The sequence below is a fragment of the Bos grunniens genome, chromosome 16 (assembly GCF_055505025.1).
Source record: "Bos grunniens cultivar Pamir isolate PY7600 chromosome 16, Bosgru_T2T1.0, whole genome shotgun sequence".
In the NCBI taxonomy this organism is placed as follows: domain Eukaryota; kingdom Metazoa; phylum Chordata; class Mammalia; order Artiodactyla; family Bovidae; genus Bos; species Bos grunniens.
This window is the reverse complement of record NC_141180.1, coordinates 10708165-10996522: the sequence shown is the minus strand read 5'-3', so window position 1 is coordinate 10996522 and position 288358 is coordinate 10708165. Positions and strand designations below refer to the sequence as shown.

At 43.8% G+C, this 288358-nt stretch overlaps 3 long non-coding RNA genes across 8 annotated transcripts; all 3 read right to left on the bottom strand.

The window, feature by feature from the left end:
- Positions 1-68983: 68983 nt before the first annotated feature.
- On the bottom strand, positions 68984-106131 carry LOC147356169 (uncharacterized). Of its 4 annotated transcripts, none has more exons than XR_015142665.1 (4): positions 105903-106131; positions 105469-105647; positions 98915-99056; positions 68984-69975 (listed from the first exon to the last, which is right to left on the bottom strand). It is a non-coding gene; the product is annotated as an uncharacterized LOC147356169 (long non-coding RNA). The 4 variants fall into 4 exon arrangements; XR_015142663.1 differs by lacking the exon at positions 68984-69975 and adding an exon at positions 73176-73953 and having other exon boundaries at positions 105903-106127; XR_015142664.1 differs by lacking the exon at positions 68984-69975 and adding an exon at positions 79529-80071 and having other exon boundaries at positions 105903-106129.
- A 49757-nt stretch (positions 106132-155888) lies between these two features.
- LOC147356167 (uncharacterized) lies at positions 155889-281935 on the bottom strand. Of its 2 annotated transcripts, none has more exons than XR_015142659.1 (4): positions 281731-281935; positions 226470-226593; positions 211334-211394; positions 155889-155962 (listed from the first exon to the last, which is right to left on the bottom strand). It is a non-coding gene; the product is annotated as an uncharacterized LOC147356167 (long non-coding RNA). The 2 variants fall into 2 exon arrangements; XR_015142660.1 differs by lacking the exon at positions 155889-155962 and adding an exon at positions 158663-159629.
- Positions 170699-190589, bottom strand: LOC147356168 (uncharacterized). 2 transcript variants are annotated; one of them, XR_015142661.1, is made up of 2 exons: positions 190298-190589; positions 170699-173599 (listed from the first exon to the last, which is right to left on the bottom strand). It is a non-coding gene; the product is annotated as an uncharacterized LOC147356168 (long non-coding RNA). The 2 variants fall into 2 exon arrangements; XR_015142662.1 differs by lacking the exon at positions 170699-173599 and adding an exon at positions 180551-182370.
- Positions 281936-288358: the final 6423 nt, after the last annotated feature.

Below are 288358 nucleotides of genomic sequence, written 5' to 3'. Positions count from 1 at the left end.
TGTGGACAAATCTAATTCTCTAGACGGCAAGGGACTTTTAAACCAGCTCTTGCTCCTTCTCTTCTCTGCCTCAGACCGGTTCGGCTCGCGGCCGCTCTTCTGTTCTCTCGGATCCAGGGATCCTTCCTGTTCTCGCCCCTGTCCTCGCCCCACTGCTGTGTCCCTCTGCTCCACCGCTGGTGCAGAGCTTGTGAGCCGTCTGGCCATCCGCTTCCGCCCTGTTCTGCTCTCCACTAGACTGTTTCCCCTCGGCCCTTTCTATAGCAGATCTCTGGCCACTGCACTCTCCTCCTCAAGAACCTCTGCTGGCTCCCTACTGCCATCAGAATATGGTGATTTGACCTTTCAAGTCCATTTTCAATCTTGTCTCAACATAACCTCCCAAACTTTCCCTATTTCCTGGTACAAACCACGTAGTAGGGGCATAGGGGAGAGGAACGTTAGGGGCCTGTAGTAGCTATATCACCTTGGATCAATTACTGCTACTTTTTATAACTCGTGTGTGTGTGTGTGTGTGTGCGCACGCGTGCACACGCGTGCAGTCCCGTCTGACTCTGCAATGCCTCGGACTGTAGCCCACCAGGCTCCTCTTTCCATGGGATTCTCCAGGCAAGAATACTGCAGTGTGTTGCCCTGCCCTCTTCCAGGGGATCTTCCTGATCCAGGGATCCAACACCCCTCTGTTACATCTCCTGCATTGGCAGGCAGATTCTTGATCACTAGCGCCACCTGGGAAGCCCTCAACTCTGTACACTTATCTATAAAATGGCAATAAAACCTCTATCTCTGGTGACTTCTAAGGATGAACAAGAATCGAAGTAAATGACTAGGTCATTTTTAAAGTACTTCATCAGTTGTATCTCACCCAAACAGCACTATTTGTCACTCAGCAAATGCCATCTAGACCTTCCTGCCTGCGTGTAGTTCCTCAAACTTCTCTCCCCAACTAGGAGAACAGTCAAAGTACTTTAATAAATAACTCCTTGATAACAGATTAATACCAAAAATGTACAAGGACCTTAAACAATTCAATGTTAAAAAAAAATTTAACCTTAAGAAAGATTAAGAAATGGGCAGAGGATTTGAATAAACATTTTTCAAAAGAAGACTGACACATGGCCTACAGGAACAGGGAAAAGACGCTGAACACCACTAGTCATCAGGAAAGTGCAAATCAAAACCACAATGAGGTATCATCTCACACCTTTCAGAATGGCCATCACCAAAAAGACAGGAGATAAGTGTTGGTGAGGATTGGAGAAAGGGGAACCGAGCTATACTGTTGGTGGGAATGTAAATTGGTGCAGCTACTATGGAAAACTGGAGGTTCCTCAAACAACAAAAAATAGAAGTACCATATGATCCAGAAACTCCACTGCTGGATATTTAGCTAAAGGGAACAAGAGTATTATAAAAAAAAAAAAAAAAAAACTGCACTCCCATGTGTACTGTTGCTGCTAAGTCGCTTCAGTCGTGTCCGATCTGTGCGACCCCATAGACGGCAGCCTACCAGGCTCCCCCGTCCCTGGGATTCTCCAGGCAAGAACACTGGAGTGGGTTGCCATTTCCTTCTCCAATGCAGGAAAGTGAAAAGTGAAAGGGAAGTCGCTCAGTCGCGTCTGACTCGTAGAGACCCCATGGACTGCAGCCTACCAGGCTTCTCCATCCATGGGATTTTCCAGGCAAGAGTACTGGAGTGGGTTGCCATTGCCTTCTCTGGCAATGTGTACTGCAGCATTATTTAAATAGCCAAGATATGGAAACAACCTAAGTGTCCTTTGATGGATAAATGGATAAAGGAAAGGTGCTGTATATATATATACACAATAGAATATTATGCAGCCACAAAGCAGAATCTTGCCATGTGTGGCAACACAGGTGGGCCACTAGGGCCCACAGGTAGGCCACAGGTGGGCCTGTTTGTTTATTATGCTAAATAAACCAGACAGAGAGAGACAAATACCATATGATTTGACTTATATGTGGAAACTAAAAAAAAAAAAAGGCCAAGCTCATGGACACAGAATAGACGGGTTGTTGCAGGGGGAGGGAGGTAGAGAGAGTAGGCAAAATGGGTGAAAGTGCTCAAAAGGTACAAACTTTCAGTGTAAAATGAATAATTCATAGGGATGCACCCCACAGCACAGTGACTATCAGTTCAGTTCAGTTCAGTCGCTCAGTCGTGTCTGACTCTTTGCGACCCCATGAACCGCAGCACGCCAGGCCTCCCTGTCCATCACCAACTCCTGGAGTTTACCCAAACTCATGTCCATTGAGTCGGTGAGGCCATCCAACCATCTCATCCACTGTTGTCCCCTTCTCCTCCCGCCCTCAATCTTTCCCAACATCAGGGTCTTTTCAAATGAAGTCGCTCTTCTCATCAGGTGGCCAAAGTTTGGGGTTTCAGCTTCAACATCAGTCCTCCCAATGAACACCCAGGACTGACCTCCTTTAGGACGGACTGGTTGGATCTCCTTGCAGTCCAAGGGACTCTCAAGAGTCTTCTCCAACACCATAGTTCAAAAGCCTCAATTCTTCGGCACTCAGCTTTCTTCACAGTCCAACTCTCACATCCATACATGACTACTGGAAAAACAATAGCCTTAATTAGACGGACCTTTGTTGACAAAGTAATGTCTCTGCTTTTTAATATGCTATCTAGGTTGGTCATAACTTTCCTTCCAAGGAGTAAGCATCTTTTAATTTTATGGCTGCAATCACCATCAGCAGTGATTTTGGAGCCCCCAAAAATAAAGTTAGCCACTGTTTCCACTGTTTCCCCATCTATTTGCCATGAAGTGATTGGACCGGATGCCATGATCTTAATTTTCTGAATGTTGAGTGAGTATAATTAATAACATTTTATCGTACATTTGAAAGTTGTTAAGAGAAGATCTTAGATGGTCTCCAAAATTAAAAAGGACCTTGTTTCCTTCCTTAGATAAATAGTTACTTTTCCTGGCTCTTCAGCCCCATAAGAGGCTCTGTCTTTTGACCCAAAATAATTTAGAAAGGGGTAGCAGATACATTCTGACTGACAACTAAGGAAGAATGCAACCATAAGATGTCATTTTAATGGCAGCTGGGTAGGTGTGGGGAGTGGGAGTGGTTGAAGGGGGAGGAAGGCAGCAGACAGGAGTAGAAGTAGACACCTTGGGGCCACTTCTCTTTCAGAGGGTGACAGCTGACCTGTCATTGGTGCTTTGGAGTTTGAGCAGAGAGTGAAGGCTTCAGGTGTAGAAAGTATCTCCCGGCACATGTTGTTACCAAGCCCTGCCGTGGGACATGAGACGAGGCAGCAATGGAAGCCAGTCCTCCTCCAACACTGAGGGGCTGGCAACTCATTTCCATGGCTCTAACAATCCCCATTCTTTCTTGGGAAATGCATCCTACAGCTTCCTGTCCTTGTGTCTAACTGCAAGTTGAGCCCATTTCTTCCTATTTTCCCCCAGGTGGGTATGCAAGGACAGGAATGAAGGTCAGTTTTCCTACTGAGCTCGGTGCTAAATTCTGACAAAAGTGTCCACTGAGAGTTCACAGGCTGCATCGGGCTTCCTGGGGGGCACGCCCCTCCTCTGCCTGAATGCACAGAGCTTCCCCGTGTAGGATCTCAAGTCCCAACTGCAGGTCTGATGCTGAGACTGTTTCACCAACATCACCCCTGGTGGACACCGTGGGCCTGTGCTTCCCCTCCTTACATCTGGACACAATGATAAATGCTAACACTGACATCAAACTCACTATGTGCCAGGCACAGATCAGGTGATATACAGGATAAAAAATATGCACATTAAAATTCATTTCATCACAGGAATCCTGCGAGATAGATACCAGTATCATCCCCATCTTACAAAAGACCCTGTGACTCAGGTTAAGTCACCTGCTCAAAGTCACCCAGCAACAGGATGGCAGAGCTGAGACTGAGGCTGGCCATCAGGCTATGGAGCTATGCTCCCAAGACCTCTCTGCCTTTGGGAACCTTCCCTGACCCACCTCCCTGCCTCCCTCTCTTCCAGTCCAGCCTGCACAGCGTGGTTCTTGCCACATGGGGATGTCATGGTGCTCCTCTCTAGGCTGGGGCCCACAGTGGCTTGGTCCTGTCAGTCCCACACCCCAGACCTGGGGATCAGGACCCTCCTCACCCTTCTCTCATCCAGCACCCTCACATTGGTCTGGCTCTGCCACCAGGTTGACCCACGTGCCACTTCCAGGACCTCAGACTTTCTCTCATGTTACCACATCCCTAAAACCTGGCTTAGAATGGCTCACACCAGTTGTGGAGGTATGACCAAACCTGTATTGACTCTCCTTATCAAGACCTTCTACTATCCATATCATAATATGACCATGACTTAGTTTATCCCTAAATGTTTCAGATAAGAATTCTAGGTCTCCTGTGGTTTTCTTCTCTATGATTTTTTAAACTGACTGAAAGAAAGGGATGTTATCTTTCCTCATCAAGGTTAGTAGAGACCTTCCATGGTATTGTAACAAGGGAAATTAAATTCTGCCACTCAATGACTGGAATTCCACCATTAGAGATTCATTTCTTTGACATAAACTTTGTCTTCCTTCTTCCCTTAAAAGCAAAATGCTCTTAACAGGAATTAACAATTGAGCATTTCTAGCCATTTATTCTTAGACAGGATGAGCTGAAAAGATTCTAGTCCTACATCAGCATTTGAAGGTAGGTAGAACAACATGGAGAACAGAAGACTATGAAAGCACCAAATTTAGAAACTGGAAGAAAACAGAGATACTATCAAGAGAGGAAAAGATACAGAAAGAGGGTGCTGGTGATGTCTTAGAGCAACTAATCTGCCCAATGACTTTGTTACCCTTAGCACACCAACTTGCCCCTGCCCTGCCATTGACTCGTCAAGCTCAGCATTTTGGCAAGGATTTTCTGAGGCACAGGCTTATGTTCTTTCTCGTTCTGACTTTCACTCCCCAGCCTCCTAACAGCTAATGCATTGGCTTTATAGCCAGGGTCAGGACTTGCAGCTGGGACTATCAGCCATTGGTTTGCAGTCCATCGGCTTGTCTGCCCACCTGCCCTTCACCGATATTCCTTGGATGTCCACCCATCTCTGACATTTCCAGAACCGAACTCTCTGAGGTGAAGGCTTTTGTCGCCAGCCAGAGTTTGGGGCACGGAGCCTGGCCTCTGTGGCCCTTCAGATATACTCCACTGTTTAGATGCTTTCATTTCCAGGAACAAAGGCTTCCACCCCCACCTCTCCTCTCTGTCCCCTCAAAGGGCACCCCTGTGAGGCAGCAGAAGTGCATCGTGATATCATTTCTGATAGCCATAGGTTTCAGCAATCAGTAACTGGGTTTTATTCCAGGAAAAAGCAATATTCTTTGACAAATAAGCCATTTGCCGAGCAGTTTAAATGACATTGCAAAGAGTGACGCTACAAACCAATGAGCCTGTTTTCTCTCTGCTCCTATTCACCGAGAAGCAGCTAATGCTCCAGATAAGGAGTGTAGATCACATGTGGCTTATAAACTTATAACGTGAATACAGCCCTACACAAAGAGCCCCAGGAGGAGACCACCCTGGTCAGCCACTGCATTCATGAGAGACCCAACCAAGCCGACTCTGCTCCCTTCCTATCTTGGAATGGGAACATATTCCCATTACCCCCATGTCCTTGAGGATTTTCTTAAATGGCTTCCATTCCTTAAACACACCTCTTCTAGTTACTGACGTGGCCAACCTCGGGTCTCTACCAGCCCTGGAACTATTGTAACCTGCTCTAATGCGGGGCGTTTCCAGGAGGCAGATGTTTTAACTAGCAGGGGAAAAGAAAGGTCTGTTTCTTATTGACGGAACCCTAGCATGTGTAATAGAACTTCAAAGATGCGAGGCCAGATTGGGCAGGCAACATCAAAAGCTTTTGCCTGGTGCTGAGTAAACTTTGTATTCTGACACACAAGTTCTTATCTATTCTGCTCCAGACTTGAGAGAGGGAGGCTGCATCTAACCAAATCACATTGTTTTTCCTCACAGCTGCCAACTTGGAAAAATATCAGGGCACAAAGGGACCATTAAAAAAAAAAAGAAAGAGAGGGAGAAACACACACAGAGAGAGACATGTTTTGTCAGTTCCTAAGCAACACAATATTGCCAAGATGGGGGCTTTTGGGAAAATAAGAAGACATTTGCTACACTACCCATGGATGCCATTCACTTATCCTAATTTTTATCTTTTTATAAAGAAATTAACAGTATGTATCAATATTTGGCTACTCCCCACCATCCACTTCACAGGGTCTTTGATAAACATTCACTTTCTAATGAGACCAAATCTATGATCTAATTATACCTAAACTCAAAAACAATGAAGCTATTTCCTTATTTAAATTTTTAAAAATAATAAATTGATTTATTTTTAAAAAATGTTTAAAGGAATTATATTCATTTCTTTGGATTACCTGTTTTTTCCATTATTAAAAAAAAAAAAAAACAACAACTTTAAAATGTGTTTCATTTCAACATAACTGGAACATGAATAATATTTCCTCAGTCTGGGAACCAGAGCAAATCAGGAGGGCCATCTTTCTATCAAAGCCTGTATGTGCGTCCCTCATGTGGGTTTGTTTCAAAGCACCAAGTGATTTCCTCTGAGAACGTCAATGTGTGTCCACACTGGGGAAGAGAGGAAGAGCCCCACAGAAGGGAAATTAGTTTTAAACCTGGGGTTTTCCTCCTACGCTAAGAACACATTTATTTAATCAGAGGGCCCTTCTGAGGGCCCTGTGTGTGGGTTCTGTCAGGGACAGGAGAGCAGCTCCAGCCTGCCTGCCACAGAGCTCGGCCCCGGCACCTCTCTGAAGCCGGCGGCTCTGCCTTCTCATCCCTCTACTTTGAAAATCACCGCCTGCTTGGACCCCATAGCCCAGCCCCAATCCTGATTTCCTCCTGCCTCTCAGCTCTGTGCCTCTCTGGTCCCTTTTCATATTTAGAGAAGTTTAAACAGGGCTTCCCTGGGGGCTCAGACGGTAAAGAATCCGCCTGCCAATGCAGGAGAACCGGATATTTAATACCTGGGAAGGTTGGGAAGATCCCCTGGAGGAGGAAATGGCAACCCGCTCCAGTATTCCTGACTGAAACCTTCCACGGACAGAGGAGCCTGGCAGGCTACAGTCCCTGGGGTTGCAAAGAGCTGGACACAGCTGAGCGACTAAGCATGAAACCCAGAGGCCTGATAACCGAAGAGTGGACTTAGCGATCTGGAGGGTCAGCCCCACCTGGATGCTTATAGAAAATGACGACTCTTGGTCCTGGGCTTCCCTGGTGGCTCAGAGGGTAAAGAATCCCGCCTGCAATGCAGGAGACCTGGGTTCAGTCCCTGAGTTGGGAAGATCCCCTGGAGGAGGGCACAGCCACTCCAGTATTTATTCTTACCTGGAGAATCATATGGACAGAGGAGCCTGGTGGGCTACAGTCCATGGGGTCGCAAAGAGTCAGACATGACTGAGCGACTAAGCACACACACGGATTCTGCACCAGGCCTATTGAATCAGCATCTGCGGTTAATAAGCTCCTTAGAAAACCGGGGTGCACACAAGCTTTGAGAAGCACTGCCCCAGGCCATTGCAATGTACACCTGCCCAGGCTCTAGCCCTGAGGTTCTGGGGACGATCTGCAGTGACATCCTGGATTCGGTGTCTCAAAAGTGCCCCCAGGTGAAGCTGTTGTGCCTTAAGTCTAAGAACAGGTAGTGAGATGTTCAAAGGCTTCAGAGAGACCCAATGTGGAATTTTGGCTTCTTTGTTTATTAGCCAGCGACACTGAGCTGCTTAAAAATGAGCTAAATGGACACAAGGATTCTTAACATCCAGAGAACGACGTATAATAAGGCCCTTCAAAGAGTCCAGCGAATGGTCATCTCTGAGGTCTCTCCTTTTCCTTCTGTCCTCCCCAGTCCTTGGCATGCCTTCAACCCAGAAAACTCTTCCCCACCCTCCTCTGCTTCCAAGGTTCAGCTATCTACAAAGCATTTTGAAAAGGCTACTTTCTTCTGATGCTACTCCTCAAGGCCCTTTCTGCCTCTTAGTGCCCTCAGAGTTGTCATAACCCTTTCCCTTGTCTATCCCCTGGGTCCCCTTCGGTGACTGGCCCTGGTCCTTATAATGAGAAGACACCCAGTAAAAATCAGCTAAATCTAATCAAACTCATGCTCATGCGTTCCTTGAATTGCCATTCCAAAAAAATTCTTTATTTTATACAAGGCCAGAAGAAAGGTATTTTTATTGAATTCAGTTCAGTTCAGTTCAGTCACTCAGTCGTGTCTGACTCTTTGCGACCCCATGAATCGCAGCACACCAGGCCTCCCTGTCCTTCACCAACTCTCGGAGTTCACCCAAACTCTAGTGCATCGAGTCAGTGATGCCATCCAGCGATCTCATCCTCTGTCATCCCCTTCTCCTCCTGCCCCCAATCCCTCCCAGCATCAGGGTCTTTTCCAATGAGTCAACTCTTCGCATGAGGTGGCCAAAGTATTGGAGTTTCACCTTCAGCATCAGTCCTTCCAACGAACACCCAGGACTGATCTCCTTTAGGATGGACTGGTTGGATCTCCTTGCAGTCCAAGGGACTCTCAAGAGTCTGCTCCAACACCACAGTTCAAAAGCATCAATTCTTCGGTGCTTAGCTTTCTTCACAGTCCAACTCTCACATCCATACATGACCACTGGAAAAACCACAGCCTTGACTAGACAGATCTTTGTTGGCAAAGTAATGTCTCTACTTTTTAATATGCTGTCTAGGTTGGTCATAACTTTCCTTCCAAGGAGTAAGTGTCTTTTAATTTCATGGCTGCAGTCACCATCTGCAGTGATTTTGGAGCCCCCCAAAATAAAGTTAGCCACTGTTTCCACTGTTTCCCCATCTATTTCCCATGAAGTGATGGGACCAGATGCCATAATCTCAGTTTTCTGAATGTTGAGCTTTAAGCCAACTTTTTCACTCTACTCTTTCACTTTCATCAAGAGGCTTTTGAGTTCCTCTTCACTTTCTGCCATAAGGGTGGTGTCATCTGCATATCTGGGGTTATTGATATTTCTCCCCTCAATCTTGATTCCAGCTTGTGTTTCTTCCAGTCCAGCAGTTCTCATGATGTACTCTGCATATAAGTTAAATAAGCAGGATGACAATATACAGCCTTGACGTACTCCTTTTCCTATTTGGAACCAGTCTGTTGTTCCATGTCCAGTTCTAACTGTTGCTTCCTGACCTGCATATAGGTTTCTCAAGAGGTAGGTCAGGTGGTCTGGTATTCCCATCTCTTTCAGAATTTTCCACAGTTTATTGTGATCCACACAGTCAAAGGCTTTGGCATAGTCAATAAAGCAGAAATAGATGCTTTTCTGGAACTCTCTTGCTTTTTCCATGATCCAGCAGATGTTGGCAATCTGATCTCGGGTTCCTCTGCCTTTTCTTAAACCATCTTGAACATCTGGAAGTTCGCAGTTCACATATTGCTGAAGCCTGGCTTGGAGAATTTTGAACATTACTTTACTAGCCTTGAAATGAGTGCAATTGTGCAGTAGTTTGAGCATTCTTTGGCATTGCCTTTCTTTGGGATTGGAATGAAAACTGACCTTTTCCAGTCCTGTGGCCACTGCTGAGTTTTCCAAATTTGCTGGCATATTGAGTGCAGCCCTTTCACAGCATCATCTTTCAGGATTTGGAATAGCTCAACTGGAATTCTATCACCTCCACTAGCTTAGTTCATAGTGATGCTTTCTAAGGCCCACTTGACTTCACATTCCAGGATGTCTGGCTCTAGGTCAGTGATCACACCATCATGATTATCTGGGTTGTGAAGATCTTTTTTGTACAGTTCTGTGTATTCTTGCCACCTCTTCTTAATAGCTTCTGCTTCTGTTAGGTCCATACCATTTCTGTCCTTTATCAAGCCCATCTTTGCATGAAATATTCTCTTGGTGTCTCTAATTTTCTTGAAGAGATCTCTAGTCTTTCCCATTCTGTTGTTTTCCTCGATTTCTTTGCATTGATCACTGAGGAAGGCTTTCTTATCTCTCCTTGCTATTCTTTGGAACTCTGCCTTCAGATGCTTATATCTTTCCTTTTCTCCTTTGCTTTTTGCTTCTCTTCTTTTCACAGCTATTTGTAAGGCCTCCTCAGACAGCCATTTTGCTTTTCTGCATTTCTTTTCCATGGGGATGGTCTTGATCCCTGTCTCCTGTACAATGTCACGACCTCCATCCATAGTTCATCAGGCACTCTGTCTATCAGATCTAGGCCCTTAAATCTATTTCTCACTTCCACTGTATAATCATAAGGGATTTGATTTAGGTCATACCTGAATGGTCTAGTGGTTTTCCCTACTATTGAATATTGGTTTTAAAAAGTCACATCTTTATAGGCAAAAGTAAGCAGAATATTGAGACAATTCATCTGTTCAGGGAAGCAATTATTAGACCAATAACCTTTAATTGAAACATAAGCATGTAATGACTAATTTATTTAGCATATTCTGCTGTGAAGCCTGATCATATTAATTATCAGAGTAAGACATCATTTTGACTTTAGTTTCTGACATAAGTGTTATTTTACTGTATCTTTCACTCACTGGTGCTTTAATAAAAGATGTTCAGTTGGGTCCACCCATTCTTGTTGAGTGGACTTTATGGTGACAAAGAAGTGGGTGGGATCAGGGTTGAAGGGTGTTGTGCTCCTTAAAGTGTTGTAGGAGCAGGGCTAGACCACTCAGATTCATTTGTTAATCTCTCACCCTCCACCAAATTTGCCCTGGGTCAATACATTCTTGACTCACTTCATTAAAAAGTGGACAAGTGCCCTGGATGACTCACAGGCCAAATGATACTGACCCCAAAACCCAGACGTTCCACTTGAATTGCAGAGGCAAATGAAAAGTTTCTCTCTGGCAAAGAAGTGATTCTTAGCGAGAAAACTGATAGCAAAGGGTCTTCTGTCCTGGACAGAGGATGCCACCATCTCCATGACTCACACACACAACTGGACTCTTCTTTGGGGACCATGAGAAAAGAGAGGTCTCATTTCCAGCTGATACAGATCAATAGCAATTGCAGGATTAAACCCTCACAACTCTGTCTTCTGAGCAGTGTGGGGTGATCCCCACAGTGAGGATGGTCCCAATCCTTTCATATGGACCTATATTGTAAGCATCAAGACCCTTCTTTTCATTTGAGCCCCACTCTGTGCCAAGCATTTCACATACAGTATTGCATTTAATCCTTACAATCACCCTGCAGTAAATAGTCCAATTATTCCTTTTGACAGATGGAAAAAACCCTGGAACTCAAGGAGGTTAAGTTGTTGTTATTATTGTTGTTGTTGTTCAGTGGCTAAGTTGTATCTGACTCTTTGAGACCCCACAAACTGCAGTACGCCAGGATTCCCTGTACTCCACCATCTTCTGGAGTTTGCTCAAACTTATGTCCATTGAGTCGGTGATGCCATCCAACCATCTCATCCTCTGCCACCCCCTTCTCCTCCAGGCTTCAATCTTTCCCAGCATCAGGGTCTTTTCCAAGGAGTCAGTTTTTCACGTCAGGTGGCCAAAGTACTGGGAGTTTCAGCTTCAGCATCCGTCCTTCCAGTGAATATTCAAGACTGATTTCCTTTAGGATTGATTGGTTTGATCTCCTTGCTTTCCAAGGGACTTTCAAGAGTCTGCTCCAGCAACACAGTTCAAAAGCATCAGTTCTTTGGTGCTCAGCCTTCTTTATGGTCCAACTCTCATATCCATACATGACTACTGGAAAAACCATAGCGTTGACTAGATGGACTTTTGTCAGGTAAAGTAATGTCTCTGCATTTTAATACGCTATCTAGATTTGTCATAGCTTTTCTGCCAAGGAGTTAGTGTCTTTTAATTTCATGGCTGCAGCCACTGTACACAGTGGTTTTGAAGCCCAAGAAAATAAAATCTGCTGCTGTTTCCATTTTTTCCCCATCTATTTGCCATGAAGTGATGGAACCAGATGCCATGATCTTAGTTTTCTGAATGTTGAGTTTTAAGCCAGGTTTTTCGCTCTCCTCTTTCACCCTCATCAAGGGGCTCTTTAGTTTCTCTTTGCTTTCTACCATTAAGGCGGTATCATCTGCATATCTGAAGTTATGTAACTTGTCCCAAATCATTCAGTTAATAAGCAACAGAGCTGAGCTGAGTACCAAGACCCCTGGCTCTGAATACATCCTGCATCATAACTGGTCTTCTCGAGGCAGAGTCTCAGGGTCTGATCCATGCTGCTTCCTCTTCCTCACTCTATGTTTTCCTGAACAAAACTGTGCAGGTTATCCCTCCCACTTCTGGTTCCATGTCCAGTTTCTTTGTAAGCCAGCCCAATTCCCTGGTGCTTAGTTTTATTCATCCAAGAGGACAATCACTTCAGTTCACTTCCTATGGAAAGGATTTGGTAAAGTCTTTGGTCTCCTTGAGTTTGCATGTGTTATATTTCTTTGTAGCCCTGCCTACCACTTAGCTAATGTCTCAAACTCACCTTGGGTTCTTCATACTCATTGTTGAATGATTAAACAAGAGAAGGACTGCTGAATGCTATTCAGGTAGTAATTCCACGCTTCTGCCCTGACCACAAATGATCTATTTAATTGATTTTAGTGACTCCGCAGTAGCTGTTACATTACCTCAGGGCAAAATTACTCATTTCTTGCTTCTAAGACCTAGTAATTTATATGCAGAACATGTAATAATCTATTATATCAAATACTCTTATTTAAATAAAAATAGCTTGCTGCAGAGCATAACAGCCCTGGATACACAAAATAAGTACAGGTGACTTATGAGTTTGCACAAAAGAGCCTTCTGTTCTGGACACAGCTGTTTCAGAAAAACACAGCTAAGGGTATAAAAGGAAGCTGGGTAGGTAAATATTACGAGAGGCCTTTTAAAAGCAGCCGCGATCATTGGGTCCTTAGGATGTGTTTAATAGGCAAGGATGCCCTACTAATGTTTAATATTGATACAGTGTTTGACAATGCAACAGACAGGCAGTGGAAAGGCTGTTCTAAAGATGAGCAAGCGAGGACATGAGAGATCAAGCTCATGACTTCAGATCTGGCACTAAGGCACCTAACGAACGACATGGAGCAAAGATACAAACATCGGAGGACTGGGACTGCCTGCACAATGGTCTACAAACAGCAGAGCTGAAGGGAAGAATTTTTATCTCCACGCCCAGCCTCCAGACCATGCACGCCATCAAAGCCAACAGTGGGTAGAAGTATATTGTGAAGGGAAAAGGGAAAAGGAGCTGGGTACAGGCAGAGAACACCCCAAGCTCTGCTGCCCACTTCCCTGGATCCCTCAAGCCTGGTGATGCCACTGGAGCAGCAGCCACTGTCTGTTACTTCCCAGTCACAGTAGATGTTTGCAAGGTCTGTGACACTATGCAGTGCCTGCCTCTCTTTCTCTCTTCTTCACCTCTGCTACTGCTAAGTCCCTTCAGTCATGTTCGACTCTGTGCAACCCCATAGATGGCAGCCCACCAGGCTCCACTGTCCCTGGTATTCTCCAGGCAAGAACACTGGAGTGGGTTGCCATTTCCTTCTCCAATGCATGAAAGTGAAAAGTGAAAGTGACGTCGCTCAGTCGTATCCAACTCTTCGTGACCCCATGGACTGCAGCCTACCAGGCTGCTCCATCCCTGGGATTCTCCAGACAAGAGTACTGGAGTGGGGTGCCATTGCCTTCTCCTCTTCTTCATCTCATAACTCCCCGAATCAGTGCTGGCATAAACAGCTCCTCCTCAACCCCTTGCTGTGTTCCAGTTAGCAGAAGCCCTGGCTTTGAGGTCAGGTCCACCCAGGTTTGAATCCAGGCACCGCTTTTTAAAAACACGTGATACTGGGCAAGTAACCTCATCTTGCCGAGCTTCCGTTTCCTTCGCTTCAAAATAGGCATCATATTGTCTGCTTCACAGTGTTCCAGGCAGGACTAAATGCTAAAATATAGAGAGAGTAAGAATCTAACCCAACACCTGGCACAGGAACCCAGGCTCTATAAATCTTAGTTCCCTTCCTTGTTGCTCTTACTTTCTGTCCCTCAGAAGCTGCTCCATCTTCTGCTGGGGTGTAAGTAGGAACAGCTGGGAAATACCTGGTGAGGTTTTGCTTCATTCCACATGTCCTTGAAATGAATCTTCTGTCCTCTGTGCTCCTCTTCTCACCATTAAACCCCCTTCCTTTCATCTCTAGGGAAATCTGGAAACCAGAAGATGCTCTAGCCTCCCATGGCAAAGGACTAGGACTGATCTGGTTAACAATATCCCAGAGTGATCTGCAGTGACTAATATCCTGATTTCCTCCAAAATCACAGTGCTGCACTCAAAGTCCCGTATCCCTAGAAACACTTCATCCCAGGTAAGCCAGAGCCACTGGTCACCCTCGCTGTCTGCAGGGCAGTTTCAGAGACAAATAGAAAGCTCATTACTTCTCAGATTTGCAGGGAGGAGCACATGACTTAAATAAAACTCATTTAAAGTCCAGAGAAGGCAATGGCAACCCACTCCAGTACTCTTGCCTAGAGAATCCCAGGGACCTGGTGGGCTGCCGTCTATGGGGTTGCACAGAGTTGGACACGACTGAAGCGAGTTAGTAGCAACAGCAGCAGCATTCAAAATGTACCTGAGATACAGAAGTCCCATGTTCCCGTGGCTGAGTGTTCTGGTCAGGCAGCAGAGGGTCAGTTGACAGTGGCCTCATAAAGGACCTCAAACATGGTTTTTTCAGATGGCCCACAGGCTGGACAGGACAGGCAGTGGGAGAAATTCAAGACACTTGTCTCTTATGGTACAAAGAATACTCTTCAGGCCTTGCTACTGGAATAAGACGATAGCAAATGCACATCTAGAAGAGAGGCTGTTAACACACTACTCTATTAACACTGCTGACCCAGGCAAAAAATGTTCCCAGGCCAGCAAGTGGGTTTCTCTATCCTTGCAACATAAAAGAACAAAAGTATACGCACAAGAATCATTTAGACACTGGAGGAATCCCAGCTCTTTCACACTTAGAAGCTTGTGAGACCTGGAAACATTGCTGAATCCCTCTATGCCTAGATTTCCTAGACTAATAATACATATATAATAGGGTTGCTGTAAAAAATTAATAAAATAATACATGTGAAATGCCTAACACAGCTTTCCTTTCTGGTATTCTGGAAGATCAGTTTACTTGAAGACCCTCCCAATATGAAACACCTAGAATATACTGAATAGATTATAATAAATATCTTTTTAAAAGCAATATCTGGATTTATAAGTGAGGAAATCTTTCAGAGACACAAAATAAAGAGAACTGAAAACCAGTGTAGAAACCTTGAGTAGAAGCTATAGCTGCCTATGGGAAGGCTTCCAGACTTGGTAATATAAGGACTTGGATATGAATGCCCACATGGAGTCAGCAGATAAGACCCTGAGTCCACATGATGCAAGGAAGTAAAATGTAAACATCACTTCATGGCAAATAGATGGGGAAACAGTGGAAACAGTGACAGATTTTATTTGGGGGGCCTTCAAAATCACTGCAGATGGTGACTGCAGCCATGAATTTAAAAGATGCTTGTTCCTTGGAAGAAAAGTTATGACCAACCTAGACAGCATATTGAAAAGCAGAGATATTACTTTGCCAACAAAGGTCTATCAAGTCAAAGCTATGGTTTTTCCAGCAGTCATGTATAGATGTGAGAGTTGGACTATAAAGAAAGTTGAGCACCGAGGAATTGAGGCTTTTGAACTGTGGTGTTGGAGGAGACTTCTGAGAGTCCCTTGGACTGCAAGGAGATCCAAGCAGTCCATCCTAAAAGATATCAGTCCTGAATATTCATTAGAAGGACTGATGCTGAAGCTGAAACTCCAATACTTTGGTCACCTCATGCGAAGAGTTGACTCATTGGAAAAGACCCTGATGCTGGGAGGGATTGGGGGCAGGAGGGGAAGGGGACGACAGAGGATGAGATGGCTGGATGGCATCACCAACTCGATGGACATGAGTTTGAGTAAATTCCGGGAGTTGGTGATAGACAGGGAGGCCTGGCATGCTGCAGTCCATGGAGTCGCAAAGAGTCAGACACAACTGAGTGACTGAACTGAGTTATAAGAAAGAGCAAACAAAATCTACATTCAGGCTCAGTAAGATGATCAAGTAGCTTCAGTTCAGTTCAGTTCAGTCGCTCAGTCATGTCCGACTCTGCGACCCCATGAATTGCAGCATGCCAGGCCTCCCTGTCCATCACCAACTCCTGGAGTTCACTCAAATTCACGTCCATCGAGTCGGTGATGTCATCCAGCCATCTCATCCTCTGTCATCCCCTTCCCCTCCTGCCCCCAATCCCTCCCAGCATCAGGGTCTTTTCCAATGAGTCAACTCTTCGCATGAGGTGGCCAAAGTATTGGAGTTTCAGCTTTAGCATCAGTCCTTTCAATGAACACCCAGGACTCATCTCCTTTAGGATGGACTGGTTAGACCTCTTTGCAGTCCAAGGGACTCTCAAGAGGCTTCTCCAACACCATAATTCAAAAGCATCAATTCTTTGGCACTCGGCTTTCTTCACAGTCCAACTCTCACATCCATTCATGACCACTGGAAAAACCGTAAATTGACTAGACAGACCTTTGTTGGCAAAGTAATATCTCTGCTTTTTAATATGTTATCTAGGTTGGTCATAACTTTCCTTCCAAGGAGTAAGCATCTTTTAATTTTATGTAGCTTAGCTATCTCCAACTTGGCCTGAATGAAGAAAAGAAATAGCCTCCTCTGATAATTCATGAGCACAGGACTGCCTTCATATGGGTTTAGGGTTCAACTTTGCTCTAGATGCATGACATAGAAAGTGACTAGGGCCTATGACTCTGGTATTTCCAGAAGAAACAAATGAAAAAATTTCTCTGGAAGGACATAATCTTTCTCAAGCTGGAATAGTCCCTCAGATAAATGTCCACTACCATAGTCACTATCCAAATTTATGAAGGACAGAAGGAAGCAATCCACAATGGACTAGAGTCATCAAATTCAGCAAATAGCAGAATTTTAACCCCTGATAACACGCACCTGAAATAAACTATTAGGATTAAGCTAAAAACTAAAGATGTTTAAAATTATTAAATACATAAAAGATTTTTTTCATTTTTATTGGAGTATAGTTGCATTACAATGTTTGTTTCTGCCATACGGCAAAGTGAAGCAGGTATATATATATATATATATATATATATATATATATATAAAGAGGGGATATATCTATATCCCCTCTTTTTTTAGTAAGGGCTTCCTAGGTGGCACAGTGGTAAAGAATCTGCCTGCCCATGCAGGAGATTCAGCGCACTCAGTTTTGATCCCTGGATCAGGAAGATCCTCTGGAGTAGGAAATGGCAACCCACTCTAGCATTCTTGCCTGGAAAACGCCAAAGACAGAGGAGCCTGGCAGGCTACAGTGCATGGGGTCGTAAAGAGTCAGACACGACTGAGCATGCACGTAATACCATATCAATCTCCCCTCTTTTTTAGTTTTCCTTCCCACTTAGGTCACCACAGAGCTTTGAGTAGAGTTCCTTGCACTATACAGTAGGTTTTCATTAGTTATCTATTTTATACATAGTAGAGTATGTATGGGGCATCCCCAGTGGCTCAGCAGTAAAGAATTCACCTGCAGTGCAGGAAACACAGGAGATGCAGGTTCAATCCTTGGGTCAAGAAGATCTTCAGAAGGAGGAAATGGCAACTGACTCTGGTACTTTTGCTGGGAAAATCCCATGGACAGTGGAGCCTGGCAGGCTACCGTCCGTCCACAGACTCACAAAGAGTCAGATGCAGTTGAGCACACGTGCAAATGCAGACAGTATATATGTCAATTCCAATCTCCCAATTCATCCTATCCCCTTTCTGTCCTTGGTATCCATAAGTTTGTTCTCCACACTTGTGTCTCTATTTCTACTTTGCAAGTAAGTTCATCTGTACTATCATAAAAGAATTTCTAAAAGGACACAATAAAATGATTATGTTGGGAAGATAATTAAATAGAATTTGTAGAAATGAAAAACAGTCACAGTTTAACCAGAAGATTAGATATAGCCAAAGAGAGAATCAGTAAACTGAACAATGAACATGAAAATGAAATATTTAAAGGTGCAAAATGAGGACACCCAAATTGCAGCGAAGAGAGATAAAGATACAAAGCAAAGGCTAATATTTGAGGTTGACAGGATGAGAAATTTCAGCACAGATATAACAGGAATTCCAGAAGAAGAAAGACAATACTCAAAGAAATAAGGGTTGATAAGTTTTAAGAACTGAAAAAAAAGTAAGCTCGTGAGTCTTGAGTACAATAAAAATTAATCTATACCTAAACATCCCTGGTGGCTCAGCAGTAAAGAATCTGCCTGCAGTGCAGGAGACCTGGGTTCAATTCTTGGGTCAGCAAGACCCCCTAGAGAAGGAAATGGCAACCCACTCCAGTATTCTTGCCTGGAGAATCCCATGGACAGAGGAGCCTGGCAGGCTACAGTCTATGGGGTCACAAAGAGTCGAATACAACTGAGCACGCACACATGCAAACACATCACGGTGAAAGGCAGAACATCAAAAACAATTATTTTAAATAAAACCATAGAGAAAACACAGATTACTTTAAAAATAATTATTATTAGATGGACAGCAGCGTTTCCAACCTTTTATTATAAAATTTTCAAACACAGAACAAAGTTGATAGAACCTTGCCATGAATACCTATATTCCCACTACTTTTAGATTCTACCATTAATACTTTATTCAATTTTACCATATTTGCTTTGTCACATATTTTTTATCTACCTCTGTATTTATCCATCAGTCCCTTAATAGCTTTTCGTTGTTGTTGTTTTGTTTTATTTGGGAATTTTTTTGTATGTGTGCCTTTCAAAGTAAATTACAGGGATGACTACACTTCCTCTTAGATGCTTCAGCAAATTTATTATTAAATAGAGTTCAAAGTTTGTCTACAGGTACTTTATTTTGATGTCAAGTTTGCATACAATGAAATGCACAAATCATAAGTGTAAATTTTTCTATGACCCAAGCTTCTATCAAGTATAAAACAGTGCCATCACTTTCAGAAAATTCCCTTATGTACCTTTCTGGTCAATCCCATTTCCATCCCCTCAAAGTCAACCGTTATACTTTTTTTTTCCTGCCACAGATTAGTTTTATCTATTCTGGAATTGCATATAAGGAAAAGTCTACACTTTTATGTAAAGCTTCTTTCACTTAACACATTGATTTACATTGCCATCCATGATGTTGCATGATCAGTACTTAATTCCTTTTTATTGCTAAGTAGTTTCCTACTATATGAATCCATCAATTTGTTCATCTTTCCACTATCAATGGCCACCACTCCTATTTCCATTTTAGAGGTTATGAAAAAAGCTGCTATGAACAAGCCTTTTTGTGAACATGTTTTTGTTTGTTTTTCTTGGGTAAATACCTAAGAAGGGAATTGCGGGGATCATAGAGTATGTGTACATTTATATTATACTACCAGACTTCTCTCCAAATTGGTGGTACAATTTTACATTCTCAATGATGTATGAGAGTTCCAGTTGTTACACATCTTCACCAACATTTACTGTTGTCAAACTTTTTAATTTCAGCCATTCTAGTGGGTGTACAGTGATAGCTCATTGTAGTTTTAGTTTATGTTTCTCTGATGGCTAATAATGTAGAACATTTTCTTATGGGCTTATTGCCTGGTTGTAAATCTTTTATATAAAGTATCTATTCAAATATTTTGCTGACAATAGTCTTTTGTATGTCAACAAATTAAAACAGAAAACAATAGAATAATATTTCATCAGTGAAATAAATATTCATCAGAAACCAATCCAGCAATTTAAGCAGGAAAAGTTTAATATAATGAATTATTAACTAGTAAAATGCAGTTACCAACTAAAACAGGCAAAACAAACCCTAAGATCTAGATAGATAGAAACTATAGGGGAAAAAATTACTGTTACCCTTAGGGATCAGAGAAAAGTGAACAAAAAAGTAATTAAAAATCTCAGAGGACAGTCATTAAAAAAAAACAATAAAATCTCAGAAGACCCTGCAAAGCCGAAATTTAGACCTCTGAGGAGAGGGCATGGATGTCACAGGAACATGATGCCCACTGAAGTGGTAATGAAGAAACTGGCCACTGATAAGCCATGAGCCACCCTCCAATGTGGTAACAAAGAAACTGGCAGGAGGGTGCCACCATTAAATAAGGATCTCTACACCCTGATCACTCATTCTACTGAGACAAAAAAGAAAAAAACAGAACACCAGGAGGAAAAACATTTCTTTTTCCTCTTTCAGCATTGTAATGTCCCTCTGGTGCCCTCTCTTGGCAGAACCTAACATGGAACCTTCTGGCAATGAAGAAACAATCAACAGCATTCAGATCTGGTATCAGGAAGTAAGAAAAATATAGGTAGATTTGGAGCTGAGAGGCAGTAAGTTAATAACCAGCACAAATATTGTCCATGTGCTAAGAAAAAGAAATATGTGTGAATTTAGAATTCTATACCCAGTTAACCTATCATTCAAAAGTAAAGACAATAACTAAAAATCATTTTTGTTATACTTCATATAATACATACAAGAGAAAATATGTAACATATAGGTAAATTAAGACTTTTCAGGCAATCAAAAACTGAGAAAATATTATTAACAAACTCTCAATGCAAGAACCACTAATGTTCTTCCTTCAAGAAAAATTATTGAATCCAGAGAAAAAATAAAATGTAAGAAAAAATGTCAGACTTATGAGTAAATATAAATAAGAAAGGATAGTATTAATCAATAACAATTTTAAAAACACTAATTTGTGGTATAAAAGCAAAGGACAATTAAAATGTTGGACAATAACACAGGAGATGGAAGGAAATGATCAGTTAAAGTGATTTAAACTCCTTGCATTTTTGGAAGGAATGGTAGAGATCAAGGCCTTAGCATGTTATAGTCCAGAAAACAATGTGACTGGTACGCCCTGGAAGTGTACAACAGAATACTGGATGATAGTTTCTAAATATTTGTGCTATAATGTTAAGGTTGCCTCTAAAGAACAAAAATAAAATGAACAATCTTAAAATCAATAGAATAGATTAGAGAATAAAGAGAGCTTGATCAATGCAGAGTAGGAATGGAAAGAAAAAAGAAAAAATTAAATCACACGCAACAAATGGAAAACACAAAAACTTTGGGAGAAGTAAACCTAAAATGTATCAGTAATTCCAACAAATATAAATGAAATAAATTTCCCAAGTAAAAGATAGAGGTTTTTGTTGTATTCTTAATCAGTTTTATATATAGTATATAAAAGACATGTAAGAGCATAGAAATATTATAAGTCAAAAGATGGAAAAAAGATATTAGATAAACATTATCCAATATAATGCTGGTGTCACCATATTAACATCAGATGAAATAAATTTCAAAAATTTTTAGAGATAAAGAGTCACTTTATTAAGAGAACAACTCATCATGAAACTAAGAAAATTTACAAACTTCTATTGATATAAACTTTGAAAATCTAAAATGAAAATTGAACTTTCAAGAAGAAATCACAGTAAGAGATAACAGTATATTTCTTTCAAATTGGTAATCAAGCAGATAGAAAATCAATAATGACATAGATGATTCAACAACACAATCAACAAACTTCACCTAGAGTTATACAAAAAACTTTTCAGGCAACTTTATAGAATATATTTTCTCAAACACACATAAAATACTAGCAAAATTTGGCCATATGCTAGGCTGCAAAGCAAATTTTAATAAATACCAAACTACTGCTATCATACAAATCAAAGGCCTTGATCGTTACATAATTAAATTAGAAGTTAATTACCAAAAAAAATCTAAAGATGTTAAAAGCATACTTCTAAATAAAGTGGGTAATATATTCCTTTTCAGAAGTGAAATTAGTGGCTCCAAAACAGAGAAAAAGAACCTAGCCTCTAAGGATATTGAAAGCGTGATCTTGACTCCCCTAGGCTTGGGAACTTAAAAGCACTTTCACCTGAAAAGTTTGATTTATCATAGTCTTCCTGAAGCAGATATATCCAGGTGAAAAGCTTTCCCTTTCACTCTTCAACAGACAAACTAGTTTTCTTAAAAGATGAATTGGGCTGTCACTCCTACAAAATGCTTGAGTTAAAAAGTGATGCTGGCATTCCAGTGGCTAAGACTCTGCACGTCCACTTCAGCGGGCATGGGTTCAATCCCGGTCGGGGAACTAAGATCCCACGTGCCACAATGAGTGGCCCCCCCAAAATAAAAGAAAACACAAACTTAAATATTCCCTTACTTTAAAAAGTATTTAATATTTTCTTTAAAAAAAGAAAGGTGCTGTTCACTGGGATTGGAGTGTGTAACTGATGGATGAGTGGGACCCTAAGAACGTAAACATGCTTTGGTGTTTATCCAAGAAGAGACAGTGCTGGTCTATAAGCCTGGTTACTACTGAAGTCTTAGGCCCTAGGGTAGGAGTTGCAGTCTAGCCGGACAAGAGTCTAGAAAAGAGAAGTAAAGGGGGCACTTCAGACAGAAACATGGACTCAGGACAACGATGCGTGTTGTCCGGCTCTCTGGATCCTAATCCGAACACTCCAGCATCCCATCGCTCTGAGCACCTGGCACACCACGGGAGCATCCCTGTACAAATGGCAGAGTGCGTCACCTCACCTTAAATGCAGTACATGGGCAATCTAACATATCAATCTTCCTCCGGTGAGTTTGCTAAATGTAACTCAGTCCTCTAGAGTATGCATTCTTAGCAGAGGAAATATCGCTGCCAAGGGGGCAGAACTTGATTGGGGGAGTAAAATTACTTAAATATTATAATGATTGACAGTCTCCCAAAGGGCCACAGCACATAAATAAACATACAGTATATAAAATTTCAATTAGCGGAAAATTTTGAGCCTAAAAAGGCTCCATTAACAGGACATCAATTTTTAAAAATTGGGAAATATCTCTCTAGAGGATAAAACCTGTGAGTAGGTAGATACATGAGTCTGACAACCAGATTCTGCCCTAAAGTAATTCTACGCCTAGACTCTGGCTAGGCTAATTAATCAACCTGTCCATCATTAACAGCTTTTAAACTTCAGGAAAAGGCATCAGTCACATTGATAAAGGACCACAGAACTCAACTCTCAATTTTCCAATGAGCCTCTCAACAAATATTTATTTGATAGTTTCTGTATCTGTATAATATGTTTGCCACTAGCTACCTGTGGCAATGAGCTCTTGAAATGTGGGTGATTGAAATGGAGATGTACTGTCAGTGTGAAAAGCTGGGAGACATTCCTTCAAAATCTCTCTTGCTGCTGAGTGTTTTGCTTGGTCCTTTGGGGCTTTTATAACAAAAATACCATAGACTGTGGCTTGAACAACAGAAATGTATTCCTCACAGTTCTGGCATCTGAAGTCCATGATCAAGATGGCGTGTGGCAAGGGTCCACTTCCTGGTTCATAGACTGACACCTTCCCGCTGGGTCCTCACATGGCCCAAAGGATGAGGAACTCCCTGGGGAAAACTTTTATAAGGACACTAACCCCATTCATGAGGGCACACCCTTATGACCTAATCGCCCCCCAGAAGCTTCACATCCAAGTAGTATCACAAGATGGACTCAGTTTCAATATATGAATTTGGGGGGGACATAATCATTCAGTCTATAGCAGTATGCCAAGAATGTGAGGCCCCCTACTTTTCACATGGGGGCATTTGTCAGTCATGTTTGTGGTAAGCAACCTTGAAGGATGAGATAATATCTTTCTCTGGGACACAGAGCAGGCTTGCCTGCTGCTCTCGATTAAAGGGTGAGTTTTCCAAGCTCTAAGTTCCTCAAGTGTGATGTAAACCCACCTGGACCCTCCATGCCGCCTTTATGGAGCTTATTAGTTTTCTATTGCCAAGTAATAAATTATCACAAACTTGGCAGATTAAGATAAGACTCATTTATTTACTCACAGTTCTGTAGGTCATGAGACCATACAATGTTGTCTGCTCAGGACCTCAAAGGCTGAGTTCTCATCTGGAGACTCAGGAAAAATCCGCCTCCAGGCTTATTCACGTTGCTGGCAGAATTTACTTCCTTGTGATTGTATAACCAAGGTCCCCATTTTCCTTGATGGCTATCAGCAGGGGCCACTCTAAGTTCATAGAGGCCACCAGCATTTCTTGTCATGTGGCCCCCTCCATGTCAAAGTCAACAATTTCTTACTGAAAATCCATCCGTGTTATTAATCTCTCTTCTCTGTCTCTGACCTCCAGCCCCATATTTAAAGAGGTCACACTCACCTGATTAATCTCCATTCTTAAAATGTATTTATCAACTGATTTAAGGTCTTAAGCACATCTGCAAAACCCCTGCATAGCAGTGTTTCGTTGAATAACTAGAAGGTGTGTGTATGTAAGGAGATGGGAATCTCTGAGGCCATCTTGGAATTCTGCTGATGACACAGGGCCAGGGCAACTGAAGCAAACATGCTGATACTCACACTGCTTGCTGTGGATGGGTAAAAAAGCCCTCTATCTCTGACCCAAGAATCTCATCTCCTCTGCCAGCATCCATGAGATAGGGTAAGTAGTTTATCAGAAGGGTAAATTCAAATCCCAGACCTGCCACAAAATATACACTGGATTTCGAACACTTGCTATGGAAAACATCTCATTAATAATGTTTAAATTGATTACATGCTGAAATGATAATATTTTGGATATACGTGGTTAAGTAAGACATATTACGAAAAATAATTTTACCAACTTTTTACTTTTAATGTGGCTACTAGAAAAATTAAAATTATATCTGGAAGAGGCTTGCTTTATATCCCTACCAGGCAATGCTGGCCCATATGCCCAGCTACTATTGAAATCTAAGGCTCTTTGGCGGGGGTTACAGTGTAGCAACACAACTGTGTCCTGAAAATATTCTGTTTGGCCAGGACAGTGTTCAAAATCTTTATTATTTAGATGCCTTTACAAGTGGTTTGCATCTTCTACTATGCCTCAGGCTCTCTCATCCGCATTGTTTTTCACCTGGTCTGTTATACATTTACTTTATCCACAGGCTTCAGTAAGTATCCTCACTTGCGTGACTCTTGTAGTCACACTCACACTTTTGTAGGGTTTATTAAAAGACACTGACACAGGATGGCTGCCAAAGAATAGCATTCAAACAAAATTTAGCCTGCATGACCCACATGGGCTGTAAAAGCTTCGGAAGGAGGCAGTTCTTGTGGGCAGGGTGGTGGCCTTGAGTCAGGAGACCTGGTTCTAGACCCAGCTCTGTGACTGATTTCACTGGGAGACCTTGAACAAGTCAGTTCCCCTCGTGGGCTTGCATTCCCTTAGTGGCAGTGAAGGATGAAACTAGAAGACTTCAAAGCTCCTTTCTGAAGGCCTACAAGATGGCTTGCTGGCAAAAGCAATCAGAGAGAGCTACATGGAAGGGAAGGGCTTGAAAATACTTGCGTCTCTGTCCTTTGCACATCATTTCCTTGCTGTCATTGGCCCCCAAAGATGGGAGGGTCAAGAAGATTCAAAGTCCTACAAAGCTCCAAGGCATGATCTGTCAAAGAGGAAAGTCAAAACCCTCCACTGCACCGTTGTTCTGTGTTCACCACAGACGTAGATCCTTCGAGCTTTGGCCCTGGACCCCACATGGTAGGGAATCAAGCGCTGGCAGCATCCTGCTCCTACATCTGCTCACCCCTCCCTCCCACTCCTCGCAGTGGCATTTCACAGAATCCAGAAGCAGATGCTGCGCATTGGGGTTGGTGGCTGGCACGTTCCCATTCTCTCTACCCATGACATCTTTTTCATAACCTGAATTTCTTTAATTAAAAAACATCTGCCAACTCCTGTTATCTGCAAAGATGTGCATGGCAACTCTCTTTGCAAGCCCCCTTTTGTAGCTGATGCAAACAGGTGGAAGCAAAGCCTCCATGGAGCCTCTCGAGTGTAGAGAGAGAAAGCCAGGGAAGGAAGAGCCTCAGACTGTGTGTGTAGGCAGGGGCTGGATCTCTCTTGCAATTTATCCTTCTTCCAAGTTCTCCCTCTCATCAGAGAGGGTTAAAGGAATTCGGGAATGCAAGCAGCACCCCTCTCCTATGCATACCGCAAAATGAGGACAGGTGCCTTGTGATATGGAGAAGGAAATGGCAACCTACTCCAGTGTTCTTGCCCGGAGAATCCCAGGGACGGGGGAGCCTGGTGGGCTGCTGTCTATGGGGTCGCACAGAGTCGGACACGACTGAAGTGACTTAACAGCAGCAGCAGCTTTGTGATAAACCAAACACACAGAAAGAAGAATTCACTGAGATGGGCCTCACTTGTGAGGACTTGTGTTCCATTTTGCCCAGAATGAATCTGATGGGTCATTAGGAAGAGGAGACCAGATGCCTCTGTCCTCCACTGCCTTTGTGTTCTGCCCCAGGAACTTTGGAAGGAAAATCCTTCACAATGATCTCAAGGAGGAGAGGGAACACTTGCACACCCAAAACAGGTATATGGGACTTACCTGGTGGCCCAGTGATTAAGAATCCGCCTGCCAGTGCAAGGGGCGTGGGTTCGATCCCTAGTCCCTGAAGATCCTACGTGCTGCAGAGCAACCAAGCCCGTGCACCACTGCTGGGCCCTCATTCTAGAGCCCGCAAGCCACAGCTACTGAGTCCACAAACTCTAGGGCCCGTGCACAGCAACAGGAGAAGCCACCACAATGAGAAGCCTCTGCACTCCAACTACAGAGTAGCCCCTGCTCCCTGCAATAAAGGAAAGCCCACATGCAGCACTGAAGACCTAGCACAGCCAAAAACAAATACATAAATAACTTTTTTAAAAAAGACAGGAATAAGAATGGAAGCCACAGAGGATGTATCTAATATAAGTACCACATGAGCGGATTGTTTAAAAAATGTATTATTTTCTATACTCATACCTTACACATACACCCTCAAGCTGGAAGGCCAGTTTCACATCGAGACTTCTCAGACTCCTTAGGGTTCTGCCTGGGATGAGGAGATGCAAGGAAAGCCCATCCCAGGATTTTGACCTGCTGCCTCTTCCCTTGTCATCCTGTCCCGCAGAACATAAGCCTCTCATATATGCAGGTGCTCCAGTCCACACCCCCAAGTCCCAAATATGCCTTCTTTGAGCCACAGTCCCCTAGTCCCCTATGGGCCACACCCACCCTCAACCTGCAAGCCCAGTGTGTGCATGTGAGTCTTGTATTCTGTGCTCTGGAGCACTGACCCAGGAGAAAGGCCAAGGAATTCCAGGCAGGAAGTAGAGGTGGAGAGGCACGAGTTGAGGATGGACACATGTCCTAGTCCCATGACCCCTCAGCACCCACAGAGCACAGGCAGAAGAGAGACAGAGGAGGACCCCCAAAAGAGCATCCCTCTGGCTGGGTCTAAGCAAAGTGCTGACGTCAACCACTCACTTCCACTCCTGGGCCTCCTCTTAGGATAGATCCAAGTGTCTCTTCCTCCCCATCGACCCAAGCATGGTGCTCTCTTCATGTTCAGCCCATCACAAAACACCTTCTCTAAGAAGAGTGTCCCCATTCTTAGAGAGGAGATAAGTCCCATCCCACTTGGATTAAGCTTGACCGCCACTGAATCTGAAAAGGAGATATTGAAGGCAATGTGAGGGACCTCCTCTATCTCAGGGTTATCCTCCTGACCTGACACTTTCTAGAGGAAATGGCTTTCATGTTTGGGATGTTCCCACAGCACATTCTTCTGCATGGCTCCCTGTGGACAATGAGACAAGCAATGCCTTTAAAAATTACACTGGTTATTTTTCCTAATCATAGAAGTATAAAAAATTTGAGATGTTTTCAGGTGGTAATAATGTCTGGCTTTATTTCTTGGCAATCCTTAGGACAAACCTCTAAATTTTCAGCCCAGAAGTCCCTTTCCTTCAGGGCGGTCCATTAGTTATCAGATAGGGCTAACGCCTTAGCAATTTCTTTATAGTCTTAATATCTGTCTTTCTGTAAGTTCCACCCACTGACACAGTTTTACCTGCTCTCTGCAGCAGCCACGCTCTTTGGAGCAGCAAACCTGCTCCCTCAACATAAATCCAACAGCCCTCTTGAAAGTTGGTGCCAAGCACCTAACACCACCATCATTACATAGTGGACTCCTCAATAATTTATTCTTATTATTATTGGTTAATTTCTTTCCACTTCTTATTAAGAGGCTAGAAATTAAAAGGAAATAAATACAGATATTTCTCCATCTCTTTTTCATTCCCAATCTGCCTCCTCTGCCCTAAGACAAAGATGAAAACCGTAAATACTCCTTTCTTAAAATTCCAACTCAAACCGGCTAAAGACAACATATTTACCCCCAGAGTGAAAATATCCACATGAACCCTGCATTATATTTTCAACCTTTTAGCTATAACGTGTCAACTATTCTTGTCCTCTCCCAGTTGTCTTGAATAATGTCACAAACAACGAGGCCATATAATGCCAGGTGCTGCCCAGAGTTCTGAAGGAGACAAAGTTGGGAGAAGACTGAAGACGTGGAGTTTTGTATCCTATTTTGGCCACAGTGATGAAAAAAAAAAAAAAAAAAAACCCATAGCCAGCTTTCCTAAGCATTCCCAGATCATGGGATGAGGGTAAGGGAACCAGGGACAGGGTTAGAAGAGGGAAAAACAGTTCAAGAGATACAAGTTTTGGTACCAGAGAAGGAAATTGTTGATTTCATTTGGAGAGAGTTAAGTGGAATGAGTTTATGCCAAATCCAAAATAGCACCTCCTTGAATTTCTAAATGCACTTAAGAGTAACCCCACTCCCCAGTACCCTGCACAGCATCATGACTTGCTAAAAGGGGAAAAGGGGGAAACATTACTGTTCACAATTAGCAATCAACCAAATGTTGGTAAACATAAATAAGAAATAGCAATCATGAAATAATCAAGCAATCTCAGATTTTCACAGAGTTCTAAAGTATATAAATGGGATGGATGGTGACGGTTCTCAATAGATGGATATACTGAGTCACATTTCCTAAGAGCTGGACCACTGGGTGCTCTTGTCAACATCGCCCAGGGCAAGGACGTTCGTTGCTGCAGGGGAGAAGGACAGGCACGAGTGGAATGTGCCCCTGGTTTGTTTTGACTAGTCAGTGGCACTTTCAAATTGCGGCCTTTTCACTTTTTTTCTTTATGGAAGCCCTTCAGAGGACCTTATGGGTAGACTGTCCCTAAAACAAGTTAAAGACCTGCTTTTAGGATGAGATTTCTTCTATGCACAGATGTGTGTGTGAGTGACTATCAAGGATAACATACCACCTCCTCTCTCTGAAGCTGAATGTGCAGTGCAGCTGGTTATTTCCACACTTTTTACAAACCCTGTCCCCATATCCCACTTGGGAAGATTATCCTACAAAAGTGAGTGAGGGGATATTTTAAAGTCAGGACTAGAAATTCTAAAAGAGAAACAATATATTATGTTTGCATGAAATGCCTAATGGGATTATTTGGGTATGAAAAGACAGACTCTAAAGTATGTTATAGAAGGAAATACAAAACAAAAAAGGATTGAATAAATATCTGTGTCAGGAAATAAGAGGAAATAAATTTGTACCTACAATCAGACTGGGGAAGACAAGAGGTTCAGAGCCTGGAGTAGATGCAGGGGATATAAATAAGAAGTCAAGGGGAGAGATCTTAGCAGTGTTGGGGAAAAATGCAACATGCAGGGAAAGGAAAGGGTGGCCACTGAAATCTTCCAGATGCTGGTTATGGCTGAGAAACTTTGAAGAATGGCTATAACCAATATCACACTTTAAACTGTTACACAGACCCATGCTATAACTTCCCTCTTCTGCCCCAAACCTTCAGGAGCTCCATGATGCTGGGAAGTAGGATGGAGGGAGGGGCAATGAGGATGAAAGGAATTATAAGAAAACAGAGGCCACATCTCATGTTCATATCTATTCAAGACTAGGGGTCAAAAATTCTCTGGCTACAGGAATCACAGCTAGAAGTGACTATGAAAAATATAAGTCCCTCTACTTTCAAGAATCTTCAAAGGCATTGCTGGGAATTTTGAGTTTCATATGGCAATTGAGACTTCGTTTAAAAAATCTGTTAAAACAAATCACAGATTAGGAGAAAATATATACAAACAACATTCTGCTAAAGAACTGCTATAAAGAATGCACAAAGAACTTTTAAAATTCAAAAATAAGAAAACAAACAACTTGGCTAAAAACTGAATGGGCAAGAGACTAAACAGACACCTCACCAAAGAAGACATATAGATGGCAAGTAAACATAAGGCAATATGTTCAACATTATGTATCATTCAGTTCAGTTCAGTCGCTCAGTCGTATCCGACTCTTTGCGACCCCATCAATCGCAGCACGCCAGTCCTCCCTGTCCATCACCATCTCCCGGAGTTCACTCAAACACACATCCATCGAGTCGGTGATGCCATCCAGCCACCTCATCCTCTGTCGTCCCCTTCTCCTCCTGCCTCCAATCCCTCCCAGAATCAGAGTCTTTTCCAATGAGTCAACTCTTCGCATGAGGTGGCCAAAGTACTGAAGTTTCAGCTTCAGCATCATTCTTTCCAAAGAACACCCAGGGCTGATCTCCTTCAGAATGGACTGATTGGATCTCCTTGCAGTCCAAGGGACTCTCAGGAGTCTTCTCCAACACCACAGTTCAAAAGCATCAATTCTTCAGCGCTCAGCCTTAGGGAATTTCAAATTAAAACAACAGAGAAATCAGAACGGCCACAATCTAAAACACCATATACACCAAAGGCAATAGGAATGCTCAGTCATTGCTAGTGGGAATGCAAATGGTACAGCCACTTCAGAAGACAGTTTGGTAGTTTCTTACAAAATTAAACACACTCTTACCATATGACCCCACAATCATCCTCCTTGTTATTTACTCAAAGTAGCTGAAAGTTTAGGTCCATACAAAAACCTACACAGATATTTAATACAACTTTATTCATAATTGCAAAACTTGGAAGCAACCAAGATGTACTTCAGTAGGTGAATGGATAAATAGCTGTGGTACATCTAGACAATGGAATATTTATTATTCAGCACTAAAAAGAAATAAGCTAATCAAGCTCTGAAAGACTTGAAGGAAACTTAAATATTACTAAATGAATGAAGCCAATCTGAAAAGGCTACATACTATATGATTCCAACTAGATGACGTTCTGAAAAAGGTAAAACTATGGAGACAGTAAAAATATCTGCGGTTGCCAAGGGTAAGGGAGGAGGAGTGAATGGGCAGAACACAGAGGATTTTCAAGGCAGTGAGACTGTTCTGGATGATACCATAATGATGGATACACATCATTATGCATTTGTCAAATCCCACAGAATGTACAGCACAAAGCATGAACCCTAACTATAGACTTTGGGTGACAGTGATGAGTCCCCAGAGGCTCATCAGTTATAACCAGTGTACCACTCTGGTGGGAGATGCTTATTGTAGGGGAGGCTGTGGGGAGGCAGGGTGTATATGGGAAATCTCTATGCTTTCTGCTAAACTTTGCTGTGAACCTAAAAGTGCTCTTAAAAAAATAGTCTATTTAAAATATATGTATATAATATATATAATATACACATATAACATATATATATATATATATTTTTTTTTTTTTTTTAATGAGTGACATCAAAATTCTGTTGGAACCCTCAGATAGCTATATCTGGGTTAAGCAACCAACACTTGGGGCAAATATAGAAACAACTGTCAACGGTCCAAAAGCTTTCTTTCACGTGCAGCAGAGGAAATGGCTCATTTACTTCCGGGTGCACTTTCCTGCCCTCTTACGGTTGGGCTGACCGCGGACGAGTTCTGACCAATGAAATGTGACTGGAAACGGCCTGCGTCACTTCCTTGCCGAAGTATGGAACGGTCAGTGTCTGGCTCTCCAGGCTGCCCTAACCCTGCCGCGGCCTCGGCGGAAGTGCACACCGGGATGGAGGAGCTGAGAGGTCCAAGCAGTCTGCAAAGCCAGGCTGGAGCTCTGGAGGGCAGCTGTTGTGGAAAATCAGTAGTATCTACAGGGGACTTGGCACGAAAAAGGACTAAAAACTTCTGCTGTGGTAAGTTCCTGAATTTTAGTTTGCTCCCAGAGCCCAAACTGGTCTATCCTGGCTGCTCCGCCAAGTTACAGTTTCCAGTTCAAGTTCAGTGAGGCCTGACTCATGCAGGTATGCAGAGCAGGAAAATCAGGAACAAGGGAAGGTTCCAACTTGGGTGGAGAAAACCGCAACCATTTTAGGTGAATTTAGTTTTGAGAGTTTTGCCCGATCTGAGTGATGCTTAGGGCTACAGTGCCCATATTTTGCCTCTCCCAGTTTCCTGGAGAATGTATTTTTAGGGGAGAGCAGAGAGGCTGCCATCCATCATTTTGGAAAGTCATGAGATTCACAGAGATAGATGCCTAAACAAAGGACAAGCGCATTAACAAATCTCGCTGTCCAAAAGTCAGGGCTAATGTTAACCACGATGAGCGTTACTGCGATTCCATCAAGATGTCCTGTTATTTATTTAACTTTTCCATTTTCGTTTTTTATTTGGGTAAGATAATTGCTTGTGATAAGCCTCGGGTGTGGAGGTCTGGTGCATACAAAGTGACGAGGCGAGCTTCAGTTTGTCTTCTCAGGAGGCACTGGGGAAAGGAAACAATGAATTAACATATTGAAATGATATCAAAATCCTGTCCTTTAGAGTTTTCTTCCAAGAAGAAGAGCTCTCCAAAGTGAACAGCCTACTCCCAACAAGAAAAAAAGAGCCTGTCAGGGGGGGAATGTGTTTACCTGCTTAAGGAAATAACATCTCTTATGAGTAGATTTCATAAGAAACAAGATACAAATATATATAGCATCTCTTTCCCTGGGTCTGACAACACAGTGTTACTCATTCATTTACCTCATAGTGTCTACATCAGTGCCTCCCACTGCTTTCTGACTAAGACCCCAAGCTGGACAATACTAGGCATCATAAGTCCTATAATGGAATTTCAATACATGATACATGTTTATATACAGATGATGACTTAGCACTCATAAATCTTTCAATTAAAAAAAAAAAAACCCACAGTCTCGGGCTCGTGTGCCATCGCACTTTCCTCTCCTCGATAACCTCTCTGTTCTGGCCTGAACACACCAGAAACTTACGTAGAAGCAAACCTGAGTGCGGTCCCTGCTTCAGAGAAGCTGGTAATGGTTGAAGACATATGCAAGGGCTCTATTGGATAAGAATGCACATAGCCACTGATGGGACTTCCCTGGCGGTCCAGTGGCTAAGAATCCACCTCGTGATGCAAAGGACATGGGTTTGACCCCCGGTTGGGGAACTAAGACCCCACATGCCAAGGGACAACTAAGCCCACGCACCACAACTAGAGAAAGCTCGGGCCTCATCAAACACCTAGCACAGTCAAAAAAAAAAAAAAGCCACTGGTGCACCAAGCCCCAGAAAAAAAAAAAAAAAAAGCTAACCTTTTTTTCAGATGAGAAAACTGAAGTTTGGAGAGTGACTGGCCCATGAAGCTTGATTCCCCAGAACTCAAGATCCCTTGCTCTGCACAGTAAACTTCCACTCAGCCTTCAGGACACGTTTAAATGTAAACTTTCTGGTGAAGTCTTTGCCAGGTGCTCCTGTTTATGCCATCCGTCTGCAAAGCACTGGCCTACATCACAACCCTCACACCTGTGCAGGGGACACATCCCAGTCTTAGTTTCTGCACAGCTGTCTCTCCCAAGGGACACAGCACTCCTTGAACGAGTGCCCTGAGTCCCCTGTATAACTCTGGATTCTCTACGCGTTGCCCAGAATGGATTTTGTATAGTGTTAGTCACTCAGCAGTGTCCAAGTCTCTGTGATCCCATGGACCGCAGCCCACCAAACTCCTCTGTCCATGGAATTCTCCAGGCAAGAATACTGGAGTGGGTTGCCATCCCCTTCTCCAGAGGATCGTCTCAACCCAGGAATCGAACCTGGGTCTCCCCCATTGCAGGCAGATTCTTTACCATCTGAGTCACTAGGAAAGCCCTGAATGGATTTTGGTTGTTATTAAATTGTAAGCTTCCTCAAAAGACAGTGTCGAGGCATGATGGATTTAGAGAAAAAAAAAAAACTCAATTAGCATTGTGCACATTTTCTTACTGGGTAAACTGAGATTCAGGTCTCTTCATCATGTTCTTGCAGTCATGAGTCCAAAGAAGCTTACGGATCCAATGGACCAATCCAGTGGCTCCAGTGCCTTATGGTGGTAGCATGGCTCTCTCTCCTGCTGTCTTCACTGGAGGTGGCTGGGATGCTAGACAGAAACAATACTCAGTCCACGCTTTACCATGTCTGCTACTCCTTGCTCCAAACAGCACAACTGCAGCCCATCCCGGTTTTCATCTGCTTCTCATCTCACTCTGTGGAGAAGCCACAGGCATAACTGACAGCCCAATCTGGAGCAGAGCCCCACAGAAAGGCGACCCCCAAAACCCCTGTTTACTCTCCAACTGGAATGGCTTGTGAAAAAGAAACTGCTGTGCTTTGGGTCAGGCAAATGAGCTGCGGCAATAGCACCAACCACGGAGATGTAAGATAATTCCTCTTACTGACGGGGAGCCTCTATCATTTCAGAATATGCTTATTTTTCAGCAAGGAAACCAGGCCAATTCACTCAACTGCTTACAATGTCATCGTGCATTTGTGAAATGGAAGCTTTCTCTGGGCTCAATGTGACAAAATGCTGATGGCTGACTTTCAGTGGCCGCGTCACCAGGAAACTGAATGGATGCCAGGGCGGAGGAGAGGGCTCCAGGGCCTGCCCTCTGGCAGATTACATGCTGGGAGAGGAGGCTTGTTGGGTAGTCTGCCTTCACTGAGCATCTTCAATTGCCCAACACTGCAGCAGGGAGAACATGCGGGAGGGGAAAGAGCTGAGGGCTTGTGTCCTTTGGTGTGTTGCCCCGAATTTCAGAGTCCCTGATGTATACAATGCTGACGATCATATCTCCCCTGCCTGCATCAGAGTTGTGCTATGGATGAAACAGTGGATAAGAGAACTCTGTGAAAACACAGTGTTCACAGCATCCCATTTATTGCCCTCATAGTGTTCATCATATTCTGTATCTTGTTCCTGTTCCTGCCTTGTTTAATTCTCCTCCAGTAGAAGGCACACACTCTCTGTAGACAGGAATCTAGAACGGTTGGGGATGCACAGCATAAACTCATACTTAGGAGCTATGCTCACCCTCCTGCCATAGCTCCTTAAGACCTACATACTCTTTACCTCTACACCTGCTCCAGTTGTTGCACAGTTGCTTCACTCTGGAAACACCTTCCCCTCATCTTTCTAGCAACCTACACCCCATTCTTCCTTGAAAGGCCTCTTCAAGTCCCAATGACACAGGAGGGAAAGAGGTAGACGTAACCTTTAAAAGATGACCTAGCCCCTGGGCACAACATAAACTGATTAGAAACAAACACGCCAAGATAAGTGGAGGAGTAGACTTCCACTAGACCGTGAGCCTCAGTGCACACTCATTGTAACACAACAGCAAGCTAAATGACACAACCACAGGCACCATGACAGTTGCAAGGCCGACCATAAAGGTCAACAAGTGGGCAGTGGTCCAATTCCAGAAAATCCCCACCTCTTCCCCCAAACAGCAGGAATACTCCTCCCACTCGTTAACCTATGAAATTACCCACCCCTATAAAAACGGAAAAGGCCCATACCCTGGTGCTGCTCTGGCCGAGAGGAGCTACCCCTTGCCCAAGGTCAGGGGCGGCGACCGAGAGCGCCAGGCTGCGACGGCGCAGGAGCGGCCGAGAGGAGCTACCCCACGTCCGAGGTCAGGGGCAGCGGCCAAGAGGACCTACTCCTGTCCAAGGTCAGGGCAGCGGCCGAGATGAGCTACCCCATGTCCAAGGTCAGTGGCAGTGGCCGAGGGGGGCTACCCCACGTCTGAGGTCAGGAGCGGCGGCCGAGGGGAGCTACCCCACGTCCGAGGTCGGGGCGGTGGCCGAGACAAGCTACCCCACTTCCGAGGTCAGGGGCAGCAGCGAAGAGGAGCAATCCCAGGTCAAAGGAGCGGTGGCTGTGCAGGTGCAGGAGGGCTAAGAGGAATTACTCCACGTTCAAGGTCCGGAGGGGCGGCCGTGAGGAGATACCCCTCGTCCAAGATAAGAAGCAGTGGCTGTGCTTTGCTGGAGCAGCCAGGAAGAGATACCCCACGTCCAAGGTAAGAGAAACCCAAGTAAGAGGGTAGGTGCTGCAAGAGGGCATCAGAGGGCCAACACACTGAAACCATAATCACAGAAAACTAGCCAATCTGATCACGTGGACCACATTGTCTAACTCAATGAAACTAAGCCATGCCGTGTGGGGCCACCCAAGATGGATGGGTCATGGTGGAGAGGTCTGACAGAATGTGGTCCACTGGAGAAGGGAATGGCAAACCACTTCAGTATTCTTGCCTTGAGAAGCCCATGAACAGTATGAAAAGGCAAAATGATAGGATATTGAAAGAGGAACTCCCCAGGTCAGTAGGTGCCCAATATGCTACTGGAGATCAGTGGAGAAATAACTCCAGAAAGAATGAAGGGATGGAGCCAGAGCAAAAACAAGACCCAGTTGTGGATGTGACTGGTGATAGAAGCAAGGTCTGATGCTGTAAAGAGCAATATTGCATAGGAACCTGGAATGTCAGGTCCATGAATCAAGGCAAATTGGAAGTGGTCAAACAAGAGATGGCAAGAGTGAACGGTGACATTCTAGGAATCAGCTAACTAAAATGGACTGGAATGGGTGAATTTAACTCAGATGACCATTATATCTACTACTGCGGGCAGGAATCCCTTAGAAGAAATGGAGTAGCCATCATGGTCAACAAGAGTCTGAAATGCAGTACTTGGATGCAAGCTCAAAAACGACAGAATGATCTCTGTTCGTTTCCAAGGCAAACCATTCAATATCACGGTAATCCAAGCCTATGCCCCAACCAGTAATGCTGAAGAAGCTGAAGTTGAACAGTTCTATGAAGACCTACAAGACCTTATAGAACTAACACCAAAAAAAAAAAAGATGTCCTTTACATTATAGGGGACTGGAATGCAAAAGTAGGAAATCAAGAAATACCTGGAGTAACAGGCAAATTTGGCCCTGGAGTACGGAATGAAGCAGGGCAAAGGCTAATAGAGTTTTGCCAAGAGAACGAACTGGTCATAATGAGAGAGTCATTTCCTAAGCAGGTTGATAAGGAGTCTGCTGCTGCTGCTGCTGCTGCTGCTGCTGCTAAGTCGCTTCAGTCGTGTCCGACTCTGTGCGACCCCATAGACAGCAGCCTACCAGGCTCCCCGTCCCTGGGATTCTCCAGGCAAGAACACTGGAGTGGGTTGCCATTTCCTTCTCCAGTGCAGGAAAGTGAAAAGTGAAAGTGAAGTCGCTCAGTCGTGTCTGACTCTTCGCGACCCCATGGACTGCAGCCCACCAGGCTCCTCCATCCGTGGGATTTTCCAGCAAGAGTACTGGAGTGGGGTGCCATTGCCTTCTCTGGATAAGGAGTCTAAGAGTCCCCAAAGGAGAGAGGGGTCTGGAATTCTCAAGGAGGAAGAAAGGACAAACTTTTTTTCTTTCTCCACATTCCTTAGGATTATATAACAATAATGTATCCTGCCTAAGGACAGTCTCTGGATTAAACCTTCTGTTATCTTAAAATGTAAATTATGGGAGTAGACCTGGTCTTTACTAGGATGTATCCTGCCTGAGGACAGTGTTATCTTAAAATGTAAATTATGGGAGTAGGTCTGATGAGGTCTTTACAACCTCCAGATATTCTTTGGATTATATAACTTCATTGTTAACACTAGCAAGTGGGTACTCTTTCTGCCCCCTTCTGATGCCTATGTCAGAAGCTTTCTCTATCTCCTTTATACTTTAATAAAACTTTATTACACAAAAGCTCTGAGTGATCAAGCCTCGTCTCTGGCCCCGGATTGAAGTCTTCTCCTCTGGGGGCCAAGAATCCCGGTCTCTTCGCGTGATTCAACAACAACCTTTCAATAACAAACACTCTCTTCCAACAACACAAGAGAAGACTCTACACATGGACATCACCATATGGTCAACACCAAAATCAGATTGATTATATTCTTTGCAGCCAAAGATGGAGAAGCTCTATACAGTAGCAAAAACAAGACCAGGAGCTGACTGTGGCTCAGACCATGAACTCCTTATTGCCAAATTCAGACTGAAATTGAAGAAAGTAGGGAAAACCACTAGACCATTCAGGTATGACCTAAATCAAATCCCTTTTGATTATACAGTGGAAGTGAGAAATAGATTTAAGGGACTAGATCTGATAGAGTGCCTGATGAACTATGGACGGAGGTTCATAACATTGTACAGGAGACAGGGATCAAGACCATCCTCAAGGAAAAGAAATGCAAAAAAGCAAAATGGTTGTCTGAGGAGGCCTTACAAATAGCTGTGAAAAGAAGAGAAGCAAAAAGCAAAGAAGAAAAGGAAAGATATAAGCATCTGAATGCAGAGTTCCAAAGAATAGCAAGGAGAGATAAGAAAGCCTTTATCAGCAGTCAGTGAAAAGAAACAGAGGAAAACATCAGAATGGGAAAGACCAGCGGCCTCCTCAAGCAAATTAGAGATACCAAGGGAACATTTCATGCAAAGATGGGCTCGATAAAGGACAGAAATGGTATGGACCTAACAGAAGCAGAAGCTATTAAGAAGAGATGGCAAGAATACACAGAAGAACTGTACAAAAAAGATCTTCATGACCCAGATAATCACGATGGTGTGATCACTCACCTAGAGCCAGACATCCTGGAATGTGAAGTCAAGTGGGCCTTAGAAAGCATCACTATGAACAAAGCTAGTGGAGGTGGTGGAATTCCAGTTGAGCTATTTCAAATCCTAAAAGATGATTCTGTGAATGTTCTGCACTCAATATGCCAGCAAATTTGGAAAACTCAGAAGTGACCACAGGAGTGGAAAAGGTCAGTTTTCATTCCAATCCCAAGGAAAGGCAATGCCAAAGAATGCTCAAACTACCACACAATTGCACTCATCTCACACGCTAATAAAGTAATGCTCAAAATTCTCCAAGCCAGGCTTCAGCAATACATGAACCATGAACTTCCAGATATTCAAGCTGGTTTTAGAAAAGGCACAGGAACCCGAGATCAAATTGCCAACACCCACTGGATCATTGAAAAAGCAAGAGAGTTCCAGAAAAACATCTATTTCTGCTTTACTGACTATGCCAAAGCCTTTGACTATGTGGATCACAATAAACTGTGGAAAATTCTGAAAGAAATGGGAATACCAGACCACCTGACCTGTCTCTTGAGAAACCTATATGCAGGTCAGGAAGCAACAGTTAGAACTGGACATGGACATGGACTGGTTCCAAATAGGAAAAGGAGTACATCAAGGCTGTATATTGTCACCCTGCTTATTTAACTTCTATGCAGAGTACATCATGAGAAAGGCTGTGCTGGAAGAAGCACAAGCTGGAATCAAGATTGCTGGGAGAAATATCAATAACCTCAGATATGCAGATGACACCACCCTTATGGCAGAAAGTGAAGAGGAACTAAAAAGTCTCTTGATGAAAGTGAAAGAGGAGAGTGAAAAGTTGGCTTAAAGCTCAACATTCAGAAAACTAAGATCATGGCATCTGGTCCCATCTCTTCATGGGGAACAGATGGGAAAACATGGAAACAGTGTCAGACTTTATTTGGGGGGCTCAAAACCACTGCAGACGGTGATTGCAGCCATGAAATTAAAAGACGCTTGCTCCTTGGAAGGAAAGTTATGACCAACCTAGATAGCATATTCAAAAGCAGAGATATTACTTTTCCAACAAAGGTCCATCTAGTCAAGGCTATGGTTTTTCCAGTGGTCATGTATAGATGTGAAAGTTGGACTGTGAAGAAAGCTGAGCGCCGAATAATTGATGCTTTGAACTGTGGTATTGGAGAAGACCCCTGAGAGTCCCTTGGACTGCAAGGAGATCTAACCAGTCCATTCTAAAAGACATGAGTCCTGGGTGTTCATTAGGACTGATGCTAAAGCTGGAACTCCAATACTTTGGCCACCTCATGTGAAAAGTTGACTCATTGGAAAAGGCTCTGATGCTGGGATGGATTGGGGGCAGGAGGAGAAGGGGACGACAGAGGATGAGATGGATGGATGGCATCACCAACTCAATGGACATGAGTCTGAGTGAACTCCGGGAGTTGGTGATGGACAGGGAGGCCTGGCATGCTGGGATTCATGGGGTTGCAAAGAGTCGGACACGACTGAGCGACTGAACTGAACTGAACTGAACTGACACTCTGTCTTTGGAGTGTGTTTCTCTCTAAATAAACCCTCTTCTTACCTATCACTTTGTCTCTCGCTGAATTCTTTCTGTGATGAGACATCAAGAAACTGAGCTTCATTAAGTCCTGAGACTAGATGTGCATGCGCGTGTGCATGTGTGCATGCATGTGTATGTGTGTGTGCTAATTCGCTTCAGTCGTGTCTGACTCTTTGTGACCCTATGGACTGTAGCCCACCAGGCTGCTCTGTCCATGGGATTTTCCAGGCAGGAATACCAGAGAGGGTTGCCATCCCCTTCTCCAGGGTATCCTGACCTAGGGATTGAACCCAGGTCTCTAATGTCTCCTGAATTGGCAGGCAGACTCCTCCACGAGTGCCACGCGGGCTCAAGTCCCATCCGAGTTACACGTTCTCATCACTGCTTCTGCGCAATTACCTCACTGCTTCTTAAAAATCTTCCTTTGCCAGGCAGTTCTTGACTACGAAGCACACTGTCCAAAGCCCATGGTCTCACACCCATTCATACTGTCACTTGGCATGGGTGGGGTCCTACAAAATGTGTTTTCTGTCCTCCTAAACCCAGTGTCATGCTCAGACCAGCTCAGAGTCTGTGTGTATTCCCTAAGAAGGGCCATACTTCTCACATAAGGAACAGGAGAGTATGCCCTCACCTAGGAATTAGTCCCCCTGATGTGGCCATCCTCCCTGTATCCTTGAATTCCCTTGACCCAGGTGGATCTGCCCCAAATTCAGAGACTCAGCCACCTCAAAGCCTATCCTCTGCAGACACTAAGTATCCTATAATCCAAGTCAATTCTGACACTAACTACCTGAAGTTAGCCACAGGACCACAGATGAAGAGCTTAGTTCTACAGAACTTCCCCCCACTTTAGACACTCATCACAAGTAGTGGGTCCCCAGGTTACCCACACTGTTATCCAACTTGGCTACAAAGCTGGATTTCCCACCTCCGTTCTCCAGGTTTGTCCAATTTGCTAGAACAGCTCACAGAAGTCAGGAAGCCTCTTTGCTAATGTTTACCAGTTCACTATGAAGGATATGACTCAGGAACAGCCAAATAAAATAGCTGCAGAGGGCGCAGTATGGTGGAGGGTAGAAAATGAAGCTTCCATGGCTCTTTCCAGGAGTGTCACCTCCCAACACCTCAATGTGTTCACCAACCCAGAAGCTCATCACATCTCCTGTTCGAATTTTTACAGAGTTTAATCTCCAGTCCCACTCCACCCGTTTCCTGGAGGTAAATGGGTGGGGATGAAACTTCCAACCCTCTAATCACTTGGTCATTCCAGTGACTAGCGTTATTAGCATAAACTCACGTCTGATCAAAAGAAGCTCAATACAAATAATAAAAAGCACTTCTCCTCCTATCCCTTAGGAAATTTCAAGGGTTTTAAAGCTCAATACCAGAAGCCAGAAATAAAGACCAAATATACTTAACAAAATGCCTTCCAAGTCTGTCCATGTTGCTGCAAATGGCAAAATTTCATTCTTTTGTACAGCTGAGTGGTATTCCATTGTGTGTGTGTGTGTGTGTGTGTGTGTGTGTGTGTGTACTGTATCCATTCATCTGCTGATGGACACAGGTTGTTTTCATGTCTTGGTAATTGCAAATTACCAAATAATGCTGCTATGGACACTGGGGGGCACATATCTTTTCAAATTAGTGCTTTTGTTTTCTTCAGATACATACCCAGAAGTGGAATTACTGGGTATACCTGTAACTTAACTGCTTTATAATTAACTGCTAATATATTTCAATTAAAAAATAAAACACAAAAATTACTTTTTATTATACCATAACAGCCAAGTGTAATAAAGGCATCTTGACTCAGATGAACTAGGAACCCTCTGAGAATTTACTGTGCTGCCTCCTTTCTAATAAAGACAGCTGTATTTTTCTGCTTTTCATTTTGCGCTGGCTGTCAGCAAATCTGAAACCCTGTTGCTTCATCACAACAGTTGTATTAATCTATATTAATTGGCGATAATTGTTCCCTTTTCTCTGTCTCAATCAAGATTTTCTATTTTTATTCTATTCTATTAACCTTCCTCTTGTTGTTGTTGCTCAGTTGCTCAGTTCAGTTCAGTTCAGTTCAGTCGCTCAGTCGTGTCCGACTCTTTGTGACCCCATGAATCGCAGCACGTCAGGCCTCCCTGTCCATCACCAACTCCTGGAGTTCACTCAAACTCATGTCCAAAGAGTCTGTGATGCCATCCAGCCATCTCATCCTCTGTCGTCCCCTTCTCCTCCTGCCCCCAATGCCTCCCAGCATCAGAGCCTTTTCCAATGAGTCAACTCTTCGCATGAGGTGGCCAAAGTACTGGAGTTTCAGCTTTAGCATCATCCCTTCCAAAGAAATCCCAGGGCTGATCTCCTTCAGAATGGACTGGTTGGATTTCCTTGCAATCCAAGGGACTCTCAAGAGTCTTCTCCAACACCACAGTTCAAAAGCATCAATTCTTTGGCGCTTAGCTTTCTTCACAGTCCAATTCTCATATCCATACATGACCACAGGAAAAACCATAGCCTTGACTAGATGGACCTTTGTTGGCAAAGTAATGTCTCTGCTTTTCAATATGCTATCTAGGTTGGTCATAACTTTCCTTCCAAGGAGTAAGCGTCTTTTAATTTCATGGCTGCAATCACCATCTGCAGTGATTTTGGAGCCCCCCAAAATAAAGTCTGACACTGTTTCCACTGTTTCCCCATGTATTTCCCATGAAGTGATGGGACCAGATGCCATGATCTTCATTTTCTGAATGTTGAGCTTTAAGCTAACTTTTTCACTCTCCTCTTTCACCTTCATCAAGAGGCTTTTTAGTTCCTCTTCACTTTCTGCCATAAGGGTGGTGTCATCTGCATATCTGAGGTTATTGATATTTCTCCCAGCAATCTTGATTCCAGCTTGTCCTTCTTCCAGCCCAGCCTTTCTCATGATGTACTCTGCATAGAAGTTAAATAAGCGGGGTGACAATATACAGCCTTGACGTACTCCTTTTCCTATTTGGAACCAGTCTGTTGTTCCATGTCCAGTTCTAACTGTTGCTTCCTGACCTGCATACAAATTTCTCAAGAGGTAGGTCAGGTGGTCTGGTATTCCCATCTCTTTCAGAATTTTCCACAGTTTATTGTGATCCACACAGTCAAAGGAGTTGCTCAGTCATGTCCAACTCTTTTTGACCCCATGAACTACACAGCACACCAGGCTTTCCTGCCCTTCACTATCTCCCAGAGTTTGCTCTAACTCATGCCCATTGAGTTGGAGATGCCATCCAACCATCTCATCCTCTGTCACCCACTCCTCCTCCTGCCCTCAGTCTTTTCCAGAATCAGGGTCTTTTCCAATGAGTCAGGTGCTAGCCAAAGTATTGGACCTTTCCTTTAGCATCAGTCCTCCCAGTGAATATTCAAGGTTGATGTCCTTTAGGATTGGCTGGTTTGATCTCCTTGCTGTCCATGGGACTCTCAAGAGTCTTCTCCAGCACCACAATTTGAAAGCATCAACTCTTTAGTGCTCAGCCTTCTTTATGGTCCAAGTCTGACACCCATACATGACTACTGGAAAAATCATAGTTTTGACTATACAAACCTTTGTTGGCAAAGTGATATCTCTGCTTTTTAATATACTGTCTATATGTACATAGATTCTTTCTGAAAAGACATGAAGTATAAATAAATTAACTGATAACCTAGCCATAGGACCAATGTCTAAAGAAGAATTAATAAAATGAACCTCCAGATGGAGCCTGCTGACCTAAGCTAATCAAGTGCACAAAATCCCCATGAAGTCAAGCTTTCAGGGTGAGTAGGGTACCACTTAGAACTCAACTCAGTGTCGAAATGGGAATGTCCTCAGTGTGAACTTAATCACAGATTAACCATGCCAGGGGGTGGCAGTCAAGCTGCGAATGCAGAGGAGGAGACCAGCAGCAGCAGGCTCAGGAATGCAGACCAGGCTGAAATCACAGTCAGAGTCGCAGATGAAGACTTCATGAATGGATCAAGGCTTTAGACAGGTGTTCTGAGGTGTGAGCTTCTTAAAGACAGCAACTGGGCAGGACTTACTTCTGACTCCTCAACTTCTAGCACAGTGCCTGACACACCCTAAATACTCAATAAAATGTTTCTCTCTTGCTGTGCTGTACTAAGTCGCTTCAGTTGAGTCTGATTCTTTGCGAACCTGTGGACTATAGTCTGCCAGGCTCCTCTCATCCATGGGATTCTCTAGGCAGGAATATTGGAGTGGGTTGCTATGCCCTCCTCCAGGAGATGTTCCTGACCCAGGGATCGAACCCGCGTTTCTTATGTCTCCTGCATTGGCAGGCAGGGTTCTTTACCACTGAGCCAATTGAAGGCAAAGGGAGAAGGGGGTGGCAGAAGATTAAATGGTTAGATAGCATCACTGACTCAATAAACATGAATTTGAGCAAACTCCAAGAAATGGTGGAGGACAGAGGAGCCTGGCAGGCTAAGTCCATGGGGTCGCAAAGAGTCAGACACGACTTAAGTGACTGAACAATAACAATCTTAATTAATAATCTTAATGAGATCTAAATAACTTGCCGCAGCTTCAGCATCAGCACTTGCTTCACCTTGCACTTTGAATGGAGGCAGCTTCTTTCCTGAAACCTCATGAGCCCACCAAGCTTCAAACCTTCTTTCCGCCGCTCCTCCACCTCTCTTAGTCTTCACAGAATTGAAGAGAGTTAGGGCCTTGCTCTGGACTAGGTTTTGGCTGAAGGGAACATTGTGGCTGGTCTGATCTTCTATCCAGACTACTAAGGCTTTCTTCACGTCAACTATCAGGCTGTTTTCCTTTTTTATCACTCATGTGTTCACTGAAGTTTCACTTGCAGTCTGCTTTAAGAAGTTTTCCTTCGTATTTACAACTCGGCTATCTGTTTGGCACAAGAGGCTTAGCTTTCAGCCAGTCTTGGCTTTCAAAATGTCTTCCTCACTAAGCTTAATCTTATTTCTAGATTTTGATTTAAAGTAAGAGACATTTCACTTGAACTCTTAGAGGCCATTGTAGGGTTATTAATTGGCCTAATTTCAATATTATTCTCTCAGGGAATAGGGAAGCCTGAGAAGAGGAACAGAGATAGGGGATCAGCCAGCCAGTGGAGCAGTCAGAACACAATTTGATGGGTGAAGTCTCCACCTTATATGGGCATGGCTCATGGCACCCCAAAACAAGTACAGTAGTAACATCAAAGATTACTGATCACAGATCACCATCACAAATACAATAATGAAAAAGACTGAACCACTGCGAGAACTACCGAAACGTGACACAGAGACACAAAGTGAGCAAATGCTTGTGGAAAAAAGGCACCGACAGACTATCTGGGTACAACACTGCCACAAGTCCGTGTTTTGTAAAAACAACAAAACAAAAAACCAAAACACAGTTATCTTCAAAGGGCAATAAACCAATGCACAATAAAATGAGGTCTGCCTATGTAGTTTCTCTGCCGATTACGTACGTGCTAAGTCGCTTCAGTCATGTGTGACTCTTTGTGACCCCATAGACTGTAGCCTGCCAAGTCCCTCTGTCCAGGCAAGAAAACTGGAGTGGGTTGCCATGCCCTCCTCCAGGGGACCTTCCCAACCCAGGGATCGAACCCACATCTGTTATGTCTACCTGCCCACTACAGACATCACTAACTGATTACAACACTCCCTCCTACAGAGTCCAGTTATAGCCCCCCAGATCTTTCCCAGGGAAATACTTCAAGCAGCCTCTGCCAGTCTTTCAGAGTTAGCACATGGAATGAAACCAATTTCTTATTGTGGAAAGAGATTACCTCGCAGATCTTATGATTCTTCTTCTTTTTTTTTTTTTTTATTGAAGGATAATTGCTTTACAGAATTTTGTTGCTTTCTGTCAAACCTCAACATGAATCAGCCATAGGCATACATATATCCCCTCCCTTTTGAATCTCCCTCCCATCTCTTCCCATCCCACCCCTCAAGGTTGATACAGAGCCCCTGTTTGAGTTTCCTGAGCCATATAGCAAATTCCCACTGGCTATCTACCTTACATATGGTAATGTAAGTTTCTGTGTTACTCTCTCCATACATCTCACCCTCTCCTCCCCTCTCCCCATGGCCATAAGTCTATTCTCTATGTCTCTTTCTCCATTGCTGCCCTGTAAATAAATTTTGCAGTACCATTTTTTCTAGATTCCATATAAATGCATTAGAATATGATACCTATCTTTCTCTTTCTGATTTAATTTCCTCTGTATAATAGGCTCTAGGTTCATCCACCTCAGTAGAACTGACTCAAATCCATTCCTTTTTATGGCTGAGTAATATTGCATTGTGTATATGTACCATGACTTCTTTATCCAATCATCTGTCAATGGACATCTAGGTTGTTTCCATGTTCCAGCTATTGTAAATAGTGCTGCAGTGAACAATGGGATACATGTGTCTTTTTCAATTTTGGTTTTCTCAGGGTATATGCCTAGAAGTGGGATTGCTGGGTCATATGCTGGTTTTGTTCTTAGTTCTTTAAGGAATCTCCATACTGTCTTCCATAGTGGCTGTATCAATTTACATTCCCACCAACGGTGCAACAGAGTTCCATTTTCTCCACACCCTCTCCAGAATTTATTGATTGTAGATTTTTTGATGCTGGACATTCTGACCTGTGTGAGGTGATATCTCATTGTAGTTTTGATTTGCATGTCTCTAATAATGAGTGATGATGAACATCTTTTCATGTGTTTGTTAGCCATCTGTGTGTCTTCCTTGGAGAAATGTCTGTTTAGGTCTTTTTTCCACTTGTGGATTGGGTTGCTTGTTTTTCTGGTATTAAATTGTATGAGCTGCTTGTATATTTTGGAAATTAATTATTTGTCCATTGTTTCATTTGCTAGTATTTTCTCCCATTCTGAGGGTTGTCTTTTCACCTTGCTTATAGTTTTGTTTGCTGTTCAAATGCTTTTAAGTTCAATCATGTCCCACTTGTTTACTTTTGTTTTTATTTCTGTTACTCTAGGGGGTGGGTCATAGAAGATCTTGCTTAGATTTATATCATCAAGTGTTCTGCCTATGTTTTCCTCTAAGAGTTTTACAGTTTCCAATCTTACATTTAGGTCTTTAATCCATTTTGAGTTTATTTTTGTGTATGTGTATTGTCACCTTGCTTATTTAACTTATATGCAGAGTACATCATGAGAAATGCTGGGCTGGAGGAAGCACAAGCTGGAATCAATATTGCCAGGAGAAATATCAGCAACCTCATATATGCAGATGACACCACCCTTATGGCAGAAAGTGAAGAAGAACTAAAAAGCCTCTTGATGAAAGTGAAAGTGGAGAGTGAAAAAGTTGGCTTAAAGCTCAACATTCAGAAAACTAAGATCATGGCATCCGGTCCCATCACTTCATGGCAAATAGATGGGGAAACAGTGTCAGACCTTATATTTGGGGGCTCCAAAATCACTGCAGATGGTGATTGCAGCCATGAAACTAAAAGAGGCTTACTTCTTGGAAGGAAAGTTATGACCAACCTAGACAGCATATTCAAAAGCAGAGACATTACTTTGTCAACAAAGGTCCATCTAGTCAAGGCTATGGTTTTTCCAGTAGCCATGTATGGATGTGAAAGTTGGACTATAAAGAAAGCTGAGCACCAAAGAATTGATGCTTTTGAACTTTAGTGTTGGAGGAGACTCTTGAGAGTCCCTTGAACTGCAAGGAGATCCAACCAGTCCATCCTAAAGGAGATCAGTCCTGGGAGTTCCTTGGAGGGACTGATGTTGAAGCTGAAACTCCAATATTTTGGCCACCTGATGCAAAGAGCTAACTCATTTTAAAAGACCCTGATGTTCAGAAAGATTGAGGGTAGGAGGAGAAGGGGTCAACAGAGGGTGAGCTGGTTAGATGGCATCACGGACTCAATGGACGTGAGTTTGGGTAAACTCCGGGAGTTGATGTTGGACAGGGAGGCCTGGCATGCTGTGGTTCATGGTGTTGCAAAGAGTTGCACATGACTGAGCGACTGAATTGAACTGAACTGATGGTGTTAGGAAGTGTTCTAATTACATTCTTTTACATGTAGCTGTCCAGTTTTCCCAGAACCATTTATTGAAGAGGCTGTCTTTGCCCCATTGTATATTCTTTCCTCCTTTGTCAAAAATAGGATATCCATAGGTGCATGGGCTTATTTCTGGGCTTTCTATCTTGTTCCATTCCCGTATATTTCTGTTTTTGTGCCAGCACCACACTATCTTGATGACTGTAGCTTTGTAGTATAATCTGAAGTCAGGAAAGTTGATTCCTCCAGCTCCATCCTTCTTTCTTAAGACTGCTTGGCTATTCGGGGTCTACTGTGTCTCCATATGAGTTGTGAATTTTTTTGTTCTAGTTCTATGAAAAATGCCATTGGTAATGTAATAGGGATCTCATTGAATCTGTAGATTGCATTTGGTAGTATAGTCATTTTCACAATATTGATTATTCCTACCCAGGAACATGGAATATTTCTCCATCTGTTTATGTCATCTATGATTTCTTTCATTAGTGTCTTATAATTTTCTGTGTACAGTTCCTTTGTCTCCTTAGGTAGGTTTATTCTTAGATATTTAATTATTTTTTTGCAATGGTGAATGGGATTGATTCCTTCATTGCTCTTTCTGGTTTTTCATTGTTAGCATATAGAAATGCAAGTGATTTCTGTGTATTGATTTTGTATCCTGCAAATTTGCTAAATTCACTGCTTAGCTCTAGTAATTTTCTGATACTATCTTTAGGGTTTTCTATGTACAGTATCATGTCATCTGCAAACAGTGAGAGCTTTACTTCTTCTTTTCCAATCTGGATTCCTTTTATTTCTTTTTCTTCTCTGATTGCTGTAGCTAGGACTTCCAGAACTATGTTGAATAATAGTGGCAAAAGAGGACACCCTTGTCTTGTTCCTGATCTTAGGCGGAATGCTTTCAGTTTTTCACCATTGAGAATAATGTCTGCTGTAGGCTTATCATATATGGCCTTTACTATGTTGAGGTAGGTTCCTTCTATGCCCATTTTTTGAAGAGTTTTCATCATAAAAGGGTGCTGAATTTGGTCAAAGGCTTTTTATGCGTCTATTGAGGTTATCATATGGTTTTTATCTTTCAATTTGTTAATATGGTGTATCACATTGATTGATTTGCATATATTGAAGAATCCTTGCATCCCTGGAAGAAACCCAACTTGATCATGGTGTATGAGCTTTTTGATGTGTTGCTGAATTCTGTTTGCTAAAATTTTGTTGCTGGAGAAGGCAATGGCACCCCACTCCAGTACTCTTGCCTGGAAAATCCCATGGACAGAGGAGCCTGGTAGGCTGCAGTCCATGGGGTTGTGAAGAGTTGGACGCGACTGAGCGACTTCCCTTTCACTTTTCACTTTTATGCATTGGAGAAGGAGATGGCAACCCACTCCAGTGTTCTTGCCTGGAGAATCCCAGGAATGGGCAAGCCTGGTGGGCTTCTGTCTATGGAGTCACACAGAGTCGGACACGACTGAGGATTTCTGCATCTATGTTCATCAGTGATATTGGTCTGCAGTTTTCTTTTTTTGTGTTGTCTTTGTCTGGTTTTGGTATCAGGGTGATGGTGGCCTCGTAGAATGAGTATGGAAGTGTTCCTTCCTCTGGAATTTTTTGAAAGAATGTTAGAAAGATAGGCATTAGCTCTTCTCTAAATTTTTGATAGAATTCTCCTGTGAAGCCATCTGGTCCTGGGCTTTTGTTTTTTGGGAGATTTTTGATCACAGCTTCAATTTCAGTGCTTGTAATTGGGTTGTTCATAATTTATATTTCTTCCTGGTTCAGTCTTGGAAAACTGAACTTTTCTAAGAATCTGTCCATTTCTTCCAGGTTATCTATTTTATTGCCATATAGTTGTTCATAATAGTCTCTTATAATCCTTTGTATTCCTGCATTGTCTGTTGTAACCTCTCCTTTTTCATTTCTAATTTTGTTGATTTGATTCTTCTTTTTTTCTTGATGAGTCTGTCTAAAGGTTTGTCAATTTTATTTATCTTCTCAAAGAAACAGCTTTTAGTTTTATTAATCCTTCTTATTGTTTCTTTCATTTCTTTTTCATTTATTTCTGCTCGGATCTTTATGATTTCTTTCCTTCTACTAATTTTGAGGGTGTTCTTTTGTTGTTGTTGTTGTTCTTTTTCCAGTTGTTTTAGGGGTAAAGTTAGGTTTCTATTTGATGTTTTTCTTGTTTCTTGTGGTAGGATTGTATTGCTATAAATTTCCCTTTAAGAACTGCTTTTGCTGCATCCCATAGGTTTTGAGTTGTCATGTTTTCATTGTCATTTGTTTCTAGAAATTTTTTGATTTCCCTTTTGATTTCTTCAGTCATCTGTTGGCTATTTAGAAGCATGTTGTTTAATCTCCACGTGTTTGTCTTTCTTACAATTCTTTTCTTGTAACTGACATCTAGTCTCATAGCATCGTGGTCAGAGAAGATGCTTGATATGATTTCAATTTTCTTAAATTTACTGAGGTTTGATTTATGACCCAAGATGTGGTCTATCCTGGAGAATGTTCCATGGGCACTTGAGAAGCTGTTTTCTTCTGCATTTGGATGGAATGTCCTGAAGCTATCAATGAGATCCATCTCACCTAATGTATCATTTAAGATTTGTGTTTCCTTATTAATTTTATGTTTTGATGATCTGTCCATTGGTTTGAGTAGGGTGTTAAAGTCTCCTACTATTATGTGTTACTGTCAATTCCTCCTTTTATGTCTGTTAGTGTTTGTCTTATGTGTTGAGGTGCTCCTCTGTTGGGTGCATAGATATTTACAGTTGTTATGTCTTCCTCTTGGACTGATCCCTTGATCACTATGTAGTGCCCTTCCTTATCTCTTGGAATCTTTTTTATTTTAAGGTCTATTTTGTCTGATATGAGGATTGCTACTCCAGCTTTCTTTTGCTTCCCATTCTCATGGAATATATTTTTCCATCCTCTCACTTTCAGTCTATATATGTCTTTAGGTCTGATGTGGGTTTCTTGTGGACAGCATATATATGGGTCTTGTTTTTGTATTCATTCAGCCAGTCTGTGTCTTTTGGTTGTAGCATTTAATCCATTTACATTTAATGTAATTATTGATACATATGGTCCTATTGCCATTTTCTTAATTGTTTGGGGTTGATTTTGTAGATCTTTTTTCTTCTCTTGTATTTCTTGATCATATAAGTCCCTTCAACATTTGTTGTAAAGTTGGTTCGGTGGTACCGAATTCTCTGAACTTTTGCTTGTCTGAAAAGCTTTTTATTTCTCCATCAATTTTGAATGAGATCCTTGCTGGGTACAATAATCTTGGTTGTAGATTTTTCCCTTTCAGTACTTTAAATATATCCTGCCATTCCCTCTGGCCTGCAGAGTTTCTGCTGAAAGATCAGCTGTTAAGTGTATGGGGTTTCCCTTGTATGTTACTTGTTGCTTCTCCCTTGCTGCTTTTAATATTCTTTCTTTGTGTTTAGCCTTTGTTAGTTTGATTAGTATGTGTCTTGGTATGTTTCTCCTTGGGTTTATCCTGTATGGGACTCTGTGTGCCTCTTGGACTTGATTGACTATTTCCTTTTCCATGTTGGGGAAATTTTCAACTATAATCTCTTCAAAAATTTTCTCATACCCTTTCTTTTTCTCTTCTTCTTCTGGGACACCAATAATTCAAATGTTGGTGCATTTGATATTGTCCCAGAGGTCTCGGAGACTATCCTCAGTTCTTTTTATTCTTTGTACTTTATTCTGCTCTTCATAAGTTATTTCTACCATTTTATCTTTCAGCTCATTGATTCATTCTTCTTCAGATATTCTGCTATTGATTCCTTCTAGAGTATTTTAAATTTCAGTAATTGCGTTGTCTCTGCATGTTTATTCTTTAATTCTTCCAAGTCTTTGTTAATTGATTCTTGCATTTTCTCCATTTTGTTTTCAAGGCTTTTAATCATCTTTACTACCATTATTATGAATCCTTTTTCAGGTAGTTTGCCTATTTTCTCTTCATTTATTTGTACTTCTGTGTTTCTAGTTTGTTCCTTCATTTGTGTCATATTTCTCTGCCTTTTCATTATTTTTTTAACCTATTGTGTTTGAGGTCTCCTTTTCCTAGGCTTCAAGGAAAGTTGAATTTTTTCCTTGAAGAAGGTTGAATTCTCTCTTCCTTTTGGTTTCTGCCCTCCTGAGGTTGGCCCAGTGGTTTGTGTGAGCTTCATATAGGGTGAGATTTGTGCTGAGTTTTGCTTGTCTGTTTGTTTGCTTGTTTTTCCTCTGATGGACAAGGCTGAGTGAGGTGGTGATCCTGGCTGCTGATGACTGGGTTTGTATTTTTGTTTTGTTTGTTGTTTAGATGTGGTGTCCTGCACAGCGTGCTACTGGTGGTTAGGTGATGCTGGGTCTTGTATTCAAGTGGCTTCCTTTGTGTGAGTTCTCACTATTTGATTTTCCCTAGGCCTTACAAATAGCTGTGAAAAGAAGAGAAGCGAAAAGCAAAGAAGAAAAGGAAAGATATAAGCATCTGAATGCAGAGTTCCAAAGAATAGCAAGAAGAGATAAGAAAGCCTTCCTCAGTGATCAATGCAAAGAAATCGAGGAAAACAACAGAATGGGAAAGGCTAGAGATTTCTTCAAGAAAATTAGAGGTGCCAAGGGAACATTTCATGCAAAGATGGGCTCGATACAGGACAGAAATGGTATAGACCTAACAGAAGCAGAAGATATTAAGAAGAGATGGCAAGAATACAGAAGAACTGTACAAAAAAGATCTTCACGACCCAGATAATCATGATGATGTGATCACTCACCTAGAGCCAGACACCCTGGAATGTGAAGTCAAGTGGGCCTTAGAAAGCATCACTACGAACAAAGCTAGTGGAGGTGATAGAATTTCAGTTGAGCTATTTCAAATCCTGAAAGATGATGCTGTGAAAGTGCTGCACTCAATATGCCAGCAAATTTGGAAAACTCAGCAGTGACCACAGGACTGGAAAAGGTCAGTTTTCATTCCAATCCCAAAGAAAGGCAATGCCAAAGAATGCTCAAACTACGCACAATTGCACTCATCTCACATGCTAGTCAGAGAAGGCAATGGCACCCCACTCCAGTACTCTTGCCTAGAAAATACCATGGACGGAGGAGCCTGGTAGGCTGCAGTCCATGGGGTCGTGAAGAGTAGGACAAGACTGAGCGACTTCACTTCCAATTTTCACTTTCATGCATTGGAGAAGGAGATGGCAACCCACTCCAGTGTTCTTGCCTGGAGAATCCCAGAGACGGCGGAGCCTGGTGGGTGGCCGTCTATGGGGTCACACAGAGTCGGACATGACTGAAGTGACTTAGCAGCACATGCTAGTAAAGTAATGCTCAAAATTCTCCAAGCCAGGCTTCAGCAATACGTGAACCGTGAACTTCCAGATGTTCAAGATGGTTTTAGAAAAGGCAGAGGAACCAGAGATCAAATTGCAAACATCCGCTAGATCATCAAAAAAGCAAGAGAGTTCCAGAAAACATCTATTTCTGCTTTACTGACTATGCCAAAGCCTTTGACTGTGTGGATCACAATAAACTGTGGGAAATTCTGAAAGGGATGGGAATACCAGACCACCTGACCTGCCTCTTGAGAAATCTGTATGCAGGTCAGGAAGCAACAGTTAGAACTGGACATGGAACAACAGACTGGTTCCAAATAGGAAAAGGAGTATGTCAAGGCTGTATATTGTCACCCTGTTTATTTAACTTCTATGCAGAGTACATCATGAGAAACGCTGGGATGGAAGAAGCACAAGCTGGAATCAAGATTGTCGGGAGAAATACCAATAACCTCAGATATGCAGATGACACCACTCTTATGGCAGAAAGTGAAGAGGAACTCAAAAGCCTCTTGATGAAAGTGAAAGTAAAGAGTGAAAAAGTTAGCTTAAAGCTCAACATTCAGAAAACGAAGATCATGGCATCCGGTCCCACCACTTCATGGGAAATAGATGGGGAAACAGTGGAAACCATGTCAGACTTTATTTTGGGGGGCTCCAAAATCACTGCAGATGATGATTGCAGCCATGAAATTAAAAGACACTTACTCCTTGGAAGGAAAGTTATGACCAACCTAGATAGCATATTCAAAAGCAGAGACATTACTTTGACAACAAAGGTCCGCTAGTCAAGGCTATGGTTTTTCCTGTGGTCATGTATGGATGTAAGAGTTGGACTGTGAAGAAGGCTGAGCGCCAAAGAATTGATGCTTTTGAACTGTGGTGTTGGAGAAGACTCTTGAGAGTCCCTTGGACTGCAAGGAGATCCAACCAGTCCATTCTGAAGGAGATCAGCCCTGGGATTTCCCTGGAAGGAATGATGCTAAAGCTGAAACTCCAGTGCTTTGGCCACCTCATGTGAAGAGTTGACTCACTGGAAAAGACTCTGATGCTGGGAGGGATTGGGGGCAGGAGGAGAAGAGGACGACAGACGATGAGATGGCTGGATGGCATCACTGACTCGATGGACATGAGTCTGAATGAACTGGGAGTTGGTGATGGACAGGGATGCCTGGCGTGCCGCGATTCATGGGGTTGCAAAGAGTCGGACAAGACTGAGCGGCTGAACTGAACTGAACTGAACTGAGGGTTAGTTCTCTGGTAGTCTAAGGTCTTGGAATCAGTGCTCCCACTCCAAAGGCTCAGGGCTTGATCTCTGGTCAGAAACAAAGATTCTGCAGGTGGTTTGGTGTGCCATTAAGTGAGATTAAAACAAATATCCCAAAACTAGAAACCAAAGATGAACCCCAAAAAATGGCAGTAACAAAATCAGGCAAAAAATAAATTAAAATAATGGAATATATGTATACACTCATGAGCAACAGTCTAACAAAAATAAAGTACAGTAGATTGACCTGGTGAACAAAGAAACTTTAGTTGCTCAGTCATATCTGACTCTTTGTGACCCCATGGACTGTAGCCTACCAGGCTCCTCTGTCCATGGGATTTTCCAGGCAAGAGTACTGAAGTGGGTTGCCTTTTCCTTCTCCAGAGGATCTTCCTAACCAGGATCAAACGCGGGTCTCCCACATTGTAGGCAGACGCTTTACCGTCTGAGCCACCAGCGAAGTCCACAATAGATTGACCTGGTGAACAAAGGAAATCAAAAATTATATTCACCAGTTAAGAACAAAACTAACTAAAACACAAACTGGAAAACAAAACTAAAGCAAGATGCAAAGTGGGAAATAAAGCAATGAAAACAAAACTAACAAATATGCTGAGAGGAGAGGAGAGGAGAGGAAAGAAAGAAAGAATGGATATGCAAAGTTAAATAGAGATAAATCAAGATTTATATATGTTAAAGATTAGCTGCAAGGGGAAAAGAACAGTAGGAAAAGCAAACGAAGGAATAAGTGTAGAGAAAATAATAATAGGTTTAAAAAATTAAAATTAAAAAGAGAGAGAGAAAAGGGAAAATCCACAGAACTGCAAAAGCCCAACGTAGAGGCAGAGATTTATCACAATAAAAAATGCGACTGAGGGGGAAAAAAGGCTCAAAAGCTTAATTGGATTTCATAGTGCCAACAGAATCAACAACTACAACGGCGGGGAGGGGGGGACAAAAAGAAACAAATCCAAAGATTCTACAGAACAAGTCAAAAAATAAGAATAATAAATGTCTTTCTTGAGTCCCTGCTGTCAGAGTCCTTTCCCTCGATGGGAGTCACAGTCCACCTCCCTAGGATGCCCTCCAACACTGTGCTGATCTTTGGACCTGCTGTGGGGGCAGCTCAGATTCTAATCTGGTCCCATTCCTGTGTGTTCTTGCCTCCGATGTCCACAGCTATCAGAATTACTGCATTTTCTTTTGTGGGAGCTCTCAATGACCTTTTATATATTCCATAGACACAGCGTCTGTCTAGTTGATCATATGGATTTAATCTGCAGCTTGTTCAGCTGGTGGGAAGGTTTTGGGTCTTCTTCCTTCGCCACACTGGCCCTGGGCTTCAATTGTGGTTTTATTTCCACCTCCGTATGTGGGTCGTCCTCTGGAGTTTGCTCCTGAGGCTGCCCTGGAGGACCTGGGTTTGTCCCTGTGAGGGCCAGGTGTGGAAGTGGTTTAAGCTGCTTGGGTCACAGGGGTTCTGGAAGCACCAGGTACTCAGGGGAGTTGGCAGCTAGGGCAGCAGGAAATACAGTGCTCTAGAAGGGTATGGCAACCAGTATTAGCCAATACCCTCCAGTATTCTTGCCTGGAGAACCCCACTCCCTGACAAGATTAGCAGGCCACAGTCTACAGGATTGCAAAGAGTCGGACACGACCAAAGCGACCCTGTGGGCAAACACACGAGACTTTTTTTGCCTGTGACAGCTCTGCCCCAGTGAGAGCTGGGCGTGAAGGTGGTGCAGCTGCTTGGCTTACAGGTACTCTGTCAGCGCCAAGTGTGTAGGGACATGGACTGCCTCCACCACAGGAGTTATGGCCCTATCAGTCTTTTTTCGAACCTCTTACAGCTGGTGATCAGGAGGCCTCTTTGGCCAGTCTTTCTCCATAGCTCTGCCTGTTCAGGCCCTCAGAGGGATCCCTTGCCTGGGGTCCTTCTCTGTTGTTCAGTGTATCAGGCACATGGAGCAGCCCCCTGGCTGGGGTCCTACTCTGTAGATCAGCGCATCAGGCACTTACAGGGGCACCCTAGATGGGGTCCTACTCTGTAGTTTAGTGTGTCAGGCATTTGGTGGGCCAGCCTCTCTATTCAGCTGCTGATGCTGGCGTGTGGAGAGAGAGAGGCTATGGTGATGTCTCCACATCCTACACATGACTCAGCAGTATCACCTTGCTTCCATGGCTGCCTGACTTTCCTCCACAGGCATTTTCCACCAGTCTCCTCCCTCACATCCCCTCGATCCATCTCTTCACAGTCAACAGCAGCCCTCGCACTTGGACTGCTCCACAATCCTTAAATTCTAGCTCCCAGCCACTGCCCCTTCCAGGAGACCTGCATTCCTGCCCAGCATATGTACGGCTGTGGCAAGGACTGCCTTATTCTCATTCCATTTAGGCAGCCACAGATCACCTGTTTCACTCTCAGCCTTAAGTGTTTCTTCTCTGACTCAGACAATTGCCCCAGTGTGGGGATCAGACCCCTGCTTCAGTTCCTCCACCCACTGAGGGCAGGGCCAGTCCCACTAACATTCCTGTTTTTCCCTGTAGTTCCTTCATCCTACTGAGTTTTGCGTGGTTCTATATATTCTTTTCCCACTAGTCAGGTACTCCTGTCCGCTCTCAGCTGGTGTTCTGTATGCACTTCTGTGTCTGAAGGTGTATTCCTGATGTATCCTTGAAAAGAGATGTACTCCATGGCCACCTACTCCTCCGCCACCTTGTTCTCCTACCCAGTTCTGTGATTCTTAATGAACAGATGTGAGGAATCGGTGAGGAGGTCAATGGGAAGGAAGGGCATTGACCTGGATGAGACCCTCAGTGCCATCCCTGATGCCATCTTTGACTGCCCAACCCCTCCAGATGCACTGACTCTGCTCTCTGAGACACTGCTCTTCCTCAGCCTCCCCTCAGGACTAGACTGTTTTCTCCCTTTGCAGTGTAATTGCAGAGATAAAATGGCATGCGGCTAATTGCTGGGTAGGCCACAAACAGAGCCACCTCACATGTAATTTCAGATTGGCAGAGACTGCAAATTATTCAACGTGATAACCAAAAAGATTATAGCAACGTGTGGAAGTGGAGAGAACATTTGTAGGAAACAAAAGGCTGGCTTTGAAGGCAGGGTAGTCACAAACAACCTTCTATAAAAGTGAAGAATGTACTCTGGGCCAAAATTCAAGGCGGCAGCTGATGCTCAGATCTGGGAGACAGGCCTGAGGGTTCTCACTCCCCAGGAGCCTTCGTTCCTGTAAGAATAATAAACTGTTATGGAAAGTTAATTCTTAGTTACCCATGAAAGTTCACAAATAGTACCAAATCATATGCACCCTGTTGCTGAAAATAACCCAGCTGGAAGCTCTGTGCATCAAGCCCAAGCCTCCTCTGACTGCCCTGTTTCCATCAATGGTCCTCTATTCTCTGCATTACTCTAAAGTCTTCTTTCTCTCTCCTCTCTTCCTCCAAGTTCTCATCCCATCATCGCCGTATTCTGCTGAAGGCCTTCCCATCGTTCTTCCCATTCCTGTTGCTTTCATCCACCCTTGAACTGAACTAAACCATCATGGCAACTTCTGGGCTCCAACTTTCCAGTTCTGGGCCTTTCCGCACATCACCACCTTTTCTGGGTTTCTCAGAGAAAACTCTGATCAGAGCACTTCTCTACTCAAAACCTCCCATGGCTCCACCTATCTGTCAAATGAAGCCGCCACCACCACCACCACAACCACCACTGAGCTCCCAGCCAGGGACCCTTGGCTCCACCCACCTTTCAGGCTTAATTGCTGCCACTTCCTTCCCCCCGCCCTCCACCCTGCCCCACTCTCCCCAGATAGCCTAGAAGCAGTTCCTGAGACATAATCTCTCCTCTAGGAACCAGCTTGGCTGTTCTCCCACTTCGATGGCCTTCATCGTGGACTCTGTGGGCCAAACCTAGATGACTCCTTCAAGATATCTGAATATGCTGACAATCACCTGCTTGAGCTCCAAAATCATGATGCAGGTCCTGGGGCAGTGGGAGGGCTGTGCTGTGAGGAGCTTGTTCCTGCCTCCTGGGACTCCCTCGCCTGTGCTACCAACCACCCATGGCACAGCCTCCTCCTGAGCACAGCCCTGCTTGGCCTTGGCCTGCTGGCAGAGGCAGTCAGCCTGTTAGATAGTTGGCATGCGGTGGAGAAGGGGTTGGCATAGTGGTCATAGTAGGTAAGAATCTCTTTAGAAGCCTCTCTGGTCCTTCTTTATCGGCCACATTCTTCAGTGTTGTTCCCTGTGCTCCCGTGTTCCCTTTAAGGCCATCAGAGTCAAAGCCACAGCATTTTGATGGGATTCAAGTCATGTTTTCCCCCCACAAAACAAGCCGCAGCCAACCAGGTACAGGAAACCACAGAATTCATCCCCGTTGAACTCCTGCCCTATCCGTCTAAGATGGAGAGATCATCCCGACACATACTCAGTGGCAAATCAAACCCTCACCACCTCCACTTCCCGCACCTCCAGGATGGGCTGCCTTGGCCGCTCCCCCACCCCTTCGGCCCATCTGCTGGGATGGCATGATGCCCGCTCACAAGTTGGTTGGAGCCTATGGAGGTGCCAGGCAACAATGTGTTTTGATGGGCAGCCTGCAGAAGGTGGGAATTGCCATCTCTGGTGAGTGAAGGCCATAAGCGGTGCCAGCCCTGGCATGCCAGGTCTGTACACTTGTTCACACCTGTTGACTCTCCAGTGCCAAGAAAAGCATACTTGAGCGAGGGACAAGGGTAGGGGGGAGAAGACATTCACAGAGCACCAGCATCTTCGGGTATCCTTGTGGGTACAGACAGAACCTAAAGAGACGTGGACAGTCAGACCCAGGACCACCTCTGTGTCAGCACTGGAATGGTTTTGTCTGGCCCTGGAATGTGTCCTCAAACACAATCTGTGCTAAGGAAAAGGTACCCAGCAGGGAGACTGCAGCACAGACACAATTCAGCACAGAGACAGGCCTGACCTCCAAGCCAGACCGGAGAGCCAGAGAGAAGGGCAGGCTGGGTTTAGGAAAGCTCTTTCCACCAACTGAAAGAGCTTTCAGAGGACTTCCCTGGTGGCTCAGACGGTAAAGCATCTGTCTACAATGCGGGAGACCCAGGTTCAATCCCTGGGTTGGGAAGATCCCCTGGAGAAGGCAATGGCAACCCACTCCAGTACTACTGCCTGGAAAATCCCATGGACAGAGGAGCCTGGTAGGCTACAGTCCATGGGGTCGCAAAGAGTCGGACACGACTGAGCGACTTCACTTCCACCAACAGCCTAAAATACTTAGAACCCTGGTAAGATGTGTCCAGTGCAGCTGGGGGCCTCCAACTCCTTACCACCACCTGCCCAGAGAACCGCTGTCTTCCAGCTGGGACCTGAGTCCAGCCCCAGAGTCAGATAGAGCTTGCTTTACAACTCCACTCCACTAACTGATCGAGTGATCTTCAGCAAGTTACTGACTTTACCTGGGCCTCAGGCTTCTCATCTCGAAAATGTGGGTAACCACACTTACCTCTTTGGATTAACACAAGAATAAGACAGGACAACATAAGGGGCCAAGAATGCTGTCTAACACATAGCAGTAATTGCTCATCATATTGAGTTTCCTTTTGTGCCCTGCTGTTTCTTGTCTTCTCTCATTCTCCATCCCGAATAGGAAAGGCGTTCCAGAACCAAATGATATTACAGATGTCAGTCTGGGAATAAGTCACTGAGACTAGGCAGCAGAAGAGATTGCAAGATAAACACAGTGGGAGAGAAAAGGGAAGAGAAAGATGGGAATGGGAAGGAAGGAAAGTGGGGTTCCCTTTCTGAAAGGCCCCTTCTCTCTCTGCACTCCCATGTCGGTGCTTCAGCCCAGAGACAGCCCTTGTTTTGTACTCCATCCCCACCTCAACTCACCAAGACTGTCCAGCTACCTGCTTTGCTGTTGCTATTTAGTCACTAAGTTGTGTCTCTGCAACCCCATGAACTGCAGCATGCCAGGCTTCCCTGTCCTTCACTATCTCCCAGACTTTGCTCTGATTCATGTCCATTGAGTTGGTGATGCCATCCAACCTTCTCATCCTCTGTTGTCCCCTTCTCCTCTTGCTTCCAATCTTTCCCAGCATGAGGGTCTTTTCCAATGAGTCAGCTCTTCGAATCAGTGGCCACAGTACTGGAGCTTCAGCTTCAGCATCAGTCCTTCCAATGAATATTCAGGGTTGATTTCCTTTAGTATTGACCTGTTTGATTTCCTTGCTGTCCAAGGGACTCTCAAGAGTCTTCTTCAGCACCACAATTCAAAAGCATCACTCAAATCAGGAAATAAAGTACATAGTGAATTTATATCACCTAGAAACCTTATCTATGCACAGAAGATGTTCTTATACCAAGCCCTTGACCTCTTTGCTTGCCTGCCATGTGCCGAAGGCCATGCTAAGAGTGGGGAGGGTAACAGGGGTGTGAGTCCTGCCCTTCAGGATCTCAGTACAAGAGGCAGAAATGAGCTCCAATAACCCTTAAACAAGCCAGAATGGGCAGACCCACCAACTAAGATGTAAGCAAACAGCTCCAGTGTCTCTACACTCCATGTTTGGCTGGTGCTCATGTGCCAGCCTTGCCTGTCAGGCCTGCCTTCTGCCACCAGGTCCCTGAAAGTATGACCCAAGTGCACTGCATCACAGAAGGTCTTACTGACCCAGAGAGCCTTACTTGCATTAGAAACCCTGAGAGGCCATGAGAAGTGCATTTGAGCGGCTGGTATGACCCTGCTGGTTTCATGACAATATGGTAACGGTGGTCCACTGGACTTTAAGGCTGAGTGGCATACTTGGGCTGGGATCTGGATGCTAGAACATCGTGAGTAGGAATAAGACCTCGAGTCCATAGCTGAGAGCCTGAAAAATGACTCAGACCTGCCAGAGATCCCCGCAGGATTTCCCCAAGGAACTGTCCTCGGTGCTGATAACGGAAGTGAAGAAGGAAAGAAAGAAAATTATTAGAAGAAAATGCACAGATAAAGCTCCACGTGCTTCTCAAGGTAGGGGAGTTAGGTGAAGAGGAGAGATGGGACATGCCAGGGATGAAAACAGAGGCATGAATCTTGGAAGTGGAAGAACACTTTTGGAGGGGCAGTTCCTGGATGCCTGAGGACTGTCAAAGGATAGGAACCCCTAAAGCTTCAAGGAGGACAATAGGTCCAAGACAGATACAGGGTGCTTGAAGAGAGCAGATGGGCTGGATCACCCAATCCCTAGAAGAATCTAGATTTAAGATCCACAGGACAGTCAGAGCAGGATTGACCCACCAGAAGGAAATTAAGTTCACTTACAAAATGTATAATACATTCCTCCTCTGAGTCTCTTTCCAGGGATCAATGGTGAGCTAACGCACAGTTCCCACCCTCACAGAGCTTCAAAGAACCCTGAGGTCAAGAAGCCTGCATTCAGAGCCTAGTGACTCCACCCAGGAGCTAGGTGAACGTGAGCAAGTTATGGAAGCTCAGTTTCCCCATCTGTAAAATGGGAATAAAAAGTAATACATAATTCAAAAGGTTGTTGTGAGAATTAGATCAGGTGGTACAGGGAAAAACACAGGGAAACACCCAGAACCCATGCTTAGAGCATGTTAGATGCTGTTACTGTTGTTGTCATTGTTATCCTTACCATGGTCTTCATTATTACTATTAGTTTCAAAGTTCAGCTGCAGAGAGAGAGAGGTTAATGAAATATAAGCACAGAGAATGTCATTTCAGACTGAAAAGTGGTAAGTGATAAGTTCCCTAAGCAAAGGTTGCCTATGGTGATTTGAGAGTGAAAATTTGGTCAGGGGGTTCTGAGGAAACAGCCTTGAAGCTGAGAACTGAGAGCTATTTAGGTGTTAACAGTGGCAAAGGGGGTTAGCAGATGTGAGTGGGTGGGTGAGACAAGGCAGGGAGGACAGCTGTGTCAAGTCCCCAAGACAAGTCCACAGTAATGGCAAGGAGCTGATCCCCACAGGACTGTCCGTGTTCCCAAAGAGGAGAAGATGGAAACAAGGGGCCCCAGGAGGCAAGAAAAGGCTGATCTATGCTCCCTACTGTGTGGGTGTGAGGCTGAGAAATGATCAGGAGAATCAGTTTCTCTGCCCACACACAGCAGGCTGATGGCTACCGGAGACACCCAGTACTTCACCGCCATGATCTGGAGTCCATAAGCCACCCCTGTGCCAGCAGAGCCCAGGCACGCTGCCAGTCCTGGGGAAAAATACAACTGTCCACGTCCCTCCCCATTCCTCATCATCACCCAGGAGGCACAGGTGATGTCCTGCCCTGACGGTCAGCTCCACGGTGTTCTCACCTCTGTCTGACAGGGTCAGTTGGCTCTCATCAGCCGGGCCACGGCTTCCGTGAAGCAACAGCCAACTCCAGCACCAGCCCAATGGTGCCAGTCTCTGACTCGCACTAACCTCCCTTCTGAGAAAAGAAATAAAAGTGCTGAAGTAATAACACCAGAGGCTCTCCTCCTGGGCTCCACCTGAGTCCATACCTCTGTCCAGTAGGGAAAATCTGGGCTTAGGAGTTTCAGAGACCAATGAATAAAGCTCATCTCTACCATTTCCTGTGAAGCAGCCTCAATAACCTCATCTGTAAAATGGGGCTAATATCATCCCTGCACAACTATCCCTGAGGATGAAGGGACTGATTGGTGCAAATCGTTTTTTGCAATTCCTACCCCTACACACTCCATGAATGGTGAACAGCATGGCTATTACTATCAAACTGATCTACACGGGGAAGAAGAATCGATCATTTAGGGAAGATAGTGCTAACAACCCCCACTTTGAATCTCTCATAGTCACCACTCAGCAAATTTGTTCCTAAATGGCCACATGTGTGGCCTTGGGCAAGTTATTTAGCCATTTTCTGCCTTATTTTTTGCACTTGCAAAACATACACAATAATAAATTCTACCTTGTGGGGTTGTTAGGAGGATTAAACAGATTAATATACATAAAATGCTTGGTGCCCAGTAAATATTTGCTATGATAATGATGATTATTATTTCAGATTGTTATAAGTAGGTCATTCAAGCTACTATGGGGCATACTGAAAACAGGGAGACCAATTAGGACTATATTGTGATCAATCGGGCAAGAGGTAGTGTCTTCAATCAGCAGAGCAACAGGGTTGGAAAGAAGTACTTGAATTCTAGGTATATTTTGAAGGTAGATTGACAATTATTTGCTCAAATATCAGTTGTAGGTGTGGGAAAGAATGAGAGGAGTTAAGGAGCCCCAAAGTGCAAGGCTCAGCAGCATCAAAGATGGAGTTGCCATTTACTGACTGAGAGTAAAGCAGGTAAGGGAGGAAATCAGGAGTCCCTGATTCCAAGGTAGTCAGTCATCCAACTACAGATCTCAACAAGGCAGTCTGGATTTCAGAGTAAGATACCAGTTGGGGATATAAAAAGTCAGTAGACTTAGATGAAATTATTAGGAACTAGGGATGGATAAAGAGAAAAGGTCCAAAGATTGAGCCCTAGGGTTCTCCCACCTTTAGAGGTCAGAAAGTAAAAAAAAAAAAAAAATCCATCAAGACAACCAAAAGTCTGGCCTTGGGAATTTCAAAGACCAGAATATCAATTTCATCTCTACCACTTACTGTGGAGCAGCCAGGATGGCAGGAGAATAGAGAGAAAAATACCTCAGCAGATGAATGAATAAAGATGTGATACACATATACACCACAATGGTATACTACTCAGCCATAAAAAAGAATGAAATAATGCCATGTGCAGCAACATCATGGACCTTGAGATTATTGCATTAAGGAAGGAACAAGAGCAAGGTAGAGAAGGGACACTCAAAGGAGGAGGAAAGGAAGAAAGAAAAAGAAAGAGGAGTCCTTCTGTTTCCCTCTCCTTTCCATGTGAAAGTGTTAGTTGCTCAGTCATGTCCAACTCTTTGCAACCCCACGGATAATAGCCTGCCAGGCTCCTCTGCCATGGGATTCTCTAGGCAAGAATACTGGAGTGGCAGCCGTACCCTTCTCCAGGGGATCTTCCCAACCCAGGGACTGAACCCAGGTCTCCTGCACTGTAGGCAGATTCTTTACCATCTGAGCTACAGGGAAGACACTGTCTTCTCCATATATCCCTCCAAGAGTCTCTGAGCATAAGCCTTAAGGAGTGAGAAAGAAGGGCACCCAGGTGGGAGGGGGCACATGCCAAGGAGACCAACACAACAGCCCCAGTTTGGACACAGAGCAGTAAGAAACTTGTGTTTCTTACTCTTGTGTTGAGAGTAACAATTCCCATCATTAGGTGCAGGCTCTTGGGTTGGAGCCTTTTCCATACATTAACTCAAGATTAAGGATCTCAGTCCCTAATTCTGCATTTAAAAAGCAGAAGCCCTGTGACCTCCCAGAACTGTAACTTCTCTCATCATCTCAGTGTTCTCAGCTGGCTCATGGGGGAAGCTTCCTAGCTCGGAGGGCTTTCAGAGGATCAAATGAGAGCCTACATAAATATAAGTATTATTCATGCTATAATTGATATGATTATTGTCACTCTAGCTACTGAGCCTGAACAGAAAACGCTTATGAGCATGAAGTGTAGTAATCCTGGTATCCAGTGGTTACTATGTGGTCGCTCTTTAGATCTGTTGAAAAAACGGTGACTGTGGAAATCATTTTAGTCCCATTCACAGATTTTTAAATAACTGACTGTATGCAGGGGAGAGGATTTGGCTGTGGGGAGGGGTGGTCGCTGGTACCACGCAGCTGCTATGGCTGTGAAAATTTAACCTCAAGCAGCCTAAACATTCATTTTACAATGTACACTGCTGATTACTTAATTATGTCTAAAATATAAGTCAGACACACTCCGAACCCCAGGGAGTAAATTACACAGATCTATGAAGCAACATCTATGCACTCATTCTGGTCTCACATTTCTGAATTATCTTTTTCCCCCCAGTGAATCTGAAAAATCTCTTCCTTTTCTGCAAAACATATGGCTATTGCAAACAAATGATCATTTTCTCAGTATTATGAGCTCAGAGGAGGAGAGCCCATCTTCAACCTAACATTTCGGACTCTTACCAACAGGTTCTTATCTTTATGTATATTTGAACTAGGAGATCTACATATGCTTGATCTCAGCATGAACCTCCCTATGACCTGATTTTGTTACCATGGTCACCAATTAGATGAGTCCTGTTGACTGCAGAACAACAGTCAAAGGATTTCTATTAAGTTCCAGGGTGGAATAACAGTCATATTCTGTGAACACACTCTATAGATTATTTTTCCCATTTGCTTGCCCCAAGGTCTGCCTCCCTCTATCTGCTGAGAATGCAGTTGTTATATAAAATACAAAGAAAATGCTTCCTGGGGCCAGTAATTAAATTTTCCTATAAAATAAATGGATCAGCTGGACTCCTATTTCCCTCTTCTCCCTCTAGGATATAGCAAGGTACATCTTACTCAGGACTCACCTACAATCATCTTTTCCTAAAAAACTTTACTCCCACACCATGGACTCACATGGGTATGTGTGTGTGAAAATATACTATATCCTTTACTGATATTAGCTATCTTATATATGAAAATACTTAAGGGTAATTTTGAAAGATTTAGCTGGGTGAGGCTTTTCATGTAAACACTCCAGCCAGTGGGTGTTGTCAGTGATTCAATGATCTGATGAAAACCATGCCTGATGATTTATAAATGTTGACATTAACAGGTAACATGTATGTACTGAACGTTTTATGACTACATGAGTTCCCAGTTTGTTGCTGTCCACAAAGTCAAAGGCTTTGGCATGGTCAATAAAGCAGAAGTAGATGTTTTTCTGGAACTCTCTTGCTGTTTTGATGATCCAGTGGATGTTGGCAATTTGATCTCTGGTTCCTCTGCCTTTTATAAAGCCAGCTTGAACATCTAGAAGTTTGTGGTTCACATATTATTGAAGCCTGGCTTGGAGAATTTTGAGCATTACTTTACTAGTGTATGAGATGAGTGCAATTGTGCAGTTGTTTGAGCATTCTTTGCCATTGCCTTTCTTTGGGATTGGAATGAAAACTGACCTTTTCCAGTCCTGTGGTCACTGCTGAGTTTTCCAAATTTGCTGGCATATCGAGTGCAGCACTTTCACAGCATCATCTTTCAGGATCTGAAATAGCTCAACTGGAATTCCATCACCTCCACTAGCTTTGTTCATAGTGATGCTTCCTAAGGCCCACTTGACTTCACATTCCAGAACGTCTGGCTCTAGGTGAGTGATCACACCATGGTGATTATCTGGGTCGTGAAGATCTTTTTTGTACAGTTCGTCTATGTATTCTCGCCACCTCTTCTTAGTATCTTCTGCTTCTGTTAGGTCCATACCATTTCTGTCCTTTATTGTGCCCATCTTTGCATGAAATGTTCCCTTGGAATCTCCAATTTTCTTAAGAGATCTCTAGTCTTTCCCATTCTATTCTTTTCCTCTATTTCTTTGCATTGATCACTGAGGAAGGCTTTCTTATTTCTCCTTGCTATTCTTTGGAACTCTGCATTCAAATGGGTGTATATTTCCTTTTCTCCTTTGCCTTTCACTTCTCTTCTATTCACAGCTATTTGTAAGGCCTCCTCAGACGACCATTTTGCCTTTTTGCATTTCTTTTCCTTGAGGATGGTCTTGATCCCTGCCTCTTGTACAATGTCATGAACCTCTGTCTGTAGTTCTTTAGGCACTCTGTCTGTCAGATCTAATCTCTTGAATCTATTTTTCACTTTCACTGTTTAATCGTAAGGGATTTGATTTAGGTTCTACCTGAGTGGTCCAGTGGTTTTCCCTACTTTCTTCAATTTAAGTCTGAATTTGGCAATAAGGAGTTCGTGGTCTGTGCCACAGTCAGCTCCCAATTATGTTTTTGCTGACTGTACAAAACTTCTCCATCTTTAGCTACAAAGAATATAAACAATCTGATTTCAGTATTGACCATCTGGTGATGTCCATGTGTAGAGTCTTCTCTTATGTTGTTGGAAGAGGGTGTTTGCTATGACCAGTGCCTTCTCTTGGAAAAACTCTATTATCCTTTGCCCTGCTTCATTCTGTACTCCAAGGCTAAATTTGCCTGTTACTCCAGGTATTTCTTGACTTCATACTTTTGCATTCCAGCCCCATATAATAAAAAGGACATCTTTATTGGGTGCTAGTTCTAGAAGGTCTTATAGGTTTCACAGAACCGTTCAACTTCAGCTTCCTCAGCATTACTGGTCGGGGCATAGACTTGGATTACTGTGATATTTAATTGTTTGCCTTGGAAATGAACAGAGATGATTCTGTTGTTTTTGAGATTGCATCCAAGTACTGCATTTTGGACTCTTTTGTTGACTACGAAAAAGCAAGAGAGCTCCAGAAAAACATCTACTTCTGCTTTATCGACTATGCCAAAGCCTTTGACTGCTTGGATCGCAATAAACTCTGGAAAATTCTTAAAGAGATGGGAATACCAGACCACCTGACCTGCCTCTTAAGAAAACTGTATGCAGGTCAGGAAGCAACAGTTAGAACTGGACATGGAACAACAGACTGGTTCCATATTGGGAAAGGAGTACATCAAGGCTGTATATTGTCACCCTGCTTATTTACTTCTATGCAGAGTACGTCATGAAAAATGCTGGACTGGAAGAAGCACAAGCTGGAATCAAGATTGCCAGGAGAAATATCAATAACCTCAGATATGCAGATGACACCACTCTCATGGAAGAAAGCAAAGAAGAACTAAAGAGCCTCTTGATGAAAGTGAAAGAGGAGAGTGAAAAAGTTGGCTTAAAGCTCAATATTAGAAAACTAAGATTATGGCATCTGGTCCCATCACTTCATGCAAATAGATGGGGAAACAATGGAAACAAGGGCAGACTTTATTTTTGGGGGCTCCAAAATTACTGCAGATGGTGACTGCAGCCAAGAAATTAAAAGATGCTTGCTCCTTGCAAGAAAAGCTATGACCAACCTAGACAGCATATTAAAAAGCAGAGACATTACTTTGCCAACAAAAGTCCATCTAGTCAAAGCTATGGTTTTTCCGGTAGTCATGTATGCATGTGAGAGTTGGACTATAAAGAAAGCTGAGTGCCAAAGAATTGACGCTTTTGAACTGTGGTGTTGGAGAAGACTCTTGAGAGTCCCTTGGACTGCAAGGAGATCCAACCAGTCCATCCTAAAGGAGATCAGTCCTGGGTGTTCACTGGAAGGACTGATGCTGAAGCTGAAACTCCAATACTGTGGCCACCTGATGCAAAGAATTGACTCATTGGAAAAGACCCTGATGCTGGGAGGGATTGAGGGCAGGAGGAGAAGGGGACAACAGAGGATGAGATGGTTAGATGGCATCACTGACACAATAGACATGAGTTTGGGTGAACTCCGGGAGTTGGTGATGGACAGGGAGGCCTGGTGTGCTACAGTTCATAGGGTCACAAAGAGTCAGACATGACTGAGCGACTGCACTGAACTGAGTTCCCAGTGGTTACCATAGCAAATTAGCACAAACTCAGTGACTTAAATGGAGAAGGCGATGGCACCCCACTCCAGTACTCTTGCCTGGAAAATCCCATGGATGAAGGAGCCTGGTGTGCTGCTGTCTATGGGGTCGCACAGAGTCGGACACGACTGAAGCGACTTAGCAGCAGCAGCAGCAGTGACTTAAAACAACAGAAATTAATCCCCCTCAGGCTGGAGGGGAAAGTCTGAAGTCACGATGTCCATCAGGCAGTTCTTCCTCCAAAGGGTCTATCAGAGAGTACTTTCTTGTCTCTTCCAACTCCTGGTGGCTTCAGGCATTCCTTGGCTCGTAGCTGAGTGGCTCCAATCTCTGCCTCCATCTTCACATGGTCTTTTGCTGTGTCTCTGTCCTTTCTTCTTCCTTCTGTGAAGAAGATACTTGTCACTAAATTTAGAGCCCACTATCAATCCAAAGAAATGACACTTTCAAACTGTGGTCTTGGAGAAGACTCCCGAGAGTCCCTTGGATTGCAAGGAGATCAAACCAGTCAATCCTAAAGGAAATCAGTCCTGAATATTCATTGGAAGGACTGACATTGAAGCTGAAGCTCCACGATTTTGACTACTTCATACAAAGAGCCAACTCACTGGAAAAGACCCTGATGATGAGAAAGATCAAAGGCAGGAGAAAAAGGAGATGACAGAGGATGAGATGGTTGGATGGCATCACTAACTCAATGGACAGGAGTTTGGGCAAACTCTGGGAGATGGTAAAGAACAGGGAAACCTAGGGCGCTGCAATTCATGGGGCTGTAAAGAGTGGAATACAATTTAGCGACTGAACAACAAGATAATCCAGGATGACCTCATCTTGAGAGCCTTCATTACATCTGAAAAGCCTCTTTTTCTAAATAAGGTCATATTCCCAGGCCCGGGAAGTTAAGATGTGGCTCTTTCAGAGGGGCTGCCATTCAGCCCATTATAATAACAGCACGCTTTTCCAAAGGCTTTATAAAATTAAGCTTAAGATTTTTATATGTTCAATGTTAGGCACTTATACCAACTTTGAACTTCATACAATGCCAAAAACTATTTACAAAAAAAACACACTTCCCTCAGCATTTTTAAATTAATCAAAAGTGAAAAGCTTGATTTTAAATTGGCAAATCAGGTGTAAGAATCTGAGATGTTATAAAAAATATTAATCAAATACCTTAAGATGTCTCAAAATGGCTCTAAGACGAAAGTAAACTCCAAACATAACAGGCATTCTGAAGATAGTGAAGAAGCAGAAGAGTGAATGAAATTGAGAAGACCACGGAAACAGCTCGGAATGAATCAGAGAGATGAGAATTAATAAAATGGGTGAAAACAAGCCATAAGCAACATGGAAGACACGGGAGTATATCTGAGCCCCTGAGTGCCTGATAACAGGAGCAAGAGCCACTGTGGGATGTATTTTGCTGATGGCTGTTGGCATGGCTGGACCAGTGTGTGTTATACTGATAAGGCTACTCATGGGTACTACTTTGTGCCACTGCGCCACTTCACCATGCACTTTGTACAGTATTATCGTATTCTTGGGCTTCCCTTGTGGCTCAGCTGGTAAAGAATCTGCCTGCAATGCGGGATACCTGGGTTCGATCCCTGGGTTGGGAAGATCCCCTGGAGAAGGGAAAGGTTACCCACTCAAGTATTCTGGCCTGAAGAATTCCAAAGACTATGTAGTCTATGGGGTTGCAAAGAGTCAGACATGACTGAGCAGCTTGCACTACACTATTGTGTTCTTATGATGGTGGCTTTTGATCATGGAGATTCATGTTTCAAACTGTTTCAAATATCAGTGTTTTCTCCTCCCTTGCTAAAATGCTGTGCATACAGAGTTTGGGTTGGAAAGTTTGGAGGTTTTTAATTTTGGTTTTTAGCTCCTGCTAAAGCAACATAGAAAGAAATGAGTTCCCAGTGGGGAGAGGAATGGAGGAGAGGCAAGACAAGGGTAAGGGATTAAGAGGCACAAACTTTTACTATGTATAAAATAAATAAAATACAAGGATATACTGTATAGCACGGGGAATTATAGCTGATATTTTAGAATAATTTTAAATGGAATATAAGCATTAAAAATACTAAATCACAATGCAAATTAAAACACACAAAAAATTTTAATTTTTAAAGGATGTAAAAAAAATATTGAACCATTATCTACTTATGGCTGATTCACACTGATGTATGGCAAAAACAAACACATTATAAAGCAATTATCCTCCAATTAAAACTAAATTTAAAAACATAAAAATACTGAATCACTATGTTTTACACTGCAACTTTAATTTAAAAAAAAGAATGGGGTGAAGGTTAAAGTTTGAACCCTCCAAATATTGTTATAGAAAACCTGTCTTCAGTAAGTTCAGTTCAGTCACTCAGTCGTGTCCGACTCTTTGCAACCCCATGGAAACTTGTCTTATGTGTTGATTTTGTGCCACCCCAACACCTTAAGAAAAGGTATTAGGTCCTCTGTCTCTTCAACTGCCCTGCCATGAAGTCTACTGACCACCGGGGGTACTGCTCAGTCTCCTACTGCTCTTGCAGCACATTTCCATAAATGTGATGGGTGAACACAAGACAACTTCAGTGTCCGAAGTTGGAAATGTGTCTCACTGGGCCAAGATAAAGGGTCAGTGGGACTGTGTTCCTTTCGGTGGATTCTATAAAAAGAATCCTTTCCCTTGTCTTCCCCAGCCTCTGGAGGCTTCCCGCAGTCCATGGCTCATGGCTGTCCTCCTCCATCTTCAAGCCAGTACAAGAGGTCTTCTCACACAGCAACACTCTAACCTCCTCTTCTGCCTCCCTCTTCCACACTTAAGGACCTCTGTGATTACATTAGGTCCATCTGGATGAGACAGGCTGATCTCCCCATCTCAAGGGCCTTAATCACTTCTGCAAATTCCCTTTTGCCATGTCAAGTAACGTATTCCCAGGTTCCAGGAATTCAAATATGGTCATCTTTGGGAGGGGCCATTATGCTATCTACCACAGGAACAGAAAAATCAAGAATCACAGCAAGCTAACTAACTTCTTGCAGTCTGCACACAGGCCACCCCTCCAGGTTTGGGCACATTTCCTCTAATCCCCAGGGTTTTCAGTTAATTCCTACATCACTAGAAGTAGTTGGCAGTGGGAGGCAGTGGCAATTAGAGGTGCGTGGCTAATGGTCAGGTCATCAGCAACTGTTTACAGCTTCCAAGTACAAAACCACCCTTTTCCAAATGATTGCCCTCAAAATGCCACCCTAGATGGGACATGAAGTACAGGTATGCTTCATTATAAGTAAACACCATATAAGGAAGCCTGACTTTACACAGACATTTGCCTCACCCTGTGGGAACTTCCAGCAGTTTGTACCACTTAAATGTCTACTAACGGGCTAAAGCAGTTACTAATAGTCTAATAAGCTAGCCATTAACAGTTTCTTAAGCAGCAGGCTGCTGGAGTTGTGTGACTTAGTTACAGCCACTGAGAATGAACTGTCTTCTCAGTTTATAAAAAACCCTAAATTGGGACAAGAATTATTTCCCTAAGGTTGACCTACTTGGCTCCAAATATGGAGGCAGCTATTGTTCAAGTGACGTAGGTATTTCTCCCTTTATAAAGTCATTCACTCTCAAGTTCCTTGCCAGGTTCTTCCCCTGGACATTGAAATGTTGGTTTATAGACCATGAATTACTTCCAGAGACATTAAGGAACAGAGATATTTTTTAATGAAGCCTTAAGACATAACTTTAAAAATCAATCAGAAGTGAAGATAGAGCCTGATTTCAATTGTAGTATGAATGTCCCGAGCATAATCAGCTAAGAGTGAAAATGAATCAGAGTCACATAAAAAGCTGATTATCTCTACAGGCCCTCCTATTCATTCACTCATTCAGTAAAGACTTAATGAGCACATAATGGACAGCGATCTAGGTACAGGAGAATATTAGAAAATAAATGGGTGAGATTCTGTTCTCTTATAGAATTTACATTCTGTAAGTAGAAAAACTGAAAGTCAACAAAAAAATCAACCAAGTTATAAAATATACTAGAAGGTGCCAAGTGTATGGGAAAAGATAGAGCAAGAAAAGGGGAATAAGGAGTGCTGGGCAAGAGGAAAAGTAGCGAAGGGACACCTCCTTGAATAGGTGACCTTTAAACAAAGGCTGGAAGGGGGTGAGAGTGGGGCTGCTGCTGCTAAGTTGCTTCAGTCGTGTCCAACTCTGTGCGACTCCATAGACGGCAGCCCACTGGGCTCCTCTGCCCATAGGATTTTCCAAGCAAGAGTACTGGAGTGGGGTGCCATCGCCTTCTCCGGAGAGTGGTGAGCCAGGAGGCAATCCAGGCATGGGCAACAGCCAGTGCAAAGGCCCTGAGGAAGCAAGTATCTAGCTTACTTGAGGAAAAAGTAATGCAGTCATAAGCCTGGAGAGAAAGAACAGATGAAGTCATAGGGGTAACAAGGGCCTTAAAGGCCATTTTAAAGGTTTGGCTTTTTTTTTTTTTTTTTTTTCCCAAAAGGAATGAATTACTGTTGAGGATTCATTCAACAGAGGAATAAAGGAGTAGAGGAGTAAAGGAATCCCATTGTCAAAAGCTCACTAGTTACTTCTGGGCAACCCCAAGGCGATGTGCACGAGTCGGTTTGTTCTTCTCCAGTACCCTCCTCCCCTATCCCCTGCCAATGTCCTCTGCAAAAATGCCACTTCCTAGCCTCAGGCGCTCTAATGCTCCTGAACCACCAGCCCCAGTGTTCCAGAGCAGTCATGCAGGTCCTCCCAGCCCCATCCTGCCCTGGGAGAGCTGACTCCCAAAGCCACACAGCTTCCACATGGAGGCTCAGAGTCTTTCAGGAGAAAAGCTCCTCCAGATTTGGGCCTCTGTGCTGGGCTAGTAAGCTATTCCTATTTCTTAAAAAAAGACATTCCCCAGCATTATCTTTCAATTGAAGGTTTTTCTTGAATTATATCTTCTCATAGCTCCATTTTCCATCACTATGTTCTTCCTTTGAAGCCTAACTATATGAGTTTAAAATATAGCGTCTTTTCTCACATCACTGGATTTATCCTATATTGAAACCCTTCTGATGGCAGGGAATGTGTTTTTTATTGTGTTTCCCTCCAAAACTGTAAGTACTTAATCAGTATTGGCTACATTAGTGTAGCCTATGAGCTCAGCCCTGTACTAGCCACTAAAGCAATCACAGAAGTGAAAGATACCCTCCCCTTACCCAAATAAGCTTATAAATATGTCTGGGAAACAGCATCAAATAATGGTAGAATATGGTGAAGTATAAGAATTGAACATTATAAACTATGGATCCTATAAATTCAAGGAAGAACTGGGTGGGTCAGAACAGTGGAAAATGTTTTTCCATAGAAAACAGGAGCTGAACGGAAGACCTTGAAGGATCGGTCAAACAAGACCCACTGAGCCACCATACTCCATTGAAGAGGGAGCTACAGAATAATTGGCAGCCACAATTTATGTTGCCTAGACTGTTTTTATAACTATCCTTATTAACATCTATGATTTGGCCAATAAACCCTGCATGGGTTTACTGCATTTACACATTAGGTTTGGGAGTGCAGAGTAGACCTCAGCAGTGGGTTGGTTGTATATGGCCTTTATTATGTTGAGGTATGTTCCTTCTATGAGATTTCCTTCTGGCTCAGATGGTAAAGAATCTGCCTGCAATACAAGACACCTGGGTTTGAACCTTGGGTCTGGAAGATCCCCTGGAGAAGGGAACGGCAACCCACTCCAGTATTCTTCCCTGGAGAACTCCATGGACAGAGCAGCCTAGTGGGATATAGTCCACAGGGTCCCAAAGCATCAGACATGACTGAGTGACTAACACACACATGCTCCTTCTAACAACAATTGAAAAAGCTACATCTGCCCCAGTGTACCTTCATCATGGCACTATTTACAATAGCTAGGACATGGAAGCAACCTGGATGTCCACCAACAGATGAATGGACAAAGTTGTGGTACCTATATACAATGGAATATTCAGTTCAGTTCAGTTGCTCAGTCGTGTCCGACTCTGCGACCCCATGAATTGCAGCATGCCAGGCCTCCCTGTCCATCACCAACTCCCGGAGTTCACCCAAACTCTTGTCCATCGAGTCGGTGATACCATCCAGCCATCTCATCCTCTGTTGTCCCCTTCTCTTCCTGCCCCCAATCCCTCCCAGCATCAGAGTCTTTTTCCAATGAGTCAACTCTTTGCATGAGGTCACCAAAGTATTGGAGTTTCAGCTTTAGCATCAGTCCTTCCAATGAACACCCAGGACTCATCTCCTTTAGGAAGGATTGGTTGGATCTCCTCACAGTCCAAGGGACTCTCAAGAGTCTTCTCCAACACCACAGTTCAACAGCATCAATTCTTCAGCACTCAGGTTTCTTCACAGTCCAACTTTCACATCCATACATGACCACTGGAAAAACCATAGCCTTGACTAGATGGACCTTTGTTGGCAGAGTAATGTCTCTGCTTTTCAATATGCTATCTAGGTTGGTCATAACTTTCCTTCCAAGGAGTAAGTGTCTTTTAATTTCATGGCTGCAATCACCATCTGCAGTGATTTTTATTACTTGGCCATAAAAAGGAACACATCTGACTCAGTTCTAATAAGGTGATGAACCTAGAGCCTGCTATAGAGTGAAGTAAGTCAGAAAGAGAAAAACAAATATCATATATTAATGTATATATATGCAGATGACACCACCCTTATGGCAGAAAGTGAAGAGGAACTAAAAAGCCTCTTGATGAAAGTGAAAGTGGAGAGTGAAAAAGTTGGCTTAAAGCTCAACATTCAGAAAACGAAGATCATGGCATCTGGTCCCATCACTTCATGGCAAATAGATGGGGAAACAGTGGAAACAGTGTCAGACTTTATTTTGGGGGGCTCCAAAATCACTGCAGATGGTGACTGCAGCCATGAAATTAAAAGACACTTACTCCTTGGAAGAAAAGTAATGACCAACCTAGATAGCATATTCAAAAGTAGAGACGTTACTTTGCCAACAAAGGTCCGTCTAGTCAAGGCTATGGTTTTTCCTGTGGTCATGTATGGATGTGAGAGTTGGACTGTGAAGAAGGCTGAGTGCCGAAGAATTGATGCTTTTGAATCATGGTGTTGGAGAAGACTCTTGAGAGTCCCTTGGACTGCAAGGAGATCCAACCAATCCATTTTGAAGGAGATCAGCCCTGGGATTTCTTTGGAAGGAATGATGCTAAAGCTGAAACTCCAGTACTTTGGCCACCTCATGCGATGAGTTGACTCATTGGAAAAGACTCTGGTGCTGGGAGGGATTGGGAACAGGAGGAGAAGGGGACGACAGAGGATGAGATGGCTGGATGGCATCACTGACTCTATGGACATGAGTCTGAGTGAACTCCGGGAGTTGGTGATGGACAGGGAGGCCTGGCGTGCTGCGATTCATGGGGTCGCAAAGAGTCGGACACGACTGAGCGACTGAACTGAACTGAACTGAATGCATTAATATATATGGAATGTAGAAAAATGATACTGTTGAACCTATTTGCAGAGCAGCAGTGGAGATGTAGACATAGAGAACAGACTGTGGACATGGAGTGAGAGGTAGGGGAAGGAGAAGATTGGATGAATTGAGAGAGCAGCACTGAAACATATACATGACGTTATGTAAAACTAGATAGCCAATGGAAGTTTGCAATATGACTCAGGGAGCTCAAATCAGGTGCTCTGGGACAACCTAGAGAGGTGGGATGGGGTGGGGGGTGGGAGGTGGGAGGGAGTTTTAAGAGGGAGAGGACATACGTATACCTATGGCTGAATCATGTTGATATATGGCAGAAACCAACACAATATTGTAAAGCAATTATCCTCCAATTAAAAATAAATAAATCTAAATTTTTAAAAAAGAATAGAACTTAGCAGAAACCCCATCTGGGTTCCATCAACAACAAAAGCAATCTACACTATATTTATCTCCACTCAGTTCAGTTCAGTTCAGTCGCTCAGTCGTGTCCGACTCTTTGCGACCCCATGAATCACAGCACGCCAGGCCTCCCTGTCCATCACCAACTCCCAGAGTTCACTCAGACTCACGTCCATAGAGTCAGTGATGCCATCCAGCCATCTCATCATCCTCTGTCGTCCCCTTCTCCTCCTGCCCCCAATCCCTCCCAGCATCAGAGTCTTTTCCAATGAGTCAACTCTTTGCATGAGGTGGCCAAAGTACTGGAGTTTCAGCTTTAGCATCATTCCTTCCAAAGAAATCCCAGAGCTGATCTCCTTCAGAATGGACTGGTTGGATCTCCTTGCAGTCCAAGGGACTCTCAAGAGTCTTCTCCAACACCACAGTTCAAAAGCATCAATTCTTCAGCGCTCAGCTTTCTTCACATTAAATGAGCTTAAATAACAAAGATATAAGTATGCCATTAAATGAGCTTAAATAACAAAGATAAAAGTACGCCTCACTTTGGGGTAAAAAAAGTCAGGCAGTTGAGAACACTGCAGGGTTTGTTGTAGGTATTCAGGATCTGGTAACTGGCGCTAGGAAGTACCATGGAAACTTGTTTATGGACAGATGCAGACAGATCAGGTAACGGACAGGGCTTAGGATCTGACAGAGCACATAATTGAAGGGTGCTGAGCATTATACCCAGAGGCTTAATAATGCTGTTCCTGTCACCTCGGCAATTAGCCCTCCAGTAAATGAATTAGTACCCTACTGTAAGCAGGGACTCAAGAAGTCCTTGGGTAACAGGCAATTTAAGATACTAGAAGCAGAGTTGTGAGAATCAATCTGCCCTAATGGGAAAGAGATCAGATATTTAGCTACTGGATGAAAGTATAAAACAACAAACTTACTGATATTCTTCTGCCACCAATGAAAAAACATTTCAGAACACATGCTTCAATAAAATACATCCATGAAGATAATAAAAGAACTTAAAATGGCTGTAGGAAGCATGGAACATTAGCATTAAAACTGGTTATCCAAGAGATAAAAATGGTTTTAGCATGCTAGCAGTAAAGTTTGTAGTCTCCAGGTGCTGTTGCAGGGGAGAAATTTTAAAATTCATTAACCAACATCCTACCTACCATCTAATACCTAAGGATTGATATTTATTGGTTTGATAACCATAAATACTGATCCCAGGCATTGTCATTTGACTTTGTTAACTGACCCCAAGTCCCTGCTAAGAAATTAAAGTTGTGTTTAGTGTTTTGTGTTCCCTGGTGATTCAGATGGTAAATAATCTGCCTGCAATACAGGAGAGCTGGGTTCGATCCCTGGGTTGGGAGGATCCTCTGGAAAAGGAAATGGCTACTCACTCCAGAATTCCTGCCTGGAGAATTCCATGGATAGTGGAGCCTGGCCGGCTACAGTCCATGGTTTCAAAAAGAGCTGGACACGATTGAGTAAGAAATACTCTCACTTGGTCTAAAGACCTCACATTTGTACAACAGATATTCCCCAGGCAAGACTGGAGTAAATCAGATCACATACAACAGCAGGCTGCTAGCTAAGAATCTAGTAGGTCTTTTCATTATGGAAAGGTTATTTTGAAAAGTAAGTAACTGATACCTAATTTATCTAATGTTTAAGAGTGATCTTGTGCTTATTGTGTTTTCCGAAAGCTGAGTTTGCTAGCCTTTATTTGTTCTAATTCCTAAAAAAAAAAAAAAAATTGCTTTTCCTAAAAGATAAAACAATAACCAACCTCCAAGGAAAAGTACAGTCAAACCCTTGACTCACTATCTTTTCATTCTCCTTCCTTGCTCTAAGTCTGAGGCAGATTTTTAGCCATGTGATTTTAGGGCAGTGATATATACAGGTTTGCTCAGGACAGTGTTGGTTTACACCTGATGCACTGGCATAACTGCAACTCACTCTCAAAATGTCCCGAGTCGCATGATAAATGATATGGTTACCCTACGTATTACAGATTCTAAGGAACTAGGAGTTTACTGCATTTTGAAATCAGTTAAGAAGGCAACACACACACAGTAAAGGAAACCATAAACAAAACAAGAAGACAATCACAGAATAGGAGAAAATATTTGCAAACAATGCAACTGACAAGGGATTAATCCCCAAAATATACAAACAGCTCATGCAGCTCAATATCAAAAATTAAACAACCTAAACAAAAATGGGCAGAAGATCTAGGTAGACATTTCTCCAAGGAAGACATCCAGATGGCCAGCAGGCACATGAAAAAGATGCTCAACATCACTAATTATTGTGGTTGTTGTTCAGTCTCTAAGTCGTCCTCTTTGTGACCCCATAAACTGCAGCATGCCAGACTTCCCTGTCCTTCACTTTCTCCCAGAATTTGTTCAAACTCGTGTCCATTGAGTCAGTGATGCCATCCAACCATCTCATCCTCTGTAGCCCCCTTCTCCTCCTGCCCTCAGTCTTTCCCAGCATCAGGGTCTTTTCCGATGAGTCAGCTCTTCACATCTGGTCAGGTGGCCAAAGTACTGGAGCTTCAGAGAAATGCAAATCAAAACTACAATGAGTTATCATCTCACTTCACTGAGAATGGCCATCAACAAAAAGTCTACAAACAGTAAACGCTGAAGAGAGTGAAGAAAAGGGAACCCTCCTATACTGTTGGTGAGAATGTAAACTTTTACAGCCACTATAGAGAACAGTACGGAGGCTCATTAAAAATCTAAAAACAGAACTACCATATGATCCAGCAATCCCAATCCTAGCCAATAGGTGGATAAAGATATAATTTGAAAAGATACGGGCACCCCAATATTCACTGCAGCACTATTTGCAATAGCCAAACATGGAAGTAACCTAAATGTTCATCAACAAATGACTGGATAAAGAAGATGTGGTACATATATACAAAGGAATAGTACTCAGCCGTGAAAAAGAATGAAATAATGCCATTTGCAGCAAATGGGTGGACCTAGAGATTATTATAGTGAGTGAAGTAAGCCAGACAGAGAGGACAGATATCATACGACATCACTTATATGCGGCATCTAAAAAATGATACAAATGAACTTCTACAAAACAGAAACAGACTCACAGACTTAGAAAACAAACTTACGGTTACCAAAGAGAAAAGGCAGGAGGAGGGATAAATTAGGAGGTCTGTATTAATATATAAACACTATTTCTGCTTTATTGACTACGCAAAAGCCTTTTACTGTGTGGATCACAATCAACTATGGAAAATTTTGAAAGAGATGGGAATACCAGACCACCTGACCTGCCTCTTAAGAAACCTATATGCAGGTCAGGAAGCAACAGTTAGAACTGGACATGGAACAACAGACTGGTTCCAAATAGGAAAAGGAGTACATCAAGGCTGTATATTGTCACCCTGTTTATTTAACTTCAGTGCACAGTACATCATGAGAAATGCTGGACTGGAAGAAGCACAAGCTGGAATCAAGATTGCTGGGAGAAATATCAATAACCTCAGATATGCAGATGACACCACCATTATGGAAGAAAGTGAAGAGGAACTAAAAAGTCTCTTGATGAAAGTGAAAGTAGAGAGTGAAAAAGTTGGCTTAAAGCTCAACATTCAGAAAACTAAGATCATGGCATCTGGGCCCGTCACTTCATGGGAAATAGATGGGGAAACAGTGGAAACTGTGTCAGACCTTATTTTTGGGGGCTCCAAAATCACTGCAAATGGTGACTGCAGCCATGAAATTAAAAGACGCTTACTCCTTGGAAGAAAAGTTATGACCAACCTAGATAGCATATTGAAAAGCAGAGACATTACTTTGCCAACAAAGGTCTGTCTAGTCAAGGCTATGGTTTTTCCAGTGGTCATGTATGGATGTGAGAGTTGGACTGTGAAGAAAGCTGAGCACCGAAGAATTGATGCTTTTGAACTGTGGTGTTGGAGAAGACTCTTGAGAATCCCTTGGACTGCAAGGAGATCCAACCAGTCCATTCTGAAGGAGATGAGTCCTGGGTGTTCATTGGAAGGACTGATGCTGAAGCTGAAACTCCAGTACTTTGGCCACCTCATGCAAAGAGTTGACTCATTGGAAAAGACCCTGATGCTGGGAGGGATTGGAGGCAGGAAGAAAAGGGGATGACAGAAGATGAGATAGCTGGATGGCATCACCGACTCAATGGACATGAGTTTGGGTGAACTCCGGGATTTGGTGATGGACAGGGAGGCCTGGCGTGCTGCGATTCATGGGGTCGCAAATAGCTGGACACGACTGAGCAACTGAACAAAACTGAACTGAACTATATTAGATAATCAACAAGGACCAACTGTACAGCACAGGGAACTCTATACAGTACTCTGTAATAACCTATATGAGAAAAGAATCTGAAAAGGAATAGATGTATCTGTATGCATAATTAAATCAATCTACTATATACCTGAAACTAACACAACATTGTAAATCAACTATAGTCCAATATAAAATAAAATAAAAATTTTTAAACAAAACAAAAAAAAAGGAAGGCAGTATATTGGATATTATTCACATTACCTCCAAGGATGAAGTCGTTTATAATCCACTTGAGAGATTTTACTAAGAATTTGGTGTGTATACAATTCTAATCCCAAATCTTATCATTACCCTCTTCTCTCTTGCATGCATCCTCTTTTGTCTTTGGCTTTCTAAACTTTTGGATAATATTTTCAGGTTAGCAACTGAACTCAATGGTAAAGAATTCGCCTGGCAAAGTAGGAGACACAGGATACACGGGTTCAATCCCCTAGGTTGGAAAGATCCCCTGGAGGAGGTAATGGCAACCCATTCCAGTATTCTTGCCTGGAAATCCTATGGACAGAGAACCTGGCAGGCTACAGTCCATGCAGTCACAAAAAGTGAGACACACATACACACACAGCTGAACTCAATCAATAAGAATTTACTAAGCCCCCAAAGGAATGTTATGACCAACCTAGATAGCATATTCAAAAGCAGAGACATTACTTTGCCAACAAAGGTCCGCCTAGTCAAGGCTATGGTTTTTCCAGTGGTCATGTATGGATGTGAGGGTTGGACTGTGAAGAAAGCTGAGCGCCGAAGAATTGATGCTTTTGAACTGTGGTGTTGGAGAAGACTCTTGAGAATCCCTTGGACTGCAAGGAGATCCAACCAGTCCATTCTAAAGAAGATCAGCCCTGGGATTTCTTTGGAAGGAATGATGCTAAAGCTGAAACTCCAGTACTTTGGCCACCTCATGAGAAGAGTTGATTCATTGGAAAAGACTCTGATGCTGGGAGGGATTGGGGGCAGGAGGAGAAGGGGACGACAGAGGATGAGATGGCTGGATGGCATCACCGACTCGATGGACGTGAGTCTGAATGAACTCCGGGAGTTGGTGATGGACAGGGAGGCCTGGCGTGCTGCGATTCATGGGGTCGCAAAGAGTTGGACACGACTGAGTTTCTGAACTGAACTGAAGCCCCCAAAACACACCTCAGGTAACACAGAATCCCTGGTTTATCAATTATTTGATTAGATTTTGATTCCTCCCCATTTTCAATGCCCTTGTGCGCAAAACCTTGTCTTCCTGGTTTACATGTGGAATCCGAGGCATAAGGAAAAAAAAAAATAAACTAGCAATTCTAAGCTTTTCCCTTCAACCACCACCCATAAACCCAACCCCGATACACACATAAACACACACCTTCCCAGTGATAGCAGAAAACCTTCAAAAGAGACACATTAATTCTATAAACGTCCTATTTCTGGCTCTCTACTTTTTTATATGCTGAATTGGTAACGGAGCTAATAAAGGTTCAAGATTGCTCTTTCTGGAGGCCAAATTTTTCTTTTCTCCATGTCATGCTTTTTATTCAGAAAATAATTTTCTTTGCATTGTTTTCACAAAAGCTTTCCAACACCCCCAAATAAAAAGCAGAGAAACTGCTTTTATTTTGCACGGGCATTTTCAATACACACTGTATCTCTCAGCATATCTATTATATTAATCTAAGCCTTAATGATACAATGGGTAAAAACAGTGTACGGATGTGTATAAATGAAAAATTTAATAGATTTCCCTCTTAATGTAATAGAATTGGCATGAGGCATTGGGAACAGGAGTGAGAGTAGTCATTCAAGCATTGTGTTTACATGATATTTAAATACAAGTGGCTGGGGTATAAGTACTCCTAAGTACACCTGAAAGGGATGGTGCCTTCTAATCATTGTTTCAGCAAGTGACAGTTGTTTACACAACAGCAGCACATTCGCTGCTGATTTGAATAATAAACATGCTTAAATACCAGCTGGATAATAGAAGGATAATTGAAACATAGTTTAAAGCTCTGATTTACAGGCATTGTAGCAACACTTTTATTTGCTGTACAATGCCACACTTCTGTGCAGTCGCTGGAAAAAAAAAAATTTAAGGCATTGTTTCAAACACTGGGATCTATTAAACTTGATTAATACACCCGGCGTATGTACCCATAGCCCAAGCCATGCCTGGGCGTACTTGAGACAGCTATTGTACAATGTGTTTTAGCAAAACACTTGAGGCTATAATAGAACCATTCAGGAGGCCGGCAGTGCAGTGAGTCCACCAGGGCCCCGAACGGTGGATGGGACCACAGGTACCAGAGACAGAAACGGAGCTCATCACCTACATCTCGGGACTGACCTGGATAATTGCTAAAGGTAAAATTTTCACAAAACTACGCCCGTAAACTCTAGCAAATCTTTCTCAATTTATTCACATGTCCATTTCCTTCTTTCCACGCCCACTGCTACCACCTAAGTTCAGGACAATTTTACTCTTACATGATCAATACAAGAGGCCTGATCTGGGCATCTGTTCCTGGGGTGGCTCTGTTTCAACCAGCTCACATGACATCACCAAGTGAATGGTCCCTTTTCAGGTAGCAATTCCAGTATCAGGCCACTGCCTGCCCAGGTTGGCCTGATGAGTAGGCAGCACCAGGCAATTGTTAGTTACCACTCAAGTCCTCAGATTTTGGAATCTCAAAACATGATTGTACCTATTCACTTAGAATAGGTCATATTTGGGGAGGTTACTCCTTCAACCAAATTAACAGAAACCTAATTTGCCAACCAGAACACTAATGTGTTCATTGATTTATCAATTTAGTAGGGGAAATATGTCTTAAAGGATAATTCACACTGCTCATTCAAAACACTCTCTCCTGGAACGATTGCTCAGAAGATCAAATTACATGTCAGAAACTCGCTTAATGAACACGAAGTAAGAGCAAAAGGAATAGAATGGATTGGCACTTTTTACTCCAGGAAAAATGTTGCCTAAAAGTAATAGCACCCAGGCACCAAGCCAGGTATCAATTATCTCTAATCCTTACAAAAATCATTATTCTCTTTTAAATATAAGGGACTGATCTAAGGCCACATGGTTGTTGAGTTACAGCTTTGAAGCCACACTATTCATTGTCATCATATTGATGACCAATAATAATCACCAGGTATTAAGATTCAGATCTCTCACTCTCAGATTGGGCTGAATAAAAAGGAATAGGTGTATATTTTCTGGCTCCTTTTTTGGTGAACCACTTGCACCAGTCACCAGGGCTGTCTTATTCCACTTGGATTGCTGGATGCCCCATAGATGTGGAATGAGTGACTGAATGAAAGGTTACATGAACCTTAAATAATGTTACTTAATGCTAGACACATCTTTTCTGAGAATACAACTTGGTGCATGGTAAGAGAGTTTGGACAATCACTGCATCTCTGATCCATTAAGAAATGGTGTTGCTTCTGCAAATATCTAATCTCATCTGGCTTAAGTGGCTCACTAAAACTTAAGTTTCCATTACAACCATGCTTTAAAATTCTGAAGACACATTACCAGCCTCCTTCCATGTACAAAAACGATTTCCTAAGGCCATTGTTATTCACCCATTCAAAACTAGGTCCAAAATCTGGAGGTCCATTTTCAGAAGAAAGAACAGCAGGGTCAAGAGCCTTTATTGCAGAGTATTCAGCAAGTCAATCATGGCTCCATCTTGCCCTCAGATCCCCTTCTAAGAGAATTCCCTCCAGTTCCTATCACAGTTGAAGCAGTAACTTTCTACTCTTCTCCAAACCCCAGCTGAGTGGAAGGGCAAGGGCAATAATCCAAGGATAACAGAAGCAGGGGGCAGCCAACAACTTAACACAAGGTCAGACACAAAAGAAGAGCTGGATCAGTAATCTCAAGTTCTCCCTCCCTCCTTCCCTCCCTCTTTCTCTCAGATTAGAGAGAACCTGGGCAGTTGGTAGTGAAGCCAAATGCAGAAACTATACCTAAAGAGAGAAGCCATGAGGTACCAGCAGGGCCATGAGATCTAAGCCAATTACAGTTACACGGAAGCAGGAACTGTTAATATGAAGCAGAGAAACTAAAAGAAACATGAAGGAAAGTGGTCAAGTGTGTGGATCTGGAACCACTGCTCAGGTTTGAATCCTGGTTCATCCTTATTCTAGCAGCATTACCTTGGGTTACTTACTCACTTCTCTATCAATGTCTGGCCCGTGGTCAGCACCATGCATGTATTACCATGCATGTGTTAGCATGGTAGGGACTGCCACTGAGCACTTATAATGCGCCAACCAAGGCTCTCAGTCTGTTACATGTATTAACTCAATTAATCCTCAACACAAGCCTATGAAGCACTATTATCATCCCCATTCTGAAGATCAAGAAATTGAAGCACAGGAAAGTTAACTGCCTGGTCCAAGGTCATGTCACTGGTGACTGGCAGGGCTGGGATTTGAATCCTGGCAATCCAGCTCTAAATCAGTCATACAGAAAAAGCACAGACATCCTCAGAAAGAACACAGGTGATGTGCAACAGAGAAATAGCACACTCAGGAAGTGCTCTGGCTGGCGACTTAGTCCCAACTCAGAAGCATTCTTGAGTCTCCCTCTCTGCCCTTTGGCTTGCGTGGCCTGCACGGGTCTCTTCCTTGAAACAGAGAGTCTGAAACTGAATTTGGCCCTGCCCTAGGTTGGGGAGAGGTGCCAAGAGGAACAGAACGGGCTCTCAGAAGACACTTGGGTCAGATGTAAGTGGCCAGTGCACAGTGACAGGGTGAAAAGGGCAGGAAGTCCCTACAGCCCCACACACCACGAGAGGGACAGGGTGAGCACTGGGCTTTCCTCAGAGACTCTCAGGACTGTCAGCCACTAGGCGGTGGCTTGTGGGAGACTTGGAAGCCTTGGCCTTAACTCAGTTTCCTGGGGTTAGAAATGAGGTAAATGGACCTCCCTCAAGTGTTGTAACATTATTCATGATGCTAAATGTAGATATAAAATAAGTAATCTTCATCATGAAAGGAAAACACATTTATATTCTTGGAAAGAGTTGTTTCATTTGATCAAAAGGCTTTCTTGCCATTCATGAAAATGATGGGAGAGGTTTTTTTTTTCAATTTCTGAACTATTGTGCATAATTATATCAAGAGGCTTCATAGTGTGGAAAATTCCTATAAAACTAGAATGAAAATTCTTGGCCATAATCTGTTTGTTTGTTTGTTTGTTTGCTTGCTGGCATTTTGTTTTTGGCAAATTTTATTTTCTAATATATCACATATTACTTTTATGTATTTATCATATATGTTTGTGATTGGGTATATTCTCAAAGAAATTGATTACTAATTTTGGTTGCTATTTTTGTCAGGGTATGATACGAGATTATTCTCACTCTGGAAATAAAATAACAAACTTTTACACTGTTCTTATGATTAGAAGTAATTTTAAAGGACCAGGAATCATCTGTTCTTTAATAGCTTGAAAACAGTCGACAGAAAAGACCTTGACCCCTTTCTTAATGTAAACTTTTTCAACTTTTCTGGTCATGAGTTTATTCAGATTTATCTTGACAGAACTTTTACAATTAGTAATTCAGAAATTTAACTAGTAGTCTCTCAAAATTTAAAAAACTTTATCTACTTATTTAGCTATATCCTTTTTTGATTCCTACATTATGAGTTTTTTCTTTATTATATTTTCTAAGTTTTAATATGGCCTTCCCATGTGGTTCAGCTGGTAAGAATCCACCTGCAATGCAGAAGACCCAGGTTTGATCCCTGGGTTGAGAAGATCCCCTGAAGAAGGGAAAGGCTACCCACTCCAGTTTTAATAACTTTTTAGTCTTGTCAAAACCTTAGAATTTTAATTTATTTACTAACTACACCACTTTATGACTGTTAAAAGAATTTATAAATCTCTGCTTCTACATTTAATTCTCTCAACCTGCTTTCCTTGGGACAGTTTTTTGAACTCTATTTCTAATTTCTGAAGCTAAAATATAATTAACTTAAGTATGTTAAATTTTCCAATATTGAAGGCACTTAAGACAATGAGGAGAAGGAAATGGCAACCCACTCCAGTGTTCTTGCCTGGAGAATCCCAAGGACGGGGGAGCCTAGTGGGCTGCCGTCTCAGGGGTCACACAGAGTCAGACACGACTGAAGCGACTTAGCAGCAGCAAGACAATGAAGTTTAATTCTGTCACTGCTTTGGTTGCATCTAACTCATCTCACACGCTAGTAAAGTAATGCTCAAAATTCTCCAAGCCAGGCTTCAGCAATATGTGAACCGTGAACTTCCTGTTGTTCAAGCTGGTTTTAGAAAAGGCAGAGGAACCAGAGGTCAAATTGCCAACATCCGCTGGATCATTGAAAAAGCAAGAGAGTTCCAGAAAAATATCTATTTCTGCTTTATTGACTATGCCAAAGCCTTTAACTGTGTGGATCACAATAAACTGTGGAAAATTCTGAAAGAGATGAGAATACCAGACCACCTGATCTGCCTCTTGAGAAATCTGTATGTAGGTCAGGAAGCAACAGTTAGAACTGGACATGGAACAACAGCCTGGTTCCATATTGGGAAAGGAGTACATCAAGGCTGTATATTGTCACCCTGCTTATTTAACTTATATGCAGAGTACATCATGAGAAACGCTGGACTGGAAGAAGCACAAGCTGGAATCAAGATTGCCAGGAGAAATATCAATAAGCTCAGATATGCAGATGATACCACCTTTATGGCAGAAAGTGAAGAACTAAAAAGGCTCTTGATGAAAGTGAAAGTAGAGAGTGAAAAAGTTGGCTTAAAGCTCAACATTCAGAAAACTAAGATCATGGCATCCGGTCCCATCACTTCATGCGAAATAGATGGGGAAACAGTGGAAACAGTGTCAGACTTTATTTCTGTGGGCTCCAAAATCACTGCAGATGGTGACTGCAGCCATGAAATTAAAAGATGCTTACTCCTTGGAAGGAAAGTTATGACCAACCTAGATAGCATATTCAGAAGCAGAGACATTATTTTGCCAACAAAGGTTCATCTAGTCAAGGCTATGGTTTTTCCTGTGGTCATGTATGGATGTGAGAGTTGGACTGTGAAGAAAGCTGAGCACCGAAGAATTGATGCTTTTGAACTGTGGTATTGGAGAAGACTCCCTTGGATTGCAAGGAGATCCAACCAGTCCATTCTGAAGGAGATCAGCCCTGGGATTTCTTTGCAAGGACTGATGCTAAAGCTGAAACTCCAGTACTTTGGCCACCTCATGCGAAGAGTTGACTCATTGGAAAAGACTCTGATGCTGGGAGGGATTGGGGGCAAGAGGAGAAGGGGACGACAGAGGATGAGATGGCTGGATGGCATCACTGACTTGATGGACGTGAGTCTGAATGAACTCTGGGAGTTGGTGATGGACAGGGAGGCCTGGCGTGCTGCGATTCATGGGGTCACAGAGAGTCAGACACAACTGAGTGACTGAACTGAACTTAACTGAAACTCAGAATTGGGATAAGATGGACACAAGTAGGGTCGCATAAGCCAGCACATGCCAGTTCCAACATGTCATTGAAAGTAAGCATCTTTGTTTTATGATCTTTCATTCTATTTTAGTATTAAGCATATATATAGACTTTTTTTTTTTGCTTTTTTGTTTGCACCTTTCTGATACATCTATGCCCTACTTCCTACTCAGTTGTTTTTGGTACATCTCTGATTTCAAGGAGTTATAAAAAGATCTTTTGCACCAAAACTCCTTTGGCACAACTTGACCAAAATAAAAAGTTCAGGGACCATGACTTCCTACGTTCACATCCATCCCAGTTCCTGATGGAGAATCCAAAGACATAAGCCTCATGAAACCAAAGAGTCCTGCGACTAAGAGCCAACTACCACTAAATTCATTGCTGAACTTAGTGGGGAGTGGGGAAAAATGAGAGGGAAGACAATTCCTCTAATGTCTAAATTTTCGATTGAAATTTACATTCACATCTCTGAAGCATGAGAAACAGGAGAGCATACAGCCATTTTCTATTGTTATTCAGATCATTTATGTTCCTTGTGGTGAAGAATCTGTCCATCTGCCTGTATTTCAGCATTTCTTGATTGTGTTTAGTGTAGCTTCATCTTAAAGTATGGCTTCATCTTAAATTTTGGCACCTGGCTGTCTGCACTCTACGTTTAATGTCCATAAATGTTTCAGTAGATCTTTGCTAAAAACTTTATCAAAGCCTAAAGGAAATCAATCCTGAATATTCATTGGAAGGACCAATATTGAAGCTGAAGCTCCAGTATGTTGGCCACCTGATGCAAAGAGCCAACTCATTGGAAAAGACTCTGATGCTGGGGAAAATTGAGGGCAGGAGGAGAAGTGGGTGAGAGAGGATGAGAAGGTTGGATGGCATCATCGACTCAGTGGATATGAGTTTGAGCAAACTCTGGGAGACAGTGAAGGACAGGGAAGCCTGATATGCTGCAGGCCATGGGGTCACAAAGAGTTGGACATGGCTGAGCAATTGAACGACAACAGCATATATCAGAACCTACTGGCCAGGCACTATTTTGAACTAAGACACCATTTTGCACCAAAACTCCTTTGGCACAACTTGACCAAAATAAAAAGTTCAGGGACCATGACTTCCTACGTTCACATCCATGCCAGTTCCTGACTCCATAACACCAATGGAGAACCCAAAGACATAAGCCTTCATGCAACCAGAGTCCTGTGACTAAGAGCCAACTGCCACTAATCCATATCTACAGCTACTTAAATACAATCCTTTATGAAAAATACAGTGAAACGTTCTTACAAAACCAGTCATATGGGCCCTGTGACCATGACTACAAGTGGCATCTCCTCTGATATTTTTAGACCCCAGCATCACCACTCTCTCTACTATCACTATTTACGACTCCTCTTAAAATGCGTCAGCCAGCTCAGAGCAGTGCTGTGCCTCCTATCACATGCCCAGCTGAGCTCTGCCTGAGGCTCTGCTGAAGGGACCACCGCAAACGGTTTCCCAGGGGAGCAGCAGTTCCCACACAGCATTCCAAGGACATCCATACTTTAAAAAATGGGGGAGAAACATTTTCAGGAATTGCTCACAACCACTTTCTAAGAGGGGGAGAGAACACACACGCGACAAAGATAGTAAGCATCAGAGTGCTCAGAAACACAGAAAAGGACATTTCTCTATCACTGATAATGCCTATTATATGACATTCAAACACCAGAAGTGCCATTCAGCTGCTTGTAAGTCACAAAAGGTGAGTGAAAACACTTATGTCCTTTGTCGAAAGGGAAAAGGAGGTGGAGAATCCTTCACACAAAGATCCACTTTGACTTAAAATACAGGGTAAGCAGTACTAGAGATCTCTGTGCACAAAGCCCACCTATTAAGATTCTGAACAAACAAGGAGCCTCAATACCACAAGGCTCTGTTGTTAATATGTGGTTAGTTATGTCAAGGACAGTAAACAAAGCTGCTTTTCAAGTGTCAGTTTGAGCTCTCCCAGTTGATAACCATGGGGACTCCTGGGTCACAACCCCAAATAGGCGGCCGTTGTTGTGGGGAAAACAGCAGATGGGCCCCAGAGCAGGCAGAGACACTAGCAGACCAGGACTTCAGCCACCCAGGCTGGGTCTCAGCAAAATCCAAAAGTGGATGAAGTTTTACTGGGAGGTCTGTCTGCTCTCCTTCCCGCACTTTCTCCGCACCTGCTCCCCAAGCTCAGATGGTCACCTGGAGATGCCCTCTTCCCACGCAAGCCCATCCCCTGACTCAGGTGCCCCATGAAAGCCTCCCCTCAGGTCCCTGGCTTCTGCCAATAAAATCACCTACTTGATACTGAGGCTCTGGGATAAACCATCTCCCAGATACCCTCCACGTCTCATCACCACTAGGCTGGGAGGTGAATTGTGGGTGGATGAGGAGGGACATATCAGTTTCTCCTCAATGATGATGATTAAAAAAAAAAAAAAAAAGAGGCAGCTTCCAACTCCACCCTAGAACAAGCCCAATCCTGTTTCTGGCCCCGTCTCATCACACTGAGTTTGGAACAGGGTTTCCTGGCTCCTTGACTTCACTTCTGATTAGCAAGCTCTTCTGAAGATTCTGTGAAGGTGAGGCCCACAGGGTGCAGTCCCAGTGCAGGCGGCCATAGGCTGAGCCCTTCTGCAGCCCCACCCTCTCCAGAGGACACTTCCCTCGCCCCCTGCTAAGATAAAGACAACCTGCTGCCACCTTTTAAGATCCTGTTTAAAACAAGCTGCTTTTCAGATGCCCTCGAGAGCAATTAATTCTCCCTGACACGGCACTTCTACAGCACTCTTCGTGCTGCCATCTTGAACCTCTCATCCCAGCTAGAGAGGAAAAGCACTGGCCTTGTCCAGGCAGCCAAAGGCCAATGCATCTCCCCCCTCCTCTGAGGACCATGGAGAAGCTCAAGGCTTCCTAAAAGGGGCCGCCGACTGCACTGGAAACAGAACCCTTGTCCACGCCTGAACACAATGAGCCTGCAGGTGAATGGATGTCCGGGCAGAGGGATATGGGTGCCCGCTTCACCTGGCAACAGAGTCCAGAGAAAAGCGAGGGAAGATGGGCCTCCGAGAGCTCCTCCTAGCAGGTCAAAAGTAACCGCTATGTTTCAATGCCATTCCAGAGAGATGGTACAGGGAGGGAGGTGGGAGGGGGGTTCAGGATGGGGAGCACGTGTATATCCGTGGCGGATTCATGTTGATGTATGGCAAAACCAGTACAACATTGTAAAGTAATTAGCCTCCAATTAAAATAAATAAATTTATATTAAAAAAAAAAAGAACCGCTAATGTTAGCCTCTCCCGCCAGCGCCCCCAAGGCCCACTGTGCCTCTTCCCTCCTGAGTGCAAGTCATTGTATTTATTGCCATGTTACACTGCTTTCAACTCCTGCAGGGGAAGAAGGGGTGAAGGCTGCAGAAAAGGGACCTGAATTTGCATTCACTAGAAAGTTAATGGAAACACAAGTGAAAGAGCTTTTTTCGGGAAAAAGTAGAAACCACCTCAAGCCAGGCTTAAGAAATGACCTCGTCTCCATTCCCTCCACCCCCGGCCCATTTCAAGCCCACTGTCACTCAGTCGATGAGACTGTCAGCAAAACCCTTCTTACTAAACTGCAGTCCTGCCCCAGGTTTCGTCTGGCTCCATTCCATCTTTCACCACATTTCCAGCACTCTGGTCTTGGAAATAAGTGTCGCCATGCTGCTTGCCTGTTGAGAGGCCCAACCAGCCGCTCTGCCTGCACAGTCGAGGCCGAGTGTCTGGCTATAAACTCCTCGACTCCCTCACATCCTTTTTTTCCTGTCCCATTCCCATTTTTCCCTGAGAACTCCAGCTACCCTGAACTTCCTGCTTTGCCCCTTGAATGAATAAGGCTCATTCACAATTCAAAGTCACCGGGATACCAATTGTTGGCCTGAAATGCCTTTTTATGGCTAGAATGCAGCCCCCATACAATATCTCTCCCGTGAACTCATTTCAGAGTCCCTCAGTCCCCGGCTTGACCCAGCACACCTCTGTTCTTATCTGCATCAGACTGCATTGTAATCTTCCATTCGCGTGTCCCCTCCACTCAACTTGGGACTCCTCCAAAGTAAGGATGGTTCCTTATGATCATCGTATCTGTCTTGGAGTCTAGAATCAAGTAGATGGTCAGTGTTTAGTGAACTAAAGAGCCTGGAAGAAAATTGGCCTTCTCCACTCTTAGATCTGTCATCCACATACACAGGCTGCCAGAGAGGGTGACTGCCAAACACCATGACCACCCTCTCCTATCTGATTCTCCCTCCTATTAGCTTACCAATCTTTCACTTCCCACACAGCCCATTTGTGCCTTTCCCGGGACCCTTCTCCACATCTAGAATATCTCCACACCTCCTCATTCCTACAGAAGTGCTCAAAATTCACCTTATTCTGTCACACTTCCTTAAGCAATGGCAGTCAGGGCTGGTCATTTCCCTTGTTATGTCCCGCCAGAGTTAAAGGCATATTTCACACTGTATTATTCTACCCTTGGATTCCTGAGATTTTTTTTTTCTCTTGGGAGTGCATGTCCTAGCTCCCCAATGAGAGCTCAGGCTCCCTAAAAGCATAAACTTCCACATCCTTGCAAAGCTTCCAGCCTACTGCTTTGCAACAGGTAAAGTCATGATCAGGGGGAAGGAAAGTGAACACAAAACTATCTGCTCTTTACTTCATATTTAATTTGGAGACAATTATATGAATGACTGAAGAATACACTGCAGTACAGCACTTTTATATAAAGTTTTTTTTGACAATTCACAAGGCAGAAAGTTCTAAGGTCACTGAAGTGTTAAGGGTCAAACTCAGAGTTTTTGCATTCAAATCTTTGAAAACATATATATATATTTGGCTTTCCTAGTGGCTCAGACGGAGAAGGCAATGGCACCCCACTCCAGTACTCTTGCCTGGCAAATCCCATGGATGGAGGAGCCTGGTAGACTGCAGTCCATGGGGTCGCTGGACATGACTGAGCAACTTCACTTTCACTTTTCACTTTCCTGCATTGGAGAAGGAAATGGCAACCCACTCCAGTGTTCTTGCCTGGAGAATCCCAGGGACGGGGAGCCTGGTGGGCTGCCGTCTCTGGGGTCGCACAGAGTCGGACACGACTGAAGCGACTTAGCAGCAGCAGCAGCAGTGACTCAGATGGTAAAGAATCTACCTGCAATGCAGGAAACCCAGATTTGATCCTGGGTCAGGAAGATCCCCTGGAGGAGGAAATGGCAACCCACTCCAGTATTCTTGCCTGGAGAATCCCATGGACAGAGAAGCCCAGCAGACTACAGTCCATAGGTGGTAAAGAATCTGACATGAATGAGTGACTAACACTAACTATATAAATTCGGGACCAAAAGAATTCCTTGTTCCCGGACTGTTTTTTATATACAATTTTGCAGGAAATGAAATATTCTTAGAGCCTGGATTCCAATCATGATGTCCAAGTGCCTAAAGTAATTTGTATATTCCTGCTTCAGTTTCCGGGCGGTAGAGTCCATCTACTCTGGAGGGCATCTGAAGGCCTTCATTTTCTTAGGAAAGTTCACACTTTATTCTAAGAGGCTGCCAAAATCTGGGCATGAAGAAACAGACACCACAACAGACAGCCCACCACCAACACGGGAAGTCTGCTGGAGGACTGAATATCTCAGCCAGGCACTTTTCATTTTTTTCTGTACACAGCTGAACCTTCAGGAGGTGCCCATAATAGTTTACAAACCATCTTGTTATAGCATGTTAAACTGTTATGGATAGTTCAGCTATTGTTGTTGTTCAGCCACTCAGTCATGTCTGTCTCTCTGACCCCATGGACTGCAGCACACCAGGCTTCCCTGTCCTTCACTGTCTCCCAGAATTTGCTCAAACTCATGTCCATCGAGTCAATGATGCCAGTTATGTTTGATTGTTAATATGGCCATGCAGTGCCAGCTAACCCCCGGCCTCCTGCATGAGCTGAGTGTTCTATGGTGAGTAAGATGCATGGCATCTCTGACTCAAGGACCTTGGATCTTTCCAAGAAAAGAAATTATTTAGGTGAGCACAAGTGTGGTGTGCATTATGGAAGATTTAGGGGTAATGGAAGTGCCATGGGCACATGCAGTAGAGAGAGAGACTGGTCTGGGAAGGAGATCAGGAAAGGCCTCCAGGAATCCATGACTTAAACTGAGACCTAAGGATCAATAGAACGTAATCAGAGAAGAGGGAAGGGCCTAGAGAGAGGTTACATCTCTCACACCCACAACCCCACAGCACAAAGTGGGCAAACCCAGGATGGAAACCCAGGCAGTCTAAATGCAGACGCATTAACCACTATGCCCACCTGTGGGGTGGAGGCAGGGGAGAGGGAGCATGTCAGGTAGGACCGTATCGGATTTTAGTCCTAAGAGAAGTGAAAAGGAATTGCACAGTTGTAAGTGAGGAACTGGCATGATCACTCTTAAACTGTTAAAAAAAATTCACAAAGGCTGTTATCTTAAAAATGAATTAGAAGACAAAAGTTAGTTCAGCGAGATCACTAAGAAGGAGAGGTGATGACAGCCAGGACCAAGTGGAAGCACTGGGGGTGGAGCACAAAGTGGATATTCTCCAAAGATGCTCCGGACTGTCAGGACTGACATACTGACTGGATATAACCCGAAGGCAGAAATGACCCCTCAGCCCTATGTTCTCATATGCCTTAACTTAATATTGCCAGTAATTCTGTGTATTTATCTTACTTTTCTGCAGAAAGAAATGAAGATCTAAAGAAATGGTAATTTCAAAGTCAGAGAAGCTGTAAATGGTGAAGACAAGATTTGGAACATACGTATATAGATCTATCTTTCCTGCTGTGGAGGGCTAGGCCCACGTCTTGGTCATTTTGTATTCCAAGCCAGATGGGGCCCACGCCTGGCACATGGCAGGGGCTCAATAAGTTATTGACTAATGAGCAGGAGCAAAGGCGTTCGCATGTTTCAGTTCTGCCCCTGACACTGCCTCTCAAGACATCATCACGGAGTGGCAGGTCCCACTGTCCCCAAGCAGCACCATCAGAACTTCTTAGACCTATTGAACAAAGAGGTTCACCCCAAAGTACCCAGATGTCACCTTTCTTTGCCTATCAGGGCCCCAGCTATTGATACCTGCCCACAGGCCCTCTATCAGCTGTATATCTAGAGTCCTGAGTCTGCACCTCAAAGTTGCATCAATCCCCTAGGTTAAAAAAAAAAAAAAAAGAAATATTAAGCCAACTTAGGCTGGACAGCTCAGGTATTATTAAAGTTCCTCCAAAGTCTTAATAAATTTCACAAATATTTAACAAGGGGATTAATTTATGTAAAGATCTGTACATATTTGATAAACTAGAACCAATTTAATAAATCCTGTCCTGTTTTAGTAAATGATGGATTAGGGTTATATTTCCTACAAACAATAAATATATAAAGAAAATATTTGTTATGTATCTATATATACTGTACCTGCCTTTTCAAAGATCAAGAAAAGATTATCTCTGCCAGGAGGACTTTAAAGCATTGTGTTGTGTGTGTGTGTGTTGGGACAAGAGAATGAAATAACACATATTCAGATCATGAAACTGAAGATGACTTCCTGGATAAGATGGCATGCCAGAGAGAATGCCGAAAGTTTGGATTAAGTGAAACTTCTAGAATAGAATAAGGACAAGAGGGAGAAAGGATCTAGAGTAACTATACACTAATTTTTTTAATAGCAAATGCCTGTGCCACTCATCCTCCCAACACTGCCTCCTACTTTCTCCAATCAACAAAATTCTATCCATTCTCCTTCAAGACTCAGTTCAGACTTGCACTCTTACGTGAAAACTTCCTTAGCCTCATCTCCAAAGAGCTGGCATTTGCTGCCTAGACTCTGACAGCCCCCTGGGAAAGTCTACAGAACAGCACACATCCTACTGCAGTTATCAGTGTGCAGGTCGCTCTCCCTCACTGTTCTTTGAGTTCCTTTATGGCATCATTATCAACGACACCTATTCTCTCAACAAACCTTTGCTGAGTAATTCACATTGCTAGATGATATGCCCGATAATAACCATGCAAGGGAAAGAAAAGGACAGGCAAATGGTTCTTGCCTTCATGAAGCTTATAGCCTAGCTGGGCACAGTGGATGTTGTTGATGTCCCTCCTGTGTTCTTTTAGCATTGATCTCCATACAAAGCAGCACTGATGTTGGGGGGAGGCAGGGTGGCACTCTTAACATATACAAGACAAGAGAATTATTTCCCCTCCAAGCAGTCTTCAACCAGTGATGGAAGGAAAGTTTGCAGATAAATACCCCAGCCTCCTCCATCCTTGGTTGGGATAACACTGACATGTTCTGTATTGTTTCCCAGATCTCCCAGCAGGATGGTGCTCCAGCTGCCCAGAGTAGTAACTAGACTGACAACATTCCCTTTATGGGCTTCCTTTCCTTTCCCATCTCATATCCCCAATTGTTCACAGATTTTCCTGGGATTACCCTCCCAATAAACTCTTCACAACTGAATTCTTTCTTTGGGGTCTCCTGGGAAAACTCAAATCAAGACACTGGAGGAGAGATAAGTAAGAAGTTGTACCCCACCTCTTGGTATTTGCATTCATCATTTTAATGTGGGCTCATGCAGTCCTCATCTTTAAATGCAGGCTTATGGGTTAGACTTATTGACTTGTTTCAGTGAACAGAATATGCTTCATGTGATGGGATGTCATCTCCAAGATGAAGCTATAAAAAGTGCTTTCATTTGGGGTTCTCCCTCTCTCCTGCTTTCTCTAGGCAAAGACGGCTGCCATATTGCGAAGCAGCCTTGGGGAGAGGTCCACGTGGTAAAGAACGGAGGCTTGCAAGAAACCCCATCAATGTACTTGGAAGCAGATCTTCTGAGCCCTGCCAACCACCAAGTGAGTGAGCTTGCAAGCAGCTCCTTCCCCATTCAGGCCTTGAGACGTCTGCATCCCCAGCCAACACCTTGACTGCCACATCCCAAAAGATGCTGAGCTCACCTGGTTAAGCAGCACCTAGATACCTTACCTACTGGAGGTGATAAATGTCTGTTGTTTTCATTTGCTAAGTTTTGGGTAATTTGTTATGCAGCAATGGATAACGAATACAAGTGATATGACAGGATTCTAGGAAGATGATGATGTAATTGTATCATGGGCTGTCTTTCTCCTTTTATTAATTCTTTCCCTAAAGCAATTCAGTTAGTGGAAAAGACAATCTTATTGTATCACTGAAAACAAGAAAGGGGTCTCAGCTACGTATCTGAAAATTTGGATTCTGGTGAAGACAGGATCCTAAAAACAGGGAGGAAAGATTGCCTCTGGTCTATCCTATCTACACCTGGAAGAGACCCTTTTTTCTATGTCAGCTTTTTAGAGGCTCTGCCAACATTCTCACCACATCTTAGACTCTGCCAGGCAAGCAGCTATAGAAAAAGGAGCTGAAAAATGCAAAGAAGATCCCAAACCCACCCAGCTCCCCTGTGGTGCTTTGTTCGCTTCTAACAACTCCAAAGAGGCCTCTCACTCACCAGGAGTCATTCTTCATACAGGAGGCACATCTGTTGTGAACACAGTTGTGCACAGGTGCACAGCACAGGTGCTGGTAGGAGCCAGAAGCAGCAGCAACAATTGCCCTTAATTGGGTCTGATGTCCTTCCAATAGCTTTCAACCTAGATTTTAAAAAATTTTGGAAAGACACAAATTACCAAAGCTCACTCAAGAAGAAATGGAGCTCCCATTCATTGCTAATAGGAATATAAAATGTATAACCTCTTTGAAAAATATTTTGGCAGTTTGTTACAAAATTAAATGCACATTTACTGTATGACCAATCGAATACAAAACATAATACACACAGTGACTTGTACGTGAATTTCCATGCCATTTTTATTTATTACGTTCAAAATCTGGGTTGGGGAAAGGAGTGCCCATCAACTGATGAATATATAAACAAATTGTGCTATATATCTCAAAATGGAATACTGCTCAGCTACAAAAGGAATAAACTATTGATACATGCAATAACATGGACGAAATCTCAAAAGCATTATGCTAAGTGAAAGCTGTCAGACACTGGAGAGTACAGAATAAGTAATTCCATTTATATGAAATTCTAGAAAAAAACAAAATTAAAATGATGGAAAATAGGTCAGTGATCGCCAAGAGTTAAGATTTTAAAAAGCGAATCAACTACAAATTGGCAAAAGGGAATTTTCTGGAATGATAGATATTCTATATGATAATTACAGTGATGATTACACAACTGTACATATTTGTCATCTTGAATTATATAATTAAAAGTGGCAAATTTTATTGTGCGCAAATTTTGCCTCAAGGAACTCTACTTTTTAAAATAGATTAGGGACAATCTGAGAACAGAAGTTATTGGAATTTTTTTAAATCACAAAAACAATAACTCAATGGAGGAAGTGAATAGCAGAATGAATGCTTAAAAAATTGACTTGTGATTTAAAAGACTGCCTTGAGGGGATTCCCTGGTGGAACAGTGTTAGGACTACACGCTTTCACTGCCAAGGGCCCAGGTCTGACCCCTGGTCGGGGAACGAAGATCCCACAAGCTGTGCAGCCAAAATACTAAAAATAAGGAAATAAATAAAAGACTGCCTTGAGAAACTCATCTAAAACATAAAGCAAGCAACAAAGTGTTGGGATTTAAAAGAGAAATTACAGGACTCATGGATGATAGAGTCAAGAGAACCAATATCGGTACAAAAAAAGATGTTCAAAAACAAAAGAAAATAGTGGATGAGAAAGAATAATAAAGAACAGTTCCATTGATTAGGTTGGGTCAATGGACTTCTCTTACATAAAAAAAAAAATTGATCCTACTTCCCATCATATTCATAAGAAATTCTGGTTAACTGAATACCAAGTTATAAGAAATAAATCTCTATGATTTTAGAACAAAAATAAAAGAATGTTTAAGAATTCAGTTTGCTCTGATTGGACATGGCATCTGCTTTGATTGGTAAATGTTCATGCTGTACTGGTATTTCATATTCCATCATTTAATATTTTTACCATCATCTCTGCCAATAAAACTTCAGAACCTGAATGTATGAATAACTTCTATAAATTAATAAGAAATAATCAGTCCAATCGAAAATGGGTGGAGGGTGTGAAGAGGCATGTTACAAATGAAAAAATGGCCAGTAACTATGAAAAGTACTCAGCCTCAACAGTAATTAGGAAGACGTTTTTAAAAAGTGAACAAGACAAACAACAAAGCAGTGAGATGCTAGTTCCCATCCTTAAAACTAACAAAAAAGCAAAAGTCTGACCATACCAATTGTTGGCAAGAATATGGAAATATTAAAGCCTCATACATTCCTTATATATACTGACACAATTACACTGAAAGTAATTTAGCAATATCCAGTAACACTGAAAAAATCTTGCACATCTTATAACTCCGAAATTCCACTGCCAGTTTCATGCACTAGAGAAACTCACACAAAGACAATGAAACACTAAAGTTTTGTTCGTAAGAATAAAAAATTGGAAATAATTTAAATTCTCAACATAAAGAAATACAAAATGTGTAATATATTCATGTGATAGGATACTCTACATTACTTAAGTAAGTATACTTACATGTATTAACATGGGTATATCTTTAAAAATACATACCTTGAGTAGGTGGAAGGGTCTTAAAATGTAATGCACAATATGAGATCTTTTAAGTAATTTTTAAATGAATAAACATTGTTGTCAATGAAAACATGTAGTAAACATGTAAGTCTAAACTGATTACACACATGGTAATTGTTCCCTTTGAGAAAGGACAGATGGGAACTGTACTAGAGAGCGAAATACAGGAGATTGAAACTTCATCTCTGATGTTTATTTCTTTCAAAACAAATCTGTCACAGACTAAGAGAAAACATTTGCAAAAGACATATCTAATAAAGAACTGGTACCCAAAATATGCCAAGAACACTTAACTCAACAGTAAGAAAACAAACAACCAGATTAAGAAATAGTCAAGAGACTGAAACAGACACCTCGCCAAAGAAGACATACAGATGGCAAGCAAACAAAAGAAAATATGCCCAACATCATCCATCATCAGGGACTTTGACATTAACATGAGATGCCACTACACACTATTAGAACGGCCAAAATCCAAGTCACTGACAACACCAAACGCTGATCAGAGGCTGTGGAGCAGCAGGAATTCTCATTCACTGGTGGTGGGCATGAAAAATGGTACAGTCACTTTGAAAGACAGTCTGACACTTTCTGACAAAACACCCTTTTACCATATGATCCACTAACCAAGATTCTTGGTGTTTACCCAAACGAAGTTAAAAACTTATGTCCACACAGAAAAAACTGCACATGGATGTTTATAGCAGCATACTCATACTTGCCAAAACTTGGAACCAAGATGTGTCAGAGTAGATAAATGGATAGATAAACTGTGGTGTATCCAAATGGAATGTTATTCACAAAAAAAGTCCATAAAATGACATGAAGGAATCTTATGTCACTTTCACCTGTTAATCAGTGAAAGGAGCAAATCTGAAAAGGCTACATGCCATCTGATTTCAACTATAACACATTCTGTAAAAGGCAGAACTATGCAGACAGCAAAAAGATCAGTGGTCCCAGGGATGAGGGAGCGGGGGAGGAATGAACAGAGCACAGAGGATCTTCAGGGCAGTGAGACTCTGTGTGAAGCTCTGTGTGATGATGGGGGATATGTGTCACACATTCACCCAAACCCACAGAATGTACACCACCAAAAGGGAGCCCTACCGTAAGCTGTGCCCTTTGGGTAATAATGATGTGTCAGTGTAAGTGCACGGACTGTAACAGCTGCACCACTCTGATGGGATGCTGATGGTGATGGAGGGTGTGCATTATATGAGGGGCAGGCTAGGGTAGGGGTGGGGGAGGGATAATTTAGGAACTCTCTTTACTTTCTGTTCAATTTTGCTATGAACCTAAAATTTCTCTAAAAACCAAAGCTTATTAATATTTTTAAAAAATTTCAAGTGTGCATGGAAAATTTAACATTTGTTCATTGAATGTGGCAAATGTGTAGGTTTTACTACATTCTTTTTGTAATTTTATTTTTTGCTTATTTTTAATTTCCAAAAAATTTACAAAGAAAAAGTGATCAGAAATATATATCAGCTGCGTAATATTCCACTGTATACTGATGCTATGTATAAAACAGACAACTGGGGGAAACAGACAGGGACTCTACTCAATGCGCCGCAGTGACCTAAAGGGGAAGGCACAGATGTGGATGTGTGGCTGATTCATTTTGCTATACAGTAGAAACTAGCATACATGGAAAGGAACTCCAATAAAAATTAATTTTAAAAGAAATATGTATCAAAAATTATGGACTAAAGAAAATAAAGATAAATATTTAAAATCGATAGAAGGTGCAATTCACAAAGAAGATAAAATCATCATAAACATTTACATTTCAAGACTATAACAGAAATTTACAAAGTAAAATCTGTTTTAAACACAAAGAAGCAAATTCCTCCATTATAGTGGAGATTTCCCCTTGCCTTTCAAAAAAATCGATAGATAAAATAGTCAAAAAAATAGATAATGATATGGAAGATATGAGGAACTCATTGTAAGCTCAATTTAATAAATGTGCTTTGAACTTTTAAAAATATAAAACATATTGTGCTGTGCTCAGTCACTCAGTCGCAATGGACTCTTTGTGACCCCATGGACTATAGCCCATCAGGCTCCTCAGTACATGGGATTCTCCAGACAAGAATACTGGAGTGGCTTGCCATGCCCTCCTCCAGGGGATCTTCTCAACCCAGGGATTGAATTAATGTCTCCCACATTGCAGGCGGATTCTTTATTGTCTGAGCCACCAGGGATGCTCAAGAATACTGGAATGGGTAGCCTTCCCTTCTCTAGCAGAATCTTCCTGACTCAGGAATCAAACCAGGGTCTCCTGCACTGCAGGTGGATTCTTTACCAGCTGAGCTACAAGGGAAGCCCTAAAACATATCACATATTTTAAGTTACATATTTGAAATTCTTTTTAAATATCCTTGAATGATTTTTTTCATTGGATTTATATTAGACCACAAATAAAACTTGAAATATTGAAAAGATAAAAATATGACAGTCCTGGTGTCCTGGCCCTATACTACTTCACTTTGGAAGGAGCCAGGCTGTCAGGGAAGGGCCCCCTTGCCAATTTAGCACTGAGAAATCACTCAGCACAAGCCTCAGATCTTAAGGAGCAAGGTTTCAACCACTCCCACAGGGTTGCCAAAGACACCTAGAGCAACACTGTCCTTTTCTGGAAATTCCCTTTCCAAGGAGAAGGAGGAGGAAGAGGCTGAACTGAATGGAGAAAAGCTACAAGCTGGATTCTTCTTGACCTAATTTACATCAGCCACAAATCAGTCTCTAACCCCTCTTTTAGAGCAATTTGCATTGATTCTTTATCATGTCAAGATGTGAAAATGAAGGTGTTAGTTGCTCAGTCGTATCCGACTCTTTGCGACTCTCTGGACTACAGCCTGCCAGGTTCCTCTGTCCATGGGTTTCTCCAGGCACGAATACCGGAATGGGTTGACATCCCCTTTCTCCACGGGATCTTCCCAACCCAGGGATTGAACCCAGGTCTCCTGCATTGCAGGTGGATTCTTTACCATCTGAGCCACCAGGGAAGCTCATAAAGATATAAATTTCCCATCAAATTAGTGGACTTCTGCAGTAAAAGAGGTAAATGAAAAAAAAAAAAAAGAAGAATACAAGGGGCACAGATAGACAGAGAGGAAGTTAAGGAACTAGTGAATCTCGAAAGAGAAAGTGATGTTCTATCAGCAAGGCGTGCCTCAGGCTTCCTAGACAAAGCTTTTCTCTGGCTAATTTCACCTATGTGAGCTGGTTTGCTACCATTATGAGCACCACATGTCAGGTTTCCAGGGCCACATCTAAAACGCCAGAACAGACTAGGTCTGCACTCTCCCATAAACCTGAGTCAGAATAAATGGGAAGATTTATAAAGAGGAGATGCAATTCTTCAGCTACATTGGTTTAAAGATGGTAAAAATAAATGAGTTAAACCGTTTGCTCAGAGTGTTTCATGAAGCAAATCTAATGTGCAGTTTTGTCACCAGATGTGACTTTAACTCCTCAGTGAATCAAAAAGTTTAACAAATATTAAGATGGCAAAGATTCCCTGTGTGTTTGCTCTTTCATCCATTACCATTCAGAGAACTGAGGGCACCAGAAGGAAGCAGCCAGTGGGTTATGTGACCAACGGGGAAGCTCTGAGAAGCCATAGAAGCAGAGGCTACACCAAGAACCTCAAGGGGAGCACTGATCTCTCCAGTCCTCCCAAAAGGAGCCTGAGATTTACAACTGCACAAGTTTCTAGAAAGTGGGATCTGCTCCTTACTCTTGTTGCTTGTTTTTTTGCTGTTGTTGTTTAGTCACTAAGTCGTGTCTAACTCTTGCTGCACAGACTGTAGCCTGCCAAGCTCTCTGTCCGTGGAATTCTCCAGGCAAGAATCCTGGAGTGGGTTGCCATTCCCTTCTCCAGGGGATCTCCCTGACCCACATCTCTTGCACTGCAGGCAGATTCATTACCACTGAGCCACCGGGGAAGCCCCCCTTAGCTCCTGATGCTCCCTCAAAACAGACAGTGAAAATCCTTCACCACCCACAGGGAAATGACTCAAGTGTCACCCTGGGACCCCACCCTCAAAATCCTAGGGAATAAACCATGTGAGAGAAGACACCCCCAAGCATGCAGATCTGAGAGACTGACTTATAAGATCCCTAAGTTCCATCCAAAAAGAGCCAATATATAGGAGAGCAAAAGCCAATGGCCTCACTCTCTTTTTTCAGTCACATACATCAGAGCCAATCCTGAAGGCCAGAGATGGCCATTCACCCATGAAATACCTTGACCCGCCAACCCTGGAGCTGGAAACACATAGCAATCACCCTGACCTGGGCACTCAGACAGTGACCGTGGACCCCTGGACCATGTCCTCGTGGGCTCAGGGACAATCAAGGGAGCGAGGGAGAGGCAGGTGGAACCTATGGGCTCCTTACCTGATTCCAGCAAAGCAGCCCAACCAAGACATACTCCAGCCACTAACATTTTGCATGAGGGAGCTTGGGAAAAGAAAGGCTGCCTCTGCTTATTTTATAGGTGACAAAACTGAGGTGCAGACAGGAAGACAGCAGGATAGAGCACTTGGCCAAGCCGTCGGAGTTTTACTGCCCTAGGACTTCAAAGAAAGATGAAAAGGTTATATGCTCAGGGGGTCCCAAAGCCCCTCCCAGTTCATATGCCTTTGGGAGCAGAGATGAGCAAAGTAGAAACAAAATTCTAGATCTTCAAGGGAAATCGATGTCTATGTTTGAAAAATTGCACCAAAGTTTGGGAGTGGTAAAAAGGGGACCCACAACAGAAATCCCTCCAGCTCAAAGGCATCATTTGCCTGCCCCACAGGCCCCTACGGTGCACAGGTTAATAAGTTCACCCAAGACACGTGGACCTGGGCTCCCCCGAGGGACCCATCCAGGAACATGGCCAGTCAGACATCTCCCCTCTGAATCGCTTCCTCCACCAGCACAGCTCCGTCCAGAAGCAATGCTCAGAAGAGAAGTGCTCCTCCTTACAGAGTCTGGAGGGCCCGTTACAGGAGGCGTTTTTGACAATCAGGCTTAGAAGCCTCAGCTGTTTCTCAGAGCGCAGGAAGAAACTTCCTCATGCAACCAGAGGGCTGCTCAGACTGTGTTCAAAGAGAAAGAAGGAAGGAAGAAAAGAAATGAGTTGTAGAGGTTTACACTGAATTTTGTCCTGATACCTAACCAAAATGACCTCCTTATTTTGAATTTTTAAGGTATCAGCCTCTGCTATTATTTGCCTGGGAGTTCATAATAGTCCCATTTTATTGGATCCAAATTTCCTATGTAGACAACAGAGCCTAAGAGTCTCTTCAGAACAAGTAAATAATGTGCATTTTCCAAAGTAATTTGCAGACACAAATACAATATGCGCTCCGCTCAGATTACCAAAAGGATAAAATCACCAAGATGATGATGATGTTGTTTAATAGTTTCAAAACTAAATATTTCTGCACCCAAACAGAAATACCTACCATGTCCAGCAAAGGTCCCCTTCAGCCTGCTTGATAAATTATACCTCATTTTACTACCTACCTTCCAGAAGCCATTTCGCGTGGCTTTGAAACAGCAGCTGAGAGTAAATCACCTTCACACCTGCACACGTTGTTTTTCAGGAACGGATTTCTTTTCTGCTCCCTCTCCCTCAACCATCATCAACCACAGAAATATCCCTGCGCCCATGCTCGCAAACAGGCTTCAGGAAGGGATTAGAGGAACCTGTCCACTGTGAGCTCCAGGCCCCTTCTGCGGGCCCTCTCCAAGATCAGCTCTGTTTGGGATGGACCCTGGCTGACGAGGACTTCCCTGGTGGCTCAGAGGTAAAGAATCTGCCCACAATGTGGGAGACCTGGGTTCGATCCCTGGGTTGGGAAGATCCCCTGGAGAAGGAAACAGCAATCCACTCCAGTACTCTTGCCTGGGAAACCCCATAGACAAAGGAGCCTGGCGGGCAGTTCATGGGGTCGCAAGGAGTCAGACATGACTGAGAGCCGAACACTGGCTGAAGAGGGGCTTCCCTGGTGGCTCAGCAGTAAAGAATCCTCCTGCAATGCGGGAGACTTGCAGGAGATGCAGGTTCGATCCCTGGGTCAGGAAGATCCCTTGGAAAAGGGAATAGCAACCCACTCCAGTATTCTTGCCTGGGAAATCCCATGGACAGAGGAGCCTGGCGGGCTGCAGTCCATGGGCTCACAAAGAGTCAGACACGACTGAGCGACTAAACAGCTGGCCAAAATTCCCCTGGCACCCACAGGCAGGCAGGGAGGAGTAGCTGCTGTATCCATCCTGAGCCCAGTAACAGTTGGGCTAAAGTTAGTCTGAGGCTGCGGTGGACTGCCCAGAAAGAGACTTAAGGGATGGAGAGAAAGGGTTAGAAACAGCCAGGAGGACCTCCAAGACCAACCTTGGAGAAGCAGCCTGGGTCTCTCCTCACTCTGTCTGAAGGAGGGGAAGGCCCTGGATTCTTAGAGGGGACTGAATGGCAGCTGCCTAGGACCCTCAGAATACACCCGGGGTTAGTTATCCCCTCCTTCCCCACTCAGATCCAGTTCTGTGCCTCCCTTCTGAGACGCCCTTCCCACGCCTCACCATTAAACCCTGTCTAATTCTTCAGAACTCTCCCACATTATCTATGAAAATTTCCCAAATGATTCCTGGTCACTTTTAGATTTCATTCTTTTTAGGCCATAGACTAAAACAGCCCAAGAGGACAGATGATTAAAAGCCCTTTGTTTTTTCATATGGTCACCAAGTGGGTATCAGGGGGATGAGATGAACTGGGAGATTGGGATTGATAAATTTATACTACTATGTATAGGGAATGGCTACCCCTCCAGTATTCTTGCCTGAAGAATCCCATGGACAGAGGAGCCTGGCAGGCTACAGTCCATGGGGTCGCGAAGAGTCAGACACAACTGAGCAATTAACACTTTTATTTTCATAAAATGGATAACTAATGAGAACGTCCTGTATAGCACAGGGAACTCTACTCAATGCCCTGTGAAAGAGGGGATATGTGTGTACATATAGCCAATTCACTTTGTTGTACCGCAGAAACTAACACAACAGTGTAAAGCAGCTATACTCCAATAACAATGACTTTTTAAAAGCCCTCTGTTTTTTATGTCTCAGTTCACATCTGGATGTGGGCACATATCCCCAGACTATTGGATTTGGAGGTGGGAAGATGCATCTGTTAGGGCTGGGAATTTATCCTACTTCTTCTGCTATGGGTTGCGGGGATTGAGTTTTCCTCTTCAGAATTTGCTTAGAGCAACTAACGATCCTAACTGCATGCCCCTTTACAAGAGGTTTACTGCTTTTAACAAAACAGGCAACAAAGAAGCAGAATTGTATGCAGGCATGCGGTGACTTCAATAGACCATCACTGCTCCACAGAGAAGGTCTTAAGTGCACCCTTCCACTCCATCCCACCCCTCTCCTAGGCAAGAAAGGGAAAGTGCAAAGTCAAAGTGAAAGTTGACTTTCACTTTGTTCAGTCATGTCCGACTCTTTGCGACCCCACGGACTATACAGTCCATGGAATTCTCCAGGCCAGAATACTGGAGTGGGTAGCCTTTCCCTTCTCCAGGGGATCTTCCCAACCCAGGGATTGAACCCAGGTCTCCCACACTGCAGGCAGATTCTTTACCAGCTGAGCCACCAGGGAAGCCCAAGAATACTGAAGTGGGTAGCCTATCCCTTCTCCAGAAGATCTTCCCAACCCACAAATCAAACCAGGGTCTCCTGCGTTACAGATGGATTCTTTACCAACTGAGCTATGAGGGAAGCCCAGGCAAGAAAGGGAAGTCAGGGACTAAGGTGAGGGCAAGTATCTGTGCCTTCTACAGTTTATTGGGATCCGTTTTTTGGTTAATGCAAAACTGAAAGGCCCCTGGCCAGTATTCAGTGATATAAGATTCTGCACAAAGTGCTCATCAGTGTGTTTGTAATCAATGAGAGACTGGTGGCCACTGGTTGTTGCCACTGCCAGGCTGATTAGTGTCACAGGTAGGCAAGGGAGGCTGGCCTTCACTTTTCATTGTACCATTGCCCATAATTTCTTGGTTCTGTGCACTCGGGTCATAGAACCTTCCTGGTTACAAAAGCAGAGCTGATGTTCCCTCCCAGGCATTTAAAACTCTGAAGGTATCTCCCAAAGCCAAGTTCATTAGGAAAGGTGTCCAGATTGCCATGCTGATATTTTGAAAAAGCTAGCCTTCAAGAGGACATATAAATTCTGACATATTCTCTGAGAAAGCGATCACAGAACTCTAGAGTCAGATCTTGATTTGCTCTGTAAAACTACTTCTAGTTAAAAATACTTAGAATTTCTTTGGAATGGATGTCCTTTATACATTCTTATAAAGCTCTTTTATTTTTTCCATTAGACTGTGTGCTCCTCTAGGAAAGGAACCATATATATTTCTTCCATAGTCAAGCCACTACATACCTCCCCTGGGGATCAAAATCCAGAGTACCGCATAGATGGGTATTCCAAACAGGTTGTTGACGTTTGATGGGGCATTCCAGCTCTTGAACTTGGTACAGTTTCCATCTCATAAAGACATGCACACACAAAACCAAAGCCCCCCAAAACTGACTGTGGATAAGGATACCCACTGGCAAACATCAAACATCACTAATTTCCCAAAGCCTCTCAGGCTCCATCAGGAGGCCAACAGAGTCACAATGGCTACTTAATGATGAAACCCTTCCAGGTGCTTTCATATTAACATGGTCCAATGTAGTATCAAGCTGAGAAGAATAAAGGTTAATATATTCTATTAGTCCCAATTGTCATAAAAATTTTACCTAACAATATGGTTCATTAAATGCTGAATCTAACAATTATGTTCACCATAATAGGAATTATTCAGACAGAAATGACCTGAATAGTTGTGATTTATTAATTTAGACACAAATTTAATTAGCAATTGATTTCAATTGTGTCTCCCCCTGAACAATAAGTTTGGTGGAAAAGCAGGCTGGAAAAAAAAAATGTATCAACTAAGAAATATCAGGTAACAGCAAAGGAAACAACCACCCAACATTCAGAAATGCTGTTATGGTCTTCCCCTGAAACAATAACAACAAAAGCGATTCCAGGAAGCTCGAAGAGGTAACTATTTCCATCCAGTTTCAAACACCGCTCCTGACCCGAGGGGTGATGACATGCCAGCGGGTTGTACAGCTGCTCTGATGCAGACACACTCAAAGAGCAGAGGGCTGTTAGAGCCCCAGGTTATTCTGGATCCACTGGAAACCCCAGCTCCAGCTCCAGGTCTAAATGGAGAACTCTACTATGGCTTCCATCTCCTGTTCCCTGGGGTCTGGAGAACACCCAGGGCTATAGCTCATCAGCTCCACAAGTCTCTGCTATCTCATACGTGAAACTAGACTTTTGCATTCCCTCTTTGGTATCAATCACAAGAGAATACTATCCATAATCTCCCAAAAAATGGAGAGAGAGAAATATAGGGAAGAATGTTTTGTTTCTAAAAAGGAAAAATGTAGTCTTTCTTTTGGTGGTCCTTTAATCAATTCTCCACATCCAACTCCATTTCAACCCCCAGCTAGATCTGACAGACCAACGGTGATTTTCCATTTAGAAAAACGAAACGTTTGGCTTCTCATGATGCTTGGAGAGCTGCAGTAAGAGGAAGACAGAGCAGGGAGGATGGGAGGAAGAGGAGGAAGGAAATGAAGAGATGTCTTCCTCCTCTTCACTCCTCCTTCCATTGAAGAGTGAAGGAGCCAATGGCCTCAAACTTAGCTGGCTTCCCTCCTCCTAGCTTCATGCCTTGAGCTATCAAAGATAGTTAATTATATTCCATTAACAAATACATATATTAATAATAGAAGTAGACATTTGGGATTCTGGATTTAAATCTTTTATACATTCAGATTGTGGCCCCTTAATATAATTTTCCACTAAAAGAAACACAGGCTTCTTGGTGGACTGGCTGATTCTGCGGTGTGAAATAAACACGATAAGCCTGGAACACTGAGTCATACCAGGCAACCAGCAACACTACCAGGCCTTGTCAAAAGGACTCAGGTGCCAACTTAAAGGGGCTCCAATTGAAAAAGGTTGGAACAAATACATTATAAACCCATAATGTCCCAATGACACAAAACCATAGCAACAAGTATCACTGGTCATCTTTGGGGAATAAAAAAAATCAGCTCATCTCTTGGACGCTGGCACATAAAGGAAACAAAACAGGCAGTTAACTGGCTTATCTGAATCCCAAAGTAAACACATAATTGATGAGAAGTTTCTCTATATAGAAGCATTCCAGCTGACAAAAAAAGGAGGAATAGTGAATTTTCCATATCACTATTTTGTGACTTCAATAGGTAATAAAACTAGGTAATGATCTTCAATGGTGACTCTAATAAAGCTAAACAATGATCTTCAGTGGTTGCTGCCATTGAAGAGGACCAGACATTATGTGCCTTTGGGTGGACATACAGAACATCTTTGAACATCTTTGCAAATCCATCAAATCTGGTGGCAACCATCTGAATGTTTGTATTCCCCTCAAAATTCATGTGTTGAAACCCTAATCCCCAATGTGATGTTTGGAGGTGGCATTTTGGAGAGAGAATCAAGTCTTGAAAGTGGAGTTCTCATGGATGGGATCAGTGCCCTTATAAGAAGCAGCCAGAGAGCCAGCACCTCTTTCTGCCAAATGAGGATTAAAGCAAGAAGTCAACACTTTGTAACGTCACCAGAACCCAACCATGCTGGCACCCTGATCTCAGCCTTCCAACCTCCAGAACTGTGGGAGACCAGTTTCCATTGTTTATAAGACACCTAGTGCTCTACTTTGCTACAGCGTGCTGAACTAAGACACTGATCCCACCTCTAGACTAGCTATCAGTTTACAGGACATACTAGAGGCAGAAGAACACGTTCAGCGATAGCACACAAATGCATCTAACGAAATTAAGAACGTAGAAACTTTACAAGGACAAGTCACTTGTTTTTCTTTTAAACCATAAGTCACAAAGCAAACCCCAAACAAAAATAGCAACAAAGAGAAGAATGAGGAAACCAACGAACTGAAAGAGACACTTATCAAGCCTTATCAACCAAGTACAATATGTGGACTTTGGATCGTCCTTCAAACAAACCAACCAAAAAAAAATATTATCACGTAACCAGGGAAATCTGAATGTAGACTGGACATTTGCTGATGCTAAGGAACTGTTATTTTCAAGCGTAATAATGGTAAGGTAGTTATGTGGGTTTTTAAATAAAAGAGTTTTTGTCTTATATAGACACATACATGCTGAAATATTTACTAGTGAAATGGTAGGATACAGGACCTGTGCTGAGGTCAGGTCCTCAGGTGATACAAAGACACGGTCGGCACGTAAGGTGAGCGAGGTGCCTGCCAATGCCTCACCTCAGGCATTTCACTTGCTTCTCCCTAGTCCTGGCCCTGATGTGATGTCTGGATTTAGCTTCAAAATAATCCAGTAATGGGGACAGAATGGTGGGTGGGAATATAAATGAAACGAGATTTGAAAGTTTCTGTAACAAAAAAAATACAATTTTTAAAAATCCTTAAAACCGGTCATACTATTTTTTTCATTTTTAAGCTGACAGTAACTTTTGAAATAACTGACAGTAATTACTATTTTCAAAATGTCCTACCACTCAACACTCGACTGTGAGCTCCTTCACATCAGAGCTTATTCAGCTTGATTGATTGACTTGGAAATGTGACTGGTGTATCTCTGAAAACCAGGCTCTGCACTAGGAGCTGAAGATGCAACACTGAGCAGAAAAGTCCCTGCCTACCAGATGCTCACATTCCAGCAAAGGATGGCACCGTGGAAAAATGAACCGATACAAAAGAGAGGGGCTGCTAAGACAGAAAACCACAAAAGGGATGATATTTGAGAACTGCAGGCTGGAGGAGGTGTCTCTGAGATGGGGCTGCTTGAGCTGAAGCCTAAATTAAAAAAAAAAAAAAAAGAATCACCAAATGAGGAAAGATGGGAGAAGCCCAGACAGAGACAGCAGGAACTAACGTACAGAGGCCCCGAGTCAAGAAACACCTGGCATGTCCCATAAAACAAGAAAGGACTGTCAGGGCTGCCACATACTCAGCAAAGGGCAGGAAGGAATAGATGAGGTTGAAAAGACAGGCACAAGCTACATCAGTTAAGGCTTTCTAGTCATAATAAGATGCCTGCTTGTTTGTCTTTTAATCATATATCCACTATAATGGGGCTTCCCGGGTGGCGCTAGTGGTAAAGAATCAGCCTGCCAGTGCAGGAGGCGCAGGAGACTTGGGTTCGATTCCTGGGTCAGGAAGATCCCCTGGAGTAGGAAGCGACAACACACTCCAGTATTTGTGCCTGGAAAATTCCACGGACCGAGGAGCCTGGTAGGCTATAGTCCACGGGACCTCAAAGAGTCAGACACAACTGAGCATCCATTATAACAATCAGAGTGTTTGGTGCATCATGAAATCAATGTATTGATCTAAATTAACTTCTTCTGTATTTGGCAAGTTGCTCTGTTGGAACTTCAGACACACAGGCTCTTTACTGATTAATTCTTAAATCTGTATTAAATGTAGTTCCGTTAAATTCTCCAGTATCTCTGTTCAGGAAACCTATTGAAACGGGCCCAATGAGAATCTGCTGTATCGCACAGAGAACTCAACTCAGTGCTCAATGGGAAGGAAGTCCAAAAAAGAGGGGACATATAGAAACATGCAGCTGATTCCCTTTGTTATATGGCAGAAATACAACATTATAAAACAACTATACTCCAGTAATAAAGAAAAGAAACTGGCCTATTTAACTCCTTCCCTGCTTCAGCATGGGTTTGGCCAAGAATGAAATGACAATGAGTCTGAAAATCCTTCATGCTTTTCCACAGCTTGAAGTGAGTCACAAGGTGAAATTAATTGAGGTTGGCAAGACTAGAAGTTGGACATAGCCTCTTAGTTCCAGGGGCATGAAGCCTTCCCAGTTTGGCTTCCTAATTTGGTTTGAAATAAATTACATCGCCATATTCAAAGGTAAGTGCATACGTATATTCCAAAGCCAAATAAAAAATGTCTTTTGGACTATCTGCCACTTTCTATTACCAATGATATAGCTCCCTTCGTTTAATGCCTGTGATCAAGAATTAACATTCCACCTCCAGTACAAATGAATGGGAAAGGCAACAGACAGGAAAGGCTTTCGAAATAGCCTGAAACAGAAGAAATTTGTCTATATCTACTTCGTTGGGTAAAAGGACTTTCACCTATTAAGAGAACAAGGTAATCTAGTTTGAGGTCTTGAAAGAGAGACCAAATGGAAGGTTCTCTTTTTTCATAATTGTTCACATTTAATGGCATTACAAGGGCACGTTAGCTCTTCCAACTGAAAGCAATTTAGTGAATACGTATGCATTTTGGTGGCACTGATACGTTAATGCAGGGCATGAAACAGAAACCTTTAGAGAACCGAATGCTAAAGAGGGCACCAAGGGGCTTTGTTCACCAACTCACCTGGAGCTGGGCTCCAGAGAAGAATAACCTGGAATACGTTCTCCCCTCCTGCAACCTATAGGCTGTGGGAGCAGGGGGTACAGGGAGATGGAGATGGGAAGAAGACCAGCTGAGATCTCTGTGGTCTGAAGCTGCCACAGAAGGCGGCCGACCTCAGCACCCAGAATTTAACCCGTCTTCAACCTCAACCTGTGACTTCACAGTCCTGAAAAAGTGTCAAATGCACAGCAAGCCTTCCTGATGAACCCCATCCAGATCGGTCGCTCCACTTGAGTTCCATCTACGTGTGCACATGTTGCTATGTTGCTTCAAAGAACACAATTTACCAATACATTGTTCCAGATCATTTCATATGAGTATTTTTGTGTTCATCTGAGAAATCAGGTGCCTGGAACTTTTCCCTCTCATTTGGGAATTCAGGTATAAAGTCAATTTTCTATAATTGTTTGTGGCGTTATTCCCAGAAGGGGAACTGTTGGATGACATTTCCATCAGAGATGAAAAGTGACCAGCCATTTTGTTTAAACATTGTTTGGTCACTGGAATTCCAATTCAGTTGGTATAATCTGTATTGATTCCTCCCATATGTTCCTTCATCAGTTCCCAGTATCTCCACTTCCTTCTCCTGCCCCTTTATCAGTAGGCTCTAGACACACAGACATCTGCCCGGAGGCAATCAATTCTGCTGCCAATATGGAATTTCACACACAGACAAAAGTAAAAGCAAAAGTCTAAAAGAGATGGGTTAAAAAGAAAATAGAAAAAGATAGATTCTGACTCATTTCCTTAAGGCTCTTGGGCCTGCTTTCTATTACATTTGTGGACTGATTTCTCCCAGTCTGTAGACAGGACATGTGGTTATTTATTTTCACGGCAGACTGGGCATCTTTTCATATGAAACCAATGACCTGCCTGCAGAGAAAACCACAGCCCTTTCAACAGTCCTCTCTTATATTCTTACCTCTTCCCCAAAATCTCAGGAGAAAAGATGCTAAGACTTTGAACCAGAAAAACAGTATTGCTGATGATAAAGATACATGAGGGTGATGCTAGGCCTTACCTGGAGCAGACTCCAAGCCTTAGAAGATCATGAAAAGCTGGCTGTGATTTTAGCGTCTATTCATTTCACCACAGGAAAAAACAGGAAACGTGTGCAACCAGAAGAAGAATAGATAATATCGGCTCGTCTCCTCGTTTTCCTTCCCACCCTTCTGGTGCCACCGTGAACTCCATCTCCTCAGTAAGGGCTCCTGTGGCAACCCCAGGGCTGGGAAGCCTTCACTCTTGAGGACACCTGGAGCTGTCTGTCTGGAGCATGCTCCTGGTGTGCCAGGTCTTACCACCAGACTGTGTAGTTCGAGGAGAGAGTCAGACTCTCATTCAGAGAGTCAGACTCTCATTTTTACTCCCAGAGTTGCCAAAATAGCATCAGTAAATTTTTTTTTTTTCAATAAATACTGATCCACCTAAGAACTTTCAAAGAACCAGATCTTTGTTTCTCATTTTGTGAGATGTCCCAAAGAACTAAATAGAAATGATTACATAAGAATTAATGGATACTGTCTCTAGGCCAGTAAACAGTTAGAATTTGGGTCAAGTGGAGGTTGAGAGCTAGGGAGTGAAATAGCAAAGAGAATGAAGAAATCCATCCTGGTTTTCCCCCTTCCAACTTCTGTACATTGTCCTACAGTAAGGCTGACCCCCAAATCCCTATCAAAGCAAAAGCTTTCTTTCTCCTCTAAGAGAATAGATGGTCCTTAGGTACGACTTCAGTGTAGGCAGTGGAGGGTGAGGATGGTGGTGGAAGAAGGGGATAGGGATTGAATCCTGGGAGCTGTCAGAGTAGATGGGAGCTAGGAGATTCTTACAGTCCAACTTCCACAGTTTACAGATGGGAAAAATGAGATTCAAAGAGGAATATATGACTGACTCTAAGTTATAGAGCTGAACCTGGGCAAAATAGGGATTAGTATACCTATTTTCTGATCCCTTGGTCCTATATTTTGAACTAAGTCAATCAACTATATCCCTTTAATTAAAATGACATTAATATGGAAGTGAACATCTAGAATTCATCGATTAAAAGCTGGAGACTCATTGATTGAGTTTTTAAAGCTACCTACAACCTATTTATGAGACATAACGATACAGAGTGACCTATCAATAACCTCAGATATGCAGATGACAGCACCCTTACGGCAGAAAGTGAAGAGGAACTAAAAAGCCTCTTGATGAAGGTGAAAGAGGAGAGTGAAAAAGTTGGCTTAAAGCTCAACATTCAGAAAACGAAGATCATGGCATCTGGTCCCATCACTTCATGGGAAATAGATGGGGAAACAGTGGAAATAGTGTCAGACTTTATTTTGGGGGGCTCCAAAATCACTGCAGATGGTGATTGCAGCCATGAAATTAAAAGACGCTTACTCCTTGGGAGAAAAGTTATGACCAACCTAGATAGTATATTCAAAAGCAGAGACATTACTTTGCCAACAAAGGTCCGCCTAGTCAAGGCTATGGTTTTTCCTGTGATCATGTATGGATGTGAGAGTTGGACTGTGAAGAAAGCTGAGCACCAAAGAATTGATGCTTTTGAACTGTAGTGTTGGAGAAGACTCCTGAGAGCCCCTTGGACTGCAAGGAGATACAATCAGTCCATTCTGAAGGAGATCAGCCCTGGGATTTCTTTGGAAGGAATGATGCTAAAGCTGAAACTCCAGTACTTTGGCCACCTCATGAGAAGAGTTGACTCACTGGAAAAGACTCTGATGCTGGGAGGGATTGGAGGCAGGAGGAGAAGGGGATGACAGAGGATGAGATGGCTGGATGGCATCACAGACTCAATGGACATGAGTCTGAGTGAACTCCGGGAGTTGGTGATGGACAGGGAGGCCTGGTGTGCTGCGATTCATGGGGTCGCAAAGAGTCGGACACGACTGAGCGACTGAACTGAACTGATGGAAGTTATGATAAAAATATAGTAATATAAGTGTTACCAAGGATGTGAAGGATGCTACTGATGGGAGGGCAAACGTGCACAGCCACTTCCAAGATCTAGTTAGAATACCTGATAAGGCTGGCAATGCATAGTCCCTTTAACCTAGTGGATCTACTTCTAGGCACAGAAACTCTCCTACGTGTGATATTAGAAATAACCACCAAAAGATAGCCCCATCAGAGATCAGATTCCCCAGGAAACAGGGTCTGAGATGGGAATCTCTGTGCAGGGGCAGCTCTCTTGGGAGCAAAACCTGTGAAACATGCACACAGGAGGCCTGGGCGGAGGGTGAAGCTGACGGCACTGCAGCTGTAAGGGAGGTCTCAGTCAATCTTACAGAGAATTCTAGAGCTGAGACCGCCCCTCAAAGCTGTACCAGATTGAGGCAGGAAGTTCAGGCCTTTGGACCCGTCATCAACCAGTCACTGGATGTAAGCTGCCTTGGGAACCTAAGAAGGGGTGTGACTTTGGGGCAGCAGCCCCATCGGCTGAAGGCAACGACTAGAGGAGGACTCGGCTGTGACCCACCAGCGGCCAGTACTCGCTGCACCAGGGAGAACGCGTGTCTTGGCCCTAAAAACAGAACTAGGGACACATCACAGCATAACACACTGTAACACAGCTCCACTCCAAAAATCACCAGCCGGAAGTGTGAACACAATTCTGGAAAAAAAAAAAAAAAATTAGATTAAAAAAGAAGTAGGTGGCGCTAGTGGTAAAGAACCCACCTGCCAGGGCAGGAGACAAAAAAGTCTCAGGTTCAATCCCTACGTTGGGAAGATCCCCTGGAGGAGGACACGGCAACCCACACCAGTATTGTTGCCTGGAGAATCCCTTGGAGAGAGGAGCCTGGCGGTCTACTCCACAGGGTCACACAGAGTTGGACACAACTGAAGTGACTTAGCATGCAGCACTCACAGATGTGCAAATAACATACTATTTAGAAATGAACAACATAAGGAATACAACATATCAAAAATAAGAGCATATACCCTAAATGAATCTTAAGAAAATTTATGGCCTTGATACATTTGATAGAAAATAAAATTGTTGAAAATTGAACTAATGAAAAATCTAGAAAAGTGAAAATAAGTAAGCCAGACAAACCAGAAAAAATTCAATGAAGATTAACCAAGAAATTAAAGATAATATTTTCTTTTAAAAAAGCATTGATCAATGAAACTAAAAGCTAGGTCTTTGCAAAATAAACAAACTGGCTGATCTGACAAAGAAAGCTCCAAATGAATGGAAAAAGTATTCAACTACAGCTATCATTTTTTCATCTTAAGAGAATACTATGTGTAATAATACTGTGGCAGTAAGTTTGAAACCTAGATTAAAAAACAATGATTTCATAAGAAAGTATGAATTATAATAGTCAATAAATACAGGCATCAGTGGACAAATAGTCTTTTTAAAGATTCTACCAAATATACAAAGAACAGAAAATAACGAGTTTATACCAAATAGCATGAGAAAAGATGGAAAGTTACTATATTCATTTTATGAAGTCAGAATAACTCTGATATTAAAAATGGACAGGTACAACACAAGAAAATAAAGACCTAAGCCAGTATCACCTGTGAAGAAACATGCAAAAGTCCCAAATAAAATATTAGCAATTTATTGTGCTCAGTCACTCAGTTGAGTCTGACTCCTTTGCAACCTCATGGACTACAGGCTGGACTGGCAGGCTCTTCTGTCCATGGGATTTTCAAGGCAGGAATACTGGAGTGGGCTGCCATTTCTTACTCAGAGGATCTTCCCAACCCAGGGATCAAACCCATGTCTCTTGCATGTCCTGTATTGTCAGGCAGTTTCTTTACCACTGCACCACATGGGCTTCCCCAGCAATTTAATAGCAGCATGTTAAAAATAATGATGAATCATAATCAAGATAATTTTATCCTATAAATATAAGGATGCTGCTGCTGCTACTGCTAAGTCACTTCAGTCGTGTCCGACTCTGTGTGGCCCCAGAGACAGCAGCCCACCAGGCTCCCCTGTCCCTGGGATTCTCCAGGCAAGAACACTGGAGTGACGGCTCAAGCTTAAATACCTACTCCTGTTAATCACTGCATTACTATATTAAAGGAAAAATCAATATAATTATCTCAAAAGATGAGTACCCATACCCAAAATGAATACCCATTTATATGTTGCTTACCTGTGATATCAATGATTATAGTGGCCTGCTGCTGCTGCTGCTAAGTCACTTCAGTTGTGTCCAACTCTGTGCAACCCCATAGATGGCAGCCCACCAGGCTCCCCTGTCCCTGGGATTCTTCAGGCAACAGTGGCTTAAATAGCTCACAAGGACCAACAACAATCCAGCCTACTGTTACTTCTCTGACTTCATTTTTTTCAAGTTCTCTGGATAGAAGAGGGAAAAGAGGATAGGATTAATGGTTGCCAGTGACTGAAGTCTAGGGGGCAGAGTTTCAGAGAAGAGGGAACTGGATCCCAAAATCTGCATAGAATTCACCTCAAGCTTTCGGCCAACTCCTGAGGGTTAGACCTTAAAAGACCTCACAGAGAAGAGCCACTGAGAGGTGAAGTGCTGTGCAGAGATTTTAGAAGTCAGCCCCTGCTGGGGAGAGGTCAAGGGACCGGTCCAGCCAAAGTACATAGAGCCTGGTGAGACTCTCAGGCTTTCAGTACTACCGTTCTTACAGAACTTTACTATCTGCTCAAGGGTACACGGGAGTCCTGTGCCTTACTTCTTACAACTGATGTGAATCTCTGGAGATCCCAAAATTAAAAATTTAATTAAGAAAAATGAAGGCAAAAAAAAAAATGCTCTCAAGTAAGCCAAACCTGCAGAACAAAACAAAAACAACAAATTCATCATCAGCATTTCTGGATTACATCTAAAGGAAGTTCTCAGACTAAAGACGATCTCAACAGAACAGAAGTATGAGAAGGAATGAACAACCCCAGAGAAGGTACTGTGTGGATGATTACAAAAGGCAAAAATAAATCAAGAATATTAACAATGTCCAAAACAGCAAACACACACACACATCATCACCACCACCAGGTATACCCTTTAGCCTGGTAATTCCACGTCTTAATATTTGCCCTAAAGAAACATGGTAACATCCACATGCAAAAGGAAGCGTGTATAAAGGCATTCACTGCAGCTTTGTTAGCCAACAGCAGCAAACTGAGATATGAATACCCACCAAGAGGGGATGACTAAATAAATTATGTACATACCATGAAACACTATGCAACAGTTTAAAAAAGAGTGGAGTTATATTTACTTGTGCTAATATGGACTTTTAAAAAAAGAAGTAATAGAAATATATATCGGTATGGTACCAAGTACATAAAGCATTAAAATTTTGCAGAGTAGGTATACGTATATGTAATACTTTGAGCAATTACCATATGCCGGATACTGCTACAAATGCTTTACACAAATTAACTTTTTTAATCCTACAAAACCCCTATGAAATAGGTTCTATTACTGTCCCCATTTTTGAAGGGAAAGAAACTGAGGCATACAGTTCACTAACTGTGTATCCCAAATCACTCAGCTGGTAAGTGACAGGACAGGAATTCAAACCCAAGCAGATGGCTCCAGAGTGCCCTTCCAATAATGCCCTGGACAGGGGCTAAAGAGATGCACTCTAAGGTTTTAAAAAGTGGCCACCTCTACATAGAAGATTGGACTTGGTGTGGTTAATCCAGGGAAACTTCAGCCTTCTCTGTACTGTTTGAATATTCAACAAGAATAAACTCATACATTGTTAAGGAATTTTAAAATAACTAAAATTTAAAAGGAAAGTGACGAACCTTATAGTGAAAAAGTTTGGAATGAATTTAAAAGTTTAATTTAGTGGTGGCCCAATTCTATATCAAGAATAAGTTCTCTACATGGAAAATATAGAATATATATTATAATTATATATATATTATATAATAAGTATATATAATATATATATTGATCATATATTGATATATTAATTGATATATAATATATAATAAGTATATATTATACATTAGATAATTATAATTATCTAATTATAATTATCTAATATATAATTATAATCATAATTATCTAATATACAATATAATATACAACATATTATATAGTATATAATTATATATCATGTATAATTATCTAATATATTATATAACTATAATTATATATTATATTTTATACATTTATATATTATATATATTATACATATATACATACATATATATTATACATATATACACACAATATACATATATATTATACACATATATACATATATTATAATATATATTATCTACATAATATATTCTATATTCAGAATATATAGAATAATATATTTAAATAAATGTAATTATTGTATATAATAATTATATATTATATATAATTATATATAATATATAATATAATATAAATATTAATAATATCGATATCAATAACATAATAATATATCAATAATATATAATATATCAATAATAAATTGATGTTCTCTACATAGAATATATGTAATTTATATAATTATAATATATATATTCTATGTAATACACACACACACACACAAAGAAAAGCTATTTGTAAAATGGTTTCGGAAAGCACACGTACTGTTATAAAAATATCTCATCAAGTAAGAGCTAACTGTTCACGAAAGGTGAAAAGTCACAAAACAGGAATGTGGTTCAGAAGAAAGATAAGAATCAATTAAGAACAAAGCTGCTATAAACACTGGGAAAAAAGAAGAAGAAATCCAAGAATCTTATAAGCATTTTCATGTTTATGTATATGGGGATTCACATGGGTCTCAGCCTATCCAGGACTCAATGGCATTAAAACATACAAACCCTGCAAAGAAGTTCTTGATCTAATTGTTTCTTGCAGTGGATATACAGATATTAAATTAAAATCATCCTATTCCCCAAATCATTTAGTATATATCTAGATTCCCCAAGTATATCTAGAGGACTCCACTAGCCATTAACTTGGTATTCAACGAGGGATTAATGTGACTCCTACTTAACCTGAGTCACACCTGAGGACTCAGTAATTAGGCTGGACTCTGACGAGCTGATTGGTTGCAGAAGTGAGTTATCCGGTCAACCATGCATAACCAGTGAAATGCGAAACAGGAGGAGGTGAAAGGCAGACTCTGCTCAATGTGAGAGAATGCCCGGGAAGCCCCTCTAATGAGTTAACTCATGGAGGCAGCAGGTCCCTGGAAGGGTCTCATCAGCTGCACACGCCATGGGCCTTCCCTGGAACCCAACAGTCAGAGCAAATCAGAGCAGCCCATTAGTCTGGTCTGGAATTCCTAGGGAGCACACGCAGGTCAGCCAGCTGGTGCAAGGCCCTGGGTTGCCGAGGGTGGTATCGAGCTGGGAGTTTCTCACTCAGAGCTCAGGGCTCCAGCAGGCAAAGCCTTGGATCAAAAACAGACAGCTAGAAGGGACAGGCAATCACATCAAAGAATCTTAGAGCTGGATCAAACCTTGAGAAGTCATTCAACTCTCCCTCAGGCCTCCCAGAGCAAGACCACCTCCCCATCCCACCCCCCTTTTTAAATTATTGCTATTATTTTAAAGGAAACACGCTACAACCTCCTTCTGCGAGGAAGTCCTCCCTGAGCTCTACCCTAAATTCTCCTTAGGGTGCTTTGAAACTTTTTCTCTCCCTACAGGAGCTAGAGAGGAAATAAAAGACCCCCAAAATATATTGATAAACTTTTTTGAGCTAAAGAGATTCACACCCACTTAAAGAAACTATCTACAAAGTATGGTCTTATAAAGCAGGTAACTGGTGAGACAAGTGGTAAACAGAGAAGGGGAAATGCATTTTAATGTTACAAAGGGGGGTTATTATTAAAATGGAAATATTTCATGAACTTTTAAGGTGAATTATATGGTATATTAAAGTGATAATAGAATAGCAAGTTGCTCAGTTGTGTCCAGCTCTTTGAGACCCCTCCAGGCTCCTCTATCCATGGGGATTCTCCAGACAAGAATCCTGGAGTGGGTTGCAATGCTCTCCTCCAGGGGATCTTCTAGACCCAGGGATCAAACCCAGGTCTCCCACGTTGCAGGCGGATACTTTACCATCTGAGCAACCAGAGAAGCCCAGAGAAATTTTAAATAGGCAAATTTAAGTTAAATTACCCACAGTCTACTCTGTATCTGTAAGTCATAAATGTATAGGGTTAGCACTCCACGATCCACCAGGCTGGACCATGAGACTTACTGGACTCTTCATATAGCAGACAGGGGAGGGGAGGCCATGATTCTAGCTACGGAGGCCAGCAGTAGGATTTGGAATACCCAAAGAAAAGTGATGAATGAAGATTCATTCAGGACAGACATCAGAATCAAAAACATCTGCTTGCCAAACAGGTGGTATCATTATGCATCTTGGAAGGTTCATCCAGAATGAATGAGGACACAGCCAGGGGCTGGGCACAGGAGACAGGGTCCAACCCCCATGGCTAAACAGGGAGCTGGGCACTGCAAGCAAAGAAGACCAAGGCAGAAGGCCAACAAGAAGGCATCTTGTCAGGAGGGGCATAACATGCAAGGTTTTGAGCACAAAACTAATTCCAAATACCATGTACTGGCAAGAATGGGGCACCTATTCTGTATTCAGACTCGCTTCTCTTTGACCATGGATTTGCTGATGGCAGATGCTTGGTAGGGCTAAAGCAGCTGGGTAGGAGGAGTTGTAAGGGACCCACTGTGAGGAGACTTTTATCATCAAGTAGCAGATAGTCTCGGAGAAGGCAATGGCACCCCACTCTAGTACTCTTGCCTGGAAAATCCCATGGACGGAGGAGCCTGGTGGGCTGCAGTCCATGGGGTCGCTAAGAGTTGGACACGACTGAGTGACTTCACTTTCACTTTTCACTTTCATGCATTGGAGAAGGAAATGGCAACCCACTCCAGTGTTCTTGCCTGGAGATTCCCAGGGACAGGGGAACCTGGTGGGCTTCCATCTGTGGGGTCACACAGAGTCAGACACGACTGAAGTGACTTAGCAGCAGTAGCAGCAGCAGCAGATAGTCTCATAGATTGTTTATTAGAGATTATTTTGTTCAGTGCATTTTGGACTTTGGGGTGAGACCCACTTGTCACAAATTATTAACAGTAGCTCATTGGGTTTTGTTCGGTTTTGTTGTGAATAGAATGGAATGAAGTGGCATGGCATGGTGTAGAACACAACCGAATGGACTCATTTAGGGAGACTGGGCAGTTTCACGGAAATTTGAGAACTGTGTGTATATACACATATGAGAGAGAGACAAGAAGAGAATGAGAGAGACAAGGAGAAATAATATGATGTTAAAGTAATTTTCGCTATGAGTCACAATTTTAAAAATTCTAACGTCACTGAACAAATCAACCCCTCTGGTTTTACAGGTCAGTAAATTAAGGACCAAGAAGGGGAGAACAGAAGGAATATCCTACTCTGAGTCCTTCTGCCATACCTATCTACAAACACCAAGCTCTGTGAACCAAAAAAAAAAAGAAAAGAAACAACTGAGGACACAGGACAAACTTATTTCTGTGAATACATTTCAGTTCAGTTCAGTCGCTCAGTCGTGTCTGACTCTGTGCAACCCCATGAATCACAGCACGCCAGGCCTCCCTGTCCATGAATACTTTTAATGGGTATCAAATAAAATTACATTTTTTTGTGCAAGTAGTAAATCCTGCTAAATGAGAAGAATAAAACTGCACAAAAACAGAATTTTCTCAAAAACTTCTCAGGTAAAGGGTTGTTAACTATAGCCTGCAATCTCTCATATGGTCACCATTATGTGTGTCTTTAGTGTGCTTACACACTCAGTCAGGTCTGACTCTTCCAGGCTCCTCTGTCCATGGGATTTTTCAGGCAAGAATACTGGACTGAATGCCATTTCCTTCTTCAGGGGATCTTCCCGACTCAGCAATTGAACCAGCGTCTCCTGCGTCTCCTGGAGGGAAGCCTGGAGCCATGGAGGGAAGCCTCATATGGTTACCACCAGTTCAGTTCAGTTCAGTCACTCAGTCGTGTCTGACTCTTTGCGACCCCATGAATCGCAGCACGCCAGACCTCCCTGTCCATCACCAACTCCTGGAGTTCACTCAGACTCTCGTCCATCAAGTCAGTGATGCCATCCAGCCATCTCATCCTCTGTCATCCCCTTCTCCTCCTGCCCAATCCCTCCCAGCATCAGAGTCTTTTCCAATGAGTCAACTCTTCGCATGAGGTGGCCAAAGTACTGGAGTTTCAGCTTTAGCATCATTCCTTCCAAAGAACACCCAGGGCTCATATCCTTTAGAATGGACTGGTTGGATCTCCTTGCCGTCCAAGGGACTCTCAAGAGTCTTCTCCAACACCACAGTTCAAAAGCATCAATTCTTCGGCGCTCAGCCTTCTTCACAGTCCAACTCTCACATCCATACATGACCACAGGAAAAACCATGGCCTTGACTAGACAGACCTTTGTTGGCAAAGTAATGTCTCTGCTTTTGAATATACTATCTAGGTTGGTCATAACTTTTCTTCCAAGGAGTAAGCATCTTTTAATTTCATGGCTGCAATCACCATCTGCAGTGATTTTGGAGCCCAGAAAAATAAAGTCTGACACTCTTTCCACTGTTTCCCCATCTATTCCCCATGAAGTGATGGGACCAGATGCCATGATCTTCGTTTTCTGAATGTTGAGCTTTAAGCCAACTTTTTCACTCTCCACTTTCACTTTCATCAAGAGGCCTTTTAGTTCCTCTTCACTTTCTGCCATAAGGGTGGTGTCATCTGCATGTCTGAGGTTATTGATATTTCTCCCAGCAATCTTGATTCCAGCTTGTGTTTCTTTTAGTCCAGCGTTTCTCATGATATACTCTGCATAGAAGTTAAATAAGCAGGGTGACAATAGACAGCCTTGACATACTCCTTTTCCTATTTGGAACCAGTCTGTTGTTCCATGTCCAGTTCTAACTGTTGCTTCCTGACCTGAATACAAATTTCTCAAGAGGCAGGTCAGGTGGTCTGGTATTCCCATCTCTTTCAGAATTTTCCACAGTTTATTGTGACCCACACAGTTTATAGCCTATTACCTGCTTTGCCCACAAAACAAACAACTAAACCTGTAATTCAGACATTTGGCCACTAGATGTCATGCCATAAAGACACAATTTAAACAAGCCTCCAGAGTTCCTCTTTTGGTAAAACAATAAAATCTAATATTAAAACTCACATATAACAAGGCCTAAAATAAATAAATAAATAGTTGTTTTAGAACAAAAATATTAAATTTAAAAATACTAAAATGCAATTTAGCATCTTTCTCTCTAACCTGTGCAATTGTTATCAGTTCACTCAAATTTTAGATAAATCAAAAGTCCCTAAGGTTGATTTATCCTCAAGTTTCCTTGGCACCAAGCTCTTTGAGCCACTCAGCTCCCAGGGGCCTAATATAAAGTCATTTCTATCTAGACTTCTAATATTATTAAAGGAAAGAACTTGGTTTTTTTTTTTTCAAGCTCCCTGTTCTCAAGAGTTTTGCTTCTTTTCATTTCACAAAGCAAAAAAGAACAGAGAGAAGAGGCTTCGGGTGACATGAAACCAAGTGCTGATCAGAGTCTTGCTCCCCAGTACTTTCTACTTCATCTTTTATTTTCCCCTAACTCTTCAACTTTCTTCTACTTGAATTCAGACCAAATGTGTCTTCTCATTTCCACTCCTTCATAACTCCATTATCCAATGTGATTTTTGGAACAATGTGGATAGGAGGAATGGAAGTATCCCCAGTTTATTGAAGAGGATTTTAAACCCAGGAAGAGGCCATGACTCACCAATGTCTCACCACTAAGAAAAGTGAAGAGTCTGTTACCACCAGTCCAGATTTCTTCGTAATGTTTGTCAGGATCCAGTGAGGAAACACAATCTAAACAATAGTGTGAACAAGAAAGTTTAATATGAAGAATTAGTCACAGTAACAGGGAGTTAACTGCTAAAGGGTAAAGAGAACTCTGGAGAACAAAGGGATCGCAGATACATAGAACAGATAGAGGGGTACTGAGTGCCCCCATACTACCTCTAGCTCTAGAGGCACAGCACTTCTGGAAGGAATCCCACCCGAGGGCTGAGGGCTGCAGCTAGTTGAGGAGAATGTGGCTACGGCCCACTGGATGGTGAAGAGGTTGCAGAGCTATGTGCCAGGGCTGGAGGGCAGAAAACTTTCTGCTATGGGTGGAGAGGACACCATGAGCCTGCCTCCCTGGGAAACTACCCACTGAGGTGCCTGTCACACTCACTAGAGAGCAAGCACCACTGGATGACCTGCCAGTTAGTGGCCGTTAGGCAAGAGTAAGAAGCTGCACACCAGAACCAGGAAGAGAGGCCCCTGCCTCCTGCAGTGCCCTCCTGCGCCCTCTACTGGCAAGGGTAATACTACGCCAGTTGGCAAAGAAAGAATGTTCCAGCTCCAGTACCACAAAGCAGGGCAAAGGCTAGATCTGGAGCTGAGAGATGATGAATTGATAGCTGGGTACACTTAGCAATCAAACTGTGATCAATTCTGGATAAATAGAAGAAAATCTGTCATTTCTTTAAAAGGTGCTTGTTTCTTTGAAATTTGAGGATCATCTCCTGATCATTACGGAAGATGGTGTTTGGTTTTGCATGATGACACCATGAGGTATACTCATGAAAGTATAAAGACAAACATGGGAATTTCACAATAGGTTACCCCTGAAATGAAGGTGAGGAGAGGGATCAGGAAGGGGTGCACAGAACTACGGGTGCGGTGCTTCATGGGTGTTTATCATATTGTTGTAGTCTCTACCTCTTTGAATGTCTGAAGCGCTTCATAGTAAAGATAATTGAATAAATATAAATAAAATTTTTAAAGACACAATGAGACAAGATTCAGAATTTCTTCTTGTAACTGATTAATTTTGCTTTACTAGCTCTTTCCTAATATCATTTGTAGTTACTATTCCTTAGATGTCTCCTTAAAAACTGGTTTTTCTCAAGATTCTGTCCTGACTGCTTCTCTCCACTTACTTCCCACACTCTCTGCTTAACCTTCTCTAATTCCAGCACTCCCTTCACTAGATGAATGATATCCAGATTTCACATTTCTCACTTGGCTAGGGTTCCTGAGCTAGACCCTGTTCACTCAACTGCTTATTTGACATCTCAGTTAGGAGAGGCCACAGATACCTGAGATTCCCTATGTCCAGACTGAGCTCTTTTCCCTACATATGCCCCTCTTTTGTCTCCCACCATTAAAGCTAGCATCACCATCCACCAAGCTGCTCAAACAGGAAATCCATGCACTAATCTTAATATCTCCCTCATTCTTCAAATCTTATCACAAAGTTCTGTCAACTGAACTTTTTAGTGCTTCTTAAATTGATTTATCCTCTTAATCTCCCCTATGAATCTCCTTCCTGGTTGAGACCACCACAATCTCTTACACAGGTCACCAACACTTCTCCTTCTGTCTCTTTTCTGCTCCTCTCAAGCCTAGTGTCCACTGAAGCCAGACAGAACCCTATCATGGAACCAGATGGCCTAGAAACTCCCTGAGACAACAGTGTATAAGATATCCTGAGATCATTCCAGCAGATCAAACACGTGGTACCAGTTAACTCAGGTTCCTGTGTATTTCACACCACTGACAAAGTAAAAACCGGTCCCCATCTGGCCAGAATGGATAGTGTCCCCAGAAGAGCTGACTGAGCACCGCAGAGTGTTTCTTAATAATTACGAAGTGATTTTCCTGGTGAAGGCTAGGTCATACCACAAACCTGAGACCAGCCAGGTGGCAGGCTTCTGAAGTCACCTACTTCTGTCTGCTGACATGTTGAAACTCACTTACTTATGGTACAGTTCTGATTAGCAAGCAAGTGATCAACTTGATCTAAGTTTGCAGGTCCTTAGACTCAACAGCAGAGAAGGCAATGGCACCCCACTCCAGTACTCTTGCCTGGAAAATCCCATGGACGGAGGAGCCTGGTAGGCTGCAGTCCATGGGGTCGCTGGGAGTCGGATACGACTGAGCGACTTCACTTTCACTTTTCACTCTCATGCATTGGAGAAGGAAATGGCAACCCACTCCAGTGTTCTTGCCTGGAGAATCCCAGGGACGGGGGAGCCTGGTGGGCTGCCATCTATGGGGTCGCACAGAGTCGGACACAACTGAAGCGACTTAGCAGCAGCAGCAGCAGCAGACTCAAAAGACACAGAGCAAACTAGTGCTGCCAGCGGGGAAAGAGCTGGGGGAAGGGCAGGCAACACAGGGGCAGGGCAGTAGGAGCCACAAACGAGCAGGCGTAAGACAGGCTACAAGGACACACTGTACAGCATGGCAAATATAGAGAACGTTCTGTGATAACTATGAATGCAGTATAACCTCTAAAAGTTGTGAACTGGGAATTCCCTAGTGTCCAGTGGTTAGGAACTTGGAGCTTCCACTGCTGGGGGCCCAAGTTCAATTCCCGGCTGGGGACTAAAATCCTGCAAGTCACGCAGCACAGTTAAAAAAAAAAAACACATCAGAACTTTTTTTTAATTGTGACTCATATAAATGTGTACATTTATAATTTATATAATATTTAATATTATACTCCAACTATACCTGACTTTGAAAAGACCATAATACAATTTGAAGGCTTGCAATAAGTTGTCTTATTCCAAAATGACACATATAAAAAAATCAAAAGGAGGAAAAAAACTCAGAAAAATGAGAACACTTTTTATCTACATGAAAGTCAAAAATAAAGATATTTTAAAAATATTTTAAGCAAGATTGTGCAAACACATTTGTGTTAGTTATGCCTATGTGTGATCAACTCGTTCCAGGTAAACATATGTTAAGTTTAGACAGAAAATAAATAATCCAAATATGTTCAATTGTTACGTTGTATTTGAGGGGGAAAATTAACTCATTTTGAAAACAAGAAAAGAGATAAACAGTTTTCTATTAACAGAAAATCAGTTTCTCTTTATCCTATAAAAATAAATATTAAACAGATAGTTTTTCTAATTCAAGATACAGGCACTTCAATGTTCACTGCAGTACTATTTACAATAACCAAGATGCGGAAGCAATGTAAAGTCCATCAACAGAATGGATAAAGATGTGATATATATACATACATACACACAATGGAATGTTACTCAGCCATAAGAAAGAGTGAAACAATGCCATTTGTAGCAACATAGATGGATTTCTTTGAAAGGAATGATGCTAAAGCTGAAACTCCAGTACTTTGGCCACCTCATGAGAAGAGTTGACTCATTGGAAAAGACCCTGATGCTGGGAGGGATTGAGGGCAGGAGGAGAAGGGGACGACAGAGGATGAGATGGCTGGATGGTATCACTGACTCGATGGACATGAGTCTGAGTGAACTCCGGGAGTTGGTGATGGACAGGGAGGCCTGGAGTGCTGTGATTCATGGGGTCACGAAGAGTCGGACATGACTGAGCGACTGAACTGAACTGAGATGGACCTAGAAATTATCATACTAAGTGAAGCAGGTCAAAGAAAGACAAATATCATATGGTATCACTTATATGTGGAATCGAACAAATGATGCAAATGAATATATCTACAAAACAGACACAGGCTCACAGACATAGAAAACAAACCTACAGTTACGGGGGGAAAGAGGGTTGACGGAGAGATAAATAAGGAGTTTGGGATTAGCAGATACAAACCACTATATATAAAATAGACAGACAACAAGGTCCTACTATACAGCACAAGGAATTACACTGAGTATCTTATAATAAACTCTAGTGGAAAAGAAAATACTGTATATATATTTGTATAACTGAATCACTTTGCTGTACACCAGAAATTAGCACAACATTGTAAATCAACTATACTTCAATAAAAAGAAATAATATAGTTGTGGTTTTTTTAATAGCGCTTTGAAAGGGTGTCAGACTCCTTACCAGCCCAGCATGCTGATGAAAATGTCCCTCAGAGTCTGCACTCAGAAAGCTGGAATAAAAGTCAAAGCCCTGCTGTCCTACAAGAGCCTTCGCGGCCTCTCCTCCACCCACTACGTCTCCAGTGTTGCCTCTCCTCCAGCCTCGCCTCTCCCCTACCCGCTGCGTCTGCAGCCTCGCCTCTCCTCCAGCCTCGCCAGCTCTGCTCCAACTACTCCGGACCCCACCCACGTCCTCTGGCTCCCCATGCTGGGTCCCTCCTCTGGCCCTTAGTACAAACAGCTCCCTTTGCCTCAAACACACCCACTCCCAACCCCATGCCCAATCTTCTGAACAACTCCTACCTGCTTTTCAGATTTGGGGTGAGATTTCTCCTCTTCTTAAGAAGTCTACACGAGGTGTTCCAACCAGGCGATCCTATTGTACCCCAGCCCCTCTCTCATCACAATGCTGATCACATTCGTGTGTACTGTCAGTGGATAAAACAATCTGATACGTGTGTAAGCTCCATCAGCTCCATAGGACTTTAGAATTGTAGCTCCAGCCCCAAGCATAGCACCTGGCACATAGGAGATATTTTATAACTATTTAAGGAATAAATGAATCAATTTGCAAATTGCTTCTCCTTATCATCAGAGTGTGGAAATGAGACAGGATACTGTCGTCTGGGCTTCCCTGGTAGCTCAGCAGTAAAGACTCTGTGCAATGCAGGAGACATGGATTCAATTTCTGGGTCAGGAAGATACCCTAGAGAAGGAAATGGCAACCCATTCCAGTATCCTTGCCTGGAGAATCCCATGAACAGAGGAGCCTGGCAGGCTCCATGGAGTCCCAAAGAGTCGTATGCAACTTAGCAGCTAAGCAACAACCGTAATCTACCCCCATGCTTTGAGTGGATGAAGATAATAAACTAGAAGAAAAGGCCACAAGAGGGAGGGATGGGAGGACAGCCAGGTGGGTGACCTTATCTGTGTGTTAACTTTGTCAGATTTCCCACCCAAATAGATTTTCCTTCCACCCCAGACTGTGGCTGGGATGCTGGTTTCACCAGCAGTCTGTGGGCATACTGAAAATGGTTATCGCGATTCATCCAAGCAAAGCAGAAACAGCCAGGTAAATCTGTCCTGTACAAACCACACAAGGCATTCCGAGGCCAAGTAAAAATGAATATTGGATTAGCCCTCCACTCATGCGGATAATTGAGAGTTAGGCCAGTTTGGGGTTTGTTTGCTCGTCTACTTTTAAATCCAGCCAGCCTGGGAGGAGAGTGGGGCTAGCAAGACAGCACAGGGCAGGACAGAACCTGCTGTTGCTCTGGACAGAGAGACAGAACGAGCAGCCTGTTGGCATCACTGGGTCAAGGACCATGAGGTCATTTCACGTACCCAGTTCTTTCCTTGTGTCTCCGAACCCAGAGTGGGGGGAAAAAATGGGGCAGAAGGACTAACAGCCATTCTACCAGGGTGTCAAAGCAAACAGCAAGAAGCCACATAAATTTAAATAACAAATACACTGTCCTCGGAGAGAAGAGAAGAAAGGGAAAAAAGTAACCCACCTGCCCACGTATGCCAAGTCACAAAATTTAATTAGGGAGATAAGAATTTGGGAGGCTGAGATCGGGTGGGTTGATGTGGCTTTCTTTTTAGTTATGAGCTTGCTGCGGTGAAAGGAGGGAGAGAAATAATTTGAGCAGAGAATTAACATCTTCTAATAATCTTAGACAAAACCCGACTCTGTTTTGCTTTGGTTTGTAAATTAGCTCATGATGAGAGTGTCTCTTCAGCTCCCTGCCATTGTCTTCCCAGGCCCCATTCGCTGAATGCCGCCCTGACCCCAACGCCCTTGCAGCTCAAGTACAACATTCGAGAGCGCGAGGGAACAATTATTATAAAGTGAAGTACTTGCAGTTTTGCTGCAAAATCAATGAACTTTTCAAGTGATTTTTATCATATTTTGCAGCTGTTCTGTTAGCTTTTGAGTGGTTATCACACCGTCAGCCCCGGTGTTTCTAAAGAGCCTTGTTCATCTCGAAGCCTCGCCTTCTCCTTGAAAAGCAGCTGCTGCCGCCCTGGCTGGAAAGGTGGGCGGCTGGAGAGGGGACCCCGGGGGCTATTGCCACTGAAGGACAGCCTCCCCGCGTGTGCGACTCCCGGGCCTCTCACCTCCTCGCAATTTTTTAGCACTTCTCGGGCCTGGGTTCTCCGCAGAGCTCAGGGTTATTTAGCTCACCTTGTTGCGAAATTCGGGAAGAGCCCATCTTGCATCTTCTAGCTGCACAAGCGGAGGGTGATAGAGTGTGTAGGTTAGAGATCAGCTAGCTGCTGTCTCCCGGATAGGAACACGGAGATTGTGAGAATCACCCAAGAGCACCCAACATACTATAACAATAGGTCTTATAGAGGAAGTCGGGGAGACCCAGGAGCGCATGCGCAACTCTCCCACTCTGTCCGGCTCACTGGAGCCAGACTCTGCAGAGGAAGTGGGGAAAGGAACACCCTTGTTCCCAGCAATCTTCCTGCCCAACGGGCATGGAGGCGAAACCAAGTCCTTCAGGCGTGAGTTGAGCTTGAGGACACTAAGAAAGTAAAATCCATCAGGAATCTTTGCTTAAAATATATTTGGTTTCATTTTCTCATGTTCACTGAGAATCCAGGTGACCCACATAAAATACTGAAGCTTCAGCATTCAGCTTTACTTTAAATGGCTCTAAAATGGGCTTATTTCATAACGCCAAATAGCACCATATTTAGTTGTGACACTGAATTAGTGAGAAATCTAAAAATATGCCCACTGTCTTCTCCTCCCCTGTTTGTTCCGAATTCAGTGGACTATCAATCCAGTAGAAGAATCAGAATCGGTGGTTCCATGAGACCCAGGGGTAAGTGCTATTTTGAATGTGGGGTAGGCAAGTGTTTTCTCCAATAACCTTGCCCTAGAAAACCTAACAGTCTGGAAGATCCCCTGGAGGAGTTCCTGGCAACCCACTCCAGAATTCTTGGCTGGAGAATCCCCATGGACAGAGGAGCCTGGAGGGCTATAGTGCATGGAGTCACAAAGAGTCGGACACGGCGGAGTGACTAAGCACAGCACAGAGAGGAGAACAGTCCACACTGAGAATCAACACGAGGTGGAGCTGGTGCAGGTTAGAGTAAGAGCGTTCCACTTGAATTACTTTTAAGACTCATCTGAATCAAGTAGATCAGGCGATGTGCAGGCATAGGGTTCTAAATCCATCTGATGGTGTTAATTTGAGGGTAAATCAGCAAGAGATTTTATTACGGCCATCCCCAAATAAATGCCCACAAGCTCAGTCATTGCTACTGTCTTTTAACCTGCTACATTTGAGAAGACTCAGTGACAAACCAAGGAACTGTTACCAGGGATTGACTGGTTGTTGGGGGAAAAAAATTGACCACAATAGCAAACACGTATTCAGTTATTTCTACATACCAGGTGCTATACCAAGCACTTAACAACCACCTCTTAAGATAGACACTATTATTAGCTCCATTTTACAGAAGAGGAAGCTGAGTCACAGAGAGATTAGGTGGTTTGCCCAAGGTCACACAGCTGGTAGGTAGCGGAGCAGGGTTTGGAGGCAGCTGAGGTTTGGAAATCCTATTATGAATCTATGACAGTGCTAGCTGCAAGTATCCAGCCTTTGGCAAAATATGAGTTTGACAAAGAAATGTCTTTTCAAGACCTCAAGTCAATCAATATTCCATTTGCTCAAGCAGCATGAACAAGGACATCTACACTCTGCTAAGCAGTGCAGAACAGGGGATCCAAAGACCCAGAAAAAGTAAGCAGAAGAGACACAGAGCATCTGACCCATCAAGGCTTGAGGGTTTAGAGTTAGCTCTCTGGAGGAGATGGAATCAATCTAGGCCTAGAAGTTTGGATAATATTTAGAAAAGAAGTCAAAGAACATTGAATAAAAGAGAACATAGCATGAGCTAGGATATAGAAGTCAAAATATCCTTGTAATCTCAAGGTCAGTCAGTAGAATGATCTGGCTGATGCAGAGTAACAGGAAGTAATTTTTTAAAATGTTAAAATAGTAAAGTTAGGCCAAATACAGCAAATTAAAACTTTCAGTTGAAGTAAAGATGCCATCTTAAAAATACTGGAAGACCACTAGAGGAGTTCAAACTGTGTGTAAATGAGTGAAACTTGTGTTTGAAATAGATAGTTCAAACCATATGTGGGGAGTGGGAAGAGGGCCTGAGTCTGCAAGATTCTGGACCATGGTTATAGCAGAGTAAAGGAAAAGGGTCCATAGACCCTCCTGGTACCAACCACCAGAAACTAAGAAATCAGAAGAGATCTTGGTGTCAGAAGGGATAGAGGGTTTTAGAGTTAACAAAATATGTGTAAGGTAGCTGAGACCACACAGCCCGGACTGGGACTTGAACACAAGTCTGGCCTCAGGACTTAATGAAGCCCAGGTTCTTGATGTCTCCTCACAGAACAAAATCAATGAGAAACAAAGTGATAGGTGAGGAGTGGATTTATTTAGAAAGAAACACACTTTACAGCCAGACTGTAGGCCATGTCAGAAGGTGAGAGACCCCAAAATATGGGGTGATTAGTTTTTATGGGCTGGGTAATTTTATTGGCTAGTGAGTTGGAGGATTATTTCAATTATTTCAGGGAAAGTGGGGGAGAGTTCCAGGAATTGGGCCACTGCCCACTTTTGGCCTTTTATGGTTGGCCTCAGAACTGTCTTGGCACTGGTGGGTATGTCCTATAGCATGCTAATGTACTGCAATGAGCTTAAGGAGGCTTAAGGTGCCCTGGAAGCCCAATCTTCCACCATCGTGGACCTGGTTGATTTCAAGCAGTTTTTGTTGTGTCTTATGTCTGTCATTCTTTTAAAGGTCGTGTCCTGCCCCCTTCCCTCCTGTTTCATAACCAGATAATTTATGGTCGAATCTGGGACACTTTGAGAGTGAACAGGAGGGCACTAATAATAATCACCCACAGAATTCCCTGGTGGCACGGTGGATGAGAATCCGACTGCCAGTGCAGGGGACACGATTCAATCCCTGGTCCAGGAAAATTCCACATGCCATGGGGCAAATAAGCCCATGCACCACAGCTACTGAAGCCTGCACAGTAGAGCTTGTGCTCCACAACAAGAAAGGCATGAGAAGCCTGTGCACCGCAACCAGGGAGTAGGCCCCGTTCACTGCCACTAGAGCAGTGATGACCCAGAGCAGCCAGAAATAATAATGGCCCACAGCAAAACACATAACCAGGACCAAGGAGGAAAGGCAGGATGCATGGTCACCCTACACTAGCTGGTGGCGGGCATGTTTAGCAGCCGATAGGCAATGCCAGCCCAGAGCCCTGGACAGAAGACAGGACTGTGGGATGTGGCCTCAGCTAGCTACAGAGAAGCAGAAGGTGAGGCTTAGAGAGAGGACCGCTCTCTGTAACATCTGTTTCGGTAGAAAACGGGGATGCAAGGGCTGAGATGTTGTGGCTGACACATGAGGGAAGAAAGAGGGTCAGAGAAAGCCCAAGAAGGAGTTCTAGAACATTTGGTCAGAAAGGTAGGAAGAGAGCTAGTGCAATGCCATTTTCATTTTAGGGCCTTCCCTTTACTATGCACACTCCCACACACACGCACACACAGACTCCCCAACCTGCAGACTATAGGAAGAGCCATCCTTACACTCTAACTACTGGCCCCCCAGAAACCATGTGTAGTATTTACTTATTTCCTCAGCTGCTGCCCTATTTCTCCCACCTTCAACTCTTCATATGCTGTTGATAGTGTTAGTTGCTCAGTTCAGTTCAGTTCAGTCGCTCAGTCGTGTCCGACTCTTTGCGACCCCATGAATCACAGCACGCCAGGCCTCCCTGTCCATCACCATCTCCCGGAGTTCACTCAAACTCACGTCCATGAAGTCGGTGATGCCATCCAGCCATCTCATCCTCTGTCATCCCCTTCTCCTCCTGCCCCCAATCCTTCCCAGCATCAGAGTCTTTTCCAATGAGTCAGCTCTTCGCATGAGGTGGCCAAAGTACTGGAGTTTCAGCTTTAGCATCATTCCTTCCAAAGAACACCCAGGACTCATCTCCTTCAGAGTGGACTGGTTGGATCTCCTTGCAGTCCAAGGGACTCTCAAGAGTATTCTCCAACACCACAGTTCAAAAGCATCAATTCTTTGGCGCTCAGCTTTCTTCACAGTCCAACTCTCACATCCATACATGACCACAGGAAAAACCATAGCCTTGACTAGACGGACCTTTGTTGGCAAAGTAATGTCTCTGCTTTTCAATATGCTATCTAGGTTGGTCATAACTTTCCTTCCAAGGAGCAAGCATCTTTTAATTTCATGGCTGCAATCACCATCTGCAGTGATTTTGGAGCCCCCAAAAATAAAGTCTGACACTGTTTCCACTGTTTCCCCATCTATTTCCCATGAAGTGATGGGACCAGATGCCATGATCTTAGTTTCCTGAATGTTGAGCTTTAAGCCAACTTTTTCACTCTCCTCTTTCACTTTCATCAAGAGGCCTTTTAGTTCCTCTTCACTTTCTGCCATAAAGGTGGTGTCACCTGCATATCTGAGGTTATTGATATTTCTCCCGGCAATCTTGATTCCAGCTTGTGTTTCTTCCAGTCCAGCGTTTCTCATGATGTACTCTGCATAGAAGTTAAATAAGCAGGGTGACAATATACGGCCTTGACGTACTCTTTTTCCTATTTGGAACCAGTCTGTTGTTCCATGTCCAGTTCTAACTGTTGCTTCCTGACCTGCATATAGGCTTCTCAAGAGGCAGGTCAGGTGGTTTGGTATTCCCATCTCTTTCAGAATTTTCCACAGTTTATTGTGATGCACACAGTCAAAGGCTTTGGCATAGTCAATGAAGGAGAAATAGATGTTTTTCTGGAACTCTCTTGCTTTTTCCATGATCCAGCAGATGTTAGCAATTTGATCTCTGGTTCCTCTGCCTTTTCTAAAACCAGCTTGAACATCTGGAAGTTCACGGTTCACATTAGTTGCTCAGTTCAATTCAATTCAGTCGCTCAGTCACATCCAACTCTTGTGACCCCATGAACTGCAGCACGCCAGGCCTCCCTGTCCATCACCAACTCCCGGAGTTCACCCAAACCCATGTCCATTGAGTCAATGATGCCATCCAACCATCTTATCCTTTGTCATCCCCTTCTCCTCCTGCCCTCAGTCTTTCCCAACATCAGGGTATTATCAAATGAGTCAGTTCTTCACATCAGGTGGCCAAAGTATTGGAGTTTCAGCTTCAACATCAGTCCTTCCAATGAATACCCAGGACTGATCTCCTTTAGGTTGGACTGGTTGGATCTCCTTGCAGTCCAAGGAACTCTCAAGAGTCTTGTCCAACACCACAGTTCAAAAGCATCAATTCTTCGACGCTCAGCTTTCTTTATAGTCCAACTCTCACATCCATACATGACCACTGGAAAAACCACAGCCTTGACTAGACGCACCTTTGTGGCTCAGTCATGTCCAACTCTTTGCAACCCTGTGGACTGTAGCCCGCCAGGTTCCTCTGTCCATGGAATTCTCCAGGCAAGAATACTGGAGTGGGTTGCCATTCCCTTCTCCAGGGAATCTTCTCAAGCCGGGGATTAAACCCGGGTCTCCTGCACTACAGGCAGATTCATTACCGTCTGAGCTACAGGGAAGCCCGTATGCTATTATCTTTACTCAAAATGTCTTTCCCGCTCTCCTTTTCCTACCTCACCCTCTGGCACAAGGCTGACTCCTACTATTCTTTGAATGTTCAGCGAAGTCTTCCTGTCCTTTAGGAAGCCTTTCCTGAATCTTCCAGTGGGGCCGTGGGTCCCACCCTGTGTTCAGTGTCAGGCAGTTTGCCCTCATCGCCGCCCCTCCCACACCATGTTGCAATCACCTGCTTTTCCATTCCCAGACCATTTCCATTCCCAGACCACACATTCTTGGAGCGAAGGAAAGATGTGTTCTATTTCCATTACCCATCGACCCTAGCACATGTAGTGATGGCGCTCAATAATTGTTTGAGGAATAAATCAATGAATCAGTAGATTCACAAAGCGTCACAGACAAAAGCTTTGTGATTCTTCTCTTATCAAGTAATAAGGGTCATTAAAGACTTAGATCCATCTGTCTTGCACTGTCTTATTCGATGGCTGCAAAGAAAGTAGAAACAGCCCTGGGTTCCTGCCATAAATTAGACTGGACAAGGAGAGAGAGGAAGATGCCCTCTTCTAATGGAAAGATAAGGAGTGCTAATGGCTGCACAGATTAAGGTAACTAGTTTCTGTTTTCCCTCTGAATTTGGAGCAGTGAAGAGAAGACAGGTCTTCATGGGAGAGGAGGGGATGGCTGCCATGCACACAAAAATCAGGTCGTTATGTGAAGCCTGAAATCATTTCTAAAGATAGGGGCTGGAGAGCAGTCTCTGATGGAATTCTCTGCTGACCACGTAACACTCTTCTGAGAGCCAGATGTGGCACCCCAGGCAGAATCTAACACAGCTTTGGCAGCAGAAGACCCTAGTCAAACAGTCCCCTACTCAGTGTGGGGACAGCCTTTGGGGGGTGATGGGGCAGGAAGCAAATATTGTTATAGAGGCAGAGAACACCATCAGGTGCAAGAACCCCAGAATCCAAGAGAAAATCGGGCCATGAGCAGATACCAACTTAGTAGTTACTGTAGATTAATCTATGCTTCTCCCCAGAACACATATGTTGAAGCCCAATGTGATGCTATTTGGAGATAAAGCCTTTAATGAGGTCATTAAAGTTAAATAAGGTCCTAAGTGTGGGGACCTAATCCAAAGAACAGGAAGAGACACTGGGGAGGCATTTGCTCAGAGGAGAGAACAGGAAGGGCCACATCTGGAAGGTGGCCATCTGCAAGCCAAGGAGAGGGGCCTCGAGAAGATGACAAATTACAACAGATATCTGTGATGGCTTATATAAGGAAACTGCTGCCAATATCATCCAATCACCAAGACTTCTCTAGTGGAGGCCACTGGGATTTCTGTAGGGAGCTATAGCCCAAAATCCACCCTGCCAATACCTTGACCTTGGACTTCCAGCCTCTACAACTGTGAGAAATAAACTTCTGTTGCTTAAGCCACTTAGTCTGTGCTATGATATTCTTACCACCCTAGAAAATAAATACAGTAGTATATTGAGATTTTGTGGGAATAGATGATGTTTATCTCTAGGTGAGGATAGGGCTGGTGGGATGGGAGCCAGAACCTAAAACATCTTCACTGGAAACTGAGCAAGAGGTAAAAAGCTTCCATTTCCTTGCAGAAATTCTGGCCTGAAGGCTGATTTGAAAGTTTTAAGCCACACAGGAAAGATCCTGTGAGGAGAGCCTCACAGAAAGAGAAGATGACAAATTACAAAGGGTATCTGTGATGGTTTATATAAGGAAACTGCTTCCAATATCATCCAATCACCAAGACTTCCCTAGTGGAGGCCACTGGGATTTCTATAGGGAGCCATAGCCCAAAACACAGCAGCAATGAACCCTGGGGGTCAGGGACAAAAAATCAATACACGCACTGCCTTTGAAAACTCAAGATGTGCTATGAAAGCTTTGAGCAAGGACAAGAAAAAATAGAGTTCCTTTGGGTCTAGAGATTTTTTTCTCTTTTTCTTTTTTTTTAACAGATTGCCTGTCTGCTCCAAGAGATGGAGATTGAAAAGTCGTATTCTCTGTGTGGAGGATCAGAGAAAACCTTGAAAATCCCAGGATCCTAGAGGACTCACAAAGAGTCTCAAGAAGAAGCAGGACTCTGTGGGCCTGGTGTTCTGGCCAGTGTGGAGGACGTCAGAGCGAGACAGGGCTCCCCGCTGGCACTGGGACAGTGTCTTTGAAGTATGCAGAGCTGCCCTTGTTATGAGGAACCACCCAGGCCTGAAGGCCTGCTTCTGGACACAAGAATCTGAAGGGAAAAAAATAAAATAAAAAGGAAATTAGGTCTACACTTCTTGGAGATTTTGGTCTAATTTCAGAAGGTTCAAACTTGTGTGCGTCTAGGAATCATCAGAGGGTATGTTAAAAACCTAAATTTCCAACATCTACCCCAGAGACAATGCTTCTCAAACTCTCTCTGGTGAGGGGCCAGGTTTTACTTATTTCCACTTCATCAGAGAGAGAGAGATTTTTATAAAATGCAATGTGAAGGAATGAATAGAAAATTTTAATTTTAAATAAGACATAATCCAATCCCTAATTTTTTTATTATTAGATTAAATGGATGTAAAACTACTCTGTTAAATTGTTATGAAATCTTCTGAATGCTTGCTGTCACTTTCTGTTCTTATTTTGGTAAGGATTGATCATAAACAGTCCATGAACAGGCAGGCACAGGTTGGTGAATTGTGTTGAGTTTGTTCTAGAGTACAGCCCGTTATCAACATGCTGTCCACTCCATAAACCAGCCCCAGTGATTAGGACGCAATTATTCAGGAACTAAATTTGGAAAGATATTCCTCTAAGCCTATGCCATGCAGTACAGTACCCACCAGCCACACCAGTGCCTACTGAGCACTTGAAATATGACCAATCCAAATGGAGATGTGCCATAAGTATAATATACATGCTGGATTTTGAAGATTTTGTATGTAAAAAAGAATGCTAAATATCTAATAATTTTTATATTGATTATATTTTGAAATAATATTTTGGATATTCTTATCTCTTTCATTTTTAAATATGGTTACCAAAATGTTAAAGTACATATGAAGCTTGTACTATACATACATCGGACAGCCATGCTTATCAGGACGTTGTCCTCTTTTGTCCGTTTATTTCTTGGTATCTATTGTGCATTTCCTCTGAGCTGTGTATAAGCCAGTCATATGCTTTTCTCCAGGAGCCTAAAATTGGTACACTCCCACCTCTGAGTTCCCACAGCACACATCCTGCTCTTAGATGGGATGTGTCAGAGCAGCAAATACCTTGGAATGGAACAAAGGCTTCATTGAATCAGCAACAGACAAAAAATAAGTGGAAAATAAAAACCAACAACTATACTAACAATATCAGTAGCAAGGAGATACTTAACACAACCAGGTTCTATGCTTAGCACTTTGCATACATTATTTTACTTAATCTTCATCACTCTCCAATGAGAGAGTGAGAGGGTCAGTTTACTGGGTCAATTGGCTAGACTGTAGTGCTCAGTTATTAATCAAGCATTAACCTTGGTGTCTCTGTGAAGGTATTTTGTAGATGTAGTTCATAGCTACAACCAGTTGACTTTAAGTGAAGATCACTCTTGAGAATGTGGGTGGGCCTCACCCAATCAGTCGAAGGCCTTAGATGTAAACACTAAGTTTCCCCAAAGAAGAAATTCTGCCTTAAGACTACAACATCAGCTCCTGACTACTGTTTTCAGCCTGCTGATCTGCCCCATAGATTTTGGACTTGCCAGTCCCACAACCCACAACCGTGTCAGCCAGTTCTTTAAAATAGTCAGCCACTTTATTCTAATTTCTTTAAAAATTGCATTAGCCAATTCTTTAACATAAGTCTTTATTTCCTACTTGATTCTCTTTCTTGGCAGAATCTTGACTGATACAGGGAGACATGGTTTTTACAGTTGCAAGGGGCTTCCAGGTGGTGCTAGAGGTAAAGAACCTACCTTCCAATGCAGGAGACTTAAGAAGCGTGAGTTTGAGCCCTGGGTTGGGAAGATCCCCTGCAGAAGGGCATGGCAACGCACTCGTTTTCTTGCCTGGAGAATCCCATGCACAGAGGAGCCTGGCAGGCTATAGTCCATAGAGTCACAATTTTTACAGTTGAGTGAATTTACCAAACATCTCACAGCCAATCAGTGGCAGAGCTAGGCCTCAGAACTAATGGGTCTGATTTGAATCCCATGTTTTTACCTGCTCTGTTCATGCATTCCCAGAGAGAAGGCAGTCACCAAGAGAGGCACTGGCAAGGCAGGAAACCCTGGCACTGCCCACAGAAGCTGCCCGGGGCTACAGTGGGATGTGGTGCTGGCCACGGCCCTGGCTGACCCTGACTGCACAGGAGTATCTGCTTTGGGTTAGAGGACACAGTGTCATTCAGAAACTCAGCCTTACTGCCCAGAACCAAGGCTGGCTGCAGAAGAGAAACTCTAATGTGTGCTGGTGAGAAACAGCCCTGAAAAGCCCAGTCACTGCACTCCTGAGTCAGCGTGCCTAGCCCCTGATCTGGTAGGAGAGTTTGGCCATCTCTCCATGCCCAGGAAGCCAGGAGGCTACAGGGAATACAGAAGAGGATGCATTACAAGGCCCACCACCTCCATCTAGATCCAGAGCAAGGGTGCTGGTGGACACTAGATCCTGCAGGTCATCTAACGAGCCCGAGCTACGGAAGAAGAGGTTTCTCAACATTTTGATCCTTGACCGTCCTCTGGATTTTGCATGTTCTAGAGAAATGCTTGGTCCGTCCTTACAAATTCTTATTTCCCCAACTGTCTAGCGCAGTGCTCAGCACATAGTCGGAGCTCAATAAATGTATGTCAAAGGACAGATCTAGGAGCAAATGAAGGAACGAAGAGGTTTTAGAGAGGACAAATATTATATACCAAATACATGAGTATACAAGAAAATCACCCCATGTATTGTCCAAGATGCATATAAAGAAAGAAAATAAATAGGGAGAAAAGGGAAATCTGGGATGTGGGCAAAGGCCTGCCTGGAAATGGCTTGCAGGTTCCCTTGGCAGCGTGTAGACCCCTGAGGGGGAGGCATGAGGCATGGTGGGGGTCTGGAAGCCGGGTGGAAAGTCACTCAGGCCCTTGAAGGCCAGGCTCCAAAGTCTGGACGGATGCTCATTTCCACAGCAGGGGCCTCTCCAGAAGGCTCCAAGAGACAGCACGGTCTGGGAGATAAAGCTCGGGCTTGGAAGCAGAAGACCTGGACGGCATTTGCGCCCCCACCGCTGACTCACCCTCCGCCCGCCAAGGGTGGAGGAGGCGCGGGGGTGGAAGGGGCCAGCTGCCCCTCTGCGCAGGGCTTCTCAGCCTGGAAAATGGAGATAACGCCTCCCATTAGGAAAGGCTTGGGAGGGCTTTGTGTGCCGTGAATGCGAAGGGCTACCGGGCGCTGGAAGCCAGAAACAGGCTCCTTAGCCGACAGCCTGCAGCAAAATCTGCCTCCTGTCGCTTTCCAGTACCCCTGCCCAGGAGACAGTGTGGGCCCAGTAACCAGGGTATGGCTTCCTCCACAACCTCGGATTCCTGTGCTGAGTGTTTTGTTTTCCCAGTAAAGCACAGGCTAGTCTCATTCTCTCTCTGGAGAGCCCGTCCCTGGAGCTTGGCAGCCAGTTTGAGCCTGCTGGGCGCCTGCCTGCACCCTGCCCACCGCCTTGCCTCCTCTAGAAAGCCCCTGAAATTCATCAGAGTCTCCCCTAGTTCTGCTGCTCCAAATCCACTCTCAGAGCCTGCGCATCCCCCTCTATATAAATAGGGACGCCAGTTTTCTGTACCACAGATGATGGTTCTGAGGCTTAACTGGGATAACGCGTGGGAAGCCCTCAGCACGGGGACTGACCTAGAATAAGATCTAGGTAAATGTTAGTCCCTTCATCACTATTATCTGCAAACACATTCCATCCATGACAGACCCTACAGGGAGCCTGTCTTATCCGTCCTGACAGGGACGGGTCAAATCTCACCTCTTCCATCAAGTTTTCCCAGTCTCTTCCTCTTGATTGGGCTAGGTTTGTGCAAAACCCACAAACCGAAGTGCTATGGGGTATGGAGCTCCATAACGACTTGCCACCATTCGTCAGGTATTGCTGTCATTTGTTTGCATGGCTTCCTCCCCCACCCTAAAGACTCCTCCTGTTACTTCCTATGGAAGATATGAGATGTGCCACCCAGCCCCTCCCCTAACGAAGGACCACCTGCACAGCTGTGGGAGGCACCCAGACATACCATGGGCACCTCAATCATTTCTTCATGTCTCATTGTGCCTTACACTCACTACATGCTTGATGGAAATATCATATGATGACTAACCAGGGGGCTTCTTTATCCCTCTGCTATCTTATCTACCTTCTCTGGCTTCCGTATAAACAGGCAGCATCCAGATCTTTTCTTTGTTATAAAAACCACTACGCAGTTAGGACTGAATAAAACCTTCATGTACAATATTGGTTTTGCACCAATTCTAGGGATCCCTAGAGCAAAAGTGAAAGTCATTCAGTCGTGTCCAACCCTTTGCCACCCTGTGGACTACACAGTGCATGGAGTTCTCCAGGCCAGAATACTGGAGTGGGGAGCCTTTCCCTTCTCCAGGGTATCTTCCCAACCCAGGGATCGAACCCAGGTCTCCTGCATTGCAGGCGGATTCTTTACCAGCTGAGCCACAAGGGAAGCCCTCTCTATAGTGATTTACCCCAGTTTAATAAATAGTATTTGTAAGGTAGTTACCTTTTGCTATTGACATTTTACAGCTCGAACACAGCACCTCCCAAGAACTCTTTAGTTCTTTAGCCTAGAAAGTTTAGCTTAGAAAGAACTGAGTTGCGAGCAAATAGAATCTTCTTACACTGTAGGAGAAGAGACACATCCCCATAGCCGTCCTCACACCCACCTCCCCCTTCCCTTTACTCTCTTAGGTCTGTTTGTGAATTTTGTTATATCATTTGTTGTGGCCTGTCTTCAAGTCTCCTGCACCTAACACTCTGCCTGACACATAGGATGTTCAGTTGCTATTACAATTCTTCTTGAAGTGTTTCTGCCAACTATGACTGGGATTCTTGAGCTGGCAGGAGTTGGGAGAAGGATGATGGGAAGTGAGAACATCACAAAAGAACTAAAGATTTTCCCATCTCCCCTGCAGTGCAATATATCTGATTATGCACATAAGTAAACGCATTCCTATGGAAAGCAATTCTCTCATAAACCACAAACAATGGAAGGTGTGTCATTATAACTAAAGCAACACAGTACTGTGAGCAAGATATGGACGCTGCTGCAGTAGGGTTTGTGCAGTGGAAGCCCCTTTCAATAATGTCTCGTTAATCAATAGCTTATATCACTTATTTGGCTTATTTGCTTATTCTCTTTCTCTCATTTCCCCAAGCAGAGATCTAGACCATTTGATCGTCCCAGGGTTGGGAAGACAAAAGCTGAAATTCAAGGATATCAAGGTGGTTATTGCTTAAGAAACCCAGATCCTATTAAAAAAAAAAAAAAAAATCCTCAGCAAGATAAGCTTACAATTCTGTACAGTTCTTGCTCTTGAACTCTTTGCTTAATCCTAAGCTGTGCTGAATGAAAGGATGAAATCAGGTAGAAATAGCTGCCAAGAAGCTACAAATGTTAAACAAACAAACAAAATTATCAGTTGTATTGAGTGCAGAGACTCAAATTAAACAATGGCCCATGAAGGAGAAGTATTCTCAATTACACACCAAACTTTTAGTTGAGACACCAGAAAGAAAAAACAGAAATTAAGCAGCTCACAGAGAGTCCACATATAATCCAAAACTGTCTTTAAACTGTCTCAACGTGTGATTTAATCAAAGTAATCTGTGCTTAGTCTAGTTGCTGGCCAAACGAATAAATCTCCTCCAGAGGTAAATAATATCATCAAGATCTCTAAAATTTTTAAAAAACAATGTCCAGCATTTAATTAAAAATTATAAAGCATATCAGAAGATAGGACCAAATGATTAAACATATAGAGAAAAATAGACAATAGAAATACCAACAGATGATTCATTTATTTGAATCATCACATATGGAACTTAAAATGATTATGATTAATGGGTTTAAGAAAATGTGTGATAAGATGGAAATTTCATCAGTGAATTACGTTTAAAAGAATCAAATGTAATGTCTAACAAGAAAAAAATGCAATTTTGGATATCATGGAGTAAAGAGATTGATTTAACAGCATATTACTACATCAGAAGAGATTATTCAACTGGAAAATAGATTAGCAGAAAATATGGAGATAGACACACAGAGGGAAATAATGAAAAAAAATTATCAACAGTCCACAGGTGAAAGAAGGAATCAAAATGAAAATCAAAAAATATTTGGAAAGGAAAGATAAAAAATACAAAATTATTAAAGCTTGTAAAACACAACAAAAGCTTGGCTAAGAGGGAAATTTATAGTTTAAATCCACATACTAGAAAACAATGAAGGCTGAAAATCAATTATCTAAAGCATTCGGCTCAAGAAGCTAGAAAAATTACAGCAAATTAGACACAAAGAAACTATGAGGAAGAAAATTTAAACAAACAGACAAATTAATTCAAAAACACAATTTAGCAAAACAGACACAAGGACGGATTTTAGAATCTGAAAGTTTATCTCTATTTCATAAATTGAATTCATAACTTAAACTCACAAAATTCCAGGCCCAGATAACTTTATAAATTTTTCCAAATATTTTAAAAAGACATACAATTACACCAACATTTTCAAGTTCATTGTATAAAATCAGCATAATCTTAATAAAACCAAGTAAGCTTATCCTAAGAAAAAATTCAACCCAAAGGGTATCTATCACCCAAATACAATATATCATGCATTATACTTTAATGGTGAAATATTTAAAGTTTTTACCCTGAGAATGTCCACCGCTACTGTTTAAGAATAGATTTCTAGAGATCTTAGTTGATATAATAAATCAAGAAAGAGAAATATAAAATATAAAATTTTTGAAAATAAGGTATTAAATTATTCATAGATACATAAAAATTGGCTACATAGAATTCCAAAAATAAAAGATAGATAAAATATTCAAACAAATAATTGATTTCATCAAAGTCACCAATCAAAGGTCAGTATGCAAAATGGATTGCATTTCCATATATTAGAAACAAAATATTAGAAAATGGAATTTAAAATTTTACTATTTATGGAAGCAACTAAAATATTAAATACCTAAGAATAAATCTAATAGAAAGTATCTATGATCTTTATCCAGACAACCGTGAAACATTAACACTGGGAGAGATTACAAAAAACTTACATAAAGGAATAAACCACATTCATAGATGGGAAAATTCCAGGTTTTAAAGATGTCAATTCTTTCTCAATTGATAGATTCAATGCAATTCCAAACATATCTCAACATCTTTTTCTGTAAATTGATAACTATTTCTAAAAATCTAGTGGAAATGCAAAGGTCAAGAATAAATGATACACTGGATATCCATATTGGATTTTTGTAAAATTAAAATATTATGTTTTTATAACAGAGTTGTCCAATTAGACTTTCTATAATGATGAAAATGTTTTACATTTGCACCATCCAATATTGTAGCTTTTAATCACATATGACTTTTGAACACTTGAAATGTGTCTATTAAAATGCTTGAAAACTGAATTTTTAAAATGTTATTCATATCAAATAATTCAAATTTAAACTGTCACAAAGACTGTTGCTTTTAGCATAGATGAACTGGAAAACTATATTTACATTTCTACCTGAATAATTTGAACAATAGACAAAAAATATAAAACAGTATATTTTAAGATACATCAAGCAACAAAGAAGAATGATCCTTGAGAAAAGGGAAACAAACAAGGTGAGTCCTATGATTGCCTCAATATACTACCTTGAGAGATTTTCCATAGTTCAAGGAAAGGAGATTCAGGAAGAGCCCAGAAGACCTCCAGAGTTGAGGAGATGGAGTTGAAAGTCCAAGGAAGCCAAGGTTACTGGAGTAGAGAAAAGAGTATCAGGGAAAAAAAAGATAGCTTCACACAGAGAGTATCTGTAGATCTGCAGAAAGAAAGAGAGAAAGTTGCTCAGTCGTGTCCAACTCTTTGTGACCCCATGGACTGTAGCCTACCAGGCTCTTCTGTCCATGGGATTTTCCAGGCAAGAATACTGGAGTGGGTTGCCATTTCATTCTCCAGGGGATCTTCCTGACCCAGGGATTGAACCTGGGTCTCCCACATTGTAGGCAGACGCTTTACCACCTGAGCCACCAGGGAAGTCCGGTCCCTTCAAATATTGAACAGAGAGTTAATCAGCACATGTATGAAGAAAGGACCCAACGCGAGGAAAATATCCACAAGAAAGGATCAAAAAGAATAGGATAAAGCACACACATGCAAAGCTGAAAATATCACCTGTTGCCATCAGCCAAACTGGAAAACTTGATAGTTCACAGAGCATCAAGCGGAGTACTCATAGTACTCAACAGTGAGCAAACATTAACCCAAACTAAACACTGCTCTGATCTGCCTAATAAAGCTTAAAAACAAGATCCCATAATACTACTGCTTTCAGATAACTGCTTCCCAGAACAAAGCCCAAGAATATTTATAGGAATATAAAAACATCTAGTACCCAGTGGGGTAAAATTTACAATGCTAATATAAAATAAAAACTTACCAGGCAGCATGCAAAGGACAGGATAAAACGACCAATTAAAATTAGCAGACATGGATATTAAAATAGTTATCGTAACTATTAATATATGCCATATGTACCAAAAGTTAAGTAGAGGCATGAAAAGTATATTTAAAAGACACATAGCAAATTTCAAAAACATACTAGATGAAATCAACAGCAGAACAGCCATTCCAGAAGAAAAGATTAGTGAACTTGAAGGTATTACAATAAAAACTAAAATAAAGCACAGAGAAAATATTTTCTCAAATAAAGACAGTAAAAACAAGCTGTGGGACAATTTCAAGCAGCCTAATTATATGAGTCATTGGGATTGCTGAAGGATAAAAAAATACTTGAAGAAATCATGGTTGAGATGTTTCCAAATTTGCTGAAAACCATAAAACTACAAATCCAAAATGTCCTATGAACCCTCACAAGAAAAGAAATGTGGAGAAAAATACACCAAAGCCCATCATAGTCTAGTTGCTTTAAACCAGTGATAACACTTAATCTTAGAAGAATCAGAGGGAGAAAAAGTAACGTAGAGGAATAAAAGGACAACAGTAGATTCCTCACCAAAAACAAAGAAAATGAGAAAACAGTGGAGCAGTATCTTTAAAGTACATAAGAGAAAGAAAACTGCTAACCTAGAGCTCTATATCCATAAAAATAATCTTTAAAACTTAAGGTGAAACAGAGACATTTTTAGGCATACAGAAGCTGGCACAATTCATCACCAGGAGATCCATATTATAAGAAACACAAAAGGAAGTCCTTCAAGCATAGGCAAATGATAATAGATAGAAATAAAGGATCTATACATTAATAGAAGAGCAGTAGAAATGGTAGCCAATTGAGTAAATATGTAAAAAAAGTTTTCTTATTATTTATATTTTGTTAAATGAGAAAATTAGAAATATGAAACTTCTAGGAAAAACTAGAGCACAAAATCTTCTTGATCTTGGTTATTAAAGATTTCTTAGATACAACAGCAAAAGCAGATGTATAATAGAACAAACTGATAAATTGTACTTTGTCAAAATTAAATCTTATGCTTTTCAAAAGACACTGATAAGAGAATAGAGAGACAAGTCACGGACTCAGAGAAAATATTTGCATGTTACATATTTGATAAAGAACTAAGCCCAGAATATTTTTTTAACTCCCAAAACTCAATAAGAAAATAAAGAACTTTAAAATGGGCAAAAGATTTGAAGAGACACTTCACTAAAGAAGACAGACAGATGGCAAGTAAGCACATGAAAAGATGCTCAATGTCGTTAGTCCTTTGGGAAATTCAAATTAAAACTATGAGATACTGTACACCAACAAAAATGGCTATAATCAAAATGACAAACTCCCAAGTATTCGGTGAGTATGTGAAGCACCTAGAATTCTCATACACAGTTGATCTAAAATGTAAAGTGTACACACCGAGGAAACCAGAATTGAAAGAGACATATGTACCCCATTGTTCATTGCAGCACTGTTTATAATAGCCAGGACATGGAAGCAACCTAGATGTCCATCAGCAGATGAATGGATAAGAAAGCTGTGGTACATATACACAATGGAGTATTACTCAGCCATTAAAAAGAATACATTTATATCAGTTCTAATGAGGTGGATGAAACTGGAGCCTATTATACAGAGTGAAGTAAGCCAGAAAGAAAAACACCAATACAGTATCAGACCAGATCAGATCAGTCGCTCAGTCGTGTCCGACTCTTTGGGACCCCATGAATCACAGCACACCAGGCCTCCCTGTCCATCACCAACTCCCGGAGTTCACTGAGTATACTAACGCATATATATGGAATTTAGAAAGATGGTAACAGTAACCCTGTATACGAGACAGCAAAAGAGACACTGATGTATAGAACAGTCTTTTGGACTCTGTGGGAGAGGGAGAGGGTGGGATGATTTGGGAGAAAGGCTTTGAAACATGTATAATATCATATATGAAACGAGTCGCCAGTCAAGGTTCGATGCATGATACTGGATGCTTGGGGCTGGTGCACTGGGACAACCCAGAGGGATGGTACAGGGAGGGAGGTTCAGGATGGGGAACACGTGTATACCTGTGGTGGATTCATGTTGATGTATGGCAAAACCAATACAATATTGTAAAGTAATTAACCTCCCAATTAAAATAAATAAATTTATATTAAAAAATAATAAAAATAAAAAAAATAATAAAAAATAAAAAATAATAAAAATAAAATGTAAAGTGTGACAACTTTGGAAAACACCTTTCTGGTTTCTTAAAAAGTTAAACACACACCTACCACGTGATGCAGCCGACCTGTGCCTAGGTATTTACCTAAGAAAACAAAAGAAATGGATATCACAGAATAGGCCGAATAAAGGTCACCACCCCGCACTCCAAAAATGTGCACACTCCGTTCCCTAGAACCTGTGATTATGTTGCTTTACACAGCAAAAGGACTTCTGTAAGGAGGGTTACTGACTTTGAGATGAGGAGATTAGTCTGGATTACCTAGGTGAGACCAATCTTATCACATTAATCCTTAAAAGCAGAGAATCTTTCCTAGTTGTGGTCAGAGAGAGATGTAGCAACAGACGAAAGGTCAGAAGGAAGCAATACTGCTGCCTCTGAAGACGGAGGAAACAGTCACAACCAAGGAATCTAGTGACTGGAAGAGGCCAGGAAATGGATTCTCCTCAGAGTCTTTAGAAAGGAATTCAGCCCTACTGACATTGATTTTTTGGCCATTGTCGGGCTTCTGGTCTATAGAACTGTTACTTTATGCCACTAGGCAGCAATAGAAAAACTAATATGTTTTCATAGCACCTTGATTTATAATAATCCCAAACTAAAAACAACCCACACGCTCAATAAATGAATGAATAAATTGTAGTATATCCATACAATGGAATATTACACAGCAGTAAAAAGGAATGAAATATTGATATACTCAACAATATGATAAATCTCTAAAATAATTATGCTGAAAGAAGCAGAACCAAAACAAAAAGAGTACATGCTGTGTGATTCTTTTTATATAAAATTCTAGAAAATACAAATGAATCCATCATTACAGAAAGCAGATCAGTGGTTGCCTGAAGACAGGGAGAAAGTTGGGAGGGAGAGATTGCAAAGGGGCACAAAGAAACTTTGAGGGATGATTGATGTTTACTACCTTGATTGTGGTAATGGTTTCACGGTGTCCATAAGTCAAACATATCCAATTGTACGCTTTAGAATGTATAGTTCATTGTTAATCAACTACACCTCAGTGAATCTAGTAAAAGAAATCTAAGTAGCTACTTGAGGCTAGTGATGACTACATGGGATGATGAAGTTCTAGAATATAAAATAAGAGAATATATGCATGACGTTGGGCATACATAAAGATTTCTTAAAAGCAACAATTGTCAAGGAAATGATTGATAAATTGAACTTCACTAAAATTAAGAATTAAAGCTCTTCAACATAGACAATTAAGAGGGTGCAATGCCAAGTCATTGAGTAGCAAAAGATATTTGCTACATAAATATTAATAAGTTGTGTGTGTGTAGGACTTGTATCCAGAATACATAAAAAAATTATTTTTAAATGTTCATGTTGATGTATGGCAAAAATTATCACAATATTGTAAAGTAAATATCCTCCAATTAAAATCAATTAATTAATTAAAAAAAAAGTCAAACACATATTTACAAAAATAAAGAACCCAATTTTTTTAAACAGGCAAAAGACTTGTACTGGCACTTCTCAAAAGAGAATATTCAAATGGCCAAAGACTACATGAAAAAGCGGTCCTTATCATTAGTCATCAGGGAAATGAAAATTAAGACTTCAATAAGATAAGGTACACATACACCAGAATCATTAAAAATGTCAAGAAATGTTTAAAAACATTAAACTAAGTGTTAGTTTAGTTTAAATTATGGAGCAATTGGAATTCTCACACATTACCGGTGGGAGGGTTAATTAATTTTAATTAAATTCAAACATTTTGAAAAATGTTTACTAAATCTAATAGTCCCTATTAATCAGTAATTCTGTCTTTGGTATATGCCCATCATAATGCATACAATGTGCCTCAAAAAACTTGTACAAAAGTGTTCATAACACCATTATTCATCCAGTCAAAAACATGAAACAATTCAAATGTTTATCAATAACAGAATGAATGAATAAATCATATATGACACACAGACACACAGAATACAATGGAGCAGTGAAAATAAACGAAATACCACCGAACTCTCAAAGATGAATGAATCTCACAAACACAATGTTCAATGAATGAAAGAAACAAGACACCAAAGCGCACACACTGAATAATGAACGTGATAGAAGTCAGAAGAGTAGTTATTAATACCTTTGGGGGAGAGTCGATACTGATCAGAAGGGGATAAGAGGGAATGTTCTGGGAAGCGGGTAAGGTTTTGACTCTTGGGGTGTGTGTGGTGGTTACACAGGGTACTCACTTTGTAAAAAATGATCATCCGTGTAACTATGAATTATGCACTTTTCTCCACATACACTGTACTTGAATTTAAGTTTACTAAAAACAATTTTTTCATTTAAAAGCCAATCAAAAAATTTAAAAAAAGAAATCGGTGACCTAGATAAAGTGTGCCTTCAAGTTATAGGTGAGAGACTCTCAAGTGTAAGCCTCCTCCCTGACTAGCCAGCACCAGCCCACTCTCCCCAGCCTGTCGTTGCTCCAGAAATGACAATAAATAGCCTCACCAGAAGAAAGAAATAATTGCAACCATACAATTTTTGACTTGAGATTTTCCTGGTTTTACACCTAATTTAACTAAACCATTCTCCACCCCCTTCCCTCACTCCCTGCCCCCCACGCCATTTCTATGTCCATTTCACTCAGCTGAAACAACAGAGAGAAACAGATTCAGGTAGAGTGCGGAGGCAATTATAAAACAGATACTTGTAAAGACATCGCCACCATTTGTGCCACTTGAAATATTATCCCTTATGAGTTTCTCACTGAATTAGTGCCATTTAATGTGTGCGTATGGCCAGGGGGAAAATATAAAATTGATCAACGAGAACAGGAAAATTACTCCGGAGAATCTTTGTGGCTTTGTGAATTGTTGCTTGACATTGTGGTTTTACCAGATATAATGGCATGATTTACAATTTACAACAGGGCTTGGGGGATACAGATACAAACATTTTTACTTAAAATACCAGGAGCAGATGGGGAAAAAAATACAGACTGGCCTTGGTCCAGATGCTGAGGGTGTTGCACATATTCCGACTCCTACATGAAGGCATAAATAACACCAATTCCTCGTCGTCCACAGAAATACAAGAGATCCTCACAAAGGTAACCCGAACAGTAGATACATATGAAATAATTTCTGTATGTCAAATTATTCTGGAGTATATGCATGACAGTCTGTAGTTCTGCTTGCTTTTTCTAATGGAGATAGCTGATGTCCTAGTTATTCATGATATCACACACAAAAATCATAAAATTGCATCATGAGGACAAAATTCCAGAGGAGCCGGAAAGCTCGGAACCACCCCATTTTTCAGTTCTGTGCCAATACGCATGTCTACCCAGTCACGTGCTCTGTGCTAGAAATGGACAATTTTACTTTTCAGGCTGATAAGTAAGAATCATGATAGACTATAAAGATACCCAGGCCTGGATCTTCGTATCAGAGCTGCCACCAAGTAGCTCTGTGACATTTGACAACTCTCTTACCTGATCAAGGGCTTGATTTTTCTCATCAATATACCAAGTGAAAGATGATCAGAAGGTTGCTAAGGCCAACTTGACTCTTAGTAGGCTGTGGTCATTTTAAGCAGAGCTCTCTCTCCTCTAAGATTTCTATCTTTTCAGTCTGATTGGCCTCAAAAATCATTATTTTCATTTTGAAAGTTTCAATTTCCTAGTTCCTGTTGAATTCCAATCTCAGGAGCAGATGGCAATGGTTATAAAAGCAATAAAGAAATTAAGTAAGCAATGGAGATGTTAACTAAGAGATGAAAGCAAGATTTGCCAGCGATAAACTGCAACATAATCTACTTACAATCCACAAAAAGTTGGCTGTATTTCCAGTTATCTGGGTATTCATATGATGCTTGTCTCCTCTAAGGAAAGACCTAGAGGAAATGAAATAAAATGGAGTAGGAAGGACAGCAGTTAGAGACAGGGAAGAACTTCCTGAGAGTCGTTCAGATTATAGCTTATTATAAAATTGCATTTGGGTTTGTTTCAAGTACTTGAAGTTTCAAGTACCCAGTTTTTCCCAGGTCCAAGTTGGAGGAGAGAAGTGGTGATAATCAAATTCTCGAAAGAACTATATTTATTTAAAAGGGTCATATGACTTTTCAATAAAAAGGTAGAGAGGAAACAGGCCGGCTAAAAACAACTGAGAGGATGTTTCCACTCCAAAAGGTTTGGAATGGCTGTATTATGGAACCTCCTTCCCTGGGGGAGTCCTTTGGGACTATTAGCCTCTGGAGAATAGTGACTATGCTTTGAGGCAAATGAAAACCAAGGAGATTGCTAAAGACCTGACCCAAACAGACAATCAGTATTTAGGCTAAAATGAGAGCACGCCCCAAGGGCTTCCTTGGTGGCTCAGCAGTAAAGAATTCGCCTGCAGCACAGGAGACGTGGGTTCAACCCCTGGGTCAGGAAGAACCCCTGGATTAGGAAATAGCAAACTATACTCCAGAATTCTCTCCTGGAGAATCCCATGGACAGAGGACCCTGGCAGGCTACAGCCCATAGGGTTGCAAAGAGTCGGACATGACTGAGCACGCGTGAATGCATGCACAAGAGCAAGCATGTCCCAGGAAGCATTTCACAAGTACCAGGGGTTCTCACATGCTGTTGGTGAGGAGGTAGCCGAGGTGAGGTTTCTGAGAGTCTGAAGCAGAAAACCTGTCCTCTGCTCTTCTGCATTCACTCCTTCAGGACACACAAGTCCCTTCTCCTCTTGACCTAGGGGTCATGCAGAGGCTGTAGCAAACTCCACCTTCTCAGCGGAGGAACCCTGGGAGGGCAACTCAGAGTATGACAGAAGTGATGGCTGAAACCACAACTATGAAGACCACGCAAGTCCTGAGCTCAGAAGGCCATGAGAGCATCTCTCCCTTACTTCTGTCCCAGGATGTGGCTTCATCAGTTCACACTGTTTAGCCCCCTAGGGAAGAGCTAAAAGCTGTCTGGAGGGTGACAAATTACATGAACCTCGCCAAAGACAAATTAAGAAGTTGTAGTAGATCCCAAGCTAAACTCATTTTGGCAGATTTCATAGCTAACATCAAAGCATCTGGGACGAGTGGCCAGTCCAGGTTCAATGCACGATACTGTATGCTTGGGGCTAGTGCACTGGGATGACCCAGAGGGATGGTATGGGGAGGGAGGAGGGAGGAGGGTTCAGGATGGGGAACACATGTATACCTGTGGCGGATTCATTTTGATATTTGGCAAAACTAATACAATTTGTAAAGTTTAAAAATAAAATAAAATTAAAAAAAACAAAGCATCTGGGAAAACATACTGTTAGGTAGTGGGAAGATTTCTTGACTTCATTCATTCCTGTGTAATGTAGACAAATCACTTAAACTCTCTGGTTCTTGTTTCTACCAGAACCTTCCCCATCAAGTATTTATATATATATATTGTGTGTGTGTGTGTGAGTGTGCTTGGTCATGTCCAACTCCTGCCAGTCTCCTCTGTCCATGGGATTTCCCAGGCAAGAATACTGGAGCAAGTTGCCTTTCCTACTCCAAGAGGTCTTCCCAACCCAGGAATTGAATCCACAGCTCCTGCTTGGCAGGCATATTCTTTACCACTGTGCCACCTGGGGAGCATTAGATATTATACCCCAAAAATGCATATAATACAAAAAGATTTAAGAGAAATAAGTATTTGCAGGAATGAAAACAAATGAAAAATATGATTATAAACAGAAAAAGCACAATATTTTAGTATCATTCACACACACAACATAAGACATATAGTCTTATTAAGCCAATGGAGATAGGTTAAAATTTGGTCTTTGAGCTGCCTGGCAGCCAAAGGAAAAAGTGGAGGGGTGGGTGGCAGAGATCAGTTATAAAATACAGGATGTACATATAGTGCAATTTTCAGATCTTTGTAAGATTCTATATGATGCAGTGACAGCATCTTGCACAAAATTCCTAAACCCTAAGAGTTACACGCGGCTGTTAAGTTCCCTAATTTCTCTACAGATAGACTGGGAAAGATAATACAGATCAGCCAAACTCTTTCAGCAGGCTTCCCTGATGGCTCAGACAGTAAAGAATTTTCCTGCCATGTAGGAGACCCAGGTTCTACCCCTGGGTTGGGAAGACCCCCTGGAGAAGGAAATGGCAACCCACTCCAGCATTCTTGCCTGGACAACTCCATGGTCAGAGAAGCCTGGTGGGCTACAGTCCATGGGGTCACAAAGAGTCGGACACAAGAGAGCGACTAACACTTTCACTTTCAAACTCTTTCAAGAGGGTATTGTGAAGTTAAAAAGAACTAATCGCTGGAAGCCTGAGCACTAGAAGATAAAAGTTACTTGGTTGAGGTAGGCTCGTGCATGACTGGGTCACGCCTCCACCAGGGAAGAGACCAGATGAATCCTAAGACTTCGTCTTTTACTTGTGTCAGGGACACACTTACCTTTTATTTACTAACATTCCATGCAGGGACTATGCCCAATATAATATAATCTATAGGACTCTTCACCACAACACACACACACACACACTATAGGGTTTTTAGAAAATGCATCTCTGAGTGATAGAATGAACATGTAAATTTCTGTTCTCAATCTAGTACTTTAATATTAGATATCAGTGTTTAAAACCATAACACGGGATTTCCCTGGTGGTCCAGTGGTTAAGACTCTACACCTCCAATGCAAGGGGCAGAGATTAGACTTCTGGTCAGGGAACTAGAACCCACATAAATAATAAATAAATAATAAGCAAATTTTTAAAATCGTATCACAGTTAAACTTACAAAAAGAAATCCACATAAGTAAAAGTCATCACTGTGTCAGCCTTAGAAGACTCCATTTGGATATGTTACCTCCTACTTCTGGAGAAGGAAATGGCAACCCACTCCAGTATGCTTGCCTGGAGAATCCCATGGACAGAGAAGCCTGGCAGGCTCCAGTCCATGCGGTTGCAAAAGTCGGACATGACTTAGTGACTAAACCACCACCACCGCCGCCTCGTACTTCCAGGACAGCAGCTTTGGACGTTACCACACTGCTAGATGGCGAGTAATGGTGTTGGCATAGGCGTGGTTCACTGACTTGAAATAGATGTAACATTGGACATTACTAGCCAGACTGTGTGTATCCAGTTAGTCTCAAAATTTTCATCTGGAACTTAATGTTCAAATAAAATGACATAGACAGAGAGACAAATCAAACAGCTGAGCCACTCCAGTGGGGTAGCATGGCTGAGGGGTTAGGGAGCCCCAACAACCACTTCCGTTGACCCCCAAATCCACCCCACCTGCCCTCCCAAGTGCATCCACCCCCCAGCCACCCACATCCCGAGGACATGAGCAGATGTAACCTCCTTCCCCAGTCTATGGAGAAGGGGAAGGTCACACGCTCCTGACCAAGGAACAGCTTGGCCACCTGGAACCAACAACAAGGTGTCTGGAAAGTGAGCCAGAAGAACGATGACAAGCCGAGCACACACAGAGCAGGGGGCACAGGTCCTGGGCTTCCCGGTGTCCTCATCCACCATCCGGCCAGCCCTGGCGGGGTGCAAAGGATGTCTCTTCAACCTACGTGGGAAAAGGAAGAATCCAACCCCAGAAGAAGAAAAGGAAGGGCAAGAGAAGACCTTGCTCGATCTTGGTGGAATCTTCATTCCCCTTTGAGGACCCCCAGCAAGCCCCCGGACACCTTCCTTCAACTCCTGCATCTCCGGCAGAGGCCACTGGTAACCTGCATCCCGCCATCCCGCCTCCCAGCGGGTCACCATCCTTCAGCATCTGCGGCAGCCACCACCACCCACCACCGCAGCGGCAGGGACAGCAATCCTGAACAGACCCTCCCTACCCCAAAACTCCAACTAATTAAAGACAAATAATGAAACGCATTCAGGCGGGGGGAGGTTGGCAAAGCCCCCCTGCATTGTATGACCACCTTGGCACCGAAATGGTTAGAGCCCACATCCCTCCACGGCGCCTCCTCTCATTGCGGTGGAGAGCTCTTGAGAACGTTATTAGCTGGGTGTGCGCCTTGCCGTTTTTTCCACACGAGGCAGATGGGTAATTACGAAGCTAATAGTCTGATTGAGAGAAATCAGATGCAGTGGTTTGCCCAATTAGATGATACATTAGCTTCCTTCTTTGTAAGCAGCTAATGTGTGAAGCAAAGTGGTATTTTCGAGGGTCAGAATCCTTAAACAAGTGCCGAGTTGCAGATTATTGTATCTCTCTTTTTTTTTCTAATGGAGGAAAAGTGCTAAGTCTTCATTACTAAAAGCATAGAAAATGCAAATCAGCTTCTGAAACAAAAGAGAGAAGGGACAGGCGAGAATATTTGGTGTCCGATGTGTCAACCTACAACATCAATTACATTGAAATGCAATGCATGGCAGCCTAATCAAGGATAGTATAATTGTAATAATTGCGTGCTTTTGTTGGAGAGCTGCTGCTGTTGTTATTTGTCAACCATTTGTTCCTCTCTATTGTTAAGGGGGGGAAAGATTTTTTTTTTTTTAATGTAACTGAGAGATTGTGTAGGTAATGGGTGAGCGGGCGGCCGTCCACAGAATGCCGTATGAGCGGTCTTGCTGCCCTGCTCCATGGCGGCTCCTCCGTGGCCCAAGCGAGTTGCTGGGATAGCGACGTGGGCTTGGGGCAGTAAGGGGCAAAGTGGCCAGCCACATCAGGGTGGGCTTCAGCCTCTGTCTGTGTCCCCGGTGTCCTGGGGCAGAGGCTAACTGAGTGCCTGGCCTGAGGTGGCTGGGGAGAAAAAAAAAAGCACTGCGGATGAAACAAGCCTCATATCACATTCTTCTCCTCTTTAGCAAATATAAAGAGATGGAAAAGAGCTGCTTCCCTGACTTCTGCACCTTATTCTGCTTCTTGAAGTTGGTGACTAAAGAAGGATTTGTTTGGCTTTTTGTAAAGGACCATTGCCTGCAAAACACCCATGGGAAGTGGGTCAGGGTTGTCGGGGGCGGCTGAGATCTTGGGTAAAATAACGCCGGAATAAAAGATGCCGTAGGTGGTACACCAGCCAGGAGAGCACTGTCCCCCAAGGTGCAGATGGCAGCACAGGGCTCAGAGGCTCAAATCCAACTCCCTCCCTCCTGGCCTGGCGAGACCAGCCTCTCTGCAGCCTCCCAGGGCCTCGAGCCTCGCCTGCTGTCTGGAGAGACACCAAACCCAGGATCCTCTCACGTCTCCAGCAGATAGAAAGAGCCCTCAAAACACTTCTAAAGTTATACAAACACATTTCTTCTCTACGTCTCCCCTCTCCATGCCCACTTTCTTTCCCCCCATGTGTATAGATGTTTCCTGAAATGTTCATACAAGAAAGGGAGAAGAGAAAAAGTCAGCTTAATAGCCAATTCTAGGAAGAAAAAGAAAGCACAGCACAAAACAGGGATGTTCGTGGAAAGCCGAAGTTGAGCTGGAAAATTCTTCTTAGGGGCTGCGCTCAGCATTCAGATCAGATAAGAGGTTTATTTTCTCACTTCAATTGGTCTTGCCAATAGGTTGAAACAGAGGCACAATGGAAATGGGCTAAAACATTTAACAGAGCTGTTAAATCTCATTCTCCACAGCTCAAAAAGAACAATCCCGGCCCGTCTTTACCGAGGGGAGGCTTCATGGGCTGTAGGAGGCTTTGCGTGTATCCCTGACAATCCTGTACATACTCCAAAACTCACACTAATTAAAAGCAAATAATCAAATACATTCAATTTGAAAAGTTGGCAAACTCGCGTGTATTATTGCGTTAGCACCTTGGCATGGAAATGCTCACATCGTGCTAATCTCGTTGCGCAGAAGAGCTCTTGAGTTCCTATTCACCCAGCCCGTGCCCCCTCCTCCCCTCCGCCCCCCTACCTTTGGGCCTGCCCCCCCCCAACCCCAGCCCCCTGCCGCTCCCCTACCAAGTCTCCTGCTGTAACATAAAATAAGGAAGACTCCGGGTCTCTCGAGGCTGGGATTTGCTTTCATTTGGACGTGACAAAGGTCTGATGGAGAAAAGATGTCCTTCCTCTCACTGGCTTCTTACTTATCTACCTAGAGAGAAGGTGGGTGAGATCCTGCCATTTTCATATAAAGTTTGCAGCGGTAAGAATTGGCTAAACCGTTCGTGGTCACCAGGCTCACCACCCCCATGCCACCCTCCTCCTTGTCAAACTGGTGGCCGAATCTGAGCGACGAGCTGCCAGAAACCTTCAGAGCCAATGCTGCTGCCTCTGGAATTTGAGTTTCTTAGGGGCTGGCTGAGGGATGAGAAGAGGGAGTTGCCCAGAGAAATGCAAAACTACTGCCATCAAGAATGGGGTGAGATGAGCTCAGACCAGCCAGAATTTTTCTGGCAGATCTGCTACCTAAGGCACATTTCTCTTTCATCCTGGGCCCCTGCCAATCACAGCCTCCCGGCATCCAGGGCTAGGAGGAAGACGGGCAGCTTGTCCTCAGCTCCAAACAAAAGGAAAACAAATAAAGTCACATTCAGCTGTATGACCTTCGTGTCAGATGCAAGAGGAGCAGGACAGACAGTGCATGTAAGGCTTTCCGGGAGGCACGGAAGAGACACGTGAATCGAACTCCTAGGAGTAGGTCCTTGAAGGAGCCATGGGAAATCCTTGCCAGGGAGACCCCAGTCTGTCTGTGAGTGAGGAGGGCTGTTGCCTGAAGTCCAAAATTCCAAATCACTTTCCAGTATGTTCTCAAGCACAGTAATTAATCAAGAGCATCAGCCTATTGGTACTTTGGTTACTTGGGAAAGAATTCTCTGAGGAAAGCATGAGGCGAGCGTCTTGGTGGAGTCCTTGCCTGTGTACCATGGAGACTCTCAGAAGCTTGTCGGACAGTTCTTACAGAAGCTGACCCATTCGCTTCTCCTTCCTGGTAATCCGGTCCATGGGCTTCACCTTATCCTCCCACTTTACGATGACCTCCTCTTTCCTTGTAAGTTTTCTGCTCCTTGTTTTATTCATTATTCAATTACTCATTCAATCATTCAATCCTTATTACATCCATTCAGCAAACATTTGTTAAGTAATAAGATTCTAAAGGTACTGCAATTAACCATGAGAATACAAAGGTGAATATGGTTAGATTTGGACATTCCAATCCTGGGGATCTACCCAAATAATTGAAAGCTGTGACTTAAATAGATAATTGTACACTAATGTTCATATCAGCATTATTCACAATAGCCTGAAGGTGAAAAGAGGGCTTCCCAGGTGGCTCTGTGTAAAGAATCTGCCTGCCAATGCAGGAGACGTAAGAGATGTGGGTTTGAGCCCTGGGTTGGGAAGGTCCCCTGGAGAAGGAAATGGCATTCCACTCCAGTATTCTTTCAGGGATAGTCCCATGGACAGAAGAGCCTGGCAGGCTACAGTCTACAGGGGCACAAATAGTTGGACACGACTGAGCACTCATACATGCAAAGGTGAAAATAACATGAACTTCCATAAATGGATGAATGGATAAAGTGTGGGGTACACATACAATGGAATACTATTCAGCCTTAAAAAGGAAGGCAATTCTGACATGTGCTACAACCTGAATGAATCTTGGAAACACGATGCTAAGTGAAAGAAGCCAGACACAAAAGGATAAATACTGCCTGATTCCATGTATAGGAGGTTCCTAGAGTAGTCAAACTCATAGAAACAAAGGCTAGGGGAAGTTAGTATTTAATGAGTACAGAATTTTCATTTCTGAAGATGAAAAAATTCTGGAAATAGATGATGATGATGGTTTCATAATACTGTGAATGTACTTACTGCCATTGAACATGACACTTTAAAATGGTTGAAATGGTCAGTCTTATGTTAGGTATATTTACTGAAATAAAAGTCAAATACAAAAAGAAGTGAATTACAGTGGTTAATTACAGTTTTCAAATAACTTGGAGTCTAGCAAGGGAAGAAGATATGTTAAAAATATATATGTAATGAGTGTAATACCATGAGGGTAGTACCATGACCACGTGGGGCACAAGAGGAAACAAGGTCTATGGTCCAGTCTGCAGAGATGGCATCCATGTTGCCCTGGATTAGGTGATCTCTGAGCCTCAGTTTCCTCATCCACAAAAAGGGAGAATAACACCCAGCCTCCATTTCTTGAGCGCCTGCCATGTATCAAGCACCATGCCAAGTCCTTTAGTTCATCAGACCTCACATTTGACCAATAAAATGGAAATATTACTACCAATTTCCAATGAGGAAATGGGTTCCCCAGTCCCATAGTAAATTAGAGCACCAGAGTTTGAACACAGACCTACATGAATTTCTAGCCTGTGTTTTTTTCTCACTGCGTGCATGCATGCTCAGTCATGTCTGACTCTTTGTGACCCCATGGACTGTAGCCCACCAGGCTCCTCTGTCCATGGAATTCTCCAGGCAAGAATCCTGGAGCGGGTTGCCATTTCCTCCTCCAGGGGATCTATCCAAGCCAGGGCTCAAATGTGTCTCCTATGTCTCCTGCGTTGGCAGGCAAATTCTTTACCACTGAGCCACCTGGGAATCCCAACTACACTAGCAGTTTTTCTCACTACACTAGCAGTTTGTGACTGTAAAGTCCCTTTCAAATTTAAAGGACACTTTACTGGAAAAAAAAAAAAAAAAAGGTCTGGGGAAGAGAGAGCCTCGTAGGGTTTAATTGTGTTCCTGCAAAAAAAAAGATATGTTGGAATCCTAACCCCTGATACCTCAGAATATGACCTTATTTGGAAGTCAAGTCTTTACAGAGGTAATCAAAACGAGATGATTAGGGTGGGCTCTGATCCAATGTGACAGGTGTCCTTACAAAAAAAAAGGAAATTCGGACACAGAGACAGACACGCACACAGGGAGAAAGTAGTGTGAAGATGGAGGCTGTTCTCCCAGAGCCAGAAGCTGGGAGAGAGACTCAGCTGGGACAGACCCCTCCCTGGCGCCTTTGAGGGGATATAGCCCGGCTAACACCTTGATCCTGGACTTCCAGCCTCCAGAGCTGAAATACATTTCTGTTGTTCTAAGCTCCCAGTTGGTGGCACTTTGTCACAACAGTCCTTGAACCTAAACCAGGAGCCAAGCAAGGGAAACTGAGATGGAGCTTTCTTGGAGGTTTTGGAGAACATTCACCTGAGGGCCCCAGAATGCCCAGCAGCCCTCAGGAGAAGAGGGACAGGAAGCAGAGAGGTGCCATCCTGGTTTTCCTCCCTCTTGCCATCCCTCGCTCCTGCTCACTCATCTGGGGTGGCTTTCTTTAAGAACTTGATTATGGGGGAAAAAAATAATTTGATCATGATGCTTTCCTTTTATATTTTTATTTTCATGTCATTTGTAAGCATTGTTGGAACCTGACAGGTACTCCAGACAGCAGTTTCATGGAGAAGAATTGTTACCCTCGTAAATTACAGGTATAAGAGCACCAGAGCTCTAGGTACCGAGGCCTCCTGTTGGGTCCCACGCCCCACACAGGGCCGCTGGCTGCACTATGTCCCCCACCCCCCTGTTCATTTGGGGGACCTAGAACTCTAGCCAGAAAGCCAGATGCTCTTAAAGAAAAACAAAACAGCTCTGGGGCACAGTTAACACAGAGCAGGGGCAGAGCTGCCGGCTTAAACTGGTCTGGAAGCCAAGGAACCCGGAGAGCCACATCTCTTCATCCAATCCCCACCCAGCAGCGAGATTAAGCAGAGAGCTTTGCAAAGGAACTCCGGGAAAATACTGATAAATTGAAGGGCAATCGACAAGGCACTCAGGCTCCCTCCCTGAGTTCCACCTAGCCCCCTAAGTTTGTGTCAAATCTTTTCTTTTGTCCCCTTCAACTAAGCCCATGTGGGAATGGAAACGTTTTTGTGCATTAAAGAAAATCAATGAAAACATCTCAGAAACAATTTCAAGCTCCTCTTCCTCCCTCAGGGTGGCAAAGTCAAGCCCTGCAGTGCTGTGCAGGGGTCCCAAGGAGAGCCAAACCCATGTGGGTGGCAGAGTTCCACCTCACCTCTCTCTCCTAACACAGGACGCCGTTCCAGAAGGCCAGCCAGCCTAGGAAAACACTAACTCTCTCCCCAGAGCCTTTAAGTTTCAGTCTTCAACTGTATTTCTGTTCGGTTTTGATCCCTAAACCAAGTGTGAAACATCTTTAAATGCAGTAGGATATTAGCACTAAGACAACGATCTGGAGAGCAGGCTTGACGAACATTGCACAGTATCCGGGGTCCAGAGATCTGGATTTGAACCTCCTCTCTGCCACTAACTGGCTGTGCAATTTTGCATGAGCCACTTAACCTCTCTGAGTTTTTGGTTCCTCTTCTTTGAAATCAGGATATTCACAAAGACCTTGCCTGGGTTTTGCAAAGTAAGAAATGAGATAATAATGTATAGGACCAACACATATCTCCATCACCAAGGAAGAAGTTGAGGCCAAACAAGTTGCCGGCTGACCCCTAGTTAACTGCAGCCCCACCCAGGCAGACAAAAGCCCAACAGAGTGACATCTGGGAAGGAATACGGTCCAGTTGCCTGAGCGAGAGCCTTCAGTAGCCCCAGCAGTAAGTGTGCCCCCGCTGTTGGGCAAGGGCAGCACCAGTTCAGCCTCCAGTAGACAAATGAAGAGACTGGTTTTCAACAAGGAAAGCAGGCTTTGTGGTGCAGTCAGGCCAGGAAGAAGGAGTGGGAGGAAGGGTAGGGAGTCTCACTGTGGCAGATGTCTTGGCTGGGAGAGAAAGTTCTAGAGACTGCGATGAGGGTTGGGGAACAGGGGGCTTGGGCTCAATTCAGAACAGCCCAGCTTCCTTCCAGACGGGAAACCAGAGTAGCATCCAGAGGGATCCCGGGAGATCCCGGCGTGCCAGGCCGGCAGCCGAGCCACGGGGGGCCCCGGTGGGGAGACCGCAGGCTGGCCCGGTCTTGGAAGCGCGGTCGGTTCACCTGAGAGGGCTGGAAAACCCTCACCCCTGGGGAGGAAAAAGAAGATGGGATTTCTCCTGGGGTCGGAACAGGACCCTGCCGGCTGGAGACAATGGCTCCAGGAGCCTCCACAACTCCACCCCTGTTGCGGAGGGAACTCAACACCCTGGAGATCGGCGTGTGAAATCTGCGCTGGGGAAGAGAGTCCTCATTTAGCAGAGAAAGCGCTGCGCTATCTATGTGTGAAAGCTTTTTTAACACTGTTCCCTGCTCTCCATATGGCGAACTTCACCCAAATTAGGAAGAACTGATGAACAAAACTCCAGCAACTTGAAAATGAGAGTGAGCGAGTTCCAGATGCCCATCCCAGAGGCAGCCACAGCCGGTGCCCCGGGCGGGCCTGCAGGGCAGGGGGTCCCTGCACTCCTGCCACCTAGCCCCATCCCCAAGTGTACCCGAGTCCCCGGGGCTGTGTGTGCCCTCTCGGTGGATGAATCATCGTCACCCGTAACTAAAATCATCACCACAATATGTGTGTGTGTGTGTGTGTTAGTCTCGGTGGTGTTTGACTCTTGGCAATCCCATGGACTGCCAGGCTTCTCTGTCCATGGGGATTCTCCAGGCAAGAATACTGGAGTGAATTGCTATGCCCTCCTCCGGGGAATCTTCCGAATCCAGGAATCGAACCCAGGTCTCCTGCATTGCAGACAGATTCTTTACCAGCTGAGCCACCAGGGAAGCTCAGAAATACCCATATGGTAGTCGCTCAGTCGTTTCCAACTGTTTGTGACCCCATGGACTGTAGCCCACCGGGCTCCTCTGTCCGTGGGATTCTCCAAGCAAGAATACCTGAGTGGGTTGCCATTCCCTTCTCCAGGGGATCTTCCTCACCCAGGGATCGAACCCAGGTCTCACGCATTGCAGACAGATTCTTTACCGCCTGAGCCAATAATTGTACACTTACTTTGTGCCAGACGGTATACCAGGAACCTTGGTGTTTCAGTGAATCCTCACCAGAATCCTGTGACTGGCTGTGGCTGGTTTTCTCTGCCCATTTAAAGTGGTAAATGGAGAGTCAGAGAGATTGGCTTTTGCCCAACGTCCCACAGGAGCATTCAGACATAGCCAGGTTATTCATTTGAGGTGCAGTCTCTTAAGTTCACCTTCCTCTTCTCCAGAGCCAGTCCGGAAGGTGGGGATTTTGGTCCACTGGAAGCTGAGAGGAGGTTCCTGCTGCAGAAAGTGGGGGCAATGGCGGGTGCGGGGGGGAGTACACTGCCTTCTACCCCCAGGCAGAGGACAAGCAGTCAGAACCCCTGATGGTTTCTCATGGTTGAGGGGCGGGGGACTGGGTTGTAGGAGCCACAGAATCAATAGCTCAGAGACCATCAGATCTGCCATGGAACTTAATGGCCAACTGCTATGACCCCCTCATGGAAAAACCAAGGTCAGGGAGACAAAACTGAGTCACACAACAGGTTATGTAAGTAACACAGCCAGCCCAACCACCCCGTGTTCATTCAAGTCTCCCTAAAGCCTTCCATGAAAGCAGCCACCTCTCCTGCCCCCCTTCCACCTGCCTCTCCCAGTCCTTCGGAAGGCGGAGGTGCATCCTGCCCAAGCAACCCTTCCGGCCCCCACTCCCTCTCCAGGACCAGCTCCTCCTACCTCTCCCTGCTTTGTAGCCCATTTCCTGCCCTCATTTAAACGCAACTGTTCCAGGCCACCGTCCCCCATCTCCCTTCCACCACCTTTCCAGCCGCCCGCCCCCTTTGGCTCCCATCCGGGTCTGGGGCCACACCAGCCCCCTCTCTTTCATTCCAGCCTCCAGTATGGCAGGATGAAATGAAGCTCGATGCAAAGATGTTTAGAATGTTCATCTCGGCGATTGTATTATTTACAGCAACTCCACGCTGTGCCCAGGGCATTGGATGGTTTGAAAGACGCTATACAAACTGAAATTGTGTGGCATTGTTTGTTCCTCCGCATTCTGCGAGAGAGAACCAATCTAGTAATCACTGTTTTTGCTCCTCAAATCAGAGACGCTCCACGTTGTGTACATGGTGGCTAATCTGGAAATAAGGATTCACAGCAAACGTATAAGGAGCTCTGGAAGCCGTTGGGGCCTGCGAGTGAATGAAAGGCAGCAGGAAGGAGGAAAAGACGGTTGGTCGAGGGGAGGCCGGCGAGAGCCCCGTGGTCCCTCGGAGCTTGAACAGCATCCATCCTGGGGTGGCAGGACATGCCACATCACATATCCATTCGCGCAGACGGAACAGGCCCCAGGGAGCACAGTGTCCCTGACCTGCACGTGGCCAGCTGCAGTCCGCCTGCAAACCTCCTTGCCACTGGGTTTTCACCCCAAGGTCAAATTCTCTGGAGCAGGGCTGACCCTTTCTGATCCTAACTTGGGAAAAGGAGTGGGGAGGAGAGGAGAGGATCACACCAGGGGTAGGGATGACCACGCAAATGCCCGAGTCCCACTTTAAGAACACGGCAACAGGGAGGGTGGAGGGGCAGCGCCCGGGAGCACTGAAGCCATCCAGCCGGTCTGAACTCTATTGACTTAGTGTGGAGCTAACTCGTAACTTTTGCCCTGCACGCCAGGCCCCAGCTTGACCAGCCTGTGTTCAGAGGCACAACCCCAGGGACCAGGTATGCCTCTGGCCGGTGTTACTGGTGAGCCCTGCTCATGTATGCTCCCTTGAGAAAAGGAAGGAATCTAGCCTCACAGCCTGGCCCCAGCTTCCAGGATACAGTGCCACCTTCTTCTTTTCTCCCTCCCTTTTCACCTGCCCTAACTCACCCGTTAGGTGAGTGGGCAGGTGAAAAGGGAGGGAGCCATGTTGAGCCATGGGCCACGTTGCTCACAGCCTCCTTTCTAAGGAGGCATCTTGGTCACTCTCTAATTTTCCCTTCAGCCTGCCCAAACTCTGTGCCTTCTTTAATGAGCAATTCAGATATTCTTAAAAAAAAAAAAAGTCCCGGTCTTTTTTTCATATTTCTTTCTTTCTTTCTTTATCTGGGTGTATTGGGTCTTAGCACTCAGGATTTCTGCTGGGTCATGTGGGATCTTTCATTGTGATGCAGGGACTCTGTAGTTGTATCACATAAGCTCAGTAGTTACAGAGCACTGGCCTAGTTGCTCCAAGACGTGTGGGATCTTAGTTCCCTGACCAGGGATTGAACCTGGACCACCAGGGAAGTCCCCAGATATTCTTTCCCTATAACCCCTTCCATAAGCTCCCCATGCCATGTGGCAAGATTACCTGGTCTCCTTTAAGCCCCAGATCCTCAGTTTGTAACTCGAGGAACTGGCTCCCAGTGTGGTCCATGAAACAGATGTGTGGGCTCCGCCTCTCACTGGACATAAACTCCTAGAGGACAGAGACACTGTGTGGTCCCATCTCCAGCCCTCCTCATCCCCTGTGCCTGGCAGAGAGGCTGAACATCCCTACAGCCTCCAGGCTCTGCTCCCTGGAACATGGAACCAGGTGGGCAATAAAAGAAGGTGGTCATGGATAATAATTTCAGGTCCAAGACCTCACTGATTTAACTTCTCCCTTCCAAAGGCTTCCCTGGCCCTTGCCAGTTTGTTCTAAAACTTAATTCTCAAGTAGTTCAGATTCTCTCTATATGCCAAGTCTGAGTGTGTCGTCTGCCGAGTTAAATTGCGGCCGAGTCGCACAACAATTTAACTGGTCTGATGTACGAGGCCTCATCATCCATTACCAGGAGCATTTAGAAGCGAGGTAATTAGTCTGCATTCCTGCAGCCTGAGGCTCCGCGGCTACAATCGTGGAGTTTATTATAATAATGATAATGGGGAAGGGTCCCAGGGATTCCATTTCCAGACTGTTCAGACTGGCATTAAAGAGCCCCAGAGGAAGGGACTGGGGAAAACACCGCTATCGCAAGGTCAATTCCACCCAAAGAGGAAGCCCTGGGGTAAGCTATCCCATCTCCAGGCTTCTCCTGCACAGCTGGGAGTGAAGCTACCCAAGGGCAGAATGGGTTTCCTCGATTCCTCCAGAACCAAACCCCATCCTATGCCACCTCAGACTGCACAGGGAAGCCTACTCCCTTAGCTTGTAATGACAGATTCACAGCTGAATCACTGCCGTGGGCTGAGCTTAGGTCGGAGGGAGTCCCTCCCTTGATCCCATCACCAGCGCTAGACAGAGATGACTGAGTTTTCCAGGTCTTGCTTTTAAAATTCCAATATCCTGTTGATGAAAAAGCCAGGAGATCACTAAAAAGAGTCTGAGACACTAGCGTGAATTAGTGGAAGAGCTTCTTTCCACCTCACTGAAAGGGCTTCGGTTTTAGGAGAAGCATTTGATTCTGGTGGAATACAGGAATAAACTAGAGAAAGGAGAAGAAAGGACCCACATAGCTTTGCTTCCAGCTAATTAGTTAATCAATTAATTAGTTAGCTAGTTACTCAATGAGTGAATCGTTGAGTAAGTCAATGAACGGGCCATTGGATAGGACAGGTCTCGTTTTCTCACTCCACCTGTTCAGATGGGAGGCCCCCTGGCCCCATCTCCACCCCATGCCAAAGTGCCAACAATCCTCAGGACCTTACCAGGCAGAGCACCATGGGGGTGGGGAGGCTGGAGGTGAACAGGCTGCCCTGAGGGTCTCCAGGTTATAAAGAAAAACCTTCTCACCCCTCAGAGCATCTGCCTCAACCCTGTTCCTGCTTCATTTACCGGTTCTGAGCCACAGTCAGGCTTGGAAGGTCTTGAAGATCTGTATTCTCTCTCTCCTTCTGTATTGGTTTCCCAGGGCGGCTGTAACAGATCGCCATAAACTTGGGTGGCTTAAAAGAACAGAAACATATTCTCTTAGAGTTAGAGGCTGGAAGTCCAACATCAAGGTGTCAGCAGAATGGCTCCCTTCTGGATGCTCTGAAGGAGAAACAGCCCAGCCTCTCTCCAGGCCAGCAGGCCTCAGCCTCCCTTGACTCATAGACAGTCAACATTGTAACTGAGACCACATGAGGACACCACCCCACTCCCATCTTTGCCTCCACCATCACATCCCTCCCTTTCTGTGTTCTTGCCCTTTTCTATCTCTTAGAAGGACACTTTCACTGAAATTAGGGCCCACCCTCATCCAATATGTTCTCAATTCCTTAATTATATCTGCAAAGACTCTGTGTCCAAAGAAGATCACATTTTGAAGTCCCAAGTGGACATGAATTTGGGGATTCAACCCACTCCACCTTCCTAGAATCAAACAGCAAGAGAAGAATGTAGAACTTAGTGGAATCACAGGAGGGATAAATGACATGGGAAGTTTGTAGGAATGAGAGGCCTTGGGTGCATGCCTGCGAGCTCAGTCATGTCCGACTCTTTGTGACGCCATGAACTGTAGCCCATCAGGCTCCTCTGCCATGGAATTTTCCAGGAAAGAATACTGGAGTGGGTTACCATTTCCTCCTCCAGAGGCCTTGGGTAAGGTCTCTAACTGAAGCCTCCCAACTCTGCCCTCCTCACCTCCATGCCATATGTCCAGTTCTCTGAGAATCAGAGTATGGACACTAAGGTGGGGGTGGGGGCTTGTGGGGGAGGCAGGGTTCATCCACCATGTCAGGAAACTGAAAGTGGAGACCCCCAGGCAAGACCAAGCAAACACAGTGGACAGACCCCGGGCTTTAATCTTCAGAGCCAGTTTGGCCAACATCATTTTTAGCTCTCCCTGTGATCTCCAAAGCATCTGACTGAGGTAGGCCCTGACCCTGAGATCCACTCCTGTTGTCTTCATGAACCAGGTGGCAACAGACACCCCCAAGATGTTGCCCTTGCATAGTTCTTCCCCACACCCAATACAGCAGGCCTGTGTAACCAAAGGATATTGCAGAAATGAAGGAGTGTGATTTCTGAAGCTAGATCACAAAAGGCATTGCAATATGTGCTTTGCTCTGGCTTGGTTCATTTGCTTTGGAGGAAGCCAGCTGCCATGTCGGAAGAGTGCTCAAGTAGCCCAGTGAAGAAGTCCACGTGGATAGAAACCGAGGGTTCCTGCCAACGTCGGCACTGACTTGCCAGTCACTTGAGTGAACTATTCCCATCTCTTTCAGAATTTTCCACAGTTTATTGTGATCCACACAGTCAAAGGCTTTGGCATAGTCAATAAAGCAGAAATAGATGTTTTTCTGGAACTCTCTTGCTTTTTCCATGATCCAGCAGATGTTGGAAATTTGATCTCTGGCTCCTCTGCCTTTTCTAAAACCAGCTTGAACATCAGGAAGTTCACAGTTCACATATTGCTGAAGCCTGGCTTGGAGAATTTTGAGCATTAATTTACTAGCATGTGAGATGAGTACAATTGTGCAGTAGTCTGAGCATTCTTTGGCATTGCCTTTCTTTGGGATTGGAATGAAAACTCACCTTTTCCAGTCCTGTGGCCACTGCTGAGTTTTCCAAATTGCTGGCACATTGAGTGCAGCATTTTCACAGCATCATCTTTCAGGATTTGAAATAGCTCAACTGGAATTCCATCACCTCCACTAGCTTTGTTCGTAGTGATGCTTTCTAAGGCCCACTTGACTTCACATTCCAGGATGTCTGGCTCTAGGTGAGTGATCATACCATCGTGATTATCTGGGTCATGAAGATCTTTTTTGTACAGATCTGCCTCTTGAGAAATCTGTATGCAGGTCAGGAAGCAACAGTTAGAACTGGACATGGAACAACAGACTGGTTCCAAATAGGAAAAGGCTGTATATTGTCACCCTTCTTATTTAACTTACATGCAGAGTACATAATGAGAAATGCTGGACTGGAAGAAACACAAGCTGGAATCAAGATTTCCAGGAGAAATATCAATAACCTCAGACATGCAGATGACACCACCCTTATGGCAGAAAGTGAAGAGGAACTAAAAAGCCTCTTGATGAAAGTGAAAGTAGAGAGTGAAAAAATTGGCTTAAAGCTCAACATTCAGAAAACAAAGATCATGGCATCCGGTCCCATCACTTCATGGGAAATAGATGGGGAAACAGTGGAAACAGTGGAAACAGTGGCAGACTTTATTTTGGGGGGCTCCAAAATCACTGCAGATGGTGACTGCAGCCATGAAATTAAAAGACGCTTACTCCTTGGAAGGAAAGTTATGACCAATCTAGATAGCATATTGAAAAGCAGAGACATTACTTTCCAACAAAGGTCCGTCTAGTCAAGGCTATGGTTTTTCCTGTGGTCATGTATGGATGTGAGAGTTGGACTGTGAAAAAGGCTGAGCGCCGAAGAATTGATGCTTTTGAACTGTGGTGTTGGAGAAGACTCTTGAGAGTCCCTTGGACTGCAAGGAGATCCAACCAGTCCATTCGGAAGGAGATCAGCCCTGGGATTTCTTTGGAAGGAATGACGCTAAAGCTGAAACTCCAGTACTTTGGCCACCTCGTGCGAAGAGTTGACTCATTGGAAAAGACCCTGGTGCTGGGAGGGATTGGGGGCAGGAGGAGAAGGGGACAACAGAGGATGAGATGGCTGGATGGCATCACTGACTCGATGGACATGAGTCTGAGTGAACTCCGGGAGTTGGTGATGGACAGGGAGGCCTGGCATGCTGCGATTCATGGGGTCGCAAAGAGTTGGACACGACTGAGCAACTGAACTGAACTGAACTGAGTGAACTATGTTGAGATTAGATTCTCCAGATCTAGTCCAGTATGCAAAAGCTCCAGGCAACATCTTAACTGAAACTACATGAGAAAACCATCCAGCTAAGCCACTCCGAATTCCTAACTCCTAGTAGCAGTGTGAGATAATAGTTATTGCAGTTTTAAACCACTAAGTTCTGGGGCATTTACTGTGTCTCAACAGGTAGCTAATATGCATGCTCAGCCACGTTGTCATTTGCATATTTATCATTCAGTAAATGTTAGAGGGTAGGCAAATCATCACAAATACTCTCTGTAGAGAAAAATCTAATGTGATCCCTTTTCTCAAGGAGCTTATAACACAGGAAAACAAGGTTTCTAAACCCAACTCAAAAAGCAACATGTTCCAAGGGCTTTCGCATCTAAGAAAGGGTAGAAGGAACTCTGTGGGTTCTTGGGGAATGCTTCTCAGTCAGGATTCTCAGTTGACAACAACAGAAAGCAACTCCAATTTCCATAGAAAAGAGATTTATTGGAAGGAAAACTAAGAGCCCATGGAGGTGATGGAAACACGAAAGAAGCAGCCAACAGGCAGAGTAAGGAGACCAGGCAGCTTAGAGGCCGCCACCACACTTACAGGCCCAGTCTGGCCTATGGTACCTCTGCTGTCACTGAATTTGTTTCTGCTCATTACCAGGTAGATGGAAGCATCCAGCTGTCCAAGAGTACATCAGCCGCATGTGTCCACATACCAAGGAGCAGAACAGGGCCCACCTGTCCAACTTCAGCTTCTAAAGGGGAACCAAGGACCTTTATATTATGTAGGAATTGAATAAATAAACAAGCAACACTAGGATGCTGAGACACCACTGCAGAGAAGAAAGGGGCCCTTTGGGGCAGAGGAATAGCAGGACATAAGAGGGCTAGGAGCTCCAGCTCATTCCTCCGCTCCCTGGGCTAAGCCTGAGCAGACTCGGTGTCCTCACCAAAGAAATGGCATGAAAGTGTCTTCTCTCTCCCTCCTTCTTTTTCACCTTTCTTGCTGTAGCTGTGAAGCCCTCTCTCTCCCCTATCCCACCCCCAATCCCATCCCACTTCCCTTTGCTCTGCAGATCTCAGGATGGATAGCTTAGAATAGAATCTGTTCCAGAAGGCAGAACTAATGAGGACTTGCTAGCTAGGAATGCCCCATCATGGGCTGCCAGGCACACACACAGAGAACTTTACTAGTCTCAGCAGGAATCAGTGATGCAAACAAAACCATAGGGAGCAGCCCAGGCCCACCATTATGCCTACCAAGGCTTTCAGGTGTGGTTGATTGTAGCACCATCCTATACCTCCTATGAAAACAAGTGGGCAGATTGGGACTGAGTAATAAGACTTCTGAACACCCACAAAACCAGCAAGGAGACCAATGCAATAGAGACTTTGCCTATTTGCTGAGTAACCAACTCACCAAGCCCTGCTATCCCCTGAAGATGCCTGGCCCTCACCCCATACCCATTGGTGTGGCTGCCAGAAGCCAAATAGGGGACAGAGTGGTCCTTTCATAGGACCCAGTCTTTAAGGAGCTTAGTCCACTTCTGCCTCCATTCCCAGACTATAAAAGGCACTCCGTTTAACAGCCCCAATCCCCCGGAGACTCCTCTTTGATGACTTCAGCCTGACAGCATACCACGCTCTCTCCATCTGGACCATCAGCTTCAGCAACTGATTAAATATCACCATGAAGGTATGCTGAGCCAACCCGCTGGAGCCAACCTCCCCCAGCCTGGGTGCCCAGGGATGCCACCTCTCTCATCAGAGTACCAGCCGATTTCATCCAATTTCATCCTCCCTCTCGGCTCAGGGGCGCTTCCCTGGTGGCTCAGAGGGTAAAGCGTCTGCCTGCTATACGGGAGACCTGGGTCCTGTCCCTGGGTCAGGAAGATCCCCAGAGAAGGAAATGGCAACCCACTCCAGTACTCTTGCCTGGAAAACTCCATGGACAGAGGAGCCTTGTGGGCTACAGTCCACAAGGTTGCAAAGAGTTGAACACGACTGAGTGACTTCATTTTCTCTTTCTCTTTCTCTTTCTCTTTTCTTCTTATCTCAGGGATGACCTTGGCCAAAGTCAGAGAACACTGAGAACCCCAGTGTCTTCCATCCTGCTTCAGGCCATAGGAAGCCCTCCCCTCAGGTACTCTGAGCTCTATGAAGGCCCAAAGCAATATTTCTGATGTTCTCTTGGGAACTTAAAGCAAAAGCCCAGAGGTCCATTGTCCCACAAGAGATGAGAAGTGTCACCTTCTCAGGGGCTTGTAGCATCTCAAAAACATCTCACATCCCAGATCCTGTTTTTCCACCAGATGGTCTTCACCTCTGCCAGGCACCTGCCTGGATCCTCCTTATCATTTGACTTCCCTTCAACTCTTCTGGGCTCTCTGAAATCTAGGTTTACCATCCCATGTAAGTGTTTTCTGTAAAAATGGGCCTGGAGAATTAAACTGTGGGTAAATGGATAAATGAAAGCGACAAGAAAAGATGTCCATGGACGGCAGAACTCAGGAGAGGAGAGAGGTTATTTGCTCCATCCTCACTGTCACTCCCCTCATTTACCCAGCTGTGTTGCTCTGCATCCTGGTCCTGCCATCATCCCCAGAGCCTTCACAGATAGCAGGGAACTCTTACACAATGATGCTTCTCAGCCTATTCTGTACCATGGACTCTGACACCTCGTAACCTATACCCTGCCTTCCAACACCTTCCATCTGAAAAGCCGATCACCTACTCTGAGCACAATATCTTATCTTTCTTTTCCTCCATTTACTTTTACTTTTTTGCATCTCATGGATACTTTCTGTCCATGACAAAATAAATGTCTCTCCAACTATCATCTCTCAACTGGCTTCACATCCTTCCCTTTCTAATCATCTATCCATTTAGTCACTTCCTTGCCATTATCCTTAAGGATCACATATCTATCAAATGCCCTTGCTCCTGCAGCCAATTTGTTGAGGGAAGCCAGTGGAAGCCACATGACCATTGACACCATGCGTCTCCAACCCCAACCCTGCCACCATGCCTTCCTTCTCTTCTCTTCACCTACCTTCCTTTTTTTAAAGTTATTTATTTTTAATTGAAGGATAATTGCTTTACAATATTGTGTTAGTTTCTGCCATACACCAGCATGAATCAGACATAAGTATACATGTTCCCCCTCCATCCTCAACCTCCCTGCCACCTCCCACCCCATCCCACCCCTCTAGGTTGTCACAGAGCCCTGGTTTGAGTTCCCTGAATCATGCAGCAAATTCCCACTGGCTGTCTATTTTACATCTGGTAGTGTATATGCTTCCATGCTAACCTCTCCATTCGCCCCACCCTCTCCTTCCCCCACTCACTGTGTCCGTAAGTCCGTTCCCTATGTCTGTCTCCATCAGTGCCCTGCAGATAGGTTCGTCAGTACCGTCTTTCCAGATTCTGTATATATGCGTTAGTATATGATATTTGTTTTTCTCTTTCTGACTTACTTCACTCTGTTTAATAGGCACTAGGCTCATCCACCTCATTAGCACTGACCCAAATATGTTCCTTTTTATAGCTGAGTAATATTCCATTGTATTTATGTACCACAGATTTTTATCCATTCATCTGTCGATGGATATCTAGGTTGTCCTAGCTATCGTAAATAATTCTGCAACGAACATTGGTTCACCTACCTTTCTGGGTATCTTCTCTCACCTCCAAATCCTGCTCTATCCCCTTCCTCCTCACTCCATTTCATCCTTGCCTACTTCTTTACAAATACTGAGAATGTGGGGCACATGCTCCCTTGGCTTCCTCCTTACCACTAACCTGTCTATACCCTCACCTGTCATCTCTACCTTCCTTCTGAAGCATCCTTTATCCTGTCCAAGGCAGATCCTTCATCTGGCTCTGGGTCCTGCCCCTCACCACCCATCACTTCCCTCCTTTTGAGTTTCTCCTTTTCTGCTGTCTCCTTTTCATCACTTTGTATTCTAAACATGCTCAAGTCTCAGGATTTAAAAACACATTCCTCCAGAGAGCCTTTTTTTCCTACCTCCTCAAATCAACCCTCTGGCCTCCCAAATTACCAGTATGATTCCTCCATCATAGCTTTTTAAAGAGTTTTTTATTTTTATTTAATTTTTTAAATATTTATTTATTTGGCCACACTGGGTCTTAGCTGAAGCATGTGGGATCTTTAGGTTATGGCATGTGGAATCTAGTTCCCTGACCAAGGATCGAACCAGGCCCCCTGCATTGGGACTGCGGAGTCTTAGCCACTGGACCACCAAGAACGTTCCCAACATATCATTTAAACACTGGGGTATAAAATATAATTTACCTTCCTGTCTTCAATCACTCAGTTGTAAGCTCCTTGAGGGCATACCCAAATTTAATTTTACATGCTCCAGGAGTTTCTAAAGCATGGCAGACACCAAATGAAAGTTTCTCAAATGAATGTTGAAAGTGAAAGTGAAAGTTGCTCAGTCGTGTCCAACTTTTTGCAAACCCACAGACTATACAGTCCATGGAATTCTCCAGGCCTACTATTAATAAATCTATCACCCCAGGATGACTCTAAAATCCTTAAGCCTGTGGCTGTATCCTTCCATTTCTTAGACGTGCCATCCTACCCCTGTATTACAGAATATATACACTAACCATGTCAGAGCCATGCAATAAATTGAACTAAAATGGAAAATAACACCCTTCCCTAAAGTTTGCTTATTTTACTCTATAGATGATCCCAAGTCTGAACCTGAATTCTTTTCCTAGCCCACATTCTACTCCATATCCCTTCTTTCCTTTCAATCTGTATATCAACTAAGTTGAATATTAATGGACCTAGACGCTGTCATACAGAGTGAAGTAAGTCAGAAAGAGAAAAACAAATACCGAATATTAATTCTTGGATGCGGAATCTAGAAAAAAAAGTACAGATGAAGCTATTTGCAAAGAAGGAATAGAGACACAGACACAGAGAACAAACATATGGACACAAAGGGGGGAAAGGGAGGTGGGATGAAGGCCAGGTAAGCCTGGCGTGCTGCAGTCCATGGGGTCGCACAGAGTCGGACACGACTGAGCGACTGAACTGACCTGAACTGATGTATAAAATAGATAACTATTGAGAACCTACTCAATGCTTTGTGGTGACTTAAATGGGAAGGAAATCCCCAAAAGAGGAGATATATGACATGTATGGCTAATGCACTTTGCTGTACAGCAGAAAGTAACACAACATTGTAAAGCAACTATGCTCCAGTAAAAACTTAAAAATAACAAAAACGAAACATGCTTTCAAAGCTGTGTGAATGTGCCTCCGCTGTTCTGCCCTGTGTCTTTCCTAGAGATGTTACCCCTCTTGGGAGCAGTCTCCACCCCTACCTTTGCCCCTCTGGCCAAAGAAAAGTCATTCTCCAAATGATGATGCCTCTGAGAAGCCTTGCTTGACCTCCCCATCAGAACTATCTCCCTTCGCCAGACCCCTTAACACTTGCTTCATGCTCTGGCATGGTCTCTCAGAACACACTTTTCATTTTAGTCAGTTGTGTGACTTTCCAGAGGACAAGAGTGAGACTCCTCAGTGAGGAAGGAATAAATGTAAAGAGCTGAACTGAAAGCAGAAGGCAAATGTTAAAACATCCCATTCAAACATGCCCTTACTGCCATCACTCCTTCAACCTTCCACCTCCTCAACCATCTCCAGCAGGTTTTTATCCCGGGGAAGACAAAGTCCTCATCTCTTGAGCAGACAGAAACCCTCCCAGTAAAAGTATAAAGGCTCTGAGAGGAGACAGCAAAGAATAAGAGAAAATGGGATGCAGTATTTCTCAACTGTAATGAAACTCCCTTGAGAGGAAAAACCATGCTCTTTCCTCCTTTAGCTCTAAAGCGTAGAGCCCAGGGCAGACGCCCCTTTATTACAGAACTTATCATGCTGCCTTGCTCAATGAATGTAATTATTGAGCAATAATAACACAATCTTTTCCTATGGAACTAGGAATTTATTATTTAATAGGACCTAAATAAAAGGCCTATGGGTCTTTTATGCAGAACCAGTAGACTCTGTGTATATGTGAGTGTATAAAGATATTTATCTCAAGGAATTTGCTCATGCAATTATGGGAGCTGGCAAGTCCCAAATCCACAGGACAAGCAAGTCTGAAGTTTGTAGGTCAGGCCAGCAGGCTGGAAACTCAGCAGGAGTTGATGTTGAGGCTGGAGGCAGAATTCCTTCTTCCCTGGGAAACCTCAGTTTTGGCTCAGAAAGCCTTCGACTGATTGGATGCAGCCCATGAAGATTTTTAACAGTGAATCCCTTTGCTTAAAGTGAATCCATCATGGACATTGACTACATCTGCAAAATAATTTTACAGCAACACCTAGATTAGGATTTGAGTAAATAATTGGGTACCACAGTCCAGTCAAGATGACATGTAAAACTGACCATCATCAGTACCAGGGGCTCCAGTCAGGCCTTGCAGGTAAACAGAACTGGGCTAAAGTCCCCGCTCTATGTGACTCTGGGCAGATTAAGTTCTTCAGGTGTGTTTCCTCACTTGTAAAACAAAGATATCCATGCCAGTGGGTAGGGAGAGATAAATTCAGTTCAGTTCAGTTCAGTCGCTCAGTAGTGTCTGACTCTTTGTGATCCCATGAACTGCAGCACGCCAGGCTTCCCTGTCCATCACCAAGTCCCGGAGTTTACTCAAACTCATGTCCATTGAATCGGTGATGCCATCCAACCATCTCATCCTCTGTCACCCCCTTCTCCTCCCACCTTCAATCTTTCCCAGCATCAGGGTCTTTGCCAAGGAGTCAGTTCTTCACATCAGATGGCCAAAGTATTGGAGTTTCAGCTTCAGCATCAGTCCTTCCAATGAATATTCAGGACCGATTTCCCTTAGGATTGACTGGTTGGACCTCCTTGCAGTCCAAGGGACTCTCAAGAGTCTTTTCCAATATCGCAATTCAAAAGCATCAATTCTTTGGCACTCAGCTTTCTTTATAATCCAACTCTCACATCCATACATGACCACTAGAAAAACCATAGCTTTGACTATACAGACCTTTGTTGGCAAAGTAATGTCTCCGCTTTTTAATATTCTGTCTAGGTTGGTCATAACTTTTCTTCCCAAGAGCAAGTGTCTTTTAATTTCACGGCTGCAGTCACCATCTGCAGTGATTCTGGAGCCCAAAAAAATAAAGTCTGTCACTGTTTCCACTGTTTCCTCATCTATTTGTCATGAAGTGATGAGACCAGATGCCATGATCTTAGTTTTCTGAATGTTGAGCTTTAAGCCAACTTTTTCACTCTCCTCTTTCACTTTCACCAAGAAGCTCTTTAGTTCTTCTTCACTTTCTGCCATAAGGGTGGTGTCACCTGCATATCTGAGGTTATTGATATTTCTCCCGGCAATCTTGATTCCAGCTTGTGCTTCATCCAGCCTGGCATTTCTCATGATGTACTCTGCATATAAGTTAAACAAGCAGGGTGACAATATACAGCCTTGACGTACTCCTTTTCCTATTTGGAACCAGTCTGTTGTTCCATGTCCAGTTCTAACTGTTGCTTCCTGACCTGCATACAGGTTTCTCAAGAGGCAGGTCAGGTGGTCTGGTATTCCCATCTCTTTCAGAATTTTCCACAGTTGATTGTGATCCACTCAGTCAAAGGCTTTGGCATAGTCAATAAAGCAGAAGTAGATGTTTTTCTGGAACTCTCTTGCTTTTTTGATGATCCAATGGATGTTGGCAATTTGATCTCTGGTTCCTCTGCCTTTTCTAAATCCAGCTTGAACATCTAGATATTAATATAAATGATCATATATAAAATAGATAAACAGCAAGGTCCTACTGTATAGACAGGGAGCTAAGTCAACATCCTGTGACAAGCCTTCACAGAAAAGATGAAAAAGAATATATATGTGTGTATATATATGTACACACTCACACATATATATTACTGTATCACTTTGCTGCACACTTGAAACTAACACATTTTAAATCATCTATACTTTAGTCTCTTTAAAAAGACAACCATGCCTTCCCAGGAACAACAGAAAACCAAACATGTAATCCAGGACTTGGCCCCGGTGAGGCATCACAGCAAGGACTCAGTAAGTGAAGCTGCTTCATCGATACCCCCAGCATCAGTACGACTTAGCTCTTTGTCAGAAGGCTGTGAGATGCTTGGGGGGATGGACAGTGGGGTGTTGTCTTTGCTGGCTATTTGTTTTTAGACAACCGCTTGGACCCTCACCAACCACGTGGAAGAGCCGTGATGAGCTTGATAATTCAGGAAAAGTGATCTAATCCAAAGAGTGATAAGAAGCTATTTACACCTCAGTGTGAGCAGGTCTGACTCTCTTGGCTCCATGCACCTTCCCAGCAAAGGCTGGTGACCATCCACTGAGCTCATTAGTTTGACCACGTGCTCACTGATCCTCCCAATTCCATAAAGTTTTCCCCCGGACCATAAAATCTAAGAAAGAAAAATAAATAAATAAAACTGACCAAATAGCCCTTTGTCCAGTATCATCATCTAACTGCAGGACCAGCTTCTAGGACCCTACCCCTGAGGGAGTGTCTCCAGCCCGCTTACAGGACTCCTAAAAAATTCCAAGCAGGTCATACACAAGGCAGCCTCATCATGGAACCAGTGGAAATTCCCCAGCTTCATTCCTGCTCACTCTAGGTCACCCTTTATAACCAGCCAGCTCCTGTTTTCCAGGCAATGTGCTGCGACCCCAGAGAGCAGACGCCTTGGGATTTATCCCGTGGCCTCACAGTTCGGCACCAGGCCCCCTTGGATGCTCTCCAGCCCCAGCAGGTGAGGAGTGACCCTTGACATCTCTCTTGTTTGGTTCAGAGGGGACACTCCCAACACGAGCCCACAATGTCCATTTCTTCCACATCTCTGCTCCCTCCCAGAGCTCCCCCGTCCTCCCACCTACTCATGGGATGTTGCCAGCTCACTTGCGCACCATCCAGTCATTTTGGCCACATGTTCCTTAGGAAGAGAAAAGATGGGCAGAGAGAACCTGGACTTTCACTGAAAAGATCCCACAAGACTCCCCAACCTCACTCCTGGTCGTTCTTGTCAAACATTCATCTGACAGAACCAGATTGCTGCTGCTACTGCTGCTGCTGAAATTAATGGAATCTGGCAGGAAAACCTTTTGTTTTTCCAATCCTGAATTTTGCCAAGCAAACACAAGGATCATGTTGAAAATGGCTGCTGTTGAGGAGTGGGTTTCGGTGTACTACGGAAGCTCCCACTACACAGCCCTCAACGCACGATCCGCACACACGTGCACACACTGAATCCTCTCCAGTTCAAAGAGGCTGCCTATTTTTTCTAATGCAAATAAAACATTAAATAGGAAACCTTTCAGGACCTCTGCCATGGACAAACCCACGTGCCAATTTCCCTTCTTTCCAATGACAGCAGCTCCAATCCGACATTTTGTGACTTGGATATGCTGATGACAGATTCAGGGGGATAGAGCCAGGGAACCTGGAGAAAGTCTTCTTGCTTTGCAGAAGGATTTGGTCTCTGTATTCCAACTCTGATCAACCTGGCCTGAACTCTAGGGCCCATATGAGGGCCTTAAAAGGAGAGATGGACAAAGATGGGTAGCATCAAAAGTGCACATTTATTAAATATTGTGTGATACCACTTATATGTGGAATCTGAAAACTGCTACAAACTAGTGAATATAACAAAAAAGAATTCGACTCACAGATAGAGAGAACAAATTAGCTGTTACCAGTGGGGATAGGGAAGAGGGGAGGGGCACAACAGGGGGTAGAGAGTAAGAGGTACAAACGATTAGGTATAAAATAAAGTACAAGGATGTATTGTGCAACATGGGGAATATAGCCAATATTTTATATTAACTATAAATGGAGTATAATGTTTAAAATGTGAATCATTATATTGTATTTGTTGTTGTTCAGTCACTAAGTCGTGTCTAACTCTTTTGTGACTCCGTGGACTGTAGCCCCTCCACCTGCTTCTCTGTCCATGGGATTTCCCAGGCAAGAACACTGGAGTGGGTTGCCATTTCCTTCTCCAGGGGATCTTCCCAACCCAGGAACTGAACTCACAGCTCCTGCCACATCTCCTGCACTGCAGGCAGAGTCTTTGCCACTAAGCCACCAGGGAAGCTGTTAAATTGCATACTTGTAACTTATATAATATTATACAGGAACTATACTTTAAATTTTTTAAATGCACATTTATTTGAAGACAGAATCCTTTTCCACATACCCTGAATAGGTCAAAGCTGCCACAATCTCCTCCCCGCCTCGCTTTTCCACCTGGTTTCATCCCACAGATAGAACTGAAAGAAGGATTGAGTTACGGCCCTGACTTGAAAGGCCGCATTTGTGCCTTCTGGGCAGGGTGGACGCAGCCTCCACCTTGCTCTACAATGACCCGTCCCCGCCCCATTGTTTTAAGGCAGAACAAGAGGGTATCTGCAGAGCCACCCCTACAGAGCCTTTTGTTGGAACAGAAACTTCGTGTGGCCTAAAAGGAACTGAATTAAATAGGGATGTGAACTGAACACACCATTTGTTTTCCACCAGTATCGCTGAGAAGGAAGAGCCCAGGGAGGGGGAATGGGAGATTCCGGGCGCCATTTTTGGCACCAGTTACCTCACAAGTGGTTTCGCCTTTAAATCCACCATGATGACCCCAGCCCTTACAGACTGATGGCTTCTCTAAACTCCCAGAGTTCCTTTCTCTCAGCCACATGAGTTAACATTCAGTTAAATGTGCCTTCACACCCTGCTTCCCAGATGGTGCTAGTGGTAAAGAACCTGCCTGCAAATGCAGGAGATATAAGAGATGCAGGCTTGATCCCTGAGTTGGGAAGATCCCCTGGAGTAGGGAAGTAGGAAATGGCAACTCACTCCAGTGTTCTTGCCTGAAGAATCCCATGGACAGAGGAGCCTGGCGGGCTACAGTCCATGAGGTCACAAAGAGTCAGACACGACTAAAGCAACTTAGCATGCATTCATGCAAAAGTACCTTCACACCTTGCCTTCTATGGTAGGATATGTCATTCCAATGAGACAGGAAGAGCCTTCAAGAGGGAACCATGTCTTATATTTGTCTCAAATATCCCACTGGTTCTTACATAGCAGGAGCTTACATTTATGGGAAAAAAAAAAGAAAGGAGGGAAGGAGAGAGCAAGGGAGTAGATAAAAGTACATGTTAATCAGTGAAGTGAGCGATGGTAGTTCTGTACACACTGAACAAAGCTGGGAGGATGTAGTCCATGCTACTGGGCCCTGCTCAGACACCCTTTGCCAGGCTGGTGCTTCCTCCTCCACCCCGCCCTCCAGCTGCTGTGAATATTGGCTCACAGCTCCCCCACTTCTTCAGAGAATTGCCTTCAGCAGAACAGCAGCCACCCCAACCCCAGATGACAGCCCTTCCCCAGAGTCAGTCCACAGCCAATAATGGACGGACACAGGGGTACAAAGACAGCACTTTCGCCTCAAAGTGGGACCAACCCTGTGGTACCATTTATGCTCCAGAGCTCCCTGGGTATCAGGTATGAGACTCTGTCTGGGGCCGCATCCTTGCTTTGCACCTTCCTGGTGTCACCCTGCTTCCTTCTTTCTTCTGAGGGTCCTCCCTACATAAGCCACTGACACCCAAACCCCTGCATCAAGCTCTGCCTTGAGGGAATACAAAACACAACGAAGAAGTCCAGTCAGAAGAGGACAGAGGGACCTTCTCTCTTCCAGGGTCACTTTCTCTTGAGATGAAGAACAAGCTGCCCCGTACGTTGGCTGCTACCAAAGTAGGTTTTGTGTGTGTGTCTGGATGATATAACAGCCCCCCTTTTCCCAGATTAGTGTTTACAAATCCATGAAAATAAACCAACATCTCTGATTGACTTACTTGCTGGAAAAAAACTATTTAAAATGAAGGCGATGAAGGCACATATGAATAAGGATGAGCTGGGAGAAACCTTAAGCAGGTTTTCAAGATATGAGGACTAGCACCTATTTTATCCAGTTGCAAGGAAGAAACGATGGCACACTTGAATTAGGATAATCTGATAAAGGTCTAATATAGGAACTGTTTCAAAAATATGGGCAAGGGGACTTTCCTGGTGGTCTGGTGGTTAAGACTCCATGCTCTGTAATGCAGGGGGCCTCAGTTTGATCCCTTCTCAGGGAGCTAGATCCTGCAGGCCAAAACTAAGATTTTACATGCTGCAACTAAAGATCCTGTGTGCCACACTAAGACCCAGCAGAGCCAAATAAATACTTTTTTTAAATGTAGGCAAGGTAGAGAGAAATCACAAGGGGTGACACCCAGAGTTTTTAACAGTGGGGTCTGAAGAAACAGGAGAAGGGGATTACAAAAAGAAAGAAGAGTCAGAGACATAGACATCTCAGGGACAACCCTAAGGGAGAGAGCCAGAGGGCAAAATGCCCAGACCTCACCCTCTCTCCCTGGTGGCTCAGATGGTAAAGAATCTGCCTGCAATGCGGGAGACCTGGGTTCAATCCCTGGGTCAAGAATATCCCCCGGAGAAGGGAACGACTACCCATTCCAGTATTCTTGCCTGGAAAATCCCATGGACAGAGGAGCCTGGTGGGCTACAGTCCATGGGGTCACAAAGAGTTGGACTGAGTGGCTAAAATTTTTCACCCTCTCCTCCTTCTGCCAGGGAAAAGCCAGAAGGCCAAGGAGCTATAGAAGAGGCCTGAAGGCCAGTCTGCCCAAGCAGAGAGCAAAGTTGGAAAAGGTGACAGTGGAACTGAAGGAATGAAGGAGATCCAGCATTTCTTTAAAAAATATTTTTTAATTAAAAAAAAATATGTATTTTTCTATTATTCCATGATCTGTTCTCAATACAGAATGATCCCAAGCCCATTCTATTCTTTTCTTTGTTTAGATGTTTAAGTTTTTATTTTTGTACATTTTTTAAAAGTTACTTTCCATTTACAGTTATTACAAAATATCGGTTATATTCCAGTGCTGTACAGCACATCCTCAAGCCAATTTACACTCAATGGTTTGTACCCCCTATTTCCCCCATCTCGGTAATGTCCTTCCCCTCCTCCCATTGGTAACCACCAGTTTCTTCTCTATATCTGTGAGAGTGCTCCTTTTTTGTTGTATTCACTAGTTTGCTATGTTTTTTAAATTGCACATATATGGTATATGTCTTTCTCTTTCTGACGTACTTCACTTAGTACAATAATCTCTAGGTCCCTCCATTTTTCTGCAAATGGCATTATTTCATTCTTTGTTATGGCTGAGTAATATTCCAGCATGTGTGTGTGTGAATACACATATATATGTATATATATATGCTGCACCTTCTTTATCCATTCACCTGTTGGTGGACACTTAGGCTGTTTCCATATCTTAGCTATTTTAAATAATGCTGCTATGATCATTGCATACTCCTGGGTATGTATCCAAAAAAATCCAAAAACACAAATTCAAAAAGATGTATGCAGACGTATATGTGTGGCTGAGTCCCTTTGTTGTCCACCTGAAACTATCACAACATTGTTAATTGGCTCTAACCCAATACAAAGTAAAAAGTTTTTAAAGAAGACATGTGCACCCCATTCTATTCTTTTCTAACATGTCAATTTTCAACACTCCAGACCATTAAAGATCTCCCTATGAGTTTACAGGGAAGAAAACATTTAATAAATCCATTCTCATGCATCCTCTTATTCATTCAATATCATATGTATTTGACACATACCACAATAGGAACTGGGGGTACAAAGATAGTTCTCTTAACCCATGGAGATTATGGTTTTCCTCCTCCTGCCCAACCCGGGAACCTCACTACCTGAGAAAAAGTAGCTCTTCAGTTCTCACGATTCCTCATGTCCTGCTAGGACCTTTGGTATCCTCGGTATTCCAAATGAGGTATTGAAATCTTTGTGCAATGATAAGTCAGGAATTGGAGATACAGCCTAGTGGGAAGCCTGCTCCCCACAATGAGATGCCTCCTGGAGACTTGGCGACACCCATGGATTGCAGGTGGGATGGGGTTCCACTGAGCAGCCAATGTCAGGGTTAGCGCCCTTGACCCACAGAACCAGAGGCATCTGGGACATTCAGGTAACCCTGTGTGCTTGTCTTCCTCTTCTACTAGACTGCTCACACCTTAAGGCTGCCTGGCACTGTATTTGTTAAAAGAATACATGAGTGGCTTAAGGCCCAGTCCTGCCATGAGATCCAAAACAGAGAGCCACCTCTGTGACCCAGCTCCTAGCTCCTTGGGAGGCATTCAATAAACACTAACCCAATTATAATAATCTATATTTTATAGAAACCCACTGGGGAGACAAAACATACACAGGGAGTTCTGGAACAAAGATAAGAGCCCAGGTGCACAAGTAGCAGCTCTAAAGCAAATCTGAGGGTCCAAGGAAAGAGGTACTCTGTCTGTAGGGACTTCTGGATGTTTTGTTCATTAGTGACTTAAGAAAGGGAACAGATGACATCTCCTCCTCCTCTTCCCTGAAGATCCACATTGTACATAGACATTGAACATTGGCAGCACACGCCACTGATCAGAGGGCCGGCCATCGTGCCCAAGACACAGAACACGCAGCTCCTAAGGTGTGGTGAGAACAGCCGGTGGTCAGTGGGAGGAGCCCCGGGCTTTACGGGAGACTGGACCTAGCTTTCATTCCGGCTCTGGCACTTGCTGGTATCTAATCTTAAGCAAACCATTTCACACCTCTGCATCTCAGTCTTCAGATTCGTAAAGAAGGGTATGACGCTTTCTTCGAAGGCTCTTAAGTTTGCAAAATGGTCCATGTGGATGGACTCAGCACGGAGCCTTCTCTGAGGTAGGTGCTCGACAAATGGGAGCTACATCTAGCAGCAAAAAAACCCAAAAAAGGCAGCCAAGAAGGAAGAAAGAAGAGTCTCACAGTTCTAAGACTCTAAGCATGGTCCCTGCCCATCCCTATTTCAGGCAATCTTTTAAGTTCTCATTTTAATTTGTTCATTAAAATAAGAACAAAAGGTAGGCAACATAGGTGTTTCCAACAATATAATTTACATCAGTTCAGATCAGTTCAGTTCAGTTCATTTGCTTAGTCGTGTCCAACTCTTTGCAACCCCATGGACTGCAGGACACCAGGCCTCCCTGTCTATCATCAATAATAAACACAGACAGTATAGAAATAATGCAGAATAGGGAATTAGGTGTCAGAATACCTGGGTTCCAATCCCAAAGTCGCTATTAATTCATGTGACCTTAGACAAGTCACTTAACCTCTCTGGACTTCAGCTTCTTTCTGTCTAAAAGGAGCAGAGAGGCCTCCCCAGTGGTACAGTGGTTATGACTTCACCTTCTAGTGCAGGGGTCTGGATTCGACCCCTGGTCAGGAAGCTAAGATCCCACACGCCGTAGTGAAAAAAAATTTTTAAATCCCAAAATATTCAAAAATTTTAGAAATAAAAGGAGCAGAGAGGAGGGTGTCAGGCAGGGAAGAGAAGAGAATGGATTAAGCTAGATGATTCATACATTTTCCAGACTAAAAATTTTATGTTGCTATAGTAAGAATGAATAAATTGATGGGCAAACATTGTCCGTTCACTCTTTCTTGTGAATTAGTTTAAAAAAATAACTACAATTGATTTCAAGCACAAGAGAAAGGTTTCAGTGGATTTCATTTCACCAACACCCATTCTCTTATGGTCCAGCCTACTTACGTGTGGTTCCACGGCTCCACAGTTCCTTTGGTAGCTCTTTGACCCACCCTCCCTTCCTTCGTGGAGTCTGTCTACCTTCATTTCACCTGGGCATCAACTTCTGAGGAAGAATGGGGAGGCAAGGTTTTGTTTTAATCCCATGGGAGACCCAACAGAGGGTGCTGGCTATACATCCCCTCCCAACCTCTTTTTTCTGTGGATAGATTGAGCTGCTCGCCCTCCTCTGCCATCTTATAAGTGAAAGGACGCAGTGCACAAGCCCAAAGCAGAATCTCTTTGCTAAAAATACCCTGCATTCCTGAGTGACTACAAACGCTGCCTCTTCAAGCCCACGGGCAGCCAAGCTAAAAACAGTAACCAGCAGCTACAAACAGCACCAGTAACAAAGGTAGAAGGGCCTGAGAACAGCATGCCACTCTAAGCCATCTGCCATCTTGGCCCGCCCTGGGTCCCCTCTTCCCAACGGTGATGGGCATCCACGTGCCATTCATAGCTGGGCTTCTATGGCAATGGGTAAGTCAGGGCTGGCTGCCTCTTGCACCCACTGGCCCTCACGCTATCTGGCTCAAGGTCCAGACATCGTTTAAGAAGAGGTGGCAGAGGGAAGCTAAGGCTCTCAGGGCAGCCTGGGAAAGCCATCCTACCAACGAGCAGAGACGTCTGGGAGTTGAAGCAGTCTGAGAAGGAAACATTCGCCTCCTTAACTGAAACAAAATGCCATCTATGGAAGTAGCATTGATGTATACACACTATCACGTGTAGAATAGCCAGTTAGAAGCGGCTGTGTAGCACAGGGAGCCCAGCTCGGTGCTCTGTGATGACCTAGATGGGTGAGATGGGGTGGGGGGTGGGCAGAAGGGAGGTTTAAGAGGGAAGGAGCACATGTATACATAGAGCTGATTCACCCTGTTGTACAGCAGAAGCCAACACAACATTGTAAAGCAAGTACTCTAATAATAATTTTTTAAAAAAACAATGAAACTGATGAAACCAGGATAAGCTGTCAAAAGGGTCAACTGTAAGACTAAACTCTTAAGCTCTTAAAATCAATAAAATGACATAGCAAAAAAGTTGTCTATGGTAGGTGACGAAGAAAATGCCGATTCACTAAAAGCACAACTGCTAAGGCTCATATCTTCCAGGAAAAGGCCAAGGATCCACTTCATCCTGATGGAACACTCTCACAAGTTATCTCTACCGACAAGCCAGCCTGGTCCTCGCCCTCTGTGACCTAGATGTATAGTGTCTACGTGGAGGAAAAGCTTTACCACCGGATGTAACCAGTGTCTCCAGCATTTCAGGTACTCGGTCATGATTCTTGAATGGATGAAGGACCATGAGAAATCTTTCCATTCATAATGCCTCTATAATTTTGTAGCTAAACACTTTTGTTAACTCAGATCTATCTGTTTTGTCTATGACTTGAAACTAGAGTCTCTTTGAGGCAGGCACTTGTAGTTTCTTTAATAGCCCTTAAGAATGCAATATTGTTTGTTGAGATTTTAAGCATTGATTCCAAATCCATCCTATGGACTTTCAATATACATTTATTCAAAGCATAGGCAAAATATTATAGGGTTCACTCTTAATTAACTCATTTCTGAAAGAATTGAGGCAGTTTATATATGCAAAGAGATTGAGAAAAACAAGTGAGGATATTAGGGTGATGAAATAAAAGGAAAAAAAATAGCATGCAGCCAAGGGTGAACTAAAAGTAAAATGATGCCCTAATAGCAAATTGGTTCTGAATTGCCAAGGAAAAAGAGAAGACATGAACAATTACCCAAATTTCAAAGTCCAACAGCTCAATAAACAAATACATAAATAAAGTCCTTTCAATCCAGCATCATAAATAGGTACCTTGAGCCACAACCCAGCTGAGGAAGAAGTTGAATGGTTCAGCAAACCCATTCCCAGGAATGAAAACACAGGTCAAAGTATGCTCTATTTCTGCTTTGCAAGTAGAATCGTCTACACCATTTTTCTAGATTCCACACATGTGTGTTAATGTACAACATTTGTTATTCTCTTTCTGACTCATTTCACTCTGTGTGACACTCTCTAGGTCCACCCAGATTTCTACAAATGACCCACTTTCTTTCATTTTTATGGCTGAGAAGTATTCCATTGTGTGTGCACACCACATCTTCTTTATCCATTCATCTGTCGATGGACACCTAGGCTGTTTCCGTGTCTTGGCTGGCTATTGTAAGTAGTGCTGCTATGGACACTGAGGTACATGTTACCTTTTTGAATTGTGGTTTTCTCTGCACATGTGCCCAGTAGTAGGATTGCTAAAGAACAAATACATGGATACCAAGGGGGAGGAGGGTGGGTGGAATGGGAGATTGGGACTGATACACTATTGATACGATGCATGAAATAGGTAACAATGGAGAACGTGCTGTACAGCAGAGTGAAGTCTACTTAACACGCCGTAGTGACCTGGACGGGAAGGACGCTCAGAAGGGAGGAGATGTATGTGTATGTACGGCCGATTCATTTTGCTGTACAGTAGAAACTAACACAACAGTGTAAAGCAACTATACGCCAATAAAAATTAATTTAAAAAAAGTACACGCCCTTGCCAGCAGGTGAGAGGTGGTGACATATTTCCATTGAAAAGCATGGCGGGTCCCTGCAGAAAATGTCTAGTCACCCACTGACCAGGAAAAATGAGTCAGAAATAAAAGTTGGAAGCCGAGGAAAGCATCCGGCATCCCGTCAGTCTTTGCCATGAGGCCCCCTCCATCCTAGCACTGTGTCCTTCTTCCCCGTGGTCTTGAGCAGTTTCTCTCCTGCAGGAAACACAGAAGGACGTCCATTGGGAAGCAGCTGGACTGGGATGAAAGCGTCCCCAGAGCATGTCTTCTGGGCTGTGTCCTTTCCTTCCTCCGGCCCAGCATCCTTGGCTCCTCACTACTTCTCAGCAGTCGCCCTGCCCGGCTCTTTGAAACTTGATTTCTTTTGGTTCTTAAATGCCTTTCTGATTTCTTCTCTGCCTCTTTGCCTTGACCTTCAGAATTTCAGGTCATCTGCTAGCCTACCCTACCTGCCCTAACTCTGTGTGTGAGGGTGTGTGTGTGTGTGTGGATGGGTGTGAGTGTGTGTGTGTCTGTGTGTGTTCCTGGCTCCTCAGTTGGCCTCAGCACACCTATACCTCAGACTCCCTATCTTTCCAGCACTACGATCCTGGTCTGCAAGTTCCCTGTGGACTAGTGTCTTCTCAGTAGTCTGCTGGATGCAGCTCACACGGGTGCCCATAATTAAGTCTTCAGAAAAACTGCAAGCTGGTTGTTAAGCCATTAGTATCTTAGAAACAACTATGGTGAGACAGTATGTACACTACAGAAATCAGCAAGAGCTACAATCAAGGGTTCTTCCAACCCCAAGAAAGCCAGCTGTTAAACATTCAAAAGCACATGGAGGCTTTGAACTTTTGTTCCCTGCCTTGCCCCTCAGCCCAGGTTCTTACACCATAAAATATATTCATTCTCATATGAGTGTCAGCATGTGATGGAAGCATATAAATGTGGACCATCATCAGAAGCATCAGTGACTAATGACCAGAGGAGGAGAGCAGCAGTCCAGGAAGGCTTCCTGGAGGAGGGAGATACTGAATCCATAATTACTCTCCCTCAGTCCCACATTGTTCTTTCGGCCTACACTTCCTGAAATCCTACAACATGCCAGACTCTTTACAAACACTGTTGTTGTTGTTCAGTTGCTCAGTCATGTGCGACTCTTTAGGACCCCATGAACTGTAGCATTCCAGGCTTCCCAGTCCTTTGCTATCTCCCAGAGTTTGTTCAAACTCATGTCCATTGAGTCAATGATGCCATGCAACCATCTCACCCTCTGTTGCCCTCTTCTCTTCCTGCCCTCAATCTTTCCCAGCATCAGGGTTTTTACCAATGAGTCAGCTCTTTGCATCAGGTATCCAAAGTACTAGAGCTTCAGCTTCAGCATTTACAAACATGATCACATTAAGTCGTTGCCGGAGGAGTACTCTGAGGCTGCCCAAGGTTACTGGGAGACCTATCAGAGCCCAAACTCAACCCCAGGGCTTTCAGGCTCCAAAGCTCTCTCTCCACCATATCCTATTCCATGGATGTCAGACTCTTGACATTTCTGGTCCTGAGTTCCAGACTCCCAACCTTTGCCATCAGCCAGTGGCAGCTAGGGAAGGAACAGCTGGGAGAAGCCATGGCAGGGGAAGAGGGCTGTGAAGACAGGCACAGCACTCTGCTAGAGAGCTGGGAAGACCAGAGTCAGTCGTGGAAGCCCCCGCCAGCACGCCATTCACGAGTTACCAGCTGCCACCACTCTGCCAGTGCCCCGTCCTCATTGAGAGGGGCGGCTGCAGTGCCTGCTTCTGTGTGTGGGTTTTATGGGGCTGGGAGGGAAGGGCCAATCCCTCTTCCACCAGTGTGCAGGCTCAGAAATAAATTAAAGCCTTGCAAGTGGAGGAGAGAGCAGCCGCATCTCCACAGAGCAGCATCTCCAGGCGCAGAGCGCCAGCAACACCTCAGCACAGGCACTGCCAGTGACAGACACCGTGCCGCTCAGAAACCACATCCCACTCCACACGCATCCCCTCTCTACCTGGGGACAGAGGAAGAGGTTAAGGGACAGCAGAGCAACGCCGGCCCATGTACTCTGGGAGGTGGGAGGCCGTGTGTCAAACAGGGCAGACAAGGACAAACAGCACATCTAAAGGAGCTGGGGGTGCAGGGGGACGGGTGGGGAGCAAGAGGTCAAAGCACAGTGAGCTTCTGAATGTTGAACAGATTTCCCAGGAGAAGCAAAGACCCGGACGTCTAGCCCTTGACAATTTCTATAGCATACACACTCTCTCATCGTGGCTGATTTAAGCCACCCGTGGTTTCACAACTGGTTCTCATCTTCGTGAGCTGGCTCCAGCAGACCACTGAGAAGACACTGGTCCACAGGAAGCTTGCAGACCAGGACTGTAGTTGTGAATTCCAGGAACGCACATGGTAAGTAGCAACAACAACCAACAGAATTGTCCCTCCCTGCACTCAGAGAGCCTATCACGAGGGGACCAGCCAGCCAGCCTCATCTGTACCCTCTCCATCCTCGGCTACACTGCCAGTCTGTCCACAGCCCATACCCTCTGCCCCCTCTCCTCCCATCACATCTGCCCTCTGCTCTGGCCAACCCTCCTCCCGTGCTCTGGACTCTGGGCCCTCCCTCCTTCTCAGAGACATCTGTCCCTGAGTATGCCCTCTTTCTCCCCATCCTTAGCCTTCCCCTCTCTACTTCCTCCTTCCCATCAGTGTTTGAATGTGTACTGGTATCGTCCTCTTCTATTAAACCAACTTCTGATTCTTCATCCCAGCCCCATCCCTCGTGCCTCCTTCACAAGCAAACTTCTCGAAAGTGTGGTCTGCTCTCACTGCCCACCCTTCCTCATATCCCATTCACTCCCCACGTCCCAACCTTCTGGCTCCTGCCTCATCACTCCCCTGAAAACTCAGGGAAAGGCCAGCAAGGACTTTCCACAGATATGGACGTCTCATAATTCTTATCTTCACTCCCAGGAACAAAGAGAAAAAAAAAATCAAACACTTTACTCAGTCTGTGTGGAAAACAGCAATTATCCAAGTCCTTCCAGGAGAAATGCTAGTCAAGTTGCAAAGGCTGGTGGGCCACTTGACTCAGAAGTTCTTTAAATTGGCTGTGAACAGTAGCAGGCAGAATGGCATTAAATCAAGAATACAATACAAGGGTATATAATAGGAAGGGGAAGAATTGGAGGTTGGAGAGAAGGTGCAAGGTTGAACCTACTGCTCTGGGTATTTCAGGGAGAAAGAAGAAGGACGTCTTGGTGGAATGGCATTGATAATGCCTTTAGAAAACTGTTCTTGAACCTCAGGAGATATTTAACGGGTGATTATGAAGTATGCAATGTTGGCTGTCTCTGCCTCCCCCATGAAACCTCCAGTAAATGCCACAAGGCTCACTAATGCATCGGCATGAATGGACTGCGGGAGGGGGAGCTCAAAGAGAAAAATAAGGGGACAGCTGACATCTGGGTTACACCAGCTACAGCAGGGAGGAATGACAAGTGAATTCAGCAAAAATGTTTTATTTCTACATCTATTGTCAAGTCTAATTATTGGTTGAAATTAGAGGTTCTGCCCTGATCATGGCCATGAATAAATAAAAATATGTTTGAATTTCAGCAGATGTCATTGAATTTCACATATCTTTCCCATCCCAGAAAGGAAAAGAAAGATCCAGCTAGCCCTTTCATGCACTGACATCCACACTTAAGGCACAGAAACTCGCTCCAGAAATGATTCACTTGACCAAAGACGTGAAACCAGAATTCCTGAATTTTCTCTCTAGCTGTGAAAACTATATATATCGATATTAAGGCCAAATTTGGCAAGAAAATATTAGTTCGTGAAAGCAGTTTTCCTTTGTGCTCCACACGTGTGCAGTATTCACACAGTTGGTCAACTCATAACAGATACCAAGAGCCTACGCTGGGCCAGGGACTGCAAGTGTCACGGAAGTAAAGACGGAGATGCATAACATGTGGGTTTTGCCTTTGAGGAGTCCATTAGTTAACGCCTTCAACATTTGGGAGACTGTAATCTGGGTATAGTCAACTGATGTTCTCGTTCAAGTTCGTGATGAAGGAGGACATCACTCAGGGCCCTCCCCTATGAGCTGCCCTGAGGTTCAGCTTGATCAGGACCATCTCCCTAGCCCTGACCCTCTTCCTCCCACCCACTAATGTGTCTCTGCTTGCACTGTGCCAGCTCGGTCCTTCTGCTGCCACTGTTGGCAGAAGTGCACAACTTGAGATTGGGTCCAGGAACCGAGTAACTGAATTACTGCCTTCGCTGTTCATCACTCTCAGCAGTTGTGCATGTGCGTGGACGCCAGCATAGATGTAGCAAGTTTCAGCAGCACCGTGATTAAGTTCTCTGATGAAGCAGCTTCTGGATGCGATGGCTCAATAGAGCCAGGCTCCCAACTACATCACGGGTGGGATTTTTCTGTACTTGGGGCTGTACCAGATTAACCTGTACCTGCCTACCTACTCCCCAAAGGCATACTTCCCTGTGGCCAAGCCCTGCTAAGGCTTTTGAAGCAGAATTCAAAAGATTCAAGAATCAAATTCCTAGAAGTTTTGACTATGAAACGTTATTCAGCCCAACTTTCTGCCTTCGGCTACTTTATTTGGAGTAAACCTCCTTTTAAGTGAAAAGATAAGAATTTTCTTTGTCAACGGATGATCTTAAGTAGAACAATTAATACGCATTTGGTCTTACCTTTTATACAAGAACAGAAAGGAAAACAAGACAAATATATAGAGATGATAAGAACAAATCTTCGTTTATGCTAGGCTCTACGCTACATTCTATCATTTAATCCTCATATTGTTACTATAGAGTAGGCACTATGTTTCTACCCATTTCACAGATTTGAGAACTGAGGCACTAAAAGATTAAGGCTGAGGATGCTCGGCTAGTTAGTGGCAGAGCCAAGACTTGAACCAGTTGCAGAACCTCTTTACCACTAGTCTTCTTCTACTAGACCTACTAGACAGATCTGAAATTCACCTCTATTCTGACCAAAGTGTAATTTCATTGTGTCATTCAAGCTAGGGGCTAGTCACTGGAGGTCTGATATATGTGGACAAATATTCCAGATGCATGGCCTCCCATCTCCTTCACTTGTTTAGTGCACTTGTTAGGGTCTGATCAGCCCATCAACAAGTCAACAAATAGTAATGGCCTCATGGTCTTAATACTACTTGCAGGGACTCCTCCAAATAAATCTTCTGCCCCAGCCATGTTCCCATTTCACATCCCACTCATCACCTCCCACGGGCATGTCTCTGGTTGGCTATCTGTCTTCATGTGTATTTAATTGTGCCAATCCAGTTTCTGCCACGAGGTTTATAAACTGTACAGGGGCAAAGACCATGTGCTTGTATTTCTTGGTCTCTGTTTATAATTCCAAGACTGCAAAGAGGTGTTGCAGGATAAATACATACAAAAAGGCTGAATCTACTTATGATCCCAAATTCCAGTGAATTCAGGAGTTGAATATAATCATGAGATAACATCAAACAACTATAATGAAAAAAAAAAACTAGAATGATATATAGGTTGGGATCATCTATGCTAAAAAAGTTACATTTTCCTGTTTACCAAGTTGTTTGAGCAATGTGGAATCATGATACCAAAACATGCTATAAAGCCTTCATCTCCCCAGTATACAATGTATTTGGTTGCAAAAATAAAGACCAAGGTCAACACAGCTTCAAACTTAATCTCTGATTCCCAGGAGGGCAGGAAGCAGTATTTCCAAGCAAAATATAGAGCCCTCAAAACATGAGGTTCAAAGATTCTTTGCAAAATGCTTGTTTGTGTTGAGAAAATTCCAGCCCAACGAGAATCAGATGGGTAGATGCACCAAATACTGAAGACAGGCCTCAAGGCAAAGCATACAAACACTCTCTCTGGTGCACACTAAACTCAGGAGTGATCCTCCAGTCATTACGAGCAGAGAAATGTCCCACCAGAGTTTTCCAAATAGCAAACTCTTAGTCCTATGATTGTTTCTATTATTTGCCATATTTTCTGTCCAAAACCCTCTCTAGTTCCTCCATGGTTAGCAGCTTTTATAGCCCAAGATAAGTGTCCATCCCTTTTAATTTTCATTGTTGCATCTGTTTTGCCATTTCTCTGCAGCAGGTTGTATTACAAAGGAAGGATTAATGAGGAAATGGATGCAAACATTTTTATTTCAAATAGCAGCCCTCAGACAAGATCTGGAAAACGGAATCAAGCCATATGATTGTAAAAGAAAAAAAAAATCCTCGCCATCCAACTATTGGGCATTTTGCCATTATTTGTGAATAGCATGTAAATACAAACAACTTAACTGGGGTGGGGAGAGATGTACATTTTTCATTTGTGTCTGGCTAATCATTTTTTTTTATTATTAATTTGGTCCCTTTTATTTCACATAAATGTCATCTCAAGCACCAAACATCAACAAATAAGATCGTTTATCTTGCTGGGGAAAGCAAAACACTGCGTTGCCATTCAGAGAAGGCAGCTGACGTCCCTAGCGCACCACTAATAAAGAAGGCCTTCAGAACGAAAAATAATCATTTTCTATTACTTTCCACCATGCCTCATCCATAAACACAGGGCCGCTGGTAATTACATTTAGCGAAGAAGCATGCTCTGTGTATTACAATTTCCTGAAGTGAACAAAACCCTGAAGAACACCCCAGACTGGGGGGTTTGAAATGAAAAGAAGAGGGAAATGGTGGATTGCCCTCTCCTGGGGCGCCTCTCTGAGCCACCGCCATCCAAGGGCAGAGGATGAGGAAGGAGGAAAGGGAAGCCCGGGTTTTTCAGGAGATTTTTCTCCTTCCTCGTCCTGGTCTGGGTGAAGAGGCAAGGGAAGCAGTGATGGATTTACACGAGAAAGCCAAGACTCCAGGGCAGCAGGGGTACACTGGTCTAGCCCCACCGCTCACGCGCCCAAGAGGGTGGTCAGAGGATTTGAGCGCCCAGACACGTGGGACAGCCGTGTCCGCGCGCACGCGCACACACGTGCTGGGCAGGGAGGCGGCAGGGATGCGCGCATAAATCCACCGCAAGCCCCCTGACTCCACGCTTCCCTGTCGCCGGAGCATTTGGCTCGCCTGCCCGTGCGGCCTCCTCTGCCAAGCAAGGCACTGACTCCACGGGAGAACCGTCCTGTCGATCTCTGCAGGAATATAAGACCTTTTTTTTCCAAGGAAAATGTTCCCCAACTCTGCAAGGGAGGTTGGCAGTACATCTCCAACTCTGGCCTGTCTTTTTAATACCCCTACAATAGCTCCGTTGGACTGAGACCAGCTGTTGGTGCATTACCATTTGTAAATGCTTAAAACAGCTACTCCTTGTTTTCTTGGCAACACTGACTGTGGAAAAAAATAAAAAAGAAGCTAGCTCCAGCCACTTCCATTCAAACATTAAGAAGCACCGACTGCCAGCTTTGGCATCCACCAGCCATTGTTTGCATGGCTCTCTTCAACAAGTTTCTCCTCACCCCACTATTTCTTCACACACCCCTCCACAGAAAAAGAACAAGAAAGAAAATCAGTGGAGAATATTCCATTCCCCTTGGTCCCAACTCTTAAGTCCCCAACAATCACGGCCTTAGTCTTCCCCTGAAAGAAGACAGAGGAGCCCAAAGAACGCTTTATGTCTGGGTCTTTTCTCTTATCTGGTTTTGTCCTCTGTTCTCCCCAGGCGGGTTATCGTTTTACAGGCACTCCATGGAAGATGAGCATCTTCCCAATGCCTGTGAGAGTTTCCCAGGGAGACCGCCCCCGCCCCACCTCGCTTTTTTCCCCCCACTCTGAATGTGTGCGGTGAGGTCGCCGCCTTTTGTAAGATCCCAGCCAGGACACAATTTGGGGGTGACGAGCACACGGCCAAAATCCACGTCACCCCCTACAGATGGGGGCCACGCTGAAGAAAGGCTCTTCATTTGGCCCATCTCTCATCTCACCAAAGCCCACCCGTCGCCATCTGCAAGAAGAGTCAAACTGCCAAAGGCAGTACTTGGTGACTCAAAACAGATGAGGAATTGCTCCCAAAGCCGGCGAGGCCCATCCGGGCTCCCGGTCCCACCAGGGCCGCTGCTGGCAGGGGCAGCCTCCGGAGCCACATGCCCATCCATCCCGCATCCGCGCTCCACACGCCTCGAGCAGTAGCCGCCCGGGAGGACAGGCGCCTCCGTGCCCAGGGCTGCTGAGGCCGGGACAATAGGTTTCATGTGCCATCTCCCTGCGCGCGTGCCCTTCTGTTCAATGGCCTCCCCCACCAAGGGCAGTGGTGGCTGCATCTGTCCTTGCTTCTTTAGTGCGGTTTCTGGGCACACGAGGGAGAGGTCTGTCAGCCTCACACACACTCTTGGAGTGGAGTGAATTTAAGAAGCCAAATGTTACTGCAGGGCTGAAATTCGGCACATAAGCTCCAAGCAGAAGGAGAGTGCACGAACCTGGGTCCCTCAGGTCCAGAGCTTTGGGGGGACGATTTGGCCCAAGACTAAAAAGTCCCGTGGTGTTCATGGAAGTGTTCCACCACCAGTTCTTACACTGAAGGAGGAGACCTGGGAAGGATAGTGCAAACTAGCAGACAACCCAGAAAGCCTAGATACCCCCTCCCCGGGAGCATAAAAAAGCCGCAGGGCACACGGGAACGCTTGTCAGTGATCAGCTCAGGACCAGACATCCATGTCATGTTTCAGGGTCTGAATGGTCTCTCCCATAAAAATCCAGAAGTTGGGTCCCTTCAGTTCTAGAAGTCTATGTCATCGCCTTCCTAATTTTCTTGAACTCTGGCTAATATGAGTCGGGGTATGCCCCAGTCTAAAGATACTCAATGTATATAAATTCAAACACAGATTATGAAGCTTCCTTTGAAATGTAAAACTCTCCCAATTCATTTGATATCAGATCTATAAAAATCAATTTCTGCTCAACTTTTCAGGAAAAGATGATAAATTATTTGAACTCTATCAGATTTGATGCTCTTGTGTCCGATTCAGCTGTCAGTTCCCAGGCCAATATGCAGTAGGTTCATTACACACATTGTCTATTAAATGGGACAGATTTAAGGTCCAAAATGGAGTCCCTGGGAAGACAGCATAGGTGCCTTGAGAAAGCTGAAGTGGTAGAATAGGTCAGTCAGGGACTAAAAACTGGCCCAGGGCAATTACAAAGCGGATTATTCACCTGCAGTTAATTGGAAGCCAGGCAACTATAATAAAAATAAACTTAAATCTGTGGGTTTTACTAAACCTCAAAATGGATTTATTAATACTGAGACCAAAAAAATACCCTAAGGGTCCCTCAAACCTCGGTCAGTCTGTCATATCGGGTACAATTCCTTCTAGCAACCCCGATTCACATAAATCCCCTCAGCAGAGCTTTGTCTGAGGCACCACCTACCAGGCCCTCTTCACGCTTGTTTAACTGTCCCCACTCCTGGGCTGAAAGCCCTGAGGGCTGAGACTGTCCATTGGATCCCCAGAGCCCTGCACAAAAGCTTCTCCAGTCAAGAGAGATTTGAGGGGGAAAAGGCACAAGAAGACTTGACCCTCTGCGCTCACTCAGATCCCTTCTCTTCATTTTGTCTGAAGGCCTTGAGGACTTAACTTGTGATATCTGAGGAGATGGTAAGAAAGGAGGAGCACAGTGATACCAGAGAAAACAAAGCAATTCCTCTGTCATCAAGAGCCAGGGGTGGAACCGAGAGCCGAGTCAGGCTTGGTCTCTGACCTCAGCCCTTCCTTATGGCGGTCAGCCCTCCAGGGACTCAGCATCAGGAATTCCTACCAACGCCTGAACAACAGCGATGGAGAGGCTGGATGAGGACACGTCCTGAGAAGCCCTCGAGCCGCAGTGTGAGTCGGTCACCAGCACACAGGTGGCCACAGCCCCTGGGATCTGACAGCGCTGAGAAGAGACACAGCAGGCGCTGTGTGTGAAACAAGGCTCTGAGCACCTCGTTCAGTCCAACCTCACCACAGCCCTGCGGGGGGCACGGGGCAGTGTGAGATCTACACCCACTGCACAGATGGGGAAACTGAGGACAGAGGGATTTATTAATGTGCCTGTCGTTATACAGACAGTGAAGAGCTGGCTGGCCTCCAGGCCTTCAGCTGTGCACTGAACCACGGCGGTTCGTGAAGGCCACCAGCTGAGGTTAGCCCCTGGGAAGGGCAGTAGCAAAGAAGCTTGTCCCCATACTGCACAGAGCCCCGCAGGGTGTGAGGAGTGCAACGGGGGCCTCACGAGAACACCCCAAAGCAGACCTGTCTGGCGAGGTCTGCTGTCATCACCACAAATCTATTTGTCCAGCACTGAGTCAAGTCAAAGCGAATACTTGCAAGGCAGTACCAGGCTGATCATGCCACCAGCCTCCCTGCCGCAGGGGACACGGGCATCCCTCACACCCCCACTCTCTCAAGTCCTCAGCCAGCGAGCAGACATGCAGTACTTTCCCTCTGTCTGTCTTGCCTATAAGGTCCTATAACCAAGCCAGTGTTATCACATAATACCATCCAGTCTCCACCGAAGGCCGCATGACTTGACAGCTAGCAGGGGGGATCCAGAAGCCTGATTACCTGACCTGAAACCTTGACTTGCCCGTTTAGGAGCTGTGTAGTCCTAGACAGATTTCTTAACCTTCTGTGCCTCAGTTTCCTCATCTATAAAATGGGGATTAGAAAAGCACCAACCTCCAGGGGTAGATTGTGACAATTCACCAGCTGCCTTGTCCTACAAACACCCCACCCCACAAAGCCCAGACACTGCCTCTCTCCCTCTAAGTCACTTGTCAGCCTCTCTCCTGGTCTATTATTTTTTTAATATGTATTTATTTATTTGGCCATGTCAGGTCTTTGTTGCAACACTCGGGATCCTTCGTTGCAGCACATGGACTCTAGTTGTGATTATGCAGATTTCAGTAGTTGCGGTAGGTAGGGTTAGTTGCTCCACGGTATGTGGGATTTTAGCTCTCCAACCAGTGATCAAGGTGGATTCTTAACCCCTGGACCACCAGGGAAATCCCCTTTCCTGGTCCACTTTCAATGGTAGGTGGGTGTTGCAGCAGACACCCACCTTTTAAGGGTCCTGTTCCTACCTCCAGGGCCGTGTAATAGAGTGGCAAGGTGTAGATTCAAAGTAGAACCCAGTTCACATCTCAGTCCTGCCAGCGTGGAATCTGGACACATAATATAGCCCCAGCATGACCCAGGCAGTAAACCACGTGTTCAGGGCACAGGCTCAGAGTCGGCCTGCCTGGGCTTAACTCCCCCTACAGCACCACTAACTGTGTAGCCTCAGTGAGTTACTCAGCAGGGCCTGCTTCAGTGGCCTCCTCTATGAAGTGGGGGTGGCATCACAAGGCACCTGGCGGGACTGCCATGAGGACTGAGAGGACACACAGGTACCTAGACACCTGCTAACCCCTCTCCCCACTTCCTCGGTCTCTAGGCTGAGAATGGTGGTACCTGCAGTGTTGAGGGGTCGGGGGTAGGGTTGAGCCAGGTGATGGGTGTGGCATGCAGAGCCCTGGTCTCACACACATTCAGCCCTTGACAAATGACAGTCCCTCTGTTTCCCATGCCTCTCTCTGTCTATACCTCAGATCAGAGGCTCCACTTTGATTCTCCCTACCAGTGATTCTCCCTACCAATGGGCTTCCCTGGTGGCTCAGAGGTTAAAGCGTCTTCCTGCAATGCGGGAGTCCCGGGTTCAATCCCTGGGTGGGAAGATCCCCTGGAGAAGGAAATGGCAACTCACTCCAGTATTCTTGCCTGGAGAGTCCCATGGATGGAGGAGCCTGGTGGGCTACAGTCCATGGGGTTGCAAGGAGTCAGACACGACTGAGCAACTTCACTTTCACTTTCTTTCACAAACGATTCTCAACCATCACTCATACCCACTAAAATCCCACCTCCTCCACAAGCCTTTCAAGATTCATCTAAAAACATCCCCAGCCCTTTCCCAGCACGGGTGTGGAGACATTCCTTGGGCTTTCTCCCTGCCTTCCCTCACCCCAGTCTTGTGTCTTTGATCTCTCAGGCAACAAATATGGGGGGAAAACTTCTAACATGCAATTTTCCCATGGCCTTTCTTCTAAGCATGTGGAGAAAGAGAATGAGTGAGCTCTTTGGTGTCTCTTCACATAAGGACACTAATTTTTTTGGACCAGGGCCCCACCATTATGACCTCATCTAAACTTTTATTATTAATACTTCCTTTGAGGCCCCATCTCAAATACAGCCATGCTGGGAGTTAAAACTTCAACTTATGAATTTTTGGAGAAACAAACACACAGTCCATAATACACACCAGTATTTCTTTGAGGTGGGTATAGAGTTTACCAGTGATGAGATGGGATCTTTACCCCAGGTCACACAGTCAGTAAGTGGGCAGTCATACACCTCCAGAGACTGAGTCTTAACCTTCCCAAAGTTCAAGTGTGAATTTGAAAGAAGGGCCTTATGAAGACCACAGGAGCTGGACATGGAGCTCCCCAAGAGCCCTTCAGGGATTAAGGAGATCCAGAATAAAGGGGTGGTTCTAGTGCGATGGAAGGGTTCCAGGAGACCTCCCTCCCACCTCAGGTTTTCAGGAAAGTTGTACATGATACCATAAAATGTGCTTGTTTACAGAGAATGTATTTTTACATAATATTCACTCAGCAAACAGAGAGCACCTGCTACATGCACAGTACTGCTTTTGATGCTTGTGTGTCCAGTACTGGGGCTTCCTGGGGGCTCAGATGGTAAAGAATCTGCCTGCAATGCAGGAGACCAGGGTTCAATCCCCAAATTGGAGAGATCCCCTGTAGTAGGAAATGGCACCCCACTTCAGTATTCTTACCTGGAAAATTCCATGGCCAGAGGAGCCTGGCAGTCCATGGGGCCACAAAGAGTCAGACACGACTGAGCAGCTGAGTACACACACACATCCAGAACTGAACAATTATACCTGAATTCTGCTCCCAAGGAACTCTGGGTGCCGTGGTGGGCCACAGACAAATGGGCAACCTCAGTCCAGTGCGAAGCGTCTGGCCAACACTGGGTGGGATGCGCTACCCAGCTTGGGAGCTGTGCAGGGCTGGAATGAAGAGGCTTTACTCTTTGAAGAACAAAAGGCTTAGCTTTCGCATTGACAGAGCCTACACACTAACTCGCCATGCAAAGATAAACAAAATGGCCAGTGTGGGTATGTGATTGACTTGACCATAACAGAGGTTAAGAATGCTGAGTCCTGCCTTTGTCCAGAATGGCCTCGATTCAGTCCATTTTGTTAGACACTCATTGACTGTCTACCAGTAGCAGCAGAACCCCATGCTAGGCACTGGGCAAGCGTTTGGGAGAATATTGAAAAGAAAGGTCCTTCCAACAGCAAAATGGCTCTGACCACAATGAAAAAGGCCCATGCCCTTGGATCCTCTGACGGCTCAACTCTGAGATGAAAACCATACTCGAACCTCAGTCTTGACCTTGACCTAGCCTGCTGAAGGTCAGCAATCTCTCCCGCCATCCCAGTCCGAGCTGGAGAGGTGAGAGGAAAAGACAGAAGGTTTTATTCTACCACCCAAGCCACGCCTGCCAAGTTCTCCCCACAACTGCTTCAAAAAAAAAAAGATGAAGTGAAAGGGAATTGGAAAAATGGAACCCCCTACATCCCAGAAATATTACTTTCATGAGCTGTATGAATTATTTAACAGACAGCTGAAAAGACCAAACTCAACAGAAGAATACAAAAACCAGCTCGGTACAGACACCTTCCCCGAAGCCCATGACAATGAAATGTATTTTATGCCACAGATCAACCTGCCAGGGAAGGAGGCTTCCGAGACAGATGCCCACAGGGATCATTAGCCCCTTATCTCTCAACCCTTTGCCACCAGCATCCAGATCTCCGAGCCTGGGCAACCCAGAGGGAGAAAAGCTGAAAAGTGTGTATATTGTAAGTGTTGGTTAAACAACCCTACCGTATTCTTATTTGCTGGAGGTTTTAGGGAGCAGATGTAGGACTGGCAGGGCTTGGAGCTGGCGATATTGTTCTAGCTCATTCGGCGCCAACAGGGAAAGGGGGGGAAAAAAGCCACACACGCAGACACAAAAAGCCGCATTTGGTGTGTGCGCCTGGGTGTGCGTGCTCGCCGCTGCGCCATCCGCTCGTCCAAGGTTCCTTGGAGTCGAGCTGACCGATGCAAAACCGGGCTTGGGGCCGGGCCAAGAGAAACAGAACTTCTCCCAGAAGCTGCAGGGGGTGTCTCTCCGCAGCCGCGCTCTGCGAGCATCTCTCCTGTAGGCGCGAGGGGGCTGGGGCGGCGAGTCGCCCACCGCAGGCTTGGTGCTCTCAGTTGCGAGAGAAAGGGCAAACAAATGGAGAACCGACCATAAAGGCGGCCAGCAGCAGTGAGGCAGCGCTGCAGCTGCCAGGCAATAACTTAGATAGTTACAGCTGCCATCACCTAGTTCATGCAAGCTTTTTAATATCTTTTGGCAGCTCTTGGTGTCACAGCACAAAGGGAGGGTTGGCACTTTGCAGCACACTTTGTTTGACATAACTGTAGGCAGGACCCAGCTGATACCTTCAGCAATGCGGATGGGTTTTGCTCTTAAGGTGCATTTCAGCCGATCAAACGCTTCCCCCCCCAGCCTCCTTTTTCTCTCCTCCTGCCACCCCACTGCTTGCGTTCAGGGCACACAACACCACTAAATCACACGTTGGGAAGCAGATCAGATGAATGGGAGGATTCGGCGGGTGCAGCATAAGGTTGGCCCATAAGCATCCAGGCAAGAAGGCGAGGAAAGCAGGGCGCAGAAAACAGGGAGCAAAGAAAGGAAGGGGAAAAGAGGAAAGAAAATGGATTCAGTGAGCTCCAGAACCCTAATGCCTTACCAAGAGACTCAGTTCCTGCTTGCCCACGCCTCCACTCACCGGATTTTAAGATAATCAGAATCCCACCATCTTGCTTCCTGCTCTTCACTTGTTACCGTTCTTCACTGCTTGCCCACTCTGCCACCTTTCCACCCACCTTCCCAACTCTAGTTTCTTCCAGGTATCTGCCTGCTCTGTGTGATTCTTCCAAGGACCAATAGCTAAGAAAGCACTCTGTAGAAGCCCTTCCCAAGCCTAGGGAGTTGTCATGACAATTCCCCGAGATCCCTCCACCAAGCCAGGCAGCCTTGTTTGGCAGATCTAGGATCCTTGCTGAGACTTAGAGAAATAGTCCTCTCTGAGACCCCATGGCACAGATGGGCAGGAAGCAACACGTGGGCAAAGGAGAAGCAGAAAAATGCGGGGGGAGACAGGAGAGGAGAGAGAGGTTAGGTGGACACTCTGCCGGAAGTTAGACAGCAGTGGGGCCACCAGACTCAGTGGTAAAGAATCCACGTGCCAAGCAGGAGACACAGGTTGGATCCCTGGGTGGGGAAGGTCACCTGGAGAAGGAAACGGCAACTCACTTCAGTATTCTTGTCTGGAGAATCCCATGGACAGAAGAGCCTGGCGGGCTACAGTCCATGGGGTCTCAATGAGTCTGACGTGACTGAGCGACTGAACAAAAGCAGCAGGGCCACCTGAATGCAAGAGCCCGACCTTTGCTAAGAAGGTCTTTGCTTCCCTCTCAGCCTTCTCCACCTGGTCTACAGTAGCCTGGCCTAGGATCACTTGATTCCACCAGATTCTACATAAATCATTAAGGACACTCTGTCTTCTCCAGAGGGAGTGTGGCAGGTGGTCTGCGGCTGCCAAGCCTTGGACGAGTGTGGGAGTCAGGGTGTGTAAGGTTGGAGCCTGGCTCCCTTATCCGCACATAGTCCTGCTTGGCAAGAATCTTTGCTTCTCCTGGGCTCTAAGGGAGACATAAGATTCTGTGCTTTCATCGTGCATTCATTTCATGGTCTGTATTTGCTATTGTTGTTCAGCCACTAAGTTGTGTCTGACTCTTCAGGACCCCATGAACTGCAGCACGCCAGGCTTCCCTGTCCTTCACTTATCTCCCTGAGTTTGCTCAAACTCACGTCCACTGAGTTAGTGATGCCATCCAACCATCATACGCTGTCACTCCCTTCTCCTCTTGCCCTTAATCTTTCCCGCATCAGGGTCTTTTCCAGTATTTATTTATTGGTTGTTAATAAAATGATGGCGAGGCAGCACGTGCTACATGGTTTGGATTCAGTAAATGTCAGTTTCCCATTTTCTGTTCCAACACGCCTCCAAACTTTCTCTCCCCACCATCACTGCTGTCTGCTCAGGGAACACAAGCTCATTGTTACATCGATTTGAGAAAACACCAGTGCAACTCAGCAGGCAGCCACTGTCTACCTGACCATCCCTTAAATAAATAAATAGCATTTATTGATCACTTACTTCATGACAGGCACTGTTCAACCAGTTTACATCAATTAGCTCAATTAATCCTCTTTACAATCCCATAAGGAGGACCCATTATTATTCCTACTTTCTCAATGAGGAGACTGAGAAGAGAAAGGTTAAATGACTTGCTATAATTTCTTCAGTTCAGTTCAGTCACTCGGTCATGTGCGACTCTTTGTGACCCCATGGCTGCAGCACGCCAGGCCTCCCTGTCCATCACCAACTCCCAGAGCTTGCTCAAACTCATGTCCATCAAGTCAGTGATGCCATCCAATCATCTCATCCTCTGATGTCCCCTTCTCCTCCTGCCCTCAATCTTTCCCAGCATCAGGAGCTTTTCAAATGAGTCAGTTCTTCGCATCAGGTGGCCAAAGTATCGGAGTTTCAGCTTCAACATCAGTCCTTCCAATGAACACTCAGGACTGATATCCTTTAGAATGGACTGGTTTGATCTCCTTGCAGTCCAAGGGACTCTCAAGAGTCTTCTCCAACACCACAGTTCAAATTTCAAATAATTTCTTAAGCAAAGCCAATTAATGTAGAGAACTCATTATTTTACTAACTAGAGTTTTACTTACTCGGAGACAGAAGTAAAGTAATCTTTACTTATTCGGAGGGAGTCTTACTTGAAGGAAGTCAGAGTATGGTTGTCTAGGGTGTCTAGGCAGAAAATACAGCTTTAATGGCTGGAGACGGCACACCTCACTTAACCTGAGGTAACAATCCCTCAGCTAATCAGAGAGAGGGCCTGAGAGAGCTGCCCTAGAGAGAGCTGTGAATGTAGCTGTTTTATGGGGAGTCAAACATTATTCCTACCACCCCATTCATTCTTTGCTTACCAAACACTGCTTCCCTAGAAAGTGTAAAAGTATAGATCGATGTTTCCAAATTCCAGCTCCTACTCCCCAAATTCCTTACTAGAAAGTCAAAATGAATGGGATTTTCCTCTACCTTCAAGATTTGCTCTCAAGCTTAGACTTATGACTTCACCATGAAAGAAAACACCATATTCAGGTATCAGACTCCCATCCTCCCAAATGAAGCAAGAATATTTTATTTCTATGTGCCTATCCCCAGTCACAAATGGAGTGCCTCTGGGCCCGCCTGCACAGCAGCTTCCAAAACAAAATTTAGTACAGTCCCAGCTTGAGAAATGTTCCACCTCCTAGAGTCATGGCATTTCGTGTTATTATTCACTTATTATCATTCAAAACAAATAAGAATGATAAAACATCAGTTGGAGCCACTCCAGGACAGAAGGAACTGGAATATCTAATAAAAACCATAGTATTCCACAAATAGAAACTGTTAGAAAATGCAGAAAAACAATGGCAGAGGACATGTAGAACCTCCCCCCAGAGATCACCTGGAATAACACAGCAACTGTAAATATCCAGTCCCATCGACACAGAGAATATTGTCTAGGGCAATTCCAAACCTCAGAAGGATAAAGCAGAAAGTACCCAGCACGGTGCCTAGCGCACAGTAGGACATCATTTTTTGTTTTTTAGCTTCCTTCCCTTCACAGTGGCATTCGACAGAGCTTCCTTCAAACAGTCTAAACCCTCCAGATAAGGTTATTACATTTAGGAATTCTTTGTTCTGCACAAGAAAACATCCAATGACCCAACTTCCAGGAACTCTCATGACTCCACAAAGGGCCTTTAAAACCACATTTCAACCTGAGCAAATGTTTAACTCCAATTTGGAAACAAATCACGGGATGTTGAAAACCACCAACATTCCGAGACTGCCTTTACCAGGGGGAGACGATGCACAGTAGTGGCTGAGCCACCCTTGCTTGCTTCCCAGAGACGGTGGTGGTGAACTCTGCACAGAGCGAGGAGCCAGCCTTCGCTCGGGTCCCCTGCTGGTCTCCTTCCTGAATGCTCCTGTATTAACTCGCCCAGCCCGATTTAAATAGAGCCTTATTCCTGAGACGCCTGACTCTGGGGATACTGACCTCTTTGGTTACTAGGTGGAAGGATTAATTCACAGATGATTCACTTTACCTCCATCTATTTCTGGAAAGAAAACTGGCAGGACAGCGCAGACCTGAGGAGCCAACTTACCTGTCTTCCTGGCCTCTCTCCTTCACACTCTCAATGCTCAACTCCCACCGCCATTTTTACTCTGGAAAAGAGTTGGAAGAGAAAAGTGAAGCAGAGTAGAGGGTGAGACTATGAGACCAAATCCTAGTTGTTTTTATTCACAATAATGTACCTAATCCTTGCATGAAGTCAGGAAAATTCCTTTCCATCATAACATTACTAATATAGCCCCCCCAAAAAAAGTTAATGAAAGCAATCTAAATATCTAACAATTGGAAATTCACTAAGTACATCCAAATAATTGAAATCAATACAATAATTTAAAAGCTGTTCACAAAGATTTTGAGCCCTGAGGAAAGGCTGATGACATAAGGTTTGATTAAAAACAGGATACATTTACATACAGTTTAATCTCAGTTTTATAAATGTAGAAAATATACACAGTACTAGATAATGTTTTGTCTGCCAATAATCCTTTCCTCCCTCCGTCCCTATGTCCAGTTTTTCTGAGGACTTCACACACACACACACACACACACACACACAAACACACACACACTACACACTCCCACGCACACAACATACACACACTACACACACCGCATGCACACATACCACACCACACGCTGCAGATGGTGACTGCAGCCATGAAGTTAAAAGACGCTTACTCCTTGGAAGGAAAGTTATGACCAACCTAGACAGCATATTGAAAAGCAAAGACATTACTTTGCCAACAAAGGTCCATCTAGTTAAGGCTATGGTTCTTCCAGTCATGTATGGATGTGAGAGTTGGACTATAAAGAAAGCTGAGCGCTGAAGAATTGATGCTTTTGAACTGTGGTGTTGGAGGAGACTCCTGAGAGTCCCTTGGACTGCAAGGAGATCCAACCAGTCCGTCCTAAAGGAGACCAGTCCTGGGTGTTCATTGGAAGGACTGATGTTGAAGCTAAAACTCCAATACTTTGGCCACCTGATGCGAATAGCTGACTCGTTTGAAAAGACCCTGATGTTGGGAAAGATTGAGGGCAGGAGGAGAAGGGGACAACAGGGGATGAGATGGTTGGATGGCATCACTGACTCAATGGACATGAGTTTGAGTAAACTCTGGGAGTTGGTGATGGACAGGGAAGCCCGGCGTGCTGTGGTTCATGGGGTCGCAAAGAGTCGGACACGACTGAGTGACTGAGCTGAACTGAACACATGCACACTACACACCACACACATGCACACACACACACTACACATTCCCGTGTACACACTACACACATACTACACACGCCACATGCACACGCACACACACACACTACACACCACACACACACACACACACACACCACACACTCCCAGGCACACACCACACGCACACACTACACATTCCCGTGCACACACCACACACATACTACACATACCACACGCACACACACTACACACACACTACATATGCACATGCACACACATTCTACACACCACACACACGTACACGCACACACCACACACACACTACACACACCACACGCACACACACACACTACATACACCACACAGACACACACAGTTGCCATACAGAAAGTCATTATGCACAGTATGGCTGGCCCCTGACCACAGCTGATATGTCCAGGGTGGACGTCTGACCACAGCCAGGACAATCCTCTTCCTCCCCAGTAATCCTGGATTTGGAATGAAGAGAATCTGTCTCTTTGCAGCAGCAGAAACGACAGTACGGAGCGCCCAGGAGTTGCCCATGTGGGCCCATGTGTCCTAAACTGTAAGCCAGAGACCCAGCAGCTGGTCCATGGAGAGAAGACACAGGAAAGGGTAAATGCAGAGGAAAAGACGAGAGTCAGAGAAACGGAGTGTCCCGACAGCATGTCCTGCCTTCATCCTTGTACCTAAGGCCTGGCCCAGTTCCCTGCCCTCAGCATCAGTGAGACAGACCATCCAAGATCCTCATAAAAACTGGTTCCTTTGAATTTCCTGCACTTGTAACAGAAAGAATCCTAACCAAAACAGGCTCTCTCAAACACTCAATTATTTATAGATCTCCCTACATACTTCAAACTGTTACTGGGGAAGGTTATCACTGATGACAAGTTAAGTCATTTTTTTTTTTTTTTTTTTTGCTTTTCTGAACTGTCCAAATTTTCTACTCTGAACGTTTTTATCATTTAATATTTAGTGCCCACCTTCTAGCCCACCACTATGTGCCCAAGGTTAGGAGAAAACCTTTAATTAAGAGAAAATATATATTCATTTTATATATTAATATATCATATATTATACATAGTCTTCACATTAGACGTAAGCGCTAATCTCATGGAAAATGTTAGTCTCTTGAGGCTCGCTGTCCGAGGCCTCTGGTGGTGCTCCACTGTGTCCCTGCCTTCTGGGTCCCCACCCCTGCCTTGGCCTGGCCTCCAAGTCACACCTCCCCTTTCAGCCACTCTGGGCTCTACTGATCCATTATCCAAAGGTCAACCATATGCATGTCTTAACAAAAGGAAGGGCAGGAAAATGTCCATTTTTGCACATGGCGCGCCCACTTCTCTTTACATCCCTTGCTCCTCTAAACTGTTGCCATTTTGGTCTCTCCTTATTCCCCAAGGAAGCCTTCAAAAGCTCTATGCTTTGGAAGCCTAGAGCAAACCCTCTTTTCTGACAGAGAATCAGAAAACTTGACGGGCGCACCCCCTAGTGGTGGCCTTATGAATACCCCTCAATTATTACAGGTTACGAACTCATGCGGGTTCTCAAAGTTTGTTCCATGGGACTCCCAGTTCTGCAGGAAAATATCAGAGAGGACAAGCATTTTATGCTTAAGTTAGATTTGCAGACACTGAAATAAATAAAAGCAATCAGTTCACTTTATCAAAGGACCCCTCTAACTCTTTACTATGTTGATGATATTATGAATCTCCAAGGTAAGATTCTCACATACAGCGACTCTCAGATTTATCTGGTCATACTTATGGGAAATAATAGGAACATCTACCATTTATTAACCACATACATCAATTATAGTGTTGTCATTTATAGATGTATAAATTGATGCTTAAAGAGGTCAAATAAGAAGTTTATATGACAGCAGACTCCCATGTCTTAACTTTATAAGATCCTAGCTTTATATTTGTTCCAGGACATTGCTTTGCAAATTCCACTTGCACCAGTCAGTGTGTGCTTAGTCGTGTCGACTCCTTTGCAAACCCATGGACTGTAGCCCTCCAGGCTCCTCTGTCCATGGGATTTCCCAGGCAAAAATACTGGAGGGGTTGCCATTCCCTCTTCCAGGGTCCACTTGCATAAACTATGCAATTAATGCACATCACTCCACCTGTTTCACATAGCACCAGCCATGCAGGCCTACAGATCATCTCTCCATGGAACAGGAAGAACAGGAACCTACAGAGGATACAGAGAACTCTCTTACAGCCCTTGGGAGGCTTCTGTTTCCATGACAATAGAGAGAGCATCAGTATTTCAACGCCACAAACAAAACCCTTCTTGAAAATCTCAGCAAAGGGGCCATGATGAGACACCATGTCAGGGAACCTAATACATAACTTTCCAGTGATAATTATGAAAAATACAGTAGACTACTGTTTAATTTCTTATGAAAGAAGCTTGACTTATTTTGAGTCTTATATATCTGTTAACCTGGGTTTATTCCCCTGGAGAAGGGAATGGCAACCCACCCAAAATTCTTGCCTGGAGAATTCCATGGACAGAGGAGCTTGGCAGGGTATAATCCATGGGGTCGTAAAGAGTGAGATATGGCTGAGTTTTATAAACATTAAGATATTTATATCCTGGTTTTATAAACATTAGGATATTCCACAAGAATATCCACAACATTAGGATATTCCACAAGAATATCTGGGGAGTTGTACATCTATTAAAAAATTGATTAGAATACCCACCTTACATTTTTATGTCAAATTTAAGTACATAATATAATTTAAAACTTAGGTTGTTTTTTGGGTTTTTGACCTTTTTTTAATGGTTTTCCAAGTAGAAGAAATCCAAAGATATTTTAGTGACTCGTGTAACTTAAAATAACAGCTTCAGGCACAGGTGGATCCAGGGGCTCAAAGAAAACCACCATTAAACCTGAATGCATGGTACCTGTATTTTTAGGGAAAATAAATAGAATACAGTGCTATAAACCTGTCTTGGTCCCTTGTTCTCACTGACATAGAGAGATGCTGTAAATAATTACATAGATGTGAAGAGTTTGGGGATGGACTCTCACCTCCATCACTGACCCTTCAGCTACTCTTGTTGAGACTTGACTTTTCCATCTGTAAAAATAGACACACTACTCTCTTTTCACTTCGGTGGAAGCTTAGGTAAGTAGTAAAGCTTTAGACAGCTTATTTACCTTAGAGGATTAAGTGCTGTGGTATTTATATATACACACATATATTTGCTATTAATGTTTAGGGAGATAGCATTTACACTGGCAAAGGGTTTTCCAAGTATTTATTTGTTTTACAAATTTATCATTTAAAGCTCCATAATTAGCCTGGCAAAACCTTCAACATTGCAACCACAGTTTAAAGCCAATCAAGGCACAGAGGGAGAGCGAGATATATATATATCTCCGTACCCGTACCCGTATGTAAATTCCCATTGTGCATGTGCACGTGTGTATGTTTGCAAGACACATATAAATGGCAAATAAGGAAACTTTGAAAAAAAAAAAAAAAAGACAGAGAGATAAATAGTCCCAGATTTTAAAACCACCCCCAAGGTAGAACAGGTGGTGAAAATATAATAAAACATGTTGCAAGGAACTTGCCATGAATTTTAAAAACAAAAACACCTACAGACCAAATAAACTGCTCTGACACTCAGCTAAATCTGAAGTTCCCAAACTATTTTAAATGACAAAGCAGAAGTTCCCCAGAGGAGTCCAACAGGAACGGTTTGAGGGCGATCTCTGTGGAACTCAAATGGAACAGAGCTAGAAACGGAGGGCAGACACCCAGCGCGCTGCCCCTGCCTCAGGGGCAGACCATGTGCCCAGGGGCCAAGGAGTGTGTTGATACAAAGGCCTCTGGGAGCCTCCTGCCCCCATCTCCCTACCTGGTTGGTGGCTCTCAGTGGATCTGAAGGCAAACATTTGGGTCACTTGACTGGAAGCTGGGCACACTCCCATCCGCTTGCCGGTGCCCTGTTTGAAGGCAGGCTGGAGGCTCTGGCTTGGGAGCAGAGTTGGGGAGTTGGTGGTGCCAGCAGACACTCCCCCTCTCTGCACACCCCCCCCCATTCATTCATCACAACCACCTGCCTGTCCTTTTGCCTCTGTCCACAGTTTATGAAGAGCTTTCTCCTCCGCTGTCTCCTTCCATTACGCAGAAACTCCTGGAGCCACACAGAGGTGATAGCAGCACCTCATCCACAGTGAGGAAGAGGTCACATGATCCACCCAAAATCACAGAGCGGGACCCACAGTGTCGGGTGCGACGCCTGGTCCAGTGCTCTGTCTACTAGAACGTGCTCACGAAGACCATGCAGGGATAAGATTCAGGGGAGGGGTCAGCGTTCTGGTCCCTCAACCCTAGGCCCACAGACTCACTTCGTCACCCCAGATCACACACTAACCAGAAAGCCCGTCATCCCTGGGCACCAGGAAACTGTTGTGATTTGAGAGCAGTGCGTCTTCTTCTTTCTCAAAGTGAAGCCATCTCTTGATGTAAAATGTCCTGATTTGTAGCTACCGGTTTGGTTGAAAACAACACCACTGCCATCTGAACCTAACAAATCCATTTGCAGAGGGCTTCAGGCTGCAGAGCACAAGTTTGAGATCCCTGCCTGATCGCAGTACCCAAAGCCCCTGCTCCCTCACTGAAGGCCAGGATGTAATCCATTAAAAGAGGGCCAGTCTGGAGACACAGAGGGAGTCGCCAAACCTGACTCTCCATCTTGGCCCTGACTCTTGCTAGTGGCACGACCTTAAGCAAGTCACTGAAGCAAGTCTCTCTGAACCTCAGTTTCCTCCTCTGTTGAATGGGGCTAATAACACCTCCCTGGTTTCTTCAGCCCTTATAGGGCTGTGGTTCAATGAGTGTGCAGGCCTCCCACACCATCTTACACCACCCCCGCCCCCCATACAGCTTCCGTTCAAAGCTTTCATCTCTCCTGCCATCCTGCCCTACAATCGTTTGTCACTCCATGAAACTAGTGGGGTGGGGGTGGGGTCCTCACAAATCAGGTTTGCCCATCTTTGTTCTCCCCTGAGTATACAAGGACATAATAGAAAGAAAGTGAAAGTCACTCAGTTGTGTCCAACTCTTTGCAACCCTGTGGACTATACAGTCCATGGAATTCTCCAGGCCAGAATACTGGGGTGGGTAGCCTTTCCCTTCTCCAGGGGATTTTCCCAACCCAGGGATCAAACCCAGGTCTCCCGCATTGCTGGTGGATTCTTTACCAGCTGAGCCACAAGGGAAGCCCAAGAATACTGGACACAGGTAGCCTATCCCTTCTCCAGCGGAATGACCCAGGAATCAAACCAGGGTCTTCGGCATTGCAAACAGATTCTTTACCAACTGAGCTATCAAGGAATCCCTAGGATATAAGTGCTCAAAAAATCTTACAGAATTAAGGGACTTCCCTGGTGGCCCAGTGGCTAAGACTCCATGCTCCCGAAGCAGGGGGCCCAGGTTCGATCCCTGGTCAGGTAACTAGATTCCACCTGCCATGAGTGAAAAAGGGCCTTCATGTGTCATTGAAGACCCTGTAAGCCACGACTAAGATCCAGAGCATCCAAATAAATAAAAATAATAATAATAAGTGGCTACTTTCTTTAAGTTCATAAATCTTACTGAATTAAGTGATAGACCAACCAGCTCAGCAAGCACTATGTTCCAGACCCTCCAGTAGATGCTCAAGGAACCAAGAAAGACTTATGCTCTTGGAGACGAGGTGCGCCCCCGGGGAGGCAAGACACATGTCAAACAATGGGACTGCCAGTCAAGGTGCTAAGTGTGCTCCTGGGAGCCTGGATCCCAGCCACCTGGAGAAAGGAGTAAGAGGGAGAAACCCTCTCTCTCTGGCTTTTTCACAGCCTCTTTTAAGCTTTTCTTGGCCCTCGAGTTTAAGAAGCTCATCTTCCCACACAAAAACTGCTTAGGGATCCTGATATCCTCGACAAATACACCACGTGAGTGGGCGCAGAGTTGCAGGCAGCTCCCTAATTCTCATTAGGCACCGTCTTATCTGCTGGTCTGGAGGCTGCTTGGGGAAAGCCAGGCTGCATTGCTGTCACAGTCTCCTGCCTGTGAAGCAGGAGAGTGGAGGCCCATCTACCACCCACTTCCTCCCACCCAGGCCCTCGCTTCTCACCCTGATTAAATGGCCCTTTCCCTGGGTCAACCAGGTAGCAAGCATGTGCTAATTCTCTAATCTGGCTTGTCCTCGGAGACCCACCCCATCCTGCTGGCCGTACCAGCTGCCTAGGGGAGCACAGCAGAGAGGAGATTTGGCAATTATCCAGTTAATTTGATCAGTGGAGACAGCCAAACAAATAATCTGGGCCAAAAAACGTCCAGATCAGCTGTCTGCATGGATCAAATTCCACTTCATTGACACCGTGCAGGTTCAGCCTTAGAGAATGGCTTGGACTGAAAAACTGTCCCAGGGTCCCGGCCTCCCGGGTGGCATCGGCCTTGAGGGGAAACTGTGAGCTTGGCTCCATTTCTCTGCGACTCTGCTTCCACGCCCTTTCAGCGCCCTTCCCATTCACAGGCAGCTCAGCCCCAGAGGGCCGGGGTCTTGGGCAGCTGTCAAGGGCTGGAGCATTCTTACCTCCATCCCCAACTCAGTATTTAAAATTCATTAAGAGATTTCCAACATTTGAAATGCATTCAAAAATTAAAGGAATACAGTGTAATGGTAGAACGGTCTGGAGCCAAACAAGCTGAGCTTCAGAAAGATACGAAACAGGAAAACTTGCTCATATCTTTATAATCTATACCATCTTAGAGGACACTCACTCCTTACCTCCTGAAACCCACTCTTATCGGGTCTTATCGGGCCACCCCCACTGCCCAGAGGATAATGTACCAAGTCTGCAGCAGCACAACAGAATAAGACTGTCACAATCAGCCCCCAGACTAGGCTATCAATTAAGATCAAGTCCGTTAAGCCAAATTCTCGGAAGCTTAAAGACAAGGGCTTACTTCCCTACCTAAATGCAGGCAGTCCGCACTAGGGAGAATGGCTCTTCTAATTCTGTCCTTGCTGTGGTGGGTACCAGGCTTATTTCCTGCTAACGTGTTGGTTTTGAAGCCACTATAAAAAGCCAGGAAAGTTTCATGTTGTAAGATTCTCAGTAAACTTAGATTGCAAACCGAGAGTGGTATGTCTGTGTGTATCTGTGCTCAGACTGGCAAGCTCTCCTTTACAGGACTTTCTTAGAAGTGGAAAGAAAAAACAGCAAACCAACGCTGACTTTCTCCTGCCATTTCCCCTAAAGCAAGAGCTTCAGTCAACTTGCCATTTTCTTTCCCAGTTACCAATGGCAACAACTCAATCAAATGCTCCACCAATGCATAACTAGGATCCCCGGCTTTCTACTTTGCAACATCTGAGTCCTAAATATTTGTCTTCCCACCTCCTCCACTCAGTCAATATCACACTTTTGATTCTGTTTCTTGGAGCAAACAGCAAGTATCAAATTCTCCATCACTTTGGATGCAGTTCAGCTGCGTAGAACAGAAGCTGAACACACAGGATTTAGTCTCTTGAAAAGGAGTCCACAGTTAGGCAGGGCTGGAGGCTTCACAGAATCATCAGAGAGCTAGGCTCCTTCTAGTATTCTGCTCCAACATCCCTATAGCATAAAATTTCCATCATTAAGGTTCCCTGAAGAGAGCAGAAGATCGCTGAAATTCACATGATCAAGTCTAATTGCAAGGGATGCTGGGACGTGTGATCTTTTACCGAAGGCCATTGCCACCACGGCTTCCCAGGTGGCTCAAGTCTTAAAGCATCCACCTGCCAAGGCAGGAGACGCAGGCGGGAGGCACAGGTTTGATCCCTGGGTGGAGAAGACTTTTCTGCAGAGGAAATGGCAACTCACTCCAGTGTTCTCGCCTGGGAAATCCTAGGGACAGAGGAACCTAACGGTCTACAGTCCAAGGGGTCGCAAAGAGTCGGACACAACTTAGTGACTGAGCACATTGCTGCCAAGAATAAAATCAGGACCCTGATACTAAGGTGGAAGGAGAATGTTACTGGAGGAGGCCCCTAGCAGCCACTGGTAGTTACTCGTTTGTATTTAAGGCTCTGCAAAAGTGACTCAGCACATATCTTCTTTAAATGTGTAACCCCCCCAGTGCCTGGCAGAGCACCTCTCACGGACTAAGAAATCAACAAATGTGTGTTGAATAATCACTGAAATACAGATTGAAGAGATTTTTCTTTAGGTCCCTAACTTAGACTGAATCTCAAGGCTAATTTTCATCTAATCACCATGATCCTTTTTAGTCTTTCTGAAGATTTTTTCTTCTCATCTCCTCTCCTTAAATCAGTTTCTAGGATTCCAGTCAAGACCTTAGAGTGTCATTTAGAGCCACACCAGTCAAAGTGAGGTCTAAGGATTGCTGCCTGTCTGCAAACCACAAATCAACTATAGAGTGTTTAGTTCAGCATAGACCTCCTCAATGCAATGCTTCTTTTTTCATCTTTTTGCAGACCAGTAAGAACTGGGGCTTCTCTGGTGGCTCAGTGGTAAAGAATTAGCTTGTTAATGCAGGAGACACAGGAGATGCAGGTTTAATCCCTGGGTCAGGAAGATCCCTTGGAGAAGGAGATGGCAACCCACTCCAGTATTCTTGCCTAGAAAACACCATGGACAGAGGAGCCTGGCAGGCTACAGTCCACAGGGTTGCAAAGAGTCGTATGTGACTTAGTGACTGAATAACAACAAGAATTGAGTAGCACTTAGAGGTTATTCTTTTGACTATAACAGAACTCATGGTAGGCTATGTGAAAACATTGATTTTACATCACAATCAACATTCTCATTAAAACAGACTACCCAAATTGAAAAAAGATCTAATTACAATTCAAAAGGACTTTGGGTAAAAATAAACCAACAAAATTTGGGGGGGTGGAATCTGATAACAAAAACATTACTTGACACTATTCAGGATGAGGTAGCCATGACTTAGGAATATGTGACAAAAACTTAAAGGTCTTAGCCAATTTCAACTCAAGAAAATTCAACCCTGTACTGTGGTCAGTCACACGTGACTTTAGGCTGCATCAACAGAAGCATTACATCTAGAACAAAGGAGATGGTTATTTTGCCCTGTAGCAGTCAGAACATGCATGGAACACTGTGTCCAAGTGTGAATATACCACTGAGGAGGGATGCTGAAGAACTGAAATTTGTGCAGAGAGCAACCTGGACAGTGAAAAGACTCAAAATCATGTCATACAGAAATAGTCAAAGGAACTGCTGATGAGAACTTGTGAGGATAAGACTTGGAGATCATGACCTCTATCTACAAATATCCAAAGAGCCATCAAGTGAAGAGAGAGATTAATCTTGTTATAGAAAATACTAAGTCATAGGACCAGGATCAATGGGTGAAAGATTTAGAAAAGGCAGATTTGTGCTCAGTATCAACAAGAAATATCTGACAATCAGAACAGTCTCCAGATGAAGCAGGCTATCTTGGAAGGTCATGAACTTGACCACTGGGGGGATTAAAACTCAGACTGGACAGCTTCCAGGAAGGTTAGTGTGGGGTGGGCTCAAGGCCCAGATGACAGTCGGACTAAGTCCTAAAGGATGAGTCATTCCCATCCCGCAACTCTGTGACACTTGCTCTACCTCAGTATCTTAACAGCCACACCTTGCTACTTATACGGTTTCGTAGTTTATGACTCACAAAGCCCTCTCCCATTCATTGTCTCCATTGACTCTCAAGCTCTTTGGAGTAGGCAGAGTGGATTGCAGATGAAACACTTAACCAGTTAAGCATCCAAGCCAGGATCAATCCCAAGTCACTAGATCCCTCGTCCACCTCTCCGTGGGGGAATCAGCTTAAGAAACCTCTGCTCTGGATGAGAGACTGACCAGCGGGAACACACCTTCCACACAGAGGACAGCTGCATAGGAGCCCATCAGTCCCCCTGTGGGTGTTGTTCCCATTCTAAGAGGCTCAAATGCAAGGTCGTCCCCTACATTTGGATGTTGGCAAACTATGACCCTGGTCACCTGCTGATGTAAAGTCTTTTGTTGTTTTGTTTAAGGATTTTTTTTTATGTGGACCATTTTTTAAATATTTATTGAAGTTGTCACAATATTGGTTCTGTTTTATGGCCCCAAGGTATAGGGGAGCTTAGCTCCCCAACCAGGGATTGAACCCACACTTACTGCATTAGAAGGCTTTTAGCCACTGGACTATCAGGGAAGTCCCTAAATAAAGTTTTATTGGAACACAGCCTTGCCTTTTCCCGTCCTCTGTGACTGGGTAAGGGAGGCAATGTGAAACTTCTCTCTCCAATGAGATAAAGGTAGTATTTCTAGAGAGGTTTTCTCTCATTATATATCATTTAAGGCTATTTTCCTGCTACAAAGGGAAAGTTCTATAGTTGTAACAGAAGCCATATGACCTGTAAAACCTAAAACATTTATTGTGTGGTTCTTTACAGAAAAAGTTTACTGACCCCAGCTCTAGATCATCAGCGTGGAGCATGAATACTAGCTAATGTTCTCCATTGTAATGGGCAATAAAAATAAGAAAAACCCCGCAGGACCGGGAACTCCATCCAGGAAGCAATTCCTTTCATAACCACTTCCTAATGCAGAAGAAAGAGCCACAAAATCTTCTATAGATGAAAAGTTTTTACCTTCTATCTGTTGGGTTTTGATATACCACTGCCCTGGAGACAGCTATTATGACTATTTAAAACACATATAATAAACCAATTGTTCCATCATTGTGTCAGTTTGTAATAAGCACAGACAATGCACTACAGCACAGTTATGGAAAAGAGCAATGTAATTCTATGAATCAGTATTAGAACCTAATTAGCCACTGAGCCCGGGCTGATAACAGCTTATCATACCTTTCAGCGGAAAGAAAGCTCAGGTGGAAGGAAGAGAGAGTGTGAGAAAAAAAGAGGGAATAAATAGCTAATTATGATAAACTGGTTTCCTTGGTAACTCTGTTTATAACCACAATGATGTTGCCATATTTTTTATGATAAACACAAAGGTTTGATGTGAGATTATGCCATGCGTACTGTCTCAGTACTGGTTCTACTCTAGCAAAGGTGAAGCCAGATACAAATGTAAAATTTGAGGAGGCTAAGAAAATTAGAGAGGCTTTCTCTAAACCCTACCCCAAATATCTGTCAGTAATTTATTCTCTGGGTATTAAGGAGTTCAGGAATTCTTTAAGGCAACAGATACTTATGGTGCTCAGTGAATACGATGTGCCCATTTACCCTCAGGTTTCAGTTAGCAGCTACTATTCTCTCCCCCAGCTGGGCGTCCCTTGGTCATCTCTTTGATCTGCGGTTTGGAGAGGGACTCACAGTGAGTAATGCAGAATGGATGGGCCACTCCGCTAGGCAATTGGCCGTGAGAGTCAACCCTGGGGTCACCAAATCATCTTGTGAGATCCACTCTCCACTCTTCATCTTTCAGGGATGTCTGTACCCCCAGTTGATGAGAGCGACATTTTGGCTAAAACAATGGGTTCAACAGCAGATTATTGTGGGAAAAATCACTACAAAAATCAGGTATTGGCAACTATGGCCTATGGGCCAAATCCAGCCCACTGCTAGTTTTGGAAGTGAAGCTGTATTGAAGCCTAGATTATTACAAAATACTGAGTAGAGTTCCCTGTGTTGTTGATCTATTTTACATATAGTAGTGTGTATATGTTAATCACAAACTCCTAATTTATCCCTCCCCCTCTTTTCCCTTTGGGGCTTCCATGGTGGCTCAGATGGTAAAGAATCTGCCTGCAATGCGGGTGACCCAGCTTCAATCCCTAGGTCAGGAAGATTCCCTGGAGAAGGGAATGGCTACCCACTCCAGTATTGTTACCTGGAGAATTCTGTGGACAGAGTTGCCTGGCGGACTACAATCCATGGAGTTGCAAAGAGTCGTACACAACTGAGCGACTAACATTTTCACTTTTCACTTACTTTCCCTTTGGAAAGCATAAGTTTTCTATGTCTGTGAGTCTGTTTCTGTTATGTACATAAGTTCATTTGAATCATTGTTTTTTAAGATTCCACATGTAAGTGATATCATATGATATCTTTGTCTGACTTACTTTATAGTATGATCATCTCTAGGTCCACCCATGTTTCATTGTTTCTTTCTTTTTTATGGCTGAGAAATAGTCCACTGCGGAATCTTCATTTTAAACAGTTACCCCGGGGGAGCCTGCTGCAGGTGGTACACAGATGAGAAGCACCAGAGGGATCCCTGGTCCTGGCCCTGCTTTCTGTCCATCCTCGTCCTATTGCTCACAGCAGCCCTGGTGACCATGGGCAGCGCTGCCAACCATCACAGGCACAGAAAACTGCCAAGGTGCCATACCTGAACCCAAGAATTAAGATGTAGTGGGTCACGAACAGACGCAGAGTGCCTCCATTCCTAAAGACGTGTGCTGAGCACACCTGCCCAGACGGGCTCTGAGGCCGTGTATAGGGAGGTCCTGAAAGCAGGCCGCCCAGGTTGAGCCCGTGAGCGAGGGGACAGCAGCCCCTGGCACGGTAATGGAGCTGGAGAAGGAAACAGATGCGGTCATGCTGCCACGTGAAGGAAGGATTCTTCTGGGTCACTGAAAGGGACATGTGACCTTTGAAAGCTCCTTTAATCCCTGAGGACCTATGACGCTAAACAAATCAGTCTGTGTTTGCAGGAAACACAGGCAGGAAAATGAAAACATCCCAAGTATCTACAGAGCTACAGGAACATCTGATACAGCGTATAGAATTATAACAGCCTATGCTAACTCCCAGAACACCTCGCCCGTCCTTTTGATACCAGGCATCACCCTGATTGCTGATTAGTTGCTAGCTGTCTGGCTTCTCCACTGACCACCAGCTCTAAGAATTCAGGGACACTGTCTTGTACAGCTCTGTCCAAACTTCCTGGCCCAGTGTCCCCTAGATAATAAAAGCTGGGTATTATATAGTGGGGCTTCCCCAATGCCTCAGCGGGTAAAGAATCCATCTGCAATGCAGGAGACACAGGAGACCTGGGTTTGATCCCTGGGTCAGGAAAATGCCCTGAAGAGGAAATGGCAACCCACTCCAGTATTCTTGCCTGGAGAATCCCATGGACAGAGGAGCCGGGCAGGCTACAGTCCTTGGGGTCCCAAGAGTCGTCCACGACTGAATGACTAAGCACGTGCGTGCACACAGTATAAAGTACTTACTCTGTGCAGGCCCCATTCTAAACTCTTTACCTACGTTGTCTCATTAATTCTCGTTACAACCTGATGACATTGGCACCATTATAATTCCTCCTTTACAGTTGGGGAAAGTGAGGCCAGAGATTGTTGAATAACTTGTGCAGGGTCACACAGCTAGTAAGTGTCAGAGCTTAACTCTGGAATGGACCCAGGCAGCCCTACTCCCGGGGTCTCTGCTCTTAACTGCTAAACCATGCTGGCACTTAGCAGGTGCTCAATAAAATATTAATTGGCTTGAAAACACTCCTGAAGTGTTTCCACTGAGTTTAACAGAGACTTACATAGAAGATCACCCAACATATGAAAACAAAAAAATTGTCTAGTCAAGTACAAAATAAGCTAATATCCTGTGTTTTCTGCAAGAGACAAGCTTAATTAGAGTTTAGGTAATTAAAGCTTTCATGGTTTATACAGTACATTCATTTATGCAAATCTACCCCAGAGTATGATTTTTGAAAAATACTTTGTAACTTGCTTCTCATAGAGAATGATTTCAGAACCTCCCTGAGAAGTGATTGCCTCGGATGTGGGCATTCCAGTCTTCGGTCGCCTGTGTCTGTGTTAGTCTGTAGACCCCTATTCTAGAGCAGGTTGTTCCAAACAGTCACCTCAGCCCCAGGACTGTGATAGGAGGGCTGTGCCTTAGGGAGGGGTAGGTGTGGCAAGAAGGGGTCCTTCCAGCTGATCCTGGAAATGACACTCACCTGTACATCCTACCCAGCCTTCTCCGACTGGTGCCCTCGGCCACGACTGCCAGACTTGCTTCTCTCTCCGAGATCGTTCTAACTGTTCATTACAGCTGGAGGAAACTCAGCAGAACTAAAGTATCTGTTGGGAAAGGAAAGGACAGGACAATTTTTCCCAGGCCAGTTCGGGAGAGCGGTTGTGAGGTTTCAAGGGGTTCATGTACGTGGAAGGATTCGAATTCCTGAGCCCCACAGAAGTGCAGGGGATTTTTTGGAGGCATTTTAACAATATTTATATCAGTATAACACACAGAAAATAAACATGAATCATAAGAGCACAGATGGATGAGTTATCACAAAGTGAACACAGTCAAGAAGTTGATTATTACCAGCAAGTAATAATCCTTGCAAGTGCTTCCTCCCAGTCACTCCCGCCCCTTCCTCCCAAAGCTTACCCATTCTTCTGTTCTAACCCTCTCAATTTGTTCCTCCTGTTCTTTGAAACTTAAATAAATATAATCGTACAACAAATCGCGTATCCTCCTGAAGCTTCAGTTTCCTCAGCTGTAAATTGGGATTAAAAATTTAACTAAAAGAACTTGGAAAATTATAGGGGATTGTTGACCTTGGGCAAACGTCAGGAGACGGTGAGGGACAGGGAAGCCTGGTGTGCTGCAGTCTGTAGCACTGCAAAGAGTCAAACACGATGGGGCGACTGAACAACAACAACTATTATCACCTATCAGCAGTCAGAGAGCAAATGTGGATAACAGCAGTTGTGGTACATATATACAGTGGAATATTACTCAGCCATAAAAAGGGACAGTTGACTCGAATGTGAGTCCATTGAACTGAGGTGGATGAACCTAGAACCTTTTATACAGAGTTAAATAAGTCAGAAAGAGAAAAAAGAGAAAGAATATCCTGTATTAACACATATATATGGAATCTAGGAAAATGGTACTGATAAACCTATTTGCAGGGCTAGAATAGAGAGAATGGACTCATGGACACAGTCTATGGGGGAGAGAAAAGGGCAGGATGAACTGACAGAGTAGCGTTGACTTATATACAGTACCACATGTAAAATACACAGGCAGTGGGAAGATACTGCCCAGGGAGCCTAGCCCAATGCTCAGTGACAACCTAGACCAATGGGATGGGGAGAGGAGACTCAAGATGTGTGTGTGTGTGTATGTGTTTGCTAGTCACTCAGTCATATCCAACTCTTTGTGACCCCGTGGACTGTAGCCCGCCAGGCTCCTCTGTCCATGGGATTCTCCAAGCAAGAATACTGGAGCAGGTTGCCATTCCCTTCTCCAGGGCATCTTCCCAACCCATAGATCAAACCCAGGTCTCCTGCATTGCAGGCAAGTTCCATACTGTGTGAGCTACCAGGGAAGCACTGTATGGCACACGGAGCCAAGCCCAGCTCTCTGTGATGACCTAGGCAGATGGGATGGGGAGAGGAGGCTCAAGAGGTAGGAGTTATATATGTATATACGCACACATACATATACATACATATATTCACATTGTTGTACAGCAGAAACCAACACAACATTGTAAAGCAATTATCCTCCAATTAAAAAATATTTTTAAAGGTTAGTGGGCAGTCATGGTGTCAGGTGAAGCTAGAAACTTCCTACATGTGACCACTTTTGATTCTTCCCACCAGCAATTGAGGTAGGTCCTCTTAGCTTCTATTTTATAGATGAAGAAACAGAGGCTCAGAGTAGTTCATCAGCAGGCCCGAGATAGAAGTGGAGGCAACAGCTAAGGGTCTCTCAGTCGATGTGCTGAGTTTCATCCTGAGGTTGCTCGACACACGGGGACTCAGGGTGAGCTGCTGGCCCAGGAGAGAAAAAGTTCTGGCTATGGAGGATCCTGAGGAGCAACTAAAAAGAGGTCTTCTTAGATGGCCCTCCTCGTTTTCACTTAGGCTGTTCCCTCCGCCCAGAATGCCTTTCCACTTGATTTTCCCTTGGCCCTCCACTCAACATACAGCAACAGCACCCTCTGAATTTCCATAATATATCTGTCTGTCCTTTTCCCATGTGATTCTACTTTCTAAAAGTTACAAAAATGTGCTTCATTTTTTTCCTTATATTTTTAATCTATGAAAGCTAATATGATGTTAGGCTCATAATAAAAGCTCAACACCGAGAGATCTAGTAATGCGGTCGGGCTGAAGTAAGCTTTAAGGGCAACCTCCTGGGTAGGAAGAGTCAGAAAGGACTTCAGTTCATTGAACTCCATTTCACAGCCACAGAACTGCACCCGTAATGCTGAGGCCACACCTTAGACCCAAGTCCCTGAGAAGGCGAGTGTGAACAGGTGAAGGCAGGAAGCAGATGCCTGGATTAGAATCGCTGTTTCAGCAGTGAACTGGCTGGGTGACCTTAGATAAGTTACTTCCTCCTCTTTGCCTCAGTTTCCCTGTCCGTAAAATTAGGATGAGAATACTAGTACCTACATCGGAAGATTGATCAAACAACTTAATGTATGTTTAGGGCTGAAACAGTGCCAGACACATTCTAAGTGATACGTAAGTGCATTTTTACAAGCATAAATCAGTGATCACTATTAGAGAAGCATACCAGAGCATTCGCTTATTCAAAAGATAGTTAACTTTGTGGCAAGTATTGTTCAAGACACTGGGAGTGATGAAATGAATGTCTGTATCCTGATAAACTTACATTCTAGCAGGTGATGACAGTCAGCATAATGCGTAAACTCTACAGTATGACGGAAAATGCTTGTCACTTTAGGAGTCCCGATGGTGTCATCTTATAAGCGCCTGAGGACAGCCCTCTCACATCACACTGACTTCTTTTTTAAATGGTCACGATAAATCTAGTTAACATCCATTTCCACACATAGTCACAATTTTTTTCTTGTGATAAGAATTTTTAAGATCTACTCTCTTAGCAACTTCCAAATATACCATACCGTTTTATCCGCTGTGGTCACCATACTGTAGCATACATCCTCAGGACTTATTTATGTTATAATTGGATGTTTGAACTTCTTGAGCCCTGCCATCCATTTCTGCCTTCACACTGTTCTTATTTCCCCACAGTAGTCATTCATGGGGTCCTGAACCTGAAGCGTGCACAATAAATTAAATTGGTTGACTGAATTTTAAATAGATAGCATAAGTACCTAACAGTCCATGCTTAGCACACCTTGTCAGTGCCACGAGTACTGATCTGGACCAGAGATCCAGAACTGTATTTGCCTGTGCCCATTCGCATACTGGGACCAGCTCAGGGATAGCTTGTCATTGTTATTTTTGCTATTGCTATTGAAGTTTCTCTCTCTCTCTCCTTTATTTTAAATTTTGCCATATCACACAGCATATGGGTTGTTAAATAAACAGGGTGACAATACACAGCCTTGACGGTCTCCTTTTCCTATTTGGAACCAGTCTGTTGTTCCATGTCCAGTTCTAACTGTTGCTTCCTGACCTGCATACAGATTTCTCAAGAGGCAGATCAGGTGGTCTGGTATTCCCATCTCTTTCAGAATTTTCCACAGTTGATTGTGATCCACACAGTCAAAGGCTTTGGCATAGTCAATAAAGCAGACGTAGATGTTTTTCTGGAACTCTCTTGCTTTTTCCATGATCCAGCGGATGTTGGCAATTTGATCTCTGGTTCCTCTGCCTTTTCTAAAACCAGCTTGAACATCAGGAAGTTCACGGTTCACATATTGCTGAAGCCTGGCTTGGAGAATTTTGAGCATTACTTTACTAGCGTGTGAGATGAGTACAATTGTGCGGTAGTTTGAGCATTCTTTGACATTGCCTTTCTTTGGGATTGGAATGAAAACTGATCTTTTCCAGTCCTGTGGCCACTGCTGAGTTTTCCAAATTTGCTGGCATATTGAGTGCAGCTCTTTCACAGCATCATCTTTCAGGATTTGAAATAGCTCAACTGGAATTCCATCACCTCCACTAGCTTTGTTCGTAGTGATGCTTTCTAAGGCCCACTTGACTTCACATTCCAGGATGTCTGGCTCTAGGTCAGTGATCACACCATCGTGATTATCTGGGTCGTGAAGATCTTTTTTGTACAGTTCTTCTGTGTATTCTTGCCACCTCTTCTTGATATCTTCTGCTTCTGTTAGGTCCATACCATTTCTGTCCTTTATCGAGCCCATCTTTGCATGAAGTGTTCCTTTGGTATCTCTGATTTTCTTGAAGAGATCCCTAGTCTTTCCCATTCTGTTGTTTTCCTCTATTTCTTTGCATTGATCGCTGAAGAAGGCTTTCTTATCTCTTCTTGCTATTCTTTGGAACTCTGCATTCAGATGTTTATATCTTTCCTTTTCTCCTTTGCTTTTCGCTTCTCTTCTTTTCAGAGCTATTTGTAAGGCCTCCCCAGACAGCCATTTTGCTTTTTTGCATTTCTCTTCCATGGGGATGGTCTTGATCCCTGTCTCCTGTACAATGTCACGAACCTCATTCCATAGTTCATCAGGCACTCTATCTATCAGATCTAGGCCCTTAAATCTATTTCTCACTTCCACTGTATAATCATAAGGGATTTGATTTAGGTCATACCTGAATGGTCTAGTGGTTTTCCCTACTTTATTCAATTTAAGTATGAATTTGGCAATAAGGAGTTCATGGTCTGAGCCACAGTCAGCTCCTGGTCTTGTTTTTGCTGACTGTATAGAGCTTCTCCATCTTTGGCTGCAAAGAATATAATCAATCTGATTTCAGTGTTGACCATCTGGTGATGTCCATGTATAGACATGTATGAGAAATGCTGGACTGGAAGAAACACAAGCTAGAATCAAGAACTATTGATCCTGGAATCAATCCAGGAGAAATATCAATAACCTCAGATATGCAGATGACACCACCCTTATGGCAGAAAGTGAAGAGGAACTCAAAAGCCTCTTGATGAAAGTGAAAGTGGAGAGTGAAAAAGTTGGCTTAAAGCTCAACGTTCAGAAAATGAAGATCATGTTATCCGGTCCCACCACTTCTGGGAAATAGATGGGGAAACAATGGAAACAGTGTCAGACTTTATTTTTCTGGGCTCCAAAATCACTGCAGATGGTGACTGCAGCCATGAAATTAAAAGATGCTTACTCCTTGGAAGGAAAGTTATGACCAACCTAGATAGCATATTCAAAAGCAGAGACATTCCTTTGCCAACAAAGGTTCGTCTAGTCAAGGCTATGGTTTTTCCAGTGGTCATGTATGGATGTGAGAGTTGGACTGTGAAGAAAGCTGAGCGCTGACGAATTGATGCTGTTGAACTGTGGTGTTGGAGAAGACTCTTGAGAGTCCCTTGGACTGCAAGGAGATCCAACCAGTCCATTCTGAAGATCAGCCCTGGGATTTCTTTGGAAGGAATGATGCTAAAGCTGAAACTCCAGTACTTTGGCCACCTCATGCGAAGAGTTGACTCATTGGAAAAGACCCTGATGCTGGGAGGGATTGGAGGCAGGAGGAGAAGGGGACGACAGAGTATGAGATGGCTGGATGGCATCACTGACTCGATGGACGTGAGTCTGAGTGAACTCCGGGAGTTGGTGATGGACAGGGAGGCCTGGCGTGCTGTGATTCATGGGGTCGCGAAGAGTCAGACGCGACTGAGCGACTGATCTGATCTGATCTGATGGGTTGTTAGTTCCCCAAACAGGGATCAAACCCACATGCCCCATACTGGAAGCTCTAGGTCTAAACCACAGGACTACCAGGGAAGGCCTTCTAGTCTCTTTAAAATACCCTAGTGGGCTTTTGTCACTGACAGAGGTGAGGATAAGCTATAAGGTCAGGGAGGCTTAGACTTCCCTGGCAGTCCAGTAGTTGAGACTCCAAGCTCCCAATGCAGGGGGAACTTTAATCCCTGGTCAGGGAACTAAAATCCTGCATGCCACACAGCACCACCACCAATAATAATAATAGTTAGGCTAGGGAGGCTTCAAGCATCACTTGGTATTACTTAAGGGGGACTAAGTATTACTCACGGGGAGACACGAGTCAAACCGAGTTAGACTAAACTCAGATCAATAGTCGCCTTCTTTTCCCGCCCATTCTTAGCCAGGGACTGCAGAAGCCACCTCCCAACAGATCAGCTTCAAAGAGCCCATGTTGGTAGGATGGTAAGTTTCCTTTAGTTTTTGCAGCTATTTTTTCTAATTTCTTTAGAAACAAGATCTTCCTTCCTTTAACTCCTCTCACATTTACACAGCAAATTGTGCCTTCTTTGAATTGGTCCCGAAGCTACACTCATTGAATGCCCAAAATTGCTGAGTAATTACAAAATTTCAGTCTTTAGCAAATCTCTTCTTGACCGATTGAAACCCTCTGTTCTCTTATGAACTTCATCCACTCCATTTGGCATTTAACTTTTCATAGTGACAAGTCTTCAACTTCTAAATTCTTTTTTCATATGTCTCTACTGAAATCTGGCACAGAAAAAAACAAACTTAAAATACTTAAAACTTTTGATACCATAATTCTAAGTATTGATTCTAAGGAAATAATCAGAAATCCCATGAAAGTGTGGGGAGAAAACATGTTATTATAATTTTAATTATAAAAATAAATATGCAATTAAAATACAATCTAAAAATATACCACATCTAAAGGGGACTTCCCTGGTGGTCCAGTGGTTAAGAATCTGCCTTCCAGCGTGAGGGCCGCAGGTTCAAGCCCTGGTCGGAAAACTAGGATCCCACATGTGGTGAGCCAACTAAGCCCGCATGCCCTGGAAACTGTACTCTGCAACTAGAGAGGGTGCATGCAGCAACAAAGAACCAGCATAGTCCCCCAAATTAATCATGTATATTAATATATTATGTACATAATTAATTGATTATGTATATTAATATATATTAATAGTATACACACAAAAAAATCTAAGTCATGTAAAAGTAGTCAAATACAGGGTTTCCCAAGTGGCTCAGTGGTAAAGAATCCACCTGCCAAGTAGGACACAAGTTTGATCCCTGGGTAGGGAAGATTCTCTGGAAAAGGAAATGACAACCCACTCCAGTATTCTTGCCTGGGTAATCTAATGGACAGAGGAGCCTGGTGGGCTACAGTCCAGAGGGCTACAAAAGAGTCAGACACAACTTAGCGACTAAACAACAAGTCAAATACGATTTTGTAAAACCATCAACTGCTATATAACACAGTCATGAAAATATTTCAGAAATATTTAATGACAAACATATCAAATATGATTTTAAAATGTGTACTAAATAGGATACTTTAAAAAAATGCATGTGTGCTAAGTCGCTTCAGTCACGTCTGACTCTTTGCAACCCTATGGACTGTAGCCCACAAGGCTTCTCTGTCCATGGGATTCTCCAGACAAGAATACTGGAGTGGGTTACATACCCTCCTCCAGGGGATCTTCCCAACCCAGGGATAGAACCCACATCTCTCACATCTACCTGCATTAGCCAGAGTATTCTTTACCATTAGCAGAAACTGGGAAGCCCAAAAAATACATATGTATATATAAATGTGTACAGATATAACTTTTGTTACATGTATATTTGTGCACACAGAAAAAGAAAGGAAATACAACACAACTTTAAACACTCTTACCACTGGGTGATAGGATAATATATAATTTTATTTTCTTTTGCCTTGAATATTTTCCAAGTTCTCCATGATGAATACATATTATTTTTATAATCTGAAACTGAAAGTGTTTTTAACGACCATTCCAAGTCTTTAATTAATTCAGCTGTCCTTTCCTGGGTCTTCTCCAGCTCCATTATGTCATTCTTAAGAAGCAATAGACAACATGGCACAGGATTTTCCAGGTGTCCACTTTCAGAAAATCTGATTTCTAACTCTCAGAGGCAGCTCTCTCTCTCACACACACACACACACACAAACACATGTGCATGCACATACACACACACACACTCAGCCACATCTGCCACAGAAATGCCCATCCTATCCAGCAGGACCTCTACTTGCTCTTTTGTTGATAAAAGAGAATCTGTGCACCCAGATCAAAATATCACACTACCTACTATCTAGCCACACGTGCATATGATGAAAAGCGAGAACAAGGTCAGTTCTGATTGCTAAGCTGTAAAACTCATCTCTGATTGCTTTTCCACCCGCAGGTGATCCTAGAGATGCAGGACTTTGGTTAAGGAGGGTGGAAGAAAGAGAAACAGAAAACACAAAGAAGAGAAACCTTGAGACGTAACCATCCCCAAGCTTAGCACGAGGGAACAAAATCCAGGATGAAGGTTTCAGCCCGGCAGAATGGATCAGCATGCCATCCCATACCTTTTGCTGTATGTCTAAGTCCACACCGCCCTAGCTGCACCGTTCTCAAACCTGTGGGGACAGGAGCTCCCCCGGAGGTCAGCAGGAGTTGGGTGAGGATTTGAGAAAGGATGGTAGAGAGCCATAGCCCTCAATCTGAAAACAGTTAACAACCAAACTAAATGTTTGTATTTCTCACGATGAGATCCTCTGTCTCTGAGGAGAGAAATGTTAATAATGCCATGTTTTATCACACACTCGTGACCCTGGCAAGGTTGGTCATTACTGCCAGGTCCAGGGACACAGTTAACTCTAAGCAACTTTACTAAAAAGAATAAAAGTCCTGTTCTCCAGTTTTATTTTTGAAATACTGAAATACAGTACTGTTTTGTTTCCCATGTGGTCTGTGGTTTTGTATTTGAGAAGGTTTTCAGGTTTTACAAATTTGAGTTCAAATAAAAAGTGTTTTTAGGAGAATTTCCCTGGAGACCCAGGGGTTAGGATGCTGTGCTTTCCCTGCCAAGAGCCCAGGTTCAATCCTGGTCTAAGAACTAAGATCCCCACAGCACAGTGAAAAAAAAAAAAGCAACCGTAAATTCCCTGGGAGAGTCCCCTTCTGCTCCTTGGGACCTATTTGCCAATCTATGATTCCCCCTAAGAATCTGATGACCCTTAGCATTGACCTCAGGCTGAGTTCTGCCTGCTGAAATTATTGTAAGCCAGCAAGATGTAGAAACCTGGGGGACCTTTGCCCTGGGGTAGGGAAAGCAGGCTTATCACAGAAGCACCTTGACAATAAATCCAAAGTATCAGATGGCCTAAATCCATCCTGCCTCCCTTGGTTACCCTGGATCCTCCCAGTGCCGACACGTTGCCCTCCTCCAGGTCAATGCTAGCGGTGACCAATGGCACAGGGTGTGGGCAGAGGGTTAGGAGAAAAACACATCCACGAGACCTGCATATGGGCAATAAAAGTGTATAAATGAAAAAATAAATACTTTCCTAAGCTAATAGAAAATTTTTACAAACTTTTTACAAAAAAAAAAAAAGACGTTTTTTACAAAAAGAAAATTTACTAACAAATTGGGCCAAAGAAAACCAAAGTCATCTTCAACTTGAGTTGAGAAAGAAACCCTAAGCATGAAGACTAGGGTGTGGTGGTGTTCCTTCCATTTCCTCACAGAACTTCAAAAATTCAATCACCTATCACTCATTTGTTCGATTCAAGGAGCACTTTTTAAGCACTTATTTGTACCAAACACTGTACTGAGGGCTCTGCATACATTATCTCATTTCATCCTTTCATGTGGCTGCTGCTGCTGCTAAGTCGCTTCAGTCGTGTCCGACTCTGTGCGACCCTATGGCAGCAGCCCACCAGGCTCCTCATCCTTCCATAAACCTGCCCAGTAGGGCTTACTGTTATACAGAGGAGGGGGAGAAGCCAGGAGATACGGCTTTTCATTCTACCCAGAAGAACTATGGAGCCACTTAGAAGATATATAGTCAGGTCTTGATACATCAGTTAGGAATACTAAAATTAGAGGAAAAAAAAAAAAAACACTTTAATAAAAAAATTTTTTTTTAAATGACTGTAAATTCCCTGGGAGAGTCCCCCTCTGCTCTTTGGGACCTACTTGCCAATTAAGATTCCCCAAAGAGTCTGATGACCCTTAGCATTGACCTCAGGTTGAGTCTGCCTGCAGACATTCCCACTCAAAACACCTTAAACAGTATGGAAATCTATTATTTTCACAGTAGAACATCCAAAGACAGGGTGAACTCAGGATGGGCGGATCCAGCACCTTAACCAGTGCCAAGTTCCGTGTCCCTTACACCTCTTTTCTGCCATTCTTCTTGTCGACCTCATCCTCAAGATGACAGAATAACAGCTGTCATACTCAAATAGTTTTTCTTTTAAGGGCAAGGACAATGTCTGTAGAAGCGCTTTTGGAAGACTTCTCTCACGTCTTCTAGGCCAGAATCAGGTCACACGCCCTTTCCAAAACCCATCGCCTGCAAGGCGAACAAAAACAACCCTGAAGATGAAGAAGGGGAAGAATTAGAGGGAGGGTGTTTATTATCACACCTCTCGGTGCTCTTTTCATCTGTGCGAGTAGTTACGAGCTACAGGTAGATCGCTGGGAACATCAGTGACGTCATTTGGGATGCTTTAGAGAACAGTCTCTGGGGCTTTCCCTCCGAACCACTGAATCAGACTCTCTGGGGTCCAGAAATGTGTGTATTTTTATTTTATTCAAGTCCAGTTGATTTACAATGTTGTGTTAATTTCTACTGTGTAGCAAAGTGGTTCAGCTTACACATATATACATCCTTTTTCACACTCTTTTCCATTATGATTTATCGTAGGATATTCAATGCAGGTCCCTGTCGTATACCGTAGAACATTATTGTTTGTACACTCCCTATATAATAGTTTGCACCTGCTAATGCCAATGTCCCAACCTTCCCTCCCCTGACCCTCTCTTCCTGGGCAACAATGAGTCTGTTCTCTGTGTCTGAGTCTATTTTGTGGATAAGTCTGTTAGTGTCATATTTGATTCTACATATGGTGATATCATACGGTACTTGTCTTTCTCTTTCTGACTTCATTTAGGATGTTAATCTCTAGTTTCATCCATGTTATTCCAAATGGCTCTCATTTACGGCCGAGTAGTATTCTATCGTATGTATATACCACATCTTCATTCATTCATCTGTCGTTGGACAGTTAGGCTGTTTCCACATCTTGCCTATTGTAAATAGTGCTACTATAAAGATAGGTGTGCATGTATCTTTTTGAATTATAGTTTTGTCCAGATATATGCCCAGGAATGGGATTGCTGGCTCATATGGCATTCAGTTTTTACTTTTTTGAGCAAACACCATACTACTTTCCATGGTGGCTGCTGTACCAATTTCAGTTCTGCTCAGTCACTCAGTCATGTCTGACTCTTTGTGACCCCATGGACTGCAGCACTCCAGGCTTCCCTGGCCATCACCAACTCCGCTCAAACTCATCTCCTTCGAGTTGGTGATGCCACCCAACCATCTCATCCTCTGTTGTCCCCTTCTCCTCCCACCTTTAATCATTCCCAGCATCAGGGTCTTTTCCAATGAGTCAGTACTTCACATCAGGTGGTCAAAGTATTGGAGTCTCAGCTTCAGCATCAGTCCCTCCAATGAATATTCAGGACTGATTTCCTTTTGGTTGACTAGTTGGATCTCCTTGTAGTCCAAGAGGCTCTCAAGAGTTTTCCCCAATGCCAGAGTTCAAAAGCATCAATTCTTTGGCACTCAGCCCTCTTTATGGTCCAACTCTCACATCCATACACGACTACTGGAAAAACTATAGCTTTGATTAGATAGACCTTTGTCGGCAAAGTAATATCTCTGTTTTTTAATATGATATCTAGGTTGGTCATAGCTTTTCTTCCAAGGAGCAAGCATCTTTTAATTTCATGGCTGCAGTCACCATCTGCAGTGATGTTGGAGCCCAAGAAAATTAGGTCTGTCGCTGTTTCCATTGTTTCCCCATCTATTTGCCATGACGGATGGGAACAGACGCCATGATCTTAGTTTTCTGAATGTTGAGTTTTAAGCCAGCTTTTTCACTCTGCTCTTTCACTTTCATCAAGAGGCTCTTTAGTTCCTCTTCGCTTTCGCCATAAGGGTGGTGTCATCTGCATATCTGAGGTTTGATATTTCTCCCAGCAATCTTGATTCCAGCTTGTGCTTCATCCAGCCCAGCATTTCACATGATGTACTCTGCATATAAGTTAAATAAGCAGGGTGAAAATATACAGCCTTGACATACTCCTTTCCCAATTTGGAACCTGTCTGTTGTTCCATGTCCAGTTCTAACTGTAATTTACATGTCCACAAACAATGTAAGAGAGTTGCCTTTTCTCCACACCCTCCCCAGTGTTTGTTATTTATAGACTTTTTCATGATGGCCATCCTGACCCATGTGAGGTGGTAGTTTTGATTTGCACAGAAACGGGTGCTTTAACAAGCTCCCCAACTGATTCTGCATTTGGTGACTTTGAGAATATTAAAATACATCTTCAGACCCTGTAAGAGATGATGCAGGTCTTTAGTGTGGTCTACTCGCCCTTTCAGAGCTGCTCCAGCACCACCCCCCCCCCCACTCCAGCTACACTGACCTCCCAGATCATGTTAACCTCCCAGTCTCCTGTTAACCTCTCACCTTTGACTTTACATTCTTGGGCAGGTTGGATAACCGCCACCCCAAAGATGTCCATATACCATCCCCATAACCTGTGATTGTGTTAAACAACTTGGCAGCTGTGGTTAAGTTCCCTTTGCCTTTGTTTCTTTCCCATTTCCTACCCACTACAGAACTGATCGGGTTTTCTTTACTCCTTTATTTTCTTTCCTCTGACTTGAAAGCTAGATTTTTATTTTTGTTATCCCAAGTATCTGTACATTTAATATACATACATACTATATATTTTCCTATTTCTAAAGCTGTTCCATGTCTCTCATCTCCTTCTAAAACAAAATAAAAACTGTTTAACTATCTCTTGAAAACAGGTAACTTTAATTTTCTGGTTGCACCTTTTGTTAAAAAGAGGAAAAAAAAGTTTTTACAATAATTAACCTTATTACCAACAGATATTAGTTTCATTTTTCACCAGCTTTTTGGCATCCAACTCTTTCCCTCTGGGACCACTTTTCTTCTCCTTACATATATCCTTATTAATTTATTCTGGAAAGGTCTTGGAGGGTTAATTCTTTTGGTTTTTGTAATAGTAAAGAGGTCTATGTATCATCATGAATCTTAAATATTCGTGGGGTTTTTGGCTGTGGAATCTGGGTTAATGCCTTTTATTGCTCAACACTTGAAAATATCATTCCTTTGTTTATATTGTTAGTTGTAAGAAATTTGTAATGTCTGTATTTGTCATTCTTGACCTCCACTACTGATAACAAAGGACTCTAGATAATTCATATTCAGACCAAATTTCCTGTAAGAAGTTTCTAGGTCAGCTCTGCCTTAGGTATCACTCATCCTCCTGGGACCAGCAAACTAACCTAGAGATGTCCTTTTTCATGAGAATGAAAGAAGCACAAGAGCACATATGTTTGTAAAGTCATACTCAGTACTTACCTATGCACACAGAGCTTTCATGTAAAGAGAATCATACCGTATATGCTATAGCGGCCAATTTTTTTCCATTTGAACTGTATTATAGGCATTATACTATGTCAGCACATGTAGATTCTACTTTATATTGTTTAAAATCATATAAGCAAATGAGCTTAAATAAAAGCGGAATTCTTATATCCTCACAATGTTCTGTTTCACTACTCAGGGATAACCAGTTCTATTTTCTGTTTTTCTAGTCATTTCCATCATAATTCTTACACTTCTGTGTCATGACTTATGAACTTGATGACTCTCCTCTATCAAAAATGATAAAATTTAACTCTCTAATACTACCTCTTGCCTCACCACTCTTTCCATAATTCTATTGGTTGTATTGTTCATTGTTCTGCTGGTTACCTTTATAATGATGAATCTCCAATATTAAGTCATCTATGCATTATCTATGGGGCTTCCCATGTGGCACAGTGGTAAAGAATCTGCCTGCCAATGCAGGAGACACAAAAGACTTGGGTTTGATTCTAGGGTCAGGAAGATCCCCTGGAGAAGGAAATGTAAACTCGCTCCAGTATTCTTGCCTGGAACATTCCATAGACACAGAAGCCTGGTGGGCTACAGTCCACGGGGTTGCAAAGAGTGGGACACAATTAAGCAACTGAGCACAGAGCACATGTATTATCTACAGGTTAATTATAAAAAAAACTAAACACCAGTAAATAGGAGTTTTACTGCTGACTATAGCATATTAGCTAATAACAGACCAGCCCTCCTGCCAGGAATAACTGAGAGCTGCATTAGTTGCTAAATGCAATGTGATATACTAGATTGGACCCAGTCATTTTCAAAGGATACTATTAGAAAAATTGATGAAATAAAAATAAAGTCTGAAATTTTGTTAATAGTAATGTACCCACGTTGACTTCTTAGTTTAAGCAAGTATACCATAGTGATATAAGAAATTACATGTTACATTAGGGTAGGTTGGGTTAGAGATATATGAAAACTACTATTTTTACAACTTTATTGCAAGTATAAAATTATTTCACAATAAAACATTTATTAAAAGAAAAAGACATTTAAAGGCATTGGAAAGCTGCCAAGACAAGAAGATTTCAGAGGGCCAATATGTCAAAAAGAAGTAAGCACAGAAGAAAGTCAGCTCTCCATGTAGGTTTCAGCCTCAAGGCATTTGCCAGTGCTTAATGCTGCAGATAAGAGGCCAAGAAGCAGAGTGTCAAAAAAGCACAAGAGAAAGTGACAGCCACAAACCTGAGAGGCTAAACAGAATTCTAGGCATCCTCAAGTGGCTAGAAGAATAAAAAATGGAATTTAGGGCCTATCAAGATAGAGGATCCCAGGAAAACATTCCAGTCATGTCCTAGATGGGAAATTCCCTAGAAATAAAAAACCAGAAGAGACCAGACTTTCCCAAGACTGAAGTCCAGTTTTGAGTAAACTAAATTCTAGATTCTGGTGTAATGCCTGCCATCTCTAAAAACAGCATCCACAGATCACATGTACAATTTTTATTTCACAACATCCATAATTCAATCAAAAATAGTTGGTATAGTAACAGGCAAAATTAAATGATCAAAAAAGGAAAAAAACAAACAATAAAACAGATCCATCAAGAGAATGAGAAAACAAGTCAGACTGGGAGAAAATATTTGTAAAAGGCATTTCTGATAGATACCTGTTATCTAAAATACACAAAGAACTCTTAAAACTCAACAGTAAAATAACAAACAGCCCAATTAAAAGATGGGCCAAAGACCTTAAAGATACCTCACCAAAGAAGGGGTACAGATGGCAAATAAACAAATGAAAAGATTCTCTGTATCCTATGTCATCAGGGAACTGCAAATTAAAACAACAGTGAGATACCTCCACACACCTATTAGAATGGCTAAAATCCAGAACACTGACTACACCAAATGCTGACACAGATGGAAGGCAACAGCTCATTCATTGCCCGTGGGAATGTAAACTGAATGCACAGCCACTTTGGAAGACAAGTTTGATGGTTTCTTAGAAAACGAACGGTGGCTCAGACGGTGAAGCGTCTGCCTACAATGCGGGAGACCCGGGTTCAATCCCTGGGATGGGAAGATCTCCTGGAAAAGGAAGTGGCAACCCACTCCAGGATTCTTGCCTGGAAAATCCCATGCACAGTGGAACCTGGTAGGCCACAGTCCATGTGGTCACAGAGTCAGACACAACTGAGCAATTTCACTTTCACTTAGAAAACTAAACATATTAATACTTTTACCATACTTTTTACCATCTGGTGACCACACTCCTCAGGTGTTTACCCAAAGGAGCTGAAAACTTAGGTCCACAGAATAGCCTACACACAGATGTTAATAGAAGCTTTATTCATAATCACCAAAACTTAAAAGAAATTGGGGTGGCCTTCAGTAGGTGGATGGATTTATCCTGTAGTACTGGATACTGTGGTACATCAGACAATGGAATATTATTCCATGCTTAAACAAAATGATGCTAAACCTGAAACTCCAGTACTTTGGCCACCTCATGTGAAGAGTTGACTCATTGGAAAAGACTCTGATGCTGGGTGGGATTGGGGGCAGGAGGAGAAGGGGACGACAGAGGATGAGATGGCTGGATGGCATCACTGACTCAATGGACGTGAGTCTGAGTGAACTCCAGGAGTTGGTGATGGACAGGGAGGCCTGGCGTGCTGCGATTCATGGGGTCACAAAGAGTAGGACACGACTGAGCGACTGATCTGATCTGAAACAAAATGAGCTATCAAGCCATGAAAAGACATGGAGGAGACTTGAATATTACTAAGTAAAAAAAGCCAGTCTAAAAAGGCTACATACTGTATGATTCTGACTATATGATATTCTAGAAAGGGCAAAATTAAGATTTCCAGGGGCTTACAGAGAGGGAGGGATGAACAGCTGGGCAGCGAACCTCTTCCATATGAAACTACCGTGGCTGACACATGTTTCTTATTTGTCAAAACCCATAAAACAAGCAGCGCCAAGAATAAACCCTAATGTAAACTATGGACTTTGGGTGATGATGACATGTCAATACCAGTTCACTAAAAGTAAAAATGCACCACTCTAGTGCCAGATATTGATGGTGGGGAGTCTGTGGGTATTTGGGGGAAAAGGGTATATGGCAACCCTCTGTATTTTCCACTCAATTTTTCTGTGAACCTAAAACTACTCTAAAAAACAAAATCTATAAAAAAATAAAATAAACATACCCAAGGGAAATCCAAATATTGCAATTATCAGATAAGAGCTTTGAAGTAATTCCGATTATTATGCTCAAGAAAACAGAAGATTGATAATTTCATCAAACAGAGAGTAATTGGGACAATCTCAGGATACTGGTAGAATTTTGTTTCTTGATCTGGGCAATAATATTCATCAAGCTGTACCCTTTGATTTGTGAATATAGATTATGTTTCAATAAAATAATGTACTATTGAAAATAAGCAGTATTTATAACATTAAGTTTATATAATTATTATTCACTGCAGAACCAAAAAATGTGACTGAAATCAAAGGAAAATTACCTTCTGTCACTAAACTTATGCAATTTGAAAAAAACAAACTAAAAGAATCAAAAGGGTTGGCATTTTCTTATTCAATTATTTAACAAATAATTAGTGCTTACTGTGTGCTACGCAGTTTTCTAGGTGCAAGAAACAGAACAGTGACTGTGAGAGACAAAATTCTCTGCCCTCACAGAGCTCACATTCTATTGGGGGTACAAAAAAAAGAAACAAAACAGAAAACAAATAATAGATTTATAAGGTATAATTAGATTTTAAGGAGTATTAAAAGATGCTAAGTATTATAAGAAAAAGCTATCTCTAAAATAATTCAAAATCATGCTGCATTTTAGCTGACTACCTATTTGGGCCATGATTTCTGGTATAGCTTTTGGTTTTCCTGAAACTTCTGAATTCTTATTTTTCCTGTAATGAAAAGAAGTATACATTTTTAAAAACCATATTCAAAAGATATTGAGAGCAAATAATCATACTACTTATTGAACATAATCCACTTTTCTTCTTAAAAGCATTCTTCTTGGAGTTATCTGACATCCAGTTCTAACTTGATCTGATTGATTTTTTTTTTTTTTTTTTTTGGCCTGCTGGCAAACTGAGATTTCTTTTTAATAGTCTCTGCATATTGGCTCCTGTGTTTACCCCCTTCTTCAGTTATTTTCTTATTTTGCTAGACTGCATGCTAGGGGTTTTTTGTTTGTTTTAGTTTTACCTTGTTTTGTTTGCCTTGTGTTTTTGTTTTGTTTCTGTGGGAGGTAAAGTTTTTTAATCTTTTCATCTCTGAAAAGTGTCCTTACACCTCACACTTGAATGATACTTTGTCAAGGTACTAGAAATCTAGGTTCAAGATTACTTTCCCTTAAAAGTTAAAAGGTATTGTTCAATTCTTTTCTAGCAAACAGGGCTGCAAATGAGAATCATATGAAATCTGATTTTTTTTTAATTGGTAATCTATTTGATCTGCCCTCATAGCTCAGTTGGTAAAGAATCCGCCTGCAGTGCAGGAGACCCCATTTTGATTCCTAGGTCGGGAAGATCTGCTGGAGAAGGAAAAGGCTACCCACTCTAGTATTCTTGGGCTTCCCTTGTGGCTCAGTTGGTAAAGAATCCTCCTGCAATGCGGGAGACCTGGGTTTGATCCCTGGGTTGGGAAGATCCCCTGGAGAAGGGAAAGGTGACCCACTCCAGTATTCTGGCCTGGAGAATTCAATGCTCTGTATAGTCCATGGGGTCACAAAGAGTCGGACACACTTTCACTTTCAATCTATTTTTCCCCTCTAGATGCTTTTAGAATCTTCTCCTTTTCCTTATGTCCTGAAATCTGATGAACAAATCATTAGATGTGATATATTTTATTCATTTGTTTGATAGCTAATGAAAGTGAAAGGCCCTCAGTTGTGTCCAGCTCTTCGTGACCCCACAGAATATATAGCCCATGGAATTCTCCAGGCCAGAATACGGGAGTGGGTAGCCATTCCCTTCTCCAGGTGATCTTCCCAACCTAGGAATTGAACCAGGGTCTCCTGCATTGCAGGCGGATTCTTTACAACTGAATTATCAGGGAAACCCTGATAGCTAATAGGCTCTTTTAATTTAATTCTTTAAAAATAGGTTCTCTTCCTTGAACTTTGGGAATTTGATTAGCTCCTTTTCATCATGTCTCTGGTATCTCTTTCTGTAGCTTTAATTGCATAGGATTATATCTCTTGGTTTGACCTTTTCTGTCTCTTCACTTTTCATTTGCATCTTACATCTTTTTTCTCTGTGAACAGAGATTTTTTTCCCCCAGTGTTATTAATATCTTCCAGGACTTTTACTGAAATCCTTCAGTATTCACATTTTTTAATTCCAAGGATTCTTTCTTGTTCTTGAACTTCTTTCTTACCAACTACACATCACTTAAGTCCTGTTTTGTTCTCTAACTTCTCTCTGTTTCCTCTAGGATTTGTTGGTTCTTCTCTTTTGTGTTTTACATTTTCCCCCTTTAATGTCTAGAGACAACCTAGTCTATATTACACTAAATAAAGGTCTTATTTATACTTATGAATGAAGTTTGACTAATATAGGTAAACAGTACAACTTTCCTCTGATATTGTATGTGTCTTTCCCAGTATGCCTCTCCTCTGAATTAAAAGACTGATTATAAGCTGTGAATATATGGGAAGGCTGGCAATTAACTGACTATGTTAGGGACATGGGTGGAAGCATGAAACAGGCTGGTTTCCAATCCCCACCAAATTAAGAAAGAGCTGAGGTACCAAGAGCTGTACAAAGAGCCTTTTCCCATTCCAGATATGACATTCATGTTTCCTTAGAGAACAAGCCTGTATGGACCAGACACTACTGCTGCTTATCACTCCAATGGAGAAGATTTGCTTTTCTTTTAAAAGTTAAAAAAAATAATTAATATCTAAATCTGGTCGATAAGTGAGATGATGAAACTTTCCCAGTAAAAAATGACGTGTGATTTCCAAGGAATCAACAGACTGTGACAGGAAAAGGTGGTGCCACAGCCCCTGGGTAATGGGACAGATGCTGGTCCCAGGGTGCGACTTCCTTCTGAAGCCTTCAAACGGACAGTGCTCGTCTAACAGGTCAGGTGGAGTCAGATTCACCCCTCACATCCACACCTTACTTGAGGAGGACAGGCCACCTAGTGAGAAATCGACTGAGCTACAAATAATGAAAGGTAGTGGGACCTGGGAGCATGGGAGAGATCTGACTTGTCAAGAGAAGAGTCGAACAGAGAAATGAACATTTACTGACTTTGGAGTAAGAGACAAACTTTGAAAGGATACAATATTTACAGTGTGCGGGCTACCCATGATACATCACATAATACTTACAACAGCCTCACAGAGCGGGTACAGTGATTGCTACTATCTCGCATTTGAAAAGAAAAAAGTACATCATAGAAGCGAAGAATTCAGCCTCTAGAGCCAACTGGTAAGAATCAAATCCAGGTTCCTCTACTTCAGAGTAGGGACCCAGAACAAGTTACTTATCATCTTATCATCTCTGCACCTCACCTTTCTCACTCATAAGATGAGGACAATTATAGCATATACCTTGTGGGATTGTGATGAAAATAATTTAATTAGCATCCAGAAAACAGTACCTTTAAACAGTGCCTGCCACACAGTCATTGCTGTTTAGTTGCTAAGTCATGTCCGACTCTTTTGTGACCCCATGGACTGTAGCCAGCCAGGCTCCTCTGTCCATGGGATTTCCCAAGCAAGAATACTGGAGTGGGTTGCTATTTCCTCCTCCAGTGGATCTTCCTAACCCAGGGATCAAACCCACATCTTCTGCATTAGCAGGTAGATTCTTTACCACTAAGCCACCAAGGAAGCCCCACAATATAGTCACTGGTCAATAAAAACTGCAGTTTTTATTATTATTGAGGGGCTAAGTAATCTGCTAGCTGTCAAGCCGAGACATTAACCCCAGATATCTCAGATGCCTTGATGCACATTCTTACCCATCACTCTGTGTGGCCCTTCTCCCATGGTATAGCAAATGCCTACATGGCAAGATACCAGGATACCCAGACATGCTCCTACCCAAACATTTCACTAGTGACCTATTGACTGGGCATTCGACAGAATCACAGGGCATTCTACAGGTAGCTGAAGACTGTTTCCTGTTGAAATATAAACCCATTCCCTCATTCTCTGGCTCTCCTAAAACTTCAATTCATCAGTCAGTGATCCTTGAGCATGAATGCCTCTCTCATGTTATGGTTGTTTAGTTGCTAAGTTGTGTCTGACTCTTTCGTGACCACATAGATCATAGCCTATCAGGTTCCTCTGCCCATGGGATTTTCCAGGCAAGAGTACTGGAGTGGGTTACCATTTCCTCCTCCATCTTTCATGAAAGCTTTTCTTAATTGGGAGGGGAGGGTAGGCAGTTTAATAAGTATCTAAGCACCCCAACAATAAAGGGGACATGCTGAAGGAGCAAAATCACAGAGATCAAAGATTAGAAGCTTCAAAGGCAAACTTTCACCAGCCCATAGGATAGCATTTGTCAGTTTCATATTTTCTCTCCATTGTTGTCCTGAATGGCAGGGATTACTATCATCCCCACTTGATATAGCAAGGAAACTGAGGCTCAGAGACACTATGTGACTTCTCTGAGTTAAGCCAACTGATAAAGGATCCCAACCCCACCCCCGGGGAACTAGAGTCCAAGTGTTTCCAGCACACACCTTGACTCTGTCCATGGTCCTGCCTCACCCCTCTCCAGACACTGCATGGTTTGGCTGTGATTTATTTCTGCCCAGTCACTCAGATGGAGTCAGGCAGGGCCAATCAGCCTTGATGACCCACATTTCTGTCCATTCACTGGAAGCTCCTGCAGCAGGCCCAGATTTATCAAAACAGAGAAAAGAAGAGGAAAGGTCATTGTTCTCCACCATTTGCAAGAATATCTGAGTTAGAAATGGAAGATTTGTCATTTGCATGGTGAAGGGAGGCGGGAGAGAGGAAGCATTGTTAGGTGTTGGTAATGTAAAAACATAAGTATGCTGTTATTTATGTAATTAGTTATTGCTTTCATTATGGGTGCAGTCTTAATGGTTATAGTATTTATGTATAATTACCTTAATATTCACTGAAATTTCCAAGTAGCTCCCTAATTAACTGTCTCAAATATATAATTACATTGCATCTTTACGCAAGACTTGCCTAATTAATGTAGTTACACCACTTCTTTTGTGAATGTGCATTATTAATGCTCTTTGCATCATTCTTCTGACTTCTTGTAATTCACGCTTTACAAAAATTAAGACCCCGAATTAGAAACCTTCACAAGCAGCCCAATCTAGCAGCAAAGCAGAGGCTCAGAGCTACTGGAAAAAACAAGGACTTGCTAAGCCTCATTATGAGTTTCTCGTTATACAACCTTCCTGCTCGGAGGTGAGAGGAGCCCAGGGTAGCAGGGCTCATTAGAACAGGCAGCCTTCTAGTGAGGCCCCACGGTCTCAACTTTCCTCATCCACTTCAGGCTACTGTCCTCGGGTTAACCTGCCCTCAACAGGGAAGGCTACCAGTTGTCCTGGGACTTCTGCGTGATGGAGGTGTTGAACACTAATTCTATATTCCCTTTGAGCTCACGTGTCTGACACAACCTCACTAGGTCTTGATTTTCTAATCTGTAAAATAGGTGCAGTGACAACTACCTGTCTCCTTAGAAAGTTTTGCAAGAATTAAATGAGGTGATGGACATGAAAAAACTCAAGGATATCATGAATGTAGTGTATTCCTGCAAAAGATCGCTTCTAAAACCACTTTGCCTTGCCACCAAGGTGTTCTCACAGACTGTATTGGTTACTCAGTGCTGCATAACAAACTACCCCAAATCCAGTGGCTTAAAACCACAGGCAAGTTATTTAGTTCATGATTGTATAGCTGGGATGTTTGGTTCAGTCTCCGCAGCATGATCTTTCTGGTCTGAACCTGGCTCAGCTGTTCTTGGACAGGCTCATGCCCATGACTGGGGCCACAGCAGGCGTGGCCAAGACCTCTCTCCTTGTGGCCTCTTGCCCTCTTCCCAGCTCGCCTTCTCCTGTTCAGTGTTGGAAACATTTCCAGCTCAAGATCAAAATCTAGAAGGCTTCCTTCCCGGAACTCGCACAATGTATTTGCCCACATTCTGCTCAACAGAACATCTTACAGGACCAGCCCAGAGCCAAGGACTAAGGAAAGAGACCCCACAGCTGATGGGAGGAGCTTGTGCCACTCTTTGCAGTCTATCACACCTGGCTTACCTTCAACCTGTTCTTTCCAAGAGGAAAATAACCCTTCAACTGATCAATAACCAAGGGTTTGTTGAGCACCTGCTGTGGACTTTGCATCATGGGAGATTCCATAGGGGATCTAGAAGAAGCTAAGACAGCAATATGATCAGACCTCTCAGGATGGCTGTTGTCTTGCTCTCTGGTCCCCTGCTCGACCAATGCCATTTCACCTGCACCCTACTCATGTGACGGGCCTTCTTACATCCTTGCCCCAGGCCGCAGCTGGTGATTATTCTAACTTTAAATCAGAACTCTCCTCTATGTTTATCAAAGGGCTAGTGATGGGCATGCCTTCTGCTGGTTTCCCTAGTAACTGATGAGCCAATCTGACGTCAGTTTTGACCCTATAACTGACAACCTCCGCCTGGCCCTGGGAGCAAAGACTGCTGCCATGTCCCGCCAGCTGTCCACCATACACAGTGGGGTGTCGCTCCAGGACCTTGCTTCAGATGTTAGGCTCCCCACCCATTAAACCATCGCTGTCTTTGTTGCTAACTCCTGATCTTTCTTCAGGTTTGAACCTGAGCTGGTCCAGGCCTGGTAGACCTGCAGGGTGCAGACCAACACAGCTCCCTTCCAAACCGCTGAGATGCAGTTGAAGAGGCAAAGTGAACAAACATGAATGAAAGGGAAACAAAGTATGTGAAACTATGAGGTCCAGGCTACAGTAAAAGCACAATAAAAACACCCAGAAAGGAGAGCTCAATGGGTTAATGAGAGAAGACTTCATGGAGCATCTTAGGCCAGGCCAAAGCAAGGTGGTAAGGAGAGATTTCATATGGGAAGCCATGAGACAGTCAGATGCAGAGGAGAGTGAGGTTCCTACTGGAAAGAACTCTGGAAGCATCTGGACTTTGACAGTCCATGGGAAAGCAGTTCAGTTCAGTTCGGTCACTCAGTCATGCCCGACTCTTTGCAACCCCACAGACTGCAGCACGCCAGGCTTCCCTGTCCATCACCAACTCCCAGAGCTTGCTCAAGCTCATGTCCATTGAGTCGGTGATGCCATCCAACCATCTCATCCTCTGTTGTCCCTCTCTCCTCCTACCTTCAACCTTTCCCAGCATCACGGTCTTTTCCAATGAGTCAGTTCTTAGCATTAAGTGGCCAAAGTATTAGAGTAGGAGAAAGCAAGGTGGGGTTTAAACAGAGTAAGCCCAAGATCCATGAATAATTATTTCTTTAACATTAAGCGAATGGTTCCCAAGAATCTAGGAACTCAGCTCTTTCCCCAGATAACCACATTGTTCACTCCCCTTAATTCAGGTCACCTTCCCAGGGAAGGCTTCTCAACCATCCTGCACACACATTCTCACACACACACATACACCATTTAAACACATGCTCACCCCTCACTAACTCTGCTTACTCTGCTCTTTTGCCTTCAGAAAAATGTCACTGCCTTACACCATAATTACATATTTTTGCGATTCTTTGCTTTTTGTCTGTCTGGTTTCCCATCCCCCACAGGACTGTATGCTGCATGAGGGCAAGAACTTGATCCATTTTGTGTGGAATTCTATCATCTCTACCCACACCTGGCATGTAGCAGACTCTTAACAAATATCTGTGGAATGAATATACACTATATGCCAGGAACCAATCAGCTGGCTCCAGTCTTCCCCAAGAACAGTATCAAAATCAAAAACCATAGTGATCAGGAGATGCTGGAAGAAATGGTGTGGGGGTTAATGATCACTCCCTAAGAGCATCACAGGGAGGGCAAATCAGCCACCTTGCATTCCACTCCGCTTCCTGCTCCTGCCATGTGTGTCCTCCAGAAGCTGATGGGGTAGTGAACACACAGCATGTAGTCATTGCTGGTGCTGTGTGGAGACGCAGAGCTGGGTACATAGAATTATCAACAGAAATCTAAATGGTGATAGAGCATCTCCATTTTTACAGAGGAAATATCTGTCTCAGAGATACAAGGGACTTCTCCAAGGCCACACAGCATTACTGATGAAGGTGAGATTCAAACCCAAGTCTTTGGGCTTCAGATCAGAGCTTAGTCCACTACCGCACTTGTGGCTTTTGTACGTGGGCCAGCGGCAAGGGAACCCTGAGCCCCACCCTATTTTAAGCCAGGAAGAATGGGGAGGGCACGAATTACACGGGAGGGGGAGGCAGGGTTTACCCCTGTCATTGTAAGACACCATTCACAGCATCGTCTATGGAAATCCATGGTGTCCCCCAGAGGTGTGCAACCCAGGAAAAGGCAGTAAGTATCTGAAAAACTCAACAAGCAGGATGACAGCTAGAACAAGAGATCTGCATTTGGAGGTGATAACTTTTGGCTCCATCACTCACTTGTCTTGTGTTTCCTCTTCAGCCTCAGGTTCCTCATCCATGAAACAGGAATCACATCTACCTTAATTGTTGAAAAGTTTTTGAGAGGATAAAATGAAGGGACATAAAAGGATTTTGTAAATATGTAAAGCGTCAAAAAATCTTAGGCATTGTCATTCCCTCCATATCAAATGATAACTCTGTGACCCTCCTAAATTGGACTCACTCCATCATTAAGATCTTTCTTGGACTTTCCTAGTGGTACAGTCGACAAGGATCCGCCTGCCAATGCAGGGGACATGGGTTTGATACTGGTCTGGGAAGATGCCACTTGTGGAGCAACTAAGCCCGTGACCCACAGCTACTGAGCCCACGTGCTGCATGCTGAGCCCGCATGCCCCAGAGCTCGTGCTCCTCAGCAAGAGAAATCGCCGCGATGGGAAGCCCAAGTGCTGCAACGAAGAGTGGCCCTGGCTTGCAACTCGAGAAAGCCTGCAGGCTGCAACAAAGATCCAGTGCAACCCAAAATCCCATTAATTAACTTTATTTTATTTTATTTTTAAACTTTACAATATTATATTGGTTTTGCCAAATATCAAAATGAATCCGCCACAGGTATACATGTGTTCCCCATCCTGAACCCTCCTCCCTCCTCATACCATCCCTCTGGGCCGTCCCAGTGCACCAGCCCCAAGCATCCAGTATCGTGCATCGAACCTGGACTGGTGACTCGTTTCATATATGATATGATACGTATTTCAATGCCATTCTCCCAAATCATCCCACCCTCTCTCTCTCCCACAGAGTCCAAATTAACTTTTTAAAAAAGAGCTTTCTCTAACAACAAATACGCATCACATAGCCTCTCTGTGCCCAACTGTCTCCTACCTGATGTAGAGAGACTTAAGGAGAAGCACTTGGCACAATACGGGAACCCTATCTCATACTTGCTGACTCATAAACTTGATTTTGGCCTTACAACACTTGCTATACAATGAGAATTGGAGCTAGATTTGTCATTTTCAAGCTCAAGTTTAAAGAGGTTCTGAAAATACTGTATTGCATTTCATTATTAAGAGTGGACTTTAAATGGAAAATACACACACTCAACTGTATCACATATTGAAAATTAGCACATTAGATACCTTTGATGCTTTAACTCAAGAGCTTGTTGATTTTAGAACATGAGAATGTTATAACTTTGAACTTAAGAGATTTATTTAAATAATTTATTGCTGTTATGTCTTACATTTTGGGGTCCCACAAAAACTTTTTTCTGAAAAGGAAATATACTGATAAAAAGAAGTTTGAGGATCACTGATCTCAATGGCCTTCAGTTCAGTTCAGTTCAGTCACTCAGTTGTGTCTGACTCTTTGTGACCCCATGAATAGCAGCACACCAGGCCTCCCTGTCCATCACCAACTCCCGGAGTTCACTCAGACTCATGTCCATTGAGTCAATGATGCCATCCAGCCATCTCATCTTCTGTCATCCCCTTCTCCTCCTGCCCCCAACCCCTCCCAGCACCCGAGTCTTTTCCAATGAGTCAACTCTTCGCATCAGGTGGCCAAAGTACTGGAGTTTCAGTTTTAGCATCATTCCTTCCAAAGAAATCCCAGGGCTGATCTCCTTCAGAATGGACTGGTTGGATCTCCTTGCAGTCCAAGGGACTCTCAAGAGTCTTATCCAACACCACAATTCAAAAGCATCAATTCTTCGGCTCTCAGCCTTCTTCATAGTCCAACTCTCACATCCGTACATGACCACTGGAAAAACCATAGCCTTCACTAGACGGACCTTTTTTGGCAAAGTAATGTCTCTGCTTTTGAATATGCTATCTAGGTTGGACATAACTTTCCTTCCAAGGAGTAAGTGTTTTTTAATTTCATGGCTACAGTCACCATTTGCATTGATTTTGGAGCCCAGAAAAATAAAGTCTGACACTGTTTCCACTGTTTCCCCATCAATTTGCCATGAAGTGATGGGACCAGATGCCATGATCTTCGTTTTCTGAATGTTGAGCTTTAAGCCAACTTTTTCACTCTGCTCTTTCACTTTCATCAAGAGGCTTTTTAGTTCCTCTTCACTTTCTGCCATAAAGGTGGTGTCATCTGCATATCTGAGGTTATTGATATTTCTCCCAGCAATCTTGATTCCAGCTTGTGCTTCTTCCAGCCCAGCGTTTCTCATGATGTACTCTGCATGTAAGTTAAATAAGCAGGGTGACAATATACAGCCTTGATATACTCTTTTTCCTATTTGGAACCAGTCTGTTGTTCCATGTCCAGTTCTAACTGTTGCTTCCTGACCTGCATACAGACTTCTCAGGAGGCAGGTCAGGTGGTCTGGTATTCCCATTTCTTTCAGAATTTTCCACAGTTTATTGTGATCCACACAGTCAGAGGCTTTGGCATAATCAATAAAGCAGAAATAGATGTTTTTCTGGAACTCTCTTGCTTTTTCCATGATCCAGCGGATGTTGGCAATTTGACCTCTGGTTCTTCTGCCTTTTCTAAAACCAGCTTGAACATCTGGAAGTTCACGGTTCATGTACTATGGAAGCCTGGCTTGGAGAATTTTGAGCATTACTTTACTAGCATGTGAGATGAGTGCAATTGTGCAGTAGTTTGAGCATTCTTTGGCATTGCCTTTCTTTGGGATTGGAATGAAAACTGACCTTTTCCAGTGCTGTGGCCACTGCTGAGTTTTCCAAATTTGCTGGCATATTGAGTGCAGCTCTTTCACAGCATCATCTTTCAGGATCTGAAATAGCTCAACTGGAATTCCATCACCTCCACTAGCTTTGTTCGTAGTGATGCTTTCTAAGGCCCACTTGACTTCACATTCCAAGATGTCTGGCTCTAGGTCAGTGATCACACCATCGTGATTATCTGGGTTGTGAAGATCTTTTTTGTACAGTTCTTCTGTGTATTCTTGCCACCTCTTCTTGATATCTTCTGCTTCTGTTAGGTCCATACCATTTCTGTCCTTTATCGAGCCCATCTTTGCATGAAATGTTCCTTTGGTATCTCTGATTTTCTTGAAGAGATCTCTAGTCTTTCCCATTCTGTTGTTTTCCTCTATTTCTTTGCATTGATCGCTGAGGAAGGCTTTCTTATCTCTTCTTGCTATTCTTTGGAACTCTGCATTCAGATGTTTATATCTTTCCTTTTCTCCTTTGCTTTTCACTTCTCTTCTTTTCACAGCTATTTGTAAGGCCTCCCCAGACAGCCATTTTGCTTTTTTGCATTTCTTTTCCATGGGGATGGTCTTGATCCCTGTCTCCTGTACAATGTCGTGAATCTCTGTCCATAGTTCATCAGGCACTGTATCTATCAGATCTAGGCCCTTAAATCTATTTCTCACTTCCACTGTATAATCATAAGGGAATTGATTTAGGTCATACCTGAATGGTCTAGCGGTTTTCCCTACTTTCTTCAATTTAAGTCTGAATTTGGTAATAAGGAGTTCATGATCTGAGCCACAGTCAGTTCCTGGTCTTGTTTTTGTTGACTGTATAGAGCTTCTCCATCTTTGGCTGCAAAGAATATAATCAATCTGATTTTGGTATTGACCATCTGGTGATGTCCATGTGTAGAGTCTTCTCTTGTGTTGTTGGAAGAGGGTGTTTGCTATGACCAGTGCATTTTCTTGGCAAAACTCTATTAGTCTTTGCCCTGCTTCATTCCGTATTCCAAGGCAAATTTGCCTGTTACTTCCTACTTTTGCATTCCAGTCCCCTATAATGAAAAAGACATCTTTTTTGGGTGCTAGTTCTAAAAGGTCTTGTAGGTCTTCATAGAACCGTTCAACTTCAGCTTCTTCAGTGTTACTGGTTGGGGCATAGATTTGGATTACTGTGATATTGAATGGTTTGCCTTGGAAATGAACAGAGATCATTCTGTCATTTTTGAGATTGCATCCAAGTACAGCATTTAGGACTCTTTTGTTGACCATGATGGCTACTCCATTTCTTCTGAGAGATTCCTGCCCGCAGTAGTAGATCTAATGGTCATCTGAGTTAAATTCACCCATTCCAGTCTATTTTAGTTCGCTGATTCCTAGAATGTCGACATTCACTCTTGCCATCTCTTGTTTGACCACTTCCAATTTGCCTTGATTCATGGACCTGACGTTCCAGGTTCCTATGCAATATTGCTCTTTACAGCATCGGATCTTGCTTCTATCACCAGTCACATCCATAGCTGGGTATTCTTTTTGCTTTGGCTCCATCCCTTCATTCTTTCTGGAGTTATTTCTCCACTGATCTCCAGTAGCATATTGGGCACCTACTGACCTCTTTCAGTATCCTATCATTTTGCCTTTTCATACTGTTTATGGGGTTCTCAATGGGCTTCCCTGGTGGCTCAGACGGTAAAAGCATCTGCCTGCAATGTGGGAGACCCAGGTTCGATTCCTGGGTCGGGAAGATCCCCTGGAGAAGGAAAAGGCAATCCACTCCAGCACTCTTGCCTGGAAAATCCCATGGACGGAAGAGCCTGATAGGCTACAGTCCACGGGGTCGCAAAGAGTCGGACACAACTGAGTGACTTCACTATGGGGTTCTCAAGGCAAGAATACTGAAGTGGTTTGCCATTCCCTTCTCCAGTGGACCACATTCTGTCAGATCTCTCTACCATGACCCGCCCGTCTTGGGTTGCCCCACAGGCATGGCTTAGTTTCATTGAGTTAGACAAGGCTGTGGTCCTAGTGTGATTAGATTGACTAGTGTATCTGCCCTCTGATGCCCTCTTGCAATACCTACCATCTTACTTGGGTTTCTCTTACCTTGGACAAGGGGTATCTCCTCACCGCCACCCTTCCTGACCTTCAACATGCTGAAATAGCTCTTTGATTCTGTGGGTGTATATAGCACAGAATTCTTGCCTTTAAAGAGAATGTCATCTTCTTGAGAAGATAAAAAGAAAAATAAGACAAAACACACCGTGAAGCAGTTGCACAGGCTGCCTTCTTCCCACCCTTTTCCCACAGCACTATCTGTATACACGCTTGCCCAGAATAAAACCCACACTTCTGAGTCTGCTTTGCGTCTTGGTGTGGTCATAGGACCAAGTCCTAGAAAGGGGTGGAAATTGTAAGCTTGTGCATAACACAAAATTCTCAGCAAATGTACTTAAAAAGAAGTCTGTCTTTCTTCTGACCTTTTCTTCTGCTGGCTAGACTATGGACTTCATGGTTGGACCTATAGCAGCCATTTTGGATCATGAGTCAGAAGTCGCATGTGGAGGATAGCAGAACGATAAAATAGAAGGAACCTGACCCCTGACCATGATGGACCACCTACCTGGACTTTCACATGGGTGAGAAATCAATATCCACCTGATTTCAACCACTGTTATTTAGGGGATTTCTGCCACTCACAGCCAAAACTAATCCTAATACAACAACCTATCATTATGTACTTAACTTCCCCTCAGCAGCAATAAGCTGTCTGCCATACCATCCTCTTGAGGCCATGAAATGTGATCCTTATTTGTGCTTTTTATAGAAGCCATCACTAGTTCTTATGAGTAAAAATGACTATCAGAGCTGGTTCTTCATTCTGTTCTTCTCTGAGCCTCAGTTCCTGCATGTGCAAAATGGGACAGTAATTCCTAACCCTGTTGTCGCAGGGAGGGGTGTGGTGGGGAAGTCATTTGATCCAAGACTCAGCTTCACAGAGGGTTTCAGGAGTAGCTTTTTCATATCATCTCCAGGTGAGATACCACTTCCATCACGGCAATACACAATAGGATTGGCAGAAGACAGCCGTCGAACACCTTTGGACAAGCATCCTGTCACCATCTGTGTGTGTGTGTGTGTGTGTGTACCCTGTATATATATTTTGATCAAGAGCAAATTTATCATAGAGTTAATGACCATAAGGTTCCAGGGTTCCAGGCCCCACCCTCACACAGATCACTCTCGAAGGCCACAGGAGCGTTCCTTGAAATGTATTCTCATCCTCACGTGTTTTTATAAATTTTGCAAAAGTAGCGTATTTTAGCCAGAGTGTTGAGGGTTCTCCCTCATTCCAGTCACCCTGGTTCTAACTTCCCCTCCGGTGGTAAAGGAATGGGTGCAGGCATCTCGGGATTCAGTGCAGGGAAAGCTGAGGTGGTGATACATTTAGGTTTGGGTTTTTTGGGATAAGTTTGTGTGGTTTGCAATCCCTTGTATATTTACTGCTAGAGGTCCTAGTGTAGGAATGTCTCCCAGGATACACCTAATAGCATCAATTCATAGAGTATTTTAGAACAGTATATAAGAAAAACTTAATGGAGGTGTTTCCCAATTTGGTGACATTTGAAGCCATCTGTGTGACCTCAGGGAAGTTAGTCAACCTCTCTCTGTCTCAGTTTCCTCATCCATAAAATGAGAACTAAAGCATCTACCTCATGGGGTGGTTGTACAGATCAAAGGCATTAATTCATATGAAGCACTTTAAACAGGGGCCTGACCTCAGTAAATGCTATTTTTATTATGGTCCTAAAAATTGAAGGAGTCTTCCGTCTGCTTCCTCTTTGGAGCCTAAGAGGTCCCAAGCCTGATATTGAAGTTTTCCAGTGTGTCACCATTAAAAGGCCAGTCCTTTGCAGACATAGGGAACAGACTTGTGAACACAGCCGGGGAAGGAGAGGGCGAGATGAATTGAGAGAATAGTACTGAGACATGCATATTACCATATGTAAATTAGATAGCTAGTGGGAAGTTGCTGTATGACGCAGGGAGCTCAACCCGGAGTTCTGTGACAACATAGCGGGTGGGCGATGGGGTAGAGGCTGGAGGGAGGTTCAGGAGGGAGGGGACATATGTATACTTATGGCTGATTTTGCATTGTTGTATGGCAGAAACCAACACAATATCGTAAAGAAATTATCCTCCAATTAAAAATCTAAAAATTAGGTAACAAAAAAACCCAGTCCTTGCTGCCAAAATGAAACATGAAACATCACAGAAATATCAGATGAGAGTTCAGGAACATTGCTACAGCTTTACCTTTCATGAAGCTGCAGAAAATCAAGCACCCAAAACAAACACACACCCCCAGATCTCACCCCAAGCATCTCACAAGACAATTCAACACAGCTATTCAACACAGATCAGTTTAAGTCCCCTGTGAATATGGAGATAACAGGCGTGGATATTTTTTGCTGAACATGAGACAATCACCACATGGGTAAGCAAGTCTTATATCCTTTACACAGATGACACATCAGGCTTTTCCCTTAATTTATAACATCCACTCCACTTAATTCAGTGTTTCAGTATTAGAAAATATAGCTCTCCATGTAATGAAAGAAATACCAGGAACTGTGATCACAAATACAACAACAAGAAATATGCAGAATCGGTTGGTAGACCCCTCTCCCAAGTCTCTTGTACAGCCTCAAGGGTCTACACACATTCATAGGGAGAAATGCTGTAATGGCTATTTCTCTTTAAATAACTACAGGCCTAAGGGGAGGCCTACATTCCACCTCTGACTGTGGAATGGAAAGAAAAAAAAGAAGTTTGGGATGTGGAATCACTAAGACTTTCCCACTGATTGGTTGTGGGTGATGGCTTTAAGATCAGGAAGAAATCCAGTTAGAACTGTTAGTCGCTGACTTCTAGCCCCTGCACTTTCAGCTCTGCCTCTTGTCTGCTTGGAGCTCTGAGCTCCTTTTCCAACCAAGAAAGGTAATAATACCTCTTCCACCTAATCCATGGAGTGGTGCAAAATCCAGTGTCTTTTTTGTCACTTGTTACTTGTTTTTGTCACTTCCCTGGTGGCTCAGTAAAGAATCTGCCTGCAATGCAGGAGACCCAGGTTCATTCCCTGGGTCAGGTAGATCCCCTGGAGGAAGGAATGGCAACCCAGTCCATCTTCTTGCCTGGCGAATTCCATGGACAGAGGAGCCTGGTAGGCTATAGTCCATGGGGTTGCAAAGAGTCGGACACGACTGAGTGACGAACACATTATGTCAGGTGTGACACCAGATCCATTCCCCAGTGGCATGAAAGCATGGTGTCTAAGGAGCACGCGGTCCTGCCACCCCATCTGAGGTCAGCCCTCTGGACAGGAGTGTGGCCTGGTCAGGACAGAGAGAAGACACCCTCTCTACACGGAGAGGAACTCGCAGCTCCGCTGGGCCGCCCATAGCCACCCGCAGAGGAGCTGACTAAATGGCGTCTAAGGAAACAGTTTACCTGCCTCCAGGATCTGGCCCACACAGAATCCACTAATGAGGCTCTTCCTATAGGCCTTTCTCAGGCCAAATTCCCAGGGACGGCTGGCCGTCCTGGTGCCAGAGATCTATTAGGGTCCCCATCGGAGCAGCATATGTCTTCTGTGGCATTTCTTCTACTTTGCATATACAGGCAAGCGTGGTCTCCACTGCCATCTGACTGGAGTGCTGAATTGATGGATCTTTTTTTTTTCCTATTTAAAAAGGACCATGTATTGATTGAGAAAACAGATAAACATAGTGGAAAAGCCACCACAAAAAAAAAGACCATGAACTATCACACTTAAGAAGATATCTCCAGGAAGGTCCAATGCTTAATAAATTTAATTTAGCCAGTGTTCAGTGAGAGCCAACTATGTGTGAGGTGCTGTGCACTGCTCCATGAAAATGGCATATTATGAAAGCATTGTGGACATTTTAACTGAATTTACTACATTTCAGTTGATTGACTCTGCCATGACAACAACACCTAAGCGGTGCATTTGAAACATTGAAATGGTCTATTATGCAACCTGGGATACATGTATGGAAAAAAATTTTTTTCCAATATAGGATTTTTCCACTGTCTTTTTTTTTTTTTTTAAATCTTGTGATGCCCTGATAGCTACCAAAATAACCAATGCCTGCAACATCTGGGAGACCAAACAGACACAGGAAAAATACAGCCGAGGGGGAAGATCCATGAAAACAGGAAATATGGAGAGGAGAGTCAAAGATGTCAAAACAAAGGCAGGCTGGGCGGGCAGCAAGGGAGGAGGCCAGGAGAGAGGCTGGGAGTTCATCGGCCGACGCGAGTTCCTCGGGAGTCTGCAGGGAATTGCAGGGTGACGTCGGCCCTGCCACACAAAAGAACCGCAGCCTTTCACCTCTGTTTTACACAAAAGACATGGCCTCCTTCAAAGCCAAATAATAGCAGCGCCACCAACCTCCCTGCCCAGGGACACAACCATGCCTGTCCTAGCCTCCCACCCCACAGAGGTTAACAGAGGTGGAGCAGCAGCAAAGCCCGGGGGTCCCCAGGCAGGGGGGCAGGGACCTTGTTCCAGCATTGCCAGCCTCATCACACAGGCCCTCCGCCTGCCCTCACTTGTCTCCTTCACCCCCCTATTTCTGCATGGGCACTGGGCCTGGCCCATAATAGATATTAATGTTGCTTAATTAATACTTGACCAGAAGGTACTGGGAGTGGCTTTGACCACACCACCCAACACACTTACCACATCACTCCCATCTCCTGGTCTGTGTTTTCAGTTCCAACTAGAGCCAATTCCTCCCACGGCTGAGAGGAGCAGTCCCCTCTTGCCCAGAGTGGGCATGCAAGGGACAAGTCCAACTTTACAAGTTTGATGTGAAGTGAAAGTCACTCAGTCATGTCTGACTATTTGTGACCCCCCTGGACAGTGTAGTCCATGAATTCTCCAGGCCAGAATACTGGAGTGGGTAGCCATTCCCTTCTCCAGGGGATCTTCCCAACCCAGGGATCAAACCTAGGTCTTCCACATTGCAGGTGGATTCTTTACCAGCTGAACCACAAGGAAAGCCCAAGAATACTAGAATGGGTATCCTTTCCCTTCTCCAGAGGATCTTCCCAACCCAGGAATCAAACCAGGGTCTCCTGCAATGCAGGCGGAATCTTTACCAGCTGAGCTACCAGGGAGACCAAGAATTCATCAAGTCCCACCTTCTGCTCAGGCCTGAATCCTCAATCCATCATTAAAAGAGACACATGATTTCATAAGTCTCCCATATCAGGACATCAGTACCCAGCAAGGGACACTTGTCCACTTCCTACTATGAACAAAGCAATGGCTAAATGCTCATTTCTCTTTATTTTTTCTCCAAATCACAAAAAAAAAAAAAAAGACCTATCACCACCTCCTTCTCTCTTCCTTCTTCCATATGCCAAGAAAAAATTAAAAAACCGTTGCTTTCTGATTCTACTTTTCCAGTAGTTTTCTTTGTGAACTCTTAGGAGAGATCTGATCTCCTCTTGCTTTAGCAATTAGCTCTTCTCAAAGTAGCTGCTGATGCCTTGAAAAGTTCTTCTCCCAGGAGAAAAGGAAGATATTGCAACCCAACAGCAGGATACTTAAACCACGGAGTGCTCACTGTCCACCCTCTCAAGACAAAGCAAGACAGGGCAGAGGGAAATAGATAATACCCTGTTGCCTGACCTCTTGGCAATTTCTTTCTCTACTCTCCAAACTGGTCACCACCCTGTATGAGTGAAATGAGAAGAGATTCAGGCTGGTTCTATGATCTCCCAGTAGTCATGCCACCTGGGTCTTACCATCAAGTTCCCTACCCCTGAGACCATGGAGCATGAAGCCATCAGTCATCAGGATCAACGAGACTTTCATGACCCCAACTGCACACAGACCAGGTCCAGGAGCTGCTCTCTGGGAACTCCTGGCCCTTGTCACACTGCCCTGTAGGTTCATTGCTACATGTTTCTCCTCGCTTGTTGTGGTTTAGTAGAGCGAGTTGACACTTTCGTCTCTCTTGCCTGCTGGACTTCTCTCTTGCCTCTTGGACTCCAACAGGAAGGTGATTTAATAAACTGGTTGCCAGTGTCCGGCTATAAATGTTTATTAACCTGAGACATGAAGAGAGAGGCCAGCTGGGTATGGCATTCCCAAAGAGAAGGTCAGTGAACTAACTTGGTGTTTAGGGAAAATGAGGCATCTTGAGACTAAATTCCCAAATCAAGAGCAGACACACTGAGGGGTGGGGGGGTGAGGTGTTAGGTGTCTCCTATATCCCATGGGAATCTTTTTCTTTGGCCTGTTTAAAGTTAAAGCAGTGGCTGAAGGAGCCAGGCTGGACACAATGCCCAGTGTGAATGGGTTTCCATCTCTCTGGTGCCCCCATGGGAGGCCCTCAGACAGACTGGTGGAGAGGTCCGTGCCGGGAGCTTTTCCACACAAAGCGACCTCCCTCTTGAACCCTTCTCACTTCAGGTCCCTTTGAGAGGGTGCCAAGGTTTTACTCACTGGCACAGAGACCAGCTTCTTCCCTCAGACACGGTGTGTGAAAGGGAGGCAGGAGGAGCTTTTGTCGTCTGCGTGACGGGAGGGGCCAGGGGTCCGACGGTGAGACCCCAATAGAGGAAGGACCTCAGACAGCTGTCTGCCAAGGCACAGAAGAATGTCTTTCTCACTTTCAGAGAAAGAAAACAAACAAACAAACAAAAAGATCTAAGGAAAAGGGAAAGAAAGGTAACCATGGAGCTTTTTTCAAGGAGCCTAAGACAGCTATCTCTGCCAGCCGGAGAGTGGGAAAAATTCAGCTTTGTTCTGATGAAGGGATATGAGGCTTATTTCAACAAGAAAAAAAAAAAACCATCCACTGAATAATCAGATGCCTCTGGACTGGCTACAGAAGGCTGTATCTGGTGGTGTCCATTCTGCCTGCTGGCTTCCTACGGAGATGAGAGCTTGCCCCCAAGAAGACTGCCATTCTCCCAAAGTGGAGTTCTTGGCACGGAGTTGGGGCCCTTGCGATAAGGGATTAAAAGGTCTAGGGCTTGCTCTGGCCTTCTCCCTGCCAACCCCACATGAAATTAAAATGCCTCCTCAGACATACCTCCCACTCAACTCACCACTCCCACTGAATCTGTGACCCCCTGGGTTCCCTGAAGATGGAGACAAGATCAAGGCTATTGAGAGATGCCTCACTGAGGTTCCTGGGGAGGAATCATTCCATCTGTAAGACAGAAAAAGGAAAACAAGTCCCAAGATGAATTTCACCTCCATACCTATCAGTCCTGGCAAGTTCCAGAAAAAGAACTTGCTTCACTTTTGTTTTGTTTGTAATGGTACTGTAAAACAGGAAAAAAAAAAAAAAGGTGAGGAGGACTTCTCTTTCACATAGCTCCAACTAACACCTAAGCTAAGTCACTTCAGTCGTGTCCGACTCTGTGCAACCCCATAGACGGCAGCCCACCAGGCTCCCCCATCACTGGGATTCTCCAGGCAAGAACATTGGAGTGGGTTGCCATTTCCTTCTCCAATGCATGAAAGTGAAAAGTGAAAGCCAAGTTGCTCAGTCGTGTCCGACTCTTCTCGACCCCATGGACTGCAGCCTACCAGGCTCCTCTGTCCATGGAATTTTCCGGGCAAGAGTACTGGAGTGGGGTGCCATTGCCTTCTCCGAACTAACACCTAGCCAGCCCTGATAACAGGCTCAGGATTGGGAGAGGGAACTCTTAGTGATTGGAATCTTGGTCTGTGTAATAGGAATTTTTAAAGGGTGTGATCAAATCAGAGGAGGAAATGCCTTCTCTCGTGACTCTATCAGCTTATTCAGCTCCTGGAAAAAGTGCTGTTAGCCTGTGTCCACGCACTAGCAGAGATCAACCAACTTAGAGTTTCACCCAGCCTTTCAGCCATGTGGGTCCATTCGCAGTGTCTCTAAACTTGCAATGTCAAGACCAGAGGGGCTTCCTCCCTCCTTGTCGTGGATCTTTCCCTTCTCATCTCTCCTTCTCTCCCCTCCCCAACTCTATCCTCACCTCCTCTCAGTGGTCCTCCCACACCCAGAGGTCCAAGCAGAACTGCAGAGATGGCTGACTCCCAGCTCACATTGAGCGGATACAACACAGACCATGAATTCAGGAAAAGAAATGTCTTTGCTTTCCAAGAAGTCACTACTTTCCTTACCCATCAAATGAGCACCCCTTTAAAAAGGGGATTTGGCAAAATGCCTTTTATAACTAAAGGAGCTCAGTGATCCACATTTTTGTCTCCAGCAAATTCTATGATGGTGTCACAGTTCCAGAAAATAGTGTGAGTAACCTCTGGTGGCTCAGGTGGTAAAGAATCTGCCTGCAATGCAAGAGGCCTAGGTTCGATCCTTGGGTTGGGAAGATCCCTTGGAGAAGGGAATGGATACCCATTCCAGTATTCTTCCCTGAAGAATTCCATGGACAGAGGAGACTGGAAGGCTACAGTCCATGATGTCTCAAAGACGCAGACATGACTGAGTGACTAACTTTCACCTTTCAACCTCTTAGAGTTGATGGTTAATATGAGCTGACCCCTAGGCCGCATACATTTTCAGAAATCATTTGTTTACAGAACAAGTATGTCTCAAACACCCTCTGAAGATGTGGACATTGTGGAAACAGGATTAAAACAAATAATATTGCCCTCAGAAAACCCACTGTCTAGTAGAGACAACAGATAATAGACACACAAGTAAAGTTCAATAAATAAGTAAACAACTTTTATACCAAAAAATTTCAGACAGTAGTAAAACTATCTGGCCTCCCTCATAGCTCAGTCAGTAAAGAATCTGCCTGCAATTCAGGAGACCTGGGTTTGATCCTTGGGTTGGGAATATCCCCTGGAGAAGGAAATGGCAACCCACTCCAGTATTCTTGCTTGGGAAATCCCATGGACAGAGGAGCCTGGCAGGCTACAGTCCATGGGGTTGCAAGAGTCAGACACGACTTAACGACTAAACCATCACAGTAAAACCATCAGTATAAAGCAAATACAAACGTGGTAATGAGCTAGAGATGTGGGTGGAAGGGTGACCACTAACTGATCTTTGGAGGACAGAACCAGTCTCTTTGAGGACAAGGGATTGGTGCCGAAACCTACATAAGGAGATGACCCAGGCTTGGAAAGATCAGAAGAAGGGATTGTCAAGCAGAGGGAAACAGCAAGAGCAAAGGGAGATTGGGGAAGAAGTGTCAGAACCAACCTGGGTAAATCAGTCTCGCCAATTAATTTTTCAGCAATACCAGAAAAGTCCCCTCACTTTCTGAATGCTTTTTCCTCCCAATAGAAATCAATTATAATTATTTCCCCCCAATTTCTGAGCTGCCAGGGCCTCTTAGCTTGTATCAGCCCCTTCCTCCAACACCCTCCTTGCCACAGACACACATGTACACACAGAGATACACAGCTGCTAGCAACGCAGGAGCTGCCCAGAGAAAAAGAAGTTCCTTCTTCAAAACCAGAAGACCACCCACGAGTCATCCATGTGACCAGGAACCTGAGTGGGATTCCTGGGAAGAGGCCCCCAGGGCTGGAGGCACAGGCCAGGCTGTCGAGGGAAGCAAGGAAGCATCAGTGAGGCTTTTCACAGGGTTTTATTTCATCTCCCTTGGTTTCTATCAACAACACTGATTAATAGTGTTGTGGGGGTTTTTTTATTTTTGTTTTTAGCAGATTAAGAGCTAGTCTGAAGCAAAAAAGTGGCTGCAAAATTGAATGACTTCTTTCTTTGCCCCATTTGAGCAATGCCTCCCTCCTCCTCAGGCTCCCATGTCTGCACCCCAGGTCCCTGCAATCTTCCCATTTCCTGCATTTTCGTGCAAAGGAGCATTCAGGAGACCAGCAACAAGGGTTTTATTCAACTTGATCATCTCCTCAAAAAAAAAAAAAAAGAAAGAAAGAGAAAAAAAGATGAAGAACAAAAGTTGGGAGAGGCCAGACTAAGTGGATATGATCTGAATGCATATTTGTGTTACAACTCATACAACCAGCATCAGAGAGGGACCAAGATCAAATAAATGGTAAAACCTGACAAAGAGAAGAATAGATGGTATGTGGAGCCATCTGTTTTGGAGGACACCCAAATCTGTCTGAATCTGCGAGGCCAAACTACCAGCTATTCTAAGACGCCCCATTCCAAGAGTGGCCTAATGCGTATCTACACAATCAGTTTCTCTCACCATCACTTTGGCTGCAACTTTTTTGTGCAATTAAGTAATTTATTCCTTTCTTCAGCCTCCTGATTCTAATGAATCCGAGCCACAAACAAGCCTCAGTTGCTCCTATTCAAGGAGTCTGATTGCATCTGGCAGTGATTGCTGAAAATCCTGAAGAGGAAACAGGGAAGGGAAGCATATTGTTTGGGGGGGTAATAGGTGAAGACCTGCCTCTCTTGACCTATAATACATTAGTGTCAGTGAACATTTGGCAGCCTTCAGATGATTAGCAATGAAGATGAATCAAGCAAAAAAGAGGTAGAAACCTGCCTCATCTGAATCACCAGAACTGCATACATTTGCATGCTGATTAGCTGTTCTTTTGTCTGTGTTCCTAATTATTATGACACATTATGTCTTCATCAGGCAAGATTCTGATCTGTCTTGTTCAAAATGCATGTAGAAAAAAGTGCTGTTTATTGATTCAACATGTAACTTTTATTTTTATGTTTGCTTTAATTAAATACATATTTGATTGCCTTTGACTGCTGTCCTTTTTTTTTTTTTTTTTTGCTCTTATTTATTTCATCTTGTTGACAAACACACAGGTAACCTTCCTTTATCATTCTCAGATCATTTGGTGCCCACTGTCTCTTCCCTCTCTGGCTCCCTCTCTCTCTTTCTAAGGTGCTCACTTTCATTTTCTCGAAGAGGCAAAACAAAGGAGGAAAAGAAAACAAAACAGCATCTCTAGTAAAGAGAGAGGAGCCGAGGGCAGGAGGGCACACAGGCGATGCCCAGAGGACGGAGGGAACACGACTCGGGCCTTAGTAGAAGAGAAACGTTCCTGACTTCGAAGAAGGGTTTTCCCGAGGACCGTGGGCAGGAGAAGGAGGGTAGAAATAACACGATCCTGAGAAAGAAGGAGACCCTCTGTCATTCCCAGTTGTCTTCACATGTTACTGACTGTGATGATTTGAGAAGAGAGTGTGAAAATGCCTGTCCCATGGGTCAAGCCTCCCTTTTTCCCACCTGGCCAATGACTTTGATGGATATCTAGAAAAGGAGGGAATATCTATCCCCAATGGCACTCCTTAGGCCAACTCATGCCCTCTTTCTCGGAAGCGAAAGTAGTGAGGGAAATTCAACATCTATCTGAGCCACACCCCACAGAAAGCAGCCAGAAAACCAAGTCCCCAGGGGCCAGGGCACTAGTCAGAGAACTTTGCACCAAAGGGCCTCCAGCCTTCTCCTAAAAAGAGGCAGCGTGTACGAGTGTTGTACCCCACCGCTTGCTGGGCTTAGTCTCTCTGAACAGGGAGAAGTGTGGGCAGAAAGGAAAAGGACAAGGTATTTGTTTCCTGCTGCTTACAGCCACCCCAAGCTCTGATGTCCTTATCATCCTCCACCCAGGGATATGCTAAACAGCTGTAGTTAGCACCAAGCTATTTGGTGAATCCAATCAAGACACTTAGAAAGCAAAAGAGCATCACAGAGGAAGAGCCGGATGCAGGAGTAATTGAGTGTGCTGAGGGTCCGTGGATGCTCAGAAAGAAAGCAGGGCCCAACCAAATGCAAATGGCTCCTCACTGAAGAGGCATAATACCCACCGCTCTTTCCTGCTAATGGGCAATGATTGGCTGGAAATGTAATCAACAGCTCTGCCCCCAACATCTATCCCTAGTGAGGGATGATGGAAATCCATATTCATGAGAAGGCAAACCGGCAATGTTTACTGGGTGCAGAAGGGGGCAGGGCTGGCCTGGGTGAGACTGAGGTCCCTGGAGAGGGATAATGAGACTGGAATCGGGGAAACTGGTGTCGTTAGAGCCCCCGTCTCACCCCGACACTCCCCTCACATTTCTGCCTCTCCCCCCTCCCAAAATGTACACATATTGGCTGAACTTGAGACTAAGAAGAACTCCAGTGTGGCAAATCCATAATTTCCCTAAGCAAAACTTCTCCAGTGACAGTGGCCTCCTATCCTATCTGGATGCCTGCATCTCGCAACATCTTGTATAAAAGTTCTTACATCCTTTCCCGCCAACCCACCCTCTCAGTGCAGCATATCTGTTCCATAGGTAGGAAGGGACACAGAGCCAACGATGGCAAAATTACACATATGCCAGTGGCATCCTGAAATCTATTTCGAGATCCCTCCATCATACAGCAGTTTCTCTAAGCTAAACCTAAAGGATACCAGTCCTTGCGCTGGGCTGAATATTGTCTATATTATTTCTTGGGCTGCCATAACAAAATACGACAGATAAGGTGACCTAAACAACAAAAATTAATTTTCTCATAGTTCTGGAGGCAAGAAGTCCAAGATCTAGGCCTTTCTCATTGGCTTGTAAACAGCCCCCTCCCGTTACATGTTCACGTGGTCTTTCCTCTCTGTGTGCATACTCCTACCATCTGTAATCTCCTCTTCTTATAAGGACACCCATCATATTGCACTGGGGCCCACCCACAAGACTTCATTTTAACTTTACCTTTAAAGGCTTTATCGCCAAAGTCATACTTAGAGGTACTGGGGGTTAAGGTTTCAACAGGTGAGTTTTGATGGAATGCAATTCAGCTTGTAACAGTGTGTCCCCAAAATTCACATCCACGGGAAACTCAGAATGTGACCTCAATTGAATATATGGTCTTTGCAGATGTAATTAAAGTGAGATGTTACTAGATTAGAGTGAATCTTTAACTCAATGACTGATGTTCTTAAAAGAAGAGGGGACGAATGCTGGGTTGGCCAAAAAGTTTGTTTGGGGTTTCTGTAAGATATGGAAAACCTGGCCAAAAAGTTTGTTTGCTTTTTCTGTAAGATATGGAAAACCCAAACAAACTTTTTGGGCAAGGATACTTGCTCCTTGGAAGAAAAACCATGACCAACCTAGACAGCATATTAAAAAGCAGAGACATTACTTTGCCAACAAAGGTCCATCTAGCCAAAGCTATGGTTTTTCCAGTAATCATATATGGATATGAGAGTTGGACCATAAAGAAAGCTGAGTGCCAAAGAACTGATGCTTTTGAACTGTGGTGTTGCAGAAGACTCTTGAGAGTCTCTTGGACTGCAAGGTGATCCAACCAGTCAATCCTAAAGGAAATTAGTCCTGAATATTCATTGGAAGGATTGATGCTGAAGCTGAAGTGCCAATACTTTGGCCACCTGATGCAAAGAACTGACTCATTGGAAAAAACTCTGATGTTGGAAAAGATTGAAGGCAGGAGGAGAAAGGGATGAGAGAAGATGAGATGGTTGGATGGCATCATCGACTCAATGGACATGAGTTTCAGCAAGCTGAGGGAGTGGGTGGTGGACAGGGAAGACTGGTGTGCTGCAGTCCATGGGGTCACAAAGAGTCAGACACAACTGAGCAACTGAACTGAATACAAATACAGACCCACAGGGAGAATGCCAATTGACAACAGAGGCAGAGATTGGAGGGATGCAGCTGGAAGCCAAGAATTGTCAGCAAATCACCAAAAGTTAGGAAGAGGCAAGGAAGGCTATCGTAGAGCCTTCAAGGGGAACATGGACCTGCTGACACCTTCATATCAGAATCCAGCCTCCAGAACTGCAAGAGAGTAAGTCTGTGTTACTTTAAGCCACCTTGTCTGTGGTCATTTGTTATAGCAGCCCCAGGGAACTAAGAGAAGTATGATGACTGAAAGCCATAGAGGATCCCCAGATCTCAGTGCAAAATTAGATTATCATTGGAGCCAACCACTTGCTCACCACAAGATGACCACAACACAAACAAGTCTGCATTTCTCTTCCTTCCTCTGCCTCCCAAGCCTCCCTCTGGTGGTGGAGCCAGTGAGCAGTGACAAGGATTGAGAAGATCCACAACCAAGACAGTGGATCCTAGACATCTGGTCACCCACTTTCTGAAGTCAGAGCCCAAAGAAATACAGGAGAATAATTGTACCCAGTAAAGTCAGAAGTCCAAACCACAAGCAACCAAACAGCCTTTTGTCTCTAGACTGAGGTTTAGAGTCCTGTGCCAATCCACAATGACCCTCATTGAAAGAAGAAACATAAAAACAAAGCACTGAATTTGTGTAAAACTAACTACGTTTAATTCAATGGACTCTCCATTTATTCTGAGAGCATGTCCTTTTTATATCTTGGATGTCCTACCTACTATGAAATGATAGCAATATGAGAGGGAAAATTTTTTTCTAATGTCCATTTTTAGCCAAGTTAAAATATGGCAATTCTCTGACTGGTCCTCACTTAAAAAATAAAAATCCATCACCTGTTACTCTTTCCAAGAAGCTTCTCCACATTCCTCCATTCTTTGGCACTGATGCATAAATCTTGTGTTGCATTTTTTACTCATTTATATTTAGTTCTATAATTATTTCCTAGTGAAGTGAAGTGAAAGTCACTCAGTCATGTCTGACTCTTTGCTACCCTATGGACTATACAGTCCATGAAATTCTCCCACCCAGAACACTGGAGTGGATAGCCTTTCCCTTCTCCAGGGGATCTTCCGAACCCAGGAATTGAACCCAGGTCTCCACCATTGCGTGTGGATTCTTTACCAGCTGAGCCACAAAGGAAGCCCAAGAATACTGGAGTGGGTAGCCTATCCCTTCTCCAGTGGATCTTCCTGACCCAGGAATCACATGGGGGTCTCCTGCATTGCAGATGGATACTTTACCAACTGAGCTATCAAGAAAGCGCATATAATCATTCCCTGATTCCTTCCAAATAGACTGCAAACAGATCCTTATCACCCAAGGATAAGGACCATGACTCTTACATCTTCTATTTTTACTTTCACAGAGTGCAGAGCAGTATACAGTCAACAGATGTCCAGAAAATGCTGATGAGTGAATAAAAGAATAATCAGATAAAGTGGTTAAAAAAAAAAGTCCAAGATGTCTTCACTGGGTCCAGGACAAAGCACTAATTTATAAATTGATAATGGGATTTGATAGCTTCTTAAGTCCCTTCCCACCACAATCATCCATAGTTCCTGTCTCTGGACAAACTATTGGGATGAGGAATACACCCCAAGTCAATTGAAATGATAATGAGAAAGGGGGTACCCATGCCATAGGCTTAGAGAATTATGGACATTTCCATGCTGAAACCGAGGCAGCCTGATACATCCCCACAATCCAAATGCTTCTCACTGCTGCTGCTGCTAAGTCGCTTCAGTCGTGTCCAACTCTGTGCGACCCCAGAGATGGCAGCCCACCAGGCTCCCCTGTCCCTGGGATTCTCCAGGCAAGAACACTGGAGTGGGTTGCCATTTCTTTCTCCAATGCATGAAAGTGAAAAGTGAAAGTGAAGTCGCTCAGTTGTGTCCAACTCTTAGCAACCCCATGGACTGTAGCCTACCAGGCTCCTCCGTCCATGGGATTTTCCAGGCAAGAGCACTGGAGTGGGGTGCCATCGCCTTCTCCAAATGCTTGTCACTACCTTTGCCCAAACCATCTTCATCCTTCACTGTAATGCATTCACCTCTAAGGTAGTTAGAATACTGGCCTTCCAAAAGATGAACACGTCCTAATCCCCAAAACTTGTAAATATGCAACTGTACGTGGAAAAAAGGACTTTACAGATGTTGAGGCAGGGAGATTATCCTGGATTGTGTAGGTAGGCCTAATATAATCACCAGGGGCCTTATACAGGAAAGAGGAGGGTCAGAGCCAGAGAAGGAAATGCGACAGTGGAAGCAGCTGTCAGAGGAAGAGAGATACTGGAAGATGCTGTGAGAGAGAAGACGCTGAAGACTTTAAAGATGGAGGAAGAAGCCAAGAGCCGAGAGATGCAGGTGCTTTTCAGAAGCTGGAAAGGTCAAGGAAGTAAACTTTCCTCTTGCACCTCCAGTAGGAGCACAGTCCTGCTCATACCTTGGTATTAGGACTCGGACCTCCATCACAGTAAAATAATATACATATGTTGTTTTAAGCCACTGAATTTGCGATAATGTGTGACAACAGCAGTAAGAAATGAATACACCCTCCTTTCTGGCCTTTCTGTTTCTGCCCTTGTCCTTCTACAGTCTATTTCTAAACACAAAAGCAAGGGCAATCCTTTTAAAATCTCAGTCATTCGTCTGCTCAGTATCTCCCCGTGCTGCCCTATCCCAGAGCGAAGCACAAAGTTCCTAGACGCCCGCACAGTCCTGCCCGACCCAGCCACACCACCTTCTGAGGCTTCCTCCCCTGCCATAGCCTCGCTCTCATTCCATTGCAGCCTTACTGGTCTCCTTGGGGTTCCCAGCACCCCCTTGTGTGAGAGTCTTCACATTTGCTCTGCCTGCTGTTTAGAAATCTCCTTCCCAGACATCAAGAACTAGATCCAACTTCCTTCACATCTTTGCTCAAACGGCAGCTTCTCAGAGAGGCCTTCCTTGAGGGCCCAATTTAAAGATGAAACCTCAAAATTAAAACTCCCTTCCACTCCCAGGCCTCCCTCCAGTTTCTAAGGAAACAAAAAGGCAGTCCCCAGCCTTTTTGGCACCAGGGACGGATTTCATGGAAGACAGTTCTCCCTGGAAGGGGTGGTGGGGGTGGGGGGTGGTTTACTGTGCACTTTATTTCCATTACTGTTAATGGGTGCTTCCCTGGTGCCTCAGACAGTAAAAGGTCTGCCTGCAGTGACAGAGACCCGGGTTCAATCCCTGGGTTGGGAAGATCCCCTGGAGAAGGAAATGGCAACCCACTCCAGTATTCTTGTCTGGAGAATCCCATGGATGGAGGAGACTGGCAGGCTATGAAGTCCATGGGGTCACAAAGAGTTGGACTTGACTGAGTGACATCACTTATATTGTGGTATATAATGAAATAACTATACAACTCACCATAATGCAGAATCAGTGGGAGCCCCGAGCTTGTTTTCCTGAAACTAGATGGTCCCACCTAGGGGTGATGGGAAGTGTATTGTGCTCCTATGAGAATCTAATGACGCCACAGATCTCACAGGAGGCAGAGCTCAGGCAGTAACATCAGTGACAGGGAGCAGCTGTAAATACAGATGAAGCTTCACTCACTCCCCAGTCACTTGTCTCCTGCCGAGAGGCCTGGTTTCTAACAGGTCACAGACCAAAATCAGTCCATGGCCCAGGGGTTGGGACTCTGGCTCTGGAGAAGGAAATGGCAACCCACTCCAGTATTCTTGCCTGGAACATTCCATGGACGAAGGAGCCTGGTAGGCTACAGTCCATGGGGTCGCAAAGAGTTGGACCCTTGCTCTAAAGGCACTTAAATCCTCTGAGGTGGCTGGAGTGAATAAAACAACATAACCAGTGCCGATACCAACAATCTTGCTACTCGAAGCTAAGTCCTTGGGTATTTACCAAGCCAGGCATTGCGGCCAGCGCTTTACATGTGTTAACTCAGTTAAGCAAATCACAGTGGGTCTTCACATTAGGGCCCCTCCAGAGAACTCAAGGAGCCACAAGATTCAAAATGTAGGGTGGGAATAGCTGACTTCCCACTAAGGTCGCAACTGATTCAGGACAAAAAGAGGAAACTGTTTACTGGACAAAACTGATGTCATCACAGGAGTCCATAAAACAGAGTCTGACTCAATAACCCTCCAGCTCTGGAAAGTGTCTGAACCGTTGTCAGAAATAGTCAGAATCTGCTAATTTGAGTGTTTTTTTCTTTTTTTTAACCAAAAACCTAATGTCACCTGCCAATATGGAAAGAGAAGGCTTTTATCTCAACAGAGTTGAGATACACGGAAAAACTCAGAAAAATAGGAGATTTTGGTTCAACAAGCCACACTTCTGAAAATCCTCCAAATTCCATCCATCTTCTCATGTCACAGGCCCACAGTGCGGGGGTTGGTAGGTAAGAGTATAGATGAGAAGTAGACCAGAGAAAGGGGACGGCAATGAGATGAGACGGGGGCTCCATAAAGGGGCCTGTGTGTGTTCAGTTGCTCAGTCGTGTCCGACTCTGCAACCCCATGGACTGTAGCCCACCAGGCTCCTCTGTCCGTGGGATTTCCCAGGCAAAAATAGTGGAGCGGGTTGCCATTTCCTTTTCCAGGGGATCTTCCTGACCCAGGGATCGAACCTGTGTCTCCTGAGTCTTTTGAATTGCAGGCAAATTCTTTACCCGCTGAGTCCCTGGGGAAGCCTGTAAGAGCTCTTATTCCCCAAGGATTCACAGACGGGGAAGTGTGACCCACACTGCCATGTGAGTGAGTCTGTGGTCAGGTGACGGAGGGAGGCTGGATAGGATGTCTAGGAGGTGTGTCTTCTTTCTGGCTCTTCCCTTCCCCATTTCCCACCACGGGTCTCCTCTGGGAACATGTTTCGGAAGCAACAGAAACTCATCTACAACCCATGCGACTCAGCTTACAAGCCTCAGCATCCCTGAGGGAGAAGAAAAAGAAATCCCCCCTTGAGGCCACATTAAGGGTGGGGATTTTCCTTTGTTTGCAATTGTAATCCCAGTAGTCACTCTAGTCAATAAACAAACAAGTGAAAAGACTCAGCGAGGTGTAAAAATAGATTTGCACAGGGCAGACAACTGCGCATTCCATTTATTTACCTCTTCTAACAAACCGATACCTGGGGTGACATTTATTAATAAACGGCATTACCAGGTGCCTGCTATGTGGCTCACAGAAATTAATTACCCAGCCCATGGTAAAACCATAACAAGCCTGCAGCGCTGTAACATTTGTGCTAATTGAAAATGAGATAAGTGCTGTGGGTGCAATTTGCATTCAATGCAGTGTATTAATTATCTTCAGTTCTCTTCATGATAAATATACCTGACTGAATCGCTCTCCTAATTTACCGGGTAATAGAGTCATAAGTGGATTCCCTTAGGTAACCCAGGGAAGGCATCGAGTTGTGGGCAAGAGGAGGCCCTCCACTTTTCCAGGTACTTCCCCAAGCTTAGCTCCAGTACTTCACCACCTTGCACCATTCCTCTGAGTACAGCGAAACCCACTTGTTAGACTCACCAGAACTCCCAGCCTCGGGCACCTCAGGCCCTAATCCTTCCCTCTTCTTCACCAGGCAGACCAACTGTTCTAGAAGCTCAGAGAGTGCTCAGACACATGAGTTAGAGATATATTTCAATCTATTGAAGGACTCTTCTGAATACTGAGTGTTACCTGTCAAGGAAGGGCCCTCTGGGGCAATTAATTCATTCATCATCTTATCATCTCAAGTCGCTCAGTCGTGTCCGACTCTTTGCGACCCCGTGGACTGCAGCCCACCAGGCTTCTCCGTCCATGGGATTCTCCAGGCAAGAATACTGGAGTGGGTTACCATTTCCTTCTCCAGGGGATCTTCCTGACCCAGGGATCGAACCCGGGTCTCCCGCATTGGAGGCACCTCCGTATTAATTCAGTATTTAATTGCATTCAGTTAAAAATAGACAAGAATTGAAACTTGTACCACTGGGTTGGCCAAAAATGTTTGCTAGGGTTTTGCTGTAAACTGTTAAGGAAAACTCCAAATGAACTTTTGGCCCACCAAATATAACAACCAGGAAAATACATATCGAAAGATACTGGGCAGTCGCAGTAGACTGATGCTTGAGGGTGATGGTTTGCAGAAAGGGCTCCAATGACAAACCCAAGCTGAGATGTCCAGCAAAGCTGCTTAGTACCTGCCAACAAGGAAGGCCTGCCTTTCAAGATGGAAAAAGGGAAAAGACATCCTCAATGATTAGGAACCTGAGCTCCCAACCTTCCGGTGCTGGCACGCCTGCAAAGCCATCACCACTTCTTCGAATTTGGTGAGGTTTTCCTGTTGCCTTCATGCACTGAGCAGCATATAATGGGGGCAAGGAGACAGTTAATAACAATAGCAGTTCCCATGAATTGAGGGCTTACCAGGTGTCAGGCAACAAGCTAAGGACATAACTCACATTATCTAAATTAATACTCTTTTATAAGCCTTCTTTTATTTTTTTAAATTTTTTTAACTTTATTTTATATTGAGGGATAGTTGATTAATAATGTTGTGATAGTTTCAGGTGAACTGTGAAGGAACTCAGCCATACATATACATGTATCCAGTCTCCTCCAAACTCCCTTCCCAGCCAGGCTGCCACATAACACTGAGCAGAGTCCCCTGTGCCATGCAGTAGGACCTTGTTGGTTATCCATTTTAAATATAGCAGTGTGTACATGTCCATTCCAAACTCCATAACTATCCCTTCTCCCCATTCCGAAGTGAAAAGAAAGTGTTAGTCGCTCATTCGTGTCCGACTGTTTGTGATCCCATGGACCATAGCCCGCCCGGTTCCTCTGTCGGTGTAATTTTCCAGGCAAGGATACTGGAGTGGGTTCCTATTCTCCTACAGGGGATCTTCCCGACCCAGGAATCAAATCTGGGTCTGTCTCGTGCATTGCAGTTGGATTCTTTACCATCTGAGCCACTAGGGAAGCCCTTACCCCCATTCTAGAAGTAACCTCCAGGAAGAAAGCAAGGTGCTGTCTTGAAAAGTTATTGTGTGTGGTGTGTTAGGTACTCAATGGCATCGGACCTTTTGTGACCCCATAGACTTGCAGCAGAGCAGGCTCTTCGGTCCATGGAATTCTCCAGGCAAGAATACTGGAGTGGGTTGCCTTTCCCTCCTCCAACTGTGTGTGGGGTGGGCTCCTTTTAGAAAGCCCGCTTTCTCTGTCTAAATCACCTCCTTGTGCCCCACCCGACCCCTCCCTGCACACAGTAACTTTTCAAGACAGCACCTGGCCTGCTTCCAGGAGGGCGCTGTTCCAGTCTGTCATCGCCTGATTCCTTTACTGCCTCCTCCTAATTAGCATACAAGCTTCTGAAGGTAAGAGCCCTAGCCTGTCTTCTTCACTCCTACTATGTGACCAGCACACAGGATACTTAACAAATATATATGGAATGAAGGAAAACTTATAATAATCTGAAGTAAGCAGACCAAAACTCATTGTATGACTCAGACTGAGTAATGCATAAAACCCATTCCCAAATTAACAACTTTATTAGATGTCCCACCCCACATGTAGCACTCAGAGAGACCAGGAATCCCATGGGAGAAGAGCCAGTGGCACGTGGAGGCCTACTGTGAAATCCCACATACCCGCTAGAGGGGAGACTGCAGCCCGATGCTGATCCTTCTCATGAGAGGAGGAAAGTATAGTGGTCAGTGCCTATAACGCAAAGCCAACCAGGAGCCCGAGGGAAGCACAACCATTTCTGATCCTCCCCCGGAGGGAAACTTCTCCTGAGGACAGAGAAGATACTGTTCAATGTCCAGTCACACCCATGCAGTAAGGAGACTGCTGTCAGCCCACAGGTACTTCTGCATGAATGAGCAAAGGGCACACTCTCCAGGCCAGCGTGGCCGCGAGGGCACAGGGCTTGGCAAGAGGAGTCCGGCTGCGTCTCAGCCCTTGCTCCCCCGCTTCAGCGGGAGCCCGTGCACAGCCCGGGGGCAGCCCTGATGAGGATCTGCAGGAACTGTCTCCTCCGAAAGCGTCTCATGTTATAGTGCAGTCTGGCAGAAAGCATGCCCTCGGAGGCCCCTGGGCTGCGGTCCTGGTCCCCCGGTAGATGTTGCCACCACATCTAGAGCAACTCTACTAAGTTACACCTCAGTATGAAAAATGATGGCAACTGCTGTGTTTCTCCTAAGAGAGGGGTGACAGATTTTATTTTAGTTAAATAAGCATACTCTCCATTCTGTTTTCTTTAAAAAAAAAAAAAAAAACTGAACTCTTAATATGTCACTTCCTTCCTGTTATGGACTGAGTCTTTGGGTTCCCCCCAAATTCACATTTTAAAGCCCCGCTCTCAATGAGACAGTATTTGGAGACAGAGCTGTCTTAGAGGCCATTAAGGTTAAATGAGACTCTAAGGGTGGGACCCTGATCTGATACTATTTGTGTCCTTATTAGAAAAAAGCTTATCTGTCTCCCTACATGTGAGGACTTAGCAAAAATCTACAAGCTAAGAGAGGGGGCCTCAGAATGAAACCCACCTGGCCAGCACCTTCATCTTGGACTGTCAACCTCTAGAAAGAATTGTGAGAAATAAAAATGTATTTCTCTTAAAGCCACCTAATACCGTGGTATTTTGTTCTGACGGCCTAAGCTAAGACACTGCCATGTGGGAAATGGGCATCTTTGTATAAGAGAATAATGCATAGCAGGATGCTGAAGACTACACTTAGGAAAAAAAGAAAGACAGGGGACAGGAAATTATTTGTTCTTTTTTATATCCCCAGTAATTTCAATAGTGCCTGGCACATAATAGACACTCATAAGTATTTCTTAAACAATGAAAATTATACATTATTATAAGATAGCAGATAATAAAACAGCTCCATGTATTGAGCAATGAGCTAATCTTTGTACATACATCATACATATATACAGTTGGCCTTAAACTGAACTCTTTACACACCAGGAACACAGCTTTAAGTACATCATCTAATTTAGTCCCTACCACAGCCATCTGACACAGGTGCTGTTATTCCTGTCTTATAGATTAAAAAAAACTGAAGCTCTCAGAGTGAGTCACCTACACAAACTCACAAAAGTAGTAAGGAGTGAATTCGGTTAGGATTTAAACAGAATTCTGTCTGACTCCAAAGTCCATGCTCTTAAACACTCTATGAATCTGATACAATCCAAAAAGTGGTGTGGAAATCAGATATCTGTAAAATAAATCTTAACTGAAATACACCAGGAGTATTTACTATTTAAAGGGAACTTGTAATCAATTCCAAGTTGTATATTTTAAAAAACAAACAATACTTCTTTTGAAAGAGACCTCTCATGTATTTATTTGTGATAAATATGCCAGTTTTATCTTAATCCGGGACACATTCATGATCCCAAAGTAATTTTCATTTGACTCTGCAATATAACGTGTGACATTTCCACCAGGAGACTGACCTTCCTAATTAGATTTTGCCCAGGCTAGTATCAAAATGGATTTTTACTCCACCCCCACACAACACACCATTTGGCAGATCCAAGATACAACCATCAAAAGTTTGCTCAAAAGCCCACCTGATTACTTTTTCAAAAAAGATGTGTGAAAGAACTCACATGGTATTGAGAGTGTCAAAAGAGGACTTTTGAAAATTATTGTTGGGAAATGATCATCATTATGTTCCTTTAAATATAAGCAGAAAATCAAGTTTTCCTCAGGCAGCTCACCATTCCATCACATCATTTAAAATCATTGTGATTGAAAGCATAGAATAGCATAGGGACTCACTGACTTCATTGATTTTCCTGGCTGAATTACTGGGCTCGGGTAGTAATTACGCACTGTACATTTTTTAAGGCCTATGTTTGTCCCCATTTCAAATGCAGAAAGACACTATGCAGGGGTCAGGTGAGTGGACTGAGCCCTATGCAGCGGGATTCACAGACTTTCTGTCCAACTCTTAACTGAATTTGAGTATCACTCAGAATTGAGTCTTTTAAAATCGCTCCTATTCTTTAGTGCCCATTTGATATTATATAAAACATTACTCAACTGAATGCCATAATATCCTACTTAACTTCATTTGGGGCAATTCATATGGTAGAAAAAACATTCAAAGGGCCTTTATTCCCCTAAAGTAGTTCCCATTGCTGTTAATGGAAGAAACCTGGAGGGGAAAAAAAATCCCTGTGGTCAAAAAGCTGGTGTAAATAAATTTTACTTGAGCAAGTGTCTCTATAGCAAGATTTCTCAGCTCCTTTAATAGGCTCACAGGCATCTTAGCCCCAAGGTCAGGGTGTCTTGCTATCATGTACCTCTAACATGTTTGACAACAGAACATTCTTTAATCAAGAACCTAAGGATTCCTGTTCCGTAGCCAAGGTTTTAGGAAAGACTGCTTCAGGGAGTACATCAAATACTCTAAGCTTTAAGAAGGTTACAATTTACTTGAAGGGTGCTACAAGTTGAATCATGCCCCCCCAAAAGAAATGTTTAAATCCAAACCCCTGTTATCTGTGAAAGTGACCTTATTTAGAAACAAGATCTTTACAAATGGAATCACGTTCAGATGAGGTTATTAGGGTGGGCTCCTAATTCAATATGACTAGTGTCCTTATGAAAAAGAAGGTCATGTAAAAAGGCAGAGACAGGCAGACAGAACACACATGAAGACAGAGGCAGAGGCTGGAATTGTGCCACCAAAAAACTGGGAAACCTGGAAGCGGCACGGAAGGGTCCTCTTCTAGAGACCTCAGAGGGATCAAGGCCCTGCCGACTCCCTAGATTCAGATTTCTAGCCTCCAGAATAAATCTCTGTTGTCTTAAGCCACCTGCTTAGTGTTACTTTGTTATGGTAGCCAAGGGATCTGATGCAGGAAGATGAGACGTATGAATGACCAACTACAAAATGGAGATTAACACAGTAAGAGGAGAGGATGGAAGGAGGCGGTGTAGACGGGTGTCCGAAATGGATTACAGACAACAAAGATGCAGGGCTTGAAAGGAAAGAGTTCTCTGGTGACTGGGGTGATCAGAGATGGCTTCCAGGAGGTGGGAGAGGAAGGGAGGAGTAAACACAATCTGGATTATCAGAGGAGCTAGCGCGCACACACACACACACACACACACACACACACACAGTCCTTGATGGAGTCACTAGAATAGACTGACATCCTGGGCTTCTGAGAGACTTCTTCTCTGGGCAGCTTATTGGTCATCCCTCTAACCTGAAGGCACCATGTAAAACCTAGTCATCTCTCTCGTGTGTTCTGTTATGTGCTTAGCTGCTCAGTTGTATTCAAGTCTTTGCAACCCCTCAGATTGTAGCTCACCAGGCTTCTCTGTCCATGGGATTTTTCAGGCAAGGATACTGGAGTGGGTTGCCATTTCCTCCTCCAGGGGATCTTCCTGACCCAGGGATAGAACCTGTGTCTCCTGCATCTCCAGCATTGTAGGCAGATTCTTCACCCACTGAGCCATGATTGCTCTCTCATAGACTTACCAAAGGAGTTTCAGAAAACACACACACATTTCCCATTTTTGTGCATTTTCAGGTTTTGCTTGCATATGATGAAAAGAACAGCTAAAACAATCATTCTAGATCAAACCAGTTACACAACCATCTCGTTTCAATAGGAAGACCTAGAATAAAATATTGCTGAAAATTTGGAGCAAAAAATTTCCACTGAATAAAATAGCAGTGGAGATTTGCCTGGGAGAAGGGAAAGAAATCATCAGAACCTTAACTTTTAGCATGAAATGCATCTGTTAAATAGACCTACTAATGGTGTTATTGTAGCTAAAAACAGCGACTTGAAAATGTTGTGTACATTATTACTGTCATTATCCACCAACTGTAAGAATGCTATGTTAAAACTAACTCAAAACACCTCGAGAAAGGTAATTGCTACTAATGGATCTGAAGTGTGCAAAATTGGACATCATTACCCTGTCCTCACGTTGTGGGGCTGGAGAAGCTGCTCGAGATGGCGGTTAGTAGGCTCCCTCATCTTTCCATCAGGATGGAGATTTGAAGAGAGGGCCAGCTCCCTTTCATTCGAAAGCGCAGGGAAATTCCACACTGCAGAGCGCTACAGGCAAGGGTTTATGGGGCAAAGCCAAGGGCAGGAGGTGGAGTCTTAGCACCATTCTCCAAACTTTCCCAAGCTGATTCTGTGCTTGGGAAATACCACAGATGCTTCTTTGCTGAAAATCTCCCATGCGCCAATTTGTCAGATCAATTGCCACCAGAGTTAGGTATTGCTGACCCTGAAATTTCATGGAATAACCCAGCATCCAGGGTTATAAAAGCTAAATGGTCACCTTGAGTCACCTTCTGCTCCCAGACACCCTCATGCTTGAGAAGAGAGTGACCCAAGTGTTCCAAGTGAAGGTGACACCCCGCTTCCCTCCACCCCCGCCGACACCTGCCTCTCTTGGGGCTTTTTCCTGGCATCTGGCCTAACCTCCTTCAGCTGAGCTGAGTTCCCCATCTCCTCACCTCACACATTGCCTCCTTTATCCCACGCTAATTGATAATTAAAGACAGAAAATTCTCAGTCCTTAAATGTTTTCCAAACTTTCAAAATGAATGCCCCCAAACTGGACACGCATCTGAACATGTAAGCTTCCCTCCTCTGCCCAACTATGCAGTCCACCACCAACCCCATGCCCACCAAGAAAAAAGAAAAGAAATCCAGGGAAGCTGATTTGGAACAGGAATTTCAACCTCTCTTCTCACTAGAAGTCTGACAACTTAGGGGGAAGAGCCCTTCTTCCTTCTGGCAAAATACAAGAGGAAAAAAAAGGGCCAAAACCTAGAAACTACATAGGTAATCTCTGACCTAAAGAGCTGCCGATATTCTAAATTAAAAAAATATATATATATTTTAAATCCTAGTTTGGGATTAACATACACACACTACTATATATGAAAGAAACAACAAGGACATGCTGCACACCACAGGGAACTACACCATTTATCTTGTAATAACCTATAATGGAAAAGAATCTGAAGAAGTGTTTGTATATACATATGTGTGTGTATGCATACATATATATACAACTGAATCACTTTGCTGTACACTTGAAACTAACACAACATGGTAAATTAACTACACTTCAATTTTTTAAAAAGTTCTTCAGCCCTGTGAGTACAGTAAATTCTTCCCAGCCCCAACGGCTCTGGGTGAGCAGGAGTCCCAGTGCCCTTGCAAGTCTGTGATCTTGAAGCTCTGAATGAGTGATTTTGCCCTTATTTCTTCACCCGAAGATTGAAAAGCAGGTACCTAATGATTCTTCAGTTCCCAGGGTGAACAAACAGCACAGGGACAGATAAGTGCACCTCAAGATGAAATGCTCTTGGGGGAAGAAATCTGGCAAGCAGTCTGACTTTTAAAACAATTTTCCTGTATGTAACCTCAGTATAGATAATATAACTTACTTCCCCATTCAGGTTATTCTTTTGTTTATTCGAGGATTACTTATTTAGCATCTCCCAGCAGCTTTCGTGCTCTAACAGTATCTGCAAACAAAGGAGACACAGGTACCTGGTGCATAGATCTGAAACCTACAATGAATACAGAACTTCAGTTCTGATATGCGAAGGCAGATAATAGACATATCAGTGTCCATGTCAGGCCTTGATCATCTTTCTAATGAAGAAAACTTTCATAGAAAAGGATGACAATGTGAAGTGCTCTTCTACTTACTTATTTTTAAATCATTGTATTCATGTATTTGTTTTTGGCTGTGCCGGGTCTTCGCTGCTGCGCACAGGCTTTTCTCTAGATGCGGCCACCGCCCGCCCACCCTTGGCTGCAGCGCTCATGCGTCTCAGCGCAGCAGCACCTCCTTCCGTGGAGCTCCGGCTCTGGAGCACAGGCGCAGCAGTTGTGGCACATGGGCTCGGTTGTTCCACAGCATGTGGCACTTTCCGAGATCAGGGACCAGACCGGTGTCTCCAGCACCGGCAGTGGATTCTTTACCACTGAGCCACCAGGGAAGCCCTGAAGTGCTCTTTTATAATGGGTGCTCAGACTCCCGATCTAGCCCTCCCCCTCCTTCCCCCACTGCCCTGGTAACCGTAAGTTTTCTCTGTAGGAACAAACCATAAGTCTGGGAGTTTTGGAGTTTGGGGGTTTGGGATGGACATGTGCACACTGCTGTATTTGAAATAGATAACCAACAAGGACCTACTGTATCACACGGGAACTCTACTCAATATTCTGTAATAATCTAAATGGGAAAAATAATTTGAAAAAATAGATATATGTATATGTGTATATGTACATAAATGTATATGTAGCCATTCCCTTCTCCAGTGGATCTTCCCAACCCAGGGATCGAACCTGGGTCTCCCGCATTGCAGGTGGATTCTTTACTATCTGAGTTACCCAGGAAGTCTGAGATATACGTGGATGAATAAGTGAACCACTCTTCTGCACACCTGAAACTAACACAACATTGTTACTCAATCATACTCCTAACTATACTCCTAAAAACTATACTCTTTATATAAAATAAAAATTAAAAAATAAACAGCCCCCCTCCCCTGTCAAAAAATGAAATGGGTGCTCAAGACATGCAAAAAGAACTGAAAAGAAGTGAGATCTCTAGGGAACATCCATCCTTCTGGGGAGAGGAAGAGGAGTGGAAAGGTCTTGGGCAGGGAGGGAGCCTGGGGAGCTGAGGAAGGACAAAAACCCTGGGGGCATGGAGCACCGGCCAGGAGGAGAGTGAAACGGGGACTCAGGCAACAAGACTGACTGACTGGGCTTTAGGGTTAGGACCTCGGGAGGACCTGGCATTTTATTCTGAGGGAGATGAGAAGCTGCTGGAAGGTCAGAGGTCAAGAGAGATAAGGTCTGACCTATTGTTTTCTTCTTTTTATCTTTTTTATTTAAAAAAAAAGTTTATTGGAGTCTAGTTGATTGATAATGTTGTGTTAGTTTCAGGCGCACAGCACGGTGATCCAGTTGTACATATACATGTATTCATTCTTTTGTTAGATTCCTCTCTCATGTAGGTTATTACCTGTTTTAAAAGGATCACGATGCCTGCTGTGTGGAGAGGAGACATCACAGGGACAACGAAGGCACTGGGAGACCAGTGAGAAAGCCACAGCAGCCATCTAGGGGAGAGACTCAGGGGTGGGAAGTGGTCAGACTCCAGGGGTGTTTTGAACAAGAGGCCAACAGGTAGTGCTTGTGAGTGGGAGGTGGGGGGTGAGAAGGAGGCGGACTGACTGGCTGGAGTGCCTGGAAGAACCGGCAAGGTCAGCAATCCAGTCCTGCTCCATCACCACGGGCATGACTTTGAACAACCTCTCAGGGTCTTCATCTCAAAAGTCAGATGGCAAGACTAAAAATTTCTAAATTTCCTGGGGACTCCGACATTTTTCACTTCACTTTTACCATGAGGTAAGAATATAAAGCAGATCCTGTTTAAACACTCAGTTACGGCGTCTGTGTTCTTACGGCACAAAGAATTCTCTTTTCAAATACCTATACCGTCATCATCCCTTTCAGTTGTCTCTTCTTCCATTTTCAATTAATCCAGCTCTACCAATTCTCCATTATCAAAGGCTTTGCTCCATGTCGCCATCAACAACTTGGTAAAAATCTTGATCCCCTGCAAGATTTGCAACTTCACTTTGCAGTCTATATTTTGTTTGCATTAGGGTTGTCAGATGTTTCCAATACCCTGAAATTAGCTGAGATGAACTGAGAGCCAAAAATGTTAAAGATATTGACCCAATGGGCAAGGTTAAAACTCCAGTGTTAAACACGGAGGATGGTTTGAGTGAAGACTGATTTTATAAGTGGTCACATTATTACTAAGAATTTCCTTGTTAAAATGGCTTTTCCTTCCAGATGCAACTGTGGACTCAGATAATGAATACTCAGAGAACAAAAGGATCCTTACCCCAATAAAAAACAGCTTTAAAAAGTTTCCCATAATGGGTCTGAAATATCATTTAGCAGATAGGCGTGGTGTTTTAACACCTAGCTCCATGGTGGCTCAGAAAGTAAAGAATCTGCCTGCAATGCAGGAGACCATGGTTCAACTCCTAGGTCGGGAAGATCCCCTGGTGAGGGAAATGGCAACCCACTCCAATATTCTTGCCTGGAGAATCCCATGGGCAGAAGAGGCTTGCAGGCTACAATCCATGGGGTCTCAAAGAGTCGGACACAACTGAGTGACCAACACTGCAAATCTTTATGTGTGTGTATTATAATTATGAGTACTAAATATTCATGCAAGGACTTCCCTGTTTGTCCAGTGGTTAAGAATCTGCCTTGCAATGTGGGAGACACGGGTTAGATCCCTGGTTAGGGAACTAAGATTCCACATGCTCTTAAGCCTGTATGCCACAACTAAGACCCAAAATATTCCATGGCCCCAATTGAGAAAAGATTTTGGAAAATCTGTCCCTAGACTTATCATATTTATTATATAGACATAGATAATAAGGATGAAGAAAAATGTGGCACAATGCACTTACTATTTTCCCTTGTAAATAAATTCTTTTTTTTTTCTTTATAAATTTTGGCACTAGCCCATGGTCATTATACAGCCCTTTACTACTCAGAGCTGGCACAGTATTGACTTGCTGGCCACAGCAACATGAGAAGGTCCCAAGAAAGTCCTGTGCTCTCTGGAATGAGAGAGGCTGGGGGCCAGCCAGAGGAACACTGATGGGAGAGAGAGACAGGAACTGGTAAATAGACCATGGAGGTCCTGCTGGGGCTCTCTTGTCCCATTTACCATTTCACTTGAGTCTCCTAGTACAGATTCTATGGGGAACCCATCCCAGAGTCCTGGCCAAGAAAGAGCCCCTTTGGAGATCCTGCAGGTCTTAACACCACTTTCCCTAAAGCAATTGATGAGGAAAGGTGGTATCCATCCTGGATGAATTAAAAAAAAAAAAAAAAAACTTAGAGCAAGCAGAGGAGGGACATTTGTATCATTCCCATTTGCTAGTTTAGGTATTTTAAGACAAGAGAGAATTCTGTGTAAGGCAATGGAATCTGGGACCTAATAAGAATAAAGTTTTACTTGGCATCCAGAAGAGTAAGCTAGGGAAAGAGAAACATAAAAGGAGATGATGCTCCATTAACACCTTTATTTTCCTTGAAAACACATGTCACAGGGAGGAAGCATATGGTTAGTTCTTTGGGACTCGTCATGATCAGGGGAAAGCACTTCAAAACCTACATCCTTCTTATGGGAGTGCATGTGAGAGAGAGCCGATTAGCAATTACTTCTATTGCTTGAATTAATGTGGCACTGACAGTCACATTAGCTCAGAGATGGAAGAATGAAGACAATAATGTGCCTCCACTTCCCTGACCCACAATACACACACACACACACACACACGCACGTGTGTGCACGCAGGCATCCCATGACAGGCACCATGCGACTTCCATGTGAGCTGCAGGCATCAGCACTCGGAGGAGAGCTTGCTCAGCAGTGCTTTGTAAAATTCTGTTGAATGCATGGATTCCTGCCCTCTTCTTCCCTGAGCCTAGAGGCTGACTTAGAGTCCTGCTCAGTGCAGCGGTTGAGTTCTAAGAAGTTTTCCAATCAAATAGCCATGGCACACAGATTAAAACCTTCCTTGGTCCCTTCACAATTAGCTAAATCATAATGCTCTCCCTTTAAATGTTGCAATTTGTATAGAAAATATAGGTAGATTCCTGGGTTACTTTGAGCTCCATAATGACATCCAAGTTAATTTTATCTTGTTGTTTTCACTGTGGGGCATGCAGCTTCACATATATTTGTACACAACAAATTCTATTTGAAATATAAAGCCTATATAATAGGTGCTCTCATAAGTCACTATTTATCGGTGCTGCTTACACATATTTAATAATTATGTTTTTCTCTAATTACTGTGTTTGGACTATATCTTAAGATCTCTCTCTCTCTCTTTTGGTAATTCAGATAGACATCATGATGCTCAACCATATTTCCAGTTCTCTTTCCTCTCTGAACATACAATCACATTTTCCTAACCCCAGGTAATCAGGTGAGGTCACGTGCTTGATTTTGACCCAAAAGCTATCACTGTATGTCACTTTCAGGTTGAAGCACTTAGATGATGCTAAATTTTCTGTGTACTCATCACTTGCCTTGGTCATCCTGAAATCACGTTTTAATATCAAGGTGCCATAAAATCCAAGCAGGCTGGACTGTTGGGTCATACTCCATTGAACGACAGCCACCTGAGTGAGAAAGAAACCTGATTATGTAAAAGCACTAAGCTTTTGCTGCTACTGGTTGCTATAGCATTACCTGCTGCTGCTGCTAAGTCACTTCAGTTGCGTCCGACTCTGTGTGACCCCATAGACGGCAGCCCACCAGGCCCCCCTGTCCCTGGGATTCTCCAGACAAGAACACTGGAGTGGGTTGCCATTTCCTTCTCCAATGCATGAAAGTGAAAAGTGAAAGGGAAGTCGCTCAGTCGTGTCTGACTCTTCGCGACCCCATGGACTGCAGCCTACCAGGCTCCTCTGTCCATGGGATTTTCCAGGCAAGAGTGCTGCAGTGGGGTGCCATTGCCTTC